Here is a 288,358-nt window from a genome sequence, read left to right as displayed (position 1 = left end):
CCAATGGGGTCCCGACCCCAACATTGAGAACCCCTGACCTAAAGGATTGGTGGTCCTAAGTATTCAGTGCTCGTTTCTTGCCTTGCCCCTGACATGCAGGGATTTCTCCAGACTCTCAGAATCTTTTGACAGTGCTATGTACTGTATATGGTAAAATTACCTGCAAATTCACATTGAGAAACTAACGACTAACCCTTTAGGTGCTGTTTTTGTACCCAGTCACTATACTATCACCAATTCACCCAGTTATGTGTGGAACGTTCCAGATGTTTTTTTGAGAATTCCACAACTTTCCCAGTCTTTTTTTGCCCTTGTCCCAGTTTTTTTGGAACATTTTGCATCAACTTTGGAATGTGTGTATTTTCTGATAAAGTAAAGATTGTCACATTGAACATTAAATTTGTCTTTGTGTTTGAGCTCAGGTTGAAGAACTTCTTAAAATCCCCATATCATGTTTTATCCACATTTTTCACATGTCAGCTATTTTGGATTGAGGTTATGAGAAGATTTATTAACTGAATGTGAGAATGCATATATCTTTGTGCTTAAGAAAACTGAGGACTTGAGCTTGGCTGTAAATTTAAGAGAATATAAAAGAGTTTGATGCCTGAGGAGGAAGCACGCTAATTTATGTTCCATTAAATTAGTCATGTTGAACGTGATAATTACTCATGTTAAGAGAAATGATCATCCAACACTCCATGCTGATACAATGTGCCATGACTGTAGCTGGCGGGCTTTTAATTTTCTTAGTCATAACAGTTGGGATGGACCGACCAATCTAAAAGTGAAAAGTGCGTGTGGGCGTGCAGTTCAGGGAGAAATACACACATGTACTGCTCGCCAATTTTGAGGTCAAACCACACTGAACACTATTCTCCTCTGTTATTACCGTCAAACACAGAAAACGCTTCAAAGAATCAGTGAAAACTTATCAAGTTAATTTATGTGGATTTACAAAACATAACGCAGCTAATGTTCACTGTGAGAGTAAAAGAAGATAAAAACAGGCTGGAGGAAAAATGCTGGTTTGAGTTGTAGAAAGACGCTGTGGTTCTGCTCTGGGTCGTTCTGAAGAGCTCAGCCTTTGCATTAAGACTGCTGGATTTTCTACAGTCAACTGTAAGTGATACTATTAGAAAGTGGAAGAGTTTAGGAACAACGGCAGCTCGGCCATGAAGTGAAAGATCCAAAAAAAAAACATCACACAGCGGGTCAACATCTGCTAAGGCCCATGGTGCCTTAATGTCAAGTCTGCTGATTCCATCGCTGAGGAGTTCTGGACTTCCTCTGGCATTACCGTAAGAACAAAAACTGTGTGGCAGGAGCTTCATGGGATGGGTTTCCATAGTCGAACCTCACATCACCAAATCTGGTGCCAAGTGTCGTATGAACACACCAAGGAGGGGATAATGGTATGGGGCTGTTTTTCAGGGTCTGGGCTAGGCCCCATATCCCTGCTGAAAGCTAACCTTTAAGCTTCAGCATACCAAAACATTTCAGACAATGCTATGCTTCCAGCTGTGTGGCAACAGTTTAGACCAGGGGTCGCAAACTGGCCCTGAAATATGAGGTCTGCAGATTTCCTCCAGTATAAAAATATAAACATAACCTTGGTGATATCAAATATCCTTAAGTCATAAAAATGTGAAAAAATAGAAATTAAAAATAATTACATAAAAAGAAATATGGGAAAATAAATTCATCTGTGCCTCCACTCTTCTTGGAAGGCAAGATTTTGGAGTGATTCTGTTGGAATGTGTGTCCATTCATTCTCTAGAGCTTTTATGACAGGGGTGTCAAACTCAATTACAGAAGGGGCCGGATTCTGGATTAAGGTCTGACCTGAGGGCCTAACAGGGTCCACATTTAACCAAACTGTCAACCTCATTTTTGCCAGTGATAATTATGGGGGGAAACTAGCTCTGTTGATAGATGATTTTAAGATTTAAACAGTCAAAATGATCAGCTTAAAATCTGAGATTAAAAGTCAAACTTATTAGTTCAAAAGGTCAAAACACAAAATTACATGTTAAAAATAATGCTTTAAAAAGGCAAATATATAAAAAAGAAAGTCCCAATCATGTTTTTCAGGCAAAATATGACAAAATTTAAAAATCTGCACCTAAAAGGTCAAAATATGAGATAAAAAGTGAAAAAAAATAAAATGACAAAGTCAAAATATGAGACAAAAACTCTAAATTATAAATTGAAAAAGTCAAAATATGAAATAAAAGTACAAATAATACATTGAAGTCATAATTTTGCAATAAAAAAATTAAATACGAAATGAAAACACAAATGAATTTATTTTTCCATATTTCTTTTTATGTCATTTTTAATTTCTTTTTTTTTTTCACATTTTTCTGACTTAAAGATATTTGATATCATCAAGGTTAAGTTTACATTTTTATACTGGAAGAAATCTGCAGACCTCATATTTCAGGGCCAGCTATAATGAGAATATGATCTGATCTCGGGGTCCAGATTTAAATTAGTCGGCCTTGAGTTTGACACCCCTGCCCTAATCCCAACCCCTGACCCTTACCCTGAAAATTACTTCAATTATTCAAGAAGGACTGACTTTACTTTAGTGGGCCAAAATAAGAAATTATCAAGAAACTTATCTGGAGCATTTTCATCTCAGTTTTAAGAAACTGCTGCATAAAATACCAGCTAATTACCAGAGAAATGCTGCAATATTACAAAGCTGTGGGTTATGGTTGGGGTAAAATACCATGTAATTACCAGATGATTGCCACAATATTATGAGGAGTTACTTGATAATTATGACATTATTACTGGGTAAATACTTCCTTGATATTACAGAGTTATTACTAGGTAAAATGTCAAGTTATTAAAAATTACACCTTGTTTTTTAACACTAGAACTGCCAATGGGTCAAACTTACCCAAGGCTGTTCTTTAATTGTATCTACCTTAATGTGTTTACAGTTTTTAAGACAGTCAGTCAGACTTTTCCTAAAAGTCTGTTAAATAGCGCCTGGTGTCATAAGAAAAATCTTGGCCTAAACCCAAAATTTGTTTATAGACATTTATATCTAGAACCACCACGTAGGTCAAATTTACCCCGTAAGAAAGCCTTGATTTTCTCAGTTTTATTTCACACCAGCAATAAAAAGATGGTGCAATCGAAATATCTTCTCTCTACTGCAGCAACGTCTAATCAGAAGTCATAGATCAACCTTCAACGTGGATACAACAGAGAAAAAAGACATGTACCATTGATAAATGTCTAAAGCAGCGTACTCAACCTTATTCTACCCAAGAGACACATTGTCTTAAAAATACTATTGCAAGAGCCACCATCCAAAACCAGCCATGTGATGATCAATCTAAATTATCCTTAGTTGAAATGAAACAGTGAATTGGTGGATTATTGTGTTGTTAAATGGGATGCAATAGACTACAGAAAAATGTCTGTATAGTGTCAGAAGAAAGAATATTTCACAGATAGTAAGCATGTGTGTTTATTTATGTAAGTTCCACCTGGACTAAAGTCTTTTTAAAATATCAGACTGTGCCAATTTAGAGCGATGAGAAACTTTCCAAAGAGCTGATGAATCATGGGTGTCTGTTTGGATATTCATCTTTCATATTTGGACATTTACTGTGGTTCTGTGACTCTGTTAACTTTAAGTTGTACTTTCTATTTTTTTTACTCTCATTATTATCGCTTTTAGCTAAAGGGGAGGGTCCCCATATTGGTCTTTGCCTTGGGCCTCCAAATGGCTAAAGCCGGCCCTGGCTTACGCCTGCAGCCCCCCCTCACAAATCTTTTTTTTCCTGCCAGTTTGTTGCTTTCATTTTTCTCTTTCTGCCCTTTTGACAGTATTTATTATTAGTGCATTTGAGATCAAATAAAACACCCACGTTTGGACAAGTTTTACTCAATTTTACATGATTTCAAAATGTGTGTGTTTGGCTTGTTGATGATGCGCATCACAAAACTTATTATCAAATACGAGTATGGGAGAGCATCGGCAGGAAGTGACTGAAGAGATTTGTTAAAATGAAGGCATTAGAAGCTCCACTTTGAACACAAGACAAAACACCTCTATGAATGAACTCACTGAAGAGACGCGCCATCAGCGGATGTCCTCTGCGCTCTTTTACACACGTTCCTCTGCCCTGTGCGCATCCGATGGTAATAATATACAAGTTTTCATTTGAATTTGGAAGTTAAAGTCTGTCTTCTTTGTGTGGACTTAGATTTATTGATGTATCTTAGTGCAATGAGTCTTTACTGCTGACAGTTTTCATCTTTGTAAAGGATTTCGGGAGGATTTTTTAAATTTAAAGTAAGCCTTAAAAGAGCCGCAACTGGTCACTAAAGAGTCACATGTTGCTCGAGAGCCGCGGGTTGAGTATCACTAGTGTAAAGGTAATCTCAGTGCTTTTAATGAAGAAGAATCTGGTGATGAGGAAGTTTCAGGGTTAGCAATCAGTCCAAAGACGATTTTCTATGTGACAGATCATCTTCCAACAGTGATCTAGTTCTCTATCTGTGGTTAATAAGCTGTTCAATGTCAGTGGTTAACTAACAGACCTCCATTAGAGCTATTTATGAAAATCAATGCACTTTAATGACAGGTAAATCTGATCTATTGGCTGTTTTAGGTAAGTAGAGATCCACGGCGGTTCTAGTGTTAAAGGAATTACAGATACTTTAAAGTTACTGGGTAAGTAGGGTCCACTAAAATAAAGTGCTGTTGTGTATAACTATGTTGCTGTAAAAATGAGAGATGATTTTTTGTTCCATATCCCCCAGCCTAGTTCTGTGATGGTGTGACAAACTGGAACCAGGTGATTAAAGGAGTACCAGCGCTTATTGTTCTGAATTCCTGCCATGTCCAGCAGGTGGCAGCACAGTTGTAAGCTTTGGATTTATGTGGACTTTGTTCAGGCAGTGCCAGGGCAGCTAGGAGAGCCTTCTGGGGTCCTTAAAGTGTGCTCCCTTTTTTCTGATCTGGACCTCAAAGACTGAACAGCATGTGAGTGCATGAGGGTATGTAAGTTGCAAAAGACGCTTACTGCATCATTTTTTGTCAGTTAATACGTACTGCATAACCTCATAATGCATGTTCTGTGTTGATTGTGCTATGTTCTAGTGGAGTTTGTACTTAGTAATCCATTATGTTCAGAGCTAATGCTAAGCTAAGATGCTAATATTTGTCACTGGTCGTTCATCTAAAGTTGCTGCGTTGTTACTCTGATGCTGGGGGTTGTTTTCCACTGCTAGCATGATTTAGCATGCTAATGCTAAAGCTAATGCTAACTCGCTAATGCTAGTATTTTTTAATGCTAATGTATGCTAGTAGTGGGCAAGTTATCAATGCTTGGGCATTGACTTCCTGTTTATGTTGTGTTGTCAACTACAGAAACCATTTGACTTTTCATTCAGCAACAATTAAAGTTCAACGGAAAACTATCCCTGCTCCGTGTTACTCTCTGACCGGAGTCAGAGCTGATGAAGAGCCAAGAGTAGTCTATACTATCGTACCTCACTGTCTAATACTTATTTTTCCCTCTTTAAAAGCAAATCTGCAGTTTTGAAATGTACTTAAAATGGTGATTTAAATGCTACTTTTTTAGGACTTCTTGGAAGACTTGCCATGAATTTGGATTACAAAAACCCAGTGAGTCAGTCAGCCCATGAGCCATCACTGTTTGTGTCCACAATAGAGCTCCATCCTCTAACTGATAGTTTTGCAGCAGCTTGTTGTGAATTCACAGTCCTCCTACTCCAGAGTGAAGGTCGTGTTTCACTACACCTGCTTTTAAAAAGCCTTCTTCTACTACTCATTGTCAAAATTTGCCATGGCATTTTTACATCATAATCAGGTTAGAAACGAACTCTAGCAGTGGCGTGCACAGACTTTTTCAAGGGCAGGGGGGAAAAGAAAAAAAAAGGCACATACAGCGCGTTCTCGCCACTGAAGAGGGCAATTTAGACATGTTTATATGTTCTACAAATAGCACATTATATAGCCTTAAAACAGACTAACTAGACAGACTACTCAAGTTAGTTTGTAGTCAGGATCAGCATCCACAAGAACTGTGGAGATTCAACGCTGGACTGTGAAGAACACACAGAAATAAATCAATAAATCCCTAGGGGGTCTGGGGGTCTTCCCCCAGAGCATTTTCAATGAAGTAGATGCCATTTCCTGTATTCTAGTGCATTTTAACACCATATTAGCATCAGATAATCCAAACTGGTTCTGTGAGATATAGTTCTGGCTCAATATAGATCAAAAAAGGGCCCAGCATAAAAGTCATTACAACAGTAGTGTTTTGCAAACCAGGAGGGCACTTAAACACGCGTTTTTACCACCCAAGAGGGCATTTATCATGTTTTAACCAGCCAAGAGGGCAATTTAGTGTGTTTTGCCAATGAGGAGGGTACTTAAACACTTAAACAGGCCTTTTTGCCACCCAAGTGGGCAGTTTATCATGTTTTATCTCTTATGAGCTGCTATGTTTTTTTATGTACCTGTATTCATTCTCCTGTACAGCACTTTGGTCAACTGTGGTTGTTTTTAAAGTGCTTAACAAATAAAGTTGGATTGGATTGGATTTAACCAGCCAAGGGGGCAGTTTAGTGTGTTTTGCCAACCAGGAGGGCACTTTAGCACATGTTTAGGATCCTAAGAGGGCACTTTAACATGTTTTTTTGGCTCTCGAGGGCACTTTAGCGTGTGTTTTGGCTCCAAAGAGAGCACTTTAGCACACGTTTTGGCTCTCGAGGGCACTTTAGCACATGTTTTGGCTCCCAAGAGGGCACCTGAGTGCGTGTTTTTCAACAATTGGGCCCTGACACCCCCCCCCCCGTGCACGCCACTGAACTTTAGTATACACTTGGTAGATGAGAATTAATCCTTATTGGTTTTTACCAATTTCAGAGGCAAAAAAAAGTAAAGCAGCCCTTTTCTTAAATATTACAAAAGCTCGACAGTGATCAGGACAACCTAGGTAAATAATTTTCTCCATGCATCCTAATCTGTGCCCACAGACAGCCAGCTGTTTCCACGCTGGAGCAGAGTTCATTCAGAGTGTTATTTTTCCAACATCTGTGAAATTAAACTTTTATTTTTGACTCAGATCTGTGAGCTATGAGCAAAGCTGGCTTCTTGACGTTTGTTCAGATTAATGAAAATTTTTTAACATTGTTTTTGGCTGCGGGCTAAAGACCTTGTAGAAGTTTTCAAAGCTGCTTTGATGTCCCTTTCCAATTAGTGTTTTTATTTTATGCTTTCCAAGCTTTGAAACGTTCCAGTTAACTCTGGCTGAGAACAAGCCGGTGGTTGTAAAACCTTCCAAACTCCAACAGAATATCCAGTTTTAGGCTAAGGCTGGTGATGAAGTACATCATCACTTCAGATGATAGCAATCAGATACAGTTCATAGTTGCTCTTCACCTTTTTAATGCCAACTATAGATGCTTTCTTTGTGTTAAAGACAGGATTTTAACCCTTAAGGACCCACCATAACACAGGTGTCACATGGCCTTTAAATGTCCTGTAAAAGACCCTGTACAGCATTTTTTATTGACTTCAGCAAATAAAATCCCTGACTGAAACGCATTCTGATGGGCCATGTGATTGGTTGAATAAGTTAAAAGTGGAAAAAAATGAAATAGGTGTAGAAAAATGTGTCATAACTTGGGAAAGTAGTGGTGTAAAGGGTTCAAAAGAGGCAACAGTGGGATTAAGATGGCAAAATATATATATATATATATATATATATATATATATATATATATATATATATATATATAAATGCAACGAGGGGAACAATGTGAAGAAACTAGTGAAAAGTGGTTAAAAGTGACAAATGGGTTGAAATGGACCAAAAGGGAAGGTGCAGCATGCAACCTGCATTAGATATAGAAATACATCTCTTTTGACAGCTATAACAGTGCTACTTCAATTCTCTTGTTCTTTTTTTTTTTTTTTTTGCTTCGCAGCATAAAAACACCTCAGCTCTGCATGGCCAGAGTGAAACGGCAGCACAGGTCAGAGACTTTCATGTCCAGTGTAATGGCTTGAGTGTTGGTTATGATAAATGACTGAAACCAACCAAAACAACGGAGGGCGAGCATCTGTGGGGGAGATTCATTGAATTTTACTTCGAAATTGTCCTAAAATTTTAAGAAATTCAACCCATGCTTAGTCTCAGGCATACTTTTCATCTCAGAGAAAGGCATTTCAAGGCATTTTGGGTGAAAGGGGACTCTTTTCTCGTCAAACGTACTCAGATCTGGCGTACCTGGTCGAATTCATCAATAACCAGTTGCAATCCTCCGGACAGCTGCATGGTACAGATGGGTGTGTGCCAAATGCAGAGAGCTAATATTACGTGTAGGTAAAGAAAACGTACAAATGGGTTTGAAAGAGAGGGATCGGGGACGGCATTCAGTAAGACAAGCGAGCCGTTTAAGTAGACGGAACTACTTTGCAAAAGGAGCTCACTTCATCTGGCGTTTGGATTCAGACGATAAACTGAAGCCATATGGAATATTTATCAATGAGGCATTGTTGGCTTTTTAAGGAAGGTCAAATGGCTTAATGCCTACACAACATTTGGCACACACTCATCTGTACCCGTGCAGCTGTCCGGAGGATTACAACTGGTTGCTGATGAATTCAACCAGGTCCACCAGATCTGAGTGTTACCACGAAAGAGCCCCCTTTCACCCAAAATGCCTTCAAATGCCTTTCTCTGAGACGAAAAGCATGCCTGAGCCTAAGCATGGATTGAATTTAGTTAAATTTTAGGACAATTTCGAACTTTGGTAAAGTTATGAAGATATTCACAGATTCGGCCTTTCTGCCTTAATAACTCAGCAGAGGATCGTCACATTTACAAAAACCCTCAATCATCATACATATTATGGGATGATTTCAATCTACTTTTGTGAGATCTTGCAAACTGTTAAAAAAAATCCCTTTTTTTCCCCATGTCCCTGAGAAAAAAAAATTTTCTCCCTTAAAATGTTTTTGTCTCCTATGTCCCGTAAGGGGCTCCGTACCGTCGTACGTTTAAAAGTCTTGCTTGGACAAAAATACAGTTGCATTGTCTGACTGCTAACTTTAACCCTAACTATCATTGTTATAAAATGCGCTGTTAAAAACGGCATGCATGAGTGAAACTCCACAGTTATATTCTCCTGAAAGCACCAGTGACTGCTCGGAGAGCTCAGAGGATCCATATCCCCCGACCTAGCTGTGCTTAATGCTTAGAAAACCCTCGACTGTTTTTATTCTGCTCGCCCTGTAAGGCTGCTGCATGATCATAGCTCTCAGTATTTGGTTTGTTGTTGCTAAATAAACAGCCAGTGTTTTATTATTGATAAGAGGGGAATGGGTTGCAGGCAGCAAAAAGTATAAAAAGGATGATGCAGAGGAGTGTCTTTGCATGATTCAGCCATCTGTTAAAATCACTGTCACACTACTATTATGAATAATTTAGCACCCTGCTAGTGTGGATGCTATACTCTCTGCAAAATTCACAGATTTAAGAGATCGCTCTTTCTTATGCTGTGGTCAGACGACAATGTTGCATATTCTGGATGTTCCCAGTATGATGGATATGTGTCATTCATTTTCCTGTACAGTACAATCACAGAACAGCAGAAGCACACATTAGCGACAGCAGGGAACCGGTACATCAGTAGTTTAATTTACAAGGATGCATATGTGCACCAAAGATGGTGAGACTCCTTTTAATGTCAGGTTCCAACCTGTGATTGCACATTAGCTTGAGGGACTGGTGCTCTCCAGAACTGTAATTACCGACAGCAAGTGTCTTCAGCAGCAGCTCGCACAGGCAGGGGGTGGACTTTGTCTCAATTAGTCAGCTCTGTTTCATCTCCTTTCTCTCCGGAGACGTCGTCGGTTGGAGGCCGGCGTCCGTCCTGCGTGCAGCTGGTGGGCCCATCCTCTCCTTCACACAGCCGAGAAATGTCACAGAACAAAACAAGGAAGCGTTCAAAAGCTTTCTTTGAAGTGAAAGCATCCATTTTGAAGTCTGACATTGCTCTATAGTCCAATTTGTGATCTGCAAACAAATTGCATCTTTTCTGATGAAGGAAGCGAGCGGTAACATCTGCTGCCTTCTGTGAAAGCAGCCTGTGATAGAGGTTTTGACGGCTGGCAGCTTTTTGATAAATCACTTATGACAATTTGTCTTTTTGTCCTCTGTTTAGTTCTGCTCCTCTTGTTAATGCTCAGTGTCTGGTAAAAGCCACAAGCTTCTGCCTTGCTCTGTTGTCATACATTATCAGACAAGTGTTTGGGTCCAGAGAGCATTTTAATGGCCCTTCTACTTGTCATGAAAGGACAACCAAACCTCTCTAAAATCACAAAAATGCTAAAAAAGCATCCGTGCATAGGAATTATAATACAGACGTGCTCGTCTGGCTATTACAAACTTTCCCAATGCTATCAGAAAGTCAAGAGTCGGCCTTATCTGACCCCTCCAGAGCACCGTACAGTCATGTATGAGTGTTAAACCACCTGCAGGTCTTTGCTCTCCGTGCGTCCATTTCATCCTGTTCCAGTCCACCACGAGCTATACACGGTTACAAAAGCAGAACTGTCATCATGACAGGGCAGTGGGGTGTCAAAGGGGGCAGAGAGCACTACAGGCAAGGTCTGCCAGAGCTGTACAAGTTTTGTCGGCGACATTCAGGCTAGCACAAAGCTTAAAAAATGTCTCACCAGCCCTTCATGCAAAAATACCACAGAGCAGAGAGTGAAGGTGCAGCATGCAACCTGCATTAGGTATAGAAATACATCTCTTTTGTCAGCCACAACAGTGCTACTTCAATTCTCTGCTCTTTTTTTTGCCTCACGGCATAAAAAACACCTCAGCTCTGCATGGCCGGAGTGAAACGGCAGCACGGGTCAGAGACTTTCATGTCCAGTGTAATGGCTTGAATGTTGGTTATGATAAATGACTGAAACTAAAGTATAAAACAGTGTTACTCAACCAAAGAGCCAAATTACAGAAAAATACCTTTGCAAGAGCAACAATCTAAGCAGTGGAAAGTGGCAAAAAAGCTTGAAGTAGCAATGACAAAATGTAAAAGGAGGCAAAAATGGTCAAAAAGCAACAATAGGAGACGAAAATGGGGAGAACAATGTGGAAAAAGGGTCAGAATGTAGCAAAAATGGGTGAGAAGTGACAAAAAAATGATTAAAGGTGGAAAAAAAGGGCCAAATGTGGAGAAACATGGCCAAAGAAATGAATGAAAAGTGACTGAAATGGGCAAAAAATAGGAATCAAGTGGTATTTAATGGCAAAAGGTAGCTGAAATGGGCAAAAAGTTACAAAAAATGGTGAAAAAGGGCAAAAATTGGATAAAAGTGGCAAAAAGAAGTGGCAAAAATGGGCACAAACAAGGAAGAAAGTATTTAATGACAAAAGGTAGGTTCAACAGGTGATAAAAATGGTGAAAAAGTGACAACATTGGGAAAAAAAAAGGAAAAATGGGTAAAAAGTTGCAGAAAAAGTGGCAAAAAATGGCAAAAAAAAAAGGAAAGAAGGGGAATTTAATTACAAAAAGTAACTTAAATTGGTGAAAGTGGCAAAAAATGGTGAAAAGGGGCAAAAATGGGATAAAAGTGGCAGAAAAAATTTATAAGAAGTTGCAAAAAAAGTGTAAAAAAAATTGGCAAAAAAGTAGGAAAAAAGTGGTATTTAATGGCAAAAGGTAGATGAAGTGGGCAAAAAATGGCAAAGAAGGTGAAAAAGGGCAAAAATTTGAAAAAAGTGGCAAAAAGAAGTAGCTAAAATGGGCAGAAATGAGAAAGTAGTATTTAATGACAAAAGGTAGCTTCAATGGGGATAAAATGGTGAAAAAAGGGCAAAAATTGGGGAAAAAGGGGTAAGAATGGGTAAAAAGTTGCAGAAAAAGTGACAAAAATGGGCAAAAAAAATAGGAAAAAAGTGGTATTTATTGGTAAAAGGTAGCTTAAAGGAGCAAAAAGTGGCAAAAAAGGAGAAAAATGGCAAAAAGAGGATAAAACTGCCAAAAGAAGTGGCAGAAATGAGCACAAACGAGGAAGAAAGGAGTATTTAATGGCAAAACATAGCTTAAATGGGGATAAAAATGGTGAAAATTGGCAAAAGTAGGAAAAAAACGTGGTATTTAATGGCAAAGCTAGCTTAAATGGATGAAAAGGGGCAAAAAATTCGAAAAGGGCTAAAAAGTTTCCCTTTTTGAAGGTTTTCTGGGGGAATTATATTTAAAAGTAAGACATAAAAGAGCTACATGTTGAGTTTCACTGGTTTAAAGAAAACCTCTTCCATGTTTTCATGGCAGGATTAAGAGTATACCAACTGGAATTATCTTTTTTTACTTTTTCTAAGTGTATCTGTCGCCAGTTTTAAAATGGGAATCAAAATCAAGGCAGCACGAAAATGAAAATGGTGTTTGAGTTCAGCTTCACTGTGAGCCATGAGCTCTAAGGACAGTTAGATCTCTACGAGTTTAAAAATCTACTCAGGTCTACTGTCACACTGGCAGAACTGCCTGTTCAGGAAATGACTTTGAGAATCCGTCTCCACCATCAACCAGATTTAACCAAAAACTATCAACCCTGTTTTCACAGGTGATGAATTACAGTGAAAATTAAACAGTGATGATAAAGGATTTTAAGATTTCTAAAAAAGAAAGTCATAATGATTAAATATCACAGCATCAATGTTACTGTGTGTCCATGTCAAATAAATAATAAAAATAAATAAATGAGTTAAAGGCTCAAAATCTGATATAAAAAGTCAACTTTATAAGTCCTAAAGGTTAAAATACAAGATTAAAAGTCAAAATAAAGTTTTAAAAAGGCAAATGTATGAGATAGAGACTTACAATCATGAGTTTAAAGGTCAAGATATGAGATAAAATACAAATCAGGAGTGTAAAACGTCAGAATAGAAGATAAAATTCAAAACTGTGACTATAAAAGGTCAAAATATGAGATAAAATTCTAGATCAGGAGATTAAAAAGTGAAAATATGGGAGTAAAAGTCAAAGACAGGAGTTTTAAAGGTCATAATATGAGAGAAAAGGTCAAAATGATGAATTTTACAGGTCAAAAAATGAAATAAAAAGTCAATATCCTAAGTTTAGGTCATAATCTTGGGATGCAATATTCCTGTTCATTCCTTAATATTTCTACTCTCTACTTTTTCAGATTTTTATGACTCAAAAAAGGTTTTTTTTAATCTTCAAGGTTAAATTTACATTTTTATACTGGAGGAAATCTGCAGACCTCATTGGTGAGACACTTCTAGTTAAAATATGAAATGATCTTGCAGGCCGGGTAAAACTGCACCGTGGGCCGCATTTGGACCCTGGACCTTGAGTTTGACACCTGTGCCTTAGAGAATAAGACCATAAAATGTAGCCACTAGGATACGACAAAATTATCCACAATGATGGTGTTTATTCACAGAAAAACATGGTCACATTAAAAATTCTGATTTATGCAGCAATAAACTGAAACACACCTCCACTTTTTTTCAGTGTTCAGCTAAAATGACAGTCAGCCCAGCTATTTACTCCATCCAGCAGGTACACTCTGAATTCACCACCCACACTGTTTTTTGGCCATTGTGAGCACCAACACCATCTGGCATTTTGCAAAAGCGCTCTGAGAAACACGGCTGCTGGGTTTTGCTTCTGAAGGCTCCGGGGCAGCTCCGGACAAGAGCCGTGTCATTGAATGTATGTTTACGATGGCTAATAAATCGGCGGCGGGCCAATAATCTGACCCCAGGCCGCAGACGAGAGGCGAACAGTCGGAGCGAAATGTCGACGTTTAATCATCAAGCACTGAAGTGTTGAAGAAAATTCAAGCCACAAGGGAATATATATGTGCAGGTGTTCATGTGGAAGAAAAAAGCAAGTGGAGCCATGTTTGTAATTTCCCTCTTTGCTATAGTTCCCTCTCTAATTCAACTGCCAAGTCATTTTCTGCTGATGGTTCCCTTTAATGTCAAAATTCATCGTCTGCAGGCTTGAGGAATTTGCATGCTAGGTATCATCATCTATCCCCCCAAGTCACAATCCCCATAAAACTCATTGCTTTCCCTCCCCTTGCCCCCTGTGCAGGTGACAAGCTCAAATGAGAGATAGCTCCATTTGCTTCCTATAGCTAATTGGATTAGCGCTTAAGGCACTACAATAACGGCTGAATTTAGAGAGGCAGGCGGAGAGAATGGGGGAGTGGGGAGCTGAGTGGTGGAGCCAATTTTCCAGTGAAATGAGCTTTGCTCCAGGTGAAGAGAGAACTCCTGCAGAGGAAAAGAGGCGCTCTGTGTTGGAACATTTTATGCCACCAGACGCAGTAATGTGTCAGAGGATTTACATCCAGGGAAGGAGGCTCGCACAGTCGTACATGACATGTTTGTTGCATCCGCACAAAGCAGCAAATTAATTACATGCCATAACAGGAGACGACTGCGTCCTTTTGATAGCACAGTCATGGAAAAATTTCTCATTATCTCTGTGTCAATTAATGATGCAAGAGCTCTTTATTATTCCAAACATTCAGAGGCGTATTTGAAGGTATCATGAGGATTTTTGTCGTAAACATGCTCATCAAAATATTGTTTGTATCCTTGAAGCCTGTTAATCAAACTAGCTGCATGTCCTTTCCTATGAAACATCTGCAAGGCACATTATTTTAATATTTATCCATATTATCATCTTTTTTTAGTCAGCATTTAAGCAAGAAATTGTTGGTAGAAAACTAAATTAAAAACCCAAACCGCTGCTCTATCATGCCACCAGTTTATAAATTTGATATGGTTCCCTAATCCCAACAGTTGGTGTAATAATCAGCGAGGATTTTATTTCCATGTGGGAGAAATAGATGTAAATATCAAGGTCTGGAGTTCTTTAATGGAAGCAGGTACCTAGAGCTATTTTCACACCTGCACTCCTTAAAAACATTCAGACAGCACGCCCGAGAAATTCTTCACACCGTAAAAGAATATCAAGAAGGACGGAGCTACAGCTGCCTGGGAGTGAAGCCAAAGTATTTAGAGCTCCCCCTGGTGACTTGCTGCAGTTGATACCAGGGATCCATTTGGGTACTTGCCCAAACAATGTCATCTTTCTGGGTAAAAACATTCAATCAAAATCAAAGAGAGTAAATAGGAAAGATGTGGTCTTTAGTGGTTTAAAAGCCTAAAACTGTGCACTTTAGCAGTATTACTTTTTCCCCTGTTGCAGCTTGCTGTTGTACCATTCTAGCGATGCTATCCAGGCCTTTTTAGCCCTTATGACAGTGTTAATTTTGTCGACTAAAACTATGACTAAAATGTTTGTGGACAGCCTTTTTTCCATGACAAAAACTAGACTAAGACTAACAAAAATAGATCTGTGATGATCAGATAGCGAATGATCAGATGGCATATCTTACAAACAACTTGACTCCTGCAAGTCTGTACCGCCTTTAATGTTTTTGGAGCCAGAATAAGTCCACATATCCGCTACGAATGCAGCAGAAGCTGCACTGCTGGGTAGGCATGAGCAACCGGCTCGCTCAGACCGCCAGTCTGCTTGATCTCGTTGTCTAAGCAGAGGAGAAGAGGGAGGAGTCAGCTGCCTGCCGCCAACTAGCGGTCAGGGGGTGAAATTACACCACAAACTACCGCACCAACAAAGCAAATTAATTATTAAAAAAAATATCAATACTGCATTTTAAAATATGGATAGGGTAGTCACCCTGAAATACTGAGATATATCAGTGTATCGATATTTTCTAACACCCCTAAATATTACAGTGTTCAGATGTTTGAGCCTGACTGAGCCCTACCACACAGAGCTGTGATTGGACCTTCAGGTGCAATCTTAACCTTTTAGATTCACAATTTTTTGACCTTTTAGGTTCAAAATTTTTCCATCTTAAATCATATTGTGACCTTTAAACTCCTAACTTTATCTTTTAATCCTGAATTTTCACTTTTTAAACTCCTGATCTAGAATTTTGTCTCATATTTTGACCTTTAGAGTCACTTTTTTGAATCTTATCTTCTATTTTGACCTTGTAAACTTTTGATTTTGTATTTTATCTCACATCTTGACCTTTAAACTCATGATTGTAAGTCTCTAGCTCATATATTTGCCTTTAAAAACCTTATTTTGACTTTTATTGTTGTATTTTGACTTTTAGGACTTATAAGGTTGACTTTTTATCTCAGATTTTGAGACTTTAACTCATTTTTTAATTTATTTAGCATTTATTTGACATGGACACACAGTAACGTTGCTGCTGTGATATTTAATTATTTTGACTTTTTTTAGAAATCTCAAAATCCTTTATCATCACTGTTTAATTTTCACTATAATTCATCACCTGTGAAAACAGGGTTGACAGTTTTGGTTAAATCTGGACCCTGTTAGGCCCTCAGGTTAGACCTGGATCCAGATTTGGGCCCCTGCTGTGACTGAGTTTGACACCCCTGCTGTAGTGTGAGACTTCACAGACTAATTGGCAAACATGATTTCCACCAGGCTACATAAATTCTGCATTCTGATATTGTGGAAACATCCATCTTCCTCCTGAGCTGTTAAGTTTTAAGGTGGGAAATGAGCTGTAAACCAGGAAAATGTCAACAAAATCATCAGAAAAAGTGTCAGCAGGAGAACAGAAAAAAACACTTTATTAAAGTAGAATGTGAAGGTTTCATGCCAGTCAGCTAATTATGTTTTTCAGCCTCTTACATTGACTCTCTGTGTAATTTTCTATCATTAAGTGCTATTTCCTGTCTACCTTAGTCACTCTTGATTATTGCTAAGTGGTCTGACAGGATGCTGAACACCTGGGGAAAGAACCTGAACCCAAATCTAACACTGGCTGGAGTCTTTTATAAAAACTGCTGTTGTATGTCACCCTTTTCAAAAGGGAAAATATATCCCATGAGGAATTCTGGATTATTTTTCTCAGTATTAAAGTCTTTGTGTAGGATGAGTAAACTAGAGAACGTATAGTGAAAAATAGCTGCGATGCACTGAGCGCTATCATTTCATTTAAAAAGTTTGTGTACAAAAATCCCTGAATGAAAACTACGACCCCAGGTCCACAATTTGTGGCGCCCTGTAAAATATAGCTAAAAACAATTCAATGGAACACAAATCTAGAAACCCTTTTAATTTACAGCAGAACATAAACAAGAAATCTGATGTTGAAACTGACATATTTTACTATTTCTTTAAAACAGTAGCTAATCTTGAATTTGATGACAACAACCAATCTAGCTATTTTTGATTTTAGTCTAAGTTTTAGTTTCTAAATAAAATGCATTTTAGTTTTAGTCACATTTTAGTCATTTCTATCCTTTTTAGCTTTAGTCTAGTTTTAGTCCAAGCATTTATTTTCTTGCCTAAATCTGGTGCCAAATCATGGTAGTGTGTTCTCTGTCTAACCTGGGGTCCCTGCTTTCTACAGCTGAGAGGCAGAATAGATACAGATGTGTTGTTTTTGACAGATTTACCCACAGTGGAGAAATATCACAGATTTAGAATGTCTGATGAAAACTACATTACATTTTAGTCTAGTTTTAGTCATCTTAGCAAAAACTAAACTTAGTTTTTGTCAGTTTTAGTCATCAAACATCTGTTTTTGTTAGTCTTAGGGTGCGTTCACACCAGAGCTGTTTGGTCCGCTTTAACCGAACTCTGGTCCGTTTTCCTGGATAGTCTGGTTGGTTTCCAGTGGTGTGAACACTCACACGAACTCTGGTGTGGACCAAACAGGCGGACTCTGGACCGCCTGAAACAGGTGGTCTCGGTCCCTAATGAACCCTGGTGCGGTTTGTTGGAGGTGTGAACGCAGACCAACTTGTGAACCAAAGGCAGGAAGTGGCATAAAGCGTAATGATATACGGATTTATATGTGATTTAATAAGCTCAAATACATGTCGGCACCTCCCTTGGTGTCTGGGTAGCCATGGCAACACATCGTAGTCCGTGCTGATTTATTCGTCTCGTGTAAAGGACGACATGCTGGACAGCTCACCACCTTGCCGGCTGCTCATAACGCCGCAATGCAAGAGCAGAAGCCACAAGGCAGCATAAATTCTGTGTTTTTTAATTGTTTATGTGGAAGAAAAGACCGGCGGAAGGAGTTTCGTCTTTTTCTACGCCTTCTTTTCTTCTTGGTCGCCGTTTGTTTGTGGCGACAGCGCCCCCAGCGGGCAGAGGTTGTAGGTGTTCAGACGTTTTGGTCCGCTTGACCAAGAGAGCAGTGTGAATGCGAACCAAACCAAAGGAAAGTGCAACAATGCTGCCACTTCTGTTCCAAAACGGACCGAGTCCCCGGACTATCAGGTGTGAACACGACCTCAGTCCAGTTTTTGTCATGGAAAAAAAGGCTGTTGAATATTTTTAGTCGTAGTTTTAGTCGACAAAATTAACTGATGTGCAGTGTTTGATGTCCACCAAACAGCGTCTTCTCTAATGACATAAAAGCTCCATTCTGGTCTCATCAGACCAAAGAACTTTCTTCCTCTTGACCATGGAGTCTCCCACAGTCCTTCTGGTGAACTCTAGTTCAGATTGAATCTGAGTTTTCTTCAACAGTGTCTTTCTCTTTGCCACTCTCCCATAAAGCTCTGACTGGTGAAGAACCCGGCCAACAGTTGTTGTCTGCAGAGTCTCTCCATCTCAGCTGCTGTGACTCCTTCAGAGTAGTCATAGGTGTCTTGGTGTCCTCTCTCACTAGTCTCCTTCTTGCACGCCCACTCAGTTTGTGAGGACGGTCTGATCTAGGCAGATTTACACATGAGACATATTCCTTTAATTTCTTCATGATGGATTTAACTGAACTCTGGGGGATGTTCAGAGCCTTGGACATTTTTCAGACCCATTCCCTGGCTTAAACTTTTCAATAATGCTTTCTCTGAGTTGCTTGGGGTGTTCTTTTGTTTTCATGGTGTAATGGTAGCCAGGAATACTGATTTACCAGTGGTCCCAATCTCACTTATTGTGAGACTACTAGGGCCAACTGGCTTGACTTCTGTTGAATTAGGACAGTCTCTTTAAAGGGAGTGAATATTTCTGCACTCACTTTTTTGTATCTTTATTTAACTGACATTACTACTGAAGAAATTTGTTTTCACTTTAACATGAAGGAGGTTTTGTATTTATTTTTTGTCAACAGAGGCAGAATTATATTGACCATAACTGGTTTATAAAATCAGTGAGAGGGTAAGACATCAGAGGGATTGTATACTTTTTTATCGGCAGTCTAAGTTAAAAACCAGACTGAAACAAAAGACTCCACTAGGGAGAACAATGATTTAAACGAGCAGAAAGTCTTTTTTCTTTTAAGAAGACCCAAGATTTGTCTTTGGAAGCCCCTCTGAGTGGTAAAAAGCATCCCTGATTATCCCAAACCCTCCAGAAACAAAATAATTACATCAAAAAGCAGCCCAAAGCGACAGAAATCAAATAAATTACGGCAGCACTCACTTCCTGGAAACGTGGCCAAGAATTGGTTTTAAGACACCGTATTAAAACTTGACATAAAATAGAAATAGCAGGGGGATGCTGTGGAGAAGACATGAACCTATGGCACTTCTACACTGCTGATTTATCTGATGAGAGAGGCAATTTAACACTTCTGTGCTGATTTGTGGGACTTCTTCATGCCCTGTCCACCCGGATCAATATGGCGTGTCAGTGCTATGGCCTTAAATTACCGTTAGATGCTCATTAAGATGCCAGGCTCGATAGATTTGGGGGTGCTGGTATGGTTTTTGTCGGTGTGTGCGCATTAATGTGTGTGTATTTCACCTGTGAGTGCATCTTTCTGAAGTGTCTGCCAATAAACACCAAGGCCATGAGGTGCTTGGAGTTGCAGAGGTTTAATCAACCAGAGGCATGATCTTTTCCTCTCGTACAAACCCACACTAAAATAAAAACTAGAGAGGAAACTCTCCTTGAAGTTACCTTCTAAAAGTGCAGGTCTCTCGGTATACAATATAATATATAGCAAATAATGTCGCAGTGCAGATAAAACATGAAATAGTATGTCCACAATGGGATGATCAAAGGGCAGAAAAAGCAATAAAAGTAGTGTGTCTATCCATCAACGGGCTGCTGAACACCAAGAATGATCCTGGTCTCAGGTGGACTGAATGCTAGACAGACACTCTCCTTTCTAAATCACATGGCTGCTCTCTTATTTCCTGGATGACTGGACAGTTTCTCCCCTCAGCCATGTACAAAAACAAGCAACTTCTGCAAGGGAAACTTCTCCAGTCAGTCAATGGGGAGTCATATTTATGTATTATCGATTTTTCTGTCCCTGCTCACAGCCACATCAGTGCATGTTATGAAGCTTTAGGAATAACTAGAGCTCTGCACATATATGAGCTATTTCTATACATTCCTGCTTTGGTGTTCATACAGGTCTACCTACTATATCTCTAACCTATTGTTCCTTAGAACAGTGGTTCTCAACCTTGGGGTCGGGACCCCATTGGGGGTCGCGAGACACCGAGAGGGGGTCTCCAGATGCCCTAAAAAACTAAGAACAATTTTTCAATTGCACTGTTGCCACTTTACACCAGGAGATGGCGGACATGAGTAACTTCAATCCCAGCAGCATTGGGTGTGTTTCTATTCAAAGTTTTGGAGTTTATAGAGTTTGAAAGACGCACACCCGGTCGAGGAGACGAGTCGGAGCGCAACAGAGAGAAAGACAGCGAATTGTAGCGAGAATACTCACAATGCTGGGAGGAATAGAGGAATATTCACCCTCTGCCATGACTTCCAGTCGTCCAGTGAGACCATGGGTGAGACTGTCAGTGCATCTGTTGGCACCCGTAGCGAAGCCAATGCTTTGCGTCACCGTGTTCCCGAGTAATCAGCGAATGCCGTGGTGGGGGGCACATGGGGACGGATCCAGGAAGTTTTTAAAGGATTCTTCACTATTGGGAGGTACGGCTAATGGCAGAGGTCTGAGCTCTCCAAGTGCTTTTCAAGTTGCCACTATTAAACCCTTTTTACAACAAATTTTTCCAGTTTTAACCACATTTGATATGCTCAATTTTGCTAGTTTAACCAATTTCTGCCAATATCTGCCTATTTTTTTTCTCAGTTAACCCAGTTAACCCAATGTTCCATCATATTTCACCATATTTCCTCCCATTTTTGCCAATGTACAGCCATTTCAGCCACATTTTAACTCCCTTTTACTCTATTTATGCCCATTTCTGCCACTTTAACGCATTTTTGCAATTTTTATCTCATTTTTGCCACTAACCCATTTAACTACTAACATTTAACACTAACTCTAACCCATTTCTGCTACTTTTAAAATCCAACATCACCATCATTTTAGCAATTTTTAAACAATTTTCATTCTTTATTTGACAGAAGGCTTTTTACTACACGCATGAATAAATACAGATATTTGTTCTTTTGATAAGAGTGGTTTTATTCAGGTTAAATATAAAATATCAGTAGCAGCTTAACTTTACAATGGACCATGGTTTTGCTGTCCTCTATGGGCCCCCAGTTTGGCTGGGTGCCAGAAAGCTCTTCCATTTTTCCCCCCTTATGGACGGCCTTGTCTGCACATGGCTATTCTGAATTGTGGATGGCTGTGTCCTACCACCTTCAGGTACAGTGGGGGTCCCCGGTCTCTGGCACCTTTATTTTGGGGGTCGTGGGCTGAAAAGGTTGAGAACCGCCTTAGAGCAGGGGTGTCAAACTCAATCACAGCAGGGCCGAAATCTGAATTTAGGTCTAACCTGAGGGCCTAACAGGGTCAAGATTTAACCAAAAACTGTCAGCTTTGTGTTCACAGGTAATGAATTATAGGGAAAATTAAACAGTGATGATAAAGGATTTGAAGTTTCTAAAAAAAAACAAACAAACAAAAAGTCAAAATGATTAAATATCACAGCATCAATTTTCCTGTGTCCATGTTAAATAAATGCTAAATAAATAAATAAATGAGTTAAAGGCTCAAAATCTGAGATAGAAAGTCAACTTTATAAGTCCTGAAGGTCAAAATACAAAATTAAAAGTCAAAAAAGGTTTTAAAAGGCAAATATAAGAGAAAGAGACTTACAATCAAGAGTTTAAAGGTCAAGATATGAGATAAAATACAAAATCAAGAGTTTATAAGGTCAAAATAGAAGATAAAATTCAAAATAGAGACATTAAAAGGTCAAATATGAGATAAAATTCTAGATCAGGAGTTTAAAAAGTGAAAATATGGGATTAAAAGTCGAAGTTAGGAGTTTAAAAGGTCACAATATGAGAGAAAAGGTCAAAATGATGAATTTAAAAGTTCAAAATACGAAATAAAAAGTCAAAATCCTAAGTTTAGGTCATAATCTCGGGATGCAAAATGAAAATATGAAATGAAAAACATGTTTTTCATGACAGTGTCTTTGCTAGCATTAGCAACATTAGCTATCATGGTTTGATCCCATGTTGTTGTTCGCATCTTTGCTAACATCAGCAAAGATGCGTTTTGCCCAGAGGTGGTACTTCAGTCTCATTGTGCTTCCCTGTAAAGACAGTTCATCACTGCAGTATTTACACACTAGTTTCATCCAGACTTCCATTAGGCAGCTTTTTAACTCTAGATTTGCCGTGAAGCAGACCTGGGTCTGTCTCCTCACTCATCACTGACCCGCCTTTAACCTTTTCACCCCAGGGACGTAAACATCCATGCAGGAGGACTACAGGAGGAAGTTGTGGTCAAACTTAGAAATCGGATTAAATTGCATTACTTTTCTTTTAATATGTTAAACTTTCCAGATTAATCACGGGCGATAACACTTTAATATTAACAGACCTCATAAAAATGTTTTCGTGTGTGTGTTAGTTTTTATTGGAGGGTATTGTTTACCCTTAGGGACATGGGTGTCGCACTCCTTTCAGGAATGCAGGAGGGTTAAATATTTGGATCATGCATGCATCTTTTCTTTGGAGTGATGAATAGTAACTTCTGTAGGGAGCTAGTTGGACAGTCATTCTAAGAAACTGAAGTTTATAATCAGTTACTCCACTCTCAAGTTTGCATGTCTTTGTTGGTAAGGCCAGGAAAAGGTCGGCACTGTTAAAACTCTTTATGTGCAGAGTATCATGAACCAGTGGCTCACGTCAGAGGCACTGCAGCCATGTTTTCTGACAGTCTGCAGCACAAACACAACCTGGGAAAGAAAAAAAAAAAGAGACACGCAACAAAGACACACCATGTCGTGTAGCAAATGTGCCGCCTACTCCAGGATAACGTGTCAAACAGCAGCCTCCTGTTCTACTTGAGAAAAATACCCTGACAGTATTAGACAGGTTACCTTGCTCCCAGAAGCGCCACTGGCTGATGTGCTTGGCTGCCTGACTGTCTGAGGACACGAGTAAGACCATCCTAATGAGAGATAAGAAAAGAGCAGAGGCATGTCTGCGCGGTTCAGCATGAGTTCGTGTCGACATCACCTGGGTACAGGAGGTTCACAGGAGGAGGCAGAGAGCAGATATGAAATAGTGGATTTTTAAAAGTACCCTTAGGATGCTTTAACATTAATAATACTCTAATCAGGGTTGTTTAAGTCTATCTAACACATTAAATCCTTTTACGGCTAAAACATCCTCAAAGGCTTTGTGGTCTGTTTTATACATTTACTTCCTTAATTTTTCCTCTCCTCTTTTATCGGTACACTGCCGTATTTATAAGCACATTACCTCCCTGAGGCCTCAGGAACAATGTGTCTTATACTTGAGTATTTTCAAGCATGATTGCATCCTTCTTCCCCTGCTGGTCTGCTTTCACATCCGTGAGACCAAGCTGATTCCCAGTGTTTGATAGGTGGCAGTGTGATCGTAGCTGGTTGGAAAATCTGCCAAAAAGAGGATGAAAGAAGAAGCAGCAAGCCTGGAAGACAAAGTTTATGGTCTGTTATGGCAGGTTATCGACGTTTTCAGCCCACGACCCCGAAAAATAAAGGTTTCCAGAGACCGGGGACCCCCACTGTACCTGAAGGTGGCTGAACAGCCACGTACATTCAAGAATAGTCATGTGCAGACAAGGCCGCCTATTAGGGGGGAGAAATGGGAGAGATTTCAGAGGTCCAGCTGAACTGGGGGCCAGCAAAACCATGGTCAAAGGTTAAAGTTAAGCTGTGGTATTTTATATTTAACCTGAATTATAACCACTCGTATCAAAGAAATAAATATCTTTTCATTCGTGTAGTAAGAAGCCCTCTTAAAAATGTAAATCCTTTTGATAAGAAACAGAATTAAAATATGTTTTAAAAAATAGCTAAAATGGGTTAATAATGGAAAAAAATAGTGGAAAAGGTGGTGTAATTGGATTTTAAAAGTAGCAGAAATGGGTTAGAAGTCCCAAAAATTAAACAAAAGTGGCAAAACAACCAAAAAATGACAAAATGGGTTAAAGTGGCAAAAACAGGCATATTAAGTGGTAAATAGGGATTAAAGAGTGGCTAAAATTGTGTTAAAGTGCAAAAAATAGATGGAAATTTGGTGAAATGGGATGAAAAATTAATATAAACTGGCAACACAGGGTTAGCTGCGGCAGAATCTGGAAGAAATTGGTGAAACTGGCAAAAATGGGCATATCAAATTGTGAAATGTGGCGTTAAAAGTGGTAAAGAGGGGTTAATAGTGGCAGTAATGGGACAACAGAGCCAACAATAGGTGAAGAGTGGCCAAGCAGCAACCTCCAGTCCTAAAAAATGAAGCCATGTGGAAGTGCAAAAAGTTGCTATACCGCGACTGTCCACTGGAGGAACACCGGAAGTCCCATCTGGACGCACGTTAAACAGCCGGTTTTGACACTAGAAATAAACTGGTTTACAGTCTGGTTCAAAACACCAAACGTGTCTCATTAGCTAGTGTTGTATTGTGCTCCTGCTGTACGGGGGGTGAATTTTTTGGTACCACGATCATTTGGATTATATTTAGGATGAAAGCTGATTGGCACGTTTCATTTGATTGACAGATAGCTCGACAGGCAGAGGTTCCATTTCTGTCAACCAGAATGCTAGCTAGCAGGCTGACAGGAAGTCACGCTTAGTGGTGCTAAGTTCGGCTGAGACCGTGATTTCAATATGGAAGCCTCAAAGGATTGGCTTCAAAAGCCGTTTGAGTCCGCCTGTTGTAAGCAGACGACTGACGTCACACAGGGTTGGTCCAATTCTTTCTACAGTCTACGAGAGTGTCAAGATTTGGTTTAGAAGTGGCAAAAACAGGCAGAAAACTAGAAAAGCACACCGAGAGCACAGACCTCCGCCATCGGCCCTATCTCTCAATAGTGAAGAATCCTTTAAAAACATTCCTGGATCAAGACGGTGATCACGCCCAAAATCTTATTCGCTGATTACTCTCTCCCCAGTGGGGTGGAGACATGGTGAGGCAAAGCATTGGCTTCACTACGAGTGGACTGTCATGGCGGAAACACCCATGGTCTCACCGGACGACTGGAAGTCATGGCAGAGGATGAATATTCCTCTATTCCTCCCAGCATTGTGAGTATTCTCACTACAATTCGCTGTCTTTCTCTCTGTTACGCTCCGACTCGTCTCCTCGACCAGGCGTGTGTCTTTCAAAGTCTGCTGGGATTGAAGTTACTCATGTTCGCCACCTCCTGGTGCAAAGTGGTAACAGCGCAGACCTCTGCCATTAGCCCCATCTCCCAATAGTGAAGAATCATTTAAAAAATTCCTGGATCCAGACGGTGATCCGGATCAGTCCCGAAATCTAATCAGTTCTTCCTTATGCCATGTCTGACATTTCCTGAAAATTTCATCAAAATCCGTCCATGACTTTTTAAGTTATGTTGATAACAAACTAACAAACGAACAAACCCACCCGATCACATAACCTCCTTGGCGGAGGTAAAAATAAGTTATCATTGATGATTCAAAATAGTTCGGATTGGTTTGGAGGCAGAGCTAATACCAGCAGCTGTTTACAACATCCAACTTTTAACCCTTAGGTTAAAGCTGTTGTGAGAAACATTCATTTTGTGTGGATTTTTAAGGAGCATTTTCGGGGCTTTTGCCTTTGTTTGGGTAAGACCGCTGAAGATAGAAAACGTGGGAAGAGAGTGGCGTGTGGCGTGCCATCTTTAAAGGTTTTTTGCTCTGTTTTCTTGCATTAAGCTTGACTAAACTGGATTGCTTTAATTTTGACTCTCCTCTTTTATCAGTAAACTGGTATATTTTTAAGCACATTACATCCCTGGGGTTTCTGCAAAGTGTGCATCATATTTTACACAAAAACAGAGAGGCACCCCGTGAATTAAACATATTATGATACTTAGAATTTCATAGAGTCTCCAGAAGTTAAACTGGCTTTACAGTAAGGCTACTTAAATTCATTTAAAAAGGTTATATAATGCAGTTAACATATTTAAAAAACAGGCACATAGACATGTTAACTGTAGCTTTCTCATCATATTTTTAATGCATCCAAGTTTATTACAAACAAAATGCATATCAGTTAATATGGACATATCTGTTGTCACAATGCCTCAGCCAGCTGGTGTCGAAACATTTCGGAGTGGCCGTGTTTCTAGCAGAGCACAGTGCATTCGCTGTAATTAGGATTTGGTTTGGCAGTGTATCCAAAGCTTGTTGCCTCTGTAGATAATCCTAACAGGCTACACAATGTGTTTGTCTGAGCTATGGGGAGAACTGTGAACTCAAGCCTGAGCCTGTTTAAGCTGCCACAGAAGAAAATGAATGAACACCCACATCCACAACAAAGCGGACTTTAAGAAAGAGACAGAGAGGCAGCGAGAGAAAGACAGGAAACACAAAGGTGGCTGTTTGGCACATAGCAGAGCTTCATTCTGCTGCAGGGAAATTATTTTGGATAATGTTTGTTTGTGGGGAAAACTTTTTTTCCTTGGATTTTTAGACAGCTTGAATGATTCAGGTTTTGGCTGCGAGTAATTTCTAAATCAAACACATTTTTCCCTTTCTGACCATTAAGTGATTACATAGGCTATACCAGTGGTTCCCAACCTTTTTTACTTAGGGGCCCCCCACTCGTATCTACCCCATTTACACGACAACGTTTTCAAGTGAAAACGCAAAAGTTTTGTAGCGTTTTGGCTGTCCGTTTACAAGGCAACAGCGTTTTGGTGCCTGACAATAGAACTTTTTGGAAACAGGCTCCAGAGTGGACGTTTTTCAAAATGCCCCCGTCTCCGTGTAAACAGGGAAACTTTCTGAAAACAAACATGCACACTGCGGCTGCAGTAAATATCCACAAGCGAGTAGGCTTGTAACACATGCGCGGACAGGAAGCCCAAAACAAAGATGGCCGACACCAGTGTACTGTTTGTGCTCCTCACTCTTTTGGAATTTAACTGTACTTCTCCAACAAAGTGTTGATTTACATCACCATCACTTGGATCAGTTGGGACGTATTTCATGCCTGCACCAGATTCTGACTCGACCCATACGCTGTAGAAGGCACGAAAATCACACCGCCATCTACTGGCCTGGCATGTGTACTACATCGTTTTTGGTGTTTCCTGCAGGCTCGTGTGAACGGAGATCATTTCCAAAACGTTGCCGTCTGAACGTGTAACATTTTGGAAATGAAAACAGAAAATGAAGGAAAACATCATCGTATAAATGGGGCATAAGAAAATCGAAGCCCCCCACCCCCAACCCCCTCAAACCAAATGTTGGATGGCTGCGGCATTATTTCTAAATCCAGCTTGGATATGTCAATGATTAGCCAAAGTATTGACTTTGATGCATTTTTATTTTTTGTGTAGCATCCAATTTTAAATAAAATTTAAATTTTGAATTGCCTCGGTTTTTGTCTTTTGGCAAGAGGTACATTATCAATACCTCCTCCACAGACGCCATGTTTGTTTTTGAGTTTTTTGCCCCCTCCTTGTGGATGTATTGGTTAACATCGATGACATCCATGTTGTCTGTGGTTTATCTTTACACCAAACAGATGGATATGTAAGTGGTTCAGTTTTCCTCATCCATTAAACATAAGCATTTAAAAAAGTCTGACTGTAGACATTTAAATGTCACTAACAGTGAGCATCTTTCCTCTGAAATTGTTGATATTCATTACCCACTTTACATCTCTGTGGCTTTAAATAAACCTTCAGATTTTCATGTAAATGTTCACGACTTTGTAAATCTGAGGTTCATTAAAACGACACGATGCAGCTTAACGCCATCAAACTTGCATCTTTGACCTCCAAGGACCACTGCATTTAACAGTGAGCTGCCTCTCATTACTTATCCTTTATCTTCTGTCTCATTATGCTCTTCTACTGAAAATTTCTATCACTGTCTTTGCAATGCAAATCAGCTGCTTAAATCAGCAGCTCTGTGTATACAAGAGCAAGGGGGGAAAATGACTCATCCTATTAGTGTTGAAAAATCTGGGCACTTGGGGAAGTAGTCAGGGTTTTAAAAGGGAAAAGGCTCAGAGGAATATTCCCATCATCATTAATGCAGATTTTTTTTCACTGAAGTATGATTTATATGAGGCACAGGCTTCCTATAATCTTCGCAGCGCAGCATCAGGTCTGCAGTAAACTAACGTGTATGAGCTGATACGCCTTCCTGGATGCTGGATGATAGCTCATATGTCATGACTGCAGGCCTATCACTCGCTGCGTTCCCCCCTGCAGTGTGAGCCAATATGTTCAGTAGACATAGATGTGGGCATTGCCTAATGGAATCCAGTCAGCATGGCAGATACCATCACCAAGTCACACTGCCAAGCCTTGATAACACCCGGCTCTTTCCCTCTTTGGAGCTATGGCAAGTGTCCTGGAGAGCCCTGCAGGATGTTACATATTAATACTTCTCGACATTTGCAGGGTGATAAGCAGCCAGGGTATAAATATTTCTTTTTATGAAACCACTCGGCACAGCTTCCTCATAGAAGACAATCTTGGGCTATTTTCTCTTCACGTAGCAGCGACTGAAAACAAATGCTCTGTCCTCAGCAACCTCTTCTCCTTAAAGCTGCGACACGACACCAAGGGGAAGTGAGACCTGAAGAAAAGTATAGGGTTCATTTAGTCACTGGTTCCTACTCTTTTCCTCGGAGTCTCAGCTGGTTTAATCTAAAAGCAGAGCCCCCACTTATGAGAAATAGGTGCTAGAATGGAGAGAGTGTAGTAGGACATGAGGGAAAGGAGCAGAGCAGCCATAACCAGTCAGCTACCATCACCCCTACTGAATATTCTTTAGGTTGGGGAACATGCTTTTTTTACTCTAGGTTATTTAAAATCCTTGAATGAACCAGGGACTTATTCATATTTATTTACAGATCTTGACAACCTCTGTGCAGACAGAGCCTTGAAATCTTCTTAACGTGGTTGAGGCCAGTATGTCCAGAAATCAGACGTGCAGATAAGTGTAAATAAAATAATCACTTTTTCAACATTTTTTTTACTATCACTGCCTCAGATCTCTTCAACAACTTCAACCCTGACCACTAAAATAAATTTTAAAAAATAAATAAACAAAAAAATTCAATGTTACACCCTTTTTATGCCAGTTATTGTACACCAGGTCAATGTTATTTTGTTATGGTAAAAAACACAATAAAAACATATTTCCCACATAAAATGATCGAGATAAAAAACTTTTTTTCAGTAAATACAGTCTGGGCCATGTTAGTGATGAGTAGTAAAATTAATTTTGATGCACTGAAATATTTTTGTAGTCCCAAATTCCCCTCTTTAGTTTCATCTGTCCTTGTACGTCAATATTCTGTAAATACAGAAAATTGTTAATAAAATACTAATTTTTCAAATTTTTTTTTTTTACTTTCACTGCTTCAAATTCCTTCAACAACTTCAACCCTGACCACAAATAAAATTTTAAAAAAATGGATTCAGTGAGATAGCGTCCATGCTAAACAGATGAGTCTATCGGAGCCAAAAACACGCCAGTTTTACCATCCTTTTCTCCAGCCTCCTCCTCCACCAAATCATATGCGAGCAAATGCATTTGTTCATGTTATGTTTATTTTTTTATGTACAGGCACAAAAAAAATCAGAGGAAATATGTAGGACATGAATCATGAACATGCAAATTTCCACCTCTAACCAAAATGTGACTGCGATTACACTCATTAAATAAATAAATAAATATACTGCATATTTGAGAAACGACATATTCTCTCCTATTGATCGAAAGGACCGTGCATCCTCATGCATGTCCATCCACTTGCTATGAAGTGAGGCCAAAGTTGAAATTGTCCAAATGTCCTATGTCGTGGTGGGGGGCACATGGGGACGGATCCAGGATGTTTTTAAAGAATTCTTCACTATTGGGAGACCGGGCTAATGACGGAGGTCTGCGCTCTCTGAGTGCTTTTCTAGTTGCTTCTGAAATAATTTCATTGCTTTCAATGCAATTGGTCTTATTTATGAAATTATTTATTGCTTGAATTTGTCAAAAAATACATAACATTAACCAAAGAATAATCACATATTAAATCGCAATATTGGGGGAAAAATCGGCGTAGCCTTGAAATCCAAAAATGCAGAGTGAAATGAAGAGAAATCACATAGATCATCTCATTCCCCTCCTTCAGCCCAGTGAAAAATTCATGTTCTATTACCCCATCAAATATGAATTGCAGTTTATAAGATCATACTTGAAATTCCAGGTCACAGCCCACGCATTCCCAAATACTCTTCGGGAATGATGAGTCGTTTTTTTTTATTTCTGGAGTCGGCGGATACAACTAGTTTACAAATGTGTAGTCTTGATGTGGAAAAATGTCCGTAACAAAGAGAACGATGAGTGTTTTAAATGCTGAAATAATGAAGCGGAGCTGCTGTGCATGGATATATATTTAAATGTGTGCATCCGCTGCTCCACGCTGCATGAGTTATGAGATTGCCTGATCACTTGTCATGGGCTGGCATAAGGGAATGAGGCATGTGTCATATCTAGTTTAAGCAGCCTGATGCAGTGTGTTTTGGTGGATGGTTCACAGCTACTCCTCAGCCTCTCGTTGCAGCTCGTGTTGTTGAACGCCCCCCCTCCTCTCCCGGCTGTTAACTGACTTGGGATGTTTGCCTCCAGATACAATGACAGCGGCTGGCATCTGCGCTTAGCGCCGCGGCAAATGGAGGTCATCTGAAGAGACAGCACCCTTACCTCTTTTCCTTCAACGCCACCATCACCACCGCTGCCATGGCTACACAGACAGCCTTCAGCAATCCCAGTGTGCACTTCACCTCTCAGCGGTCATCCGTTCCATCCTACATATGCTCATGCAGAGGAATTCAGGTGCCAAGAGACGCAAGCAGCATGTACTCGCATCTTGTACGCGTCCAAGTCCTCAGGGCTTTACATACCCAAGAACCTCCATCTCAGTGTAGAAATTCACTGAATAAAATAAATACATGTTTCTGCAGAGAAGGAGTTCAGCGCTCCCCTCTTGGCAAGGAGCCCACAGCATGAAATGATCAAAACACATTAATTATTCATCACAAAGTAAAGAATCCATAGCTCTGATGTTTGTGAGGCAACACCATCAGGTCCTTTAAAAATTACAAAAATACAAGCATAATATTTGGATCTATCATTTTAACACAAATATTCATACGGTATTTGTCTAGTTTTGAAGCTATTGCAAAGAGTTGGTTTTGGTAATGGAACAGACTAGGAATGATGTGGTTATTAACTAGATTCCAGACCAGATTTCAGTTCAAACTGAGCATGTAGACTGGGAATGCCTCTGGAGTCACAATGAGTGGTGTGTTTGGCTGTTAAAAGGAAGATGGATGGGATTTTTGGTCAGAAAAGCTACAATATGTAGAATATTTTTAATCTGAAACATCTGAATTAATTTAAAGAATGACTACTCCTCCACCAAAGTATTTGGTATACACGTTTATTTCCTTTATGTGCATTGGAACAACACAAAAAAGCAGAAGAAACTAGAAAAGCACTCAGAGAGCGCACACCTCCGCCATCAGCCCTATCTCCCAATAATGAAGAATCCTTTAAAAAACATCTTGACGGTGATCCAGATCACTCCCAAAATCTAAGTTGCCGATTACTCTCTCCCCGGTGGGGTGGAAACACAGTGAGGCATTGCATTGGCTTGGCCTTGTGTGGACTGTCATGGCAGGAGTATTGCCTGCCAGTGCCAACAGATGCACTCAAACATGGTCTCACCAGACGACTGGAAGTCATGGCAGAGGGTGAATATTCCTCTATTCCTCCCAGCATTGTGAGCATTCTCGCTACAATTCGCTGTCTTTCTCTCTGTTATGCTCCGACTCGTCTCCTCGCCTGGGCGTGCGTCTTTCAAACTCTGTAAACTCAAAACTTTGTTTCTATTCAAAACTTTGAATAGAAACACACCCAAAAATGCTGCTGGGATTGAAGTTACTCATGTCCGCCATCTCCTGGTGTAAAGTGGTAACAACAGTAGAAAAGCACTCGGAGAGCGCAGACCTCCGCCATTAGCCCTATCTCCCAATAGTACAGAATCCTTTAAAAAAATCCCAATCCCAAAATCTATTCAGTTCTTCCCTATTCCAATTTTCACTTCCTGAAAATTCCATGAAAATCCATCCATAACTATGTTATGTTGCTAACAAACAAACTATAACAAACCGTGCGGATCACATAACCTCCTTGCCGGGGGCAAAAAGCCAAAATTGAGGTAATTTTACACAAAACTTAAAAAATGGGCTGGACAAAATTATTGGCGCCCTTTAATTCCTGCCAACTCTCTTGCATTGTACTCACACCAGCTGCATTCAAACTAGCTAACATTATCTGTGTTTCCTTCTCTCCATCAGTAATGGTAGTTATTTAACTGAGTAGGGACCATCTGCTGACATTTAAATCATATTGTTGGTAGTTTCCCAGCTCGTTTACACTGATGCAGAATGACTGTTGATGCACCAGACAGATCTTTATTGGCCTGACTGTGAAAAAGGAGATATTTTGATGTAAGCTGTCTTCAAATTTGCCCTCCGAAGGATGCAGTCCCTGAAATGGGGCATAACAATACTTTGCTTTGTTTGCTTTAATATCATACTGGGTCAAACAGGCTATCCCTACTGTAATTCATTCTTTAGCGTCTCTGCTGCATATTATCATACATGTAAATGATTTCCTCTCTGACTAGGCTGAATGGAAAAGGCCTCACTGTGCTCTTACATAAATAATCTCCTCTTTTGATGCCAGCGGTGCTTGACTCAGCCTCGGTATGTCATAATGTGTCTCTGTCTGGTGCTGGGGGCGGTAAAGGCCTGTGATTGGAGCCCTGTGATGGAAAAAAAAAGAATAATACAGCACAGAGAGGACAGGTACAGATCAAGATGACCCAGCGGTGTCTGACAGCACAAAGGGAAGTATGAAAATGCCAGGAATATTCAGGGCAAAGATTTACTGAAAAATAGTTTTTTAATGATGGAGACGTTTGCCTAAGTTTGACTTAATGTTGACAACATTTTCACATGGTAAGGACATCATCTGGTGATGAGAATAAATTATAAATCAATTTATTATTCTATGTAAAAGTAAAAAAAAATGCAAAAGTGCATCTTTTCAAATATTTATTATTTTGATATCTTTAGGTATTTAATGTCTATCATTGTTTGTGTTTTGGTTGTTGCTAGCATAAGTGGAGCTAGTGCTAATGATGTGATTTCTGTGTTTGTCGTGTGGACAGCCAAACGAAAAAAAATCAGTCCGAGAAAAGATCAAGATTGAACCTAAGGCCTGCAGTGTGAATGTAGCCAATGTTGCTAATGTTAGCAAAGACCCCAAGAACAACAAGATATCAAGCTATGACAGCTAATGTTGCTAATGTTAGCAAAGATGCTCAAAACAACACAGGATCAAGCCATGATGGCTAATGTTGCTAATGTTAGCAAAGACACTTAAAACAACAGGGGATCAAAATTTGACAGCTAATGTTGCTACTGTTAGCAAAGATGCTCAAAACAACACGGGATCAAAGCACGATAGCTAATGTTGCTAATGTTAGCAAAGTCGCTAAAAACAACACGGGATCAAGCCATGACAGCTAATGGTGCTAATGTTAGCAAAGATGCTAAAAACAACACAGGATCAAGCCATGATAGCTAATGTTGCTAAATTTAACAAAGACGTTAACAACAACACGGGATCAAGCCATGATAGCTAATGTCGCTAATGTTAGCAAAGATGCTAAAAACAACACAGGATCAAGTCATGATGGCTAATGTTGCTAATGTTAGCAAAGATGTTAACAACAACACGGGATCAAGCCATGACAGCTAATGTTGCTAATGTTAGAAAAGATGCTAACAACAATACGGAATCAAGCCATGATAGCTTATGTTAGCAAAGATGCTTACAGCAACACAGGATCAAGCTATGACAGCTAATGTTGCTAATGTTAGCAAAGACGCTAACAACAACACAGGATGAAGCCATGATAGCTAATGTTGCTAATGTTAGCAAAGATGCTAACAACAACACAGGATCAAGTCATGATAGCATATGCTGCTAATGTTAGCAAAGTCGCTAACAACAACTCTTTACTGATTCAGTTTCTCCTAAACCCTGACCAGTCTCCTTGTTGTTACAGGTGAAAATCACCCCCACAGCATGATGCTGCCACCACCATGCTTCACTGTCAGGTTGGAGAATTATGGAGGCCACTGTTCTGTGCCTTGCAAAAATCTTGTCTCTGCAGGCAGTTTATTTGACCTCATGATGTTGGGTTTAGCTCTGATGTGCATTGTCAGCTGTGAGGCCTTTTCAAATCCAACCCAATCATGCCCAGTCAATTTATTTCAGCACAGTTAGACTCCAGTAAAGGTGTAGAAACACCTCAGCAAAGGTCCAGAGAAATGGAGGGCACCTGAGCTAGACTTCAAGTGTTTTTCCTGAGAGTTTGCTGTTAGATTGAGATAGAAGAGCAGAATAATGCACAACACTGTAACGCTGAATAGCTGTTGTTGGATATTGAATCCTGCTAATGACAGTGAGGACAGGACGAGATAAATTGACAGTGACAGCGGAGCCAAATGGGCAGAGCAAAGAATCAGGAGCATGAATAACAAACTGAATCAAAGATGATATTCATTCACAGGGGGGTAACAGAGTAATCAATCCACATTTTGGCCTGATCTATTATGTAAGAGCTCAGACAAAAGACGAATGAATAAAAGAAGCAGTCGATCTCTCCTTCACTGATGAACCAATCTTCCTTTCACTCTTTTCCCTCCATTTTCGTCTTCTCCTTCTTCCTCTGGATCACTTTAAGTCCATTTTCTTCAGCAACTTCAGTACATTACAGATAGTTTCACATCCAAGAGTTATTTGTGGCGGTTTTTTTTTTTTCTCCAACACAGTGCAGAGATCGCCTTCTCAATTTCTTTCCTCGTGACAGATTTCATCCCCTCTGTATCCATCTTTCTTACCAGCTCGAGCCACATTGCGTCTGAAATAGGAAGAAAAGGTCACAGCGTTAATGCACAAAGTGACAGCAGATACATCACCTAAATCTATGGTGACTTTTGGCAATACATCCCACACTTGGACACTCCATTTTCACTGGGAGGAAACAGGAGTGATGGAAGGAATCAGGAAAGTGGAGATAAATTAGACCTGGAAAGGTTTTCATTTCTATCAGCAATAAATCTTAATTACAGATATAAACACAGAACTAGAGAGATATAATTTTTAATATAACCAGTACAAAATGAAGTCTCTATCTGCCTTTAAATTAGCTTTAATTTGCTGATTTCCAAAACAGATGGAGTTCTTAATGGGTATTCATCTCAGGACTTAATTTAGGAAATTAACTCAGTCATTTTCTTAATCAACACATTTATATTTTAGTTTGTACCAATTTTTGTCTTTTAGAAGTATTGTTTTAATACCTCAGATAGTACAGTGATGCCAGTCTAGTTAATTTCTCTTCATGTTTAAAGGATATTTCCAGCATTACTGGAAGTTTTTATGCCTCTGGCAGAGTATTCAAGTCGTCCATCTGTCCGTCCGTCTGTCTGTAAGTAAAACCAGGCCGTTTTTGTGAACACAATATCTCAAGAACCTTTTGAGGGATTTTCTTCAGAGTTTGCACAAATGTCCACTCTGACTCAAGAATAAACCAGCTAAATTTGGAAAGAAATAGGTTAAAGGTCAAGGTCTTAAAGCAGGGGTGTCAAACTCAATCACAGCAGGGGCTGAAATCTGAATTTAGGTCTAACCTGAGGGCCTAACAGGGTCAAGATTAACCAAAAACTGTCAACTGCGTTTTCACAGGTAATGAAATATAGGGAAAAATAAACAGTGATGATAAAGGATTTTAAGATTTCTAAAAAAAGAAGCCAAAGTTATTAAATATCACAACATCATTGTTACTGTGTGTCCATGTCAAATACATGCTAAACTAGAAAAGCACCCAGAGAGCGCAGACCTTCGCCATTAGCCCTATCTCCAAATAGTGAAGAATCCTTTTAAAAATGTCCTGGATCTGTCCCCATGTGCCCCCCACCACAGCATTTGCCAATTACTCCCTCCCCGGTGGGGTGGAAACACGGTGAGACAAAGCATTGGCTTCACCACCGGTGGATTGTCATGATGGAAGCATTGCCTGCTGGTGCCAACAGATGCACTGACAGTCTCACCCATGGGCTCACAGAATGACTGGAAGTCATGGCAGAGGGTGAATATTCCTCTATTCCTCCCAGCATTGTGAGTATTCTCGCTACAGTTCGCTGTCTTTATCTCTGTTACACTCCGACTCGTCTCCTCGACCAGGCGTGCATCTTTCAAACTCTATAAACTCCAAAACTTTGAATAGAAACACACCCAAAAATGCTGCTGGGATTGAAGTTACTCATGTCCGCCATCTCCTGGTGTAAAGTGGTAACAGCACAGAACCCTGCCATTAGCCCTATCCCCCAATAGTACAGAATCCTTTAAAAAATTCCTGGACCAGACGGTGATCTGGATCACTCCCAAAATCTAATCAGTTTTTCCTTATGCCATTTCTGACATTTCCTTAAAATTTCATCAAAATCCGTCCACAACTTCTTGAGTTGTGTTGCTAACAAACAAACAAACAAACGAACAAACAAACAAACCCACCCGATCACATAACCTCCTTGGCAGAGGTAATAAATAAATAAATGAGTTAAAGGCTCAAAATCTGAGATAAAAAGTCAACTTTATAAGTCCTAAAGGTCAAAATACAAAATTAAAAGTTTTTAAAAAGGTTTTAAAAGGCAAATATATGAGATAGAGACTTAAAATCATGAGTTTAAAGGTCAAGATATGAGATAACATACAACATCAAGAGTTTTAAAGGTCAAATATGAGATAAAATTCTAGATCAGGAGTTTAAAAAGTGAAAATATGGGGTTAAAAGTCAAAGTTAGGAGTTTAAAAGGTCACAATATGGTTTAAAATGAAAAATTGTGAACCTAAAAGGTCACAATATGAGAGAAAAGGTCAAAATGATGAATTTAAAAAGTCAAAATATGAAATAAAAAGTCAAAATCCTAAGTTTAGGTTATAATCTTGGGACACAAAATGAAATTATGAAATGAAAACACAAATTAGTTTCTTTCCCTCTTTCCTGACTATTTCTACTCTCTAGTTTTTCAGATTTTTTTTTGACTTAACAAGGTTTTTTTTTTGTTTGTTTGTTTGTTTTTTTAAATCTTCAAGGTTAAATTTACATTTTTATACTCGAAGAAATCTGCAGACCTCGTTCAGGTGAGACACTTCCAATTAAAATATGAAATGATTTTGCTGGCTGGGTAAAACTGCACCGTGGGCCGTATTTGGCCCCCGAGCCTTGAGTTTGACACCTGTGTTTTAGAGGAACATCCTCTCACCCAGATGTCTCGCTCAGGGAAGGCCTTACATATTTCAGCAGGACAGTGCTAAACCACATCCGTCACTACAGAGTCTCTGTGCTTTCCCAAAACTCCAGCAAACTGGTCTCTGTAGTTAAAAGATAAGGTGATGCTACACAATGGTAAACATGGTGCTGTCCCTACTTTTTTGACATGTGTTACTGCCATCAAAATCAAAATGATCTGGTGTTTTTCATGAAATGGTGACATGTCTCGGTGCAGCCAGTGCTGAGACAGGCTAACTGGCTTCTTTTGAGCTGAAGGGTGTGTGAACTAGTCCCTTAATGGCAGACTCATCATGCTTCCAGGGGCACTGTGGCTCACTGCTAAAGCTACATAAAGCTTCAGGCAGGCATCCAGGACACTCAGTAGAAATACACTGGCTGCCATTCTCCCTGCTGAAAGTTATTGTACTGTCACATTGACTTTATCTACAGTTTTGATGTGGAAAAGTCACACAGTGTTGCTTTGATTGAGTTGACATTAAGCAGCACGTCATATTTACCTCCTATATTTCTGTTTTGGTGAAATATTTCAAAAGAAGACTTCATCACAGAAAATAAGGTATCCTTTCTAAGCTGACTTTATGCCATCTCATTTTCTTGACATCCGTGCTTCTCTCAAAGCTAATGGAAACAAATTGCTAATTTAGCGTTTTTGAAAACATTTAAATGTGACGCCTGATATTGCCTCTCTGCTGCAGCTTTGGAAAATGTGATTGATGGCAGCTCTTTTTGTTTACAGTGCCATGTTGTAGTCACAGAGAGGTAATGAGCCTGAAAAGCAACTCTGAATATGGTGGAAAAACTGAAAACTGAAGTGTGGTAGAGCTCTGATGTAAATATTGGCACTACTGAAGAGGAAAGAATGGAATATAAATCTGATAAACAAGGTGAGCCTTGAGACTTGGGTTTTTTCATCTAACTCGAGGGAAATGGCTGTGCTGGAATTAATCAGATTACAAAATCAGTTTTCATTAGTTCATAATTATGCATTCAAAGAAAACTGTGGCAAACCATTCAGCACATAAGCCATGTGAAGAGGGGCTTAGTCAGGGTAGGGATAGTCAGGGTGTTTAATTCTTCTTTTGGCCATGTGTTTGTGGGTTAACATGGCTGTCTCTCTCAGTGGAGAGCAGCAAAGGTTTAAAGAGCCTGTCTTTCACATCTGTAAGTGAGCTGGGTGGTGATGAGCTCCAGTTTAGAGAATGACCGCTCAACTAAAGCAGCTGGCAGTGTGGCATGTGCAGTATTTGGAGGAGCTTGGTCAGTGCAGCACTCTAGAGGCCACTTTATCATGTTTAATTGTCCATAGAAGTACTGTAGATGGAACTTTATCATGTTTTATCCTCCATAATAGCACTCTAGATGGCACTTTATCATGTTTTATCCTCCATTACAGCACTCTAGAGGCCACTTTATCATGTTTTATCCTCCATAATAGCACTCTAAAGACCAGTTTATCATGTTTTATCCTCCATAGAAGCACTCTAGAGGCCACTTTATCATGATTAATTGTCCATAGAAGCACTCTGGAGGGCAATTTATCATGATTTATCCTCCATAACAGCACTCTAGAGGCCACTTTATCATGTTTTATCCTCCATAGACGCACTGTAGATGGCACTTTATCATGTTTTATCCTCCGTAGAAGCACTGTAGATGGCACTTGATCATGTTTAATCCTTCAGTACAGCACTTTAGCAGGCACTTTATCATGTTTTATCCTCCATAGAAGCACTCTAGATGGCACTTTATCATGTTTTATCCTCCATAATAGCACTCTAGAGGCCACTTTATCATGCTTTATCCTCCATAGAAGCACTTTAGAGGGCACTTTATCATGTTTTATCATCCGTAGAAGCACTCTAAAGGGTACTTTATCATTTTCATCCATTACAGCACTCTGGGGGCCACTTTATCATCTTTTATCCTCCATAGAAGCACTCTAGAGCCACTTTATCATGTTTATTATACAGCACAGGACTCTAGAGCACGTTATCATGTTTAATCCTTCAGTACAGCACTCTAGAGGCCACTTTATCATGTTTAATTGTCCATAGAAGTACTGTAGATGGAATTTATCATGTTTTATCCTCCATAATAGCACTCTAGATGGCACTTTATCATGTTTTATCCTCCATAAAAGCACTCTAGAGGCCACTTTATCATGATTTATCCTCCATAGAAGCACTCTAGAGGGCACTTTATCATGTTTTATCATCCGTAGAAGCACTCTAGAGGCAACTTTATCATGATTAATTGTCCATAGAAGCACTCTGGAGGGCAATTTATCATGATTTATCCTCCATAACAGCACTCTAGAGGCCACTTTATCATGTTTTATCCTCCATAGACGCACTGTAGATGGCACTTTATCATGTTTTATCCTCCGTAGAAGCACTGTAGATGGCACTTGATCATGTTTAATCCTTCAGTACAGCACTTTAGCAGGCACTTTATCATGTTTTATCCTCCATAGAAGCACTCTAGATGGCACTTTATCATGTTTTATCCTCCATAATAGCACTCTAGAGGCCACTTTATCATGCTTTATCCTCCATAGAAGCACTTTAGAGGGCACTTTATCATGTTTTATCATCCGTAGAAGCACTCTAAAGGGTACTTTATCATTTTTTCATCCATTACAGCACTCTGGGGGCCACTTTATCATCTTTTATCCTCCATAGAAGCACTCTAGAGGCCACTTTATCATGTTTATTATACAGCACAGGACTCTAGAGAGCACGTTATCATGTTTAATCCTTCAGTACAGCACTCTAGCAGGCACTTTAACATGTTTTATCGTCCATAGAAGCACTTTAGAGGGCAATTTATCATGATTTATCCTCCACAGACACACTCTAGATGGCACTTTATCATGTTTTATCCTCCATAGAAGCACTCTAGATGGCACTTTATCATGTTTTATCCTCCGTAGAAGCACTCTAGGTGGCACTTTATCATGTTTTATCCTCCATAGAAGCACTCTAGAGGGCACTTTAACATGTTTTATCGTCCATAGAAGCACTTTAGAGGGCAATTTATCATGATTTATCCTCTCTAGAGGCCACTTTATCATGTTTTATCCTCCATAGACGCACTGTAGATGGCACTTTATCATGTTTTATCCTCCGTAGAAGCACTGTAGATGGCACTTGATCATGTTTAATCCTTCAGTACAGCACTTTAGCAGGCACTTTATCGTGTTTTATCCTCCATAGAAGCACTCTAGATGGCACTTTATCATGTTTTATCCTCCATAATAGCACTCTAGAGGCCACTTTATCATGCTTTATCCTCCATAGAAGCACTCTAGATGGCACTTTATCATGTTTTATCATCCGTAGAAGCACTCTAAAGGGTACTTTATCATTTTTTCATCCATTACAGCACTCTGGGGGCCACTTTATCATCTTTTATCCTCCATAGAAGCACTCTAGAGGCCACTTTATCATGTTTATTATACAGCACAGGACTCTAGAGAGCACGTTATCATGTTTAATCCTTCAGTACAGCACTCTAGCAGGCACTTTAACATGTTTTATCGTCCATAGAAGCACTTTAGAGGGCAATTTATCATGATTTATCCTCCACAGACGCACTCTAGATGGCACTTTATCATGTTTTATCCTCCATAGAAGCACTCTAGATGGCACTTTATCATGTTTTATCCTCCGTAGAAGCACTCTAGGTGGCACTTTATCATGTTTTATCCTCCATAGAAGCACTCTAGAGGGCACTTTAACATGTTTTATCATCCATAGAAGCACTTTAGAGGGCAATTTATCATGATTTATCCTCTCTAGAGAGCACGTTATCATGTTTTATCCTCCATTACAGCACTCTTGAGGGCACTTCATAATGTTTTATCCTCCATTACAGCACTCTAGCGGGCACTTCATCCTGTGTTGTAACCTGGAAGGACAGCCTAGAGGAAACTTAACCATATTTTGACAATTAACACTGCACCCCAGATATAACTTTATAATGTTCTAACATAAATGGCAACACAGACACTAAATCATGCTTTGCCAATTAGATGGGCAGCCTTGTGGGCACTTTATAACGTTATTCCACTCTAAGAGCACTCTTAAGGGCACCTCATCATGTTTTGATGATTGGAAGGGCACCAAAGAGATCCCACTGTGAGGAAATCCTGTAGGGCACTGTACAACGGCTTGTCCACTAAGAGGCACTTTGTCATGTTTCATGTGCCATAGTAGAACCCAAAAGGGCACTTTTATGGCACCAAGAGGGGCAATCAGCCCCCCCGATCCCTCGTCTGGGTCCAGCAGTTCTTTGGCAGTCAGTTCACATGTCCCAAGGGAGCACTCTGGATTCAAATTCGATATTTGGCTCTTTTACTGCCTCTTATTTCCCACTGTCTAGCTCATATATTTTTGACACTATTCATTATTCTGTCTCTCAAATGAAGCCATGAAAGGCCCAAAATTAATCTAAAAGGGGTTCTTTTTTTAGCATTTTAGATAACACTAATGTCCCCTCCTTCCATCCATCCATTATCTACACCACTTACAAAGCCATTTAGGCTGCTGAAATAAAACGATAATGTGAGCTATTGAAATGGAAAAAATGTCCACACTTTGCATTATTTTTTATAATATTTATAATGGTGAATGTTAGTTTGGGCAGTCCCCCTCTGAATGGTTGCCAAGGGCCCCAACGGTCTCTGGACTCATCACTGAACACTAAAGCCAACTTTGTAAAGAGAAGGAAATGAACTAAAGTTTTTCTCTTAATGATTGAATAGTCCAGAGTGTATCCATATCTCTGCGTTTACTCCAGGAAAACTGCACTTGATTGTCCAAGGGCAGATTTTTAAGTAAAAGTCTTATTGTTGCTATCATTAGGGTGGATTATTTCTGTTGTTTCCAGCTTGTTGGAGACATTATTAGAAGGCTTTTCCACAGCTCATGTCTCTCTCTATCACTCTTTGTCCTTGTGGGTGATTAGAATGCACCCTGCTTGTCTGTCTGCCTGCTCATTAATCACGCTGCGAGAGACCGAGCCCAGCACTAAATATACAGTTTGTCCTCATCTCAGCACTCCACACAAAGTGCTATTACAGCAGAAAACCACACAGGGTCACAAATGACTCATAAGCAGGGCTAGGCTGGTGCTTGTTATGGTCACCCTGTCAATACTTAACAGGTAGATTGACTCCCTTCCATTTATGTAAAATCCTTTCTCATTAAAGCAAAACAAACTGCAGGCCCAGACACCATCCCTCAAACATCACCATCGTATAACAAAGTTGGTGATGCATTTCCACAGTCCAACTCTTAACTTTAGATGAACATAATAAATCGAACAAAACCTGCCTTGTTGTGAAGAAATGTGGATTTGGATTCCATCCATCTTCATCTGTGAAGCTGCTGAATCCAACAGCGACAGACAGAAAACCTCCTGACAGGGTAAATAAGAATCAACAGGATTTCAGCAGAGGTCCAGGACACAACAGAAGACTCACAATCAGAACTCAACAGCCTCACCATATTTACTGGTCATTTCCAAAAGATACAAGTGTTAAAAGCTGTAGACTTGTGTTGTGTTAACACCTGATACTCAGAGTTTCCGAACAGTTCTTAAAATTGTCCAAGACCAGCGGCATGCAGGGGGAGGTGTCGCCCCTCTTCGTGGCCCAATTGTTGAAAAAACTGCCCTCCTGGTTGGCAAAACCCACTAAACTTCCCCCTTGGCTGGTTAAAACATGATAAACTGCCCACTTGGGTGGCAAAAAGGCGTGTTTAACCCTTTACCTACTGAGCCGGCACTGGGTTTTATATGTCCGGAGTATTATTACCGTAACTCTGTCAAAGTTTGTCCAATCAGAGAAATTCACACAGTGTTGGAAATCGGAGAATTGTGGGCATGCGCACATTTATGGTTCATTATGGTACTCGCAACCATGTGACGTCGGCATTCATAGCGATTCCCCAGAAGTATCGTGAGACCGCTACATGGATTCTCAACACTGTAACTCCTCAAAAGTTTGCTCAATCTAAAAAAATTCCAACGCTGACAGAGAGCTGAGAATCTGTGCTTTCTGGCAATATATGATGTGTGGTGTATATATATTACGGTAATGTCGAACAGAACCGCAAAAACGGCAGCATTGGCAGAAGACGAGTGAGAAAGGAGAGTGAAGGAAGAGAGTAAAAGGAGAGCGAGCGAGAGTGGTGTTTTGTTTTCAAAAAATAGCGTTAGATAGTGGCATTTGTGCGTGTCTGACATGTGCAATAACAACATGTTACTGAGAATGTTGAGAATGCATTTTTCCACCTTTATTTGCACTAATTGTGGCCTATGTATATAGTTATCTTTTGCACTGTGTTTTGCACACCCAGAGTCCTAGACTCCAAAAATGACTGCTGATTGTTCTAAACATGTATAGGTTCACATTTCAAATGTCAAATCAAAACTTCATGAGCAATAACAACATTTCTTCTCATAAAAGCCATGAAAAACAAATCTGTTTTTTTGTTTTTCTTCTTTTAAACTGCTGACAATTCCATATAATGTGCAATAATCATTAACCAGATGTTGAAAAGTTCAAGTACTCCTGGGAAAAGGGACCAAAGCTCTCAGAGTTAGGGCATTTCCTGACTATTTTACAACCAGAATGACAAATTATGTCCAAATCGACATTTTTAGACTCAGTAGGTAAAGGGTTAAGTACCCTCCTCATTGGCAAAACACACTAAACTCCAGAAGACCATTTGGACCAAGAAATACTATGAAACACTACTGTTGTAATGACTTTTATGTTGGGCCCTTTTTTGATCTATATTGATCCAGAACTATATCTCACAGAACCAGTTTGGATTATCTGGTGCTAATATGGTGTTAAAATTCACTAGAATACAGGAAATGCCATCTACTTCATTGAAAATGTTCTGGGGGAAGACCCCCAGACCCCCTAGGGATTTATTTATCTATTTATTTCTGTGTGTTCTTCACAGTCCAACGTTGAATCCACACGGTTCTTGTGGATGCTGATTCTTACTACTAACTAACTTCAGTAGTCTGTCTAGTTAGTCTGTTTTAAGACTATATAATGTGCCATTTGTAGAACATATAAACATGTCTAAACTGCCCTCAAAAACACGCCAAACTAAGTGCCCACTTCAGTGGTGAGAATGCGTTGTATGCAGTGGCGTGCACAGACTTTTTCAAGGGCAGGGGCAAAAAGAAAAAAAGGGCACATACAGCACATTCTCACCACTGAAGAGGGCACTTTAGACATGTTTATATGTTAAACAAATGGCACATTATAAAGCCTTAAAACAGACTAACTAGAAGCTTGCCAAGAAGGTTCCCCACAGCATGATGCTGCCATCCCCACGCTCACAGTAGGGATGGTGTATTTGTGGTGATGTGCAGAGTTTGGCATCTTGTCTGATGGTCAGAGAGCTCCACTTTGGTCTCATCAGACCAACGACTGATGATCATTGCCTTAGAAATTTTTCTGTAACTTTTCCATTACACTGTGTCTGAGTATGGTGTTCTTTTGTTTTCATGGTGTAATGGTGGCCAGGAATACACAGTGTGCTGCAGAGGTTGGGCATGTGCATGTTTAACTGTGTATATTCCTGTGTGTATGCTTGTTAGTTTATTTTAATTTTAGCTTTAAAAATAATATTCAGTTTTATTATTATTCATGTAAGGATTATAATGTTTTAAATCTGTTGAGACTGTCTGTGGTCTCCCATGTTTTTAATTATCAATGAAGATTTGAAATGTTCCAGTACGTACGATTATCACCAGTCTTGATAATCACCACTAGAATTTTAGCAAACATCTAATTCTTTATCTGCTTTGTGGTGTGGAGGACCCTATAATATTTATTCAGTTTTTACCTGAAAGAAATGAGCAGTTTTGTTGTTTTAATACCTCGTTTTTTTGATGCAGAAGAGGACTGAATGGAAAGTTGTCCAGTGTCGAGCCAAAGTTAAACCCTAAGCGCCATAAATGAACTATTCTACGCCCATGGGTGACAAAGGATGCAAATGAGGACATTTTATTTCATGAGGAAAAAGCAGCTTCATTAATAAGGCCAGACAGCGTTCACCCCTCCAGCCTGCGTGGTACCAATAATTTTCGACACTTTTAGAGTCGGAGGAGGATGTTTGTGATTCAGCAGAGAGTGTTCATCAGTTCAGCACGCACCAAAACTTCAGATAAATTTGCAAACATGCCTGAAGAAGTTAACTTCACAAAATCAAAGTCAAATCAGGACTCTGGGGAGAGAAGAAAGGTCCTTTATCAAATCATACTTCTGCATAATATTCTGTGATAAAAAGGAGCAAGGATACTGTAAGAGGGATCTGGTTTTATCTTCTCTTTTATCTAATTATTGTGCTTTAAAAGACAAACCTGGGGGCCTTCATCTACCTGCAACCTTAAATCTGGAACTCTTATAGCAGAGTCGTTCACAAGGAAGCATACGAGGTAAAGCAGAAGCTTCCCTCATGGAATAAAAACAATTTTCCAGCTTCTGTTTTCTATCTTGGGACTTGAAAGCTAAGTGAGTGAATGTGGGTTGTTTGTGCATTTTTAGCTTCAAACATCTGCTCTTTGACAAATCTGAAGATGATAAAATGTTCCCTCCGAACACCGGCTAACTCTTGAAACATAGTCTGCAGGTGTGAGCCTTAATTGGGTAACAGTTCTGTCTTTAAGATTTATCTTTGTCCCCCGGGAAATGAGATTACAGTGAGAGTTATTTCCACTGGGAAATCTGGGAATTGTGGCCCCCAAGGGAGCAATTCTCTTATCTTACATGCCAAACTCAATTTACTAGTTATGTGATAAATGAAATAAAAGCCTTTTAATTCAGGATTAAGTCAAAGGAAACCACTTCAGTGAAATACTGTTATGGCACTTCATTTTTATTGAAATCTTGTGTCAGAGCTGGGGGTATGGAGTCTCACTGAGCATCTTTATACAGTTGGTTTTGAGATGTCTGCTGGTAAAGAGATAATAATAATAATAAAATTAATAATGATAATGTAATGATAATAATAATAATAATAATAATACAATTATTAATAATAATAATAATAATAATAATAATAATAATAATACTAGTCATATTACTACTACTACTACTACTACTACTACTACTACTACTACTAATAATAATAATAATAATAATAATAATAATAATAATACTCCTGTTCATATGGTACTATTATTACTACTACTACTACTACTACTACTACTACTACTACTACTACAACTAATAATAATAATAATAATAATAATAATAATAATAATAATAATACTCCTGTTCATATGGTACTATTATTACTACTACTACTACTACTACTACTACTACAACTAATAATAATAATAATAATAATAATAATAATAATACTTCTAGTCATATTACTACTACTTAAAATAATAATACAACTACTACTACTGCTACTAATTATACCTTTTAGGTTCACAATGTTTCATTTTAAATTATATTGTGACCTTTTAAACTCTTAACTTTGACTTTTAATCCCATATTTTCACTTTTTAAACTCCTGATCTAGAATTTTATCTCATATTTTGACCTTTAAGAGTCACTATTTTGAATTTCATCATCTATTTTGACATTTTAAACTCTTGATTTTGTATTTTATCTCATATCTTGACCCTTAAACTCATGATTGTAAGTCTCTATCTCATACATTTGCCTTTTAAAAACTTTTTTTGACTTTTATTGTTGGATTTTGACCTTTAGGACTTATAAAGTTGACTTTTTATCTCAGATTTTGAGCCTTTAACTCATTTATTTATTTCTTTAGCATTTATTTGACATGGACACACAGTAACATTGATGCTGTGATATTTAATTATTTTGACTTTTTTGTTTAGAAATCTTAAAATCTCTTATAATAACTGTTTAATTTTCCCTATAACCAGGGCTTGACATTAACTTTTTTTGCTCACCAGCCATGGTGGCTAGTGGTTCTGCAAACTTACTAGCCACTCAGTATTTCCACTAGCCACAACTTTGGTGTTTGGTAACTCTCAGCTATATGCCAAATTTGGTACAAAGGGTATGATACGACACACGTTCTCTACTTTCCCTCACCAGTATGATCAATATCAGCTCTCCTCTTAATAAAGCACTTCTCCCTGTTCATATGAAACAGCACACTACTGAGATATGGGTCAGACTGTTAGAGACAGTCATCTAAGAGTCAGAACTCTTAGATTTTTATTTTCTTAATGGATATCAAGTTTATGCTAAATTAAAATACTGTTAATCAGCATCTCTTATTTTCACTCTGACAAATCTCCACCAGAGAACATGAAGTGTCCAGCTTCTCCTGTCCTCTGCTCTATACTGTATGGAGGAAATGTTTTCATACGTGTGTCTAATACTTATTAAAATATCTCTATAAATCATAGATGACTTACATTTGGTAGTCAAGCTCACATTTGGAGAACAATAAACAACTGATGTATAATATAAGAAGAAAAAAAAAATCACTGTTTAGTTGAATTCTCTTGGACTCCTCAGTGATCAGTTACAGACTTTTATCCTTCTGCCTCTGTTTCTTAATGCCTCAGTGAACCGATTTAAATTTTCAGAGTTTCTCTCGTCTTTTATAACTGTTGATTATCCATTTAAGGCAAATGTGTAATTAACCCTGAATATACAAACGTTTAAAAGTTTCAATGACATTTAAATTATGCGCACCTTTGCGGAGGTTTTTATCATTTAGATCGCCCTCAACAAACAAAGAAGAGATGGAGTATTAATTAAACAATATTCAGACACACTGAACACCCTGGCTCGCACAAGCGACAGAGACACACAGCTGGAGAGCACACACACATAAATGGCGCTGACACACATGGACAGAGAGGCACTTTAAAGCAGAAAGAGAAAGTTCAGGTCTGAGTTTATCCTGCAAATTCTGAAATATTTTCCCTAAACAGACAGAAGCCTTCAGTCTAACCAACACGTCAGTGCGAGTGTGTGTCCGTATACGTCTGTGAGTGTCGCGTTTGTGTGTCATACAGCATCAAAGCCCTTGGTGCTGCGTAAAATATGCACGAATGGATGAAGAGACCAGCCTTTTCAGTTATTTTGGAGGGAAATTTGAGCTTTTATGTGCCGAACAGCCTCTCTGTAACAAGCCTAAATCATACGGGCTAACTGACAAGCACTTTCAGAGTGAAGCTGAAGTTGTGACACTGATAAATTCAACCCGCCATCGTGGCTAGTTAGAGTCACGCTGTTACCCGCCATGGCCGAAATCCACCCGCATTTGGCTAGTTGGCGGGTGTCAATGTCAAGCCCTGCCTACAACTCATTACCCGTAAAAACATGGTTGACAGTCTTTGGTTAAATCTTGACCCTGTTAGGCCCTCTGTCTAGACCTAAATCCAGATTTTGCCCCTGCTGTGATTGAGTTGGACACCCCTGCTTTAAACTCTGTGCATTAGTGTTTCTTTCTTTGTTGTGGTGTGTTCAGGAGCCTCCAGGTATATATGGCTTTAGATTGTATGTTTCTCCTTGACAGCTTGTCTGCAGAGGAAGATGTCATGTCAGGGCTTCATCTGACACTCTTCACCTTGAAATACCACTCAAGCCTTCACACTACAGAGCTGTATGTTTCTGCAGGAGTCTGAAAAAAAAGCATACTGCAGAGAAAACTGTAAACATTGTATAAATATCTGCTGCTTCTTCTTCCAGTGCAGTGTCAAGGTTTTACAGTACTGCAAACACAACTGCTGAGCACACAGTGTGCAGTATTTGGGCACAGCTTAATCTACCGAGCGAGCAGTGAATCATAAACAAGATGTCTCATTGACTTATCGACCTTTACACACATCTGAGCAGTTGCCTGTTTTGCACCCCCACCCCCACCCAAGCCATTTCAATTTGAGCTGCGATAATTCTCTAGATTGCGGCTCTCACATTTCACGCTTGATTTCATGTTTCTCTTCACATTTATGGAAAAGCGGTTGTGTTTGCTTATGCAATTTAGTCTAATGGTTGTGGAGATTGTTTTTGCCATGGCTCGGACAGCCATAGCATTCAGGGAAGTTGCTTTATAAAAACAGTTGTAGCCTTTGTCGCACATCATGTGGCTTCAATTTACCTTGGAGAAATGACAGGTTACATTGAAGCATAAAGTAGGATTTACTGTTTTTACTCCTCATACCTGACAAACATTTTTACTCGGAAAAACATTTTGGAACATGGTGAGATATAATGCTCTGCATTAAACAGAAGATGCTGCTGTCAGAGCAAATACAATGGAAACACTCGGATAGAAAAGGATGAGGTTTTAGAATCAAATACAGATGAGGTGCAAGCTATTGACAAAAATGTTCAAAGGGATTGAAAAGCTTTTTAATGTAAATTCCAGGAGTACAAAACTGGCAGAAATTGTCCGGTTTGTCAAGGCTGACAGTTTTTGAAATCATGAGAAGTGAAATGTCAGAATCTCTGAGCTGACAATGAGCGCCCAAGCTGCCCTTACTAAAGTTTGAACATTAGAATTTCATCTAATTCAGAGGGTGAGGCTGGTCAGCGGGCATAGCAGGACGCTGGTTGGGCTCCCAGGCTATCGAAGGAGCCAACGAGATCGACAGATTTTGAACTTCAGTAGTAGCAAAAAATTTGCAAAGATTGCAATGACAGTAGGAACCCCCCCTAAGGGGGCCCCATCTGACAGCACATACTCATACTGTATGTTTGAAGGTATAGGTTCTTTGAACACATTAAACCAAAATGATTCACAATGCAATGGCTCTGTTTAAGAACCTCAGGGGGGTGAGTTGCAGTTGTTTGAACTGAGCTGTCGCAGCTTGAATCATTCCTGCAAAACTGTTAAGTTAGTGTCAGACTGGTCAGTGGTTCTTTATTTCTGTGTTGACTTTTTGTGTCCTGTCCTGCCTTCTGAGACTCTCAGGGCACATTCACACCGTTTTCCCGGTTAGTCCCGTTCGTTTGGAGTGGTGTGAAAGCTCACACCAACTCAGGTGCGGACCAAGCAAGCGGGCCCTGGTCTGCTTCAAAACAGGGGGCCTCGGTCCGCTTCCTAACAAACCTTGGCGCAGTTCGTTTGAGGTGTGAAAGCAAAGCGGAGCAACTTGTGAACCAAAGGCAGGAAGTGGCATAAAGTTTAATGATATAAGGATTTATATGTGATTTAATACGCTCAAATACATATCGGTACCTTGCTTGGCATCTGTGCAGCCATAGCGACACGTCGTAGTCCGTGCTGATTTATTCGTCTCATGTGAAGAACGACATGTTGGACAGCTCACCACCTTGCTGGCTGCTCATAATGCTGCAATGCAAGAGCAGAAACCACAAGACAGCGAAAAATCTGTGTTTTTTAATTGTTTATGTGGAAGAAAAGACCAGTGGAAGGAGTTTTGTCTTCTTCTATGCCTTCTTTTCTTCTTCGTCACTGTCTGTTTGTGATGACAGTGCCCCTAGTGGGCAGAGGTTGTAGGTGTTCCGACGGTTTGGTCCGTTCAACCAAGAGAGCAGTGTGAATGCAAACCAAACCAAAGGAGAGTGTAACAATGTTGCCATTTCTGTTCCAAAACGGACCGAGTCCCCCGAATTATCAGGTGTCAACACAACCTCACTCACCCTAAAGGCAACTGCTTTAACTGAGACCTGGGATCTGACAAATTTTGAACTACTGCAGTGACTTGAAATGTGCAAATTTTGCAGTGACAGTCGGAAACCTCCCTAAAGGGGCCCCATCTAGCAGTGCTGAGTCTTATAACTGTAAATGACAATTAAATCATGTTATTTGGTCTTTAATATTTAATTATTCTTATCAAAAATGAAACTTCAACTTTTGGGGGGGGCTTACATTTTCTTTTTTTTGTCAGGGTCATGTAGTATTCATAACATAGTGGTGATGGTGGTGGTTGGCTGGTTTTTAGGGCCCCTACAGACCACAGAATCATCGCTGTATTCAAGAGCCTGAATGCTCTTGGATAGAAATCCAGTTTTCATTTCCTTTCAAATCTCCTTCAAAGGTTTGATTTTGAAAAACAAATTTCCTGCCAAAATTCGCTGTTTCTCCAAGGTTTGACTTCGATCCAGTCACACAATGGTTTTGATTGGCATCTGATTTAAATTTCAAACAAAACACAAAATATCAATCAAAGTATTTGGTTTTGCAAGTAAACAGTGAGTTTTGGCATCAGCATTTTTCACCAACCATATTTCAAAATCATCCAAATTTAGATTTTTTATTATTAATGGGATTTTTATTCTTAGTCATGAATCAAAGTCTGGTCTCCAAAGTTAAACTCCCTTTAGCATTGAGGTTTGTTTTTACATTTTCTTATTTACTCATTATGAAATGTTTCTTAATAGTACTAACAATAAAACCTTTAAAAGATTCATGTCTGTGCTCTTATTCACAAAGTTAAAGCCCTGAGCTTAAGCATGCTTCTTCAGGACAGACTTCTGTTTCCTGTTTAAATGCTTCTGCTTCTGTAAATAATCTGAATATGACTTTCAAAACATGTGGTTGTGGTAAAAATGCTGATTTTCTTTTCACCAGTCATGAGAAGCAGCTGAATTACACATAAATGTTTGACCTACCAAAAGCACACAGTCATCTTTGTGTTTCCTCTCACACTGAGAAACGTGGCCTCAGCTTCCCCCCATTAACTCCAGCCATGAAGACAAAGGACACACCCATCATTTTCTGCAGATATGACCCGTAAATGTCACACTCGACCTCGCTCCCCGCCTTACCTTTGACATTGAAGGTCAGCTTCTGGTACGTCGTGACAAAGTGAATCTGTCTGGACCGGCAGATCTGACCCCTAGACTTCCTTTAGAAGAGTTCATCAGAGCTCAAGGTGTAAGAGAGCATCTATTTAAAAAGTTTGAACAAACACCTCTGTGTCTTGGATCAAGCTCTTATGTGTTTGCTTTGACATCTATGCTAGAGCAGATAAGAAACATTCAAGAAGATGGATAGTTGTACTGAGATAGGATGTTTTTTTTTTTTTTTAAATAACGGCCATCAAGTCCTCTGGGCTACAGAGAAAAAGATGTTTCTCCATGTAAAGTTCAGTTGCCAGCGTCTGTGGGGCTGTATTAGTGCCAATGGCATAGGTAACCATTAATACTGAGAGGTACATGCAGGTTTTGGCCAGGCTGCCCATGGGGGGGGGGGGGGGTAAAGATGGGGGGCTTTCTGGGGCCCAGCCAGTGGGGGCCCATGGAGGTCAGCAGATTCATGCCCATTGTAAAGTTAATCTGGGATAATCATATACTACATATCTTTGTACACCTGAATTAAGGCTGAACAAGTCGCAAAAATAATCTAATTGTGATTTTTTTTTCCAAATATTGTGATTGTGATTTAATTTGATTTTATTCTTAGGTTAATCTTTTATATTTTTCGACAAATTCAAGCAATAAATAATTCCATAAATTAGACCATGTGTATTGAAAACATTTCCAAGCAGTTAATCCATAGTAGCATAAATCTGAATATAGGGGTGCAACAAGCTTTAAGCTATAAAGGAGGCGGCTGGAGTGGAGGAGGTGAAGCTGGCTAGGCTTCATCAGTTTTAGATAGCGTGCTAACTATTTTTAGTCGTTTTGCAAATGTGATTTCATTTCCTTTGTTTGAGGGCGTTAACCTTTTTTATGTCACTCATTTTGATTAAGGAAAACACATAAAACACAAAGAGGAGGATTTTTTTAAACCATTATTAAAAAATTGACACTTGAATGTTTGCATAATGTGCATAAAATCTTGCCGCTGCAAAGGAAAAAAAAAAAAAAAAAGATTTATTAAATTGGTATATTGGCACATTTCAAGTTAAAGGAATATTGCAACTTCTGTGATTTGAAAATTGCAGCAGGCCATATTACGATTAAATCTAATTTGTGATTAATTGCCCAGCCCTAACCTAAATAATACTCTTATCAAAGAAACCAAATGTTTCCTATTTATCCATGCCTTAGCATGCATCCTTCATAAAATGTAAACTCCTTTTCTTGCTACAGAATTAAAATGGGTAAAAACGTGGCAAAATGTGTGGTAATGTGGTGAAGTGGGAAATTATAGCTGCAGAAATTGCCTTAAAATGGCAAAAATGTGTTCACAGATACAAAAACATAGGCAGGAAGTGGCAAAATTTCAGAAACAATTGTGGAAAGGGGTTTAAAGTTGCAAAGATGGTCGTAAAAAATTGGGGAAAGTGGTTTAAATTGGCAAAAATTGGCAAGGAGTGTTGAAAAGAGGTCAATAGAGGCAAATGTTTGTGAAAACTGGCAAAAAGAGGCAGGAAAGTGATGGAAATGAACCAAAAGGGGCAGAAATGGGTTGATAGAGGCAAAAAGGATTTAAATAGCAAAAATGTGTGGAATGTGATATAACGGTATTTTTTAAGAAGCAAAATTGGTTAAAAGTGGCAACAATGGCAGTGGTTATAGTGGCAATAATGGGTTTAAAGTGGCAAAACAGAAAAAAAAAAGTGAAAATGGACTGTAATGTGTTTAAAAAGTGGCAAAAATGAGTCAAAGGTGGCAAGTATGGGTAAAAATGAGTGAAATGAAGGCAAAAAAAAGTGGTTAAAAAGTGGCATTTATGGGTTGAAATTGGTAAAATGGTTTAAAGGTGTGGAATGATGGTGAACAGTGATTAAATAGTGACAACAAATGGTTGGAAGGTGGTGAAATGGTATTTTTGAAGTAAAAAAAGGTTATATGTGGAGATAATGTGTTGAAAGTGTCAAAAATGGGTTAAAAAAGAGAGGTGAAAATGAAAAAAAACGGGTCAAAAGTGGAAAAAAATGGGTGGTGAAATGGGATATTATAGCAGAAATCTTTTAAAGTGGAAAAAAATGTGTTTACAGAAGCAAAAATGGGCAGAAAGTGGAAAAATTGGTTTAAAGTGGCAAAAAATTTGAGGAAAAAAGTATTTACTGAGTGTCAATAATGGATTTAAAGGGGCAAAAATTGGACAAATGGGTGTAATGATGGTGAAAAGCGGTTAAAAATGGCATTAATGGGTTAAAATGACAAAAAATGGATTAAAGAGGCAAAATATGGCAAAAATGGTCAAATAAGTGATGCAAATAGGTAAAAAAAAAGTGTCATAAATGAATAGTTTTAACATCAGAACCCAATAATAGTTTGACACACTTTTAGCTTCAAAATGAAGTGTTAGCCAGAACAGGGACCAATGCTACTGATCCAACATACGTGCATTAATATCATCAATAAATCACACCTGGAGAAGGAACATTCTCTGGGTTTGTCAGGGGCGGGGCTACATTTGTGGGCAGGACTGACCAGCTTCAACGACCACGAACATTTAGTTTCATGTTCATATTACATTTGTGTGAAATGTATTACGTTTGTGGGATTATTATGTTTAAAACTGCAGATTTGTAAATGTTGTTTATTATGTTTGCATGTGTTCGTGCGGCAGGCATCAAATCTGAGTACATTTCAAAAATCAAAAACAAAGTTTACGAGTGAAAATTAACGGCTAAAGTCAGCATTTGTGGTGGCATGGGGGTTGTATTAGTGTCTGCACATGTGTGACGTCTTTCTCAGGGATGTCCCTGGTTATTTCAGGAAGACGGTGCCAAGCCACATCCTGCATGGTGACCTGTGGCCCGACAGCCATCTTGCTCTGAATGTGCTCACACACACGCTCAGATTCAGTCCTGAAAAGCTGCCCTTTAACTCTCCATAATGATTGATTGACTGTGAAATCTCCTCACTGAGTGAACATCAGGTAAATCCCTCTCACTGAAATGGCACTGCAAATGGCGAGTCTTTAAAACGAAACCCCTCATTAGGAGAGATTAACACTCTGTAGTGTAGTCACGCTAATGCTTGGTATTCCACCTGAGCTTGAATAATATGCAGCCGGCGTAATTACTGACACCAGCAAAGTTTTTCTGTGCATGCATGTGGAAGAATTGTTGTTTCACTGCCACTACTTTTTGAGATTTCACATTTTAATTAAAAACTCCTTTGAACAGAGCCCCAGGGGAGGGAATCAGTCACAAAGAAACACTGAAAATTGTAAACAAAACATTATCTTAAAATGTCAGCTCCGTTTTCTCCCTCTTTTAATGCACAGAAAGAAAACAAGGTCTAACCAGTGGCCATTAAACAGACATTAGCGGCACTGACTCACCTCTTCAAGGAGCAGTACGGCCCAAGGCGTCGTGACGCACCGAGGGTCACATTATGGTTCAGTTACTGCAAAATCTCAAAGGTTAATTCAAAGTCAGCACATTAAGCCTTTAATAAATCATCTTTAGCTCCTAATTATTCCCTACCCTCATTCCACTGTGGACAGTTAGCAGAGGCAGCACCTTTTTCTGTCCTCAGGCCACCTTGCAACAGTAATGAGTTAACAAGATCTGGTCCAGGTAAACCTCTGATTAGCCAAATATGATAAGCTTTGATTTCATAATGAAACTGGCCGGATTCCACTTTCAACACCAGCCGGCAGCTGAAGGAGTCCAGCTCCTTCATCTACTGAAGGAGTGATTTCACTGTCAGACATCACTATAAATGTGCATCAGTCCAGATTTATACCTGTTGGTTCAAGGATGAAAGGTATATCTCGGTCGTATTTTTCAGCTTTGCAAGTTTTATGAAATCTAGTTGATGGATTGAGATGCTTCTGCTTTTTTTATGAGTCTTCTTTCTGGTGCTTTAGCACCACACTGTGTCTGAAATGGGAATTACAGCTGTTGAAGAGTGGGTGCATGCACTGCAAAGGCCTGCCATGTGTGGTAAAGTTAAATGCATGTGGCATTGTGCTGATCACTGCTGTTTTAGAGAGGCTGAAGGTTAGCCACATAGTTAGGGCATTGATCTAGAGCATTTAAAGCCTTCACGAGTAGCCGAGAGTGATACGAATGTGTGCAGCTGACAAAGACGGACATAAGAGAAGGAACTAACGGGAAGTAGTAGCAAGACCCTTGACCCTTCATTTTCTATATATAGCCAGCTCTTCTCTAAATAATTTATTTTAATTCTAAAACTCTTAATGAGAACCACTGTGAAGCTGAGTCAGAGGAAATGATTCAGAAGTAGACTTTACCATAAAAACGTCAAGCCAAATCTAGCACTTGGTGCAGTTATACCCGGCCCCCAACATCATATCACAGTTTAACTCTAACTGGCCCACCAGTGTGAGGTCTGCAGATTTCCTCCAGTATAAAAATGTCAACTAAACCTTGATGATTAAAAACATCCTTAAGTCATCAAATTTAGAGTCAAGAGTAAAAACATTTAGATAAAACTAATTTGTGTTTTCATTTCCAATTTTCAATTTTGCATCTTACAATTACAACTTAAACTCAGGATTTAGAATTTTTATTTCATATTTTGACCTTTTTAATGCCTAATTTTGGCCTTTTATCTCATATTGTGACCTTTTAACAGTGGTGGACAAAGTATTCAACTCCAGTACTTCAGTCAAAGTACTGATACTCTATACTAGAACATGTATTTAAAAATATGTAAGTATTCAAAAGTACAAAGTACATTTTCTAGTATCAGTACATTGCTGTATTGTTTTGTCAGTGTTTTTAGAGAACCTTGTAACTCTCTGAAACCTCCTAATGATGGACTGACTTACATGCAGAACCACTCTGCTACAAAAACTCTATAAACACCTGTAAAAACTTCACCATAAAACTGCAATCAAAAGCAATAAGAACAACTATTGTCATTATTTATTTATTTTTTCTTGAATGCAGAAATGTAGTTTGTTGGCGGTGTACACTGAAGACATTTGAAATGATATGAATCATTCCTCATTTCTGAACTCTCAAACATGGAGCTGAGATACGCCCATGGGTGCGCTGGTTTCTCAGCTCGAGTTTCTCCTGCCGTCTCCATTGCTGAGTTTTGTTTGAATGAAGGCTGGAGAGCTTGCTACACAGAGCGAGGATGACGTAGACTTTTTCCAAATCCATCCCAGGTGTGAGCGGTGACTGTGATTGGTTCTCTTTTGTGAGGAGCACAACGTGTAGCCAATTGCATTTTAGAAAAGAAAAACACCAACATCTGACCACAAAGCTACGCTGACCCTAAAAGGAACGAGTAACGACAAGCTTCCTACAAATGTAGTGGAGTGAAAGTCACAAGTTTCCAAAAACAACAAATACTCAAGTAAAGTACAAACACTGAAAAAATGTAATTAAGTACAGTACTCCAGTAAATGTACTCCATTACTGTCCACCACTGCCGTTTAAGTCATGATTTTGATTTTTCCCCTCAAATTTTCGCCTTTTAAACTCACAAAATTTAATTTCACCTCAAATTTTACATTTTGATTTAATGAATACTAATTTTACCTCTTATTTTGAGCTTTAAAACTCATGATTTTGAATTTTATTTCATTATCTGAGCTGTAAAACTTATGATTCTGAATTTTATTTCATATTTTGAGCTTTAAAACTCATGATTTTGATTTTTTTTTTTCATATTTCGGACATTTAAACTCACAACTTTTAATTTCATATTCTTATATTTCACCTTTTAAATTCACAGTTGTGAATTTTTCTGAGCCTAAACTTGTCATTTTGACTTTTTTAAATCCAAAAATCCTTTATCATCAGAGCTAAGTTGTTTTTTTTTTTTTTAATTTCCCATAATTCCTCACTGAAGAGCTCAAAAAGCAACACATCCTGTTGTGATCTAAAAAAATTCAAGAATAGATGAGAAACAAAGTCTTTGGCATCCATGAGTCTGGAAAAGGATACAAAGAGATTTCTAAGGCTCTAGGACTCCAGCCATCCATGGTGAGAGCCATTATCCACAAACGGAGCAAACTTTGAACTGTAGTGAAACATCCCAGGAGTGGCTGCCCTACCAACATTAATCTGAGGTGCACTGACGACTCATCTAGGAAGGGGGAAATTTATTTTTTCTTTGTCTAATATTAAAATTTGTTTGAGGACCCGAAACATTTAAATGCGACAAAAACGCAAAAAGTGTTTTGTAGAGATTCGTCGAACCTTAAAATCGGGACATACTGTCACAAAGATAGATGCTATTTTTAGAACAATAACTATTTGAGTTCTTAGAAATTTAAATGAAATAGCTTTTTAATTCTGCGGCCTCACAGCTGAGTGTTAGCTCTCATACACAGCTCATCTGTTTAGCTTGACATTGAGTCAAACATTACCACAAGAAGTCAGGTCTAAAGACAGGTATAGATATAATTCAGCGTACAGGAGGTGGCTTTGAAATGCTTATGTTTTATCAGCTTCTCCATTTAAATCAGTAGCGCCTGGTGCTGTGTTTAAATACCGGGGTTGACCATACTTCTCCTGTCTCTTCCTTTCCATCTCCTCTTTAAATTGTCCTCACTGTTGTTTCAATCAGGAACACAAATATATGATGCTGCCAGTCTCGGAGAAGCTGCCGTAAATCCTCTGCAATCCATCATCCACGCCGTATTAATCACAGACTAGCTGCCGTCCACGTTCTGGATTAGCTTAGCAGAACGGAAACCCCTCTGAGAAAATCACTTTCTCATCAGGAGCACTGTGACGTGGGTAAATCCTGACGTGGGAGAGCAGAGGACGACGGGTGTCTTTTTGGTAAATACACATAAAAAACATTCAACTAAAAATGTTTTCACCATCTGTGGCTCCAGAGCGCCTTTAACCACTAGGCCTACTTCTCCCCAAATACCACTTTTTTCTTACTTTTTTTGCCCGTTTTTGCTGCTTTTTGCCACTTTTACACCATATTTTGCCATCTAAGCTGCCTTTTGCTGGTAAATACCACTTTTTTCTTACCTTTTTGGCCACTTTTAGCCATTTAAGCTGCCTCTTGCCATTAAGTACCACTTTTTTCTTACTTTTTGCCACTTCTACACCATTTTTTGCCATTTAAGATACCTTTTCCCGCTAAATCCCATTTTTTCTTACTTTTTTGCCCGTTTTTGCCGCTTTTGGCCACTTTTACACCACTTTTTGCCATTTAAGCTGCCTTTTACATTGAATATCACTTTTTTCTTAATTTTTGCCCCTACTTCTTGCTACTTTTTCCCAATTTTTGCCACTTTTCACCCATTTAAGCTTCCTTTTGCCTTTGAATACCAGACACCAAGATTCATTTTTGGGCCTTTTTCATGCCTTTAATTGATAGAGGAAGGACAGTGGATAGATTCAGAAACAGGGAAGAGAGTGGGGAGAGACATGCGGTAAAGGGCTGCAGGCCAGATTCGAACCCGGGCCGCCCGCGTACAGCCCGGGTAGCGCCTTAAACCACTCGACCAACTGCGCTCCCCTTGTTTCCTATTTTTTGCCCATTTTTGTCGCTCATGACTGCTTTTGCATTTTTAAGTCACTTTTTACTCTTTTTTTTTTTCATTTGTTTTTCAAAATTTTGGGCCATTTTTTGCCACCTGTAACTCATTTCTGTCCCTAATCACCCATGTCTTGCTACTTTCTGACCATTTTTCCACTTTTTCTCCCCCTTTTTTTGTTCCTTTTCACCCATTTTTGCTGCTTTTTGAGCATTTCTGCCACCTTTAACTTATTTTTATTGCTTCTTCAAGCTGCTTTTGCCACTTTCACCACTTAGATTGTGGATCTTGCAAATGTATTTTTCAACAGTTTGGCTCTTTGTTTGAGTAGGGTTGAGTATCACTGATCTACACAGTAGAAAACTAACACCAATTTTACTTTTACACACACTCGCTGGCAGCGTCATGACATTTGTGAGACGCAGCACAGACTGAATTCATGACCGGGAAGAGGAAAGCTACTGAATTAAACTACCATCAGCTGTTGTCACCCTTTTTTTTTCATTAAAAATATATCTTTATACTTATATAAATGTATGTACACAGTGCGTGCAGGATTACGGCTGGCGGCGCCACTGCCCTGGGCCATAGTTTAGACATCCCTGCCCTGTAGGAGTCGACATACTTTAGCAGACACCTGCAAAGACACTTTCTTTTTTATTTTCTACTATTTATCTTTCCACCCTGTCAGCCTACAAATATTTTCAGAAAAAAACTTATTTTCAAAAGCACAGATAAATTCCTTACAATCGTGATATACTATAGTAGAATATTTAACAGGGAACACCAGTTGATCCAAGACCAGTTAAATCATAACACCAGCTCTGTACATAGAGGGACGAGTGCCAAAAAGCTGACACTGGAAGCTAAATCTTCTGGCTTTGTTTCTTTGATATTGGGACTTGAAACTATTTTAATATCATTAGAAATAGTATTTCAAATTTGATGGTTTTTATTTATTGTGAATGACCCCTCATGGGGTCACTGCATCCGGCCCACGCTGGGAAGTCCTGGTCTATGTCCGGTTCTGGGCTGCAGGAGAGGCAATCCCAGCTGCCATTGGATGAGAGGCAGGGTACACTCTGGACTGGTAGCCAGTCAACCACATGGCTGACAAATAGAGACAAACAACCAGGCTGCTCACACTCACATCTACGGGCAATTTAGAGTCACATACTAGCCTGACAAGCATGTCTTTGGATGGTGAAATAGAACTGTAACACCAAGAAACGCATGGGGAGTACATGCAAACTCTGCACAGAAAGGCCCAGTCCAACCAGGATTTGAACCAGGAACCTTATTTCTGTGAGGGGACAGTGCTAACCACTGCACCACCATGCAGACTATAATATTCTTTGTTTTAAACCTATTTATCACTTTATTTACTCCTAAATGTGTATTTTTATTTATTTTTCGTGTCTTATTTTCCTCTTGACTTATTTTGACTATTAATCCTTTTTTGTTTGCAGAAATATTCAAATTTACCACAATGGACGCCATGCCAACACTAGAAACTAGTCTGATAAAACCACATCAGTCAGGCTCTATGTAATGATCGTTTTAGTAGTGCAAGAAACACTAAAAAGAAAGTCAGATCCTCCTTAGAGCAACGTCTTATTTAATAAAAGTGGAAGTGGTAAAAAGGTCCAGTGATATGGAGAAAAACTGGTATCAAAAGTGGCGTTTAGAGGCAGCACTGAGGAGGATGTGGTCTCTTAGAAACTGTTCCCATTACCCTCAAAGCCTCAGTTAAAGTGCTTGAAGATGGAGTTCACTGGGCGCTGACGGATACTAGAACGTATTTTCTCCCTGACAGTTGAACTGCTCTGATCAGAGTGTAAGTTCTCCTAAACTTGGATGTGTGAGCTGCTATCTCCTCAGCCATGTTGTCTCTGATAAAGAGTCTCAGCGGTGCTAACCTGTCTCTTTTATCCAGATAAGAGTTCGCATACAACAGAAGCGGCCAAAATACGTCTGCCGGTATTATTCTGGCTTACTGGAGGAGCTTGTCGTCTTATGAATGGTGCGTGCACTCAAAGTGTCAGGATTTTAGCGGCGGCGGAGTCAAGGCTGCTCGGGTCTGTTGGTTCTGAGTGAGACTCTAAAGAGGAAACGTTTGCTTTCAGTGGCAGCGCTGAATGTCAGCCTGTACCACAGAAATGTGTGGCATAGAGAGCTCACTGCAGGAAAGGGACAGTGGTGATATTTTACATGACACTGCCATCCAGTGGTGGTAACTGTGCAGAGGAAGTGCTTCTGGTTTCAAGAATGGTGGCTCCTCTGACACATTTTAGGTGACAACCCGTCCAATCTAGTAATGGGGCACATTTTCATCAAACAACAACAAATTACATCATAGAAATATTAAAATACTTCTTTATTCCTGCTTTTCAGTCCCATTGAAGTAAGGGTAAGCATGGTAGTTAAATCCCAGAGTAGTTTTTATAAATGCACAATTTAAAGCAGGGGTGTCAAACTCAGTCACAGCAGGGGCCGGATTCTGAATTTGGGTCTAACCTGAGGGCCTAACAGGGTCAAGGTTTAGCCAGTGACTGTCAACCTAAATGATTTTCACATTAAAAGGTCAACATGATAAGTTAAAAACTCAAAATCTGAGATAAAGTCAAACTTACAACTTTTAAAGGTAAAAACATGACATTTAAAGTCAAAATGTTTTTAAAAGGCAAATTATGAGATAGAATTCTGAAATCATGATTTTTAAGTCAAAATATGATATAAAAGTCACAGTTTAAAAGGTCAAAAAATGACCTAAAAGACAAAGTTAGGGGTTGAAATGGTCAGCAAAACTGAGCTAAAAGTCAAAATTATATTTAACAATTAAAATGTGAGATAAAAATCAAAATCGTGAGTTTAAAATGTCAAAATATTAGATTTAATTTCAAATTTACGTTTTAAAAGTCAAAATGTTGAACAAAGTTAAAAATCATGAGTTTTAAAAGTAAAAGAACGAGATAAGAGTCAAAATTAGTTGTTAAAGGTCAGAACATGAGAAAAAGTCAAAGTCATGACTTTAAAAGGTCAAACGAGGATTTAATGTAAAATTATGAATCTAAAAGGTTAAAATATGAAATAAAAAGTCAAAACCACAACTTTTAGTCATAACTGTGAGATGCAAAATTGAAATATAAAGAAAACAGAAATTTCTCCCACATTCCTGACTTTTTATTGAATTTTTACTGTTTATTTTTTTCTCATTTTTATGACTCAGCAAGATGTTATAAATCATCCAGGTTAAGTTTACATTTTTATACTGGAGGAAATCTGCAGACCTCATACTGGTGGGCCAGTTCTAATAAAAATATCATGATCTGGTGGGCTGGGTATAACTGCACCACGGGCCAGATTTGGCCCCCAGGCCTTGAGTTTGACACCCCTGATTTAAATAGTTTTACTATTTTTACCAAACTAATGACTGGAATTAGTATTTCATGTATCTGCTGTTTATTAGACAAGTTTGAAAACAATGAAAAACTCTTCATTTTAAACACTTGATAAAAATATTTCAGACGCTACTTGGGGAAAAGATGACCACGTAGACTGTGTGGTAAGTACAGATGCAAGTGGTTTCAGGATCCAAACCAACATGTTCACACAGGACAGCAGTTGCTTAGTCTGGAGCCAAAGGCCCACTGGTTCAAGCCCTGATAAGACCAAGTCTGGAAACTGGAGCAGTGCCAGTTCACTTTCTGAATACTGCCAAGTAGCCTTTAGCAAGACGCAACCAGTTTTTAAGGTATATTTCGGCTTTTTTGAAGGTGGGTTGTACAAGGCACTTGGTGAAGGTAGAACCATCAGTAACCAGAGATTAGTGACGGTGATGGGGGGAGCTAGGCTGTACAGCGCTACAGACGGGTGTAGTTGCTCCTTCTAGTTTATCGAGTTAAAGGTAAAAATGGGCCAAAAAAAAAATGCTGGCTCAAAAGTACAGTATATTGAAACATTTTCAAGCATTTTATTTTTCACCTAGAAAGCCTGCACAGTGGTGCAGGGGTTAGCGCTGTTGCCTCACAGCAAGAAGGTTCCCGGTTCACTTCCCAGTCAGGGCCTTTCTGTGAGGAGTTTGCATGTTCCCCTGTGCAAGTGTGGGTTCTCTCTGGGTATTTTGGATTCCTCCCACCATGGACATGATCACTCTAAACTAGCTGTAGGTGGGTGCACCTGGTTGTCTTTCTCTATATGTCAGCCCTGCGATGGGATAAGAGGCATAGAAAATGGATGGATGGGCATAGAAAGCCTTTGTGTCATCTTCAATAGAGGAAAAACTAAACTAAGGTGTTGTACACATGAAGCCAGGTATATGGGAAACCACAAGTATTTTTATACGTTTAGGCCTGTCATCCACACGAAACCGCAGTTTTACGTCACTAAAAACGATCTTTTCTGAAAACTCTGGCCAAAGTGGAGATTTTGGAAAACTCCGGTTTCATGGTTCCATATGTATGCTGGGAAATGGAGTTTTTAGTTCTAAAACGTCACAGCTTGCGCCATGTTTGAATCTCTGACGAAGAGACAGAATGACGGAAGTTCATTCTGATTGGCTGGCATGGGTTTCACATCTGAAAAACACTGCCATCTATGGGTTTGGCATGCTTAGAGCAGCAAGTAACGGCTGATTTGCTGGTTACTTGTAGATGAGTTTTTTTTTTGTACACAAACAGGTATGAACGAAAGTATTTTTTAAAACGAATTAAGGGGGGGAGCAGGTGGCCTAGTGGTTAAAAGGCGCTCCCCACGTACGCGGGCGGCCTGGGCTCGAATCCGGCCTGAGGCCCCCCACCGCATGTCTCTCCCCCACTCCTGACCCTGCGTCTGACCTTATCCACTGTCCTCCTCCAATAAAGGCACAAAATGCCCAAAAATAAATCTTAAAAAAAAAATAAAAAATTAAGGGGATATTCATTTTAGAAAATACCCAGCTATGTGTGTACAAGGCCTAAAATGAGCAGGTTCGGTTTAAGTGGTGATGCAGGGCCATTTGTGGAACCATCACATTGCTCAAGTTGCTTCCATTTTCGGCAGTAGAGAGCTCTGATTTATGTCCGATCTATGAATTATTATCATCATTGTTTAAATCAGTTGCTGGATCCTAGCTGGGACCTTTAACATAGCGCTGTAGTATCAATCCTTGCAGTAATCAAACAGACAACAATACAATGTTGGCATTTCTTTAATAAACATTTGCCAAAGGGAGGAGGGAACGGGACAAATCATTTTAGTACAAAAAAAAAGACAGCTTCCTTTTTGAACTTGGGTTATTTTTGTTTTGCTCATGATCTTACAACACCTACCGGCAAAAAGGCATGTGGAATTTAAAGTGAAAACAGCCTTTTTTTCTCCGTCGCATCATCTGCTGCGGTCATCCAAGTGCTACCAGAGTCTGTGTCTGAGTGGAACTAACAGTCCTTTTTGTCAAACAGCTCCCCTGTGCTGACACTAACGCCATCAACCCAATCAAGTGAGCCATTATTGTTTCAACATAATCATGGCCGTAAAAAACAAGGACACTACATTACTGGTCATATTCCTAATTGTGCAGATAAAGCACATCATCCATTTCCTTTCATAGCTAAAATAGTTTCCGCCTACTTCAGTCAGTAGTGCAAAACATTAATACTAGTCTGCCCTGGAGCAGTTACAGAAAGGCTAAGGTAGAGATTTTAAAATGTACCCGGGCCTGATAAATGTACACTCAAAAAAGGTAAAAGTTTAATTTAAAAGACAGCAGAATAGATTACAAAAAATATGAAAATGGTATGAGCAAGAAAAGCTCCTCCGGTGTTTTTCCTTCTGCGACATACTCCACATTCCAGACTGAGGAGGAACACAATGCCTTACACAGATTTATTACAAACCGAGTGTGCATCTGCAGATCTGTCTGGTCCGGCCTGAGAGGCTTTGGGCTCTAAACGGAGTCCTCCAGCCGCCTGTTTAGAAGATTTCCAGTCTTAGAACGGCAGGCCTCGACCTCTGATTGTTGCTGTCGAGTTCACATGTGGGACGAAACCAAGGGGTAGTGGTGGAGCCCCGACTTGGGAAGGGGAGCCCCAGGGTTGTCCTGGTGCTGGGATTGGAGGGGGAGGAGGTACGCTGTCCTTTCTAGCCATGGCATGGTTGTACAAGTGGATAGCGCTGGGGTTGGGCTGTCCCTCCACAGGTAACGGGCTGTGATTGTACTTAAAACGATGGTCTTTGTCCCCAGAGAACACCATGCTGCTAGGACCCGTGGCCCCGGCGCCTGGAGGGAAGGAGTCCGGGTGAGACGAGGAGCCAGAGGCCTGGCCTGGTCCGCTGAATACTTCCCTAAGAGCGTGAGGCGGCAGACCTCCGCCGAGCATGTGACCCATGAAGCCGTCGCCGAAACCTGCAGGGGTGAAGGGCGGGGGAGGAGGGTGGCTGTAGTCTCCCCCGTATCCCGGCCCCTCTGCCGTAGGGAGAGGTGGGTAGTCTGGCTCCGGGGGTCTCCCTCCATCTCCTCCACCTGCAGAAGCGATAGGAGGGGCGTGGCCTGTCTTAGGCTCAGGTGGAGGCTGTCGATAGTCCAGGTCAGCATGTGGCGGAGGCTCTGGAGGCTCAGGTGGTCGCTGGTCTGGTGGCAGGATGGAAACTCCACCTACTTCAGACACTGAAAGACAGAATAACAGCATTATTAAGTTATTCTTTATATTTCTAACCATTTTATACAGTCATTATTTGACTTGGCTGGAGTTTTGCTTCAATAGTGGCACTAAAAACAAGCTTAATTCACTGGCCAAATGCTGAAAAGTCCTTGGGAGCACTCCAGTCTTTGTATTGATTTCAAAATCATCATTTATTCGCCCCTTTATCTATCAACTTCTTTGGCAGCGAATCAATTGTTCTTTTCTGCTTCATGCTGTATAAACATTCGCCTACACAGCATGTTGTGCTTCGATGACACCATGAAAATATTACAGCTGCCTTCTGCAACAAAGCAGCCAATAACTGATATAATGCCCTGTAAGTTATTATTTGATGATAGATAAACAAAGCAAAAGACCACTGCAAAAATCACATTTCCTCTCATTCTACTATTCATAGGTTTGTGTTTGAGTCAGATGATAATATTTGTTGTTGTGTACAACATTCTCCCTACTTCCAGTTAGTTTTCTTGCCTTGGTATTTGAGCTGCAGAAAGTGACATCCCCAAGTGGGCCTGGTGCTGTGGTTCACTTGCAATCACACTGACCAAAACGAACCAGCCTTTGAGCTCAAGAGCATTCGGATCTGGGACCCAGCCCCTAGTGTGAAAGCCACCTCAGACTCCATCAATGAGGCTTTTCCATTGCATGGTGCGGCTCAGCTTGGCTCGGCTTGACTCGGCCCGACTCGGCCCAGCGAAGCAGGGGTTTTATTTTTTTTTCCACCACAACCGAGCTACCCATTTGAGGGCGTGTCTAGAGCTGATGACGCCATGTTTTGAGCCCTCCTCGATCTCTCTACAATAGTCTGATCTGAATGACTTTACATCGTTTAAAGGCAAAAATCAAACTGTAGACCGACAGCACTGCAAGCTGCTCTTTTCTCTCTCTTTCTTTCTCTCTCTCTCTGCATTTAGTAAACAAACAATAATTCACGCTCATCATCAAAAGGAGAGGATTTTCCTGCATATAAGTTAAAGAACAGTCTCCTGATTTGTGGGTCTCTGAAGAGCAGAAAATGAACGCAATCATGTTTTTGGATTGGGCGGTGAGAACAGCATGCTTAACTAGCGCCAGCTAATGAATTAAAGACAGACTCCATCATGGGCAAATGTTTCCAACATCTCCAGCAAATCCCCAAGTTTTGGTCTTGTGTCCTAGATATTTAAGTCATACAGTGAACACTGATACCGCTGTAACAGAATTACAGACGGCTGGAGCAGAGGCAGAGATAAAACATCTCTCCCATCTCCTCGTGGGGTGAAAATTGATCATGGAGGGGTTATCAGTAGCAGTGGGGGTAAATCCCCCCAGCTAATCGGACCCCGCGAAGCGCTTCGACGTCAGCGCAGCGCACTTGAAGGTGGGACTGGCCTGCTTTGGCCCTGATTTGAGCGCGGCTAAACTGGGGATGGAAACGCAAATCAGCACAGCTTGGTTTGGATCATCGCGGCCAAAAGCCGTAGTGGAAAAGACCCACAAGACATCCAGGGCTTGTTGGACTTCCTCTTGACCAAATTCTCACTCCATCTCTTAGAATTCAAGGTAAGAAATGACCACTTCTCATCTAGTGTCCCTCTTCACACCCCGCGGCAGCTGTGTAAACAAAACCAGGGTTGTTTATGTCCATCTCTATTTAATGAGCTGGGGATCGTCCCCTGCTCAGGAACCTCAGAGCCGTGTACTACTGGTGTATATGGCGCTCTTTACATGTTTGTGGAATGTGTATTTGTCAATAAAAAAATTTCAGAGGGCTTTTGATGTTTGCACAAAAACTATGGATTATTCTCTTTTTTTAAAACAGTCTGACCAACACAAGGGTTACCTGGGGAGACGGGGCTTGGCTCTGGAGGCTGTTTGACCTCAGGAGGTATCAGCTGCCCGCCTGCTGCTCCTCCAGTAGGGTTGTTGCTCTCTGCTCCTTCTCCTCCATCCCCTGCTTCCGGCCTCTGAGCCTGCTGGGCCTGGAGGAGCTGAGCCAGCAGCATCGTCATGGCCGTCTGCGTGGCTGCCGCTGCCTCTCCTTCAGGAATACCTGAAGGCGCCGACATGGGGGGCGATGGAGGTTTGGGCATCGGGGGTGTGCGGGGCACTCCTGTGGGAGCTGGGGGCTGCGGGGGCTTAGTGGATGTAGGTTGAAGAGGAAGATCAGCGGGGTCAGAGGGAGCTAGAGCTTTGGAGAGCTGCTGTAATGTTTCCTGGTTGACCTTTGTGCTCATGGACTGGACAAACTGGGCCGTGTTGACGGCGCTCTTCGGCTGGCCGAGGAAGTTTAGTAGAACCGCCAGCTGCTCCTGGGTTAGCTGAGAGTTTGGACCTTTTGCATCTGTAGAGAGACAGAAAATAATGAGAATGGCTCATTCACAACCTCAGAACACCCTATCTAGATTTAAATATCCTGGGCTTATTTAATCATGCGTCTAAAGACATGCATACATACATACATATATTCATTATTTTATTTTTGACACAGATTGTCAGATTAGTATAAAAAATCAAGTCAGCCTAGTTGAAAGTGCTGGAGATGATCATTTCTATCCACTGAAAGTTGATTTGATTGTCAGACAGTAAGAGTTTTGAGGGATAAAAGCTTTGATAAAGCAGCGTGCAACAGAAATAAAAGGTTTTGTAAGATCTGACATAATTTCCCATACTATTTTAGTTCCACTTGTTTTAAAACAATAAATTCTGTTCTTTTACAGATTGATAGTATTATGAATCCCTAAGCATGAAACAATTTTGGATCTTCAGTGATATGTTTCACTAAAGCAAAAAGCAGTTGCCAGAGAAAACAGAGAGTGCTGTCTAAATTGGACAAATTTATGTTGGCAAAACATTTTTTCCAGATTTTAGTGTGCAGAAATTGGTCTGAAAACAATCAAAATTTAAGAGATTACACAATAGAGCGTGCCCATGACTTTCATTTTAACTGTTGAGGATTTGACAAAGGTATGAAAATGGTTTGAGTTTAACTATTACCATTTATAAATTTGAAATTAAACTATTATTACAACCAGGGGTGTCCCGATCCTGATCGTATGTACCGCAGTGGTTCCCCTACCATTCTATTGGGAGGGGGGGTGCTCCGCCCCCCCAAATGACACCCCCTGCCCCCCTTGAACATCAGGTCAATTTTATTTGTTTTTTTCTATATAGCGCCAGATCACAACAGAAATCATTTAACCCTTTACCTACTGACCCAGCACCGGCGCTGTGTTTTCTATGTCTGGAGCATTATTACCGTAACTCTGTCAAAGTTCGTCCGATCAGAAAAATTCCAACGGTGTTGGGAAGCTGAGAATTGTGGGCATTCGCACATTTATGGTTCATTATGGTATTCGCAACCATATGACATGGGCATTCATAGCAACACACCATAGCAAAACACCAGAAGTATCGCGAGACCACTACACAGATTCTCAACATTGTAAGTGCTCGAAAGTTTGCTTAACCTAAAAATTTCCAACGCTGACAGAGAGCTGAGAATCTGTGCTTTCTGGCAATATTTGATGTGTGGTATATATATTACAGTAATGTCGAACAGCACCGTGAAAACAGCAGCTTTGGCAGAAGACGAGTGAGAAAGGAGAGTGAAGGAAGAGAGTAAAAGGAGAGCGAGCAAGAGTGGTGTTTTGTTTTCTAAAAATAGCGTTAGATAGTGGCATTTGTGTGTGTCTGTCATGTGCAGTAACAATATGTTACTGAGAACGTTGAGAATGCATTTTTCCACCTTTATTTGCACTAATTGTCACCTATGTATATAGTTATCTTTTGCTCTGTGTTTTGCACACCCAGAGTCCTAGACTCCAAAAATGACTGCTGATTGTTCTAAACATGTATAGGTTCACATTTCAAATGTCAAATCAAACTTCATGAGCAATAACAACATTTCTTCTCATAAAAGCCATGAAAAACAAATCCGTGTTTGTGTTTTTCTTCTTTTAAACTGCTGACAATTCCATATAATGTGCAATAATCATTAACCAGATGTTGAAAAGTTCAAGTACTCCTGGGAAAAGGGACCAAAGCTCTCAGAGTTAGGGCATTTCCTGACTATTTTACAACCATAATAATTGCAACATTTTGACATTTTTAGCTCCTTACGTTGACTTTTATCTCATAATTTGACCTTTTAGATCCATTATTTTAAATTTTAAGTATTATTTTGACATTTAAAACTCAAAATGTAAATCTTTTGCTAATGCTATGACATTTTCAAAAAATGATTTTGAATTGTATCTCATATTTTGACCATCGACAATCATGATATCAACCTACTATCTCATATATTTGCCTTTTTTTTTTTTAGTATTCTTACTTTAAACACAGTTTTTATCTCGGATTTTGAGGCTTTAAACTGATCATTATGACCTTTCTCAATCTCAAAATCATTTATCATCAGTGTTAAGGTTTTTTCCCCACAATTCATTGCTGGTGAAAATGAGGTTGATTATTTATGGTTAAATGTTGACCCTGTTCGGTCCTCAGGTTGGACCCAAATTCTGAGTTCGGCCCCTGCTGTGCTTAAGTTTGACATCCTCGATATATGACATCTAAAACATGATAGAAAAAGTAAAGTCCAATAACCATAAGTCTTTAGTGTCTGTGTTTTAGCAGCACTGAATGTGGTGTTATTTATGCATTATGTAAACCAGCTGTTTTGGTTTCAGGTGGATCAAAGAGCACCGTTCTTACATGCAATAGTGAATCAATGTTCCTCAGAGGGTGACACTCAGGCTGATATCAACATAATGAATAAACAAACACAAGCTGAACTCACCAAGGAGAGCAGAAGCGGCAGCATTTTGAGCTTTGATACCTCCCGCGGCAGGGAAACCCTGGGGGGTGTTACTGCGGCTGTCGTCAAGGCCCAGCTCTTTACGGGGGGCCTTGGGGGCCACCAGTTCTTCCGGGACCTGCTTCTGTCGCCGGCGTTTCTTACTCCACAGCTCGTGACAATCCTGCCACAGCGGGAGACTGGAGAGATAAGAAGAATCATTAATAATGTTGTAGTCCTGCAGGATAAACATGTCGATGCAGCACGGAGTCACACATACTCTGGTGGAGGCATCTTGTCTGGGTCCACGTCCTTCAGGAACTCGCTGCCGAGCGCTTGTTCAGCCGTGCAGCGTTTGCTGGGGTCCAAGTTTAACATGTGGTCAAACAAGTCCAGGGCAGAGGGTGGGATGCTGGACAACAAAGGCAGATATCAGTTAAAATACTATAAAATGTGTTATCAATAGTAGGGCTGAGCAATTAATCGCAAATGAGATTAAACTGCATCATGGCCATATTTCTTTAGCCTGAAATACCAGTTTAAACTTTTTTTGCAGCAGCAGCAGCAGAGACATTATACACTACATACATGTATCAAATTGCAATCACAATATTGGGTAAAAAAAAATAGCAATTAGATTATCTTCCAAAATCGTTCAGCCCTAATCATTAGGAATGGTTAAAAAGTCAACTTACAAGGCATACTCCTCCCGTAACCGCCTCCTGTACTGTTTCTTTGGTTTCATGGTGTTGAAGAAGGGAAGTTTGATCACATCTGGCCAAACAGCAGGACAGGGGCTGCCACATATTCGGCTAAAAGACAGAAAAGTGCTTTGTTTAGGAAGAGGAGACAAGTGTGGACATTATCAGTAAGAACTACCTTTTTCAAAAATGATTACGACTTCTGACAACACCCAGAAAACAGGCTTGACTTGCTTCTGTAAGTGTGAACCACATTACATTAATTAAAGCCTCTTGTTCTACTTTGAAAAGCAGCAAAAGTTTCTGCAAAAAGAGATCAGCGCAGACTTTCAGGGTTTCCCACAGCAGAGGCGAGCTGCTTCCACTGAATTTATTCCACCTACACACTTCCTCTAACAAGGGCACAGGTGACAAAATAAATGAGGCCCATTGATCAAAATGCACCTTGTGCCTTTGTAGCTTTATGTTCTAACTCAGGGGTGTCAAACTCAAGGCCCAGGGGCCAAATGCGGCCCATGGTGCAGTTTTACCCAGCCCGAAAGATCATTTCATATTTTAATTAGAAGTGTCTCACCTGAATAAGGTTTCCTCCAGTATAAAAATGTAAATTTAACCTTGAAGTTTAAAAAAAAAAAACCCTTGTTAAGTCATAAAAATCTGAAAAAGTAGAGAGTAGAAATAGTCAGCAATGAGGGAAAGAAATGGATTTGTGTTTTCATTTCATATTTTCATTTTGCATCCAAAGATTGTGACCTACACTTAGGATTTTGCCTTTTTATTCATATTTTGAATTTTTAAATTCATCATTTTGACCTTTTCTCTCATATTGTGACCTTTTAGGTTCACATATTTTCATTTTAAATCATACTGTGACCTTTTAAACTCCTAACTTTGACTTTTAATCCCACATTTGCACTTTTTAAACTCCTGATCTAGAATTTGAGCTCATATTTTGACCTTTTAGAGTAACTATTTTGAATTTTATCTTCTATTTTGACCTTTTAAACTCTTGATTTTGTATTTTATCTCATATCTTGACCTTTCAACTCATGATTGTAAGTCTCAATCTCATTCATTTGCCTTTTAAAACCATTTGTTGACTTTCAATTTTGTATTGTGACCTTTCGGACTTATAAAGTTGACTTTTTATCTCAGATTTTGAGCCTTTAACTCATTTATTTATTTCTTTGGCATTACTTTGACATGGACACACAGTAACATTGAAGCTGTGATATTTAATTATTTTGATTTTTTTTTTAGAAATCTATAAATCCTTTATCATCACTGTTTAATTTTCCCTATAATTCATTACATGAAAACACGGTTGACAGTTTTTGGTTAAATCTTGACCTGTTGGGCCCTCAGGTTAGACCTAAATTCAGATTTCGGCCCCTGCTGTGATTGAGTTTGACACCCCTGCTCTAATCTGACATACAGTGGAAAAATTTGCTCAACTTTCTCTTCCTGTTTTCAATGATGGTAAACCATTTCTGTGTTGGTTTGAGTGGGTGAGTTGCTAAGTGTCAACCATTCAACTAAATCCATCTTTAAATCATGTAGCTTTGCCTTTCTTTTTTGCCAAAAACATACCTTATTAGCTCCAGCTGAGCAAGCTCCTGGTTAGCTTGGAAAATTGGTTTCTTTGTGAAGAGTTCTCCCAGAATGCATCTGTGGAAAAAGGAGAAAACAGTACAAATCATTATCAAACTTACAAATAAAAAAAGGGAGTGTCAAATAATCATGTTTCAGAAGTCGAATGTCTGGGTCATAAGGAGTAAGAATAAAAACAGAGGACATAAGTTGGCCCTCAATTACACTAAAATGTTATGATCAGCCACTAACTAACACTGCATGACTCTGTAGCCATAAACTCCTGTCACTGGACCTCCCTGCTCTACCACTCAGATGTAAATAAACATTTTAAACAGATAACTCCTGTAGGTGCAGCACAGCTCCACAGTATTAGGGCCAGTGTCCAAAGCTGGCTTTTTTTTTTTTTTTTTTTTTTAGCCCTAGCAGCACCTAGAACCTCATTTTCAGAGCGCCTTTTTACCGTTCCTTGTTGCTATGTTAGAAGAAAGGAATCCTGCTTTCCTCTGGGTTTAAAGATGTGCTTCATATTTCTGTATTTGAAGGAAATATCACACAGACGACATGCAGACATCCTGTCCTGACACAGGCAGCAGCTGTAGACCTGAAAACTTCCCTCTAAGAAAGATGAGTCAAATCGGTTTCTCTTCTGTCTTTTTTTTTTTTCCCCCAGAAGTCCCACCCCTTCTTGATTATGATTGACAAGTGAGGGAGAAGTGACCCTGACAAGCGCAGTGCTGTTACACAAGCTGAATGGTTTTCAACAGAGTAGGGCCGGGCAATTGAGTGAAAATTAGATTAAATCGCAATGTGGACTGCTGCAATTTTCAGATCACAGAGGTGGAAATATTTCTTTTACCTGAAATTCATGTCAAAGTCCCAGATTAAAACTTAGTTTTCAGAAGAGATGTTATGCATGTAGTTAATCAAGTGCCTTTTTTAGAATAGTTTACAAAAAATCCTTCATTTTTGCACGCTTTTCTTATCAAACTTGAGAATGACATGAAATTATGACTCCCTTCAATACAACAATCCACATCAAATTTGCCAGGTAGGTCAAAATCATAATGCTATATTTTATTTTAGATATGTTTTTAAGTGTTTAGCCCTACTTCAAGCTAATATTGTGTCAGTTATAATGAGGGCTCAGCAATTAATTGCAATTTAGATTTAATCGCAATTATGCCCTACTGCAATTTTCAAATCGCTGACCGTGCAATATTTCCTTAACTTGAAAAGTGTCAAAATATAAGTTTGATAAAATCTTTTTGCAGCAGAGATTTTCTGCTCTACCAATTATGCATACATTCAAGTGTCTTTTTATTAGAGTAGCTCACACTTTTCCTCTTGTTGTATACAAGTTTCTTGATCAAAATGAGAATAACATGAAAGAATTACCATTTTGTTCAATAAAGCAATAGATATCACATTTGCTTTCATACTTATTTTTTTTCTTTTTAAGATTTTTTGTTGGGCTTTTCATGCTTTTATTCTAAAGAGGAGGACAGTGGATAGAGCGGGAAACAGGAGAGAGAGAGAGGGGAGAGACATGCGGCAAAAGGGCCACAGGGCAGATTTAAACCTTGGTCGCCCGCTTTCATGGGTAGCACCTTAGACAGCTAGGCTATCTGTGCACCTGCTTTTTTTTGTTCCTGTTGAAGTTTATCTTTAATTTCATGTTCTCAGCGACGTCTCAGCCAATGAGAGAAGAGGAGACGAATATCAACCAATCAGAAGAGGAGGGAGGGGCTGATGTTACACATGTAACAAGTCAAATAAACAGATATAAAAGTGTGATATTTTTACATGTATGCGCCACACAGACGTGTTTAAACACTGATTATCAGAGCAACAGAGCTGATATCAGCCCGGTAAGGATCTGTGCTAACCAATCAGATCAGGGCTTAAATTCTTGACCAGTAGGATCAGTGATTACACGTCAGACAGAAACGCTGCATTCACATCATAGGAGAACAGTTTTAAAAGGAGTTAGCAGCATCATCAGAGATGTTTAGGGAGATTTATCTCTACAATTGAACAAAAAACAATATTTTGAGTAGAATGAGAGCATCTATTGCTTTTGTTTTCATGCTAGCACTGATGTGATCCAGCAGTTTCATCATCCTGAGTGCAGCAATGATGTGCTGGCCTCAGCACTTGGAAGACAAAGAGGATGATTTTTGGAGCAACTGTATCGGCTAGATTTGGCTGAAAATGACAATAAACTCACGTGAAAGTAATTCATTTTGGTCAATAAAGACACAGGGATGTAGCAGAAAATTTAGGAAAAAGTCAGTGCCTTTTAAGGGAGAGAGAGGGTGTCAAATGGGACAATGCCATCTAGGAGAAATGGCATGTTTTTTCTCCATATGCCAAATATGGTCAAAATGATGCCATTGGGTGGAGAGTATTAAAAATGATAAATTTTAAGGTCAAAGGCCAGACTGACACCTAGATATAATAAAACTCATGTATTGTGCTTTAATGCCAGGGAGATCAAAAATTACAGTTAGACTGGGTTTTAATGGCAGGTTCATAGCACTAAAGGTCCTAAGAGGGAGTATTTGTCACTGCACAAAAAATAATGCATGAAAATCAATGTTGCTGCTAATCAATGACACATCCCAGGCTGTAATAATCCAAAACAAAAAAAAATCTACTTTGCATGTGGTATATTAAAAAACTTCATATTTTCATTTTTTCCATCTAAAAACATGGTTTCATACCTTGTTTAATTTATCTAATATTGTGCTAGTTATAAGTTAGAATGATTTATTGCTTGTGTTTGTTTTAAAATACGTAAGATAAGGAACTTAAGAATTAATGGCACGTTAAAATCGCAACACTGGCTTAAAAAAAAATGCAATGAGATTAAATTCTCAAATCATTCAGCCCTAACTGAGAGTGTTTACAAAAGCAGTTGGCATTGAGGGCATGTTTCTGCACTGAGCGCTCAGAACGCTGCACTACATTGGGTTTTGAATTAAAAATAAGCGCTGCCAGCACTGGACAAAGGCCTTTTAAGGTCTAGAAAACTGAGATCAAAAATGTAAGTACACTGTGTCAGGTTAAACAGGCTTATCAGATGGAGCAGTAACCAAATTTAGCAGAGGCATGTGGGCGTTAATCTACAAGGATGACTGTAACCAGGTGGTGCTACCACTGCTAATACCAAACTCAGCAAACCAAATTACACTTTATATCGGCAGTTTAAATCTAACTGTACTCAATCTTTACATTTTTCTGTCATCTTTCTAACTTAGACTAGTCTATTAGTCTGAATGTAAATCTATGTCCAACAGAGAAGAAAAACAAGCAGCTGTGAGCGTCCCGGATAATAATAGTGTGATAAAAATTCAATTAACAGCTTAACTAATACTCTGATTAACCTTAGGATTGTCAAGTCATTTAGTGGCAAGAAAAAATAGAGAGACATTCTCTGATTTTAAAGTGATATCACAATTAAACGCATTTAGCCGTCAGCAGGTCTAATGGGTTAAACACGAGTGTCCCCTAACAACCCCCATGAATTGCTCTGAAATAACTTTTATTTGCCTATAATGGCTTTGGTTTGTTGTTGTACACAGAAAATACGGTGAGTAAACATCATTTTCTTCAAATGACTCCTGCTCTTACCCGCAGCTCCACACATCGATGGCTGGCGTGTACCTTTCTTCTCCCAGAAGCAGCTCCGGGGGACGGTACCATAGTGTAATCACTTTATTGGTGTAAGGGCGACTGTGAACAAGAACAAGAGACACAACTTTTAATCTTATCACACAAACAAGAATGAACAAAACTGTTAACATTAACAGGCTGGAGGCTCACCTCTCTTCAGAGTTATACAGCCGAGCCAGACCAAAGTCTGCAAGCTTTATTTGACCTCTGATTAGGAGGAGAAGAGAACAAAACGTGAAGGATTACGCAACCAACATGAAAACTGTTCATTCAGTTTGAGCACAAAATATGCAAGACTCACTTGTTATTGAGCAGAATATTGGAGCACTTGATGTCTCTGTGCAGAAAGTTCTTCTTGTGGCAGTAATCGAGGCCCTCCAGCAGCTGACGCATGAAAGACTTGATGTGGCTCTCGTTGAAATGGACCAGGCCAGACTCGAGTAAACCCATCAGGTCGTGGTCCATGTATTCAAAGACCAGATAAAAAGCACCTGGATGAAAGAAATGCAGATTAAGTCGCCATAAGGCAGGGGAAAAAGAGAATGGGTTTTTTAGTGTGGCAGAGTCAAAACTTGCTGTACCTTTGTCATTCTTGAAATCTAGAGCATCCTCCTTGTCCGTGACAATCTCCTTCATGTTTATGATACTCTTATGGTTGAGTTGCCTTAAAATTTTAATCTCTCTGATGGCTGTGATTGGGAAGCCCTCCTTTTCATTGTCCAGTCGAACCTTTTTCAAAGCCACCATTTCAGCTATAAAGCAGAAAAAAACAAGCATGTTAAGGACTGATTCATGAGTCAGGAAAACTTTATTTTACCTCTGAAAAAGACTCAATGTGTTTACAGTTAAACACACTCACCAGTGTCTTTGTCTTTAGCTTTGTACACCTGGCCATACGTGCCTTCCCCTGTGATTCCGATGATTTCAAACTTGTCCACGCAGCGTTTCCCCCAGTCTATCTCAGTTTCTTTAATCTCGCCGTACCTTGGACCACAAATTCTGGTAGATACAAGAAAATAGTTCAGTGAATCAAAGCAAACATACAGCAAACAACAGAAAACTAAAGGTTATAACGTACTTAGGTCGTCTACGAATTGTTCCAGACTTTTTGTCCTCGGGCGGGCTGTGCGGGGAAGACGTGCCACCAGGAAGCTCCGGTGGAAGAGGCAGGTCGGTAAGAAGCTGGCGAGCCTTTTTATCTGACTTTTTCTTCCCTGAGAGCAAGCTGTCCTTCAAGCTGACAAAAGAAAACACAGCATGTAAAACTGCTAAGTCTTGACAATCGAGGATTTGTGTGCATTCAAATGACAGGTTTACATACCTGTCGCCTTTGTCCATGTGCTCGAGAACTGTTTGTGGAGGCGGTAGCGATGATAGCGAAGAGATGAGTGGGGCATTGGCTCGTTCCTTGTCTTTGCTCTGTCCAGATGTCACTGCTTTCCTTTTGTCCCGATGTACCGAGTCGTCTTTCCCCTTGGCATCCCTGGTCTGGTGCTCCGCCGCCCTCTTGGACAACCTGTCAGAGGGGGACTGAGGCTGGCTCGACGTCGGAGTCCTGGGACCTTTCTCTGGCTGCGGCGGGGAGGGAGGGCGGCCCTTCCTGGCTGAGTGGTTGGACTTGGGGCTGGGCTGTGGGGCATTTGAGGAACCCTTGGTTGGAGTAGAGGTGTTGCTGGAATTCTTGGCCTTAGCGGCTGCTTCTGCTGCTTTGGCCTTTTTCTGCTTGCTGAGCTCAGCAGCGAGGCTGGTTTTGAAGGTGAGCGTGCTGGGGGAGAGGCTGGAGGGGCGACTGCGGGAGCGAGAGTGGCGGTGGCGGCTGCGAGACCGCGAGTGCCTTGTAGAGGAGTATGGACTTCTGCTACGTGACCGAGCAGATCGCCTACAAGAAAAATGACATGGGCACCTTCTTAGAACTTTATTAACTTCATGACACAATTGTTCACTCTTTTGCATGACATAAAATATCTAGTGGGTATGTAAATTTGATAAATGCCTAGCCAGGGATAGTAACATACAAATGAGCCATAACCCACATTTATCAAAGCACATCCATCTAACCTTAGGGACTCAAGAGACATTCAGGTATATCACATTTGGAAAGGTCCACTCACAGGACAATTGAAAAACACCTTAAGCCCACAAAAATCCCACACCTGTCCTTGTGATTTTCTCGCTGTAAAATTCTCAAACAGGTGTGAATTAATCGAGGGTTCTTAATCCTGTTTCGATTTCAATCAGGATTTTACCCTCTAATGATCATGAAAACATGATAATCGTCATTAATGATGACTGTATCACATGCGGGTTGGTCCGTAGCAATTGTCATGTAGTAAAATTTTCAGTGTTTTCAGTGTCATTGACTGTCTAAGTTTGATTAGTGCAGGGGTGTCAAACTTAAATACGGCCCATGGTGCAGTTTTACCTGGCCCGCAAGATCATTTCATATTTTCATTAGAAGTGGCTCACTGCAGACTTCCTCTAGTATAAAAATGTAACTTTAACCTTGAAGATTTAAAAAACCTTCTGAAGTTATAAACATCAGAAACGGTAGAGAGTAGAAATTGTCAGGAATGAGGGAAAGAAATTAATTTGTGTTTTCATTTCAGATTTTCATTTTACATCCCAACATTATGACCTAAACTTAGGATTTTGACTTTTTATTTTATATTTTGACCTTTTATATTCATAATTTTGGATAGGATATTTTGTAGACTACTCTAAAATAATGGCACCTGAATGACTGCATGTCATGCATAACATCTCTGCTGCAAAATTAAGTTTAAAACTGGTATTTTGACTCAAATTTCAGGTCAAAGAACTATTATTTCACTTTCTGCGATTTGAAAATTGCAGCAGGCCATATTAAGATTTAATCTAATTTTAGATTAATTGCCCACCCTAATCAGGGCCAACCAAATGCATTGGTTGGGCCCCAGAAAGGTCCAGTAAATGGTTCCCTAGCAAGATGTAAATTAATATCAATGCAAGGACATCTAATCAGCAGTACTGGATGTGGTCTTTTAGGCTAAACGTGCCCTTTTTTATCGGGCTCAGATTAGATTTTGGCACTTACTGAGACAGAAGCCTGTTACCAAGTCATTGTTGTGGTTAAATGTGTGAGCCAGCTCTAGGATTTGACTAGATTTTTGTCAACCTCCATGGGCCCCTCAGTTGGGCTGGGCTCCACAAAGCTTACCCCTGTATTACCATTATGGGCAGCCCTGCCTACCGTACTGAATTTCATAGCAGATTTCAGTGCTTCATTTTGGTACCCTGACTCAGTGTCTCACATTAAGAAGTTACACCATTACTTAGATTTTCTATTGGGAGTCTTTTTAAGATATTTCTTTGAATAATCTATGATTTCAAGACAGCTTTAATTTACCCACTGCCCTCTGCTATACTTGTTTCTCTTCAAGGTATCGATTCAGGAACCATTTAGGCACCAAGACTGTTCAAAAAGTACCTGAAAAACACTCAAACAAGACACAACCCTATATCGAGTACCATTAAATCCATGTCACAAGGAGACATTGGTACAGATACTATTTTTAAGTCTACACTTTTTAGTATCTTTTATATACCAAATATAGATTCTAAACTTTTATTGTACCTTTAAAAACACATGCATGTTTTGTGCTGTCTTTTTACATGTTGGGTCGTCTTGTTTCTCTGGACCTTGAGTTTGCCAGCCTATGAAACTCCTCTTTGGTAAAAGAGCTTTTAATGTTTATGCTCTGTCAACTTGGTCTAAGCCAGTGGTTCTCAACCTGGGGGTCGGGACCCCATTGGGGGTCGTGAAACACCAAGAAGGGGTTGCCAGATGCCTTTAAAAAATGGAGAATACTTTTGAAATGATTTTTTCGCCCAATTTCATCACTATTATTTGCCACTTTTCATCAATTTTGCACAATTTGGACCCATTTCCATCCCTTTTTACCAACAATTTTTGCAAATTTTAACACATTTTTGCCACTCTAAACCCATTTTTAGCCATTTCAAACCCTTTACACTACTTTTTTACTGCCACCTCTTAACAAATTCTTGCCACTTTCCCTATACTGTTGCCTCGGTTGACCCATCATTGCCGCTATCAACCCCTTTTTATCCCATTTTACGCCCATTTTTTCCCCATTTCAACCACATTTCACTGTTTGATATGCCTATTTTAACCAGTTCAACCCATTTCTGCCTATTTACCTGCCCCAGTTAACTAATTTTTGCCAGTTTTTAACATGTTTTCCCAATTCTATATCCCATTTCACCAATTTTTGCCACTTTTTATTCCCCTTTTACCACTTTTTGTGCCTGCTTTTGCCTCTTCAACCCATTTTTGCCATTATTTTGCTCTTTTGGCCACTGTTATCAAATTTATGCCACTTCTAACCCATTTCTGCTACTTCTAAAATCCCATTTAACGATCTTTTTGGACATTTTTTTTTACTATTTTAATTCTGTTTTTTAGAAAAAGATTTACATTTTTAAAATGATTATATACTATAGCACAAATTGCTTAAAAAAAGGTATCTGTTTCTATGTTAAGAGTGTTTTTTATTCATGTTAAATATAAAATATGGATTTGGATATCTGGCTAATTTTACAATGGACCCTGATTTTCCTGACCCCCATGGTCCCCCAGTCTGGCTGGGTCCCACAAAGCTCTCACATTTATCCCCCTTATGGGCAGCACTGTCTCCACATGACTGTTCTTGAATGTGCATGGCTGTTTAACCACCTTCAGGAACAGTGGGGGTCCCCGGTCTCTGGCACCTTTATTTCGGGGGTCGCGGGCTGAAATGGTTGAGAACCACTGGTCTAAGCAACAGGGCTGCCTAATCTGAACGTGAGCAATACATTAGCTTGGAAGCTCATAAAGCCAGTTAGGGAACATTTCACCAGTGTATGTGCATGTTTTTAAAGTTGCTATCTTGCTGATCGATATAACCTTTATTGTTATGTCCTGTTTTAGTCAAATGTGTGGAAGTTATTGTGCTACCGTCTAGGCCAGGACTCTCTTGTAAAAGAGCTTTTTGTATCACAATGGGAAATACTCTTAGTTAGTTTAAAGATATATATATATAAATAAACAGGAATGAAGTCAAAAATGAACCCTGTGACTACATCTATTAAGCAGGGTTTGTTTATAAAAACATTTAATTAAGAGGAAAAATTCCAACGTAAGTTTAAACCCTTAAATCTGAAGCTAAACGTGCTTATCATAAACCACTGTGTAAACACAGCACACAAACCCAGCACAGCCAACAAATACACAATCATCCTATTAGCTGCTTTGTAAACTCACCTGACATCAGGACTTGGGCTCAGAGACTTTCTGTAGGGACTTCTCGATCTCCTTCGGTTCCCATAAGGACTTGAACCAAACTCTCCTTGTTCGTAGGGACTGTGCCGCCCATAACTCGGGGATCTACGCCAGTTCGCTGGGCTCGCTGGTGACCTCTTCCTTTTGTTGCTGGAGTATGAAGTGGGAGACTTTGGCATACCATATGCCCCGTACACATCTACATCCCGACTATAATACATGGAAGTGGGAGAGAGTCTTTTGCTCCCATAGGTTGGACTTCTTCTAGATATAAGCTGGTTATAACCACCAGGAGACTGGTAGCTGTAGGAATAAGACGTCCCATAGGGACTTTCTGCTTTGAAACCAGGACTTCTCCTGTATGCCCTGAGCTCTTCACGGTCATCTCTGTAGGATTGAGGCGCATCTCTGTAGGCAGACGGGGGCTCTTTGTCTGATCTTGTTTTACTTCTGTGTCTTTTTGAATCCCTCTTATCTGCAGATTGTGAGGACTGAGATGTCCTTTTACCATTTCTGTCACTGCTTCTTGTAGTGTCTCTGTGATTTTTAGAGCCACCAAGGCTTACTCCGCTCTTAGCTTTAGAGGAGTCTCTCTCACGGCTCTGGCGGTCCTTTTTCCTGCCTAACTCCTTCTCCTGCTTGCTCCTCTCAGATGGTCCTCTAGTTTGCTCGTCTTTGCTAATACAAACAGCCTCTCTGTCTCTCTGGTGGCCTCTGTCTGGGGTTGCTGGTCCGTTGTATTCCCCAAAGTCAGCATCGCTGAGTCTATCCACCGAGAGGCTGTCAGCGTGGGGGTCAAGTTTAGGAGAGGGGCTCCCTGAAAAGCGCTCTGACTGGGAGCTCACGTCATCATACTCCACCAATGTCCGAAGTTCAGCCTCTCTATCAAAAGTGCCTTTTCGGTCATTGCCAGGGTCCGCTGCTGCACCTGCAAGCCACAAACTCCTGTCCTTGGCCTGCCTGCGTTTCTTTCTCCTAGAAGCCGACGACCGCCTCTTCTCACGGTGCCTGTCCCTCTGAGCAGCACCGCTCCCTGCTTTACTCCGCCTGTCCTGCCTGTTAGCATTTCTCTGTGCGGAGGGGCTCCATCCCCTACCCTCCCGAAGCACCTCCGAGTTAGGCATTTAACTACAAAATAAACGCTACAGCCACGTCGAGAAACACCTATACACTAAAAACTTCACCTAAGCTATGTTTCGTGTTGTGTCGTGAAACAAAACATTGGGCTAGCTGTGTAACAGGCTAGTTAGCAATTTCACAATTAGACAGCCAGCCAAGCTAGCGAGCTAAATCACAAGCTTAACGTTAGCATTACAAAGCTAGCTCGGTGGATGTTGAAGAAAATAACAGTTACCCGAGGTGATAATTCATGGCACAGGGTGCCTGTTGGTTCCGCCACATATAACCCACAATATGGAGTTTAGTTATGGTACTCAACCATTGTACTCCAGGATGGACATCTCCCAGATTTGCTAGTCGGTTAAGCCAGCTAGCCTCCTGAAGCTAACTGTGTCCAGCTAAACAGTCGCATTCCTTTTCGTGGTCAAACAGGCCCGGTGCCGCCGTAGATTTAAAATCCACTTCTTCTGAAATGTTGCGGTTTGTGCAAATATGTAAATCCATCAGACAGATAGTGTTAGAAAGGAGGAATACAACTCCGCGTCCCTCCTACAAACTTCTTCTCTCCTTCCATCTCGCTCCAATGTGCAACAAGGAAGTGAATAGCACACGAGTTGGCTGGTTAGCCGCCGCTAGCTCACGAGCTAACCGCTAGCACGTTAGCCAGCTAGCTTTCTTTTCTCCTTGCGTGGAGTTCAATTCAACTCAAGTCAAGATGCAATAAAACAATGCTATTCAAAAAGACGTCTGCCGACACGTATCCCGCCGAGTCGCTGCCACCGCATGGTCCAAGAGAAGCGCACGCATTTCCGGGCGGAATGGCTCAAATATTCCTGGTGTTTATTTCAAAATATTGTAACTTTGTTCGCAATGTGGCTACTCGCCTGGGCCCAGACAGCTTTCAAACTACAGGCCTTGTGCGTCGGTGTGAACCAATGGTACCCGTATGCGTAATCCAGATCAGCGGTTACGTCACCGCAAAGGGAAACCCCTATCATCAAAATATCACACAATTATAAACATTTAGACCAGGGCTTCTCAACCTTCTCAGCCCGCGACCCCCAAAATGAAGGTGCCAAAGACCGGGGACCCCCACTGGACCTGAAGGTGACTGAACAGCCAGGAACATTCAAGAACAGTCATGTGCAGACAAGGCCGTCCATAAGGGGGGGTAAAGGGGGAGGTTTCTGGGACCCAGCAGGACTGGGGGCCATGTAGGTCAGCAAAACCATGGTCCATTATGAAGTTAAGCTGTGAAAACCATATTTTATATTTGACCTGAAAAATAACCACTCTTATCAACGAACAAACGTCTTTATTTATTCATTTAGCCTGCTTTAGATGAAAATAACTTTTGTTGAAACAACTAAAATTGGTTAAAAATTGCTTTAATTGGTTGATAATGGCAACAAATGGTAAAAAGGTGGTGAAATTGGATTTTTAAAGAACATTAATGGGTTTAAAGTGGCTAAAAAAAATAAAAAATGGATTAAAGTGGTAAAAGGGATTTAAATAGTGGTTGAAATGGCTTTAAATTGCAAAAACATGGTGGAAATTAGGTGGAATGGGATGAAAAATTGATATAAACTGGCAAAAATGGGTGACCTATGGTTAGAATGGGCAAAAAGGGTTGTAAAAAGGGGTTGATAGTGGCAAAAATAGGCAGAAAGTGGCAAAAACAGGCAAGAAAAAAGTGAAGGAAAGGGTTTAAAATGGACAAAAATGGCTTGTAAGTGGCAAAAATGTGCTAAAATTGGCAAAATTGTTGTGTTAGAAAGTGATGAAAAAGGGTTAACATTTGGTAAAATTAGTGTAAAGTGGCAACAGTGTAATTTTTAAAAAATTGTAGTTTTTTTAAAGGCATCTGTTGAACCCCTCTCAGTATGTCACGACCCCCAAAGGAGCCCTGACCCCAAGGTTGAGAACCACAGATTCAGACAACAAAGGGGTTTAATTATTCCCAATGGTCAATCATTTGTTCCTTCCCAAAATTACCGTGGGGCTCAAAAGTACTTGCAAGTCTGGTTTGAAAATAATATTTGGTACTTTAACCCAAGTTAATTCAAAAAGAGCTGTATTTAGTATCGTATTCAATTTTTGTTCCATTTAAATTAGCATTACTGTGTATTCCTCAGTGGCCGCGCACACGCAGCTCGATAGCGACTACGTCATGTGTTTTGTTGCTCTGATTGGCCGGTAGAGATGTGACAGACAGAACGTTCATCCAATCACACTCCGAGTTTTTTTCAAAGCCTCTGCCTTTTCTCAAATGTTTCCTATTGAAGTTTTTCCAGATGGAGTCAGGTTAACTCACTGCTGTTCTTTGTTCTTCTTTTAACCAAGAAATGTCATCAAGTTCTGATAAAACTGGCGTTTTAGCAGCATCCATGCTAATCTCTTCCGCCATAACTGCACCAGCCTCTTGTTGCTGCTTGCTTACGTCACCACTCCGTCGTGCCTGAAACTATTGCCCCTCGTTGCTGATTGGTCCTGTCACTCTCTAACCGGGCCCAAACGGTTCAGATGGGAGCTTTGCAAGATGGATTTGCCAGTAAGGAATACAGAAACGGGCATATCCATCGGCTTTGCAAGGTTACTTCTGTGGTGAAATCTAGGTAAAAAGTATGTTGTAGCTGAGTTTTACAATAGTTTAATGAAAAAATAAATGATAATAAACAAATTGAGCCTGCTAATTACCACCAGTTCATCCTGAAGGTGCTTGATGGGTTGAAATCAGGGCTCTGTGTGCCAGTCAAGTTCTTCCACATCGAACTCATCAAACCATGTCTTTAGTCCTTGCTTTGAGGTACAGTCATGTTGGAATAGAGAAGGCCCTTCCGCAAACTGTTGCCACATAGTTGGAAGCATAGCACTGTCCAAAACATCTTGGTCTGCTGAAGCATTAAGATTGGCCTTCACTGGAGATAAGGGGCCTGGCCCAAACCCTGAAAAACAGCCCCATACCATAATCCCCCCTCCACCAAACTTAACAGTTGGCACAGTAAAGTCAGGTAGGAAATGTTCTCCTGGGATTTGCCAAATACAGACTCGCCCATGTGACTGGCAAACAGAGAAGCATGACTTATCACTCCACAGAACAAGTTTCCACTGCCCCACAGTCCAGCGTTGGCGTGCTTTGCACCCCTCCATCTTGCGCTTGGCATTGGACTTGGTGATGTGGGGCTTGCATGCAGCTGTTGCCATGGAAACCCATTCCATGAAGCGCCTGCTGCACCGTTTTTGTGCTTAGACTGACACCACTGGAAGTTCAGATCTCTCCATCAATGAAATCAGCATAGTGTTGGCAACTTTTACGCACCATGCACATTGGCAGTTATTGACCCCGCTCTGTGATGTTACGTGGTCTTCCACTTTGTCGCTGTTGTTCCTAAACGCTTCCACCTTCGAATAATATCGCCTACAGCTGACTGTGGAAAATCTAGCAGGGATGACATTTCACAAACCTTTTAATTGCAAAGGTGGCATCCATGACAGTAACACACTTGAAGTCACTGAGCTTGTCAGAAAAAAAACGTTTTGAATCACAAATGTTTGTAAATGGAAACTGCATGGCTAGGCGCTTGATTTTATACACCTGTGGACAGGTCTCATTGAAACATCCAAATTCAATTTGTCCAAATAATGTATTTACAATGTGTCCAAATTCCCCAGAACTTATTTACTGGTAAGCAGAAGTAAAATGACTGAAATCAAATAACTACAACAGAGGAAGTTACCTGGGAGCATAAAAGTTGATGATTTCTTTCAAATCAAGTCAACAAAGGACATTTCATCCTCTTTTCTGTAAATTTCATAATTGCATTATTCCTCCCTGGTAAATTGGCTGCACTTTGACCATTCATGAGTAAACCTATGGGGCTTAGTCACTTTCAGTTATTCATATCGCATTACTGATATCCAATGCATTTAACTTTTGCAGAAAATCCATTTCGGTTATCTGAAATTCATTCTTACAACTCATAATCCTGTTGTAGATGTTAAGTGCTCTAATGCAGACAACTTCGGGGACATTATATTATTCACCATGGGTGTTAGATATTCAAATTGCAATGGAATGGACTTTTTATTCAATATTTCATATTGAAATTATGACTAGAAATAGATTGCAGGTATCTGAAATGGGAGTTTTGCCTTGTAACAGTTCAGCAGCAGATTTACAGGATATTCATTTTGAATCAATAATGTGATGGATATATAAAACTGAGGGCCCAAAAGGATTTCTCAAATGATAATTTGTCCTAAAAAGGAAGACCATGTGCAGCAGTTTTATTCATTTTGACACCGTAAAGTTGCAGACTTGGGAAGTTTTACCTTTAGGCCAGTGATACTCAAAGTGTGGCTCTTTTATGTCTTAATTTAAAATATTATTCCCCCAGAAAACCTTTATAAGGGAAACTATGACCTCAGAAATTATCCATTGCAAGTCACATTAATCAATTTGAATCCTCACACTGATACAGTTGGCTTTAATGTTTGACTTGTATTTCTGTATGTACATTTTCTTTGCCCTTATTTGCAATTTTTTCAAATTTTTTGCTACCTTTAATCAATTTTACTTCAAGCCCACTTTTGCCATTTCTTTATGCCACAAATTTTTTGCCTCTTTTATCCTGCTTTATGCCATTTGCAATTTTTCCCTTTTTTTTGTTGCACATTTAAGGCACGTATTGCCATTAAATGCCACTGTTTTCAGCATTCTTGCCACTCTTTGCTGTTTTTTGACCATTTTTACCATATTTTTTCCCATTTTAGTCACTTTGACACTCATTTTTTGCGATGTTTTTTGGCATTTTTTTGCAACCTATAACATATTTTTTAGTAATTTCTCACCCATTTTTTCCACTTTCTGCTCTATTTTGCCACTTTTTCACCAACTTTTTGCCATTTTATGCCTACTTCGCCCCTTTTTGCCAATTTTGTTGACCACTATTTGGCACCTTTAACTTGTTATTATTGCCACTTTTATCAGTTTTTGCTACTTTTCACCACTTAGATTGTGGCTCTTGCAAAGGCATTTTTCAACAGTTTGGCTCTTTGGTTGAGTGACGCTGCTTTAGGCAAAGACTGACCTGCTCTAAGAGCCCTGAAAATAGTCATTTTATACAGTTGTGCTCATAAGTTTACATACCCTGGCAGAATTTGTAAAATGTGTACTATTCTTTATCCTTTTATGACCTACCATAGAACAAGTCCGCCAGTGCATATCTTTACATTTTTACTTTTTGGAGTATTTAAATTGGCTATATATCAATACAACCCTTAGAACCCAAATTTTAATGATATGTATGTGATAAGTCTAAAGTAACAAACTGAAATGCTCGAAAGTCCAAGAAAACCACAAGAAGAAATAAACTATTTAGAGCTGTGAAATCAAATTTCTAAGGTGCCAGATACTTTAGAGCATTCATGTTTGCAGAAGACCATGTTGAAACAAAAACATCATTTTTTTTCCCCAAATTCCCTGTGCTGCTGTAGCCCACACACCCCAAAAACATGGGAGGTCCACCTCCATGCTTCACAGTAGGGATGGTGTTTTTTTCATCATAGGCATTATTGATGCCCCTCCAAACATGACATTTATGGATGTGACCATAAAGTTCAATCTTAGTCTCACCACTCCAGAAGTTCGAGGCTTGTCCAGACTGTAAACAGGCTGTTTTGTGGCACTGGTGTAGTCATGGTGCTCTTCTGGCAACGCGACCATGATGCCCGTTTTTCTCCAAGTTTCTCCTTTTGGGGTTCTAAAACAGCCACATCATTTTTCTGTAGAGAAGTCAGTCTGTCAGCTGAAGTTATTCCTGGGTTTTTCTTTGCATCCTAAACAATTTTCCAGGCTTGGTATCAACAGAACCCCTTATTTTTCACTTCTTTATCAGAGTTTGAACACTACTGATTGGCTTTCTCAAATGTTTGGATATCTTTTTATGTCCCTTTCCTGTTTAATAAGGTTCAACCACCTTCTCTCACAGGTCCTTTCACAGTTCTTTTGCTTTCCCCATGGCTCAGAATCCAGCAGTCAGTGCGTCACTATAGGAAATGTGCTGTCAGGAGCTCAGAGACTCACTGACTTTTATACACAGACTAACTAAACTTAGTGCAAAAAAGTAAGGAAACTTGTGTTTGGTAGATTATTTATTTCTTGTAACAATGGTTCTTGGCAATAAATCTTATACCATTGGAAAGCCTGTTGCCCTTTTAAATGGAGCCACATTTGTAAGGATCATGCATTTGTGGGATGAGCAGCAGAGCTGAGTATGTGGTTTGCGCCCATGAAAAATGTGCCAAATCTTCTCTGCCAATGCCAAACAGCTTATTCTGCCATTCTGCCACTTCATTCTGCCATCAGCCTCCTGGCAGCCCTATGAGACCGGAGTTTAGCTGTGTGCAGTCTGTTCCGGGTTGTCTGGGCAGAGAGCCGGCGGCCATATCGTCCTGCAAACCTTGACTGCAAATCTGCAGAAGACAGCCTACGGTACCTAAGTGCTGACAGGGTGAGGAAATGGTCTTCTTGGGGTGTCGTCTTCTTGGCACCCCCACTTCGCGGCCTGTCTCTGACACCCCAGTTATATGGAACTTGGCCTTCAGTTTGGAGATGGTACCAGGGATCACTCCAAACAGTGCCGCAACTTGGTTTTGCGGAACACCAGCTTGAAGTTGCCCTATCCAGATCAGTCAAACGTGGCATGCCGATTCTTGGAGCAGACACCTACTGACCACTGTAGCAGGGCCCATGCTCACAGGTACCTGGGGGTACCAGAAGCCCAAAACAAGAGTCAATAGCAACAGTCAATGCTTATTTTACAATAGTAACAGCAGAATCAGCTGTTTGGCATTGGCAGAGAAGACTTGGCACATTTTTCATGGGCGCAACCCACATACTCAGCTCTGCTGCTCATCCCACAAATGCATGTTCCTTACAAATGTGGCTCCGTTTAAAAGAGTAATAGACAGGTTTTCCAACTGTATAAGATTTGTTTCCAAGAAGCATTGTTACAGCAAAGAAATAATCAACCGAACACAAATTTCCTTACTTTTTGTGCTAAGTTAACATGCAAACATGTGACAGGTGTGGACAGGTACTGTTACAAGCCATTTAAACCTGTTTAGGTCAACTTGTGTGCATATTATCAGGCCAAAACAAAGGGTGTGTATACTTTTGATAGGGCTGTTTGGGTGATTCAAGTTGTCATTATGATTTAAAAAGAGCAAATATAATTGCATGATAATAAATAACTTCGTCTGACCACTAACCTTGAATGAAAGAAAAGTTTTCCCATAATCTAAATAAGCAATATTCCACAAACTGAGCCAGGGTACGTTAACTTACGAGCACAGCTGTATGTGTTTATATATGAGGATGACATGTTGAAGTGCTTTCAGCGACAACACTTGTGTTTAATGTATATAGGGGGACTGAGTCAATCAATCCAAATTCATAGTGACATTTACCCCCCCTATGACAGCTCACTTTCAATATAAATGTCACTGGAGAATATTCAAAAATAACTGAATCCATCTGAAAAATGTTATTAGTAATATCCACTTTATTTGCCATTTCCAAAGAACTCACAAAAAATGAATTGAAATGTAAGCTTCACCTCTTGCATTCACAAACAGACAGGCTACATTAGTGGTTATGTTCAAAATAAGTAAACATGAAGGAAACATTGAATCGATGGCATACATACAACCGTCCAATCAAAAGACATTTATATATCTACTTTTAAATCCAAGGGTATTTATATAAAAAGGCAAAACAAGTTATTTGAATACCCAGAAGGACTGTTTCCGCTCAAAGCTTTCACACAAAGATCTGTTTTAGTATCACCCCTTAAATCCTGCTGAAAACATAAGGGTCGTTACGTCTATTAAAACTACACATGAAGACAAAGAAACATAATAAAGAGTAAAATTTGATTCTGAAAAAGCATTGAAACAAGAATTAGACGGTGTAAAGCCAATGTTAAAGAAAGCAAGCACTACGGTGGTCACTTTAAGTAAAGTAGCTTCTGCAGTCATCAACAATGAGGACACACTGGGGTTAATGTTATGGTTATAAGGTAGAGACAGACTGTTGTTCTTACACTTTTGTCAGTTTCTGTGCCTGTCACTTTAACTTTCAGGGGTGTTTCGATCACTTTGTCATGTCCTGAAGGTTAGCCCTTAAAATATATCAACTACCTTCCAATCATTCTGGTGCCGTGACGTCCCAGTTGTTTGCTTCATCTTTAAACTCTCGGTGTGCTTTTTCAGTTGGCGAGAAATGCTTTGGACATTCTTCTGCGTTACTGTCAGTTTAGGACAAAGACAGTGAATAATGTGAAAAAACAAACTGAGAAAAAGAAGTGGACGTAGCCTGGGGTTCTGAAGTGAAGCTAATGCTGAAGAGGTTTAAAGCTGCATTCTCTTTCATGACCAGCAGGGGGCTCCTCCAGTGATTGCTAAAGGAAGTCGAGATAGAGTGATCTAAATGGCAAAACAACCCTACTTCTCCATTACCTCAGTAAAAACTCTTGATCATTTTATGGTGTCTTCATTAGCACAGCTTGATGTTCATTTGTAATCTTGTTCCAATTTAGAGTGAAATGGATAATAAAACAGGGTATACATCAGAGTGCTTGTGGTTCTATGTGGCTCAATAGTCGCATTATAAGCAGACCGTCAACCAGATCAGAGACGTTAAAATGCATTGGTAAAGGACTGTATATTACAATGGTCAGCACTTGTCTGCCTCCTTCTGTCGTGCTAAAATGAAGGCAGACAAAAGGCGTTTGCACAATGACTCTGCTATTTTCAGATCCATAATCCAACAACAGCATGCACACAAACTTTGCCCAATGCACGAGTCCATTACATCTATTCTTGCAAAAACAAACCTGACAGAAACCTTCATATAGAGTGTGCCTACGTTTTAGACATTTAGGGTGCTAGGGATTCATCACGAGGCCTGATGTGCCACAACCTGGTACTAGAGTGGGGGAAAGGCGGCCAGAGTCGACACACAAGCTAGACTGCATCTCTTTGTCCTGGCCTTTCCACCCATGGTAATACATCCAGAGACCGCCCGCAGTTTTTAGGCCCTTTGAACATCCACTGTACAACCAGGGACTCGTGGCAACCCTATTACCCCCCCAGGACGGTACCCTTGGCCATGCTTACTCACCACATCCACCCCTCACTCCACCCTAAAGGTGAGGAATCATGTGTTATCTTTTCAACAGATTATTTTCCCATGCCCCTGGTAATATGCAAAGAGCACAACAGGTACGAAGGTGCCCTCAGTCAGCTTACTTGCTATCATACACCTTACTTCAGCCTTGATGCCTAAAAGTTCTGCACAGATCTGTATCTTGGTTATTTGCACGAGCTTGGACGGATGCAAACGGACATTCCTAAAAATATGATGGGTGAGAGTCTCCTAGTTAGTGTGCAAACACAGTTAACATTTATTTTCAATCATATTTCTTTTTTATAATGTGTAAGAAAAGACCAGAACCAGTGTGCAAAGGCCTTAAGTTTGTGGATATGCTGCACTGGTTCAAAATTTGGGTGCCAATACATGCACAGAAGGGAGCTGGTTGGTTGAACCACAGAACTGACATCACACCCCTTGTGTTAAATACAGCACTCATTAAATTTACTGACCAAATGTCCTCACATTGGTTCTGTCATCAACAGAACAGATCTTTGAATCCATATGAAGCATACATCCACGGTGATGGAGAGTTCAGTTACTATTGTTAGTTATATTTTCTCCTGCCTTTCCTCCACTTGCTAATTCAGTTAAAAAGTGCCTCATTTGTCACGATGAAAACTTGAACCAACCGGCACAACAGACTCCAAATCTGAGGACAAACTATCTGATATATATTTCAACTCAATAGTGTGACTCATAAATATATTTTGGGGACAAGGCCAGCCAGCAGGGGGAGCTCCAAATATGTTGGCCTCCCTCCCAGGAGTCTGTTTTCTCTTTATCTTAGTATATAAAGTCAATGGTATCAACCCTGTTGTCCACATACGGTCACTTGTGGTTCTAAAAAACAAAAAAAAAACATGACGGCTAACTACAGAATGCAGAGTTTTAAAAGAGGGGTTTCACATACCCATAAGTGGTGTCATCATTTCTACATCCACTTCTTTTAAACAGTCTAATACCAATAAAACAATTCTCTAGTGTTCATGTATTGACAAAGAAATGTAAAATAGCTTAGTTCAGAATTCTACTGAGTTTACTAAACAACTTCTACTTTATTTAGTGTCATTCAAAGTCGACACCCACCGTGTCTTAAATTGATTTGGATCTCCTCCCTTTGCAATTACAACAATCACTTTTGCATAGACTCCAGTGTTGGGCGTCCTTTTCTTTGAGGAAATCTTGAAAGGGGTCAGACTGAAATGAGGCAACAACCTCCGGATGGCTGCCAGACTTAGAAATGATAAATACATCATCTTAAATAACATAAAAGTCACAAAGGCTAAAAAATAAAGAGAAAAAGTGGCTCAATCAGAAGGGGACATTATGAGAAAAGAGGGGCAGATTTCACAGTGTATTTTGGTCGTCTCATTTTGCCAATTTTTTTTACACTGCGTCAAACTTTACTTGCTTGTAGGATTAAAAGCATATGAGAGACATAAATGAACAAATCAGATTTTCATTTACTACAGCATTATAAAATCAGGTAACCTTACATAAAATGTAATAAAAGGTAAACAAAGCAGAACCTGCAAACTCTACACATCATTGGCAGCCTAATATTACAGGCAAACAGGAAGGGAAAGGGAAGGAGGGGGATTATTCACATTCACAATGGACAGAGAGGCAACAGTGATGCACTGTACATGAATTAATAAATCCCTCGTTTCTTTCACAGGCCTTGGAAAATTTAATTCTTTCATTTAGACGCTTCCTCAACTACTGCCACCATCACTTTTATAAAAATGCACAAACATCAGGTGCTTTCTTTAGATGCTCACTGTAGCAAGTTGTCATTTACTTCCATTTATAAGTGGGCACTTGTTTGTGCTAGCTAGCATTTGTCTTTGGTGACTGAGAGCAACTTTTTTTTTGGACAGTTACCACCACACATCTACCAAGCCTGCATACATTTTAGATATTTTATGTCTATCCATTAATTCAATCCCACCTAAGCCCCTATTCAGAAATGCATTTAGGTACAAAACAATAAGTTTGTGGTTAAAGTCCGAGCCAGGAAGAGTAGAATTGGCAAAAGAAATCTTTACATGACTGGAAGCTGGATCGACTTGAAGATAAAAGACAGGATGTCAAGTCTGTAGTGTTGTGGAATCGCCTTCTATCAGAGCACCAGGGATTCCTTTATCGCAGAAATAAAAGGCAATGAAAGTCATTAGCCGAGTGAGGTAAAACTTGTGAAATGTCAGAACTGAAAAGTTCAAGCGTTGTAAAGTCCCTCGCTAATTTAAGGGTAATGATCAATGTTTGTGCATTTGTGGAGACTCAATGAATAAAGGGGAACCAAACAAACAGTGGTGCACTTATGTTACAGAGAAGAAGAGAAAGAATTAAGTCTTACTAATCATATTAAATGTTAAAAGTGAAGTGTTTAAAACAACAACAGGAATGGCATCAATTTAGATCTGTCGATTAAAATGCTTCATTGACTCACCAGTGCAGTGGAAATATCCTCGCTGGCACTTGATGAATTCTGTGTTGACACTGAGTCTGTTAGCGAACATTTTCTACCCACAATCCAGTTCTCCATTTAAACCTTGGCTCTGACACTTCCAATTCTTTTCTTTTCTTTTGAACTGCACAGTTGTCTGAATATATTATACACATCAAACTTTACATGAAAGGTTTTTTTTTTTTAACGTTTCAGGGCTTAGCCTCATGTCAAGCTTAGGCCTAAATAAACACCATCCATTTATTACACTCTGTAATGTGGTCAGAGTAAGAGAGAGAGAGAGTACATAAATTATTTGGAGTGTCAGCACATAAAAAGTTAGAGCTATAAATGGTGTATGGAGTGCCACCTTACTACTCCCCGACACACGGTCAGATGTCCTGTTAGCCAGAGACATGAGAGAGTCATGGTCAGGTTATCGGCACAAAATAAATGCAAAAGTCTGAGAAATGTATATGTACACAAGCAGCTGCCCTGCTCTCTGTTACCACTATAAAATACAGCATCTCTCTCGGATTCTCTTGGCCAAACTTTTGCTTTTCTTCTTCCCGTTCTTCTCTTTGCTGTCCTCCATTTTCCTCGCCCGGATCTCTCGCATCAGGTCAAAGAACACCTGTTCAAGACAAAAAGGGCTGTAAGTTCCTTTGATTGCTTTAGGCAACAATTTCAGCCAACAAAGTTTCACTTCAGCTGTGTTTTTGTTGTTCTTTTGCAAAATCATGTTTTTTTTTGGGTGGCTGAAAATGCAAAGTTTGAAAGCAGTACTGCCTCCATTTTCTCTGAGCTGGCAATTTGCAGTTCTGGAGACTTTATCAGGGTATATACAGAAAACCTAACATTAAAACCAATACTTTTTAATACACTGTTCATGACCCTACCACAGGGGTGTCTAACACAAACACATAAGGGACCGGATTCTGAATTAAGGTCTGACCAGAGGGCCTAACAGGGTCCACATTTGACTATCAACCTCACTTTTCACCACTAATAAATTATGGGGAAAAAAATAGCAATGATGATAAACGGTTTTGAGATTTAAAAAGTTAAACTTATTTGTTCAAAAGGTCAAAACATGAAATTAAGGGTTAAATAATACTTTTCATAGGCAAATGTATAAAAAAGAAAGACACAATCATGTTTTTAAGGCATTAATATGGCTTAAAATTGAAAATGGTGCACCAAAAGGTCCAAATATGATATCAAGGTCGAAATAATAGATTGAAAAGGTCAAATGTTAGGAAAAAAGTTAAAATAATCTATTGAAAAGGTCAAAATTTTAGATAAAAAGTGAACATAATAAATTGACAGTTTAAAATATGAGACAAAAAGTCAAAATAATTAATTTAAAATGGTATAATAATTGTGCAATGCAAAATTGAAAATATGAAATGATAACACAAATGAATTTGTTTTGTTTTGTTCTGAATACGGCCTGGAAGATCACATCATATTTCTTTTGTACCTGGCCCGCTGGTATGAGGTCTGCAGATTTACTACAGTATAAAAATGTAAACCTAACCTTTGAAAGATGAAAAAGTAAAGAGTAAAACTATTTAGATGAAAAGTCAGGAATGTGGAAAAGAAATCAATTTGTTTTCTTTTCATATTTCCAATTTTACATCTCACAATCAAATTTATTGCTTGACTTTTTATTTCATATAGTGACCTTTTAAATTCACAATTTTGACTTTTTACATAAAAATTCAACTTCTTAAATTCAGAGTTGTGAATGTAGTCTCATATTTGGACCTTTTTAACTATTAATTTTGACTTTTAATCCCACATTTTGACCTTTAAGACTCACAATTCCAAATTCTAGCTCATGTTTTAACCCTTTAAACTCATGATTTTGAATTTAATGTAATATTTCCATCTTAAAACTACCAACCTTTACATTTTATCTCGTATGTTTGCCATTAAAATCATTATTTTGACTTTGACTTTTGTGTTTTGACCTTTTGAACTAAAAATTTGACTTCAATCTCAGATTTTAAGCTGTTAAACTTGAAACTTGTAATTTTGGCTGTTTTAAATCTGAAAACCATTATCATCAGAGCTCAGTTTTCCCCGTTTTTTTTTTTTTTTTTTTTTTTTTTTTACACTGGTGCAACTGACAGTTTTTGGTTAAATGTTGACCCTGTTAGAAACCTAGGTTAGACCTAAATTCAGAATCCGGTCCCTGCTGTGATTGAGTTTGACACAGTTTTTGACAGAACCCAGGAAGACTAGTTGCGATAGGGTAGCAACTAATGGGGATCCTTTTAACAAATAAACAAATAAACAAATAAATAAACACCCCTCCCTTAAAGTACTGCATGTAAGACTTGAATAGTTTTTTTTAAAGCCTTAATTCTTTTAAGACTCCACCGACACTCTGTTTACGCACAGGCTCAACAACAATGGAGAACTGCTGGGTTCTCTTTTGCTCAGTTCTAATCAACATTTCTAATCCCATCTCCTCAATATCAATTCACACGAACATTTGTGCATTAGCTAATTTTGTATGATAACACCTCAACACTGTGTAGGCTTAAGACTTTGTGAGCATGCCCATGTTCACCCACCTCCAACTACCGGCCTGGCAAGGTATACCGCCAAAAGAGCCCTAAAACCCAGTAATCCCACTTTACTCTCTTTCCTCCACGAGCAAACCAAACTACCAAGCAATAAAGTTTGAGTCACGATTTAGTTTCACCATCTTCCATGCATTTACAGTAAGATCTCTCTCTGCTTACCAGAGCATTCGCCCACTAGTAAGAGAGTGGGTGCAGACAACCCACTAGTTTATCAATCTAAGAAGGCAATCTTACCCTGATAAATATCAAAATTTTCTCCTTAAAACTGTCGCTATAATTCCTCCTTGTAGTTGGTTAAGTTGACCTACTTTGGAGCCACTTTATTCAGACCATCAAGGTTTCTCCCCTGGCACTGCAGCTGTGGATGAGTGTAGTTACATGTACTTCAGTTTTATGTTATGAGCCTTATCCTAGTTTTGATCATATGTAGGGTATAAAGTTCACATGCACACAGAGAAGCCTAGTTATTTCTGACAAAGTATACATGAAAAGTAAAGGTATCTCAGTCTCTGATCATTGCATCTTATTTGCACAGGTGCCTGTGATGTTTATTTTCCCAACACAAGCTGTGGCCATTTCGAAATTTAAGAAAAATGAGACCACTGTGGCTTACTGTGGGCTAAGCACAAAGCCAACATTGTGTTGCAGATATATGGTAGATCAACCTCATTTTCAGCAACCACAAAAGAGAGAATCAGAGAATATTACGCATCTCCTCTGGTGGTGTCAGCCTGTCACTGCCATCATTTAGGACAAAGTAGTAATGGGTGAAGATAAAGAAACAGGTATCCTGTAGCCTCAATCACAGATTTAAACAGGTCAGCATTTCGATACTTTCTCCCATCTAAACTTTAATTAGTCAATTTGCTTTTGTTGGATAGGATAGCTACAGAGAGACTGGACATACAGGAGAGATAGTGGGGGAAGGCATGCACCAATTAGTACCTGATCAGGAATGGAACCTGTGGCCATTTCATTGAAGACTGCAGCCTCTGTATATGGGCGCCTGTTCAGCTAAACTGGTGCCTACTTCCATTCAGCTTCAAAATTTTCAGAAAAGAAAGGCAAAACTTCTTTGCTGCTCGAGAAGTACGACCTTCTCTGCACCCCTACCATGTTTGTTTTGCTGATCTGTCACAGGTAAGGTGTGTACATGCTACAGTACCAAAATCAGGTTCCTGAAAACGGGCTGTTATGTTTACATAACAGTCTTCAGCTGACAAAGTGGTGAAGGCTTCTCTGAATTTGAGCCTGTTTCTTTAGAGAGTCTCACCAAGGTTGTCATGGCGGCTCGGTGTACCACCTGCTCTCTTGATCCTCTGCCAGCGTGGGTTATTAAGGTGCTTTGGTCCACATCAGGCCCTTATGTGTTATATATTCTGAATGTATCGCTTTCCACTGGAGTTTTCCCAGCTTGTTTTAAATCTGCCATTGGTAAACCCTTGTTGAAGAAACGTGGCTTGGATGTTGACTCCCTCACTAATTACAGGCCCGTCTCAAACCTTTCCTTGTTGTCAAAAGTTTTTGAGAAAGTGGTCTGGAAACAGCTTTTGAATTATTTGTCATGTAAAAAATTTTTTGAGCCTCTTAAGTCAGCTTTTAGGGCAAATCACTCCACAGAAACAGCGCTGACAAAGGTGGTGAATGATTCGTTACTGTTGAAACAAATCATTCACTGTTGACTCAGAGGCAGCATCTGTTCTGTTGTTGCTGGATCAAAGTTCTACTTTTGATACAGTGGATCACTGTATTTTACTAGACAGACTTGAGAATTATTTTGGCATCTCAGGCCAGGTGCTCCAGTGGTTGCGGTCTTACCTGTCAGAGAGATCTCAAAGTGTTTACTTTAACAATGTGTTCTCTGAATCCTGTGCTGTTAGGCATGGGGTACCACAGGGGTCTGTACTGGGTCCACTGTTGTTTTCTTGCTATCTGACACCTTTAGGTCAAATTTTGCGTTCTTTTGGGATCTCTTTTCATTGTTATGCAGATGATCTACAGTTATACATGCCTTTGGTCCTTCGAAGTGGATCTGACACTGGCCTGTCTTTCAGCTGTTAGGAGCTAGCAACCAAACAATTTCCTGCTTCTGAAGACAGAAATGATGGTTATTGGACCTGTGAGACTTAATCCTCTGTTTGATAATCTCACTCTGTCTTTGGGTGACTGTGTTATTCATTGTAAAGACAGAGTTAATAATCTAGGTGTGGTCTTTGATCAAATGCGCTTATTTGATTTTCATGTAAAGGAGGTGACTAGAGTGGTCTTTTTTTCACCTCAGAAACATTGCCAAGATTAGACCAGTTCTGTCGTTTCAGGATGCTAATTCATGCTTTTTGTTTTGTCACATTTAGATTACTGTAATGTCCTTTATCAGGTTTGCCAAGGAAGAGCCTTCACAGTCTGCAGATGGTACAAAACGCAGCAGCTCGTGTTCTGACCAGAGCGAGTAGATACGAGCATATTACTCCAGTGCTGGCCTCTCTTCACTGGCTACCTGTTCAGGTTACAGCAGACTTTAAGGTGCTGCTGCTAATGTATAAAATTGTAAATGGCATTGCCCCATCGTACCTATCAAATTTGGTGAACCCATATGTCCCTGCTCGTGCCTTGCGTTTTCAGGGGACCAGGCTTCTGAGTGTCCCAAAGATCTGTAAAAAGACGGTTGGGGAACGGCTTTTTCTTTCAGTGCACTGACATTATGGAACAGTCTACCTGTAGGTATCAGGCAGGCATCTTCCATCGATGTATTTGAGGCCAAAGCTGAAGACCCACCGGTTTACTGTTACATGTGAGTCTTAAACGGTTTGTTTTACTGATGTCCTTTTTTATTGTTCAGTATGTTTGTATACGTGGATTCTCTGATGTTTTTATTGTAAAGTTGATTTTATCTCTATGTACAGCAGTTTGACCAAAAGCGCTTTATAAATAAATTTATTATTATTATTATTAAATGCCCAAATACTCAACAGGGTATTTAAAAACCCCATCAAAATCAGGATGCTCAACACCATGTAAATGCACTGTGTCAGCTAGCTTCTGTAAGAAATGGTATTTCTACTGTAGAAATTAGCAGCTCTGTCTCTAAGAGAACAGAAGAAATGAGGCAATCAAAGTTTAGAAATAAAAAACTGAATATTTTAAAAGCTTTCATTATAACGTGAAAGTCATTTGAAAGCCAAATATGTTGTTTTTAAATGATTTGACACTTATAATGATATAGTTGGTTGTTTAATGCTATGAGTGTCTGAATTCTTCTCTTTTTAGTTTGCATATTAATCATAAATACTTCAATAATAATTTCATTTGACTTTATTGGTAATCATAAAATGGTTTCCCTTTAAATTCCATATTGTTCTTGGGAATCTTTCTATTTTGGGTTTTAATTTTATCTGTGGTCCAAACTAAGACACAGTTCTTTTTCAGGGATGCAGAAATGCAGCGGTATAACACTGCTATCAGCAGAGTTAGGCCCTGTTGTCAAACATCTATCACTGGCAAATAATGTGGAATTAACAGAAATCTGTAGCTTGTGTATGTTTTCCAATTTAATTGCACATCCTACGGCTGACTCAAAGGATAGTATTTGTATTAGGTACCTATTAGACAAACTCTGATCTGTTTATGCGGTCAAACACAAAAGATAATTTTGGCATCGTGGGAGTCTTGCACCAAAAGAAGGAATGAAAAAACCTTAGTGTTGGTAACAGGATTGCTGGATTATTTTTAAACATCAGTATTGGCCCTAATTTTCACAATGAGGGCATCTCAAGTCCTTCTGTTTGCACTGCACCTCGAGTCAGAACAGTCAAGTAGGAATTCTGGCAACTCTCACAGTGTCTTCCACAAAGTGCTATGGAGAAATGTGTACATAAAAGAGAGCTGTCTTTAAATTTGTGAGCATGACTTGTTGATTTCATGTCCAAATCTTGTTACACTTTCCCTCAAAACCCTGCCCTCAGTCTCACATAGTTGCTGGTTGCACTTTGATTTGCTCTGGTTTTGATCTAAACTGCTGGTTGTACTGTAGCCAGGGAATTTCACCCTTAAGCGAGTCAAACCTACCTTGTCAACATTGGCACGGGTTTTGGCAGAAGTCTCCACATAGCACACACCCCACTGCTCTGCACGTGCCTTCGCCTCGTCCGCACTGACCTGCCGTCGGTCATCCAAGTCTGACTTGTTGCCGACCAAAAGAAAGGGCACGTTCTCGTCCTCCTTCACTCGCAGGATCTGCTCTCTGCAATACAGGAAATGTCCATCAGGCATGAATTATGTAAGAAACTATTTCCCTTCTACTGCATGTTCAAGTAGCTTTAAGCACACTGTGAAAGAACTGAAACTGCAGAAAATACAGTTTGCTTTTCATGATGATCCTAAATGTCATAACAGCATGCATTTATTTGGCATTTTAGCAGGGGGAAGACCTAATGGTTGTGGTCATTAGCTCCTAATGAGCCTCACTGAATCACTGCCAGACCTGAAGTCTACTGTAGCTGCAAACGATTCCAGTTCTGTGATGGAAAATACACAGAGAAAACCCTCGCCACTGCGGAAGTAGTTATCCCGAATGGCTGCGTAGTCCTCTTGTCCAGCTGTGTCAAGGATGTCAATCTGTACCTCCTCTCCATCCAGCACCACTTTCTTCCTGTAGCTGTCAGCTTTAGTGGGCTCATAGTCTTCCACAAACTAGGAGGAAAAGGAAAATAAACTGTGGTCAAACTGCTCCTCCACTTTCCCCACAAAAATACATTTTCTTGCCTAAATGACCTGTGAGTTTTACTTGATTGCTGATGTGTAATTTACTCACCTCATCATACATAAACTGGAGAGTGAGGGCAGATTTCCCCACACCGCCACTGCCCACCATGATCACTTTGTGAAGGGCGAGGGAGTTCTGCCCTTTTGGCTTCGCAGTTGCCATGGCTCTGTGTAGCGAGAGATCCGAGCGTAAAGAGACTTCAAGGTGGAGCTGAAGATGGAGGGGAGGATTGTGAAATGAAGACCCTAAAAGTCCTGGAGAGAACTGAAACAGAAAAAAGACAGGAGAAATCTGAAGATGTTTCATCATCATTACTGAGGCTCCGGATTCCATTTCTGCAGTTAGATTACAGAGCCATCATTGTGTCTCATGGCAGTAAAATACAATCATGAGAAACTGCCTTCAGACTACAAATGATGTGAGGAAGATTATATTCTGTCCCAGGTTAAGATTACTGCAATATAAATGAGGAAATGAATCACCGAGACTAGAGTGATGCTTTGGAAACTGCTTTATAATCAGTATTTTTTATTACTTCTCCTCCCTGCAGTTATGAGTCTGCAGAAAGATTACATGTAGAAGGCATAATGAACACAAACGCATCATGCAAATTCATTTAATTGAAGGAAAAATGCAATTTGTGCCAGCATTTCTTCTTACATTATACGGCAATAAACTTGTAATACAATACCCAAAGCAATACAGGAGTTTAATCAATTGTGATATAATGGATTGTGTTAAGAAATGTGATATATATATAGATTCTTTTGAGGTAATGCCTGGTTTATGGGCACATGATATACATGTTTACATTCACAGAGCTCCTTCCTCACCAACACTTATGTCAAATACCCCAAAACTGACAACAGCACTGCAATTTAGCCTTAAACTTCACAAAGAGCTATAAATCTTTCCTTGTTTACTGAAAAAATAGAGCTGATCATTTTCCCTGGCCTCACAACTCAATTAAGATGATCCTTTCAATGCATCACGGTTTTCATCATGCATCCATTTTTTTCCATAACTTCTCTGACCTAGAGTTCAAAACCAGGATAGAAGGAGAAGGTATGTTTGCTGTATTACGTATCTCCATGTCCTAAACTGGCTGAACTGTGAATATTTAGGGCAGAGGTGTCAAAGTCAGTCACAGCAGGGGCCAAAATCTGGATTCAGGTCTAACCTGAGGGCCTAACAGGGTCAGGATTTAAACAAAAACTGTCAACTGTGTTTTTACAGGTAATGAAAAATAGGGAAAATTAAACAGTGATGATAAAGGATTTTAAGATTAAAAAAAAAATCAAAATGATTAAATATCGCAGCATCAATGTTACTGTGTGCCCATGTCAAATAAGTGCTAAATAAATAAATAAATAAATAAATAATTGGGTAAAAGGCTCAAAATCTGAGAAAAAAAGTCAACATTATAAGTCAAGGTCAAAATACAAAATTAAAAGTCAAAAAAAGGTTTTTAAAAGGCAAATATATGAGATAGGCACTTACAATCATGAGTTTAGAGGTCAAGATATGAGAAAAAATACAAAATCAAGAGTTTAAAAGATCAAAATAGAAGATATTTTAAATAGTGAATCTAAAAGGTCAAAATATGAGATAAGATTCTAGATCAGGAGTTTAAAAAGTGAAAATATCGGATTAAAAGTCAAAGTTTGGAGCTTAAAAGGTCACAATATGAGAGAAAAGGTCAAAATGATGAATTTAAAAGGTCAAAATATGAAATAAAAAGCAAAAATCCTAGGTTTAGGTCATATTCTTGGGATGCCAAATGAAAATATGAAATGAAAACACAAATTAATTTTTTTCACTCATTCCTGACTATTTCTTCTCTCTACTTTTCCAGATTGTTATGATTTAACAAGAGTTTTTCTATTTAAATCTTCAAGGTTAAATTTACATTTTTATATTAGAGGAAATCTGCAGACCTCATTCAGGTGGGCCGGTTCTGATTAAAATTTGAAATGATCTTGTGGGCCAGATAGAACTGCTGTGATTGAGTTTGACACCCCTGCATTTAAGGCAGACATGAACATTTCTGCCAATATTTACAGCAGATACATCTGCCATACATATTAGCAGCATATATCGTCCTTAATTATTGGCAAAATAAACAACTGTACCATCAGGTTTAGGTGGTTACCTAGGGCACCACGGACTGATTGTAAACTAACTTCCTGACTGTCTACTTCCCTGTTGTAGCCAGGAAAAAACTCGTTGAGATAAAAAAAAAAAAAAACTCTTTTTTTTTAAGAGCGTCCTGGCCAAGACAGGCAGCAGCACAGTTAACAAAGTTACAAAGCTCAGTCATACCCAAGACTTATTCTGCCTCTGAGTCCTTAAGCTTTCTCTTAAAAGAATCCAATGAGAGCAGATCATTAAGTTTCAGGTCTTTTCCACGTCATTTCAGGCTGTTACCCTCTTCCTGCTGCACTTGACTCAGCGTCTTTTTTCACAGAAGTTTTATTTTTAACAATAAAAAGGTGTATATTAGTGCTAGGCAATCAATCAAGTTTCAATTTCTGTTACAATTCTGGCTTCCTACAATCATAAATGTGATTAGCTTGATTAAAACGATTACTGTGCCACATGCTACGTTACGCTCAGTGTCTACAGTTTTTCTAATTTGGGAAAGGTTTCTGTGTTGTTGTGAATTTCTGGCCATGAAAACATATATACATTGTATTTTATGTCAATTTTTTGGAAACAGATTTATGTTTTTTACTAATCTATATCCATTTATTGCTTGTTTTTCAAAGTCTTAACATTGTTTAAGTCCATAAATGCATTCTGTGTAGATGTCATACAATCAGAGTAATTGTGAATAATAATTGTGATGTTAATACTACTGCTGTCAAACAATTAAAATCTTTGATCAGATTAATCACAGGGTTTCTGTGGATTAATTTAGATTAATCATGACTAAATATCATTCATTTTTAATCTATATTAATTGTGTTTCATTTTGCATAAGCAAACAGACTCAAGAAAGAACAGAATATATATGCCAGGGCTATTCAATTACAAATTCAACTGGACCAAATTTTTGTTCCGTCAGATTTCCCATCGAGAGGGCCAACGTGCTGTTTAGCATCTTCCACATCGAGTTGGTTGGTCACTACTGTATCACCGGCCCATTTACGCATGCACGGCTGCATGCTCAACAGTAACCCTACTTGTACAAACTAACTAAAATGCGTTGCCAGAGACATTTTAAGGATTTTGAGTCACTCTGCGCTGTAGATGGGTTAACTGGGTTACAATTTTAAATCAGATTAATCGCAATGATGGACTAATCCGTATTAACTCGTTAATTTTGACAGCCCTAGTTAATACCAATCAAAATAATCGTGATAATGATTTTTACCACAGTCGAGCAGCCTTTGAGTATTGGTTCTGGCTAAAACGAGTTTGGAAATATAGGAATATTGAATGATTGCAAAAATCCAATGTCCTACACCTCTAATTTATCTGTACAGTGAAACATATATAGCACAGGTGTCAAACTCAAGGCCCGGGGGCCAAATCCGGCCAGTGGAACGATTATATCCAGCCTGCAAGATCATATCACATTTGTGTTCTAACTGGCCCACCAGTATGAGGTCTGCAGATTTCCCCCAGTATAAAAATGTAAACTTCAACTTGATTATTTCAAATATCCTTGTTAAGCCATAAAAATCTGAAAAAGTAAAGAGTAAGAAGGATTTCATAAAAAGTCAAGAATGTGGGGAAAGAAATTAATTTGTGTTTTTATTTTAGATTTTCAATTTTGCATCTCAAGATTACGACTCAAACTTATGATTTTGACTTTTCATTTCATGCTTTGACCTTTTCAACTCATAATTTGGACTTTAAAAGTAAAATTTTTATCTTTAAGATGACCAATTTTAAATTTTAAGTCATATTTTGACATTTTCAACTCCTTACTTTGACTTTTAAACCTGTATTTTGACTTTTAAACACGTGATTTCAATTTTTTCTCATATTTTGACATTTTAAATGACCAATTTTTAATTTTTATTAGGGCTGTGTATTGCTCATAACCTCACGATTCAATTCGATTTCGATTCTTTAGGTTGCGACTCAATTTGATATCGATTTGATTTAAATGCTTTGATGTCGATTCAGTAAGAAGTAGAAATACACAAATGACCTGTTGAAAATTTTTAGTAATTATTTTCATGCCCATGTGAACATATGTGGTAGGTCACCTCACATTTTTTAGCAATAAAACATTTTAAATTAAAAATTTGCACAATAATAACATTTGTGCATAAGGAGTACAAAAGTAAAAAAACATGCCAGTTCTGTTTAAACACTGAAAAAGTCAAGAGCATGTAAACTTTAATAATATTTCTTTCCTCTTGGAAATTGTGATAAACCTCACATAACATGGATATGGTTGGTTGTTGTTTGGTCGAGTGCTGCCTCCATATTTGCTCTTTGAAAACAGTATTTCTCTATTTTGAATATTTTGTTCTGATCTGTTGAACTAATAAATTGGAATTTCTTTCTCAGATCTGAGCCTTTGAACTTAGCATTTTTACTTTTTTAAAGTGCTGGTTTTATCATATTTTATTTCTGGTGAAAATGAGGTTGACAGTTATGGTTAAAGTTTGACCCTGTTAGGCCCTCAGGTTAGACCTGAATCCTGAATCCAGCCCCTGCTGTGATTGAGTTTGACCCCCCTGATTTATAGCATCTAAACATGATTAAATCATAAGCTATCCTATAAACACAATGCTATTAAATGCCATTTTCACATGCTGCATGTGTCAGACAACTACTACTTCTGCTAATACTGGTTCTGGTGTCCTTGGAAGAAATCAAACAAGCTACAAGACATATGCAAACACCCGCTTGACATGCAAACACCATGTCAAACAAACAGAAGTCAAACTCCAGCCTCACAAGACAAACCTGTGAAAGCCATTTTGCAAAGAATTATAACCTGTTTTTAAACATATGGCAGTATTTTGCAAACTTTTGACAGGAGCAGATAAAATGTGACATATGCCAAATCTATTCGGAAGTCATTTTCCCATAGCAGACCTTCCAAGAAAACTATGGGAATACCATGAAGTCTTCAAGTGAGTGTTAATGCCGTTTCCAAAGGCAGGCCCATTGGGGAAAAAGATGGGAATGCAGCCAATGGCTCTATATACAAATTAACAAAAAGGGGTGCATGTAGTGAAAGTCAATACAAGAATTTACTGCTGAAGGAAATGCCCTTTTACTTAAACACTTAAACAACCATTGTAAGGGTGCAAATCTGCTGAGGTATGTTTCCTATTTAGGCTTTAAAAGGGAGTCCAAAGGGCTGGTCCATACGGACCAGAAATCATTTAGCTTTATGTCAATACACAATGTTTTTCTTTGCTCAGTATTTTTGTCTATGAATGTGAGGATTTGTGGCTCTTTTATATCTACATCGGAAATATTATACCCTCAGAAAACCATAAAAAAGGAAACTTTGACCTCAGAATTATCCTTTGCAATTTGTTTCCCACACTTAGCCTAAATGTTAGGCTTTCATTGTCAACCTTTATTTTTTGTCTGTATATTTCCATTGCCCTTATTTACAATTTTTTTACCATTTTTGCCACTTGAGTCCCATTTTTACCCTTTTCACCAGTTTTTGCCTTTTGCCACTTTTTGCCATGACATGTCACTTTTTCCCATTTCGCCCCCAACCTTTTTTGCTGCTTCTGTCACTTTTCACTCATTTCCTCCACCTTTTTGCCAATTTTAGTTACTTTTAACTCATTGTCCCACCTAATTTTTGCTGCTTTTTGCTCATTTGAGTCACTTTTCACTCATTTCCCCCCACCTTTTTGCTGCTTTTTTCCAATTTTTGTCACTTTTCACTCATTTTCCCCCACCTTTTTGCCAATTTTAGTCACTTTTCACTCATTTTCACCAACCTTTTTGCTGCTTTTTGCCAATTTTGTCACTTCTCACTCATTTTTCCCCACCTTTTTGCTGCTTTTTGCCAATTTTAGTTATTTTTCACTAATTTCCCCGACCTTTTTGATGCTTTTTGCCAATTTTGTCACTTTTCACTCATTCCCCCCACCTTTTTGCTGCTTTTTGCCATTATTGCCACCTGTAAGCCTTTTTTTGTCACATCTCACCCATTTCTACCACATTTTCTCCCCAATTTTTAGTCACTTTCACCCAGATTGTGTCATTTTCTGCCGATTTTACCCCTGTTCACCATTTTCTGACACTTTTTGCAACTTTTTCACCTATTTTGCCAGCTCTAACTTATTTTTATCGCCACTCTAACCCACTTTTCACCTCTTAGATTGTGGCTCTTGCAAAGGTATTTTTCAACAACTTAGCTCTTTGGTTGAGGAACACTGCTGTAGACCATCTTACAAACGTGTATACTGGCCTTGGTTTTCCATATGTTAGATCTAAGTTAGGTAAGTTTAAGTCCTCAGGAAATGTTAACAATGTTAAGCAAAGTTGCTTCCAAGGGATCAGAGCAGTCTCAAGAAAGGCTCGTGTAACACACTGATGTGCAATGGCAATTACAAGTATTTCAGTTTAAACGATGACCTCAGCATGAGGTAGGGCTGTTATTAGGTGTGTCATCAGACGGGCTAAACCAGTGTAACGGTGGGTCATGAAATTGGCAGCCTTGAAACGTTAATAACACTTGCACGTCAAGAACACTAACAATGGGCTGCACTCAGAGCCGAGAAATGACATTTACAGCCTGCCATCACAACCAAAAGGCGGCTGAAACCACACATAATAACACACAACACGGGAATTATCATGTTAACTTATTAGCGAGTTAGCCGTTGACATATCAACGGCAGGTAAATCAGCTAGCAGGTTGATAACAGTGGGCGACGTAGCCAAGAAGCTAACTAACCCACCGGCCACGTTAACGTCGCCTGGTCGTTAAAGAAGAACCGAGGGAGTTTGTGGTGAAGAGAGCAGCTAAAATAACACACAAAAGACACATTTTTCACATCACATAGCCTGCAACAGATGCTCCCGTCGACCCTTTCAAACTCAGCTAGCCAGCTAGGGTGGACAGGCAAAAAGGCTAGCAAGCGATAACAAGCAGCTAATCACAACTCAAATGATGCAAGGATAAAGAAGAGCGAATGTGACCAGCGTGAGGAGACACAGCAGCAGTCTTTGTGTGTAAAACACCACTTACCGGCTTATTTAACAGTATTCACCCCGGTGCGACGTTTGACGAAGGCTGAAATATGGTGGCAGAATGAAAAGAGTCAGCTGGCTACTTGTTAGCTCATGGCTAGCGCTGTAGCTAACTCCAGAGACTCAGCTGTAGCTGTTAGCAGCAGGCTGACTGCACGTCCTGTGGGCTTGGCTCCGTCTGACAACGCCCGCCCGCCTGGGAGAGCCAGAAACGCTCTGTTTGACTTTATTCACGTGAGTGCTTCACTAATTCCTCACCGTCATTAACATACCACTATCATTAGGCGTAATACTGCTACGTTATGTTGCTTCTGTTAGTTGGCAACGTGGTTAACATAAAGTCTAGATTACAGCTAGTGGATTTAACATGCATGTTAATTGATTAATGAGCTAATCCGCATAAATGTTGACACGTTTGTTCATGAGCGGGCAGCTTGTCGAGCCAGAAAGAGTTTGATACGGTTTCAAGAGCCAGGTAATGTTAATTTAAAAGTTGTTCATGATTGGATGCTTTTTTTAAAACTATCTATTGCAAATTTGCTTATGCTAGGGCTGGGCAATTAATCGCAAATTAGATTTAATCGCAGTTTGGCCTGCTGCGATTTTCAAATGCAGAAAACCTGAAATTTGTGTCAAAATACCAATTAAAAACTTTTTTGTAGCAGAGACATGTATTACATATAATGAAATCATTAAAGTGGCATATTTGTGGAATAATGTACAAAAAACATATTTTCTTAATTTTTGTATGTTTTCTTGTTAAATATAAGAACTATATAAAATTATCATTCCCTTTAATACAACAGTTCATATCCACTTTGCAAAATGAGTCAAAATCATCACAATTAGATTTCTTTTTAAAATTGTTCATCCCTAGTTTAATCTAATATTGTGTTGACTATAGCTTAGAATTCATTCTTTTTTATTTTTGTTGGAAAATTACAGAGCCCGGGAGGTGACATGAACGTTTTTTTTCTTTGTGTGCATGTGCGATTTAGTATCTCATACGTGCAATTTATTCATATCTCATACGTGCAATTTCTCAGTATCTCCCGCACGTGTCTTATTCGTGTGCAGATACTGAGAAATCGCACATACAAGATACGAATAAATTGCACATGCGAGGTACTAAATTGCAAGTATGAGGTACTAAATCGCATGCGCAAGATACTAAATCGCACATGCTAGGTACTAAATCGCGTGTACGAGGTACTATATTGCACATGCGTATTAGAAAAAACTGTTCATGTCACCTCCCAGGCTCCGTAGAAAATACATGAGATGAGGAACTTAAGAAATAATCGTGTACTAAATTGCAGTTGCAATATTGGGTAAAAAAACAAAAATTGTAATTAGATTATTTTCCTAAATGGTTCAGCCCTATTTAATACCATAATTTAATCTTAAATTGCCTGAAAGTAGAGACAATGATGTTGCAGAAAAGGGAGCAGTAGTTTGGAGGTTTGTATTAGTTTTTCTTTTTTTCTTTAAATTTGAGTTAAGTTAGATATTTATTTTTAGATCTGTTTAGTTAAAGTTTTTTTTTTTTTTCAAAAATGTCTCGTTTTTGTTTAGTTTTTACGTCAGTTTTTTTTTCAGTAGTAGTATATTTTTCTGGGGTTGATACCCAGAAAGGTCAGAAAAAGTAAACATACATTTTTTAGATTCAAAGAGCCTACTCTTCACTCTTTTATCTATTTATTGGAGATGCACATATCTACAACATTCCTGCAACTATACCTTAAACTTTGGAGTGTATTTTAAGGACTGAAATTTGTTGATTTGGTCATTCTTAGACTTAAAATTGTGTGTTTTAAGGATCAGTGGTGGATTTAGCAATTTTTGGGGCCCTGGGTGGACGCTGGCAGAGGGCCTAACCCCCCCCCCCCCCTTATTTATCAGAGAAAGACCTACTTGTAACTTAGTGTTAAACCAACCATAAATCACAGTTTATCAATGTTTGTTTTGAATAGAAATGAATAGAAATTTCAAAATTTCTGTTCCTTTTTTCCTTTTTTTTTTCTTTTTTGTCAATTTCAATTTTAAAAATGACATTTTACTCATGTTTTACCAAACAAAACCTCTCAGGAAGTGAGTAGGTCTATTTGTTTGCCAATGTACAGTGCTTAACAAATGTATTAGACCACCTGTCATATCTGTCTCAGAGACCATCCAGCATCATGAAGTGCTTTAATGCGGACTCTTTCATTTTCAGTCAGCTCTCCACGTTTTACCATTTTGAACAGGAATGAGGAATTTCAAACTGAATTCACCCAAATTTGAGCCGGCTCACTGGGCTTCTCTGAGAAGTCAGAAATGACTCAAGCATAACATTCAAGCACTAAAACTCATTTTTCTCTTCAGGAATGCAAGTAAATAACTATAATTTGACACATTAATCAAGAAAAAATAATGTGCTTTACTATTTTTTCAGTTTTTTTGTAAATCAGTACATTTGAAAATTCATGAATAACAATAGTAATTATATTTTAGCATTAAAAATATCATTTGGGTTACAGAGCTTCTACATATTGGTGTATTAACCATTGCAGAAACATCAAAAATGATTTTGGTAATTACCAATGCTGTTAATTTAGAGCAGCTGTGGCATGAACTGTGGAATAATTATTAAGATAAACTCCAGGGAGGTTTGATGCTGTTAGCAGAAAGCTTGGACCTTCTTGTTTAGGGTTTGGTTATTCATATTTGAATCAGTACTTCATGCTTTTAAAATGTAGAGAAATGAAATACTTCCCCAAAAATATACAAAAGTAAAATGTAAGGACACAAAAAAGCCACTCAGTTACAGTGATTTGAGTAAACGTCATCAGTTTCTTTCCACCTCTGCTGTCAAGGCCATACAAGCAACCAGCTCTTTGGATTTGACAACAAAGAAAGGGAATGGTTCTGTTTAATCAGCTGTTGCATTTCACTTTATTATAAAGGTGTGACTTTACCTGAATAACCTGGTTGGAGATCTATCTTTAATGTTAATGCCATAAGGAAAGATATTATTTTGTACATCTTTTCAGTAGCTACTCAGTACTTGAAGTAAACTGTAAATGTAATGCTTCTTACTTTTACTAGTAGATTTATAAGCCAGTACTTTCACTTTTATTTAAGTACATTTTAAACAAAGTAACTGTACCTTTACTTGGAAGGAAGTGGACACTAATATATTTTCTCTCTTTATGTTTTAGTGATGAAGACCAAGTCCATAATCTCAGACCTGCACTTGAAATTTGCAGACAAGTCCTGGAATGAAACCTTTCAGCTTGTCCGAAGATGCATGGTAGGATAAATCCTGCCTGTAGTTATCTGTTTTTGTTTCCACTTTATTAAATCATGGTGATTTCACGATATTCTCATTTGCAGGACTATTTTGAATTAGAGCTGTGCAGAAATAATACGCTTACTTCAGTCACAGTTGTTAGTTGTTGATGGATGGATTCTCCAGTATGATGATGTGCTACAAATCAGGAACTGGTGTGGTGATGCACTGATAATGAGATCATCTGTCCTGGAACACATGAGTCTTTGTTTTTGGATCAGCAGGCCGTGCATTCACCACTACTTGGATGCACTGCAGTTTGTGTAGGAGGCCTTTTAGGCTGTTTTTAGGTTGCCTTGTGGCTTTGGCACTATCATGTTTGACAAAACTATCAATATCTTTTGGTGTCTATCATTTGCTTTTTTAATATCTACCCTTGTTGACCTTTATTCTCTACTCTTTGAATAATATATCTCTTTCCCTATGGTCCAAATATAAGTGCGAGGCTGCAGAGTGTATTGCTATACCAACTCGAACACTGAGGCTGTGTGAGGGCGTGATAGTTTTCTTTAGATTTGTCATGGGTGGAACAGCGGGGCAGATAATACTTCAGGATTAATACAAAGTGAACCTTGGCAGTGGTCAGTCTCTAGAGTCTGGTAAAGATTATTTCTAAGGTAGTGTGTGGGATAAGGCAGCTGGGGTGGGTCGTTCAGCCTCTTGGCAGCAGTGATGCAGGAGAGGAGTTTTCTAGGACCAGGCTTCCCCTGAAGGCAGTATGTCACATTTTCACACACCCATGTGCATGCACGCCTTATAAAAACATCCTGAAGTACAACGCATCCAAATGACAGCACCTCCCTTTGCAGGGTGTTGTGCAGTTTGGATTCTGCAGTCTGGGATGGGCGAGGAGGACCAAATACAGCTTACACAAGGATGACACTGTCACACAGCCACTCCATTGTTGCTTTTTTTGTTGCTCTTTGTCCCCCTACAGGACAAACCCAGAGATGAATCCAAACCTTGTGAGGTGCTTGTTAGATCCCTGGAAAGGCTCCAAGAAGTCTTTAATGGTAAACAAACAACACTCGTGGGACTCATTTACTCTGAGTTCCCTGAGTTAGGCCGGAGATACTTGCTGTAAACCAGGGGTGTCAAACTCAACAACCGCAGGGGCCGAAATCAGAGTTAAGGTCTAACCTGAGGGCCTAACAGGGTCAAGATTTAACCAAAAACTGTCAACCGTGTTTTTATAGGTAATGAATTATAGGGAAAATTAAACAGGGATGAAAAAGGATTTCAAGACTTCTAAAAAAAAAGTCAAAATGATTAAGTATCACAGCATCAATGTTACTGTGTGCCCATGTTAAATAAATGCTAAATGAATAAATAAATAAGTTAAAGGCTCAAAATCTGAGATAAAAAGTCAACTTTATAAGTCCAAAAGGTCAAAATACAAAATTAAAAGTTACAAAAAGTTTTTAAAAGGCAAATATATGAGATAGAGACTTATAATCATGAGTTTAAAGGTCAAGATATGAGATAAAATACAAAATCAAGAGTTTAAAAGGTCAAAATAGAATATAAAGTTCAAAATAGGGACTCTAAAAGGTCAAAATATGAGATAAGATTCTAGATCAGGAGTTTAAAAAGTGAAAATATGGGATTAAAGTCAAATTTTGGAGTTTAAAAGGTCACAATATAATTTAAAATGAAACATTGTGAACCTTTAAGGTCAAAATATGAGAGAAAAGTTCAAAATGATGAATTTAAAAGGTCAAAATATGAAATAAAAAGTCCAGATCCTAAGTTTAAGTCATAATGTTGGGATGCAAAATGAAAATCTGAAATGAAAACACAAATGAATTTCTTTCCCTCATTCCTGACTATTTCTACTCTCTACTTTTTTAGATTTTTATGACTTAACAAGGTTTTTTTCTAATCTTCATTGTTGAATTAACATTTTTATACTGGAGGAAATCTGCAGACCTCGTTCAGGTGAGCCACTTCTAATTAAAATATGAAATGATCTGCACCGTGGGCTGCATTTGGCCCCCCGGGCCTTGGGTTTGACACCCGTGGTTTTAAAGGTGACCATGTAAACTGGTGACTTTCATCTCATGATGATAATTTGATTTGATAATAAAATAACTAAACAAATCAGCATCATGAGTACTCCTTCCCTTATATTAGCAGCTGTAAAGTCCACATCTATGAACGCAGTCAGCTGAAAGTCACCAGATAACATTGTCCCTACATTGAAATTGTAACTTTACATTGAAATTTTACCAGCCAGAAAAATGTCAGGATAAAATGGGGCTAAAGAATCTGACCTTTTACGTTCACACATGCAGCTCAAGCTGCAAATTTAAGACATTTTTTTGGAGTGTGTGTATTTCTCAAATCATTTTATTCACTTAACTTGTTTGTTGGTTGGTCTATTTATATTTCAGTGTCCTCTGTGAACACCACCAAGTCTTGTCTGGAAATGATTGCCAAACAACAAAGGTAGAGTTTAGTATTATTTCTATTCAAAATGTATTTACAAGACTCTAGACTTTGAATATTCAGTCCATAGCTCCTTTATCTCCTGCAGAATGGGCTTCCACATAACTGAGGCTACCTGCTACCTGACAGCTGATCTCTTCTACCTGGAGGTGGTGCTGTTGCCATGTGGCGGGGTCAAGGAGGTCAAAGTGGCACCGCATGGAGGAGCTCCTGTTGTAAGTGTTCACACATGCCCTGCTAGATTTATTCCATTATTTTCTGACCAATTTAAAATTTGAATTGTCTTTCAGCCTAGCGAGTCCCTCCTTCAGCTGCTGAGGTAGGCATAAAGAACGGTCTCAGTGATGAGATTTTGATGGCAACTCAGAACTGTAATGAAAGATTAAGATGATGGCTATTGATGCATTATTTTCTGGTGCAGATCACAAAATTTTGCAGAGTTCTCCATCAGACTGGAAGGCCTCTACACGCAGTACAACATCCCTAGAGACAAGTACCAACGATTTAAGAAATATCCTTTTACCTTGTTTTTTGGATCTGTATTAATTTATTCTTTGTTGTTTTATTTCAGTGAAATGAAATTAAAGTTATTTGCTTCTCTACAATGCCTTGGGAAGGATTTGCAACAAATATCAGATTTGCTGAGGTAAGTGGCACAAAAGCAAAACACATGCATGGATAAAGGATACATTTTATTCCTGATGATGACATATAAAGATGAACAGGACAGCAGCTGCCAAGTAGTGAAGCTGAAAGGTATTTAGAGCAAATTATAAAGCTAGACTGCTCATCAAAAATCTTTAGTCAAACCCCAAATCAGCCAGAAACTTTGGCTCTTTTTCATACTGATTATGTCCAAGTTCCGTTTTGTTTTTTAAAAGATTTTTCACCTTTTATTCAGACAGGACAGCTGAAGAGATGCAGGGAGAGAGAGCAGGGAAAGACATGCACCAAACAGCGCAGATACCAGAGATTGATCTTAAGACTAGCGCGTCAAAGACTGCAGCCTCTGTCTATTCTTTAGCTCAGCTACACCAGCGCTCTACCTGAGAGATTTACTTTCTTATGTGATGAAATGAGTAGACGTTGGGCGATGACTGGCAGATCATCAGAGTAGAGGAGGAAAGGTGATACCAGTACCTTTCTGATCTCCTCCATCCATACACACCATCCCGCAACCTTCGATCTTCAGACACTGGCCTACTTTCCATGCCCAAAACCAAACTCCGAACCTATGGAGACAGAGCCTTCAGTGCTGCAGCTCCCACTCTCTGGAACACTCTTCCTGCAGATATTCGTAGCGCTCCATCTCTGGACATTTTCAAAAAACGTCTCAAGCACCACCTGTTCACCACAGCCTACAGTCTTCACTAAACCACCCCTTACACTCATCCTACCCCTCACATAGTTTGTCCATGTCTATGTGTTCCTGTAAAGCGTCCTTGGGTTTCTTGAAAGGCGCTATATAAATTCAAGATATTATTATAAAACTTGCTCAAAGCTATCAGTACAGTTTTAAAACTCTCATAACCATGAGTGTCCAACACAAGAACGGCATAGCAACCTGGTGTGCTGCTGACTGTTCTGAACAGAGGAATCTTTGACGTTATATCGCATTAAGTTGAAACAACAGAGAGCTTTAGTGCAAGAGTGTTGCATCAAATCAGCGTTCAGCAGCCTAATCCTTTATGTGCATGTCTTGACTCCAGATTACATCACCAGGACAAGATGTCTGCACTTGTTGCTGGGGGTGTTTTAGCTTCACGATTCTACAGTTTAGGGCAGTGTTGGTCAACGCATGGCTCTAGAGCCACATGTGGCTCTTTTGTGAGGATTTGTGGCTCTTTTATGCATTAATTTATAACATTATTCATTCAGAAAATGTTATATTTCCCAATGCATTTAGATGCTATTTTTCCCCACTTTTTTTTAATGCTGTTTTCCTAAACTGACACGCCAGATGGATTTTTTTCACACATCCATCTGGTAAACCTCCCATAGACAGTGTTTTGGAAAGGACAGAGCCTTTGAAAAAAACACTCAGAGTGTGATTGGATGAACGTTCTCTCTGTCACATGTTTACGGGCCAATCAGAGCAACAAAACACGTGATGTGGCTGCTACCAAGGAGTAAACTCCATAGAGAACTGCGTAACATGAACCATGGCGACTGTAAAAGAAAACAACTCACTGCTGTTCTTTGTTCTTCTTTTAACAAAGAAATGTCATCAAGTTCTGATAAAACTGGCGCTTTAGCAGCATCCACGCTAAGCTCTTCTGCCATAACTGCACCGGCCTCCTGTCGCTGCTTGCTTATGTCACGACTCCACGACGCCCGAAAGTACTGCCCCTCGTCGCTGATTGGTCCTGTCACTTTCTAACCGGGCCCAAACTGTTCAAACTGAAGCTTTGCAAGATGGATTCACCAGTGAGAAACAGGGAAACGGACGTATCCATCTGCTTTGCAAAGTTAGAGTTTTCCCATTTTTCCCTACGTTTTTGCTGCTTTTTGCCCATTTTAGTCACTTTTATTACCTCTGCCAAGGAGGTTATGTGATCGGCTGGGTTTTGACAGATTTTGATGAAATTTTCAGGAAATGTCAGACATGGCATAAGGAAGAACTGATTAGATTTTGGGAGGGATCTGGATCACCATCTGGATTCAGGAATTTTTTTTAAGGATTCTGTACTATTGGGAGATAGGGGTAATGGCAGAGGTCTGTGCTGTTACCACTTTATACCAGAAGATGGCGGACATGAGTAACTTTGATCCCAGCAGTATTTTTGGGTGTGTTTCTATTCAAAGTTTTGGAGTTCATAGAGTTTGAAAGACGCACGCCCGGTCGAGGAGACGAGTCGGAGCGTAACAGAGAGACAGCGAATTGTAGCCAGAATACTGACAATGCTGGGAGAAACAGAGGAATATTTACCCTCTGTGCATCTGTTGGCATCAGCAGGCAACGCTTCCACCACGACAGTTCACCCGAAGCGAAGTCAGTGCTTTGTCTCACCATGTTTCCACATCACCGGGGAGGGAGTAATCGGCAGATGCTGTGGTGGGGGGCACATGGGGACGGATCCAGGAATTTTTTAAAGGATGCGTCACTATTGGGAGATAGGGCTAATGGTGGAGGTCTGCACTCTCTGAGTGCTTTTCTAGTTCAGTTTTTGCTACACATATGCCATTTTATGACTATGTTTGCCACCTTTAACTCATTTTTTGTCACTTCTCACCCATTTTTGCCACTTTTTTTCACAACTTTTTACCTCTTTTCATGCAGTTTTGTCACTTTGTGAACATTTTTGCTACCTTTAACTTATTTTTAATGGCACTTTAACTCTTTTTTGCCACTTTCACCTTTTAGATTGTGGCTCTTGCGAAGGTATTTTTCAACAATTTGGCTCTTTGGTTGAGTAAGACTGATTTAGGGAAGCTGAGACTAGCAGTACATACCATTATACAGTCAGTAATGAACTAGCCAGATGAACCTGCGTCTATTTTATTTTTCACATTTTTCAGTATTTTGGTCGTCTCTGAACTGGAGAGTAAAGGATTCAATCCCCAGCTCTTGCAGTCACATGTTGATGTGTTCTTGGGGAAAGACACTTAACCCTAATTTGCCCCTGATGCTGCAATGTTGGTGAAAGAATGGGATTAGTCAATACTGATAGTCACTTTACAAGCAGCCTTTATCTTCTGTGTGCATGTGGAGTTAATGCATAAGTGTATGTGCATAAAGCACTGTCAGTTTAACTGAACACACCAGATAGGCTGTTTCATATATCCACTGCATGCATGTATTTCCCATTCATCTGGGAAAGCTCTCATAGAAACGATTGGGAAGGGCAGGACTTTTCAAAAAATCTCAGAAGATGACAGTTCTGTCTCTCACATTCATGACGAGTTCATCAGAGGGATTAGACATGATGATGACGTATGCATGCACTACTTTTAAAAGTGCAATACGAACAATGAAAACAGATTAAAAAAGAATCACAGCAGAGCTCCACTGAGAGAAAACAAGCTACCAGGTACTTAAAGTAAATATTGATGAGTGTAAATAATAGTTGAAAGTGCCACACGCCTGAGGTGGGTGGCTGACTTTAAATGTTCTAATTGATTCAAATACTTAATGGAAACTAAGACAAACTTTCCTTATATTTCTAAATGTATTATGTGGTTGTAAAATGAACTGGACTTTTCTGCTTTAAGGACACTGAAGCTCTCAGAAAAAACAGTGGAAAGGATTAACAATGGCAGGATTGGTTGCCTGATGGCTGGAAAAGAAGGTAAAATAACAGCATGGTATAAAACACGGGTATCCTTCCTGTTTGAACCAGCAGTTAATATCTGTCTTTTTTTCTAGATTGCCCTCTGACCGTCCAGTTTTATACCACCCAAGCTGATGTTCAGAAGACTTCCGATCTACGTAAGCTGCCCATTTGTCACCAACTTTGATATTTTTCTTAAAGATTAAGCCACATTTATATGTATTAAGTCATAATAATCAAAGCTTTCCTTGTTTTTAAGATGCATCTGAAACAGAGAGAGTCATCTATGCAGCCCAGGTGACAGTCGGTGACAGCGATGTGCCTCACAAGCTTCAGATGGCGTCTGTGATCCTGCAGCCTGCACAGCTGGATCCCCGGGGGTAACATGTCACGGTTTAATCTCTCACTCAGTGGGACATTGTTCATTTTACACCCTGCGGAGAATGTGAATGCCTGCGGTGTTTCAAATTGTGTCCTGGGGCAGTTATCCCATGTTCCTCCCGCTGAGCGAGGTTTCAAACGAGGCATTTCCAGCCGTCTTTCTCCTCAAACTACAGCCAAAAATACCAGTGATGCCTTCTATTATTAACAAGTTCAGCCAAATTACAGGTCAAGACACTTCTTTACAAAAATATTTAAAAGAGTTGGGGCTTCTTTCTTATTCTTAAATTCTATAACTTTTCTTCCTTTGTGATATTTCACAGATGTGGCCATACCAGATGTTGGCCTGCAGTGGGCGCCATTACCCAAGCTTCTGATGACACACTCTGGTTTAAACACCCTGCAGGTGACATCAGATGAGCTGGATGCTGTTTTTAAAGTGGTATGCATGTTTTACTTTCAGCTCAGCACACTTGTCAAATGTATCAGGGTTCATCTTGATCCATTTCTGGTGGCATAATAAGATTCAGGGTTTTATCTCCCCCCTCTAGTCTCTTCCTGATGGTGGGATGCAAAGGTACATTTTCCCTGGATCTGTGTGGAAGGAACCTGCTCAGAGAGCCGCTGCACTGGACAGCGTTCCTTTCACCCACCCCGCCCACATCCCCGCCCTGCTGGAGCTGCTCCGACATCAGTGCGCCATCAACACCCTGCTGAGGAGCTGTGTCACTTCACAGTGGGACACAACAGGTAGGAAGACACGACAATCCTGGAATCAGATCAAAGATGAACAAGGCTTTCCATGAAAACTACCAGGAATACTGCAGCTTGTTAGCTAGTGATGCTTATTTGTATTTCCACCATTAGGTCTGGTTTGTGATCTGCACTTCGAAGTCCTTCCAGAGTCTGAGAGCAGCTTTTCTGTGACCTTCCAGCGCCCACACACTGACTCCCTCGCTGTTTGTGAGTTTCTCTGTTTAAGCAAAGACTACGATCCTAAACATCAGAAAACATTAACTTGTAGAATCAACGTCAGCCACCTCACCTGTGAAATAAAAGGGTCATTCATTTTAACAGCAGTTTTCACAAGACTGTGCCCCCATACGAAAACTACCAAACGACAACAAACCAAAGAAAACAATTAACTAAATAATCAGTTTAAACGAGTACATGCAGCTTAAATTAGTGAATGTTCTGCAAGGATAACTATGTATTTTTTACAAAGGAGAGATATGAGAGCTAAAAGTAGGGCTCGAGTAATCATCTTGCGCAAATAAGGACTACCAAACAATTATAGTTTTTCATTCCTGCAGTAAATCTTGATTTATCTTCCTGTAGATTCTTTGCAGATCACGTCATGCAGCTGCAGAAAACTCCCCTGGGGGGCAAGAAGTGATGTCTACATAAAGAAACGCTATCAAAAAGGCCATGGTTTGAGCGGTTTATAACTGTTTCAAGCATTTAAAGTCCAAAAACATAAACATTCTAAATCACTAATCATCAACTGGCGGCCCGAGGGCCATATCAGACCCCCGAAAGCTTCTTGTCCGGCCCCCAGATCATCATTAAATTCAGAAAAGGAGGGAAAGATGTTGTGGTTTTGAGGGTTTATTTTGGCTTTAAATGTCTGCAGCCGTTAAATCCACCCCAAAAACAACTACTGAATAGTTTTAGAATGACTTAACTTTGATGTGTTTTTATAGAACTTCACTTGTCAGCCATTATTAGTAAATGTTTGAAAAATACATTTTAAAAAATGGGTTAAGACTGGCAGAAATGTTGCAAAAATGGCCAGATAAAGTGTTTAAAAGTGGTTAGAGAGCAGCAAAAATGGACAAAAATATGATAGGAAAAGTGGTAAAAAGAGGTTAAATTGTGGCAAAAATTGCTAAAAGGGGCAAAAAGTATCAAAAATTGGTTAAAAGTGGCAAAAATTGTGCAAAAACAGCAATGAAAAGGGGTTAAAAGTGGCAAAAATAGTTGAAAATTGGCAAAATGGATACAACATGCAGGAAAAGTGATAAAAAAGAGTTAAGAATGGCAAATTCAGGTTAAAGAGGCAAAAAGTGTCAAATGGGTTAAAAGTGGCAAAAATAGACTGTCAAAGTACTGAAAAGGGGTAAAAGAGGGGCAATAATTGGTAGGAAATGATTTAAGCGTGGCAAAAAAAGTTGCAGAAATGGCAGAATGACTTAATGAAAAGGGGTTAAAAACATAAAAAATGTGTTAATGTTATATCACAGCTGAGGAAGGCCCATTCTCTGGGATTTTCAGAGAGCAGCCAATACTGTGGGCAGGCCTGTGTCCCTGTGGCCTGCTACAGTATAGATAACAGGGATAGAACTCACTGTTAATGCCTAAAAGATTTCTGCATTTTGAAAGAAAATACTTACACTAATACAATAATGTTAATCAGACCAAAATATTGATTGGATTTTTCTTTATTTCAAAGTCCCAGAGTCTCTGTCAAGACTAGATCCGGCCCTTGTGCAAATGTACTTGATGACCCCTGTTCTAAATTACTCAGCTACATTTGTGTGCTGGAAATAGTGAACTATTCAGGCAAACATGAGAAAAAGTTTAAAAACTCGAGTAACGGCAGTGGGCAGAAATTAAAGCCTCTGTCTGAAGCCTGGATGAGTGGTGTCACACATCACTCATGTATGGTCTGTTTCCACAGCGTGGTTCGGTTTGGTTCAGTACGGTTTTGTCTTGGTTTAGCTCATTACACTCTGATCTTACCCATGTTTCCTCAGCTGAAGTTCGTTTCACCAACCTCCAAACTTGTGACAGGAAAGCCATCCCTTTAAAAAGATCCAGATCCTTTGGCTCTGCTTAGTAGAGCTGGTTGCTTGGCTCTCAAACATTTTCATTTATTAACTGTATGACTTTTTAAATGTGGATTCAATAACGACAAAGGATGGAGGAAAGGAAAGTGGCACTAAAACAGGTGCTAGCTACTGCAGCTGTCATAAAAGAGGCTCATCACTCTGTTGCTCACCCCACAAGGTGTATTCATGCAGTTTGGAGGTTTTATTTTTTATTTCATACTCTAAAAGATAGTGGCTAATATTCTCATACTTTGACTTGGCTTTTCCCCCTTTTTTATCACAGTGCTGGTGAACGTAGCTGACTCTCGTAACCTCACTTGCACTTTGTTTGGAGCAGAAATAGTGGATCCTTCAGTGGATGCATACCTTTCTACTGTCTTGATGAGGTAAGGCTTCACTACATGGATCTAATTCTTATTTCTCTTTGTTTTTTTAAAAGATGCACTTTTTTAACCCCTGAGGGGAAATAAATTTTTACATTCTGTTATTGGACATGCAGCATACACATGGGTCATGAATACATGCACAAAAACGATCATAAGGTCATGCAGTCTGGATAGCTGGCATGGTAGGGGCTGCATGCAAAAAAGCACCCAAGTAGTTGGGGTTTTGTGCCTTGCTCAGTGGCACTCCAGCAGAAAGGGAACTGGTGACTTTACAGCCACCAATGCATAGACCACTGGTGTCAAACTCAAGGCCTGGGGGCCAAATGCGGCCCACGGTGCAGTTTTACCCGGCCCGCAAGATCATTTCATATTTTATTAGAAATGTCTCACCTGAACGAGGTCTGCAGATTTCCTCCAGTATAAAAATGTTAATTTAACACTGAAGATTAAAAAAAACCTTGTTAAGTCATAAAAATCTTAAAAGTAGAGAGTAGAAATGGTCAGGAATGAGGGAAAGAAATTATTTTGTGTTTTCATTTCAGATTTTCATTTTGCATCCCAAGATTATGACCTAAACTTAGGATCTGGACTTTTATTTCATATTTTGACCTTTTAAATTCATCATTTTGACCTTTTCTCTCATATTGTGACCTTAAAGGTCCACAAATTTTCATTTTAAATCATACCGTGACCTTTTAAACTCCTAACTTTGACTTTAATCCCATATTTTCACTTTTTAATCTCCTGATCGAGAATTGTATCTCATATTTTGACCTTTTAGAGTCCCTATTTTGAATTTTATCTTCTATTTTGACCTTTTAAACTCTTGATTTTGTATTTTATCTCATATCTTGACCTTTAAACTCATGATTGTAAGTCTCTCTCTCATATATTTGCCTTTTAAAACCTTTTTTTGACTTTTAATTTTGTATTTTGACCTTCAGGACTTACACAGTTGACTTTTTATCTCAGATTTTGAGCCTTTAACTCATTTATTTATTAGCAATTATTTGACATGGACACACATAACATTGATGCTGTGATGTTAAACGATTTTGACTTTTTCTTTTTTTTTTTATTTTTTTTTTTAGAAATCTTCAAATCCTTTATCATCATTGTTTAATTTTCCCTACAATTCATTACCTGTGAAAACAAGGTTGACAGTTTTTGGTTACCCTGTTAGGCCCTCAGGTTCGACCTAAATTCAGGTTTCGGCCCCTGCTGTGATTGAGTTTGACACCCCTGACATAGACAGTCTATACTGGGACTTGAACCAACAACTCTTCAGGACCTGACTCAAGTCCCAACAGACTTGAGATACTGCCGTTCGGGCAGGAGTATGATGTCCCAGAATGGAAAATCAGACTGGACATTGACGTTGACAGAAGCATTTTCTGTATGAAATTTGTCACTTTAATTAAATGGCATCTTCACAAAGTGTTTTGACTGATAGAGCAGATGCAGGATAGCTAAAAGACAATGACAAAAAACAGAACCTGATGTGTAAATCAAAGGAAGACATGTTAAGATAAAATAACACAAAATAGGCTGAAAAAGAGAAAAGAAAGTGTAAGGTTGTTCAGGAAGAAAATAAATGGAAATAAAGCCTAGCATTATTTCAGGCAGGACACGGTAGTCATATGCCCAGCTCCCACAGCCAATCACAGCTTTCTCTAAACACTGGGGTCTGTTTAAATTTGAAGTACTTCTCACAGATCCCTGCTTGCATTATTGCTAATACACTGCTGCTGCAGCTGCTGGCAAAGCTTCAACTCCTCCACCCCAGCCTCCTCCTTCATAGACTAAAGCTTCACCTCCTCCACCCCAGCCTCCTCCGTCATAGCATAAAGCTTCACCTCCTCCACCCCAGCCTCCTCTGTCATAGCATAAAGCTTCACCTCCTCCACCCCAGCCTCCTCCTTCATAGACTAAAGCTTCAACTCCTCCACCCCAGCCTCGTCCTTCATAGTGTAAAGCTTCACCTCCTCCACCCCAGCCTCCTCCGTCATAGCATAAAGCTTCACCTCCTCCACACCAGCCTCCTCTGTCATAGCATAAAGCTTCACCTCCTCCACCCCAGCCTCCTCCTTCATAGACTAAAGCTTCACCTCCTACACCCCAGCCTCCTCCTTTATAGACTAAAGCTTCACCTCCTCCACCCCAGCCTCCTCCTTCATAGTGTAAAGCTTCACCTCCTCCACCCCAGCCTCCTCTGTCATAGCGTAAAGCTTCACCTCCTCCACCCCAGCCTCCTCTGTCATAGCGTAAAGCTTCACCTCCTCCACCCCAGCCTCCTCCTTTATAGACTAAAGCTTCACCTCCTCCACCCCAGCCTCCTCCGTCATAGCATAAAGCTTCACCTCCTACACCCCAGCCTCCTCCTTTATAGACTAAAGCTTCACCTCCTCCACCCCAGCCTCCTCTGTCATAGCATAAAGCTTCACCTCCTCCACCCCAGCCTCCTCCTTTATAGACTAAAGCTTCACCTCCTCCACCCCAGCCTCCTCCTTCATAGTGTAAAGCTTCACCTCCTCCACCCCAGCCTACTCTGTCATAGCGTAAAGCTTCACCTCCTCCACCCCAGCCTCCTCTGTCATAGCGTAAAGCTTCACCTCCTCCACCCCAGCCTCCTCCTTCATAGCGTAAAGCTTGTTGCACCCTCATATTTGCTACTATGGATTCATTGCTTTTAAACATATGGAGGTTTCTAGCCATGTGCTCTCTGGAAAGCCAAAGCATTCTGCTTGATTATTCCAGGAAGCATCTTTGGAGCAGAGCCTTCTCTGCCAAATAAAATGGTCGAATGCATAACTAAAGTGTTCCTGACTGAAATGGGGAAAAAGAAGCATGAATAACTTTTTATTTTATGTTCTGAAAACCTGATGTCTTCTCCCGCTGTGTCTCAGGTGCATGTCCATCCCCGTCACCATTAGAACTTTACGCAGCAGGCTAGAGGAGCTCACCTCTGCCCCACTTCCTCCACACCGCCCGGACACCACAGAAGCTGAAAATGACCACTCTGCTCTCTCTGACGGAGCCGTGACCGCCAACAGCGGCGCCTCCACCGCACTCTCCCAGAGTGCATCTGTGCCAGAGGAAAGCTTCAGTGTTTCAGGATCAGCCTGCTATTCTGTGTCTGAGCTGCATCCTGAAATAAACACCACTCCTGCTGTCAGCCCTTACACATACACTGCTCCTGTGGGCGTGTTCTCACACTGGGTGACCAGTAACGGACAACTGTCAGAGCCAATCTGAAAAACACGTGCTAATCTCAGTTTAAGCCTTTAGAAAGTGTTATTTTTTTAAGACTTCAATAAATGCGATGTTAAATAAACAGCTCTTGTTACGCTTTAGCTCCACTTTTGGTTCGGAGAGAGTGCGTCTTATCTCATTTTGTTGTTTTGAGCGCTTCTTACTTTGCATTCCAGCGTGGCAGAGTCTGCCGGCTGTAAAGGTTTGAGGTTTGGCGTTTGACCTCTCTCTCTCAGACAGCCGAGAGCCGGTTGATTGGTACCATGTGGGCCAATCAAACATTGTTAGAGTGCATGATGCATTCTTGATGGCTCGTAAGAGTAAAACAGATCAACAAACTACACATAGTAGTAAAAAATACGTCTGCAGGACATAAAAATAACAAAGGGTTGGGCTTGGATATGAAAATACTACATTGTGCCGTGAATTGGGCACACATGGCAGTGTTTTTCTTAGCTTTTGAGACATACTTTGTGCAATAGACATAGATGTTGAAATATTTGAAATGGAAAATCCCTGTAATACTCTATTTTAGGCAGACTTGCAGCATTTTCATATGAAAATCTTTATTATGCAAAAAGAAGGAACATATTTAAATGGAACTGAGGGTTTTTAATGTCTTTAAATTCTGCCCCTGGTTTAAATTATCATTTGTCAGGGACAAGAATGTGGGGGAAAGGTGCAAATGTCTGAGTTTTCTGGTTCAAAATCCAAAGATGTTCAAGTATTAAAAGTGTAAAACATCAAAAATATGCTTACTTTAGAACAGTGGTTCTCAACCTTGGGGTCGGGACCGCCAGACACTGAGAGGGGGTCACCAGATGCCTTAAAAGAAACTAGGAATATTTTTTAAATTACTCTGTTGCAACTTTACACCAATTTTACCAAATGTTAACCCCTTTTCATCACTTTTTAGCACATTTTTAACAAAACCTATTTTTGGGCCCATTTGTCCATTTCAAACCCTTTCCATCACCTTTTTCTGCCACTTCTAAACCAATTCTTGCCACTTTCTGCCTATATTGTTGCATCTGTTGACCCATTATTGCTTCTATCCACCACTTATTACACCACTTTGTGCCCATTTTAACCACAGTTAACCCATTTTTGCCACTTTATATCAAATTTCCATCCAATTCCACCTAATTTCAACCGTTTTCTTGCACTCTAAATCCATTTCAGCCACTTTTTTAATCCCCCTTTTGCCACTTTGTGCCTGTTTTTGCCAATTTTATCTAATTTTTTCCACTTTTAACCCATTTATGTTCTTTAAAATAATCCAATTTCACCACCTTTTCCACCATTTTTGACATTATTAACTAATTTTAGGATTTTTTAACCCATTTTAATCATGTTTTTAACCAAAGTTATTGCATTTGTAGAAGGCTAAGTGAATAAATAGAGACATAGGTTTGTTAATAAGAGTGGTTATTATTCAGATCGCATTTAAGATATGGTTTTCACAGCTTAGCTTCACAATGGACCACGGTTTTGCTGACCTCCATGGACCCCTAGTTTGGCTGGGTCCCAGAAACCTCCCCCTTTATCCCCCCTTATGGACAGCTGTATCTGCACATGACTATTCTTGAATGTTCCTGGCTGCTCAACCACCTTCAGGTACAGTTGGGGTCCCTGGTCTCTGGCTCCTTTATTTTGGGGTTGTGGGCTGAAAAGGTTGAGAACCACTGCAATAGAGGCTAGAGCCTAGGTCAGTATAGACCAGTGATACTCAACGTGTGGCTCTGAAGCCACATGTGGCTCTTTTCTGATGATTTGAGGCTCTTTTGTGTCTTAATTTGAAACATTATTCCCATTTTTCCACTTCTTTTTGACACTCTTATCCTGCTTTTTTTTTTTGCTCATTTTCTACTTTTATTTGCCAATTCGCGCCCATTAAAGCTTCCTTTTGCAATTAAATGCCACCCATTTCCCATTTTGCCACATTTTGATACGTTTTGCCCATTTTCTCCGCCTTTTTTTCAGATTTTTGCCACTTTTTGTCCATTTTTCACACCTTTAACTTATTTTTTGTCACTTCCCACCCATTTTTGACACATTCTGCCCCTTTTTTCCACTTTTCTCCCAGTGTTTGCCACTTTTTGACCACTTTTGCCATCTTATTTTAATCGCCACTTTCACCACTTGTGGCTCTTTCAAATGTATTTTTCAACAGTTTGGCTCTTTGGTTGAGCAGGGTTGAGTAACTCTGGTATAGACAAACATACTTTACTATCATCAGCAGATCCACGGTCCGGGTGCTTTTAGAAAGGAATTTCCACATCTATCCTGAATATTAAGTCACCTGTCAGCAGCAGACAACTGGTTTTAGTCCAGAGCCTTTACTTGTAGGTATCCAATGACCTGTATGGCTGCTATTCATGGAAATGCTCTGACATGTGTGGTTAAACTATTCTCTGCTTTCAGTAGGAGGCCTCAATCCTCTGAATATTTCAGAGATTATGTGTCCTCAGATGTGATTGGCTGTGAGGAAACCAATAAAAGTCACACCTGTGATGACCCACTTCAGCAGGAAATAAAAGAAGCACAAAAATGGAAACTATACTCACTGTTTAACTGTAATTTTAGTCAAACTTGTCTTCCTTTACTCAGATCATAGTTTTTATGATAGTCTTGTTCAGAGATGCCCGCTGGACTAGCAAAGCCCCTGACGGACCAAGTCAGGACCATGATTTAATAATAAAAACCCCTATGCTCTTGACCAGTGGCATTTATACCATACCAGTTCTTCCTGCATGTAAATGCAGACTAGAATGACAATAAAACTCCTTTGAAGAAATCAAGGTTTACATTTTGGCTACATTTTACTAGAGTAACCAGACAGGAAATTTGTATTTTTGTTGCTTTAATAGGCAACAGTGAGTAATCGGTTAAAGCACGGGTGTCAAACTCAAGGCCCGGGGGCCAAATGCGGCCCAAGGTGCAGTTTTACCCGGCCTGCAAGATCGTTTCATATTTTATTAGAAGTGTCTCACCTGAATGAGGTCTGCAGATTTCCTCCAGTATAAAAATGTCAATTTAACCTTGAAGATTTAAAAATCTGGAAAAGTTGAAAGTAGAAATAGTCAGGAATGAGGGAAAGAAATTCATTTGTTTTCATTTCAGATTTTCATTTTGCATCCCAAAATTATGACCTAAACTTAGGAATCAGACTTTTTATTTCATAATTTGACCTTTTAAATTCATCATTTTGACCTTTTCTCTCATATTGTGACCTTTTAAACTCCTAACTTTGACTTTCAATCCCATATTTGCACTTTTTAAACTCCTGATCAAGAATTTTATCTCATATTTTGACCTTTTAGAGTCCCTATTTTGAATTTTATATTCTATTTTGACCTTTTAAACTCTTGATTTGTATTTTATCTCATATCTTGACCTTTAAACTCATGATTGTAAGTCTCTCTCTCATATATTTGCCTTTTTAAACCTTTCTTTTTGACTTTTAGTTTTGTATTTTGACTTTTGGGACTTATAAAGTTGACTTTTTTCAGATTTTGAGCCTTTAACTCATTTATTTATTTATTTAGCATTTATTTGACATGGACACACAGTAACATTGATGCTGTGATATTTATATTTTATTTCATATTTTAACTTTTACATCTCATAACTTTGACTTTTTATCCCATATTTTTTGTAAATTTAAACCCTATTTGACCTTTTAAAATCATGATTTTGAAATTTATCTCACGTTTTTACCTGCTTCGACCTATAATATTGAGATCGTCTCTTTTTTAACCTGTTAAACTCATTATTTTTGTAAATCTTATTTCATATTTTGACCTTTGATGATTTTGACTTTTGTCTCATTTGTTGACTGTTAAAAATCATAGTTTCAGTATTTTATCTCATATTTTGCCTTTTAAAAACATTATTTTGACTTTGAATGTCTTTTTTGTTTACCTTTAAAACCTTTAAGTTTGACTTTTTAACTCAGATTTTGAGTTTTTTACTCATCATGTTGACCTTTTCATCACAAAATCCTTTAAGTTGACAGTCAATGGTTAAATCCTGACTCTATTGATACAAATTTCAGTCTGTTCACTGATTCATTTAGTCACTTTGGGTTCAATAATGACACTAAATTAAGACAAAAAGAAACCCCTTTCATTGCAGGCTTCTTCAGGACCCCCCTCTACTGTGGGTCCTGGTAACTAGGGCCCCTTTCCTCCCTGTGCTGATACCTAGTAAAGGTTTTCGTGGTCCAAATTTCTGAAGTGCTTTCAGAGCTGTAAGCCCCTTTCGGCCTGCGTTTAGCTCATCTTTCTTTAAATATCCAGCTCTGTGCCTCTCTGGTCTGCGGTCTCTTTAAATCCAGATCCAGAGGAGGAGAGCTGAGCGTCCTCACTAACTTGTCTGGCCGCACTCAGCCTGATAAACAGCTGCACTCCATTAGGGAAACTTTCCTCCTAACCCCTGGTATCTTGGTGTGTTTTTTTTTTTTTTTTTTCAAATGTCTGCGACTTTTTGAGCTTTTTGTCTGTGGATACTCGGAAATAGAAAAGTCTGCACCGCTGGATTCTCGGTTTGCGTAATGCTGAGGCGTCCTCTCTCCAACATCTGGATTAACTATTTGGAGTCGGAGCTAGCGGCCCTGCTCGGACCCTCTGCCTGTGTCGCCTGTCTTCATGGAAAGACTGCTCCTTTTCTCTGGGATTTAACTCTTTTTGATTAACCGAGGCTTGTGGATAGATTATGTATTCTTTAAAATGGGTGCGAACAATGGAAAACAGTATGGAAGCGAGGGTGAGTGTTTCAGTCACGACTTTTAAACACGTTTTATTGAGTTTAAAGAGGAGTGAAGTCTTTCTTTTAATCAGAGTCGACCGTTTTAACCGTTATTCGTCTTCAGCTTCAGTTAAACTAAACGTTTCTTTTGGTCTTTAGCTTCAGTAAGTTTGTATGGACATTATTCAGCTAGCTTCAAACTAGCACTGCTCTCTTCTGACATTAATGTTGTTACTGAAGTTTTCTCTCTCTGTGAGCTCAAACTCACATCAGAATCCAATAAAAACCACATATTCAGACGGTAGGACAGAGTTTAACAACCACTGACCTTAATTTTACCACCTATTGTACTCCTAAAGATGTGCATCGTTCATATGATACACGTTTGATACAGAGGGACATCTGGTGGCCATATTTAAACCGTTTAAATGAGCATGGTTCAATATTTTCAGCTTTAACAGCCACATTTTCAGTCTGACCCAAACATCTGACACCTTAAAATACTAACCTTTAACTTCTGTGTGACTTGAACTCTATTTTCTGCATTGAACATATCAGAATATCTGATAATTAATACATGTTTATAGGGTCTTGAACTGTTTGTTTCTGTTTTTCAGTTTAATGACTTTACTACAGCTAAGTCTACGTAGCATGACAGGTAGACTACCCCAGGCAAGGCTGCCCTCAAAGGGGGGTTAAAGGGGAGATCTCCAGTCAAACGGAAGTCAGAAAAATCATTATCCGTTAGGGCTGAACGATTTAGGAAAATAATCTGATTGCGATTTTTTTTAACCAACATTGCAATTTAACATGTGATTATTCTTCAGGTCCCTCATCTTATAAACCTTTCTTTATTATAACACACAAAGCTATTTCCCCCAGAAATTTATATACAGTCTCCCAAAATGTACAAATAAACGTTCAAAAATTCTAAGAAGATAACTAAAAATGAGAAAAACCTGCCCCACCACCAAAAATAAAAGATAACATTTCCCCAAAAATTCAAATAAATTCCACAAATTTATAAAAATACAACCCCCCCCAAAACAAAAAAAAATTCAAATTAACTTCTTAAAAATTTAAAAAAATTTCTTAGATTTTCATGAAACTACCTAAAGGTTTCAAAGCTAATTCTCCCAGAAATTTGAATCAAATTCCCAAAAATGTACAAATAAATGTTAAAAATATCCATAAAAATTTACAAATAAATTTATCAAATTTTCAAGAACATACTTTAAAATCTCAAAGAACCCCCCCCCCCATTCAAATCAAATTCCTTAAGATGTCAAAATACATTTTTCAAATTTCTGCAAAAATATCAAAAAATTTCTTGCAAGAATCCCCCCAAAATTCAAATCAATCCAACAAAAATGTCTTATCGCAATTATTTGGTCCTATATTGCAAATTTGATTGAATTGTAATGAAGGGAATGATGATTTTATGGATTTTTTTTATTTTGAAGAAGACAAATATAGACCAAAAAAAAAACAAGGATAGTAGGAACTTTTGTCAATTATTCTAGAAAATATTGGCACTTGAATGTTTGCATTATGTGTAGAGCAAAACACCTCTACCTCAAAAAATGTATTAAACTGCTATTTCAAAACACTTTTCAGGTAAAGGAAATATTACACCCTCTGCGATTTGAAAATGGCAGTAGGTCACATTGCCCAGCCCTATTATCCATTACAACGTTAAGCTGTGATATCCATATTTTGTTTTAAACCTGAATAATAACCACTCAGTTATAGGAAATCAGTAGGCGAACTGGGCTAACTGGGTTAAAAGAGGCATCAGTGGGGCCAATTGGAAAAAATGGGTTTAAAGTGGCAAAAACAGACAAGATGGGCAGGAAAAGTGGTGAAAACTAGGGATGCATGATATTATCGGCCTGATATCGGTATCGGCTGATACCAAAATTTCTGCCGATATTTGCATCCGATATTTTGGCCTTGGATATCAGCATATATTAACTTTAAAATTTGGTCATATTTTCTAATAAATTAGTGGAGTTTTAGGCTGGACCAACAGACCAATGTAAGTTGAGATCTTTTTCTGTATTTATCCTCATTCTTCAAACTTAAAAGTGTGTTTTAAAAAAACAGTTTGTTTCTTTTTTCATCCTCAAACCTTAAATTACGTTCTAAAGACTAAATTTTTGGTTATGTCAAACGTATTTAAATATCGGTATCGGCTAAAATGAATCTGTAAATATCGGCATATCGGATATCGGCAAAAATGCAATATCATGCATCCCTCGTGAAAACAGGGAAAAAATGGTTTCAGGTGACAAGAAGTGGCAAAAGGGTGGTGAAAATGGGTTAAAAGGGGCCAAAATGGGTTAAATGTAGGGGTGGGAGAAAAGAACGATACAGCATACTATCACGATATTTTGTCTAGTGATATATCGAATCGTCTCGTCCACCAAGTACCTTTTTTTTCAAATTAATTGCTAATATGAGCTAAAGTCTGTGATAATGGAAAAATGAAATCAGTTGTTTGTCCAGTGAGGTGACGGCCATAGGGCAGGAGAAAGTTAGTACAACAAACATGGCAGCACCAGGGGAAGGATGTTAGGAATGAAAGCAGGGCACTGATGAGATGGACATATGAGGTTTGTAAGAAGTGCTACATGAAAAGAAAATACTGCAGAAATATGACAAACATGAGGGCAAGACTGATGCTGAATCAGCTAGATAGTTGAAAAAATGGTGTAGATCGCAATATGTCACAATATTCATGGTACCGCAACAGGGGTGTAACGCTGCACAAAAATTTGGGTTCGGCACGTACCTCGGTTTTGAAGTCACGGTTCGGTACGTTTTCGGTACGGTGATTGAAGCAAATAAATAAAATGCAATTTTAATTTTTAAATTAAATTGTATTAAAATAAATAGGCTGAATAAATTACATCATGTTATTAATAATGATGTAACCTCCTTCAAAAAGTTCTTCAGTGATTAAAAATATTACTAAATAAATACATGTTTGAGTTACTGGGTTATTTTCATTGATATATTGACATATTTATACCCATTCTTTAAACACCAAAATATCCCAGCCAACTTGAACGCGTCATCATACTACAGTGCGTTAGCTTGTTAAATATGCTAATTAGCGTCTTTCCTGCCGATTTCAACACGGACTTCAGCACTGGATTACTTTCTTAACCAATGGGACCTACTACAAAGTTTGGGAGAACTTTTCACAGCCCATCTTGGCGGATAAAAAGGTTAGAGCTGTGAAATAACTTTACCTATGAGGCAGCTGCAGAGTCCGTCTCTCCCTCTGAAGCTGACAAATGAAGGTAAAATTAATCTGATTGACAGAGCCATAGCACCATTGTTATATTAACAACGATCTTAAAGAATAAGAAATTTATAACCGGCTGGTAAGACTTTGCTGTTCCTCCTCCTTACAGTGGCGTTCATGACTGAGTGGAGCTTTTTCAAATGCTGTGATTGGTCCGCTGGACGACGTGCTGTCAGCGACACAGCTGCTGAATAATGTCAGCGCTACTGTTGTTGTCTTTGTCCACTGTTGTATTTTACTGGGAAACAAAGAGTTCCTAAACAGGACACTTTTATCTGGGAATATTCAGGCTGCTGCTGTGTTACTGTGGTTGTGTGGTTGCCAGGACAGTGTGACAGTGAGTTGTTCTCTGGTTTTCTGTCTGTATGTGAGCTTGGCTCCACATGTATTCGTTCGGTACACTTCTGTGCCGTACCGAGAGGCCCAGTTCGGTATGAATACACGAACCTTTACACCCCTATATCGCAATACTCACTGTATTGCAAAATGTTAAAAATCGCAATAACATCGAATTGTGACCAAAGTATCGTGATAATATCGTATCGCGGGGCCACTAGTGATTTCTACCTCATGTTAAATGAGACAAATATCGCAAAAAGCGGCCAAATCTGCTGGGAAAAAGTGGTGATAGTGGCTCAGAATGTGACAAAATGGGAAAGAAGAGGTGACAAAAAACTGGTCAGACTAGTCCAAAAAGTATCACCAATGGGTTAAAGAAGGCAAGAAAGGGTGGAAAGTCTATCAATTGGTCAAATGAGCGGCAAAAATGGGTGGAAAAAAAAGGCAAAATGAGCTGGAAAAGTGGTGAAAATGGTTCAGGAAGTAGCAAAAATTGGATTTAGGGGCAAATGTGGGCAAGAAGTTGTGCAGAGGGGTTTAAAATTGGCACGGATAATAATTTTCAACATCAGAAACCGATAAAACCTCTGCACACTTTTCAGCTCCTTTATAAAGAACTGTTAAAAAAGATGTCAGCGTTGATCCTAGACATGTTGATATCAATAAATCTGAGTTCTACTAATACTCAGTTTAAAGTCTGTTGCATCTTCCTTTACCAGGTTTTTTTCTTTTATCTTCTTTTGGTGTGAAACTTCGACTATGCCAACATTTTCTGTAACGTTTTTCTATAAAAACAGCAACATGAGACGTCTTCTCTTCTTTGAGTCAGAGTTTGGTGAGCTAGATGACAGCTCTTCATTGTTTTGACAGAACAGATCAACACTGGCCACTGGTATCAGTTTATGCCACATTATGTACAGATGGATGGAGTTTGCTAACACAGCTAATATGGTACTGTACTGTCCCATACCACAGTGTACCCTGTCTCATCTTCTGCTATGGTATCTGATCGTATTCTGTTGCATATCTTAATGCATGGTTTTGTACCGCATCATGTCATTCTGTGCTGTGTTGTATTGTACAATACTGTAGTGTACCCTATCATATCGTATTGCATCGTCTCATTCTCTGCCTATCTAATGTGTCCTATCAGCTTGTGCTGTTGCTGGGTCAAAAGGGCAGGAGTGTTTGTGGCACTCAGTCATTCTGATCTTGATAAGAGCTCATTCCTGACATTTTTGTCCTCATTTCCTCCTCCTATTGTTCGTTAATTTGGGGGGCATTTTTGTGCACATTTGCCAACGCCAAATTCTCATTTTGTAAACAAAAATTTGTAGCACACACGCTGAAAAAACTTAAAAATATAAAGGCATTAGAGCTCCATTTGGTATCCACACTGGGCACAAATACAGTAACTAATTTGACGATTAGAAAACAATCAGTTTTCAGGGCAGACAGATCCTGAAACACTTTCTTGGGTCATAATAAATAAAACATGTTGAATGGCCTTGGCTTACTCTATCAGACATATTCAGAAATGTGTCTCACCCACATGGAATGCATCTTAAAGCTGACAAATCCCTGCATTAGGCATTTTTATGTGCTGTTAAAATAACTAAAATCAATCTAGAGACTCTCATACCAAAGTATTGATAAAATCTCCGACCTTGGAATGAATGAGCCTGGACTTTAAGCTCAGTGAGAAACTCAAGCCTTCGACTTCATCAGTCCTTTAGGGCACAACATTGACCCTGCTGTCTTCATCTAACTTTGAAACTTTGGTCCTGCTCTCCTGAAAGCTTCCCTTGGAGCTCCGGAGCAGAAATGTTTGTATAAATAACATTCCAGTGTGCTCTCGTCCTAAGTCAATAGCTGCACAGAACAGATTGGACTTCATGATGTTAAAAATAACAAGTGGATCAGCTCCACCTAAGGATCCAGACTGTGAAGATACATGAGCTGATTCTGACATGGAGTCAACTCCTCTCTGAGCTTCACCAGTGTTTCTTTTATAGCGTGTACACAGTCAGGAGGGAAAAACAGGCTCTGCAGATTGTTTTCTTCTACACAAGTCATTACAAGTAATTCACAAGGCTGTAATTCTCACTTTTATTGCAGGATAGAAAAAAACTTATGATGGTTGGCACTGGACAGCATCACAAACCTTTGGTGGAGAGGTACACTAATTATACAGCTAACTCAGTGGGACTACTAGTGCAAACACAGGCTTTTGTTTTTATGTTGATGTAAGAATGCCACATGTTTAGATGATGCTGCCTGACTCCCATGATTAAAACTGTGATCTTCTCTGTGTAGAAACATCTCCTTTATGATTCAGCAGAGTTGAAGTTTCTGCTGTCAGACATGCACGACTATGATGGCACTCAGTGGATGGCTGAAGTCCTGGTGTTGACATTAAACTACAATACATTTTAAATAAGGGGAGTCAAACTCCATCACAGCAGGGGCCAAAATCTGGATTTAGGTCTAACCTGAGGGCCTAACAGGGTCAAGATTTAACCAAAAACTGTCAACCGAGTTTTCACAGGTAATGAATTATAGGAAAAATTAAACAGTGATGATAAAGGATTTTAAGATTCCTAAAAAAAAAAAAAAATAGTCAAAATGATTTAATATCACAGCATCAATGTTACTGTGTGTCCATGTCAAATAAATGCTAAATAAATAAATAAATGAGTTTAAGGCTCAAAATCTGAGATAAAAAGTCAACTTTACAAGTCCTGAAGGTCAAAATACAAAATTAAAAGATCCAAAAAAAGGTTTTAAAAGGCAAATATACAAGATAGAGATTTACAATCATGAGTGTAAAGGTCAAGATATGAGATAAAATAAAAAAGAAAAGGTTTAAAAGGTCAAAATAGAAGATAAAATTCAAAATAGTGACTCTGAAAGGTCAAAATATGAGATATAATTCTAGATCAGGAGATTAAAAAGTGAAAATATGGGATTGAAAGTCAAAGTTAGGAGTTTAAAAGGTCACAATATGATTTAAAATGAAAAATTGTGAACCTAAAAGATCACAATATGAGAAAAAAGGTCAAAATATGAAATAAAAGTCAAAATCCTAAGTTTAGGTCATGTTCTTGGGATGCTAAATAAAAATATGAAATGAAAACACAAATGAATTTCTTTCCCTCATTCCTGACTATTTCTACTCTCTACTTTTTCAGGTTTTTATGATTTAACAAGGTTTTTTTTTTAATCTTCAAGGTTAAATTTACATTTTTATACTGGAGGAAATCTGCAGACCTCATTCAGGTGGGCCAGTTCTGATTACCTCCACAGAGGAGGTTATGTGATCAGGTGGGTTTGTTTGTTAGTTTGTTAACAACGTAACTCAAAAACTTGAAGACAGATTTTGATGAAATTTTCAGGAAATGTCAGAAATGGCATAAGGAAGAACTGATTAGATTTTGGGAGTGATCCAGATCACCGTATGACCCAGGAATTTTTTAAAGGATTCTGTACTATTGGGAGATAGGGCTAATGGCAGGGGTCTGTGCTGTTACCACTTTACACCAGGAGATGGCGGACATGAGTAACTTCAATCCCAGCAGCAGTTTTTGGAGCAGCAGTTTTTGGGTGTGTTTCTATTCAAAGTTTTGGAGTTTATAGAGTTTGAAAGATGCACGCCTGGTTGAGGAGATGAGTCGGAGTGTTACAGAAAGAAAGACAGCGAATTGTAGCGAGAATACTCACATTGCTGGGAGGAATAGAGGAATATTCACCCTCTGCCATGACTTCCAGTTGTCTGGTGAGACCATGGGTGCTTCTGTTGGCACCCTTAGCGAAGCCAATGCTTTCCCTCACCGTGTTTCTACCCCACCGGGGGGAAGGAAGTAATCGGCGAATGCTGTGGTGGGGGGCACATGGGGACGGGTCCAGGAATTTTTTAAAGGGTTCTTCACTATTGGGAGATAGGGCTAATGGTGGAGGTCTGCGCTCTCCGAGTGCTTTTCTAGTTAAAATATGAAATGATCTTACAGACCGGGTAAAACTGCTCTGTGGGCTGCATTTGGCCCCCGGGCACCTGTGTTTTAGTGGATAATTTCATTCCAGGTGTATTTGAGAGCCATGAAAGTGACAGAGAACACTATCACAAAATATGTCTGGCTGGAGTTCTGCATCCTTGGGTGCGAGCATTGGGGAGTAAATGTGCAGCAATGGCAAAGACTAATTGTAGTCCATCCCAAGTACACAGCAAAAACCAAAAATGAGATACAGCAACAGAACAGCAGTTTCCAACAGCAGTTCATGCTTCCTTTGTCTGACATCTAGCATTTTCATTGATAAATATTCCGCGACTCCGCTGTGGCAACAGCCATGGTAACACATCCCATTAATAGCTACATGTGTCTTGCCCTCAATGGTTGATTGATTTGTATCTAATACCGACATATCAAGCTGTCTTAGCTTTACTTGTACCAATTGTGCACTACACAGATTACCAAGGGGAAGGTGTGGACAATAATATTTATTAAAGGGGACATATTATGCAAAAAAAAAAAATTTTCAGGCTTTTCTAATAAAATATGTGCCCCTGGCCTGTCCACATCTCCCCCCCAAAATATGTCCCCTTTAAGTATTGTATCCTGCAAATTTCAGGTTCCTTTTGGTGTGTGGACTGGGGTGGAACAGACGTTACGTCACATACCAGAGGTCACGTGACTACAGGGACAAGTGTTATGCTGACGTTGAGGACACCTTTAGAATTGTTTACAGACTATAAAAAGTATCCACCCCCTTGGATGTGTTACCCTCTTATTCATTTTATAAATCAATCATGGTCAATACAATTTGGCTTTTTTGGACAAAAAAGAAACGTCTTTAACCTCAAAGTGAAAACAGACTTCTACAAAGTATTGCAGTTTAATAAATGGAGGTAATGTAAAATAAGCGACTGCATACATTTCACCCCTCTTTAAAGTGCCTGACCTAGCAGAGATCAGCTAGTTGGTGCTACTAATCACACAGTTAGTGAAATGATGATCACCTGAGTGCAGTGAATGTGTCTCAGTGATTCTAGTATAAAGACACCTGTGTCTGGAAGGTCCAGTCACTGGTTAATTGGAATTCATGGCTACCTTTACACCATGAAGACAAAAGAACACTCTGAGCAACTCAGAGAAAAGGTTATTGAAAAGTCAGGGTATGGATTTGGGATGCTCAGGGTTAATTGCTAAAATGGTCAAATTCGTTTATCAAATTAGCCGGCGCGGGATTTATGAGTCGGTGAAACGAATTTCCCATCATTTTTTGTCAGGGGGCGGGCCAATGCGTGTCAGTCACTCTACAACAGAAGTGCTCTGTGTGATTGTAGCGGTCTTTTTGCTCAAAAAAAAAGGAAAATAAGAAATAGTTATGGATTGGATCATGGATAATAAGTATGGATGTATCAAAAGGAGGACATTATGGACTGGCTCTCCTTCAGATAGAACTTAAGGTATGCACATGATAATGTAAATAAAATTAAATAAAATGTACACATTAGTTTTGAGGACTAAAAGGGGATAAAAGTGTCAATGTCAGGTCAGGGTGTCAAACTAGACGACGATGTACGAAAAATTCTGACATGCTAGTCTTGTAGAATCGTGGTCGTGAGGAATCGTAAGACGTTTTTTGTCGTTCCCAACTCTCAACATCGGGCTTGATTTTGACGACGAGCTGCGACATCACAGTCGGGTTTGAATCTGGCTGAATTCATGTAGTCTGAGCCGGCCTTTAAACAGTAATGAACATCCCGCCACTAGAGGCTGCTGTAGCTTCAGTTAATGGCTGCTGCCTTCCTGTCTGGCCCTTCACGGATGTAAACATGAGAAGCTCAACGATGGCTTAGTGGTTGGCATGTAGTAGGAACAACGCGGTATGACAGTTTTTTAAAGTAGTCAATGGAAATAAAGTGGTATGTGGGCTGTCGAGGGTTAAGCTCACGTATGACTTCCCCCCGAAGTAAAAAAAGGCCACATCTCAAAGCACAATATTAATCTGCAAAGAGGAATGAAGGCAGGTAGTGCTAGCTTATAATGTTAGCCACGCTGTAGAGAGAATATGTCACATGTGTAAATCTGCCTGGATCAGGCCGTCCTCACAAACTGAGTGACTGTGCAAGAAGGAGACTAGTGAGAGAGGACACCAAGACACCTATGACTATTACCACAAAAACACCATCCCCTATTTGAAGCATGGTGGTGGCAGCATCATGCCGTGGGGGTGCTGTCCCCGAAAGGCTTGTAAAGGTAGAGGGTAAAATAAATGCAGCAAAATATAGGAAAATCCGGGAGGGCAATCCTATTCAGTTTACAACAGAACTATGGCTTGGGAAGAGATTTATTAGACAATGACTCCAAGCATACAGCGAAAGCTACACAGAAATGGTTTAAAGACAACAGGGGGAGTGATCTTGAGTGGCCAATCCCTGTGCAGTCTGACAGAGTTTGAGCTGTTTTGCAAAGAAGAATGGAGTAAAACTGCAGTGCTCAGATGGGCAAACCTGAATGAGGCTTATCCACACAGACTCAGTGCTGTGATTGCAGCCACATGTCCGTCTTGCAATACAGCAAACAAAAACTTCTTAGCTTTTATTGTTAGCTTCCTCCATGCTGTGTTTTACAGACCTACATATGCAGGCTGACATGACAGTGATGCAGTGCACACATGCATGCTTGCAGTAAACACAGAACAGCATAGAACTTACCTGTACAGATGGCACCCTTATGTACAGATCAGTGCCACTAATGTGATCCAGCTATTAAAATGGACCAATATCCAATACACTATATTGCCAAAAGTATTCACTCACCCATCCAAATAATGTAAATCCGGTGTTCCAATCACTTCCATGTCCACAGGTGTATAAAATCATCACCTAGGCATGCAGACTGTTTCTACAAACATTAGTGAAAGAATGGCTCGCTCTCAGGAGCTCAGTGAATTCCAGCGTGGTACTGTGATAGGATGCCACCTGTGCAACAAGTCCAGTCGTGAAATTTCCTGGCTCCTAAATATTCCACAGTCAACTGTCAGTGGGATTATAACGAAGTGGAAGCCATTGGGAATGACAGCAACTCAGCCACCAAGTGGTAGGCCACGTAAAATGACGGAGCGGGGTCAGAGGATGCTGAGGTCATAGTGCGCAGAGATGGCCAACTTTCTGCAGAGTCAATGGCTACAGACCTCCAAACTTCATGTGGCCTTCAGATTAGCTCAAGAACAGTGGTAGAGAGCTTCATGGAATGGGTTTCCATGGTAACAGCTGCATCTAAGCCATACATCACCAAGTGCAATGCAAAGCGTGGGACGCAGTGGTGTAAAGCACGCCGCCACTGGACTCTAGAGCAGTGGAGACGCCTTCTCTGGAGTGACCAATCGCGCTTCTCCATTTGGTGATCTTATGGACCAGTCTGGGTTTGGCGGTTGCCAGGAGAACGGTACTTGTCTGACTGCATTGTGCCAAGTGTAAAGTTTGGTGGAGGGGGGATTATGGTGTGGGCTTGTTTTTCAGGAGCTGGGCTTGGCCCCTTAGTTCCAGTGAAAGGAACTCTGAAAAGCCTTCTCAAATGTGCCATATCAATTGTGCAACTGCCTAACTTTAAAGTAAAACAATAATAAAGAAAATAACTGCCAAACTTTAAACTGAAATACTTAAGACCCCCTGTTACCACACACTCATTCCACCTTAGAGTGATAGTTGGAGACCCCACAATATATCTGGTGCAGTAACAAGGCAATCTAATGCAAGATTTTAAAATAAAAGCCTTCTCAAATATGCTGGTTTTGAACAATTCCATGCTCCCAGCTTTGTGGGAACAGTTTGGGGATGGCCCCTTCCTGTTCCAACATGACTGTGCACCAGTGCACAAAGCAAGCTCCATAAAGACATGGAGGAGAGAGTTTGGTGTGGATCAACTTGACTGGCCTGCACAGAGTCCTGACCTCAACCCCACAGAACACCTTTGGGATGAATTAGAGCGGAGACTGAGAGCCAGGCCTTCTCGTCCAACATCAGTGTGTGACCTCACAAATGCACTTCTGGAAGAATGGTCAAAAATTCCCATAAACACACTTAGGAATGGGATGTCACTTAAGTTTATATGTGAGTCAAGGCAGGTGAGCGAATACTTTTGGCATTACAGTGCACCAGGATTAGACTGGCAAATCCCTCAGTATTCTGTCAAAATGATAGAAGACTAAACTATCAAATAACAGCACAGAAACCACTGATAAAATGAGAATACCAGCATTTTTTCCACTAGAAATGAAAACAGTCATCTGCAGATTAAGTTTTCTATTAAGGAATCAAGTCAAGGTTTAATTTAATACAAAAAATAGCCAGAGTTTTACTTACATGTATATAAAATTTGGCATTATACAAAGAAAGGTATTACACTGTTGCACTGAGAGCAAAATCCTGCTGTGTTTGTGTGCATATCTGTTTCCAAGTGTGAGTCCACAGTTGATTACACACTGGTCGCAACTATGCAGCAAGTCTCCACCAGCACTTGTATAAGCAAATAAGTCAGGAAGCAGAAGCTTATCTCAAAGTTTCTCTTTTTTTGTTCCTGGAATACAGAAAACAATCAGCCTGCACAGATCCACAAACAGCCCCCCAGAGCTCCTCACGCTGAGAGAAAGAATGCTGTAACTGCTGAAATATTAAAATGTATTTGTTTGTCTCCTCTCAGCCTGGATATTAGAGAAGTTTTCACCATCAGGCTGCTCATGAGTCATTTCTGGAGACAGAAGGAGGTGTAGCAGATGTGCCGGCTCAATGATGTCATTCATAAGCCTACCATATGAGCTGCAGTAGTTTTAAATCATGTGACGTATCTGCGGCTCTTTTGTCATTGTTGTCAGCAGGTTTTCACTACAGACTCGTCAAATACTGCAGCCTTGCTTCAGACTTACATGATCTTGGTGTGACTCCAGCATTAGTTTCCCACAAACAGAGCTCTGTCATCAAATAGGCCTTCAAAATAAGAGCATCAAGTCGGCAGTAATATACAAGCAATGTCAAGTCAAATCTGTATAGCTGGGAGACAAAATTGCGATGTGTTTAAGTTTGCTAAAAAGTCGTTCATTGCTTATGAGTGAGTGAAAAAGACAGTGTGTTAGGTTTAGCCACCAAAATGACATGGTAGGGTTTAAGAATAGGTCTGTGACAAAACCATAGTTTTTAGATTTGATGTGATACTCGTTAAAATCAAACATCAAAGATTCCTGATCAGGTACCACAGCAACAATAAAGAAGTCACATTAATATCTTAATTTGATATTTAAAAATGGCATTAAAAATACAGAAACATCGACAACAGGGATGAGCCAGCTAAACATTTAATGTGCACCCTTTTATGGTAAGTTGGTCAAACTCAGGGCCCGGGGGCCAAATGCGGCCCACGGTGTAGTTTTACCCGGCCCTCAAGATCATTTCATATTTTAATTAGAAGTGTCTCACCTGAACGAGGTTTGCAGATTTCCTCCAGTATAAAAATGTACATTTAACCTTGAAGATTTAAAAAAGAAACCTTGTTAAGTCATAAAAATCTGAAAAAGTAGAGAGTAGAAATAGTCAGGAATGAGGGAAAGAAATTATTTTGTGTTTTCATTTCAGATTTTCAATTTTGCATCCCAAGATTATGACCTAAACTTAGGAATCAGACTTTTTATTCCTTTGACCTTTCAGAGTCACTTTTTTGAATTTTATCTTCTATTCACCATGCTATGAAATAATAACGTATAATTATGTAACATTACGACACATGAAGCAAATACTCTGAACCATTTGTTGAGTAAACCACTGGGCGGAGTGACACAGTGCAGCAGCCATGTCTGGAGTGTAGTTCCGGCTTTGCTTTTAAATTTAAAACATCTCTGTATCGTAATGTTCCATGATTATTTCATAGCTTGGTGAATGTGCAGGTCACAACTTGTCCACAAGAGCGTTTTGGAGTTGTTGGATTGTGTATTTGATGAGTTTGATGAGGGAAAGCAAAAATACGGTCTGCTAACATAGCGTTAGCGGTGCACTGGTTTAAAAAGTCAAAATGGAAGCTAAAATTCAAAGAGTGACTCTAAAATGTCAAAATATGAGATAAAATTCTAGATAAGGCATTTAAAAAGTGAAAATATGGGATTTAAAGTCAAAGTCAGGAGTTTAAAAGGTCACAGTATGATTTAAAATGAAAAATTGTGAACCTTTAACGTCAAAATATGAGAGAAAAAGTCAAAATCCTAAGTTTAGGTCATAATCTTGGGGCTCAAAATGAAAATATGAAATGAAAACACAAATGAATTTCTTCCCCTCATTCCTGACTATTTCCACTCTCTACTTTTTCAGATTTTTATGACTTAACATGTTTTTTTTTTTTTTTTTTAATCTTCAAGGTTAAATGTACATTTTTATACTGGAGGAAATCTGCAGACCTCATTCGGGTGAGCTAAGTCTAATTGAAATACGAAATGATCTTGCAGACCAGGTAAAACTGCACCGTGGGCCGCATTTGGCCCCGGGGCCTTGAGTTTGACACTCGTGCTCTAACTCATAGCACCAACAGCACCTTGTGGAACAGCGTGCATTACCACTATTTTGATTTAAAGTGGGGATAAAGATGTCCAGAGGCTGTCAGTTTATTCTCAATTATAACTGAAGCATTGAGTAACTCAGCATCATCGCTGCTCAGGCACAGAAAGCTAAAGCAGGGTGTTCACAGTCCACACTGGAGTGGTTCCTCCAGGCTGTTTATCTGTCAGAGCTCCGTGTCCTTGTGCTCAAACTTTGCATTATTTTGGGACTTGTCTCTTCTGCTTAGGAGGCTGCTTTTAATTTGCATGAGTCTGTGACTGTTTGAAAATACCTCTTCTTCTTCTTGTGCTGGGAAAAAGTCACATTCTTAAGTCTCAGGAAACCCACAGAGCTGCGTTTATGATCTAACTGAGGAATGAAAATGCCATAAACAAGAAGTCCGCAGGCCGTCTGCAGGCACCAGCACAGTGCAGCCTGCTTTACTCCTGCAGCAGAGGCCAACAATTAAAGAATACCTCTGCAAAACAATAACCAAACCTTTATGTAACAGCGCAAGGATAGCTCATAAAATAAAAGCTGTAGATTCATTTTAGCTTCTTTATTATTTGGCACTAGTACAAACCTCAGCGCAGGAGTATTTCCTCCTTATGTGAAGCCTGGGTTTGGTATTATTCCTCCTCCTGGTATAAAAAATGGCCAGCAGAGTCTTTATGCATATGCCAAGGCTAATGATTCCTTCAAAATAAAGGCACATAAAAGTCAGGAAAGAACTGAGGAATGGGCTTTAAATTTCAGACTGCATACCTCCTTACCATCTTAAACAAATAATCAAAGTGGGATTCCTCCTCATCTTTGACAGACAATCTTCACTGCATTTCTCCCTCCTAGAAAGGCAGATTTAAACGAGGTAAGAGCATAAAAACAACATTTTTAACTGCAGTTTGTCATGATAAAGTTCTGTTTTTCTCCCCTGCAGGTAAAGGGAGCTCAAGCATCTCCTCTGACATAAGTTCGAGCACAGATCACACACCAACTAAAGCTCCAAAGAATGTGGCTACCACCGAAGGTAAAGCATCTGGTGCTCATTAACCAAACTCCCCTCCCTCCTTCTTCTTCTCCTCCTTCTCCCTCCCTCCTTATCCCGTTCTCTGTGCTGCCTATTTTGGGAGAGAAACCTGCGTGTTCCTGGGATAACCCCTAAATTGAAAACAAACTCACAGCTCCCCATCAGGACGCAGAAACCAGAGGCATTTCTAAGGCTTTGTCTGAGAAGGCGAAGGGAAAAAAATGCACTTCTGGCTTCTCATTGTGGAAGAATGCTTATCTAAACTGTGGTCATATCAGGCTCAAAGCGCTGCCAGGGAGGGCGGTGGTGTACGTGAGCTCAGGAGAGGAGGGTGAGGGGGATTTAGACGGAGACAGGGAAGGTGTAGGGCACTGATCATCAACTGGTGGCCCGGGGGCCATATCAGGCCCCCCAAAGCTTCCTGTCCGGCCCCCGAAAGATCATTAAATTCAGAGGATGAGGAAAGAAAGATGTTGTGGTTTTAAGAGTATCCTTTGGTTTAAATGTCTGCAGCTGTTAAATCCATCCCACAAACAATTAGCACTAAAATAACTTTAGAATTTCTTAACATTTGATCTGTTTTTACTGAAATTTACTCTCATTATTAGTAGATATTTAAAAATAAGGTTAAGGTTGGCAGAAGTGCTGCAAAAATGACGGGGTAATTGCTACTTTAAGCTGGGGTTTTTTTTTGCCACTTTTCACCACTTAGATTGTGACTCTTACAAAGGTATTTTTCACCAATTTGGCTCTTTGAGCAGGGTTGAGTAACACTGGGTTAGAGAGTGGCAAAAATGGGTGATGTATGGCAAAATGGGTTGTGGAGTGGCAAAAGGGGGCAAATATTGGCAAAAAAAGTTGTGAAAAGAGGTTAAAATGTGGCAAAATAAAAGGGAAAAGAGGAAAATAGGGGCAAAAGGTATCAACAATTGGTTACAAATGACAAAAATAGTGCAAAAAAGTAAGGAAAAGGGGTTAAAAAGTGACAAAAATAGAAGAAAAGTGGCAAAAATGGATACAAGAGAGGCGCAAAGCAGATAAAACATGCAGGAAAAGTGGTTCAAAAGGGGTTAAAATCTTGCAACAATTGGAATAAAGAGGCAAGAAGGAGTTAAAAGTTTCAAAATGGGCTAATATTGGTGCTAAATGACTTTTACCCATTCTCTGGGATTTTCAGGGTCCAGTTTTGTTGTCAGGCCTGCTACATTCTAAATAATGACTAGAAATGTCCTGCGTTTTGAAAGAAAATACAAATACTACAATAATAATATTTCAATCAGAGCAGAATATTTCTTTAATTTTTGTGTATTTGAAAGTCCGGCCCCCAGAGTTTCTGTTGAGACTAAATCTGGCCCGTGTGCAGATGTTCTTGATGACCCCTGGTGTAGGGAGTACATGCAGCTCTGTGCCTCCATCTTGCCTCCTTCCATCCCTGTCAGAAGTGGAGGTGTTAGAAATGAACTGGAGGCTCACTGTTGTAGGTCAACAATGATACGTGAGGCCTCTGACAGCAGCCGTCTTTAGGGCCAGATACATTTTAACATCAGCATCTTGTTTGGAAATACCTGGAAAAAACTCTTTAAAACAAATTGCAAGACCCAAATTTGAGCTTGTTCTCCCTGGGAAACCAGAATTTTTTGTGGCATCTGTAGTCCACTTAAACATCCAATCCAAGTGGCAGCAACCGAAAAGGTTTTGAGTTCATTCTTTTATGAATAAACTTGCTAAACAAGCAGAGCTTCCCACAGATCTAACCATTCTCAGTGTCCCTTAGGAAGTTTACTGAGAGACCCTGTAACCTGAAATCCAAAGTTTTTGTCTTAACTCTCTAGAAATGTTGGAATTTGGTTTAAAACACTGAGATCTACATGTGACTGAATTCTGGATTAACACTGTTAGAAAGTTTTCACCTCTTTTGGTTTCATGTGGGCGGGGCTAATATGTGGGCTCGTCAAGTCATGATAACCTCCACAGTCACCAAATCAGTTAAACTGTGGTTAAAATCACATTTTTGTAAATGTAGGAATGGTACTCAGTGTATGTAGTAGTTTCTTGTTGATAATTTCAGTGTAAAGGTCCATTTAGAGCTGTTAAGTACCAACTTTCCTCCAGTTCATTTCCTCTGGCTGTCCCATCACCTGACCACCAACGGACATTTGGGATCACATGACTGAAAAACCGCCATATCAGCTCAGATTATTTTGTAAATATCAGCACATTGGACGTTGGCAAAAATCAAGCATCATGCATCATCTGGTTATCACTGACTGAGAACACTGATTCTCTACCAGTCAAATATTTTTCATGAAAATCCTGGAACCAGGAGTGTCAAACTCAATCAAGACAGGGGCCGAAATCTGAATTAAGGTCTAACCTGAGGGCCTAACAGGGTCAAGATTTAACCAAAAACTGTCAGCCGTGTTTTCACAGGTGATGAATTATAGGGAAAATGAAACAGTGATGATAAAGGATTTTAAGATTTCTAAAGAAAAGTCAAAATGATTAAATGTCACAGCATCAATGTTACTGTGTGTCCATGTCAAATAAAGGCTAAATAAATGAATGAGTGAAAGGCTCAAAATCTGAGATAAAAAGTCAACTTTATAAGTCCTAAAGGTCAAAATACAAAATTAAAAGTCAAAAAAGGTTTTAAAAGGCAAATATATAAGATAGAGACTTAACTCTTTGGATACCAGAGTTCTTTTTAAAGAAAATATTCCATTTTGATATTAAGATTTCAAAAGGCTGTAGCTTGAGAGTGGTTAGGGATTAGGCATACTGTAAATGAGAAAAATCTTCAGTATGACCCAAAGTTTGTGATGGGAGTAAATTCACTCATCTAATTTGCATATTCTGACATCATCAGGCGGCCTCCACCACCATTGGCTGTGCGTTTTCTCCCACAGCTTCTAACATGGCTGCCCCTACCTCCGTGGTGTTTTTCATTCCCTACCTCCGTCACTATTCGCGGTGTTTTGACCATCCCGATACCCCCACCTCGTACCCTCCCTCCCCGGCCACGGTGAGGCAAAGCATCGGCCCCGGTATGTGCTGCTTGTGGACTATCATGGCGTACGGACGCGCTGTCTGTGCTCACAGACGCACCGTCAGTTTCACCCACGGTCTCACCGGACGACTGAACTTCATGTCAGAGGGTGAATATTCCTCTATTCCTCCCGACATTGTGAGAATTCTCGCTACAATTTGCTCTCTTTCTTCGACTCCAACCACCACTTCCTTGTCTCCTCGACCGGGGGTGGGTCTGTCAAAACTCTCTCTCTCCAAAACTTTGAATAGAAACACACCCACAAATGCTGCTGGGACTGAAGTTACTCATGTCCGCCATCTCCTGGTGTAAAGTGGTAACAACATTAGGCACCATAATTGCAACTAGAGCCTGTTTAATTCAGCAATGTTGCTTGTTGCAGTTTTGCGACTTTGGCGTTTAAAGGATTAAAGTCATGAGTTTTAAGGTCAAAATAAAAGATAAAATTCAAAAAAGTGACTCTGAAAGGTCAAAATATGAGATAAAATTCTAGATCAGGAGTTTAAAAAGTGAAAATATGGGATTAAAAGTCAAAGTTAGGAGTTTTAAAGGTCACACTATGAGAGAAAAGGTCAAAATGATGAATTTAAAAGGTCAAAATATGAAATAAAAAGTCTGATTCCTAAGTTTAGGTCATAATCTTGGGATGCAAAATGAAAATCTGAAATGAAAACACAAATGAATTTCTTTCCCTCATTCATGACTATTTCCACTCTACTTTTTCAGATTTTTATGACTTAACAAGGGTTTCTTTTTTAAATCTTCAAGGTTAAATTTACATTTTTATACAGGAGGAAATCTGCGAACCTCATTCAGGTGAGACACTTCCAATTAAAATATGAAATGATCTTGGGGGCCGGGTAAAACTGCACCGTGGGCCGCGTTTGACTTTGACACCCGTGTCCTAGATCAAAATTACATTTAAGTCGTAGCTTCACAGGTTTTTTGAGAATGTTTCACTGTGGAATAAAGGGTCAGAGAGCGATCATTAAGAAAATAAAAAATGTAATCAGTCACCTTCCTCTTCCCTCCATTCTGGACTCCTCATCTTCATCCTGTGTTCTTTCTGAGCCGTGGAGTGACTCACCGTCTGCTTTGCACACTCATACTCACATCTACTCCCCAGCCCCGTTCTTCTCATGCATTGTCATCACCAATCTTAAATTTGCTCTGGCATGATGAATGTAGTATTCTTGTGGTTTGGAGCTGCCCACAAGAAAACAGATCCCAGCTCCAGCCTGTGTTTATGGCTGTCAGTCATCCCAGGATTTTAAGGTGTTTCTCAGAAGAAAAGCAGAGAGAACAAAGGACTACTCACAGGACGTCGGATGTACGCCTGGTTTCATGCAAGATCTGGGTCCATTAGTTTGTTTTAGTGAGGTTAATTCACTGATTAACCTCCCTAAGTTTAGAGTGGGATGTCCTGCCCTCCTGTGAGTCTGCATTAGGACCAGATTACTCATTCCACTGGAAATGCTGACTCACTCGGATCTGTTTGTTCGGAGCTTCTGGAAGTACAGCGCGACTATTTTTGGAGAATTGATAATTGTCCTGAATGTGTCTGCTTGAACAACCTGCGCACAGAGAAATATATAGACAGAGTATAGGCCGAGTCCAGCAGCTTCCCCCACCATAATTTCACTCCCGTGTTATGACTGAAATTGTTAGTTTTTTCTCCACGCTAAGTGGGAGTAAATTACATGGTCTGGAACCGCCATGGCCGCAGTCAAATCCCCCCTCCTTAAAAAGACACATACGCAAACACGCACACATGCATACCAGCATTTACACAGTGGCAGATCACAGTCCTTCCCCACCTCGTCCTGTGGTCCACTAAACTAATCAGGAAGCAGTCTGGGCTGTTTCCCCACCACACACTGGGAGGACTCAAATCAGGGGGCCTACACTGCTCCCTCAGGCCAGAGCAATGTCGCCCCTTTATGTTTGCAGAGCTAGTTAGGTTCTCAGTTATCTGTGAAGTCACTTAGCAGTTATTTGGTTTGTTAAGTTTGTTAGCATGTCTTAATTATGTCAACATTAAACAGTCAATTTGGTGCTTAGCGTGTATACAGATGATAGTCAGAGCACATAAACTTCATATTTTCATGCACTTTCAGATAAAACGGTTCATGAGCAAATTGCATAAAAATAGTAAACGCTGCAATCAGTTTTGGACTTCCTCCTTCCTCATCCTTCCTGATAGAGATGCATCATTTGTTCAAAGTAGGGCTGACGTGATGTTAAAAATAGAAAATTTTGCTGCTAAAGAGAGGGACTATATTTAGGGCACAAGCACTGACCCTGTTCTAAACACATGCACCACTTTTAGGTCGTTTCCACCAAGCGGTCCGTCTCAGTTCGATGCAGAAGGGCACGCAGTTTTTGCATTTCCATAGAGCAAAAGTTGGAAAGGGTCCCAAAAAAACGACCCGTACCATCCAAGCAGCAGCCTTTGGTCCTGAAAAATGAAGCCAATGCGGAAGTGCAAAAATCGCTATACCATGAGTGTCAACTTGAGGCTGGCTGCAGGAACACCAGAAGTTCCCTCTGGACACATGTTTAACAGCCAGTTTTGACTCTAGAAATAAACTGGTTTACAGCCTGGTTCAAAACACCAAACGTGTCTCATTAGCTAGTGTCTTATTGTGCTCCCACTGCAGGGGGGAGGGGTTTTTTGTACCATGATCGTTTGGATTATATTTAGGATGAAAGCTGATTGGCGCATCTCATTTGATTGACAGATAGCTCGGCAGGCAGAGGCTCCGTTTCTGTCAACCGGAATTCTAGCTAGCAGGCTGAGAGGAAGTCGCGCTTAGCGGGCGGGCCGTTAGGTTGATCCAAAGTTCGGCTGAGACCGCGATTTCAATATGGAAGCCTCCACGGATTGGGTTCAAGAGCCGTTTGAGTCTGCCTGTTGTAAGCAGACGACTGACGTCACACAGGGTTCGTCCAATTCTTTCTACAGTCTGTGGTACCATCCCACTTTTCTCTGTAGGGGTACTAATCTTACCTATCCGTACCAAAAAGGTGGAGCTACACACACAACAATAACCAAAGGCCAAAATATCCAAAAATAACGGATCCAGTGTGCAGACATATTAAGCCCAAACTTAAACTACTTTTTTGTAGTCCTGCTGGTGAAGGAACTCCGAATCTCCATGAAGCTTCTTGGCAGATGGAAGCATGAAGTGCTTTAAAATCTCCTGGTAGATGACAGTTCTGGACTTGATAAAGACCAGTGGACCAACAGCAGCTGATGACATGGCGCCTCAAACCATGACTGGAAACACTGGACTTCAAACACCTTGGATTCTGTGCTTGTCCGATCCCCCTCCAGACTCTGGGACCTTGATTTACCAATGAAAAACTAATTTACTTTCCTCTGAAGACAGGACTTTGGACCACTGAGCAGTTCTTTCTCTTGATCCACTGACTCCAGTCTCAGTCCACTCCTTATGAAGCTCACCTAAGTTCTTGGATATGATTGGTTTGACAGTCCTCTGAAGGCTGAGCTCATCCCTGTTCTTTGAGAACCTTTTCTTATCCTTCCAGTCAACTTTCAGTGAATTTGCGTTGATAAAACCCCTGAGAACAGCCTGTTCTTTCAGCCATGACCTTCTGTGCCTTGCCAAATTTCGTCCAATTTGTTTAACACCAAAGCCAAGTTTCAGCCACTTTTTATCCTCCTTTACCATTTTCCATGCCCATTTTTACCACTTTAACCTATTTTTGGTCATTTTTGCCACTACCCGTTTTCATGATTAATTGCGGTATTAAACTTTACGATTAGGTAATCGTAATTTTTCCTAAATACCGTCAATTTCAAGAAAATATTATGCCGGGAACCATATTGGTACGTCAGCGCAACTCACCTGGAACGAAAACGACAACCACGTGTCACCGCCTCCTGTTGCTTCGTTCAGTTGCAGGTGGAGGCGTGGCACAGTCCCAAACATGCTACAGCATGGAGGAGGAGCTGTTCCCTCCGAATAAATGGTTGACGTCAGCTGTGTGGGATTTTTTTGGATACAAAAAAATGACCAGAGTGTCATTGTGGAAGACGGCCAGCCTAAACGTAAAACATGCTACAAAAAAGTTGCTGTGAAATCAGACAATACTTCACCACCTACGGGATTACTGCTCGGCATTGTACGCCAAAGTAAAGGTAAATAGTAACTGGGATAAGTCATGTCAATGTTAGGGATGGGGATCAAAACCCGGGTCCATAAGGACCCAGGTCTGTGTTTTTGAAATACCCAAAATCAATAACATTTCAGCTCATCGATACTGCTATCGAGTCTCACAGGCTCTGTGACGTAACGTTATTTTAAGAAAAGACTGGTGTAAAAACATACATCAGTTCTTTCAAAGGGAACATAAACTGGAAGTGTCATGCATCACAGCAAACACGAATGTACCTTAAACTGTCAGGTTGAGGAAAAAAGACGCTGCCTGTGAGGCAGGCAGGCTCATATCCCTCACTTCAGCTGCTTCAGGACAGTTTTCTTCTTCAGCTGCTCAGATAAATGCTGATAAATGCTCCAAAACTTTGAGACAGTCCTGTTTGTTAACAACATTAATCCAGTGTAGAAATCTGCGGTGGAATCGGCAGAATTGATGTTAATTAGCAAACTTTACAAACTGAAGACGGATAATATGATGCGTTCAGGTAACCTCAGTAAATTAGACAAGTGTATTATATATGTTATGATGTGTTCAAATGCCACATAAAAAATGGGAAAATTTAGTTTTTGACAAGAAACTTTAATAAATACAGTTGTGAATATGAAGAATGTGTTTATATTTGAGGGATATAAAATAGATGTGACAGACTGAATTATAGCTTTTTAACTCAAATACTACTCAGCTAAGAACACTAAAGTGGTCCATTCAAATGGGATTATTATCATTTTTCTTGTAATTATTGGTTACTTTACATTGTTGATGTATTATTTTGTTATGAGAGCATCCTAGGATGGAAATAAATTAAAATAAAAGACCTATAGGAAGTGTTCATGTGATTTTACTTATTCATAGTGTGAAATTAATGAATGCAAAAATAACCATGATAATTGTAAAATTGCAATTATAACTCTGACAATAATCGCACCAAGGAAATCTGTAATCGTGACATCCCTACTTTTAACCCATTTATGTTATTTCAATATCCAATTTCACCACCTTTTCACCATTTTTGCCATTATTAACCAATTGTAGGAATTTTTAACCCATATTAATTATGTTTTAAAATTATTTATGTAAAGAAGGCTAAATGAATAAATAATTTGTTTCTTTGATAAGAGTGGTTATTATTCAGGTCAAATATGGTATATGGTTTTCACAGCTTAACTTTACAATTCACCGTGATTTTGCTGACCTCCATGGGCCCCCAGTTTGGCTGGGTCCCAGAAACCTCCCCCTTTATCCCTCCTTATGGACAGTCTTGTCTGCTCATGACTATTCTTGAATGTTAAAGGTGGAGTCCAACCACCTTCAGGTACAGTGGGGGTCCCCGGTCTCTGACACTTTAATTTTGGGGGTCTGAAAAGGTTGAGAACCACTGATTCAGTGTAACAGCGATAAGCTAACATAGCTACTAGAAGCTGCTGCTCATACCTGGTACTCAGGGTTGTTTTGGAGACGCTGGTTGTTATGCTGAGTTATAAAAGAAGGGATTTAATGTTTATCCTTTCAGCTTGTCATTTGTGAGGAAAAAACTTCTCTTAAAGAGAAAACCCTCCCCTTTAATCGCTGTGTCAAAGATTAAAACCAGATTCACTGGAGAGATTGCACAAACTCAGACCAAAACTGTTTTCCTACAAATCAAAATTTCATCCAATAAAAAGAATCTCAGAGAAGCTATAATCATCCCAAAACTTCACATACTGGCTCTAAACCCAATAAATTACAATATTGAATTATTGTCCCACCCTAATATCAGCGTGCAGATGGAAAGTAGGCCACAGGCTGTCGTCCTTTACCAGTCCAGTATGTGTTCCCACAAAATCTGCTTTAGGAAGTTACACTCATTCTCCTCCCGAAAACAAACCGAGGCGGGCAGTCATCTGGCGAGTTTTTACAACGTGTCTCTGTTTTCATTTATTATTTAGACGGGCTTGTGGTGGGTTGACCCAGTTGAGTTGCTTATTAGCTGCAGACTCAACGGCACAGTCCTGGACAGTAAATCCTTCCTGCGGGATGAAACTGAGTATCTCCCAGCGGGGGGTCTCGCCGTGACCCTGTTGGGGCCTCAAGGGTTTGCTTTGGCACAGCCAGACTCAGGGTACAAGAGGAATGTGACTCAGACATGGCAGCAGCTAAACTGACAGCACGTTTGTTCAACTCATGGCTGTTTTTTATCTAGTGTTTTTATCAGCTTTAGCCGCTGATACGCCAAACTCTCAGGCGTGTTAATTAAGGTAATGAAGTTAGCATTTAACGGTGTCAGGAGGTCGCTGAGAAACAGGGAATGGAGGGAAAAATGAACAAGCTGACTTCCTTTCTGTCTGCCAGAAACACAGATAACAGTGAAGGGGAAAGATTTAGTCTGTCCTTTCACACCAGAAGACATTGTAGGAAAAGATTACACCCCAAACATGTGAGGCTTTACATGCAGTTATCCAAATGTCAGTCAAAAACACTGAAGAGTTCATCTGTGACACAGTTAAAGTTTCAGAGGAACTGTTTGGTTCGTGCTGATTTTGGCAACACCTGTGAGAAAGCAGCTCTAGTGCCTTAAAGGTAGGAGATGTACACTATATTGCCAAAAGTATTCGCTCACCTGCCTCGCCTGTGAACGTAAGTGACATCCCATTCTTAATCCATAGGGTTTAATATGACCTCGGTCCACCCTTTGCAGCTAGAACAGCTTCAACTCTTCTGGGAAGGCTTTCCACAAGGTTTAGGAGTGTGTTTATGGGAATTTTTGACCATTCTTCCAGAAGCGCATTTGTGAGGTCACACACTGATGTTGGACCAGAAGGCCTGGCTCCCAGTCTCTGCTCTAATTCATCCCAAAGGTGTTCTGTGGGGTTGAGGTCAGGACTCTGTGCAGGCCAGTCAAGTTCATCCACACCAAACTCTCTCATCCATGTCTTTATGGACCTTGCTTTGTGCACTGGTGCACAGTCATGTTGGAACAGGAAGGGGCCATCCCCAAACTGTTTCCACAAAGCTGGGAGCATGGAATTGTCCAAAATCTCTTGGTATGCTGAAGCATTCAGAGTTCCTTTGACTGGAACTAAGGGGCCAAGCCCAGCTCCTGAAAAACAAGCCCGCACCATAATCCCCCTCCACCAAACTTTACACTTGGCACAATGCAGTCAGACAAGTACTGTTCTCCTGGCAACCACCAAACCCAGACTGGTCCATCAGATCACCAGATGGAGAAGCGTGATTGGTCACTCCAGAGAAGGCGTCTCCACTGCTCTAGAGTCCAGTGGCGGCGTGCTTTACACCACTGCATCCGATGCTTTGCATTGCACTTGGTGATGTATGGCTTGGATGCAGCTGTTACCATGGAAACCCATTCCATGAAGCTCTCTACCACTGCTCTAGAGCTAATCTGAAGGCCACATGAAGTTTGGAGGTCTGTAGCCATTGACTCTGCAGAAAGTTGGCCATCTCTGCGCACTATACGCCTCAGCATATGCTGAACCCGCTTTGTCATTTTATGTGTCCTACCACTTGGTGGCTGAGTTGCTGTGGTTCCCAATGGCTTCCACTTTGTTATAATACCACTGACAGTTAACTGTGGAATATTTAGGAGCCAGGAAATTTCACCACTGGATTTGTTGCTTTTCATTTTGTATATCACAACAAATCGACAATCTTCAACCTGATGACTTGAAAACCAACAACTTATTTAATGCGGATCATCCGCAGTACTTAACAGCACCTAGTTAAACTCAACCATCACCACCATATTTCTTTTATTCATACTTTAATTGTACTGGTGACAGAAAGGGGATAAATTCAAAGCAGAATAGCTGTGTTCACTCTCTACATATTACTCTACACTTTCACACAGGTGGTTTCAATTCAGCTGATAACAACATTATATTTTGGCTGGATAATACTGGAGTCCAAAGCTCTAATTTAATACTATTACATCAATACCCACTGCTAATATTGATGACTCTTAGCTCACATAATTCCCACCTAGCTGTTGTAAGTGCATTGAAGGTCAGCTGTGTAGTCTAAACAGTCCCTCCAGAAAGCTGCTGTCTCCAGCGTGTCCCTCCCAAAGGCAACAGAATCCTCGCACTCGATCCGTAGACCAACCCTGCACGCTGATTCACGTGTGTTTACTCAGGCAGATATATAGTGTTTCACTGTTGATTTTTGCCGTGCCAAAGACAGAGAGGCCGCGTCTAGGTGTTTGTGTGTGTCACTGACATTTACAGCGCAGGGAGAAAGTTTAGGTTGTTTTCCTCCACTTCTGCTGTAAACGGAACTTTAGCCATCCGTCAGAGGAGTCATTTCTGCACGCCATCTTACAGCCAAACAAGTCTGAACAAACTCTGAGGCTGTGGGACAAATTTATCTTTGTAAAACTCACCACTATAATTGCTTGGCTGCAATTCATCTTTGTACAACTCCAAGTCCAAAAAAGTTGGAGCGCTGTGTAAAATGTGAATAAAAACAGAATGCAAGGATTTGCAAATCTCATGAATCAATATTTTATTTACAACAAAACAACATTTTAGATGTTAAACTGAGACACTTAACCATTTCATGAACAACGTTAGCTCATTTGATGGTAGCAACATGTCTCAAACACATCACAACTTTAGACACAGTTTTTGGCATATTGATGAGCCTCTGCCCGTCTATACTTCTTATCTTTACCTCTCTAAATTCAATCCATCCATTTTCGATCCTGCTTACTGCTGTTGGGGGGGGGGGGGGGGCGGTCCCAGGGGACTGAAGCCTATCCCAGTTGTCACTGGGCAAGAGGCGGGGTACACCCTGGACTGGTCGCCAGTCAATCACAGGGCTGACATGTAGAGACAGACAACCAGGCATGCTCACACCTATGGGCAATTTAGAGTTACCAGTCAGTCTAACGAGCATGTTTTTGGTGGTGGGAGGAAGACGCAGAACCCAGGGAGAACCCGCGCACGCACAGGTAGAACATGCAAACTCCACACAGAAAGGCCCTGACCAGGAAGCGAACCTTCTTGCTATGAGGCAACAGCGCTAACCCCTGCACCACCGTGCAGCCCTTTGCCTCTCTAAAATGCTCCTTTTATACCCGGTCATGTTACCAACCTGATGCCAATTAATCTTATTAGTTGCAAAATGCTCTTCCAGCTGTTTTTCATCAGTACCACTTACTTTCCCAGACATTTATTGGCCTGTCTCTACTTTTTTGAGATGTTTTCCTGCCATCAAATTCAAAAGGAGCTAATGTTTCTCACGAAATGGTGATGTGTCTTAGTTTTAACATCTGATATGTTGTTTGTCTTCTATTGTGAGTAAATGTGGGTTTTAGGTTTTTGAAAATCCTTGCATTCTGCTTTTATTTGACATTTTACACAGTGCCCCAACTTTTTAAAACTAGGGCTGTAAGAAGTTTTCCTAAAGCAGGGATGTGTGTTTTAGAGGAATGTATTTCTGAAAGAATTGTTTGTCAGTTGATGGACTATCTAATGAAGAATTAGTTGGTCTCTATTTCATTTGTGCACAAGAAGAAGAATCTGTTTACTGTTAACTTTCTCTTTGGACACGAGTAGAAGTCTGCACATATTCCAAGCATTCTTCAAGAAGCCTCAAGCTATCAGTGCTTTACTTCAAATCCTCATTGGAAACTGTCTACGTAAAAGAAAGGCCCAGATTTTCTCCATCAGCTGTCCTCGCTCCTCCCCCTTCCTATCCCGGCACTCCAAGAGAGCCTGAGTGAAAAAGCTCAGAACAAGGCGGCGAGAGAGAAAACAGAAAACAAGTGAAAGCAGTTTAGGAGGAGGGGAAGCGTCAGTTTGCTCCATCTCGTAACTCTTCTCCGATTACCGCCCCGTCTTCTCGTTCTCTCTCTCAGGGATGAAGTTGTTTTGTACTCTTGAGCCATTTTCTGCTCATTTTTCAGCCGCTCTACAGCAGCATGTTCGACAGGAGTCGGGAAACACGCCACCTGGCCTGAAACGCACGCCTGCTTCCTGTATGGTTTTGCCTCGTGAGGGATGTTTCTGCCGTGATCCACCTGAGTCTCTGGGCTTTTTTGTGGCACTACCACCACAGTCGTGAACCAGCTGAACTGACACATTGGACTTCCCCTCCCTTCTTCTCACTCTGTGGTTTAGTTTCATTACGTAAGCAGAGAAGTGTCAGATGTGGCTGAGGCAGCAGCGGTACAGAAGAGGGGAAAATGTGGACTGTGTTCTTGAAGGGGTCCGTGTTGGGTAAACTGAGCCGTGTGTTTTGAACAGCTAGAAGTGACTTTGACACCTGGCTCTTTCACAGAGAGGGAAAAGTCACATAAATTCCATCTTGCATCGCTGCAGAAAACATATCCAGAACAATCAAACATTTTAGATTCTCTCTAGCCAGCACCAAACTTTCTCAACCAATCAGGGGCGGACTGGGACAATAATTCAGGCCGGGAATTTGATACCATCCCAGGCCACTACCACCTGATTAATGCAAAACACCAAGAGTGAGTTAGGTTGGGCGCCTTCTGATGTAAGAGTGTAAAATAATAAAACGAAGGCTCACACACAACTTTTTCTGTTTCTTTTCCCTACAAAATAAATGTTTCTGTTGTGTTGCAATAACCTGTACTCAAGCCACATAAACTGAAATTATCCAGTTTCATCTACTACTACACTTTTAATGTGCAGGCTCTTAATCTCAGTTGGATTTTACCTGGTTAAATAAAGGTTAAATGAAACAATATAATACAAGGATTTCAATATACATATAATTCATTATGTTGTGTCTATGTAAGTTAACTATATACTAAAATTTGCAATATCCTTTGTTAAAACTTAAAACACTTGTTAAGTCATTTTTAGCCCCATCAGCTTCCACAAAGTGGAACTAACCTCCTCACTAAGCTAGTCGTGCTAAGGCTGTGTGTCTGTTGTCACGCTTACTGACGAATAGAGCTGTGAAAAAATATCGATACGGCAATATATTGCGATACTTTGACATCCGATACAATATCAATACTTCAGCTCTTAATATCGATTTTTTGGTAAAAAATAAAAATTCATATTTTAGCTGAGTTGTTAGTAAAATACGACTTGCTCACCAAACAGCGAGTTAAAGAAAGGAAATGCCGTTTGCAAGCTCTGTCTTGCTGCCGTGAAATATAGCGGGAACACCACCAAGGTATCGTGTGATTTACATATACATCATCTCTATATTTTTCTTAGTTAACTGTGTAGAATATCGCAATATATCACAGTATCATGATATCCTGATATATCGTGATACTATCATATCGTGACCCAAGTATTGTAAAGCGTATCGTATCATGAGGTTCTTGCCAATATTCACCCCTACTGACGAACATGTCAGTAATTTTACAGCACTTTGCTGCATCTGTGTCCAATGCTTTTAATTTTTTGAGCCTCTCCCTTTCTGCTCCACCTTACCTCTTGGGTTGGCGATCTCACTCCACTTTTCAATGTTGTGTAATGGACTGTTCATGGCAGCTTCACTGTCCAGTGTTAAAATGTAGCCAGTTCAGAGTGTGACTGCTGGCACAGTTCTAAGATTTTCGGAGTGTCAGTGAACATATCAGTTAGAGAAACGCGAGAGTTTGCCGCATGATGAGGGACGAGCGAGAGCCTAGGAAGTCACGGCAAGTAATGTTTGTTGTTCTGGCGGCAGCTACGGCCACAGTAGCCTGTGTACTTCTGCGAAATAAAGTTGCAGCGAAACGAAAGTCGCACCGTCTGCTTATTGAGGGACGTTACAGTAGAACTACGAATGCGGGAGGAGGGGGGCGGGGTTCCAACTTGGTGTGTATCTGCTTCAAGCGGAAAAATGAAGCCAATGCAGAAGTGCAAAAAGTTGCTATACTCCACTTGAGGCTTCCTGCAGGAACACCACAAGTCCCATCTGCACACATGTTAAACAGCCGGTTTTGACACTCTAAATAAACTGGTTTACAGCTTGGTTCAAAACACCAAACGTGTCTCATTAGCTACCGGAATTCTAGCGAGCAGACTGACAGGAAGTCGCTCTTAGTGGGCGGGCCGTTAGGTTGATCCAAAGTTCGGTTGAGACCGCGATTTCAATATGGAAGCCTCCACAGATTGGCTTCAAGAGCAGTTTGAGTCTGCCTATTGTAAGCAGACGACTGACATCACACAGGGTTGGTCCAATTCTTTCTACAGTCGATGGTCTGCCTACTCTCTGCAGTAGAGAGCCTCAGAAAAGAGAGGAGGGGTGTGTTTGTGCCTTACGTTGCTGCTCAATCTGTGTGAGCTTCATTGAGGCAGATACCCTGATTGTTTGTTAAAATCAAGCGCGACCCGATCCGAGCCTTCAGTCCCGACTCTCGGCAATCGCTGAGCGGGCCAGTTTGGCGCCCAGGCATAATAGGCCAACTTGAATGAGGTCCAATAGTAAGAAGCTGAAAGAGAGCAGTTTGATACCTACCATAGTAAAGCTGTATGTCAATAAACTGATTCTGCCCAGCTCCATCCATAAATATGTCTGTGCATGTAAACATACTGGTGGTATTAAAACATTCTTAATGCTAACCTAAGCTTACCACCTGCTGCCTGCAGCAAGCTTCTTAGCCTGTAGCTCCATACTCACCATGATAGTCGTGTCAATCTTCTCATATAAAACTCATTAAAGGATAATTTACCATATTTCCTCAAGGTCCTAGCTGCTCCTATGAGGTTACCACGACCATATCATCATCCTTTTGTACAGTGTTATTAAAGTTTGTTATACTTCAACCATGTTGGACAGAACAGCCTCTCTACTGAGTATAAGTGGATCTTTTTTCATCTGTAGGTTATAACCACTAAATGTTCCCTCTGTTCTGTTCCTTCAACCACATGATCTCATTACATTTGCTCCTCATCACAACCAAATCAGCCGTTGAGGCCAGCTCTCTCTCTTTTCCATTCCTGTGTGATGTGCAGTCCTTCTTGTAGATGATGTGTGCAGCCAGCTACCCACCCCAGTCATTTAACACGACTGTCACTCCACGCTCTCCTCCACGCCGCTGCCAAGACGGATCAACTGTAGAAAGGCATTTCAGGCACACTCTGTCGAAGCGTCTTTAACATCCTGGTTTAACAACCTGTAAAAAAATGACATCATCTAGAATCGCAGTGATTCGCCAAAGGCCCGATTCTTTTTGCTTGATGCCAAATGGCTTTTGGAGTCTGAACTGTCATCTGTAATTCTGGAGAAAAAAACTGTGATGAATGGACGCGCACAATCGCTCACTTTTGAAGGAGCGCCTTTGACCGATCACGCCTTTGAATTTGGCTCTAAGACACGCGAGCGTCTGCTGTCCTCCTCAGTGGAGGATTTATAAAGTGACAAGGGCAGAGTGTGGAGACGTTTGTGTCTTTTGAACTGACAGGCCGGCTTAAAAAGGCTGAAAACTCCCTTGGGGAACTTCATGGTGTTATGGGGAAAGGCTGTTGTGGCTGCACGAGTTTCAAAAGTGAAGCTAAGTGAGTGTGAGAGTAGCTGCAGTCCAGAAGACGTGGAGCTGTGGGGGTTGTGGAGCAAAGGAGTCTGTTTCCTGTCCAAGTGTGCACATTGTAAAGGAACCAGAAGGCCCTATTGTCTTCCAGTTGTCCAGTGACGTAACACCTTCCTGTAGTGAAGGCTTTGCTGATAGCCCAGCCGCCACACTGTACGCTAATATCAACTTCCATGTATTCAATAAAAGCAGAGACAGACAGATGTTTCTGATCCCAGGAGTTCTCTCAGTCGGATGTTTCCCTTCAGAAAACTGGAGCACGTAACCGTTCAGTGCTGATAAATCAATTTGATTCTCTTGCAGCCTGCTTGCTTCCAAGAACAGATACTACAACCCTAATTCCAAAAAAGCTGGGGCGCTGTGTAAAAAGCAAATAAAAGCAGAACGCAGTGATTTCCAAGTCTCATAATTTATCCTCAATAGAACATAAACAACATCAGAAACTGAGACATGAAAAATATTAGCTTAATTTGAACTTGATGGCAGCAACTCCTCTCAAAAAAGTAGGGACATGGCCATGTTTACTGTTGTGTAGCATTCCCTCTTCTTTTCACAACCGCGTGTAAACGTCTGAGAAGTGAGGAGTCTAGTTGCTGGAGTTCTGGGAGAGAAATGTTGTTCCATTCTTGTCTGATGTAGAATTGATGAATGGTCTGGACTGCATTCAGGCTAGAGTTGATCCGATTCTGATACCACTATACGTCTGATACTGCTTAAAATGCGGGTACTGGTGTTGGAGAGTAGACACGTTTATGCAGCGATCTGATATCATTTTGTTTAATTTGATGTTTTGTGTGTCCTATTGACGCTATCCATGCCTTTGTAGCCCTTATGGAAGTGTTTCTAGCATGTCTGGATCTTGTTGTCTTTTCTGTAACTTTAACGTTTAAATCCACACCAGTAAATCCAACATTGAAGTTTGTTTAAACCAGGGGTTTTCAAAGTGTGTGAGAGTGAGCCCCCCTTAGAGAACATTATTCATTCGGTGGACCCCCACCCACGTAAAGATTCAGACTGAACAAAAAATTAACCATATTTTCAAACATTTATGTCTAATTTTAAATATTTTTAACATTTTTATATCTCTAATATTTTGGTCTGCAAATGTTCTTAAACATCCGTCTTTACCAGGTAATCAATTATTTGGTTTCAGTAATGAATTTGTTTCCAATACTACCTGATTATTCTGCTCGGATAATCCTTAAAGCGGCGTTACTCAACCAGTGAGCTAAACTGTTGAAAAATACCTTTGCAAGAGCCACAATCTAAGAGGTGAAAAGTGGCAAAAACAGCTTGAAGTACCAATAAACATATGTTAGAGATGGCAAAAATGGTTAAAAAGCAGCAAAAATGGGTGAAAATGGGCAAAAATGGGGATAAAAAGTGAAACAAGAGGGGTGTGAAGTGACAACAAAATGACTAACAGGTGGCAAAAAAAATGGTCCAAAGGTGGCAAAAACAAGGCAAAAAAATGAGTAAAACAGTGGGTAAAAACCAGTCAAGAGTGGCAAAAATGGGCAAAAAGAAGGAAAAAAGTGGTATTTAATGACAAAGGATGCTTAAATGGGTGAAAAGTGGCAAAAAAAATGGTGAAAAAGGGCAAAATTTGGAAAAAAATGGCTAAAAGAAGTGGCAAAAATGAGTAAAAAGTAGGAAAAAAGTGATATTTAAGACCAAAGGTAGCTTAAATGGATGAAAAGTGTCAAAAAATAGTATAAAGGGGCAAAAAAGTTTCTCTTTTTTGAGGTTTTCTGGGGGAATAATATTTAAAATGAAGACATTAAAGAGCCACTAATAATCACAAATCACACATTGAGTGTCACTGCCTTAAAATAACTATCAGTCTGTTGATTTTGCTCCATGCACAGCAGAAGTTAGCAAAGCAAATCACTGTGGGGTTTTTTCCGGTTTATGGTTCCGAGCGTCCCCTGAAGTTTTGTGGCGCCCCCCAGGGGAGGCCCGCCTCACACTTTAAACCATTTTTGATCCATTTTGTGAATGATTGCTAACAACAATACTGTTGCTTTGTTACGGGCTGTTTCATCATCACGTCATGCCTTGTCAAATTATGCATGCTTAAACATGCAGACCATTACGGAGACGGCCTGAATAGCACATAATGGAGAGAACGAGAAATAGAGAAGGTGTGATGAGTTTAGCAGTAAAGCTCAGAATAATTAGCATGAAATACAACGTGAAGCGCCACAGAGAGGCTGAACAATAAAGTTTTATTTGTTGAGCTATGGTCTGAGTTACCCGAGGGCAGTGTTACTCAACACTGCTCAACCAAAGAGCCAAACTGTTGAAAAATAACTTTGTAAATTATACAGTCATGCTTTTTTTATTTACTCACAATTGCCAAAATAAAACCAATTCTCCACCAGTCAGATATGGAAAAGGTAATCCACGCTCTCATGTTTTTCCCGTCTGGACTAATGTAACTCTCTCCTGTCAGGTCTCAGCCAAAAACCACTCTCTTGCCTTCAACGTGTTCAAAATGCAGCAGCTAGGCTTCTAACCGGTTTTAACAGACGACATCACATCACCCCGATTTTAGCGTCTTTACACTGGCTACCCATTAGTTTTAGAATTGATTTTAAAAATTTGACTTGTTACTTTTAAGGCACTGAAGGGTCTGGCTCCAGAATATATTATAGAGCTTTTATTCCCCTATGTCCCAGCCTGCAGCCTCAGATCCTCGGGTGGGAACCTCCTGGTCGTTCCAAAGTCGAGACTCAAATCTAAGGGTGCCAGGGCCTTCTCCATCAGAGCCCCTCAGCTTTGGAACGACCATGCAGAGTCATTGACATCTCTTAAATCACTTCTTAAAACTCATTTTTATAGACTTGCTTTTATGTGATGTCGTCTTCGTACTATTTAGTTTTTATGTTCTCACAGATTCGTACATATTTTAGTTTAATTTCCTCTTAATCTCACCATTACTCCCTGTCAACCTTATTTTATTTCCTTGGCTCCTGGCTGTTTTTAATCATAACTGTCTTCCTCACTTTATTGCTTTTATATCTTTATTGCTTCCTGTTTGTTTACCTCTGTTATAATATTTATCAATTTTACTGCTTTTACAGTTTAACAGCTCCTTTTACCTCGCTTTACTCTCTGTTTTTGCCCTCTTATTTACATTTTACTACCTTTTCTCTTTTATCTCCTGTTTTGTTTTTATTCCTCCTTGTTTCTCTTTTAATTTCTCACATTTTAATTCTGGTCCTCTCAGTCTCAGCCTGTGTAGCTGGGTTCCTGCATTGCCTGGGTTCCTATTGTTTTATGGTACTGATGTCTGTGTCTTGCCTGCATCCTGATGATGTTCATGATGTCTTAGTTGTGCAGTGTGGTTTCATGTCTGCACTCTTATGTCTGTGATGTCTTAGTTTGCACGGCATCACATGACATCTAGGTTTGGTGTATTTGGATGTTGATGAATTATTATTTCTTTAAATGTTTGGATTCTGCTGATGTTGTCTGCATGTCACGTTCTGTCTTCTTGTCTTCTGTCTGGGTTTGTTGCTTTTTCTGTTTGCTTCTGCACATGTCAAAGCACTTTGTAAACCCTTGTTTTTAAAAGTGCTATACAAATAAAGTTATTATAATTATTATTATTATTATTATTATTATTATTATAACAATAATAATAGTAAAAATAACAACAATGGTAATGATAATGATAATGTAACAATAATGACAATAATAAAAGTAATAACAATAATAATAATAATAAAAATAATAATAATAATGATAAAATTACAATAATAATCATTATTATTACTATCATTATTGTCATTATTATTATTAGAATGGTAATTCTAATAATAATAATGACAATAATGATAATAATAATGACTAAAGTATAATTACAGATCATTAGCAAAGTTAAGTTTTTCTTTTAGGGGACTGTGCCTCACTGATTTCATATTAACATTGAATATATTGCCCTTTTTTTATACCCAGTCATGTTAATGACGTGTTGCCAATCAACCTATTAGTTGCAAAATGCTCCTCCAGCTGTTTTTCATTAGTACCACTTACTTTTCCAGCCTTTTATTGCCCCATCCCAACTTTTTTGAGATGTGTTTCTGCCATCAAACTCAAAATGAGCTAAAACTATTAATGAAATGTTTCAGTTCAACATCTGAAAAGTTGTTTATATTCTTTTGCAAATAAAATATGAGGTTTATGAGATTCACAAATCATTGCACTCTGTTTGAATTTTGCACTGTGCCCAAACATTTCTGGAACTGGAGCTGTACTTCTCTTTGTAAACATCAGCCATCTTGTATCGATCTGGATTTAATTTTCTTATTATGAGTAGGAAATGAGCATCTGTGATCCCCTCATATGCACCACTCTGCTCCACGCTGTCATTGCCTTGGCAGGAGGAGCGCGTCGAAGCTCACAGAGCGGGAACATGTCACAGAGCTAATGGCGTTGAGGTAATGGATTGGTCTGTTCTGCCAGATGCAGCAGTAATAATCCTGCAAGTTCCAGACAGGGTCTTAGCAGAGCTTCACAGCGTGGCGAGGGCCTGAAAAGAATCCCTCTAGCTTTAGTTTATGACCGGACTGCGTCTCAGTCAGGATTGACCCTGCCGGTGCACTTGTCTCCGTCTCTGGTAAAGTCTGCAGACTCTTCTGCCAATTTATCTTCCCCTTTTCTTCTCCTCTATTTTTTTTAAGAGGCCCTCCAATGACTCTGGTTTTCTGACGTTCTTTTTCCTCAAAGTTCATCAGGTTTTTGTCATCAAGGCGGCATCACTCCTGACTTCCAGCTGTGCCTCTTCATCCCGCAGGCATCTTGTCTTTTCAGTGATCACTTCCATTGATTTACATTCTGGTATCAAAGCCCAATCCAGATGTGTCTCAGAAGTACGGCTAAGTTGATGTTAATGGGATCCTGCTGCGGCACTGCTGTGGATCAGCATAGATTTGGGTATTAGCGGCGAATGATTTCAGCCAAGTATGCCTTGCTGTGGCTGTACGCACATTCAAAATGCATGAGTTTCTCCTTCATTTCACCGCTGCTCCGTTGTTCTTTGTCCAGAGTAAAGACCAGATGTTCCACTCTTTCTCCTTTGATTTCCAAAACCAAACTTGAATCCTCCACCATCTGCACTCGCGCTGCCTCCAAGAGCACTTTAACAGCTGCGTGGTATTTGTTCTTTTAATGATAGGTTCGCAGCGAGATAGAGATATAAAACACGACACCACTGCTTGACTTAAACAGATTTCAGCTGTAACCGAGAGTCACAGGAAAGTTTATTCTTTCATACTGCATGCATGCATCTGCACCTGCCCGCAATCCCAAACTATCTTTATCAGCAGTTTCACTTTTATCGGATGGTCCTAATTAGCTGTTGATAGGCTTGTCATGATACCAGATTTACCAACTTTGATTCTTGTAAAACTCAATATGATTCCTGTTTCGATAGCACAGTATTGAGTCATTTCTTGATTCGATTAGCAAAAAGAGCTTGCAATTTTCCAGATTTTACTAATACTTTGGCAAGTTTGCATACTTGTGCAATTAAAATCTTTATTTTCTTTCACTTGTTGGAGCTTTTGGTTAGAGATATGACTGAGGATCTGGAGTTTGTTAAAGGTTCGATAGCTTTAGCTTTCCAGTTCTCCACTAATATAACAGCAGCTATCACAGTATCAGTTATGTTGGCTGGCATGGCAGTTTTTGTCATGATTACTCCACAGCAGTTGTGCAAACATTTGGTGGGGATAAAGACAGTGGAAGCCAGTGCAGAGAATCAGCTATGGGTGAGCCAGATGCCACAGGACACTGATCATCAACTGACGGCCCCGGGGCCAGATCAGGGCCCCCAAAACTTCCTGTCTGGCCCCCGAAAGATCATTAAATTCAGAAAAGGAGGAAAAGAAGATTTTAAGAATATCCTTTTGCTTTAAATGTCAGCAGCTGTTAAATCCATCCCACAAACAATTAACATTGAAATCATTTTAGAATAACTAACCATTTGATCTGTTTTTACAGAAATTTACTGTCAAAATTAGTCCATATTTAAAAAATGGTTAAGGTTGGCAGAAGTTGTGAAAAGGGGTTAAAATGTGCCACAAAATGGTAAAGGAGGAAAAAGGGGAAAAGGTATCAAAAATTTGTTACAAATGACAAAAAACAGTGCAAAAAGTAAAGAAAAGGGGTTAAAAAGAGGCAAAAATTGATGATAGAGTGGCATAAAGGGGATAAAACATGCAGAAAAAGTGGTTTAAAGGGGGTTAAAATCTTTCAATAATTGGGTTAATGAGGCGAAAAGGGGCAAAAAGTACCAACAATGGGTTAAAAGTGGGAAAATGCTTTTAAAAGTACAAAAATAGTTGAAAAAATGTACCAAAACGGGTTATAAAGTGGAAAAAATAGAAGAAAAGTGACAAAAGTGAATAAAAGAGTGGCACAAGGGGGATAAAACATGCAGGAAAGGTGGTTTAAAAGGGGTTAAAATTGTGCAAAAATTGGGTTAAAGAGGCAAAAAGTATCAACCATAGGTTAAAAGTGGAGAAAAATGGTTTTAAAGTTGCAAAAATTGTTGGAAAAAAAATGTATCAGAAGGGGTTAAAAAGTGGCAAAAATGAAGAAAAATGGCAAAAGTTGATAAAAGAGTGGCACAAAGGGGATAAAACATGCAGGAAAAGTGGTTCAAAAGGGGCTAAAATCATGCAAAAATGGGTTAAAGAGGCAAAAAGTATCAAAAAGGGGTTAAAAGTGTCAAAATGGGTTAATATTGGTTAATATTGGAAGTGTTACCCCTTAATCCCACCAGATACGCGGCCCCCCACCAGGTCCTCTACGTCTCTGCTCCGCCATGGCTCTGGCAGCCCGGAGACCTCCACAGCAGATACACATGACTTCTCTTTTTGCCGAATGCCGGACCACTGCCATCAATTTAGCACAAAGAAGATCGAGCAAGGCAGGAAGTTTCACCAAACCCAAATCAAAATTCAGTTAAATTTCAGAATAAAATACTCTGTGTTGACCAAGCGGCAACCTCCGGTCCTGCTGTTTCCTAATCTACTGTCATTCAAACACGTTTTCACCCAGACAGGGGCAGGAAGTGACGGACTGGTTCTATCAGTTACCACATCAACTCCTTGGTCTCACAGGTCCAGCAGTCCGGCGTTGCTGCTCTGTGCTGCGGCGGTTGTTGATAGACGGCGGAGCAGTCAAACTGCAGCACCGGAGTGGCGAATGATCCGGAGTTACACCAAAAGTCCCCATAAAAACACATCAGCATGAGCTGATTATGTTAAACATCAGTATCTGTTCAGCTCTAATTTTCACAGTTAATGCATCCTCAGTAGGATGAGAGAACAGGGATGTGAGGAAAAACAGTGCTGTAAAGTGTCATCACTGTTGAAGACAGTCTTTAAAGCAAAATAATGACAGCGGTGGTGGCAGCAGCACAAACACTCCTAGTGATCTACTCTACTCTAACATAAATTAATGAAATCATTAAACAGAGTTTAATCAAACCCAGCCGTATAAGTGCAGCTCTCTGTCAGTCTGTAGTTGTCCGACTTGTTTATGACAGCCTGTGTGTTGTGTTTAATGTCCTCTCTGCTGGCTAGGCGGTATGCCAGTCCTTACAAGAAACAGCAGTGTATGACGACTCCAATTACTAAATTATATGCAGAGAGCTTTTCTTTATTATAAATGCCAGATTTCTCTACAAGATATTCAAAGATGTCCATCCACTGTTACACTTGCCCCCTCATCCCAGTCCGCCCTGCTGGCCTGCTCCCAGTACTTCAGACCGAACCAGGGCCCAGCACAGACACGTCATCATGTTGTAATATGACACATAGACGGTGGTCTCAGACACAATAGAGCAGTGGTTCTCAACCGTGGGGTCTGAGAGGGGGTCACCAGATGCCTTAAAAAACTAAGAATATTTTTTAAATTACACTGATGCCACTTTACACCAATTTTACCAAATGTTACCCCTTTTTCATCGCTTTTTAATGCCAATTTTGCTCATTTTAGCACATATTTGCCACTTAAAACCTTTTTTTGTCCATTTAAAACCCTTTCCATCACCTTTTTCTTTTTTCTCCACTTCTAAACCAATTCTTGCCACTTTCTGCCTATTGTTGCCTCTTTTGACCCATTATTACCTCTATCAACCACTTTTACACCACTTTTTGCCAAATTTCCATCCCATTCCACCTAATTTTAACCACTTTTTTGCACTTTAAAGCCATTTCAGCCACTTTTAATCCCCTAGTAGGACTCCCTGTTTTTGCCCATTTTAACCCATTTATGTTCTTTAAAAATCCAGTTTCACCACCCTTTCCACCATTTTTGCCATTATTAACCAATTTTAGGAATTTTTAACCCATTTAAATTATGTTTTGAACAAAAATTATTGCATTTAAAGAAGGCTAAATGAATAAATAAAGACATATGTGTTGATAAGAGTGTTATTATTTAGGTCAAATATAAAATATGCTTTTCACAGCTTAACTTCACAATAGACCATGGTTTTACTGACCTCCATGGGCCCCGAGTTTGGCTGCATCCCAAAAAACTCCCCCTTTATCCCCCCTAATGGACAGCCTTGTCTGCACAGGACTATCTTAAATGTCTATGGCTGTGTTCAACCACCTTCAGGTTCAGTGGGGGTCCCCGGTCTCTGGCACCTTTATTTTTGGGGTTGCAGGTCCCGGATCTCTGGCACCTTTACTTTGGGAGGTTGCAGGTCCCCAGTCTCTTTAGAGGTTGCGGGTCCCCGGTCTCTGGCACCTTTATTTTGGGGGTTGCAGGTCCCGGATCTCTGGCACCTTTACTTTGGGAGGTTGCAGGTCCCCAGTCTCTTTAGAGGTTGCGGGTCCCCGGTCTCTGGCACCTTTACTTTGGGGGGTTGCAGGTCCCCAGTCTCTTTAGAGGTTGCGGGTCCCCGGTCTCTGGCACCTTTATTTTGGGGGTCGCGGTTCTCTGGTCTCTGATACCTTTATTTTGGGGGTCGCGGTTCTCTGGTCTCTGGCACCTTTATTTTGGGGGTCGCGGTTCTCTGGTCTCTGGTACCTTTATTTTGGGGGTCGCGGTTCTCTGGTCTCTGGTACCTTTATTTTGGGGGTCGCAGTTCTCTGGTCTCTGGCACCTTTATTTTAGGGGTCGCGGGCTGAAAAGGTTGAGAACCCCTGCAATAGAGAAATGCAAAGTCATCATGACAGTAACTTTACCCACTTTGTGGCTGACTGAGTCGTTTTGATCTGATAACGCTCCACCTTTATTTAAATGCTCGTAGGGAGGAAGAGTTATACTGATTCTACATCACGCCTGACGCCCACCTCGTCCATCCGTGCCAGGGCCTAGGAAGTGAACCCTGATTGTGGTACAGAGCACTCAGACAGACCACCTGGACTTGGGAGCAGAACTGATTGCCTAGTGTGAGCACCATTAGTTGGATGGTTGGCACACTGAGCAGACAGTGAGTAGAGCTCAGGAAACCTGAGTCCACTGTTCAGGGTTAGTTTGTCACAGTAACTTGTCTTCCACTGCCAAACATTGAAATAATTGGAGAAGGTGTCAGGCAAAAACTCACTAACTTCCTCCAGTAGAGACAAAAAGAACTCGTCTGTTCACTTCAGAGTTATGCATGGAGTTTATTCCTGACCTTGGGTTGCAGAGTCAAGTCGTTAAAAGACCCAACTCTCATACGACACAGGAGCTAGAGAGAAAATAGTACAGGAGCTGGGCCTTGGGCTGAAATTTAAAGGTCAAGAGGGAACGTTTCTGCACAAAGTTAATAGTTGAGAATATGAGTGTTTATGTTACACAAAAATAGTTTGAATTTGAGGCTATAGAAGAACAACTGTACTTGTGGTGATGTTAAAAAAGTAAAGTATACGTCTTTAGGAAATGCCTGGCTCAGACGGTGTTTAAGGAACCCTTACATTTATTCCCAAAGATGATGATGGATGATTTGAGGATTTGTACTCGATGCTTTGAGATTCTTTTAAAGTGCAATAGAGTTGTGTATCATGCATTGTTAGTGTATTTTATTCCTGTTTAGTGTTAGCGTTGCTGTCTTTGTGTAATGTGTTTTCCTCCTGAGATTGGACTAAGTTTCTAACTGCTAACTTTCCTGCATCTGTGTTATATCTAGAAGTAACGAAGGCCGTGTTTGGACTGCCAGCCTGAATGCGATTGGAAATATTCACATAGGGTTCAAAAGTTTTTAGAGTGAAAAACACAAGAAAAAATTGTGTAAGGAAATCATCCAGTAGAGGTGATTCAAAGGTTTTTCAAAAGGTTTTAAGTTAAGCTCCAACAGTATTGTCTGGATGTCAGAGAAATGAAAGGAATGTCAGGAGAGGAAAACTTTTTTTCTGAAATGCTAACCATCCAACTTCCTTTTGGATCAAGATAAGCATTGTTTGCATCTTTGAATCTGCTGCTGTGACTTTTACTCCAGATTTTATGCTAAATCAAATAATGTTGATTCTGTTCACAATAGGGCTGAACGAGTTTGGAAAATAATCTAATTGCAATTTTTTCTCTCCAATATTGCGATTTGATATGCGATTATTCCTTAACTGTCTTTTATTCCTAAACACGAGCTGAAAAAATGCTTTTAAAATATCTGATTCTGATGATTTGGACTTATATCGCAAATTGGCCATGAATTTTTGCATTGAAGGGTTTTTGTCATTTTCATATTTAATAAGAAAAAAATACAAAAATGATGATTTTTTTGTAGACTATTCTAAAAAATTGGCACCTGAATGATTGCATGGCATGTCATGCATAACATCTCTGCTGCAAAAAAAAAGTTTAAAACTGGTATTTTGACACAAATTTCAGGTCAAAGAAATGTTGCATCTTCTGCGAGTTTAAAATTGCGGCGGGCAATCATACGATTTAAACTAATTTGAGATTAATTGCCCAGCCCTACTTCAAATCAAAATTCTTTAAATGCATCTCAGCTTGGATTCTGTGGTCAATCGAGTCACATTTCCAAGTATCTTTTTCATCACTTTTAACAGCAAACTACCCCGACCGCCTCCCTGACCCAACAAAATCAGACTCACAGAAATAAACTATATGGACAAAAGTATTTGACCACACCTGTCAATTATTGAATTCAGGTGTTTCAATCAGGCCCACTGCCCCAGGTGTATAAAATCAAGCCCCTGGCCATGCCACCTAGCCTGTGATCGATGCCACTTTTGCAGTAAGACAGTTTGTGAAATTCCAGCTCTGTTTGATATTCCACAGTCTACTCTAAGTGAAAGTATTACAAAGTGGAAGCATTTAGGAACAACAGCAACCAAGCTATGAATTGGAAGGCCCAAGAGAGCAGGGTCAAGGACTGATATGGTGCATGGTGCGTGGAAATTACTGAAGAATTGTGGACTTCCACTAGCAATAATATACAGTCAGCACAAAAACTGTAACTGGAAGGGTTTCCATGGCCGAGCAGTGACATGCTAGCCTCACATCACAGTCCAGTGCCAAGCGACGGATGGAGTGGTGTAAAGGAAGATTAAATGTGTTCTGTGGAGTAACAAATCACGCTTCTCTGTTTAGTTTGGCAGATGCCAGGAGAATATTACCTGCCTGACTGCATTGAACAGACTGTAAAGTTTGGTGGAGGAGGGATAAAGGTATGGGCTGTTTTTCAGGGTTTTCCAGCGAGGGTGCCTGACCTCAAAAATGCTCAACATAATGAATGGGCACAAATTCCCACAGAAACACTTCAGAATCTTGTGGAAAGTCTTCCAAGAAGAGGGAATTCTGTTGCAAAAGAGGGTTCAACTCCAGAATGAAGTACATGTCTTTGACAGTGTCATACTGCCTGTTGGTGTACTTTGGCAGACTCCTCCCCTTTATCGCTCAGTATGAGAGTTTCAATAAGACCAGCATCTGCTGTTTGATTTGACAAGGTTGTTATTAGGAAATCAATTCAGTGATATTTGGACTCATGGGAATATGATTAGAGCCGTCTGAACGGATGATCTGTTTTTTATTCTGATTTGAGAAACAACGCTGCCGGCTGAACAAAACCACATGTTAAAAAAGGGAAGAGAGAGTTGAATATTTTGGTATTTGGATCACTCCAATCAACATCTACATCGTTATTGTGATCATACTTGATGGTGATTGGGTGAAATTGAGTGGCGTCCTCAGCCAGAGGACAGATAGAGAACACCTGGATGGTCCTAAAGAGATCCATGTGTGATGTTTCTGTTTCCTCTGTCTTCATTGAACTTTTTCCACCGGCTGTTTGGAAGTGTGAGAGAGAAAGTAAGGGGGCGTGGCCCAATTAGTAGCGTGTTTTTCCTGGCTAAAGGCGCCCATCTGATCAGGGACACGTGTAAAACAACATTTCAGAGTCACTTCTTAGCGAGTGGAGGATATGGTTGTCTCCTGTGTGAAGACTGTAACAGGCTGGATTAGAGCTCGGAAATACACAACAACTGTGATATTTTTTAGGTTTATGGTGATTTTTAAAAATTAGTTTTTTAATTGAATAACAAATGATTACCAGAATTTTAAACTTTGATAAGATTCCAGTGAAGTCATACCATACTGAAGCTATTAGAAAAAAACGTTACTTGCTGGATTTAAAGGGAAATACTTCAATGACACCCTGTTGAATCCCAAATTACAAACATATATTCAAATCAAGCATGAATGCGTCAGTGAATAAATGTTAAAGCAGAGGTCAGAGATCTTGTGGTTACTCGGTTAAGAGCAGGAGTCCTTCCTCTGTCTCAGGAAGTCAGCAGATTTAAAAATAACAACAAAGACGGCGTGAACTCTGAGATTTAGGAGCAGTCAAGAATGAATCCCATTTTCTTTCCCATCGTCCACTCTAGTATCAGTTAAGAACACCTTTACTGAATGAAATGTATTTTTAAAATCCTAGAAACTTTTGGTGCGATGATGAGAGGATGGATGTTAACTTTCAGTGTTTATTAGTCGGCCACTTTCATCACAAAAGCCTGGAACAGGGGTCACTAACTGGTGGGTCCGGACCCAGACGCCATCCGATACGGACCTGGACTCGCAATCATTAGATTAAAGGGAACTTTAAATTTCACAAGGCACTTTTTTTCACAGCTATTATAGGATTTACGGTACTGGTTTTGCAGATCAGGAAATGCACAGACCAATTTTATGCCAGTTAAGCCAACGCTACTCTGGCTGCAATCCAGGCGGTAAGCACTGAATGCTGAAGAAATACATTTTGGAAATTAGCTTTAAAATGACAAGCAAATCATACTTTCCACTTATACTTCTGTTATGTGTTGCTTTGTTTAAATAAAAACTTGTTTCAAATAATATTAACAGCAGTAAAGGAAAACTAATTTTCATATTTTATCAGCACGACAAGTCCCTGAAATCTCACCCGGATCCACATATCACACTAACTTAAGTTTGACATTATGATGTTCTGGACCTTTGGTTTCATACATTTTCTCTGACTGGACCTCCTTTTATTTATTAAAATTAAATATTTTGTTAAATATTTCCCTATGAACAAACAAGTAAGTTTTAGGCTGAATCAACTAGGGGTGGGTAAAAATAATCAATGCATCGCAATATCCCCCCCAAATTCAATATCGCTTCAGCAAATCCTCTGAATCGATTCACCTCCTGGCCAGTGGGGGTCGCTGTGCGTGTGAGTTGCGTTGTTTGGACAGAGGCAGCACTCGACCAAACAACAACCAACCATAACCATGTTATGTGAGGTTTATCACAATTTCCAAGAGGACAGAAATATTATTTAAGTTTATATGCTCTTTACTTTTTCAGTGTTTATCCTGAAATGTCATGTTTTTTACTTTTGTACTCCTTATGTGCAAATAAGTTATTACTGTGCAAATTTTTATTTTCAGATGTTTTATTGCTAAAAAATGTGAGGTGACCTACCCCATAAGTTCACATGGGCATGAAAATAATTATTAAAAAATTGTCAACATGAATCATGAGGTTCTTAACAATACCAGCCCTAGAATCAACAGACTTACATCAGCTGAAGTCTTTTTTCTTTATTTATTTTAACTCCTTGCACGTGTGTTTTAAGGACTTACATTTGTTAATTTGTTTGTCCTTAACCCCTTAAAGCTTGAAAACACAAATTTTACCCAGAAAATTCTCATTTTTTTAAATTGAAATGTTTATTTCACTTTCTACTGAAATCCAAAGAATCTAAATTTCCATAAAATTTAACATATATAAACATATACATGTATCTTAATTGATACATTAGGTGCTTGGTAACTGATAATCCACTTGAGGGCATTTTTATCATTTATCAAATTGTAATCTGAATTTTTTCAGTAATTTATTGATCCTATTGATTAGATAGAGGTAAACTTCTGTATCAACGATGATACAACAGGCTTTAAGGGGTTAAAGTTGGATGAAGTGTTTTAGGGACTGAAGTTTTATGTCTGAACTAATTTAGATATCAGACTGATGAAGCCGAGCGTTACTTCACCAAAGTCCTACCCCAGCTGCGATCAGCCGGTAGCCAGCCTCACCTCCTCCACCCCAGCCTCCTCCTTTATAGTGTGTAGCTTGTTTCTCCCTCATATTCAGATTTATGCTACTATGGATAAGATGCTTCTGAAATAATTTCATTGTTTTCAATGCACATGGTTGTATTTATGGAATTATTTATTGCTTGAATTTGTCAGAAAATACATAAAATGACCTAATAATAATTAGGGGTGCACTGATCGATCGGCCAAAATCGGTAGCGGCACCAATTTCCTTAATTTTAGGAGATCGGCAATCGGCCGATCCTTGTAAATAAGATCGGTGGATGTGAAAAATGAAAAACCAAAGGAACTGATATAATTTAGTAGTTTGAACAGCAATGCTTTAACCTTTTTCATTTATATTTTAGAGAACTACCTCATGTGCAGTTAAAACAACAAGTTTGTATTGTTTCATGGGTATTATTCAATGTTATTCAATAAAATAAGATTGGAAAAATCGGTATCGGCCAAAATCGGAATCGGCAGGTCAGGCTTTTTAATGATCGCTGATCAGTGATCGGCCAGAAAATTGCAATCGGTGCACCCCTATAATAATGTCATATTAAATCGCAATATTGGGGAAAACATTGCAATTAGATTATTTTTGCAAATCGTTCAGCCCTAGTGTGTTCACTCTCATCCAGGGCCCACCGCTCTACTCTCTTTGTTAGAGACTTGGAATCAGCCACAGAGTGTGTAAGTCTAGTAACTTATTATATAAATGTTCCTAAATTAAGTAATCTTATAATTCCCTATTTGGACTAAACACTTCAGATGGATTTTCATCTGTTAGTAGTTCCTACTGTAAACAATCTTCCTACTGAGGATCAGACCTGAGACGCAACATAAACTCTGTTTAAGTTATTGTCTTGGCCATTATTTTATATCAAAACATACTGATTTATCTTAAAATCTTAGTTTAAACCCCAGCATTGGCCCTAGATTGTATCAGACTTGGACAGCAAAGAAATGTCTGATTCATGCACCAATATTAATGACACAAAAAATATGTCTGCAATGTAAAAACCACAAAATCAGGGAGAAGTTCACATTTTCCTCTAAGCAGTGAACAGCCATGACACAAACGCTTGTGTAAATCTTTTTGTATTTATGCCACATGCTTGATGCTTAAGCAATGAGCGTATTAAAATGCTTTGATTTCCACTTTTTCTATCTAGCTTTGTTCCACATGTGTGGTTCCCACCATTATAGATAAATCTACATTCACATAGTGTTATCTCCATAATCTTGCAATATTTGCACAGTACTTGAATCAACACCAAACCCTCTATTGTCATGACGTATTTGGACAGGTGTGTGAAATTCAAAATAGATGAGGTGTTTAAAGTGACCTCAGACATTAAATCATCTGATTAAGCTGTGAATGTAAATGCCAAGATAAACTAGTTGACCACAAGAGAAGAATCCAGAGACAGGCCACCCATGACAGTGTGATGTATTCAACCCAAACTGACTTCAACTGGAAAAATCCGATCCCAGTATATCCTCATGTAAGCCGAGTTTGATGCAGATTTTGATCACGCAGCACAATCTTTGACACCAGGAATGTCGATTTGCTTGAATTCAGATCTGAGTGAGAAGTTTAAGGCACACGAGAGAGAGTCTTCAAGTAGCCGTGAATGGTTTGACATGTTCCCAGGACGATGAGTCTGTGGATGTCATCAGACGTGGACCGAGCCAGAGTCTGGAATACAGATCCACAGGACAGTCGTAAGGACGCTGTCACTGCCCAGATGTCAGTCCCTGCACACAAATCCATATGACAGGCAGGATGCTGTCCATTTTTCAGCCTGACGCTGACATGTGCAGTACAACCGGCTGACAGTCCACCTAGAATTCTACAGAACTGCAGCTAGAAATGTATTTTAAAATGTGCTGGATTCAAATATAGTACTTTATCGTACATTTATGAGTGGAAGCTCAGGAACTTTGTGGGTACAAACACTTAAAGAAGATTCCTACAGTAAAAGTTAGAGTAGCTTAAAGTAAAAAAGTGGCTACTGGGACAAAACTAGAGCCGCATTTGACCAACTGGTAACTTTGCCTTTCTTGGGTTTATTTGCCGCTCATCTGCTTCCTGTTTTGATGTGATGTTGATTTAGTGTTGGGATAAACAATTAGCAGTCTGTACATGGTGTTTTGAAATTGATTGGCTGTGTTTTTGCGTGTACTACTTCCTGTTTGGGTTGAACTTCACATGTCCTGGAAGTAGGGATGTTCCGTTACCATTTTTTCCTTCCCCATTTGATACCGATACAGGTGTTCTATACATGAGCTTCTCTCACATCCTGACCCTGTTTGTCCTTAAAATTCTTCTCCTGATCAGAGGTCAGCTCAGTCACAGTCTGGTGGATGTGGAAATTCACCTAGTTATGAACTTTTCTGCAAGTATGCGATGAAATAACATCTGTTACACCTTAAAACATGACAGTCTTTTTGATAGGTGCGATAGAAATGCCCTTAGCCCTTGAGATATTTTAACAGTTCCTGCTGGGGTACTTGGATTGTTTTTCCCAAAGATAGATGTGTCACATTCATCTTTGGTAATACAGTCATGGACGAAAGTATTGGCACCACTGGAATTTTTCCAGAAAATACACCATTTCTCCCAGAAATTGTTGCAATGACAAATGTTTTTGGTATACACATGTTCATTTCCTTTATGTGCATTGGAACAACACAAAAAATCTGAAGAAAAAAGACAAAATTAACATAATTTTACACAAAACACAAAAAATGGGCTGGACAAAATTGTTGGCACCCTCAACTTAATATTTGGTTGCACACCCTTGGGGAAAAATAACTGAAACCAATCACTTCCTCTAACCATCAACAAGCTTCTTACACCTCTCAACTGGAATTTTGGACCACTCTTGTTTTGCAAACTGCTCCAGGTCTCTCAGATTTGAAGGGTGCCTGCTTGCAACAGCAATTTTGAGATCTCTCCATAGGTGTTCAATGGGATTTAGATCTGGCCACTTCAGAACCCTCCAGCTTTGTCTCCAACCATTTCTTGGTGCTTTCTGAGGTATGTTTGGGGTCATTGTCCTGCTGGAACACCCATGACCTCTGACCCAGACCCAGCTTTCTGACACTAGGCCCTACACTGAGGCCCAAAATTTTTTGATCTCCAGATTTCATGATTCCTTGCAGGCAGTCAAGGCACCCAGTGCCAGAGGCAGCAAAACAACCCCAAAACATCTCTGAAGCTCCGCCATGTTTGACTGTAGGTACTGTGTTCTTTTCTCAGTAGGCCTCATTCTGTTTTCTGTAAAGAGTAGAATGACGTGCTTTTCCAAAAAGCTCTACCTTAGTCTCATCTGTCCTCAAAATGTTCTCCCAGAAGGATTGAGGCTTACTCGGGTACATTTTTGCAAACTCCAGTCTGGCTTTTTTATGTCTCTTTGTCAGCAGTGGGGTTCTCCTCGGTCTCCTGCCATAGCGCTTCATCTCATTCAGATGACCACGTATGGTCCCAGCTGACACTTTTGCACCCTGAGTCTGCAGGACAGCCTGAATTTGTGTGGAAGTTGACTGAGGATGTTTATCCACCATTCCAACTATCCTGCGTTGCATTCGTCTGTCATTTTTTCTCTTCCATCCACGTCCAGGGAGATTAGCCACAGCTCCATGGGTTATAAACTTCTTGATTATATTACACACAGTGGACAAAGGAATTTCAAGATCTCCGGAGATGGTCTTTAACCTTGAGATTGTTCATACTTTTCTACAATTTAGCTTCTTAAGTCCTCAGACAATTCTGGGCTCTTCTTCCTCTTCTCCATGCTTGGTGTGACACACACAGGCACACAACACAAAGGTTGAGTCAACTTTTAGACACTCTGCTTCAGGTGTGATTTCAGCACCTGTTACTGCCACAGGTGAGTTTAAAGGGGCATCACATGCTTGAAATTTACCCACAGTTTTAAAAGGGAGACAATCATTTTGTCCGGCCCATTTTTTGAGTTTTGGGTACAATTATGTCAATTTTGTCTTTTTTCTTCAGCTTTTTTTTGTTGTTCCAATGCACATGAAGGAAATAAACACATGTATACCAAAAACATTTGTAATTGCAACAATTTCGGGGAGAAATGGTGCATTTTCTGGAATAATCCAGTGGTGCCAATACTTTCGTCCATGACTGTATGCCTTTTGGATTAGTCTTAGCTGAAGAAGAGTTTGACTCTTTGTGTCCTACTTGGTCACTTGTCAGCACATGTATATTTTCTGTTATCATTACTTTACTCTGATCCTCATTTTGAAAGATGATACCTTTCAGGCCTAAAGCTGCTGGTGACTTCATACTCGTGACTACTTAAAATGCTTTTAGTGATGACTCAACCACAATGAACTCCTCCAGAATGGACGAGACGAATTAAAGAGGTAACAAGGAGGCTCAGATAGCATCAGGGAAGAGCGCTCAGCGTCCCAGTGTGACGGGTCGACCCCGACTATCACACCCTGACTTGTGAGGCGGAGGGCCCCGCTGTCTCACGCCACGCCAGCTATTTCTCACAGCTGCATCTTCAGACGTGGCAGCAATCAGCGCACATCTGCCGGGAGGGCCTCAGTGTTTACACAGCGCTAACTGTATGTTGTCAGTTCAGGCACCAAACTCCTCGGCCGGACACTTGGAAGCCTCAGAGTTCATCTGATGAGGCGACGGCTGGCCAAAGCCAGGAAGATAAATGTGACACATTCTTTCCCCAACATTCAAAAACATGATAAGGAGATCCATGGAAACTCCTCTTCGTTGATGATAAAACCTGGTGTGGCGATGGAACCATCAGGATGAACCGTCCATTTTTGACCCTTTTTTCTTGGCTTTTTGTCGTCTCTTCTTCCTCCAAGAAATGTCCAACAAACTCAAAGTGACATTGTGTTTTTTCCAGGGGAAATACAGTGAAGTGATCTCTAACCGCAACAGTAAAATACAGCGTTTGATCAATGGCCATTACACCAAGAAATCGGTCACAGCTTAGTAGAGGAAAGCTGTAGGAAAGCATGCTGTTTCTAAAGGGGTATTCCACAAATTTATCACATTATAGCGTGTTTACAGGTTAAAGGGAAACTCCACCAACTGCAAACATCAAAGTCTGTTTACAGGCCTTGGGTAGTGCTACTGAATAAGAGAAACAAATGTTGTTTAAATGTTTGTGGCTGAAAAAGGAACTTTGTGAAATCTGATAGCTGCCTCAGGGGTTGACTGGAGTTGACGTGGGTTGAGGTTGAAGACATTTTGGTATGAAAACATAAATAAATGGTGGTACAGAGTTTGAAAGAATTAGCTTACCAGACTATGTGCCATGCCGCTGCATTGTGGGTGATGAAGGCTCAAGGTTTTGAGTCGGAATTGCCTTTTATTGTCTTCTGTGGATCCAAAGCAAGCAACAACCTCTGGTGTTGTAAAATGGTTTCAGTGCTGAAGTGCTGTAAACTGCAGTTCCTTGAGCATCCATTTGGGGCTCGCTTTAAAAGTAGGAGGCCCTCCATTGGTTCCCATATCCAAACAACGTAGAATTAAACGTGTTAAACTAAGTTTGAAAATGATTTGAGTCTTACTTGTTAAAGAGACTGTATTAGATGAGTTTTAGGTTTCTGACCTGTTTTGAGTATAACAGTGGTGAAGACGCAGCTCATCATGTGAATGTGGAAAGCTAGCCAAGGCTTTGTTGATGAGGGGCATGTTCGAAGAGTAGAATGATAATGATTTTTATTTGATTGATCGACTGTTTTGGAGAAAATATATTGGAAAAGTTACTTTACACATCTATGTCTCAGGACAGGTGCGTCGGAGCAAACATTTCAAAAACAAACACCTGCACACCGTCCAACTTGCAAATAAAGGGAGTATTTGCATCGTTTCGGTGCTAGACCTTCCCACTGTTTGCCTGATGTCTCGCGAACCCCAAGGGGGTCCCAACCCCGACGTTGAGAGTAGGAGATATACTCTTTAATGTATGTGAGCACTCACAACAAATTTCATTTTTATTGTCCTAGATGCATGTTAATATAAAGAGACATATAAAAGAACGCCAACATGGCTGAAGGATAGTTTTATGTTGAAGGCCACTGACTGCTAACCTTGCAAAGCTCCCATTTGAACCGTTTGGGCCCGGTTAGAAAGTGACAGGACCAATCAGCGACGAGGGGCAGTACTTCTAGGCGCAGCAGAGTCCTGACGTAAACAAGCAGCAGCACGAGCCATTGCAATTATGAGGGAAGAGATTAGCGTGGATGCTGCTAAAGCAACAGTTTTATCAGAACTTGATGAGATTTCTTCGTTAAAAGAAGAACAAAGAACAGCAGTGAGTTGTTTTCTCTTCAAAAACGACAAAGTCGAGTACTGACATGTCTACAGTCGCCATGATTTGCTCTATTCCTCAGTAGCTGTGCAGCCCGATAGCAGGTACGTCACGTGTTTTGTTGCTCTGATTGGCCCGTAGAGATGTGACAGACAGAACGTTCATCCAATCACACCCCGAGTTTTTTTCAGATCCTCTGCCTTTTCTCAAACGTTTCCTATTGAAGCTTTCCCAGGTGGATGTGTGAAACAAATCCATCTGGCATGTCAGGTTAACTCACTGCTGGCTTCTCAGGAAACCCTGAAAAGTTGTCTCTCACTTCCATGTCATAAATATGTGATCGCATTACATCCCAAGATTGACACGCCGAATATACTGGATAAGACTTGTCATTATAGCTCCCTGCTAGGATGTTCTGATGTAAAACTGCTAATTAGGTGAGACAAAATCTGAATTTAGGTCTAACCTGAGGGCCTAACAGGGTCAACATTTAACCAAAAACCATCAACCGTGTTTTCACAGGAAATGAATTATTAAACAGTGATGATAAAGTATTTTAAGATTTCTAAAAAAAAAAGAAAAAGAAAAAGGAAAAATGATTAAATATCACAGCATCAATGTTACTGTCCATGTCAAATAAATGCCAAATAAATAAATGAGTTAAAGGCTCAAAATCTGAGATAAAAAGTTAACTTTATAAGTCCTGAAGGTCAAAATACAAAATTAAAAGTCAACAAAAAGGCAAATATACGAGATAGAGACTTACAATCATGAGTTTAAAGGTCAAGATATGAGATAAAATACAAAATCAAGAGTTTAAAAGGTCAAAATAGAAGATAAAATTTAAAATAGTGACTCTAAAAGGTAAAAAAATGAGATAAAATTCTAGATCAGGAGTTTAAAAAGTGTAAATATCGGATTAAAATACAAAGTTAGGAGTTTAAAATGTCACAATATGATTTAAAATGAAAAATTGTGAATCTATGAGGTCACAATATGAGAGTAAAGGTCAAAATCTGAACTAAAAAGTCAAAATCCTAAGTTTAGGTCATAATCTTGGGCTGCAAGATGAAAATATGAAATGAAAACACAAATGAATTTCTTTCCCTCATTCCTGACTATTTCTACTCTTTACTTTTTCAGATTTTTATGACTTAACAAGGTTTTATTAAAGTCTTCAAGGTTAAATTTACATTTTCATACTGGAGGAAATCTGCAGACCTCATTCAGACGAGCCACTTCTAATTAAAATATGAAATGATCTTTTGGGCCGGGTAAAACTGCACCGTGGGCCACATTTGGCCCCTGGGCCTTGAGTTTGACACCCATGTTTTAGAGCCAAATTTGGGTCTTTCTCAAGCCTCATCTAAATGTTTTCTGCTTCTAAATTGTTTATTTTTACTTTATTTAAGGAGTTATCTAAGGCATTTGTGATATTTGGTGTTTAACTCCTGTAATATCGTGTCACATTTTAGTTAAACTTGCAGTGAAATATTAGGCAGTCTGGGTTTTCCACTTAATAAATGTGTAATGTAAATTATCATCTTGCCAAAAATCCTTAATATTTCTGTCCCTGCTTGAATTTTAACCTTTCCTTCTCATATTCTGCCTCATGTGAGTCACCCAGCGGTGTCAAAGCATAATAATAAATCATCACAAGCTGCTTTTCTGGTATGGAAACATTTTCCTTCTCGGTGACTAACCAACAGAATCACCAATAGCTGTTCACAGATGATGTTACAGTCATTGAGGCCATGTTTTTTTCTGAAAATGTCAGAAGTAATTCTGGGAAATGTAGGGAATGAAAAGTGCATGAGTCAGATTAAAGGAAAGTACAGCAGAAGGGGAAATGACTTTTTCATTGCCGAGTTATTCCTGGAATGCTTTCAACAGCATTGATTGTATTAAAAATGGTGGAAACTTGCTTTGATGGCAGTCTTCTTTGCATTTATGAAAGGGTATACAGATGGTGATCAATCTCCAGCTACAGATTGGTAGATCCTGTAAAATGTGAGCACTTATTCTGAGCTACAGCACCACTGAGTGTTATTAAAAAGTTTTAATTCTAGGAGTAAAGCCCTCAGCACAGTTTAAAACCCATCAGATTCATGAAAGTTTACCCTCTATCAAAAGGTGGCTTTTTCCTCTGACTTTTCTCTGTCATGATCACATTAGACCCATTTACCTGCACTTGTAAAACCAGATCTAGATTACCAGAGTCCAGGGACTCCTCATCTAATCTTTGTAAATCATGATTTAAAGATTGTTGAACAAACCAGATGGCATCAGACCAGGTTGCTGTTTCTCTGTTGGAAATCAGTGGATGGCTTTCTCTGGGTAAGGAGTGAAGGAGCTCCAGTATCTTGGGGTCCTCTTAGGTCGCTTTCACACTAGGGGCCCCATCCCAGATCCAAGTGCGCTTAAGCCCGAAGTCCGGTTTGTTTTGGTTAGTGTGAATGCAAACGACCCGCGCCCGGGCCCACTAAGGGAGGTGGTCTCGGACGCGATTCAAGTGGACTCTGGCTCGGTTTGGATGAGATGTGGATGCACCCGCCCCGGATACAGGACAGAGCGCCGTATCAGCTTTATGATGTCATCGTAAAAAAACTAAACTTCTTTCCACAGAGCGGCAGTTTGTTCACATTTTTCCTCAATAAAGGGCGGAAATCATCAGAATCCAGTCAATAAATGGTCTGTTGTGACTCACCTTACAGATGAACACAAGTTGGAGTCAGTGAGAGGAGGTGCAAAGGCAATAAAAGTCTCCTGTCACCTCAAAACCGCTGTATCTGCGCAGCGCGAGACCATTCAATCCTCTGAGCTGTAGTAGATGTGCAGACATGAAGAGCGACGTTGCTGGCATCTTAAAAAATGATTTTAAATCATCCATGGCTGCAGGATGGACTTTTTGTTGGGTTAAAACAAAAACAATCTTCACTCAGGCCATGATCCCAGTGGTTGCCATGGTAGCTTCTTCTTCTCTCTCTTCCTTGTTGGGGTTATAAACCAGCTACTTGCATACCGCCACCTGATGTTTCAGACTGAGTACAAACGCAATGCATCGTACACAGATCAATGTTGCTAGTGTAAAAGCAAGCCGGGGGGGGGGATCGTGCTGCGGCGCGGTTCGAAACAACTGGGCCTAATGTTGAGCCTGGGCCTAATAAGTTGAAGCTTATAAAAGACAAAACTGAGAATTTAAGTGTGATCCCTGCAGATAATCCTCAACAGCCTGAGATGTAACACGAGGCTGTATCACCCCGGTCTCAGCTTTACTGGTTGGTTACAGAAAGTCATCTAACACGAGTTATGCCTCAGGTTTACATGCACATGAACAATTACACCAAAAAGTCGTCTCTTCCCTGTCAATCTCCAAGACTGTAGCAGAGTCATATTTGCACCAAATCCAGTCATATTACTGTACCTTGTAAGTCAACATGGTTCTTTGTTGATTCACGTCATTGCCGGCATCTTCACCCTGTATTTGTCAAAAAATGCATGCTGTCTAAAAGGAGGAAGCTATGAGGGCTTTACAGCAGGATCTCAGGATTCAGGTGCCAAAGTGTACCAAAGTAAATGATTCATTAAGGCGGGGGCGTCAAACTCAAGGCCCGGGGGGAAAATCCGGCCCGTGGTACAATTATACCCGGCCAGCAAGATCATATCACATTTTATCTCTAACTGGCCCACCAGTATGAGGTCTGCAGATTTCCTCCAGTATAAAAATGTAAACAAAATCTTCATGATTAAAAATATCCTTAAGTCATCGAATTTAGAGTCAAGAGTAAAAACAATTAGATAAAATTAATTTGTGTTTTTATTTCCAATTTTCAATTTTGCATCTTAAATTCTAACTGAAACTCAGGATTTAGAATTTTTATGTCATATTTTGATTTTTTCAATGCAGAATTTTGGCCTTTTGTCTCATATTGTGACCTTTTACATCATAATTTTGATTTTTTCCCCTCATATTTTGGCCTTTTAAGCTCAGAATTTTCGATTTCATCTCATATTTTACAATTTTCAATTTTACAAATAACAATTTAACCTTATATTTTGAGCCTTAAAACTCATGATTTTGAATTTTATCTTATATTTTGAGCTTTTAAATTCAAAGTTGTGAGTTTTGTCTCATATTTTCATCTTTTACATTCATGATTTTGACTTTCAGTCTCATATTTCTGCCTTATATATTATTTTCTCTGTTCTATTTTTCTTTCAATTTTGTGTTTTGACCTTTTGAACTAATAAGTTTGCTTTTTAAACTCAGCTTTTGAGCTTTTAAACTTATCATTTTGAATTTTTTAAATCCAAAAATCCTTTATCATTAGAGCTAAGTTATTTTTATTTCCCATAATTCATCACTGGTGAAAATGAGGTTGGTAGTTTTTGGTGAAATACTGACCCCGTTTGGCCCTCAGGTTAGACCTAAATCCAGATACTGGCCCCCGTTGGGACTGAGTTTGACACCCCTGCATTAAGGCATGCCTTCAGAAAGATCATTTATGGTCTGAATCCTCGTATTAAGGATATAGACTCAATTATCCCTAATTCAAAAATCTAATCATTACCTTTTTGGGGGGTATAAACACCAACTCTATCTTTTATAGTTCATTAATGGTAACATCTATCTTGTCCTCATTTCTATCCAGGTTTGGACTCCAGCACGAGGACCCTGAGCACCCCCAGCCCTGGCCTCATCCTCCCATCCAAGTCATCCTCTCTCTCCTCACCAGCCCTCTCCAGCAACGGCCATGAGACCAACTCCTCCTCCTCCTCTTCTGCCCAGGCTGAGACCGTTGCCGTCGTCCACGCTCAACCCGGCACACACACGCGCTCCCGCCAGTCCAAAAATCACCACCACGCCCCTATCGACCTCCTCCCTGACCACACCCTACTACAGATTTTCTCTCATCTCCCCACCAATCAGCTGTGCCGCTGTGCTCGGGTATGTCGCCGCTGGTACAACCTGGCGTGGGACCCGAGATTGTGGGGCACCGTGCGGCTAACGGGGGAGCTGCTTCATGTTGATCGTGCCATCAGGGTGCTGACCCACCGCCTGTGTCAGGACACCCCGAACGTGTGTCTGACCCTGGAGACGGTGGTGGTGAACGGCTGCAAGAGGCTCACCGACCGTGGGCTGCATGTAGTGGCTCAGTGCTGCCCAGAGCTGAGACGCCTGGAGGTTTCGGGGTGTTATAACATCTCTAATGAAGCTGTGTTTGAGGTGGTGTCCCGCTGCCCCAACCTGGAACACCTGAACCTCTCAGGTAACAGAAAAGCACTTAATCCTTAGCAACAACTCAAAAAAACATACCTTAATTGGTACTCAAAGGAGCATCTAGTACCCTGGATTCACCTCAAAGAATTCCTCTGTAGTCTTTTCTCCTCATGCTGCTAAAATCATTAGAGGAGCTGAAGAAGCTCTGCCAACCTTAAGCTCCCATGTGGGAAAAGAAAGGCTTTCTTTAGTTGGGAGCAGAACTCACTTCAGTGTGAGTAAGAAGACCGGTCTGCTGCTTTCATTAAGAAAGTGACACAAATAACATTGACTTGGACAGGAGTCCAGGGGCAGAGCAACATCTGCATCATTAGCACCAGGATGTCAGGTCTTTGGTGCAAAAATAGCCTTGAAAAAACACGGAGTTTTTCATTTAAAACATCAAGTGTATTATTTCAACTGTCAAAGACATCAGTCTTTGGCTTTTTTACCCCTGAAAATGGACCCCATAACTGTTGGCATTTGGATGCACTCAAACATTGTAGCTGTCCAATACAAGCTTGACTATAGCGCCCTCAAGTGTCGGCTAATATAATTTAGCCCCCACCACTAAAGGAAAATTGACCTGAAAAACTCTGAGCTTAACTCGAGGCTCGGGGGCCAAATGCGGCCCACAGTGCAGTTTTACCCAGCCTGCAAGATCTTTTCATGTTTTAATAAGAAGTGTCTCACCTGAATGAGGTCTGCAGATTTCCCCCAGGATAAAAATGCAAATTCAACCTTGAAGACTGGAAAACAAAACAAAAAAAAAAAAACCTTGTTAAGTCATAAAAATCTGAAAAAGTAAAGATTAGAAATAGTCAGGAATGAGGGAAAGAAATTAATTTGTGTTTTCATTTCATATTTTCATTTTGCAGCCCAAGAATATGACCTAAACTTAGGATTTTGACTTTTTATTTCATATTTTGACCTTTTAAATTCATCATTTTGACCTTTTCTATCATATTGTGACCTTTAAGGTTCACAATTTTTCATTTTAAATCATATTGTGACATTTTAAGAAGGCTTTAACTTTGAATTTCATCGCTATTGACCTATCACTACGATGTACCCCCTTAGTTTACTACGAAAAACAATCAGCCCTCTGCAAAATTCAACATTAGTGGTGTTCTGTAAGGTTACCACTGATGTCTGATGGTCAAAAAAGAAAAAGGCTAAGAATAAGTTAACAACCAGCAAACAAGCCTAGATTATGTTGCCTTTCCTAAGACCAAATGTAGACATCCTTGTTGACCGTCTTTTCTACGGAGGTCTGTGAGACAGATGTCTGGTTGAATTGTTTAGCTGTAAGAATTATGATTTTCTTGAGGCACTGGAGGGCTTCCCCTAACAAAGGTCAGAGTCTCTAGATTTAAAGGAAAATTTCTGAATAAAGTTGAAGCACGTTTTTAATTTTTTGTCTGATTTGACAAATAATGAGCTTGTCTTGGTGAGTTTGAGCTGACAGCCTCTGCCTCTCTTCCTTCAGGCTGCTCCAAGGTCACATGTATCAGCCTCACCCAGGAGGCCTCGCTCCAGCTGTCCCCTCTCCACGGCCAGCAGATCTCCATCCACTACCTGGACATGACTGATTGTTTTTCCCTAGAGGACGAGGGTTTGCGAACTATCGCCTCCCACTGCCCCCGTCTGACACACCTGTACCTGCGGCGCTGCACCAGACTGACCGATGAGGCTTTGCGCCACCTGGCTCTCCACTGCCCTTCGATACGGGAGCTGAGCCTCAGTGACTGCCGCTTGGTCGGGGATTTTGGCCTTCGTGAGGTTGCACGCTTGGAGGGCTGCCTGCGCTACCTGAGTGTAGCCCACTGCACCCGCATCACAGATGTGGGGATGCGCTACGTGGCTCGTTACTGCCCGAGACTGCGTTATTTAAACGCAAGGGGTTGCGAAGGGCTGACAGACCACGGATTGAGCCACTTAGCCAGGAGCTGTCCCAAACTCAAGTCCCTGGACGTGGGTAAGTGCCCGCTTGTGTCAGACAGCGGGCTGGAGCAGTTGGCGATGTACTGCCAAGGCCTGAGGCGGGTGAGTCTCAGAGCCTGCGAGAGCGTGACGGGCAGAGGACTCAAAGCTTTGGCTGCAAACTGCTGCGAGCTGCAGCTTCTCAACGTGCAGGACTGCGAAGTGTCACCGGAGGCCCTGCGGTTTGTCAGACGCCACTGTCGGCGCTGCGTCATCGAGCACACAAACCCTGCTTTCTACTGAGGCGGGGGCTTCCTGGACTGGTCTTTTGACAAGTGGATGTTGTAATATTCCTGCTATGGAGTTTGCAGAGTTCAGCGACTGATGTGTCAGAACTGGTTTTAAAAACTGGCGTGCAATACTGACCACAATTTGTCTCTGTAAATCTGCTTGGTGGTTGTAGACGCTGTCCTTTGAAATACTTCCATAGAATGTATTTAACATATTTATCAGTAAAAAGGCAGAGAAGCGCAGTATTTTACCTTCTTTTCAACACCACAACTTAAAATGTAACAACATGCTACAGCACTGAGCAGTGGGTACAGTTTGTCACCATTTAAAACATTATAATTAATGTTATCCTATCACTTTAAAACCCTCAAACTTAATCATCTTCATACAGTATTACATCTATTTATGAACAGCAACTTTCTTCAGACTAAACCACTAAGAATGTAGCAGCCATTACAGCAGATCTAAGTTAAAATATTCTGTTTCACTTTCCTTATGTTGTGTGCATACGCACTTTATGCATTTGTGCTGACAATCACTTACAACTGAGCTCAAAGTGTCTTCATAATGCCAACTGATTTTGCTGTATAGTAGGAGTAACTTTTAGTCACAGCCTGCCAAATTAAAGTGTTTTCGATCATGTTGAAAATAAAAAAATAAAAAAAACACAACACATTGCTGCTATAACTGTGCCAATAAAAAAATCCTTCAACATTTGCGTTTACATTTGGGTTTTACTCCATTCCTCGTTGCAGTTTTAAGCTAGGAGGCCTTCTATAGCAGGGGTTCTCAACGTTGGGGTCAGGACCCCATCGGGGGTCGCGAGAGACTAAGAGGGGGTCTCCAGATGCCTTAAAAAAACTAAGCACATTTTTGATTTACACTGTTAACACTCTACACCAGGGGTTTTCAAAGTGTGTGAGAGTGAGCCTTCCCTAAGAAGTTATTCATTTGGTGGACCCCCACCCACAAAAAGGATTAAAAAAAATGAACAACATTTCAAACATTTATGTCTAATCTTTAAACATTTTTAACATTTTGGATATTTTGGTTTGTAAATGTCCTTAAACGTCTGCCTTTCCCTCTTATTCAGTTATAATGCCATTAAATACCCATTTTTCATATTTTTTCTGGCCATTTTACAACTTCTTTTGCCACTTTTTCCCCATTTTTTCCACTTTTATCCCATTTTTGCCCATTTAAGCTACCTTTCATCAGTAAATATCCCTTTTCTTTTTGCCACTTTTATCCCATTTTTTGCCTTTTTTAACCATTTTTTGCCACTTTTCGTCCATTTAAGCTACCTATTGCCATTAAATACCACTTGTTTCCCTTTTACCCAATTTTTGCCTCTTCTTTTTGCCATTTTTTCCCTTTTTTCACATTTTTTTGCCACTTTTTGCCCATTTAAACTACCATTTGCCAGTGCATACCACTTGTTTCCTATTTTTTGCCCATTTCTGCCACTCTTGACTGCTTTTTGCCCATTTTAGTCACTTTCCACTCATTTTTTTTGTTACTTCTCACCCATTTCTGCTACTTTCTTACTATTTTTCCACTTTTTTTACCCCCTTTCACCCATTTTTTTGCTGCATTTTGACCATTGTGCCAGTTTTAACCTATTTTTATTGCTACTTCAAGCTGTTTTTGCCACTTTTCACCTCTTAGATTGTGGCTCTTGCAAAGGTATTTTTCAACATTTTTGCTCTTTGGTTGAGGAACACTGCTCTAAATCATAGTCCTTATAGTAACTGCAAGTCTATCCATTTTGCTCAGTGCACAGCAGAGGTTTGCAAAGCAATTCACCTTTTTTCAGGTTCATGGTTCTGCGCCTCCCCTGAAGCTCTGTGGCGCCCCCTAGGGGAGGCTGACTCACACTTTGAAAACCACTGCTCTACACCAATTTTTGCCAAATTTAAACCTGTTTTCATCTCATTTTACCACCAATTTTGCTAATTTTAACAAATTTTTGCAACTTAAATCTCATTTTGTCCATTTTAAACCCTTACCACCACTTTCTTTCTGCCTGTTTTTGTCACTTCTAAACCAAATCTTGCCACTCTCTGCCTATTGTTGGCTCTGTTGACCCATTATTGCCTCTATTAACCCCTTTTATCACTTTTTTAACCACAGTTCACAATTTGAAAAGCTCATTTTTGCTTGTTTCTGACTATTTCTGCCTTAGCTAATCCTTTTTGCCAGTTTATATCAATTTTTCATCCCATTTCACCAACTTTCCACCTATTTTTGCCACTTTAACACCAGTTCAACCACTTTTGAATCCCCTTTACCACTTAATATGCCCATTTTTGCAACTTTAACCCCTTTTTTTGCCTCATTTTGGTTATTTTTTGCCACTTTTATCTAATTTTTGGCATTTTAACCCATTTCTGATTCTTTTAAAATCTAGTTTCACCACCTTTCCCACCATTTTTTTGCCATTGTTAACCAATTTTAGCTATTTTTAATGTAATTTAATTCTGTTTTTAATAAAGAGATAGACATTTTCAAGAGGGCTACTTACTACACAAATGAATTAAAAAGATATTTCTTTGATAAGCATATACCACAGCTTAACTTTACAATGGACCATGGGGCCCAGTCAAACTGGACTGGGCCCCAGAAACCTCCCCCTCTACCCCCCCTTATGGACGGCCTTGTCTCCACATGACTATTCTTGAATGTTCATGTTGAGACACCTTCAGGTACAGCGGGGGTCCTCGGTCACTGGCACCTTTATTTTTGGGGTCATGGGCTGAAAAGGTTGAGAATCCCTGTTCCATAGAAAGGTGTCCAGTCAGTTTTATTTACCACAGGTGAACTCCAGTAATAAGGTAGAAACATCTCAGTAATGATCCACAGAAATGGGAGGAGCCTGAGCTAAATTTCAAGTGGTTTGTGAAGGGTATTAAAACAATATTTCTTTTCTTTTTTTTTTTTTGATTTATTTGCAAAGAAAAAAAATGTTTTTATTTTGTCATTATGGGGTACTAAGTATACGAACAATAATTTGACTGTACTATCAAGCTTCAAAATAGCACTACTGATGAAGGGGGTCTGAACACTTTCTGAATGTATTTTAATATAATTTTGTAAGTTACACTTTACTAAGAGGCATGCTAAAATATTTAGACTCTAACCTGAGGGCCTAACAGGGTCAAGATTTAACCAAAAACTGTCAAACATGTTTTCACAGGTGTCGAATTATAGGGAAAATTAAACAGTGATAAAAAAAGAAGTCAAAATGATTAAATAACACAGCATCAATGTTACTGTGTGTCTATGTAAAATAAATGATAAATAAATAAATAAATAAATGCGTTAAAGGCTCAAAATCTGAGACAAAAAAGTCAACTTTATAAGTCCTGAAGGTCAAAATACAAAATTAAAAGTAAATTAAAGGTTTTAAAAGGCAAATATATGAGATAGAGACGTACAATCATGAGTATAAAGATCAAGATATGAGATAAAATACAACATCAAGAGTTTAAAAGCTCAAAATAGAAGATAAAATTCAAAATAGTGACTCTAAAAGGTCAAAATATGAGATAAAATTCTAGATCAGGAGTTTAAAAATTGAAAATATGGGAATAAAAGTCAAAGTTAGGAGTTTAAAAGGTCACAATATGAGAGAAAAGGTCAAAATGATGAATTCAAAAGGTAAAAATATGAAATAAAAAGCCAAAATCCTAAGTTTATGTCATAATCTTAGGATGCAAAATGGAAATATGAAATGAAAACACAAATTAATTTCTTTTCCTCATTTCTGACTATTTCTACTCTTTACTTTTTCAGATTTTTATGACTTTACAAGGTTTTTTTTAATCTTCAAGGTTAAATTTAACATTTTATACTGGAGGAAATCTGCAGACCTCATTGGGGAGAGCCACTTCTAATTAAAATACGAAATGATCTTGCGGCCAGGTGTAACTGTACCACGGCCACATTTGGCCCCCGGGCCTTGATTTTGACACCCATGTCGTAAAGGCTGGGCTTTGGCACAAGAAAAGAGATGCATCATGATATTTTGTTAACTGTTTTAACTTAACGGAGGGTCTTCTTCTGCTTTTAGACTGACACCTCTAATTTGCCCCATAGGCTGTCTAAAAGAAAAGACCGCCCCTGAAAGCGGTACATAATCATACCGGGGAAGGAACTACGGATCACACAGTTCGTTGCGACGCCCTTCATACATTGAAATAATGTTTTTTTAGACTTAAACGCACTGACTCATTCTGTTTTAGCCCCAAAAAACTCTGGGTTACTCTTTTCTCAACGTTTGAGACGAAATCACGTTTTCTTTTCAACTAAAACGTGACCACAAACTCTAGTAGTAGAAACAAAGGAAACTCGCGGGGTAACCGCGGGTTCTACCAATCAGGGACGTCGATACGCACCTCAGCATTGTGGGTAGTGTAGTTCTTTACCGGAAACTCGTGAAAACTCCAACACGAGATTGATGAACTAGGAAATGTTGTCCTCTACTTGAATATATAGCGTTGTTTCACCCTCATGTAGCTCGTGGTATGTCTGCTTCGGTTGGTTACAACATCATGGCCAATAACAAAACCGTAGGTGAGAAAATGAATGGGGTTTCACTTGCTGAACCACACTGTAAAGCTTTTTTAAGTGTGTCCAAAGGGCATGTGTATGGAAAAGGTGTGGTCAGTTTACCTTATGTTACCTATGTTATCAGTTTATTTATATTTACTCTGTACTTTGATTGCTGAGGCAGTGGTAAAATGATATGTACAATACTGCAGTGATATCCTATTTCTGTAGAAAGCACTGCTGCTGAAAGTGAGGCGACTTTAACAGAGCCAGACATCAGCATCAATGGGAAAATATACATTTTACATCTTCTTAAATGCAGCACTCCTGCTTCAGTGTTGCTTTGCTGAAACAGGTAAGTATAATAAACTACCACACAATGTAATGAAAATGTGCCTGTAGTACCTGCTTTTTAAATTTAATTTTAATTTAAATCTTAAAATACATTTTTGAGAGATATTTTGAAAAAAACTGTGATTATGTGTGTTAGAGAGGTCTGGACCTGTGGTGGCTTTAAAGACTGGGACTGTGAGAGGACGATATGTGGCAGTGAAAGGCGCAGAGCAGGTGGAGGTGTATTTAGGAGTCCCATACGCTCGTCCACCTTTGGGGCAGCTGCGGTTTACTGCCCCACAACCAGCTGAGCCATGGGAAGGAGTGAGGGGTGCCACGGAGCTGCCCAAGAGGTGGGTTCAAACGGGGAACTTTTAACCAGGAGCTTTTAATCACCATTTATTTTGATGCGATACAGTTTTAATCAAAAAAGCTGTCTTGTAGTGCTGTTACATGCTCTGTTTTTAACTCTGTAAAGCACATTGAATTGCTTGAGTATGAAAGGGGCTTTATGTTGCCTAAGTAAACATGCTTTGATTAAATTTGACTGAACTTGTTCCACCTGTTCAGAGGACATCAGTCAAGTGATTCATCATTTGGAAAATCCCGGTAAAGCCAGTTTAAAAAAAACCGTTGCGCATCCAGACGAGGATTTACGGTAGGCTACAGGTGCTCCGAGCGCCCAAACTGAAAGAAAGCGACCGTGTTTTAGCAAGTGGTTGTCAAACATGAAATACATAACAATGACGAAGAACATTAGCATTTTAATAGTACTATATGAAAGAAATACTTAATAATGATAACCAGGAAATTATGAAGTAGTTTTGGAAAGTTTATGAAGTTTAAATGATAATGCAAACAGAAAAGTTAGCTCTCTAATGGTAGTTTAAAGGAGCTAAATGCTAACAATAATTCCAGCATAGTGTAGAGCTTGTGCCTTCATTCAGTATTCACTATGGTTCATTGTAGGCTGCTGATGATTTGAGAGACAGTGCAATTAATTTGACAAATTCTTTACATCACGGGTGTCAAAGTCAAGGCCCGGGGGCCAAATGTGGCCCACGGTGCAGTTTTACCCGGCCTGCAAGATCATTACATATTTTAATTAGAGGTGGCTCTCCTGAACGAGGTCTGCAGATTTCTTCCAGTATAAAAATGTAAATTTAACCTTGAAGATTTAAAAAAAACAAAACAAAAAAAAACCCTTGTTAAGTCATAAAAATCTGAAAAAGTAGAGAGTAGAAATAGTCAGGAATGAGGGAAAGAAATTCATTTGTGTTTTCATTTCATATTTTCATCTTGCATCCCAAGATTATGACCTAAAATTAGGATTCTGACCTTTTATTTCATATTTTTACCTTTTAAACTAATCATTTTGACCCTTTCTCTCAAGTTGTGACCTTTTAGGTTCACAATTGTTCATTTTAAATCATATTGTGACCTTTTAAACTCTTAACTTTGACTTTTAATCACATAATTCTACTTTTTAAACTCCTCATCTAGAATTTTATCTCATATTTTGACCTTTTAGAGTCACTATTTTGAATTTTGAAACACTTGAATTTTGTATTTTATCTCATATCTTGATCTTTAAACTCATGATTGTAAGTCTCTATCTCATATATTTGCCTTTTAAAACCTTTTTTTTACTTTTAATTTTGTATCTTGATTTTTAGGACTTGTAAAATTGACTTTTTATCTCAGACTTTGAGCCTTTAACTCATTTATTTATTTAGCATTTATTTTACATGGACACACATTAACATTGATGCTGTGATATTTAATCATTCTGACTTCTTTTTTTTTTTTTTTTTTTTTCTGAAAATTTAAAATCCTTTATCATCACTGTTTAATTTTCCCTATAATTCATTCCCTGTGAAAACACGGTTGACAGTTTTTGGTTAAACCTTGACCCTGTTAGGTCCTCAGGTTAGACCTGAATTCAGATTTGGGCCCCTGCTGTGACATTTGGCCTCCATGACTTACAATCTAGGAACAAGGTCTAAGAAGAGCAACTGACAGTATGTTAAAATCATAAAATAAGGATTAGTCCAGTGGTTCCCAACCTGGGGTCTGGGCCCTCCTTGGGGGGGTGCGGACCATGTCTGCTCTGATGCGGTCTTGTACTTTTAAAATCATGGTAAGAATTTGAAATATAATGTATTTGGGCCAACCTAATAGAGTCCACGTGTGTGTGATGTGGAAGGGTCATCTGGGAAGATTCCTGGTTAGATGGGGCATGGATGATGGCTGTCAGGATGCCAGAGTAGTACAGGACATAACCGGCTATGCTCCCGTATCTGGCCTGACCTATTCGCTCCACACTGAAAATGACTCCATGACCCACGTTTGGGTCCTTACACTCCAGTAGAGAAGTGCTAGACTACAGTCTCCCGAGGTCAACCATTTCTGTGATTTTAAGTGTCCCTAGCTATCAAAGACGCTATAAAATAAAAACAAAGATTTATTATCCAAGGATCTGATGGTGAAGATCAAAGTTTGCTAGATTGCCCTCTCTACACTCTGATGGAGTGGTGAGAGGTCTGTGAGTGCTGAAGCCAGTCTGAGAAGGTTGGTCTAGTCAGGGTTTGCTTTTTGAAGTTAATCCATCTTGTGGTATTTTATAAGCATGATCCACACTTCAGTGGGAGGAGACCACGACACCCCTGTTAATCATGCCAGTAGGTTTCATGTAACAGCTGTTAGCGTAGCATGTTGAATAAGATGACTTTTCTTTTCTCAAAGATGTCTACAGGAAACAGAACCAATGGGAAATGAGTGGGAGACATTTCCTATAAACTATCCAACAGTAGAAATGTCAGAAGATTGTCTTTACCTGAATGTGTACAGACCTGCTGGGACTGCCTCTGGAGACAAACTACCGGTTAGTCCACACCACTCTGATTTTAGGACACTGGTGGACAAATGAGGTCGTATAGACCAGCTGCATGGTGATGAGCTGCATTAATGAAAAATAGTGCTTTGCAGGTGATGGTGTGGATCCATGGGGGAGCTCTGGCTACAGGAGCAGCTTCAGAGTACGATGGTTCAGCGCTAGCAGCGTATCACAACGTGGTCGTGGTCATCATTCAGTATCGTCTGAATATTTTAGGATTCCTCAGGTACAGATATGACTCTTTCATTTTAAGGTTACTGTCCTGCAGAGGTGGAAGAAGTAAAAGACTAATGTTCTAAAGTAAAGGCACATTTACTTTGGTAAGAACTGACTTAAGTAGAATTACTGAGCTAAAAATCTACTCTAGTTAAAGTAAGACATTTAAAAACTTAAAATATGATCAAAATGTTTTACTATAAAGTAAGATATTTAAAACCTCAAGATCAGGGGTGTCAAACTCAAGGCCCGGGGGCCAAATCAGTTACACTCGGCCCACCAGATCATATGATGTTTTCTTAGAACTGGCCCACCAGTATGAGGTCTGCAGATTTCCTCCAGTATAGAAATGTAAACTTAACCTGGATGATTTATAACATCCTTGCTGAGTCATAAAAATTAGAAAAATTAAACAGTAAAAATAGTTTGATAAAAAGTCAGGAACGTAGGAGAAATTTGTGTTTTCTTTATATTTTCAATTTTGCATCTCACAGTAATGACTAAAAATTATGGTTTTGACTTTTTATTTCAGATTTTAACCTTTACATCTCATAAATTTTACTTTTTTCTCATATTTTACCTTTTAAATTCATAATTTGACATTAAATCCTAGTTTGACCTTTTAAAATCATGGTTTTAACTTTTATCTTATATTTTGATCTTTAACAACTCCTAATTTTGACTTTTATCTTGTTTTTTAAAACTGTGAAACTCATGATTTTTAACATTGATTCACATTTTGACTTTGAAAACTCATGAATTTGAAATTTAATCTCATATTTTGACATTTTAAACTCCCATTTTCAATGTTTGTCTCACATTTTGTTTTTTAAATATCATGATTTGATTTTTTTCTTAGGTTTGCTGACCACTTCAACTTCTAACTTTCACATTTATCTTAAATTTGATTGTTAAATATTGTAATTTTGTGGTCTCATGACATCATGAGTTTGCATATTGGCCCCGCCCACATGAAACTAAGCCAGGAAAAAGGTGAAAAACTTTTAAACAGTCTAAATCCCGAATTCAGTCACATGTAGATGTCACTGTTTTCACATGTTTACAGCAACCATATTCCAACATTTCTAGAGTGTTAAGACAAAAACTTTGGATTTCACCTTACAGGGTCTTCCAGGCCTAGCCCCTTTATTAGCCTCATATTGCTGCATGTTTTGACACATGAGAGACCCCCCCAGACCAGAATAGATAAAGTCTGGGCTATTAATTGAAGATTTATGAGACTACTGTTTTAATAAAATGAGTCAATGTTTGCTGTTTTTAAATAAGCACTGGAGACAAACATGCCCCTGGAAACTGGGGCTTCCTGGACCAGATAGCCTGTCTGCACTGGGTCCACGACAACATAGCAGCCCTTCATGGAGACCCAAACTCAGTCACCATCTTTGGGACAGCAGGCATCAGCGTCTCTTTGTTGGTGAGTCCCAAAGGAGTTATTCAGGTTAGAATTTTAAAAGCTACATCAGGATATTGGGTAAAGATGTTTACATCTGACTCTCTGCAGACGCTGTCTCCCCTGGCAGAGGGTTTGTTTCACAGGGCTATCCCCATGAGTGGAGTGGTACCGCTGGAGGCTGAGTTCACCAGTGATCCACTCACCTTGGCCCAGGTAGCTCCAGTAGTTCATACAATAATAATTATAATCAATTTGTGCACAGTTGATGTTTCATTTCAAGCATTCTTCCTGCAGATGATGGCCAGTGCGAGCGACTGTGAGAGTGACGACAATGAGGAACTTGTTCAGTGTATGAGAGGAAGGACTGAAGAGGAGATGCTCAGTGCAATTAAAAAGGTGAAATATTAGAAGTAAATGCCCCACAGCTGTGTTTTTAACAAGGTGGAAGTGTTCAGTAAACTGCAGTTGCACTGTCATGCCAGCAGGCCAGCAGGGGTAGGTGCCACTTTTTGACAGGTTTTCCCCTTCTTCAGGGTCAGAATGATGGACTTTAAGAAAACAGGGGGTCACCAGATGCCTTTAAAAGACTAAGAATATTTATAAACAACACTGTTGCCACTTTACACCAATTTTACCAAACGTTAACCCTTTTTATCTTTTTTTAACACCAATTTTGCTTATTTTAGCACATATTTGCCACTTAAAACTTATTTTTGTCAATTTCAAACCCTTTCCATCACCTTTTTCTGCCACTTCTAAACCAATTCCTGCCACTTTCTGCCTATTGTTGCCTCTGTTGACGCATTATTGCCTCAATCAACCACTTTTTATACACCTTTTTGCCCATTTTAAACAGTTAACCCATTTTTGCTAGTTTATATCAAAATTCCATCCCATTCCACCTAATTTCAACAATTTCTTTTGCACTTTAAAGGCATTTCAGCTCTTTTTAATCCCTTTTTACCACTTTGTGCATGTTTATGCCACTTTTATCAAATATTTGCTACTGTTAACCCATTTATGTTCTTTAAAAATCCAATTTCACCACCTTTTGCACCATTTTTGACATTACTAATTTTAGGAATAGTTTACCCATTTTAATTATGTTTTTAACCAAAATTATTGCATTTAAAGAAGGCTAAGTGAAAAAATAAAGATATATGTTTGTTGATAAGAGTGGTTATTATTCAGGTCACATATAAAATATGGTTTTCACAGCTTAACTTCACAATTGACCATGGTTTTGCTGACCTCCATGGGCCCCTAGTTTGGCTGGGTCCCAGAAACATCCCCCTTTATCCCCCCTTATGGACGGCCTTGTCTCCACATGACTATTCTTGATTGTTCATGGCTGTGTTCAACCACCTTCAGGTACAGTGGGGGTCCCCGGTCTCTGGTACCTTTATTTTGGGGGTGGTTGAGAACCCTGCTCTATAGTACCATTTCTGTCTTTTGGCTGAAATATCTAAATATTGATCTCCTTGTAAAATATTGAGAATTGTAGTAGAACTATTTCTTTTTCAGTTTCAAGCCCTTGTTGCTCCCGCTGTTGATGGTGTGTTCCTGACAAGCCCCCTGGAGGAAGTTTTAAAAAGCCAGAAGTTCCAGAAAGTTCCTGTGCTGCTTGGAGCGACAAATCATGAGTTTGGATGGATGCTCCCATGGGTATAAGCCGTTTCAAGGTTGATTTGTTTTTGTAGGTCATGAAAACTTACCAACAAGCACTGGCAGCAGCCCCATTTAAGGATTTACATGTTTTGAACTTTAACAAGTGTATGTGTATAGTCTTATGCGTGTTATATAATGTATATTTGTATAGGGACAAGTGTTAAGTAAAAAATTCCAAAGATTCAGGATGAGATAGCTCAGTTTTTCTGCTGTTAAGGTTTAGTATCCTCAATGAATTTTAGCAGGGTGTATTTTTGACCCTCAAGTCAAAAATATCTCAGTATGGGTTAATATAAGCAAAATTCACAGGAAAAAGTAAGATAATCATCATATTTCAAGATGTAGTTAGCAAAAAATGGCCTGACTTTCTCATAATAGGCAGAAATACATGCCAGTGTTGCAAGCAAGTTTTATATAAGTCCCATGTAATGACGTGAAACGGCTATTTTAAATATAAAAATCTAATTTGAATTCACTGAGCAAGTGCACCTTATGCTTGTTGCATTGTCAGATGTTTTCACTCATTACAGACAACTTCATTTTTGGGTTTGGTATCTTTAGATAAGAATATATTCTAGACTCGTTAGGTAAATATGGCTTTTGTTATGACTAATCAAATAATCTTTTACTAGAAATTAACCTTTTCTTTGCTAAGATTTCAGTTTTATAACGGTTTTGTGCCTGAGAGTCTTCTCATAAGTTGACCTACTTCCTGTGTCCCTATCAGTACGTAGGACCTCCTGGATGGGATAAAGGTATGACAAGAGAAGATGTGTTATCAGTGCTGGAAATAAGCTACCCCTTCCATGTAAGTGACCACCTGGTATTTTGATCTGAATTGACACAAACACACAAAGACATTTAAGGATTTATTTTCAAAAAATACAACAATATATACCTTCAGATTTCTCCATACATTCATAAATACATTTTTCATTTAAACGTTACAACACTGTCCTTAAATAACCTCTATATTTTCTCTCTCAAAGGCCCCAGGAGCCAATGAAGCCATACTGAATGAGTACCTGCAAGAGGACGACTCTCCAGAGAGCATACGTGACGCTTTCACAGAGATTTTTGGCGACTTGATCCTCGTTCTTCCCATACTCAAAGTATCTGCACACCATCGAGGTATTTTATAGCAACTTTTAAATAATTACTGCCCCTGTTAGTTCAACCCTTACATGTATTTTCTTTCCTCCTGACAGATGCAGGCGTGCCGGTTTACTTCTATGAGTTTCAGCATTCACCTCAGATGTTCAGAGGGACTAGACCCAGCTTCGTAAAAGCAGACCACTATGATGACATCTCGTTCTTCCTCGGATATCCCTTCCTTACTGGAGACATCTCGATTAAAGGTACGTAACAGAGTTATAAACTTTGATATGATTTAAAACAAGGGTGTCAAACTCAAGGCCCGCGAGCCAAATCCAGCCAGTGGTACAGTTACGCCCGGCCCGCAAGATCAGATCATATTCTATTTTTAACTGGCCCTAAAACCTGAGGTCTGCAGATTTCCTCCAGTTTAAAAATGTAAAATTAAGCTTGTTGATATCAAATATCCTTCAGCTGTAAAAATGTGAAAAAAAGACATATGGGAAAATAAATTAATTTTCGTTTTCATTTCATATTTTAAAACTTTAATTGCACAGTTATGACTTCAATCTATTAATTGTACTTTTATTTCATATTATGAATTCTAACATTTATCATTTTGATTTTTTGTCTTATATTTTGACCTTTTCAACCTATAATTTTGACTAATATTTTGGCTTTTTCAATTTATAATTTTGACTTTTTATCTCATATTTTGACTGTCAATTTATTATTTTCACTTTTTATTTAATATTTTGACCTTTTCAATTTATTATTTTGACCATTATCTCATATTTCGACCTTTTAGGTGCCTTATAAAAGCGTTATTTTAGCATCTCATTTCATTTTTATTACCTTTTCAACTAGTAAGTTTGACTTTTATCTCAGATTTTGAGCCTTTAAGCTTATCATTTTGACTATTTAAATCTCAAAATTATCTATCAACAGTGCTAATTTTCCCCCCATAATATATTGTTGGCAAAAAAAAGGTTGACAATTTGGTTAAATGTGGACCCTGTTAGGCCCTCAGGTCAGACCTTAATTCAGAATCTGGCCCCTTCTGTGATTGAGTTTGACACCCCTGACTTATGTTATTTTTTATTCTCTTGAATAATTTATCTCCCAGAGATCCTGCTTTAAAACAAAGGATGAGGGATCAACTGATTATTGGCTGATCTTTGGTATTTTATCTGTAAAGGCATTTCATTTGACCTTACTTTGGCTCTACTGCAATCAACCACAGTTTTAACAGAGTAATCCCTTCATTTCTCCAGGTTTTGATGAATATGATCTGTGTCAGTAGTGTTTTGAAAGTAAAATAACTGATGTCTCACTTAGACCCTGTGCCACAAGAAGAGGAAGAGCTGAGCCGGATCATGATGGCCTACATTGCCAACTTTGCATGCAATGGGTAGAGTATTTGATTTCCCCATTTGCTGCTTTACCACAGGTCTTTTTTTGTATTTCCAAACCTGATTAAGTATGTTTGCTCCCTACAGGTCACCTAATGGACCCGGCTTAGTAGAATGGCCTCGATACGACCACAACGAAAGCTACCTGAAGCTGAACCTGCAGCAGACGGTCGGCCAAAGACTCAAACAGAACCGAGCTCACTTCATGGACGTGGTCCTGCCCGCTGAGCTGGGAAATTCCCACCCTGCTTCTGATGAACTCTGAGCTTCGAAGTCAATAAAGTGCAATAAACATTTTTAAAAATAGAGTGAGAGGCGGTTAAATTTCACAGTCCATTTTAACGCCTTTGTAGCACCATATGGTGCTTGTTGATGTGTTGGACCTCCCAGTTTGGACACTTTGGTGGAGTTGTGCAGTGACATTCAGGTTCCTGCTGTGGCGTCTGTGTCGCCTGTAATGAACAGAGACAAGATGATTCAGTTTAGAGGTCTTAACTTCAGTAAACATGGCTGAATAAAAGCACATAAAATGACTTGTTTTACCTGAGATTTGAAGACATGCAGCTCTCTGTAAACTTTTCTATACTTCTTCTCTAGATCCCAGTATTTCTCCTTTAGCTTCTCCCTGTCCTTCCGCTCCTTCAGGAAGTCTTCTTTGTAGACTTCAGCCTGGAGGTAAACCACAAGAAAACATGGTATCAGTACTTCAGTTAGCCCTGGTGATGGTGTATCAAAGTGTAAAAAAAAAAAACTACAATACTACTTTAATAAAGTAAAATGAGAGGACTGGTCTAAAAATTTACCTTGCACTAGCAGCTGATTAGCCAAGCACATAAATATGGAAGCCGTACCAGGACATGCAACCATTCGTTACATCTGACTCGTTTCTTCCTGTATTACATGTTCATAATCTTGACTAATTAACGTATCATTTAAAAACAGGCGTTTATCACCTAAAGATAACTAGATACATACATTGAGATCTTGAGAAAATAACTTAAATTTTGTCAAAAGGAAAAGGGAGTAAATGAAATGTGTGGATGCATGTATGCACATAAATGTTGAGGAAAACCCACCTGATGTTTCCAGACTTCATGTAGTGTTTCAGGGCTCATTTCTAGAGGTTGTGTTTTCTGAAGTGCCTCCTCCAGGGCCTGCACAAACACATTTAACAATATTTAATATACATATTCTAGAAAGGAATAAACTCTCATTGTAGCTCTTATAGCAAAAAAATAAAGATTTGCTGTCTTTCTCTCAATCTGCACAGGAATTTTTAACTTGAACTTTATAGTGCCAAAGAAGAAACTTTTGCTTTTCAGCCAGGAAAAAACACAAAATATATAAGCACATAGATTCAGTTAGAGGAAAACATTCAAAAATTCTACAAATACAAGAATATATCAAGGGACAACTTCAAATAAAAACATCTTTAAAGAAAAGATTCACACCAGATAACTTTTAAGGTTCAACTGTATACTGTTAAGTATGACTGTATGGTGATGAAGTGGTGGTTCATTTCCACCCATACAGGCAGATATTTACAGATGATACTGAGCTATATTTATAGTCCATGTAGGCCAATATTTAAAGCCAATATTGTCAGCAAATATAGGCCTATATTTACAGTCCAAATAGGCTTTTTCCAGCCTACATAGAGCAATATTTACAGCCAATATAGACTAACGTTTACAGCCAACATAGACCAATATTTACAGCAAATATAGGCCAATATTTACAGCCAATATAGACCAATATTTGCAGCAAAAATAAGCCTATATTTGCAGTCCAAATAGGCTTTTATTTCCTACATACATAGTGTAGTATCTACAGCACATATAGGCCAATATGTAAAGTCCATATAAGCCAATATTTACAGCAAATACAGGCCTATATTTACATTAAAATGGGCTTTTTTTCCGGCTTCATATTGGGCTGTATTTACAGCCCATGTCATTACATATGTAAGGTCCTTATAGGCAAATATTTATAGCCCATATAGGCCAATATTTACATCCCATACAGGCTGCTACTTAAAGCCTTTATAGATCAATATTGCCCATATAGTCGTAAATTTAAAACCCAAATAAGCTAATATTTAAAGTCCAAATGGGTAGATATTTACAGCAGATTTAGGCCTGTATTTGAAGTCCTTATAGGCTATTCTTTCCAGCCCATATAGGCTGATATTTAAAGCAAATTTTGGCTAATATTTACAGCCCATATAAACTAGTATTAACAACCAGTATATGCCTTTCATTTCCAGCATATATAGGCAAATATTAATAGTTGATGTACGCCTATATTTCCAGCTCATATAGGATAGTAATCACAGCCCATGTGGGCTGTTATTCCCACCCATACAGGCCAGTATAAACAGTCCATGTAGGCCAATATTAACAGCTGACACAGGACTATAAATAGACAATTTTCTTCAGCTTATAAAGGCAAATATTTACAGCCGATATATTAGTTGTAAATGTGGACAGAGATCTTTATATCTTCCAATTACGCTAAAATCTGCTGATACTGATATGCTGATAATATTGTGAATCCCTATTACAATGAGGGATTTGGAGTAAACACATTTTTAAAAGACTTCTTAAATGAAATTTTCTTTCTGAATTTACCTTATACAGCAGTTCTTATCAGAAATCAGGAAAAAAGGTCAATGAAAGGCCAAAAGAGCCAGTAGATCAGTAGACCCGAGCTAATATGCTTGTGCTGGTATGAACACACCTTGTGCAGTCTCTTAATCTCCTCATTCTGATGCTGCCCTCTTCTGGTCAAAGTGTTGTTTTGCTCTCGTAGCTCCTTGGCCTCCTTTTCTGCTCTCAGTAGCTCAGAGCTGATGTCAGCATCACCAGTCTGTGAAGTTTTATAACATTTTTATACATGTTTTTACAGATTTAATCCATGAAAATACCTTTTATCAGTGTTACTCAACCAAAGAGCCAAACTGTTGAAAAATACCTTTACAAGAGCCACGATCTAAGTGGTGAAAAGTGGGTGAAAGTACCAATAAAAGTAGGCCAAAGCTGGCAAAATAGGTGAAAAAAAGCTGCAAAAAAGTGGCCAAAAATGGGTTAACAGGGGTAAAATTGGCAGAACACGACAAAAAATGGGTGAAAAGTGACAAAAAATGTGGAGGAAAAAAGGCAGAAATGGGTTATACATGACAAAAAAAGTACTTACAAGTGGCAATAATGGTAAAAAAAAAAATCAGCAGAAAATTTAGTAAAAAACCTGGCAAAAAGCAGCACAAGTTCAGGGAAAATGAGTAACAAGTGACTAAAATTGGCAAAAGCAGCAAAAAGGTGGGGGAAAATGAGTGACAAGTGTCTAAAATTTGCAGAAAGGTGGGGGAAAATGAATGAAAAGCAACTAATATTGGCAAAAAGGTTGGGGAAAATAAGTGTTAGGTTACTAAAATTGGCAAAAAGCAGAAAAAAGGTGGGGGAAATAAGTGAAAAGTGACTAAAATTGGCAAAAAGCAGCAAAAACATTGGGGAAAATTAGTGAAAAGTGACTAAAATTGGGAAAAAGCAGCAAAATAAAGGCATAAAAGTGCCCCAAATCATCAAAAAAGAGCCACATGTGGCTGTAGAGCCATGTGTTGAATATCACTGCCTTATATTGTAACTAGATTTAAAATGTGCTGTATTTACCAACGTGCTCTTGTTAGTCTCGAGTGTCTTGAATTTTAACTTGGTGTTCCTGTCTCCTCTTTCACACAGCTCCTCCTCAAACTGGCTGTAGTCGTGTTGCAGTAATGCTTTTAAATCTTGAACCTGAGTGTAAAGGAGAGAAAAGAACACGTGAGTGAAGTCATCAAACAAACTGAAAAGTGCTGAATGGCTTTGTGTCTTTGCTCACCTTCTCTTTGTAATACTGCCTCATGGTGCGGTACTCTTTAGCCCATTTCTCATTAATAGAAAGAAGCTGAGTGAAACAGAGAGGACATTTAAGTACAGTAACATTTATGTGTTTTGGGTTGAATATAAACTTCAGTTCTGAATGTACTGACCTCTTGTTTTTGCTCCTCCAAAATAAGAATCTTTGCTTTCCATCCGGCCTCACTGCTGCCCACTGATGCATCAAACTGAAGCAGAGTAAAGAGAAAAAGAGGAACTGTAAAACTATACCATCTGCGACTGAATTGCCAAATACTCATCATGAACGTGTTGTCCGACTTCCTTTTAGACAATTTGGGAATTTCTGTTTGCTACTGTTTCCAGTAAGACAAACATGTTCATTTCCCTGCAGCCATGCTGACTGCAGTGTAATGGATCCCGTTCTCACACGCGTATATTCCAGTGTTACATCTGTTAGTAATACCTGGGTGTTTCCTGGGAGACTACCAGAATGGAAAACTGCCGCTGGATTGAGCTTTTCTTCAACGGAGCGATCCGCCATAAAAGCATCATACCTAAAAACATGAAATCACATAACCAAAAATGATCTTTGATGAACTTTATTGATAAAACTCGTTGATAAGTCACAAGAAGTGTGAGTGATGGGCTCACCTGTTGACACTAGGCAGTGATGGATACAGTCTGTCAGTCTGTTTGTTCTCAGCCGCTGATCTCTCCACAGGAGGCTTCACTGATGCATTTTCATGTAGAGACTGTAAACACAAAAAGAGAAATGCACTGACCTTGACAGCAATTTAAAAAAAAACTTAATTTAGCATGTAAACTGACTTTCAGGAGAAAAAACTGTCCCGATACTGACAGAAATTATGCAGACTGAGGAATCTTACATCAACTTTACCTGATATTTATAGTGATTTTTCTGGCTTTACGTTCCAAATGTGCAATAACTAATGTTACTACTCTGTCTTTTAAATAATTTGTCTCTCATCCAGTGTTAATTCTGGCAGCTAGTTTGATTTTAGACTTAGTTTTAGTCTTTAAAGCAATGCATTTTAGTTTTAGTCACATTTTAGTCCAGTGGTCCCCAAACTTTTTTCCTTAGGCCCCCCTACTCATATCTAGGAAGATCTAAGGCCCCCTCCCCAGGACCCATTTAGAAAAACTAAATATCAGTTTCCATTGTTTCATTGAGAACACCACGATGGTATAGGCCTACATCCAGTTGTTCTTGACAAAAGATCTATGAATAACCTGTCCATTATTATGAGACAATATCAGGGCCGCTTAAGAAAGATATTCTAAAGAGGACCTAGTGATTTTCAAGAAAAAAAAACTTCTTTGAATGTTGTTAATGTAAGTTAACAAAAACGTAGAATTTTTGACTTGAAAGTCGTTTTTGGTGTCTCACTTTTTTGACTTTGCATCGTAATAAATTTATGATGCTGAAAACTTGAAATCTGCGTGTTTCTAATGTCAAAATTTTAGGACTTTTTAATGTCAGGAATTCTCATGACATGTAATTAAAGCCATTTTTCTTGGATTTTCATGACAGCTCTCCAGAGGGTCATCAACACAGCACAGAAAATCACAGGCTGTGCTCCCCTCTCCTTAGAGGAGCTGTTCAGGTCCCGCTGCCACAGGAAGGCCCTGGGCATCCTGAAGGACTCATCCCACCCTGCACATCACCTGTTCAACAGCTACCCTCAGGTAGACGGTTCAGGACAATAAGAACCAAAACTAACAGACTGAAAAACAGCCCCTATCCCTGTGCAGTTTCAATATTTAATGAGAAACTGCTTGAGCACTGAATGAAACTGCAAAAACAATGTCATTGTACTTTGTACAATGACAGTAAAAATGAATGAATGAATGAATCCTCCTTCTTGTTTAATATTCTAGGGTGGCAACGGTCCTGATACATTATCATTATTTTTCTCATCATGATCATTAAAAATTATATATGTGCATCCAACTTTGACAAATCAGAGAAGTAAGAGCCCTGCACCCCCTCTAGTTTTGGTCCATAAAAAGTCCTCACATTTTAGTCTTTACTTTTAGTCCAAGCATTTATTTTCTTGCCTAAATCTGGTACCAAATCATGGTAGTGTGTTCTCTGCCAAACCTGGGGTCCCTGCTTTCTACAGCTGAGAGGCAGAATAGATACAGATGTATTGTTTTTGACAGATTTACACACACTGGAGAAATAACACAGATTTTGAATGTCTGATGAAAACTACATTTCATTTTAGTCTAGTTTTAGTCACCTTTACGAAAACTGAACTTAGTCTTTATCAATTTTAGTCATCATTGATCTATTGTTGTTAGTCTTGGTCTAGTTTTTGTCATGGAAAAAAAGGCTGTTGATGAACATTTTTAGTTATAGTTTTAGTCAATGAATTTAACGCTGCTCTGATCCAAGAAAAATGGCTTTAATTTGCATACAGGTCACGACAGAATTGCAAATATTCTCCAAAAAAGTAACGAATGTAAAGAATGGGGCGGTGTTAATTTTGGCGACTAAAACTATGACTAAAAATGTTTGTCGACAGCCTTTTTTCCATGACAAAAACTAGACTAATACTAACAAAAATAGATCTGTGATGACTAAAACTGACAAAAACTAAGTTTAGTTTTCATCAAGATGACTAAAACTAGACTAAAATGTAATGTAGTTTTTGTCGGACGTTCAAAATCCATGATATTTCTCCACTGTGTGAAAATCTGTCTAAAACAATGCATCTGTATCTATTCTGCCTCTCAGCTGTAGAAAGCAGGGACCCCAGGTTTAGTAGAGTGCAGAGAACACACTACCATGATTTTGTACCAGATTTAGGCAAAAAAATAAATGCTTGGACTAAAAGTAAAGACTAAAATGTGAGGACTTTTATGGACTAAAACTAGACTAAAATGTATTGAGTTTTCGTCGACTAAAACTAGACTAAAACTAAAAGAATAGAAGTGACTAAAATGTGACTTAAACTAAAATATGTTTCATTTAAAGACTAAAACTAAGACTAAAATTAAAAATAGCTGCCCAAATACACACTGGAATGGGGAAAACAAAAGACCAAATGTGCCTTTTTATGACCTATTTTCTAACTTTGTGGCCTTGTGCATGGATTAGGCTGGGTTGAGGGTCATGTATGTGTATATTTTTGTATTTAAAGCACTTTGTGCAACATTATTTTGTATGACATGAACTCTACAAATACAGTTTTCCCAGCTGATTTAACCTCCGGAGTCCACTACCCCCTAATTTAACCAATCAAATTTATTTAATAAAAAATGTAATAGTTGTACCTTGGATGGGACATAAAATATGATTGGAAAAGGAGACAGGACAAAATGAACATTTTTAAAAAGCACAGCATTACAAAATCCCTGGGTGGTCATGCAGACTTACATTTTACTTTACTCTGCTCCTGTGATTACATTCATTCATGCCATGTTAATTTTACTACCCCACAGGCAGGGCTTTTCTAACTGAGAGGGTAACTTCACCCACGGTGCAAAAGCATCTAATGCCCAATTCTGGAAAAATGCCACACGTTAATGGATGGATGCCAAATTATTTGAGAAAAATGACAAAACATACTTAAAGTGATCAAGTACTGTTCACTCTTTTAGCTCAGAAAAACAGATTTGAAGAAGCTGTTTTGGATTTTTAAGTTATAACAACTCCATTTTTTCCAAGCTTTTACTGTTCGGTCTCAACCAAAGTACAGTCATTATAACAGGACACACAGTCAGAATTAAAATGTGGATGAGTGGCTGCTTCGGGCTTCCATACATCATGGACTTTTTGACACAGGGACACGTAAGAAATTAACTCACAAAATTTCCTTGACTGACTTTTAGGTCCTGACCCACCAGCTGAGAATTACTGATGTAAGTGACCCAGGTCCAGGCCCTCAGACTGGTTTATAGCAGTGACACTCAATATGTGGCTCTGGAGCCACATGAGGCTCTTTTGTGACTATTTGTGGCTCTTTTATATCTTCATTTTAAATATTATTCACCCAGAAAACCCTAAAAGGAAACTTTTTTGTTTTTCACACTTTTTTTGCCAGTTGTCACCCATTAGAGCTACCTTTTACCATTAAATACCACTTTTTTCCTATCTTATTGCCCATTTTTTGCCACTTTTATCTAATTTTTGTCCTTTGTCACCATTTTCTGCCATTTTTGTCATGTTTTTGGACCATTTTATGCTACCTGTAATTCATTTTTTGTCACTTCTCACTCATTTTTGCTATTTTCTGTCGCTTCTTCCACTTTTTCTCCCCATTTCAGCTCCTTTTTAAACATTTTTGCTGCTTTTTGACCATTTTTGCCACCTTTAATTTACTTTTAATGCTACTTAAGCCGGGTTTTTTTGGCCACTTTTCACCACTTAGATTGTGGCTCTTGCAAAGGTATTTTTCAACAATATGGCTCTTTGGTTGAGCAGGGTTGTGAACCACTGGTTTAAAGGATATAAAAGGCCTAGAAAATATACCAGTGCCTATTGGCTTGTGTCTTTTTAAGAGTGTAGCAACAGGCTAAGACAAAAAGACATTTACTCTATTTGTCTTTGGTCCTCCAGCCTTTACTCGGATAAATTCTCTTCCATGAGCACCAGCGGTTTGAGGGAGGCACTTTTTGGCTCTTTTTTTACTTTATGTGGTTACACCTTTGTACTAGTAAAGTAAACTAATATACAAAATATCAAAACCCCCCAAAATCAAAAAGGAACAAACACTTCTTAAAAATCCTTAATTATAATAAATATAATAATAAACAACATTTTAAATGATTTAAAATAACACCAATGCCTTATTATTTGTATTATCCACAGCCTTTAATGCCTATATTAAACTTTAAGGATTCACCGCCAAGAAATATGGGCCAAATGAAAGTGCACATTAGGCCATTTGTCAGCAAATTTTGATGATTAAAGACGATAAACTGCCCAATATTTGGTGTCTAAGACTTTTATATTTGTTTCTTTGGTATAAAACAGGTTCTGATAATGACAACCATTTATAATTTCTATAACAAAGGGTAAAAAAATCCAGATTTATGTTATGTGTAACCATTCAGCATCAAATGTTAAAGCTATGATTTGTGCACATAAGCTGCCTGAATATTCCTTTTATTTCAATAAGGACATTTCTGTATCGTTGAAGAGTGAAGAAAGCAGACTCTTAAGGCAGTAAGTTAATGACTAAATATGGAAAAACAGATCATATTTTTGGGCCCTTGTCAGCTGGGGGCCCTTAGAATCATCCTGACTTTCTTCCCTACATTGGAGGCCCCTGGCAATAGGCTGGTGTTTGGAATCGAGCAAAAACAGTTTTAAAAAGTGTCACCTTTTAATATCAGGGGTCCTTGTATAGTACTATGTATTCAACCCAAGGTGATAATAGTTTGGGATTTTTCATTAGTTTGTATTTCGTTACTTTAGTTTTAATTTGTTTTTACTGCTGGTTTGTGAGTTCAGTTTAGTTTTTATTTTGCAAAAATGCTTCGTTTTAGTTTAGTTTTTATTAGTTTTAGTTTTTTTTCGGCTGAGGGAACATCATACATTTTTAAAGCATATTCCAACAGGCTACTCTTCACTTATCATTTTATTTATTTAAAGATGATGTTTGAATAAAACTCCAGAGTTAAACTACCACTGTGTGAACCAATCAGATCAGGCCATTTTACTCTCCCCAGACTCTGGTGTAGGTGCCAGTCTGTCTGGTTGTGTCAAAAACTAAAACTAAGGAGATTTCGTCTCCAGTTTTTTATTTTATTTTAGTTAGTTTTGTAAGTGCACTATACAGTTTTAGTTTGTTTTCGGGGTCTTTTAGTAAAGCTTAGTTTTTATTTAGTTTCAGTTAACTAAGATGGTTTTTGAATTTTGGTTTTACTTATTTAGTTTCGGTTAACTATAATAACATCGATTCAACCAAAATAAAAGGAATTAAATCGATAAAGGGGGCAGCTCCTTAATACTGGTCAAGTCAAAAATATAGGGGGATTTATGGCAAATCAAAATATGTCATTGTTACTTCTTGAAACGTACGTTTGACTGGATTTGGTTATGCAAAGGGCATCAATAATACAACGTGACAGTCAAGTCCCATCACAGAATTATCCTCAGTCACACTTTACACAGGATCTCTGGGAGATAAATTATTCAAAAGAGAATAAAAAATAACCTAAGTCAGGGGTGTCAAACTCAGTCACCGAAGGGGCAGGATTCTGCATTAAGGTCTGACCTGAGGGCCCAACAGAGTCCACGTTTAACGGTCAACCTCATTTTAGCCAGTAATAAATTATGGGGGAAACATTAGCACTGTTGATAGATGATTTTGATATTTAAATAGTCAAAATGATCAGCTTAAAGGCCCAAAATCTGACATAAAAAGTCAAACTTATCAGTTCAAAAGGTCAAAAATGAAATTAGATGTGAAAATAAGGCTTTATAAAGGCAAATATATGAAAAAGAAAGTCACATGCATGTTTTTAAGGCAAAAATACGACTCTAAATTTAAAATTGTTCACCTAAAAGGTCAAAATATGAGATAAAAAATCCAAATTATTAATAAAAAGGTTAAAATATGAGAAAAAAAAGTCAAATGATAAATTAACAGGTCAAAATATGAGATAAAAAGTCAAAACAATAAAATTTACAAAGTCAAAATATGAGATAAAAAGTCAAAATTATAAATTGAAAAAAATCCAAAATATCAGAATCAAAATTATAAGTTGAAAAAGTAAAATATAAGACAGAAAGTCAAAATGATAAATGTAAAAGGTCAAAATATTAAAAAAAAATAAAAGCACAAATGAAAGATTGAAGTCATAATTGTGAAAAATAATGAAAATATGAAATGAAAACACAAATGAATTTATTTTCCCATATTTCTTTTTATCTAATTATTTTTTATTTATATTTTTAACTCATTTTTATGACTTAAGGATATTTGATATCATCCAGGTGTAGTTTACATTTTTATACAGGAGGAAATCTGCAGACCTCATATTTTAGAGCCAGTTATAATAAGAATATGATCTGATCTTGTGGGCCAGGTGGGCCGGATTTGGCCCCCGGGTCTTGAGTTTGACACCCCTGATAAGTTAAAGAATCCAGGAGTCAAACATGGAGCTAGAAGAAGCGTTTTGTGTTGTTCACGTTGTTCTTGTTGATAAATAGCATTTCAGTAACATGACAAACTGGGAATAAATGTTAAAACACACATTAATGTGATCAATAACAAAATCAAACTCACCATATTGTTTTTGGTCGAGGTCCAGAGCACGTGCTGATCCCTCACAAACACGGTTTAAATGAACGAGCGTCCCCGTCCGCGAGTTACTCTGACGCTCCCGTGTGACGTTTCAAAACCGGCTTCGTCCAATCAGCTGCCGGGATTCCCTCCCTGGGGCTCGAACAGTCATAGGTCCGACTGCTGACGGAGATTATCGAAGGAAAGGAAAGTACAAGAATTATATCAGGGGCACGAGCGGTAATTGGCGATGGATCCACGGCCAGAATCGATGACTAAGACAAAAAACCGTACCCACACACTAAAAGAAATGACACGACACGTTTCTACAGTCTATGAATGACACACATTCCAGACATGTCGAGGAACTTCACTCGGATTTAGTCATTTTAGCGGGTATTGTTTTGTGACGTTTCTTATTGGCACTGTTTGCTAGCTGTTATGTACGGATCCCCAGACATGACAAAATTAAAAACAAATGAAATTGTGGCCACGACATAGCTATAACGTGCGCACGAAATGCTAATTTGTGGCCACGAAGTAGGTGTAATGTACACACGAACTACTATGTTAATATCATTCCTGGACAGCTGGGTAAGCAAATCGAGCGCACCTTCTCTAAGGTCCAATGTAGAGGCAGTAGAGGGACTAAACCAGTGATACTTAGCATGTGGCTCTTTTGTGATGATTTGTGGCTCTTTTGAGATGATTTGTGGCTCTTTTGAGATGATTTGTGGCTCTTGTGATGATTTGTGGCTCTTGTGATGATTTGTGGCTCTTTTGAGATGATTTGTGGCTCTTTTATGTCTTAATTTGAAATATTATTCCCCCAGAAAACCTTAAAAAAGGAACCTTGACCTCAGAAATTAATCACATTGATCATTTGTTTTCCAGACTTATACAGAAGATTTTAATCGTCAAACTTAACTGTCCCATTCATCCCATTTTTCCCACATTTATCCCATTTTTGCCCTTTTCCACAAATTTTTTTTGCCACTTTTCACCAAATTAATAAACTTTTTCCTATTTTCTGCTCATTTTTGCCACTTCTTGTTACCACTTTTCCACATTTTTTGCCACTTTTAACACATTTTTGCCTGTTTTCCCCATTTTTTGACACTTTTCGCCCGTTAAAGCTATCATTTGCCATTAAATACCACTTCTTTCATTTTTTGCCCATTTATATCACTGCTTTTTTGCCACCTTTATCCAATTTTTGCCCTTTTTCAACACTTTTTTCCCATTTAAGCTACCTTTTGCCATTAAATACCACTTATTTCCTATTTTATTGCCAATTTTTGCAACTTCTTTTTGTAATTTTTCTCCTTTTTTTGCCACTTTTATTACATTTTTCACCCATTTAAGCTACCTTTTGTTATTAAATACATCGTTTCCTTTTTTTGCCTTTTTTTTTCTTTGCATTATTGACTGCTTTTCGACAATTTTAGTGACTTTTCTCTTCTTTTTGCCACATTTTTGCCACTTTTGGAGCATTTTTGTCACCTTTAACTTATTTTTATTGCTACTTAAAGCTGTTTTTGCCACTTTGCCCCGCTTAGATTGTGGCTCTTGTAAATGTATTTGTCAACAGTTTGGCTCTTTGGTTGAGCTGGGTTGAGTAACACTGGGCTAAAGCTACACGATGGACAGGGGTAGCACGGTTGAGTTTTATTTTAGGCTGGGGATGAGCTACAGACATTCTGAAAAGCCTGGCATTGCAAGGAACCATTATTACCGAGAGGCATTTAAACAAAATATTGAGAGCCAGGTTGCTTTACCGGCGGAGGTACGACCTGGAGGATAGGAAGGTGGGCTCGATTTGCTCACCAAGCTGTCCAGGAATTATATCAACATTATTCGTGCGAACGTTATACTTATTTCGTGACCACAATTTAGTATTTCGTTGTCACGAGTTAGTATTTGTGGCCATGAATCAGAATTTCGTATTTTATTTTTTTACCATGTCACTTCTGGGGCTCCGTAGTACGGTATGGGCCTATTATAAAAAGACCAAAGCACCTTAATAAATGTAAATAAATTTTAAAACCCCTCCAAGATTAAGCTTTGTGAAGTTCGCCGTACTTTAGTGGGAGTTTCACTCATCGACTTTTTCACAGCCTGGACTTTAGAGGAACTTTCGGTATCACACAAACCAGCGGTCATTTTGTAAGACGATATAAAACCTTTAACATTCCGCAGCTATAATGGGAAAATCACACATCGGTCAGGTACATTTTTTGCTCATTATTCGTACAGGCTGTCCTTAAAGGTGTTGACTCAGACACTGTTGATTCACGGAAGGAGGAGAAGGGAAAATACGCTGCAGCTCCTCCTCCAGGGGAGTCCACTCATGTCTGCTCATCTGTCAGCTAAATGAAACCTCATTTCAATAATTCTGGGTCTACACATGACAAGCTGCACCCATCACGGTGCGGTTGAGATTCTCCTTAAATGAAACTTAACCCAGATGCAAAAACAGCACAGAAACGTGGGACTGAGGCAAAGAAACTGCACGTTTGTTTAAGTGAAGACCTAGTCTCTCTATCTGAGATGCTCATGAACTTTTCTTAGATTTAGAGAAGGCTTGGGGACTGCCTTGGAAGGATTTGCTTCGTTAAAAACCCAGCAATATTTAAAGAGAGAATCCATACTTGATGTTGAGTGTCATGTCAATCTTAAACCACATTACAGTAAACAAAACAGTGCATGATAATGCAGACTTTACCTCAGTGTCAAACTCAATCACAATAAGTAATAGTTATGGTGGAAAATTACCACTGATGATAAATAATTTAGAGATTTAAATAGTCAAAATGATAAGCTTAAAGGATCAGAATCTGAGACAAAAAGTAAACTAATTAGTTCAAAAGGTCTAAAAATGAAAAAAGATGTTAAAATAAAGATTTAAAAAGGCAAATATATAAAAAAGAAAGTCACAATCATGTTTTTCAGGCAAAAATATGACTCAAAATGTAAAATTGTGCACCCAAAAGGACAAAATATGAGATAATGGTCAAAATAATAAATTGAAAAGGTCAAAATGTTCAATAAAAAGTAAAAATAATAAATTGATGATCAAAATATGAGATAAAAAAGTCAAAATAATAAATGAAAAGGTCAAAATATGAGAAAAAAGTCAAAATTATGAATTAAAAAGGTCAAAATATGAGATAAAAAGTTAAAATAATAAATGAAAGGTCGAAAATGTGAGAAAAAAAGTCAAAAATTTAAAGGAAAAGGTCAAAATATAAGACAAAAGTCAAAATAATAAATGAAAAGGATGAAATATGAGATAAAAAATCATAATTATGAATGAAAATGTAAAAATCTTAGAGAGTCAAAATTATAAGTTGAAAAGGTCAAAATATGAAATAAAAGCACAAATAATAGATTGAAGTCATAATTGTGCAATAAAAAATCTAAAACATGAAATGAAAACACAAATGTATTTATTTTTCCATATTTCTTTTTAATCTGATTATTTTAAATTTTTATTTATTTATTTTTGGTTCACATTTTGATGACTTAAGGATATTTGCCATCATCCAGGTTTAGTTTACATTTTTATACTGGAGGGAATCTGCAGACCTCATGTTTTAGGGCCAGTTATAAAAAGAACATGATCTGATCTTGTGGGTCGGGTATAACTGTACCAGGGGCCAGATTTGGCCCCCGGGCCTTGAGTTTGACACCCCTTGTTTATCTCTTCTGTTTTCATACTATGTTTGCTATACTTATTTAGAAATAATGCAGCATCCCCTCTGGACCAGTATACCTGACCACATCCTGGTTCAAGTCCGGCCCATGGCTACCTTCCCACATGTCTGGCCCCGACTCTCTCATCCCTGTTTCTGACTCCAGCCATCGTGCTCCTTTAGGAATAAAGGCATAAAAAGGCCCCAAAATATATCGTTAGAAAGAAAATGTATTAGGCAGTAAAACCCCGTTCTGATTGTGAAACTTGCAGGATGTAACAGTAGCTCAAAGATGTTTTTCCACTATCATCATTTCTAGTAGGTGAGAACATTATTCTCCATTATTCTCATTATTGTTCTGGTTAAATATGATGATATAAATGCAGGCTTGGGCGTGCCCTGAATTTTTTTAAAATTATGATTATAATTATAATTATTATTATTATTATTTATAGTATATTGGACCCCTGTGAAGGGGCGTGTCTGAAGAGTTTACATCATGTTTGGTGCGCTGACACTCTTGACACCTCTAATTTGTCAAGCATGAAACAGGGCAAAGAGGTGCGACAGGTAGAACTCCCCTGGGGGGGCAAATAGTGATTTCTGCATAGAGAAGCGCTACCAAAAAGGCCATGTTTACTGACAAAAAAGGAGCAGTTTAGCTTTTTAAATATGGATTAAATAACGACCCAGGATGGAGGAAAAGAAACTGGCACTTAGACAGCAGCTAGCTACCACAGCTCACATGGAAGAGCACAGGAGCGTTCATGAACGGTACATCATTACTCACTCACTTGCCGCGCGAAGTTTATTTGGTTGATAGCATATCACCGTTTCAACTTCAAAATATGTCTGTGACAGAGTGAGGATTTTTTCATATGTTTAGAGGCCTCAGCTCTCAGCTCAGTACAAAACTCATCTAGACCAGGGGCGTCAAACTCAACCACACCAGGGGCCGAAATCTGGATTTAGGTCTAACCTGAGGGCCGAACAGGGTCAACATTTAACCAAAAACTGTCAACCTCCTTTTCACAGGTAATACATTAAGGGGAGAAAAACTGATGATAAATGATTTTGATATTTAAAAAAAAAGTCAAAATGATAAGTTTAAAGGCCCAAAATTCTGAGATAAAAAGTCACAATATTAGTTAAAAAGGTCAGAACACAAAAGCAAAAGTTAAAATGTTTTCAAAATATGTGAGATAGAAAGTAAAAATCATGAGTTTGAAGGTCACAATATGAGATAAAAAAACATGTTGAGTTTTAAAAGGTCGAGATATAACTTAAAATTTAAGACTGTGAATTTAAAATGTCAAAATATGTGATGAAATTCTAAATTGTGAGTTTAAAAAGTCAAAATATGAGATTAAAAGTCAAATTTAGGAGTTTACCTTGATGCAGACAAGATGGCCGACATACATCCAATCCATACCGGGAGCCTCAACCTGAAGTCCGTACGTCTAAGGTCAGGCTCAGGCATTAAAACCCGAGTGGTTAGGTTCAGGGTAAGGCAGTGGGGAAGGTGATATATTTGAGATCCAACACCAAGGGTTAGGCTTAGGCGTGAAAAACACTGACAAACACTGGCAGCCGAGTCCAACACCAAGAAGAAACATATGAACTTGTGGGCCGGGTATCTGGATTTAGGTCTAACCTGAGGGCCGAACAGGGTCAACATTTAAACTAAAACTGTCAACCTCATTTTCACCAGTGATGAATTATGGGAAATGAAAAACAACTTAGCTCTGATGATAAAGGATTTTCGGATTTAAAAAAAGTCAAAATGATAAGTTTAAAGGCTCAGAATCTGAGGTAAAAGGCAAATGTATTAGTTCAAAAGGTCAAAACACAAAATTAAAAGAAAAATAGAACAGTAAAAATAATATATAAGGCAGAAATGTGAGACTAAAAGTCAAAATCATGAATTTAAAAGATCAAAATATGAGACAAAACTCACAGCTGTGTATTTAAAAGGTGAAATATGAGAATATGAAATTAAAAGTTGTGTTTAAAGCTAAAAATATGAGATACAATTAAAATTCATGAGTTTAAAAGCTCAAAAGATGAACTAAAATTCAAAATCATGAGTTTTAAAGCTCAACATATGAGATATAGTTCAGAATCAGGGGTTTTACAGCTCAAAATATGAGGCAGATTTAATATTTGTGAAATCAAAATTTAAAATTTAAGATGAAATTAAAAATTGTGAGTTTAAAAGACCAAAATATGAGAGGAAAAAAATCAAAATCATGACTTAAAAGGTCACAATATGAGATAAAAGGCCAAAATGATGCACTGAAAAGGTCAAAAATATGAAATATTCTGAATCCTGAGTTTAAGTTGTAATAAGATGCAAAACTGAAAATTGGAAATGAAAACACAAATTAATTTTTATCTAATTGTTTTCACTCTTGACTCTTAATTTGATGACTTCAGGATATTTTTAATCATCAAGGTTTAGTTTACATTTTTATACAGGAGGAAATCTGCAGACCTCATACTGGTGGGCCAGTTAGAGTTAAAATGTGATGTGATTTGCAGGCTGTGAGTTTGACACCCCTGTCAGAAAAAAACTGATATTTAACTGAAGACTTTTTTGTGAAATGACAGATGATTATGGAGTCTGACCCATTTAAATTCATCTTAGTTTCACTGACTTTCTGATGACTGTCTTAATTTCTTGAAAGTGCTCTAGAAACTGTGAAATCACTGATGGTCGGCACAGAGACTATGACTGTGACATTTCGGGCACCCCTGTCACAGAGCCCTGTGTTGTGGTTTACAGAGGGGGTGTCCTTCATGTGAAACACCTGTGCAGAGATAACCCCCCGAGGTTTCTTCCCAGCACCAACTGGACTGTTTACGGTACGCGTGACACAGTCACTGGAAAGGAAAGATGAGGTGAAGACTTCTTCCTGCCACAGCAGCAGTCTGACATTGAAAGATTCACAGCGCCTGTCTTTAAGTTCCTGTTTGTGTCAACATGCACTTCACACATTTAGACATTTGAGGCCTACGCCCACAGCGGGTTAAAACCAGAAGTGGGTGGGTTCCTCTGTGAGAACTTTTTCTTTTTGGTGATGTAGTGGTTCTTTCTATCTGCATACACCTTTATTCAACCACAGCTTTCAGTTTCAAACCATCCATGAAAAGAGAAGAATTCAGAAAAATGAGCTCAGTGTAATATCAAAGTTAGGTTTCATTGCCAAACCCTTTAACTACATTGTTTTGTGTGTAACAGAGGGGTCAGCAGGTGGCGCTCAGGGAAGCAGCAGCGGCCGCCGGTGGAGGAAGCTACATATCAGTAGGCCTCTATGGTGAGTGAGTTAAAGTGCACACAACACTGAACTGCTGCTGTGAACAGGTAGAAACAGAACGAGCTAAAAGGCTGGCTTAAAGAGATATTTTGGATGTTTTTGAAGCTTGTTTGGACGAGGTACTTGGCAATATGGCACCAGCCTCCAGAGTTCTCTCCAAGCTTTCTTTTTCTCAGGTATTACTAAAGTACATGTTTAGTTTTAGTGACACATCAGACTGTTGCTACCTGCTTATTCCTAATTACTGGGTAATGCCGCCATGCTCAAAAATATCTTCATAGAAAAATAACACTAGAAATTAACTTATTCCAAAGCAGGGTAGTCAAACTTGAGCGCAGAAGGGGCCGGATTCTGGATTAAGGTCTGACCTGAGGTCCTAACAGGGTCCACATTTAACCAAACTGTCAACCTCATTTTCGCCAGTAATAAATTATGTGGGAAAATTAGCACTGTTGATAGATGATTCAGAGATTTAAATTGTCAAAATGATAAGTTTAAAGGCTCAAAATCTGAGATGAAAAGTCAAACTTATACATTCAAAAGGTCAAAAACCAAAATAACATGTTAAAATAAAAAAGCTTTAAAGCTTTAAAAAAGAAAATATATGAAAAAAAGTCACAATCATGTTTTTAAGGCAAAAATATGACTCAAAATTAAAAACTACGCACCTAAAAGGTCAAAATATGAGATAATGGTCAAAATGATAAACCAAAAAGGTCAAAATATTCAATAAAAAGTGAAAATAATAAATTGAAAAGGTCAAAATATGAAATAAAAATACAAATACTAGATTGAAGTCATAATTGTGCAATAAGAATTTAAAAATATGAAATGAAAACAAATGAATTTATTTTCTCATATTTCTTTTAATCTAATTATTTTCAATTTTTCACATTTTTATGACTTAAGGATATTTGATATCATCAAGGTTGATTTTACATTTTTATACTGGAGGAAATCTGCAGACCTCATATTTTAGAGCCGGTTATAATAAGAAAATCTGATCTTGTGGGCCAGGAGTGGCTGTACCACGGGCTGGATTTGGTCCCCAGGCCTTAAGTTTGACACCCCCATTCTAAAGGAATACCAGTCAAATAAGACACAGAAACATGACTTCCTTGCTTTGGTCTTTATTAAATCATGCCAGATTAAAGCGTCATGCTTTTATTGTGCTGTAACAGCTGAGATCATGTAGAGCTGTTACACGATCACACACTGGCACTTGTGTCCACCAGGACGATTTCCATTCTTGCACTTGGCGAGGTCCGTCCTGCAACAAATAAACAACAGAAGGATTAACCTGAATGTATTTGACTGATGTAGCATAGAAGAGTGTTTTGGACTTACTTCAGCGCTTCCTCGCAAGCGTAGTCAATCTTTTTTCCTTTGAGGAAGTTCTTCAGGTTCTTAAGTGACGCCTTGTTGCACTGATTCCTGAATAAAAGAAACACAAAAGTTTTACTGGAGTCACAGGGTCAGATTTTCTACTAGTTTTTGTTTGATTAGAATGAATAAAGAAGATGAGAAATGATAAAATCTTACTCATTCCTGTCAATGGCCAGAATCACAGCAACTTTCTTCACTTTGGGTGAGTTCAGATTTGGAATCTCATAACGTCCAAGAAAACTGAAAGTTAAAAGAAGCTAAATTTAGACAGAAAACATCAAGAAAGCTTTATAAGGGCAGTTTTATAAAGCAGTTTTAAATGAACAAGCAAGGAGCTGAGGATATTTTAGATTTATATGGAGTAAATCTTATTAAAGGACGTATTTGGTGTTTTTGTTTTGGGGTCGGTTTCTCCGTCTTTCTGAACACTTTTAGGGATTTTTGTCAAACTTTGTTCTAATGTCAAGGATGAACTGATGAGATCTGGCGGTGGTAGGTCAAAGGTCAACAGGACGGCCTACTGGTGAGTTTGAAAAAATGTGGCTCACTGCATGCTGGGTGCCAAGGACATGGTGGGATGGCCCAGATGCCAGGGGCGGAGGATGGCCACCTGGAGGCAGGAGCAGTACAGGTCCAAGGTTGGCACGGCGCAGAGCTGAACCAGCATACGCTCCAATATCTGACCTGACTCATCGTCATTTTGCCTCTATGACTACATTCACCCTGATTTACGTTGAGCGTAAGGTCTTCATGGTTTTTTCTTCCCTATCAGTGCAAGCATTTTCATGATATAAAGCAAGGGTGTCAAACTCAAGGCCCGGGGGCCAAATCCGGCCTGTGGTACAGTTACACCCGGCCCGCAGGATCAGATATTCTCATTATAACTGGCCCTAAAATATGAGGTCTGCAGATTTCCTCCTGTATAAAAATGTGAACTCAACCTTGATGATATCAAATATCCTTAAGTCATAAAAATGTGGAAAAAAAATAGAAATTAGAAATAGTTAGATAAAAAGAAATATGGGCAAATAAATTCATTTGTGTTTTCATTTTGTATTTTGAAATTTACTGCACAATTATGACTTCAATCTAGTATTTGTACTTTTACTTTTAAATATTTTGACCTCTTACATTTTTCATTTTGACTTTTGATCTCATATTTTGAGCCTTTAGATGATTATTTTGACTATTTAAATCTAAAAATCATCTGTTAACAGAGCAATTTTCCCCCCATAATTTATTACTGGTGAAAATGAGGTTGACCGTTTGGTTAAATGTGGACCCTGTTAGGCCCTCAGGTCAGACCTTAATTCAGAATTGAGTTTGACATCTGATATAAAGACTCGATGGCCGACTAAACCATAGAAAGAGTACAGGGAGAGGACTACTGAGGCCGGATGATGTCGCACTACCTAGAGGACTGAACGTGGCAGCCTCCTGGTGAGTTAAGACTTCAGGTTTGAGAGTTTTTTTGTTCAAAATATGTGTTAGAGATACAGATGTCCATCCATTTAGATTATCCATGAAGAGATAATCAAACTTTGCTCACCTCTCTGGATCGTATGGTTCTGGTAGCATCCCGTCAAGCATCACTGTGACGACATCACAGGCGTGTTGTGCAAACTACAGACAGACCCGTTCATTATTAGTTGTACTGAAAAGTGACTTTATTTTTACTGTATTTTTGACATTACATAGCAATAACTTCCTTTCCTGTTGGCTACTTACCCTGGTGGAGGCTAATGTCCAAAAGGAACTCACAGGGTTTGGCTCACAGTCCCAGCAGTGCTCAGTGAAAGTCTCTGGATTAGGACAGACACAGTGGCTTAGTTCACACAGTTTCAACTATTTGATGATTATTTCTCCCTGCAAGAAATCGATCATATTAGTGGGGAGTCATTGTTGTAGTTTTTAAAGTTTTGAGAGCATTCTTCATTGATTTTGGGGCTTGTTCTTGGGTCTTTAGTTGCTTACTTAAATTTTCTGTTTCCTCAGTAAGGGGTTGACATTTGCTCTGCCTTCTTATCACTTATTCAAACCATATAGGAGGTTACTTTTTAAAAAAATATGTAAAACAAGGGTGTCAGACTCAAGGCCATGGGGCCAAATCTGGCCCGTGGTAGTCACACCCGGCCTGCTAGATCAGATATTATTCTTATTATAACTGGCAAGAATTTAATCATATTAATGGGGAGTGATTGTTGTAGTTTTTAAAGTTTGAGAGCATTCTTCAGTGATTTTGTGCACAGATTTTGGGGCTTGTTCTTAAGTCTTTAGTTGCTTACTTAAATTTTCTGTTTCCTCAGTAAGGGGTCGACATTTGCTCTGCCTTCTTTCCACTTATTCAAACCAAATGGGAGGTTACTCTCTAGGCCAGGGGTGTCAAACTCAAGGCCCGGGGCCAAATCTGGCCCATGGTGCAGTTACACCCGGCCAAAAAGATCATATCCTATTCTTATTATAACTGGCCCTGAAATATGAGGTCTGCAGATTTCCTCCAGTATAAAAGTGTAAACTTAACCTGGATGATATCAAATATCCTTAAGTCATAAAAATGTGGAAAAAAAAGAAATAAAAAAAAAAATTGATGAAAAGAAATATGGGAAAATAAATTCATTTGTGTTTTCATTTCATATTTTAACATTTTTACTGCACAATTATAACTTCAATCTATTATTTTTACTTTTATTTCATATTTTGACCTTTTCAATGTATAACTTTGACTCTAATATTTTGGCTTTTTTCAATTTATTGTTTTCACTTTTCATCTCATATTTTGCCCTTTTATTAATATTTTTGACTTTTTATCTCATATTTTAACTGTCAATGTATTATTTTCACTTTTTATTGAATATTTAGACCTTCTCAATTATTTTGATGTTAACTCATATTTTGACCTCTTAGATGCACAGTTTAACATTTTTGAAAAGGTCAAAATATGAAATAAAAGGACAAAAAATAGATTCAAGTCATAATTGTGCAATAAACATTTTAGAATATGAAATGAAAACACAAATGAATTTATTTTCCTATTTTTCTTTTTATCTAATTATTTTTAATTTCTATTTTTTTTCACATTTATATGACTTGAGGATATTTGCTATTATCCAGGTGTAGTTTACATTTTTATACTGGAGGAAATCTGCAGACCTCATATGTTAGGGCCAGGTATTATAAGAATATGATCTGATCTTGGGGGCCAGATTTGGCCCCATGGCCTTGAGTTTGACACCCGTGATTTAAGGCGTTGTGATTTATTCAAGCTGTTCTTCTTCCCACACCAGCTCAGATCATTGAGCACGTAGCCCAGTAAGGTGTGTCTCATGGTGATGAAGCACTCTCCATTCCCAGCGAACTTGTGTACCACTTCATTGGTTTTGCTCCAGAGCATCGTCTAAAGAACAAAGAGTTGATACACCATGTCACGTTCATATGTGCTGCTCTATTTACTGATAAAATCTGCTTTGTAATGCTGTTGAAATACTGCATTCATTTCAAAACCTTAATCACAGAAAAAAATAAGACATAAAAAAGAGCACTGATGAAAACATTTGCAGTCAATTCCTTGTATTTTTTAGTGAATGACAAGGCCTGTTGTTCATTGCAATTAATATTTTAAAACTCATTGACGGTGCTTTTATTAGAGCAGGGGTGTCAATCACAGAAGGAGCTGGATTCTGAATTAAGGTCTGACCTGAGGGCCTAACAGGGTCAACATTTAACTGCCAACCTCATTTTTGCCAGGGATAGATTATGACAGAAAAATAAGCACTGTTGATAGATGATTGTGAGTCACAATCATGTTTTTAAGGCAAAAATATGACTCAGAAATTAAAACTGTGCACCTTAAAGGTCAAAATATGAGGTAAAAAGTCAAAACAATAAATTGAAAAAGCCAATATATTAGAGTCAAAATTATAAGTTGAAAAGGTCAAATATGAGACAAAAAGTCAAAATGATAAATATAAAAGGCTAAAATATGAAATAAAAATAAAAATAATAGATTAAAGTCATAATTGAGCAATAAAAATGGTCAAATATGAAATAAAAACACAAATGAATTTATTTTCCCATATTTCTTTTCATCAATTTTTTTTTTAATTTCTTTTTTTTCCACATTTTTATGACTTATGGATATTTGATATCATCAAGGTTAAGTTTCCATTTTTATACAGGAGGAAATCTGTGGACCTCATATTTTAGGGCCAGTCATTATAAGAATATGATTAGAATAATATGATCTGTGTCACAGAGTTCAGGCAGAAAAAATCCAAAAACAAAAGGAGAAGGACCCAAATTGCAGATCACTCAAAGAAACTGATTTAATTAAACAAACAAACAAAAGAACTTACTTAAACTAATCCACAAAACCAAAAGTCCATGAAACAAAGCGAAAGGCACGAGGAGTAACACTGGGAGTAACAACGAGGAATGACATCTGATGAACCGACACAGACACAGGGAGACACAGAGACTAAATACACTGGGAGTGATTGCACTATGGCAGACAGGTGTGGATAACGGGACACAGGTGAAACTGGTGAGGATCATCAAAGTGGAGGGAAACTCAGGCAGGAAGCAAAACTGGAATCACACACAAGGAAAGACAACTACAAAGTAAAACAGGAAACATGGAACCTAACACAAGAAGCACACGAGGACTGCAAGACAAAACTAAACACTAGAAGCTGAACAAAGGAAACACAGGAGGAGACAAAGAACCAAACACAAGGAGGGAAACTAAAACACAGGGAGGGAAACTGAACATGAAACACAGGGAGTAAAACTAGACATGAAACAAGGAATAAACTAGACATGAAATACAAGGAGTAACTAAACATAAGACACAGGGAATAAACTAAACATGAAACACAGGGAATACTAAACATGGAAATCACGGAACAAGGGAAACACGAGGACTCAAGAACTAAACTTAACTATACTGAATAAACCCAGGAAAAGCACTAGAAACAGAACAGAGATCATGACAATCTGATCTTGCAGGCCTGGTGTATCTGTGCCACGGGCCAGTTTTGCCCCCCTGGGCCTTGAGTTTGACACCCCTGTATTAGAGGCTGTCCCTCTTCTACTGTGGGATCATGGATGCTTACCTTGCCACATGCATGTGTGGAGGGGACTTCATCCATGAGTGGAATGTAGTTTTCCGGAGTCACCGTACATTTGTCCTTCCCTACGTAGGCTCTCTCAAAGGTACCCCAGACGGATTCACACCTGAAAGACACACGAGAGCATTTAGAGCAGGAATATATTCATACATGACCCTGATGTTCACTCATAGGACAACGGCTTGAAGTGGAAATGGACCAGACTTACCTGTCACGTGTCTCTTTGAACTCCAAACACTTCTTCATGAACACGTCCTTGAACTTCGTACCATGCACCAATGGAACGATGATGAGCACGACAACCACGAAGGTGAGGGTGAAGGTCTTCCTGCACGCCATCTTTGAGCCAGTTCTAGAGAATTAAGCTCTGCAAGTTTGGGTCTCACAGGACTCTTGATATAGGAGTATCACTGCTGTCTCATCATTGGCTCATCGTTATCTCTCACCATAATCTGGCCGTTTGGGATGAGAAGACACACCGGAACACAAAGTTGCATTTATTGAGAAATGGTTGCAACATTGAGGCAAAATTTGTTGGTAGTGTTGTGAAACTACAGCACCTTCTCATAAATACTAAAAAGAATTTGTTTCTATTCAGGAAAAATGCAGGAATAGCTGTTTTGGTCTGCTTTAATGGTTCGATTGAAGATTTTAACATAAACCCTCAGGCATCGCTAGGGACATTTTTGTCCATTTGGGAAAATTTTTCCTCTTTCTCTGCTCACCATGTTGGCTGTGTTGGTGCATATGGTCTAATTTTTTGCAACAAAGTTTCTATCGAGGCAAATTTTTGAATTCTAATTTCAATTGCTCTAATAGGTCGGGGGAACACTGTGAAACAAATTTACTACCCTTTAAAGCCATGTCCACTTCAAAAAACTGCCATATAAACTTAACAGACTGATATTTTTTCTGCTTTTTTTGCATTAATCTCTTAAACAACTTCAGCTGTGCTCAAAACTACCAATCATTCAATGATTTTCAACCATGCACACATACAAACACTATCTTGAAATAACCTAATAATGTCAATACCTCAAGCACAAAAAACTAATGAAATGGCAGTCTTTTCATGCATGGGCCTATAACGGGGAGATGGCTGATTTTAGTGATGAACATTAAAAATGACAGATTTTACTATTTTTCTCAAAAACAAAACCATAACATTACAGAATGCATGATTATACCATGCAATGGCTATGAGTTAAAAAGTGTGGTTTGAATGGGAGTCAATGGGACGTTTTTGTCCACAAGTGACTCGAAAGGGTCGTAAAGTTGAAATCTGATGCTACACAAAAACTAATGATGCGTCAAAGTCAATATTTTGGCTAATGTTTGACATACTCAGGACTGATTTTAAAAAACACTACCCACCCCCTAACATTAGTTACATGGAAAATAATGACTGTTTTGTGTGTGTGTGTTTTTTTTTTTAGAAAAAATATGTCCATCCTGTAATCAAACTGGCATTTAAAGGGTTAAAATCCTGAAAATTATTCAATAATCGATTGTTTAGATTAGAACTGAAGTTGATCAAAAGATTTGATGCAAAAAAGCAGAAAAAAATATTAATGTATACTGTTTTTATTGCCATTTTTGGAACTGGACATTTTTGTCCTTACTGGATGTAAAGGGTAGTAAATCAAAGTGATGCCTGAGGGTTAACGTAACCACGGGAAAAAGGAACTTGTCATAGATTCAAAAGGAAATAAAAGATCAGTCAGGTCAGATCAAGTGTGAGCATATGCCAGTTTGGTCCTTCGCCGTGTCAACCCTGGCACGGTGCTGCTCCGGCCTCCAGATGGCCATCCTCCAGGCCTGAACCAGTCTCATCCCCATCGTTCCAGGTATCACCCAAGGCCTGGTCTAACCCACCAGGTCCTGGGCACCCAGTGTTCAGTGATCTGGATCAGGGCTTGGGAAGTGTGCCAGATGCTTCTGTATCCTCCAGCTGGCCCTTCCTGTCCCATCTTGAACATGTCTGCATTAGACACACGGTCTTGCAAATGATACCAGAAGATGCAGCGAGGGGTCTGGCTGCAGACCATGCGTCTGAGAGGCCATATTTCCCTGGCAGAAGTGCCGTAGTTTTCCAGTACAACATATTTTCAGATTTTTTTAAGTTAAGTTTTATACATAAGCAACATCTGGCAGTTAGATTCATGAAATAACCACCCTGCAGACTTAACAGACTAAGCAACATTTCATAAATGATATAGAAAGAAAGGTCAGAGGTCTAATCCAGGATTAAATTATGTACAGACACGTCTTAGAAGGAGTTACACAAGAATTAGCTTGTGTTAGCTTTGAAATTAGCTACGCTAACAATGTACAATACTTAACTAATGTACTACGTAAGTTAGCTTTAGCAATGTGATCTTCACAAATGTAGCTAAAGCGCTACATAGATAACATGTCTGCATATCATACATAGCTGTTTTGTCACTTTAGCTTTAGCTACATTTTCTACTTAGCTACATTAGCTATGTAGTGCCATTATCTATAGCTAAGTTAGCTTAAGCAATTTGAGCTTTATCAAATGTAGCTATAGCTAACTTAGCTACACAGAAACATGTCTGCGTATCTTACATAGCTGCATTGTCAGCTTAGCTTTATCTATGTTTGCTACATTTGCTATGTAGTGCCATTATCTATAGCTAAGTTAGCCTACGCAACATGAGCTTTAGAAAACACTGCTAAAGCTAAATTAGCTACATAGAAACATGGCTTATGTAGCTGCTTTGTGAGCTTAGCTTTAGCTACAGTATATTAGCTATGTAGCTATGTAAGGTAGTAGCTCTCTTATCTGTACTTAATTCTGCTTTGACAATGGTAGTTAAAGCAAAGTTAGCAACAGATAACATAGCTATGTAGATAATGTAGCTATGTAGCTCAGGTAACCTTGTGAGCTTAGATTTAACTACATTAGCTTCTTAGCAATTAGCTCTGTTATCTGTGTGAGCTTAAGCAAACGTATCTTAAACTAAATTAGATATGTAGCTTACGTAGCTGCTTTGTGAAATTTAGCTTCAGCTAGATTATCTACATAGCTTACACGCTAATGGAGCTACATAAGCCACACTAGAAAGTTTTCATGGAGGACAAGTTTTGACCGTTAACTCAGAGTTATTAAAGGTTTTCTGATCTGGTTTTGCAGGTCAGGTTTTGAACTTTTGGTCTCCTAACTGTTACCTTTACTCTAACACTAAATGGAAGTTTGATACGATTTAATATATAAACTTTAAGCATATTTATCTGTTACAGATGCAGAGCCTCTCAGAGCAATCGCCTGTGAAAGTGGCCATTAATGCATCACAAAACACCCAAAGTCAAAAGATGGACATCTGATATTTTTTGTACATTTTTCAAGTGAAAAAGAAATGTCATCCTCCTGCTGCAACAGACTGTCATCAGACTGTAGAAACTTCCCATAATTCTGACGTCCAGTATTTTGTGGTAAGTTTTGCATAACACTGCTGTTTGTGATTTGAGATCAGATATGAGCGTTTGAATCATGAATATCATTGTTACTTGCATTTCTAGGCCACTGAAACATAACTTCAGTATTTAAACCTAATAACAGAATTGTAATGTGTGCATATGAAGTGTTATATACGAGCGTTAATCGAAAATGTACCATTCAAAATATGAGTGAAGATAGGGTGAATGTATTTTCAACCCTCAAGATAAAGACACCATTTTATCACAATATCACACATCTGAGCTCATGGAACAAAAAACAAAACGTTGGTTGTTTAAGATCTGGCTCGGGGAGATCTTCAAACATGTAGTTGGGCAACATCTCCAACTTCAACAGATAATCCACCATTTCTGATTAAATTTCAAGCCTTTCAGGCTATTGTCGGGGTCATAACTATTCAAACTCCTTCTAGTGTGTTCATCTGATTGGCTTCTGTTTTGGTGTACACCTTGATGAGACGTTGATGATGAAAAGTTGTAAAGAACTTTTTCATTAGTTGAAGGGTGAGGCCATGGCGAGCCTTCAAATGAGCATATTGTTGGAAAAACAGGAAGCGGTTTATTACACAGGTGTGACTGGCCCAATCAAACCGGAGCTTTCAGTGTATTAAAAGGGTTTATACTGGCACACTGGTATTTGGTATTATAATATTATTTAGTATTATAAATGAAATAAACATGTGTACACCAACAACATTTGTAATTGCAACAATTTCTGGGAGAAATGCTGTATTTTCTGGAAAAATTCCAGGGGTGCCGATACTTTGGTCCATGACTGTAGACAGATTACAAAAGTGTGATATTTAGAGTAAGATAATGTGACACCCTGCCAACCTGGACAGGTGAAGACGTGTTGGAAAGTGAGATGCTGTTGAGGTAAACCTTGTATTGGCTATTTGACACCAAAAAAAAGTTTCAACAAAAGGGAATAACTTTAACAAACGGCCACGACGCACCGGTCCAGTTGGGTTGAGGGTCCAGCCAGGCCTCAGAAGAGTACAGAAAGACCAGGACTCTCACCAGGTACTGTAAGGGCCACACTGCTGTGCTCAGAATGAAAAAGTAAAAACTGAGGCATTGCAGTAGCATTTAAAGATTAATGCACTTATTGTGGACCTTAGTTGATTGTTCGCAGCTATTGCAACACAAAAAAATGGACAAATCTGATCAATTTGTTATGTTCTTCTAGTGAAAAAGAAATGTCATCATCATGCTGCCGTCACTGTGGAAACTTCTCTTTATTCTAATTTTGTGGTAAGTAACACTGCCCGACTACACCCTGCTGTGTGTGATATGAGATCAGATATGAGCGTTTGAATCATGAATATCATTGTTACTTGCATTTTTAGGCCACTGAAACATAACTTCAGTATTTTAACCTAATGACAGAAATGTATTGTGTGCATATGGAGTGTAATAAAAAAGCATTAATTGAAAATGTCCATTCAAAATATGAGTAAAGATAGGGTGAGGATATTTTAAACCCTCAGGATAAGGACACCTTCATTTTATCACAATATCATGTGTCTGAGCTCATGGACCAGTTTGAAATTTCATCATTGATGTTCTGAACATTATTGAAAGTCCCTCGGCAGATAAAAAATCATGTCTTACAAGATCAAGAAAATCTTCATTTTTAAATGTAATTAAATATTACCAGGAAAAAACAATACAAAAGGAAGGTTTGATGTTTTGCAATGTTTTCATCGATCAAGAAGAGATCACGTCTACAAACTTTTTAAAGTAGCATTATGTTTAAGTGTGAGAGGACCTTTCTGCTTAGATTGTACAGTTTCAGTGTTCCTTGTCATACTGCAAACATTTGAGGCCCTAAACATATTTAAGAAATGTATGAAATTTTCAGGTAAACTTGGCCGAGGGAAAATTTAGATATTTTTTGGGTCTACAGTGCACCCATTCTAGACTTTCTGTAAATGCAGGGGAGATCTACAAAGAGGTAGAGGGACCATGTCTCTAGCTAAAACAGAAAATACATCGTTTTTAATATATTAACCAAAATAAGGTCATTTCACAAACTCCTTCTAGGGCAGGGAGTCGAACTCAAGGCCCAGGTATGGCAGCATAATACTGTCAAAGTTTGAGCGCGAATTTGAGATCCACATTTAAACGTACTTTTTGACACCCCACACACTGATCACCTGATGCGATATTACTGCATTTTCAGCGCTATTTGGAAGGTAAACACAGTTAATCTGTGACACACGGACAAAAGCCAATCCTAAGAGACCAGGACCGTAACCATTACATTTAGGGACACGATGACGACTGGGGCCACCCACTTAATGCCAAAAAGAAAATCTTCGTGAGCAGAAGAGAAACTAAACCATGATGATTAAAAACATCCTCAAGTCATCAAATTTAGAGTCAAGAGTAAAAACAATTAGAAAAATAAATTTGTGTTTTCATTTCCAATGTTCAATTTTGCCTCTTACAATTACAACTTAAACTCAGGATTCAGAATTTTTATTTCATATTTCGACCTTTTCAATGTATAATTTTAGCCTTTTATCTCATTTTGTGACCTTTTAAATCATGATTTTAATTTTTTCTTCTCATATTTTGGCCTTTTAAACTCACAGTTTTTAATTCCATCTCATATTTTACATTTTAGATTCACAAATATTAGTTTTACCTCATATTTTGAGTTTTAAAACTCATGATTTTGAATTTTATCTCATACTTTGGCCTTTTAAACTCACAAATTTTAATTTCATATTCTCAAATTTTACCTTTTAAATTCACAGCTGTGAATTTTGTCTCATATTTTGATCTTTTACATTCATGATTTTGACTTTCAGTCTCATGTTTCTGCCTTAAATATTATTTTTTCTGTTCTATTTTGTTTTTAATTTTGTGTTTTGACCTTTTGACCTATTAAGTTTACCTTTTACCTCAGATTCTGAGCCTTTAAACTTATCATTTTAACTTTTTAAAATCCAAAAATCCTTTATCATCAGAGCTAAGTTGTTTTTATCGCCCATAAATCATCACTGGTGAAAATGAGGTTGACAGTTTTTGGTTCATTGTTGACCCTGTTAGGCCCTCAGGTTAGACCTAAATCCAGATACTGGCCCACGCTGGGATTGAGTTTGACACCCCTGGTCTAGGGTGTTCATCTGGTTGTCTTCTGTTTTGGTGTACACCTTGATAAGACGTTAATTATGAAAGTTATGCAGGACTGAACGTTGGTTAAAGGGTGAGGCCATGACGAGCCTTCAAATGAGCATTTTGTTGGAAAAACAGGAAGTGGTTTATTACTCAGGTGTGACTGGCCCAATCAAACTGAAGCTTTTTGTGTATTAAAAGGTTTTATACTGGCACACATTTTCATATGATCATATTTTGTACATATTGGTGACAGGAAATGTCAAAGTTTATGGTACAAGTGTCGCTTAGTACACTTTTAAGTGCATTTTTTTCCCTCATGAGAAATCTATGAATAAGAACAAAACGTTGGTTTTCTGTTTAGTAAATGTGCCGGATGAGGTACCATTCTGATTAAACAGAGTCCTCCATTCAAACTAGAAGTAGTATTGAGGAGGCCATGGAGGTGGGTGGTGCTGAGTAATGCTGGTCTCATCTCACTGGGAAACCCAAATGTGGGGTGTTTCAGTGTGAGTTTGGTGACTGAACTCGTAATCTTTGGCAGCACCCATAAAAAGACATGTACCTTTTCAATTATAAAAACTATGAATATCTCTATCTTTGAAAACTTTTGGAAATATTTCAGACACTTTAAGACCTCAATAGAACAAATATCCTTTAAAAGTAATGCAACACATAACAGCTCAAGTCTAAGGGGTCAAGTCGAGCTCCAAGGAAAAGAAATGTCATCATGTTGTAACAGGTGGTTGTCACTGTAGAAACCTCTCCAGACTACTAACCGCACCAGACTACAACCTGGTGTGTGTGTATTAAGAGCACCTACACTGGCACACATTTATATGATCATATTTTTATTGATTTATTCATTTTTTAGATGATAGCGCCTCCTATTGGTGACAGGGAATTTTAAGATTTATGGTACAAGCCCCTGTGTCATGGTCTTTAAAAGTGTAAACTTCAAATTTGCGTTAGAAAGGCCTTGAGAAGTTGATTCATCTCGTCAACAGTCTTTGACTTTTTGTCAGAGGGCGTAGCCTCGCCATGAAAATTTTGCATGATAATCGCTCATCATTATCAGGCTGTTTGACAGGCATGGGAGAGGAGGACATCAGAGTAAAGAAAGTTTATTTATGAGCTAGAGCCAACATCTAGGCAAACAAAAAAAGTTTATCTGCTGTAATGATTTACGGCCTCTCAAGAGAGCGCCCTTAATTTTTTCCCCCTCTTACGTTTTCTATGATATTTAGGGCCTGAGTACTGACCAGTGTGAGAGCCCTAATGTATCTGTAGGAATATTTTTTTTCTGTCACGACTTTTGCATTTTTGGGGGCGTCGTCATGTTAAAACTCACCAAATTTGCTGGCTTGTTAGATTCTAGGAAAAAATTGCGTATTCTGGTGGTTGCATTAAACTCGCTCCAAAAATGGCCCCTCAGGGGCCCCAAAACATCCTTTTATGGGTGCCCTCCACAAACTTTTAGCACTGTGCATGAAAACTGGTACACATATGTATCAAACCCAGACGAACAAAAAACTAATATACCCTCTTTTAAAAATATGTACAGGAAGTGAGATCATAACGAAAAGGTGTCCAATTTGGGCAGTTTTTTGGTCATTTTACAGTCCTCGCATCTGAGCACACTAGTCCAAGGGGAGTTATCTTTTTCACTTAACAATGGGTTTGCCTCAAACTACACAAGATGGACACCTAAAGTTGTTAAAAGCAGGAGTTTTTGCCACAGGGTGTGGTGATTATTAACCATTAAAGTTGGACGACGACTCTTGGCACAGTGCCAAAAATCTTTTTCTTAATAACTCAACAGTGATGATGCCGATCTTCATGAAACTTCACAGACATGTAAATACCTCCATCCCGAATACGTCCATGCTCAGTGTATCTCATTTCTTCACAGCAGCCACTGCCGGCAACAAAAAAAAAAACTTTTTTTTTTTTACATATTGTGTCCTCATTCCTACATGGTTGGTCCAGTCTTCCTCAAAGTTGTTCTGGAACAGTCCTAACATGTTGGCCATAGTGCCAATCTAGGCCTCATGGACCTACCTCTGACCCTGTTGCCATGGCCACGCCTCAAATGTCAAAAAACAGGAAGTAGTGTTTTCATTGCCTTATCAGCATCGTACAATCACCAAATTTCATATTCATGACCCTTCTTGGTAGCTTATACCAACCATATGATTATTAATAAGGGGCGTGGCCTAATGGCTCAATAGCACCCCTGCAATATTTCAAAATATCAGCCCTCAAAGGCGGTTGAACCTAGGATTCTGAAAATTGGTACACATATGTAACATGGCAAGACCTACAAAAAATCCTCTTGGACCCATTCTTTAAAATGCACAGGAAGTGAGATCATAGCCATTTTTGCCCCAATTTTGGCAATTTTGGGTGCATTTACAGCCATTGCATCTGATTGATTTAGTCTGAGGGGACTTATCTGCTTGACTCCAGACTGGTTTATCCTCAAACTAGACAAGATGGACACTTTAAGTTATCAAGTGCAGGACTTTTCATCAGGGGGTTGGGGCCATAATAAGGACCAAAATAATGCCTGTTTTTGAAAAATTATTCACTGAAATCTAATGTAACTTTGGGGGAGATCATTCTATAGTCCTCAAAACAACACAACAGTACCATACTGAGCATGCCCACAAGCAAACAGCTCATCATAGCGCCCTCTATTGCCAACAGGAAGTGTTGCAAATGGGTCATTTCTTTATTCCTCTAACTGTGTTCAACCTATCATGCTCCTATCATGTATGATCATGGTCTTTCTCTCGACAGATTCCAATGTTAATTTCATGGTTTTGCTGTAGTTCCCCTACTGTAACGGACCAGTAGCACCTTGTACATAAAATCTATTGTTTTAATTTCACATGCAAATGAATCCTTCCCTGATCCCTTCTACAAATCAGCATCCATCCTTGTCACTCTGCCAGCAGCACAATGCAGGGGTTTGTTAACACCCGACTGTTGCCACACATGGCGTTGCGCCACACCCTAATGTGTGCAGAGGTGCGAGGGCCCTTCAGTGCTGCTTGGAGCCCTAGTTATGCATTGATATTATTTTTTGTAGGTCAACTGTGTGTTTCCTTACATTTTATTGTATTTTAATGGATATAAACAATACCTGTATAAAGTATTCACTCCCTTTGACATTTTACCCTTTTATTGATTTTATAAACTAATCACGGTCAATATAATTTGGCTTTTGACAAAAAAATACAAAAAAATCCTTTTAAATGTTAGAAGGAAAACAGATATCTACAAAGTAATGTCAATTAAATAAAAATATGTAAGGCAAAATAAATAGAATTTCCTCCTCTTTAAAGTGATGGACCTAATTCAACAGCGGTCCAGCCAACTGATCCTAGTAGTGGTATAATTAGTGAAATGAGGATCACCTGAGTGCAGTGAATGTGTCTCAAGTGATTTTTGTGTAAAGACACCTGTGTCTGGAAGGTCCAGGCACTGGTTAACCAGTATTCCTGGCTACCATTACACCATAAAGACAGAGGAACACTACCAGCATCTTAGAGAAAAGGTTATTGAAAAGTAGAAGTCAGGGGATGGATACAAAAACATTTCAAGGAACTGGAGATCCCCCAGACATCAAACACTGTGGTGGCAGCATCATACTGTGGGGATGCTTCTCATTATTAGAAATTTGTTTAAGGGGAAAAAAACATCATCTCCATACATGTGGCCTTTTATAAATCCAACCAGACAAAAAACTCTGCTGCTGTTTTTTGCTTAGATTATTTATTGTGTACTTTAATCAGTCACAAACATCTCAAACTGTCGGACACTTGAGAGAAACTTTTTTTAAAATCTGGCCGAATTAGAAGGTTTGAAAGAAATTAAAACAAATTAAACCAAATATCCTGCTGCGTTATCTCTTGTAGGACAGTTCAGTTTGATGCTGAGTACATATTCTTCACCAGGGGGAGCCACAGATCTTACTATTAATGCAGTTCCTGAAGTCCGTCCTACAATAAAACAAAGAAACAAGATTTACATCAACATCTGATGACGACATCAACACTGAATGTGCCACTCATGGTCTGTGGAAAACTTACTCGGTCACTTCCTTGCAATCGTAAGCAATTTTTTTCTCATCCAACATTTTCTTCAAATCCTTCAGTGATTGCTTGTTGCACTGAAACCTGAATAAAGACATTTGGTGAGGAAATTAGAGGAAAAGTAACTTTGCATGTAAGTTTCACAGAGAAAAAACAGATTTATACAAAGTTTAAAAAATAGATTCACATGTTGGACCACATGGTTCAACTATTATAAACAAACTCTGGGTAGGGATGGCAGTAAATCTGCACTCAGTGTTGCAGTTAAAAGGCTTTAATGACGACACTCATTGGAAAAAAAATCAGTACAATGTTGACCTCTCTACACTCCCCGTGGCCAAAGTGAAATAAAATTAAAATAAATAAAATAAGCCATTAACACAGGGGTCATCAACCACATTTGCACAAGGGACAGATTTAGTCTCCACAGAGACTCTGGGGGACTTTCAAATAAACAAAACTTAAATAAATATTTTGGTCTGATTGAAATACTGTTGTTAGTATTTGTATTTCTTTTCAAAACCCAGGATATTTTTAGGTATTACAGCGAGATCTATCCCTGTTATCTGTAGCAGCAGGCCACAAAGAGACAGGCCGGCCCACAGAATTGCCCCTGAAAATCCCAAATAATGCCCCCCCCCCCCCCCGTTGTGATTAAGCACTAATATTAATTCATTTTTGACACTTTTAACCCCTCTCATCACTTCATTTGGCCATTTCTGCAACATCTTTGCCCCTCAACTTATTTTTGATTATCTTTGCCACTTTCAAAACAATTTTTGCCACTTTTGCCCATTTTGACACCCTTTAACCCATTTTTGCAACTTTCCTGCCAATTACGGTTCCCATGTCCCACTCTTTAACCCCTTTTTACTATTTTGCCAGACTATTTTTGAAATATTTTTGCCACTTTTAACTCATTTTTCATACCTTTTTGCCTCTTTAAAACAATTTTTCTTTTTCTAATCCCTTTTAAACTAATTTTCCTGCACATTTGCCCCTTTGTGCCACTCTAGTATCCATTTTTGCCACTTTTTAACCCTTTTTCATCACTTTTCTGCAACATTTTTGCCATAAATCACCCATGTTTTATACTTTTTGCCCTGTTTTTCCCTTTTTACCAATCTTGTGCCTCTGTAGTCCTCTTTTCCTGCACATTGTCGCCCCTTTGTGCCACTCTAGTATCTGTTTTGCCACTTTTTAACCCTTTTTCATTACTTTTTTGCAGCATTTTTGCCACTAATAACTCAATTTTTTATACTTTTTGCCTCTTTCTTCCTCTTTTACCATTTTTTTGCCACATTTTAATCTCTTTTCCTGCACATTTCTGCCCCCCTGTGTTTCTCCACAACCCATTTTTGCCACTCCCTATCCCCTTTTCATCACTTACTCAAGCCATTTTTGCAACATTTCTGCCAGTCTTAACCCATTTTTAACCCAATATATTTACTAATTATGAATGATGAGTGAATTTCTGTAAAAACGGGTAAAAATCAGATCATTCTAAAACTATTGCAATAGTTATTTTATTTTACTTTTATTTTTATTTTTTTTGATGGATTTAACAGCTGCTGACATTTGAAGCCAAAAGACACTCCTAAAACCAGAATATCCTCTTTTCCTCCTTTTCTGAATTTAATGATCTTCTGGGGGCCGGACAGAAAGCTTTGGGGGGCCTGATTTAGCCCTCGGGCCACCAGTTGATGATCAGTGCATTATTGTATGAAATTTAAACACAAATTAATTTCTTTCCCTACATTCCTGACTTCTTATCTAATTGTTTTTATGCTTTACTTTTTCAGATTTTGTGACTTAACAAGTTTATCTTAAATCATCAGGATAAGTTCACATTTTTATACTTGAGGAAATCTGCAGACCTCAGACTGATGGGCCCGTTAGAACAGAAATATGAGATCATCTCGTGGGTCAGATTTAACTGTTCCACGGGCCGGATTTGGCCCCCGGGCCTTGAGTTTGACACCTGTGATTAAAAGCATCATAACAGAGATTTGAGATAGAATTTGAGAGGATCATATTTCTCCTGAGTGGGCGTGGCTTCAGCTCATTTAACAGACACGCCCACACAAAATTTGATGAAGACGTTCCTAACACAGCACCCTGTCATATAACAAACCTAAATACAGATTTATTTTCACTTTACAGGGTCTTTAATTAACATGGATTTTGTTTTTTTTTCAGATTATTCTCCCATGCCTCTAGTAAAATACAAGGACATCCAGAGCACTGCTGAGGTTGTGTCAATCCTCCTGTACATCTCATGGTGCCCTCAGGCAGGTTCACTAAACACATCTATACCTAACATCAGCCTTACATTTTTGGCCCAACATGCTTAAAAGATCTGCACAGAACTGTTCATTAGTCTATATTAAAGATGAGAAAGAATGAAATCATACTTGTTTTCCTTGACGAGCACCACAACCATTAGTTTCGTCACCACAGACGTCCGCATATTTGGAATCTCAGTTGTTGCCAGGACACTAAAAACAGAGGAAAATGACAACATAAGGCTGCATCATGTGTATGTGCTTTTTTGAAGTTAACCTGCTGCAGTGTTAACTCTGGGGGTCAGGACAGGAGTCAGTATGGCGTAAGTGACGCTGCTCACCTCTGAGAATAGAATGGCTGTTCATGGCGGCTCCCATCAAGCACCACTACGACCTCACCGCAGGCATACTGTCCAATCTACAGACATAATAGCATGATGGTTGGGTGTAAAAGAATAAAACAGTCAAATCATCAAGATACAGAAACAGACTGTTTGCCCTAACGGGGTAATAATTGTTTATACCACGCTACCAATACCAGGAGACCAGGACAAAGCTTTACTGCATGGACGTCAAACTCAGTCCCAGCAGGGGCCAGTCCCTGGATTTAGGTCTAACCTGAGGGCCGAACAGGGTCAACATTTAACCAAAAACTGTCAACCTCATTTTCACCAGTGATGGATTATGGGGAAGTAAAATAAAAAAACTTAGCTCTGATGATAAAGGATTTTTGGATTTTAAAAAGTTAAAATGATAAGTTTAAAGGCTCAGGATCTGAGGTAAAAAGGCAAACTTAATAGGTCAAAAGGTCAAAACACAAAATTAAAAGCAAAATAGAGCAGAAAAAATATTTAAGGCAGAAATATGAGACTGAAAGTCAAAATCATGAATGTAAAAGATCGAAATATGAGACAAAATTCACAGCTGTGAATTTAAAGGGTGAAATATGAGAATATGAAATTAACAGTTGTGAGTTTTAAAGGCTGAAATATGATACAATTCACAATCATGGGTTTTAAAGTTCAAAATATGAAATAAAATTCAAAATCACGAGTTTTAAAGCTCAAAATATGAGGCAAAATCAATATTTCTGAAATTCAAATGTAAAATATGAGATCAAATTAAAAATTGTGAGTTAAAAAGGCCAAAATATGAGGGGGAAAAAATCCATATCATGACTAAAAAGGTCACAATATGAGATTAAAGGTCAAAATTATGCATTGAAAAGGTCAAAATATGACAAAATTTCAAAATCATGAGTTTTACAGCTAAAAATATCAAATAAAATTCAAAATCATGAGTTTTAAAGCTAAAAATATCAGGTAAAATTAATATTTGTGAATTAAAAATCTAAAATATGAGATGAAACTAAAAATTGTGAGTTTAAAAGGCCAAAAGATGAGGGGGAAGAATCAAAATCATGACTTTAAATGTCACAATATGAGATAAAAGGTCAAAATAATGCATTGAAAAGGTAAAATATGAAATAAAAATTCTAAATCCTGAATTTAATTGTAATTTTAAGATGCAAAATTGATATTGGAAATGAAAACACAAATGAATTTTATCTAATTGTTTTTACTCTTGACTCTAAATGTGATGACTTCAGGATATTTTTTAATCATCAAGGTTTAGTTTACATTTTTATACTGGGGGAAATCTGCAGACCTCATACTGGTGGGACAGCTAGAATTAAAATGTGATATGATCTTGTGGGCCGGGTATACCTGTACCACGGGCCAGATTTGGCCCCCAGGCCTTGAGTTTGACACCCCTGCTTTATTGGTTAGAGACAAGGTGAAATGATGTCATTTTTTAATCTCAACTTCATGACAATAATCTCATAAAATAACTAGAAACTTTAATATAACGCTGAGCAACATTTCCTCACTGGGTGCTCACCTTTTCTGAGGCCTTTACCCAGAATGAGAAAACAGGATTGGGCTTTTCCTTTTCACATTCAGTGAATGTTTCTGTATTAACACAGACAAACAACAAGGTAAGTTTTCTTTCTTAAAGCAGGAAAAGTTTTATACAGTTATTTTAACATGCGTCTTGATTATCTCTTTTTGCTTTCACCATCTTACCTTTACTGTTCTTCTTCCCACACCAGGTCAGATCATCCAAAATGTGTCCCAACCAAGTGTCCTCAAGGCAGAAATAGGTTTTTTTCTTAGCAGTGAACTCGTGAACCAAATCCTGCCCCGGCTCCCTGCTTACTCCACTCCACAGCATGGTCTAAACGGAAAAGAGAGGACCCGACTTTCTTAAATATGGAAATTAAAATCTGCTGAAGCTGGTATGAGTGCATCTGTGTGTTTACCTTGTCACATGGATGCGTGTAGGGGTTCTCTGCGAAGAGTGTGTCGTAGTTTGCTGGAAGGACTTCTTTGCTTTGCTTCCCCACGTAGGCTTTTTCGAAGGTAACCCACATTTTCTCACAGCTGAAAAGAATAAAGAGTTATCAGACTGGTTTAAATGGCAACAACTTGAACTGAAAATGCAGAGACTCACGTTGTTTTGTCATTTTTGTATGCCAAACACTTCTTTTTGAACGTGTCCTTAAATGCAGGATTCAGCAGCACCGATGGAACAAGGATGAGCACGACAACCACGAAGGTGAAGGTGAAGGAATTCCTGAACGCCATCTTTGAGCCAGTTCTAGAGAATTAAGCTCTGAAAGTTTGGGTCTCCCAGGGCTCTTTATATAAGAGTTTCACTGCTGTCTCATCATTGGCTCATCATTATCTCTCACCATAATCTGGCTGTTAGGGGTGAGAAGACGCACCGGAACACAAAGTTGCTACTGAGACAAATTTTGTTTGTTGTGTTGTGAAACTAGAAACTGCTTATCAAGACAAAAAAAAAATGTTTCTATAAAGTAAAAATGCAGGAATGCTTTTATAGTTAGATTGAAGATTTTAACATTAACTTAACCACAGGAAAAAACAACTTGTTATGGATTCTAAAGGAAAAAAAAAAGATCAGTCAAGTTGGTCAGCAATACTCAACATGTGTCCCTTTTTAATGGTTATTTTGGCTCTTTTCTGTCTTTATTTTAAATATTATTCCCCCAGAAAACCTTAAACAAGGAAAACTTTGTTGCCTTTTTCACCATTTTTTGCCACATTTCGCCCATTTAAGCTATCTTTTGCCATTAAATACAATTTTTTCCTGATTTTTTGCCCATTTTGACACTTGTTAAGCAACATTTTACCATTTTTTTGGAACTTTTAACCCATTTAAGCTGTCTTTTGCCATTAAAAACAACTTTTTTTGCCCGTTTTTGCCACTTTTGTCTCATTTTTGCCCTTTTTCACCATTCTTCACCCATTTAAGCTACCTTTTGTCATTACAAACCACATTCTTCATCATTTATGCCCATTATAGCCACTTCTTTTGGACAGTTTTATCCCATTTTTGCCCTTTTTCACCATTTTTTTTTTTTTTTTGCCACTTTTTGCCCATTTATGCAATGAAAATACAGTGAGGGGTCTGGCTGCAGACCATGCGTCTGAGAGGCCGTATTTCTCTGACAGAAGTGCCGTAGTTTGCCAGTACAACATATTTTCAGATTTTTTTAAGTGAAGTTTTATTCAAAGCAACATCTGGCAGTTAGATTCATGAAATAACCACACTGCAAACTTAACAGACTAAGCAACATTTCATAAATGGTATAGAAAGAAAGGTCAGAGGTCTAATCCAGGATTGAATTATGTACAGACACGTTTTAGAAGGAGTTACACAAAAAATAGCTTGCGTTAGCTTTGAAATTAGCTATGCTAACAATGTGTAATACTATACTAATGCACTACATAAGTTAGCTTTAGGAATGTGAGCTTTAGCAAATGTAGCTAAAGCTAATGTAGCTACATAGATACGTGTCCTCGTTTCTTAGATAGCGGCATTTGTCAGCTTAGCTTTAGCTACGTTTGCTACTTTGCTACATTAGCTATGTAATGTAGAAGATGAACCCAAAAAAACCCCAAAAGGCAAGAGGATCTGGCTGCAGACCTCTATGGTGGGGCATTCAGCAGCAGACCTCTACATCGGGGCAATGACGTATACAGTCATGGACGAAAATATTGGCACCCCTGGAATTTTTTCAGAAAATACACCATTTCTCCCAGAAATTGTTGCAATTACAAATGTTTTTGGTATACACATGTTTATTGCCTTTATGTGCATTGGAACAACACAAAAATCCGAAGACATAAATGAAATCTCAACGTAAGTGATGTCGGGTACTACGTAACGCGTGCACCCCCTTGCTTTGTTTATACCTGACAACGGCGTGTTGAATGGAGAAGGCTGCTTCCGTGGGTAAACGATCGGCTAGCTCAGCCCAAACACCCACACAAACTCAGAGAAAACATAAAAAAAAAACTAAGATAGTTTTATCTGCTGAAGCCCATCAAACTAAAAGTGCGTGTGATCGATACAGGGGGAAATCGAGGATAAATATCGGTGGAGCATTTGAGAAATGGAGGGAGCTTCGCTCGACGCTCAGTTAAATACGAATCCAGAGATGGCCGTCTTTCTGTTGAAAAGGTAAGGCATCACTCCAGACCATGAAATACAGTATGTTGTATAAACCATATGCTACATCACGTTAGCTTGCTCACGAAGATGCTATCCAAACAACCAGAATGTCACGTTGCACATTTAGTGTTTTCCAGATAATATTGCATCTTTTTTTTGCTTCCTGGCACTGGACTCAACTTACTGAGTTTATTTTTTGATACTTAGTTGGTAAAATATCTTCAACACATAATGTCAGCTATCTGATATCTGCAGACGAGGCACCATTATCAGAGCTAAGCAATGTTTGCCCTGTTGCTTCTGCTCTAAAACGCGTCTCATTTAATACACATTACACACGTAAAAAGACAAATAAAATTGGTCAGTGCTGCACTAAGTAGTGAAGTTGTTCATTCATAGCAATGGTTGCGAAAATATCGTCCTTTTTTAATCGCCTCATATGAACCAATATTTAATTTTGTGCCCTGTCCGCACTAGAGGTTCAAATATACTTTTTTCATTTTCATTTTTAGTTTGTGGAACTTTTAAGTTTTACTTCACATGTACTTCTGTATACATGATGCCAGTAAATCACCATGGTCTGCGTGTATCAGTCGTTCATGAGCAAGGAGTGCGCCGTTGTGGATGAGTCACTACACTGATATTTTTGTAAATCTTGCATAGAGCCCCTTTAAATACTTTGGTTAAAACCAACAAACAAAAAATCAAACCAAAAAAGGCTTTAAAAAGTTGTTGTATGTGTTCCTGTGCCCCTCTCGTTCGTCCTTCACGTTTGAGAGCAACAACCATCAACGCCCCGGTGTAGAGGTCAGCTGCTGAACGCCCCACCATAGAGGTCTGCTCAAGGTCTGCAGCCAAATGCCTCTCAAAAAAGGTGAAAAAGAAGACCTCAGTCTCAACTACAACTCCTGGCTAGTTTAAAAGCTAACAACAACTGCAACAGAACACTGCCTGATCAACAGGAGACCTGTCGAGGTAGCAAAGGGTGGCATGTATGAACGCGCTACATCACTAGCAGCAACACAAAGCCCTACACTTACACCAGAACTAACAGCCTGCCCACGGAGTTTACATCTTTCCCGACGGAAATTATCCAGAGAACGGGGCCCTCGGAGACTGAAAGTAGGATGACGTGAAGCAGCACGACACCTACAGCCAGGTGGGGAGGAGGCAGTAACAACATTGTGCAAAAAGGCGGAAGTGGGGCTTCTTTGTCTCAGATGCCCGCCCCCCTCACATCTATCTATCTATCTATCTATCTATCTATCTAGTGACAATATCTATAGCTAAGTTAGCTTAAGCAATGTGAGCTTTAGCAAACATTGCTTAAGCTAACTTAGCTACACAGAAACATGACTAATGTAGCTGCTTAGTGAGCTTAGCTTCAGCTATGTAGCTATGTATGGTAGTAGCTCTGTTATCTGTAGTTAAGTCTGCTTTGACAACGGTAGTTAAAGCAAACTTTGCTGTAAATAATATAGCTACAGTGCTTAACAAATGTATTAGAACACCCTAACCCTAACCAAGGTAAGGTTTATGCCACAGCTGCCCTAAATTAACAGCATTGGTAATTACCAAAATCATTTTTATGTTTCTGCAATGGTTAATACACCAATATGTAGAAGCTCTTTAACTCAAATGATATTTTTAATGCTAAAATATAATTATTATTGTTATCCATGAATTTTCAAATTTACTGATTTACAAAAAAAAAAAAAAAGAAAACATAGTAAAGCACATAATTATTTCTTGATTAATATGTCAAATTATAGTTATTTACTTGCATTCCTAAACAAGAAAATGACTTTTAGTGGTTGAATGTTATGCTTGATTCATTTCTGACTTCTCAGAGAAGCCCAGTGAGCCGGCTCAAATTTGGGTATAAAAAGGTGAATTTAGTTTGAAATTCCTCATTCCTGTTCAAAATGGTAAAACGTGGAGAGCTGACTGAAAATGAAAGAGTCCACATTAAAGCACTTCATGATGCTGGATGGTCTCTGAGACAAACAGGGAAAGACATAAAGTGTTCTCACAGAGTGGTCAAGTATGACCAGACTGGTACTTACAAAATGCGCCAAGGAAGAGGCAGGAAACCAAAGTTAACTGAAGCAGATGACAGACACCTCAAGATTTGAAGTAGAGACAGAAGGAAGAGCACTGCTGATCTTCAGGCAGAGATGAATGCTTCTAGATCAGAGACTGAGAAAGTCTCCAGAATGACCATAAGCAGACGACTGAGGGAACAAGGCTTAAAGAGAAGAATAGCTGCTAAGAAGCCATTATTGAGGCCTGCAAACATCCAGAAACGCCTCAGATTTGCCAGGGAGCACAAACACTGGACTGTTGATGACTGGAAGAAGATACTCTGGATGTCCACAGAAAAGCTGGGGAATGTTTTGATGCCAGATGCACCCACAGTGAAACACGGTGGAGAGTCCATTATGGTATGGGGTTCCATTTGTGGATAAGGCGTGGGCAAATGAGTGAAAATGGACGGTATCATGAACAAGAACGTCTACCACAACATCTTAGTGCATCATGGAATCCCTTCTGGACTGAATCTGATTGGTCCTGGGTTCATATACCAACAAGACAATGACCCCAAGCAGACTTCAAAGCTGTGCAGAGACTGTTTGAGCAAGAAAAAGGAATCTGGAGTACTGGAACTGATGGACTGGCCAAGTCAAGGTCTGGATTTGAGTCCTATTGAACAAATTTGGGATTTAGTAGATTTAAAGATTGATGGCACAAAAATTTCATCTAAAGCAAGTCTGTGGGAACAGCCAGAAACTATTTGGAACTCAATAACAAAAAATAAAATAAAATATTTATGTTTTCTCGTTTTTATGACAGGTGATGTAATAAATTTGTTAAGCACTGTATGTAGATAATGTAGCTTTGTAGCTCAGGTAACTTTGTGAGCTTAGATTTAACTACATTAGCTATTTTAGCAATTAGCTCTGTTATCTATATGAACTTAAGCAAACGTATCTAAAGCTAATTTAGACAACTGAGATATGTAGCTTGTAAAATTTAGCTTCAGCTACAATATCTACACAGCTTACACGGCTAATGGAGCTACATAAGGCACACTAGAATGTTTTCATGGGGTACAAGTTTTATCTTTAAGCAGACTGTAAACTCAGAGTTTTTAAAGGTTTTCTAATCAGGTTTTGCAGGTCAGGTGTTGAACTTTTGGTCTCCTAAACGTTACCTAAATGGACTCTAAATGGAAGTTCAATATGATTTTAGGTCTAAAGTTTAAACGTGTATCCGTTCTGAGATACAGAGCCCCTCAGAGGAATCGTCTGTGAAAGTGGACATTAATGAGTCACAAAACACCAAGAGTCAAAAGGTGGACATACCAGATATGTTTTTTTGTATTTCTCCAGTGAAAAAGAAATGTCATCCTCATGCAGCAACAGACTGCCGTCACTGTAGAAGCTTCTCTTAATTCTAATTAATTATTCCGTAATTCTGTGGTAAGTTTTGCACAACACTGGACCAGACTACACCCTGCTGTGTGTGATACGAGATATGAGTGTTTGAATCATGAATATCATTGTTACTTGCATTTTTAGGCCACTGAAACATAACCTAATGACAGAATTTGGGCCCTGGACCTTGAGTTTGACACCCCTGCCCTAAATGGAAGTTTAATACGATTTTATGTCTAAAGTTTAAGCATGTGTATCTGTTCTGAGATCTAGAGCCTCTCAGAGGAATCGTCTGTGAAAGTGGCCATTAGAGATGAACGGTCTGCAGCCAGACTGTCTTGAAAATACGCCAAAGAGACATCGGCACGAAGAGTCCAGTTTCTCTGGCCACTCTCTTCTGAGGGTCCAGCCAGGCCTCAGAGGAGTACAGTAAGACCAGGACTCTCAGCAGGTACTGTAAGGGCCATGCTGCTGTGCTCAGAATGAAAAAGTCAAAACTGAGGCATTGCAGTAGCATTTAAAGATTAATGCACTTATTGTGGACCTTGGTTGATTGTTTACAGCTAATGCAACACAAAAAATGGACAAATCTGAACAATTTTTATGTTCTTCTAGTGCAAGGGTGTCGACCTCAATCACAGCAGGGTCCGAAATCTGAATTTAGGTGGGGGTCTGAGGGCCTAACAGGGTCAAGATTTGACCAAAAACTGTCAACTGTGTTTTCACAGGTAATGAACTATGGGAAAATTAATCAGCAAAGATAAAGGATTTTAAGATTTCTAAAAAAAAAAAAAATCTATGATTAAATATCACAGCATCAATGTTACTGTGTGTCCATGTCTAATAAATGCAAAATACATAAATAAATGAGTAAAAGGCTCAAAATCTGAGGTAAAAAGTCAACTTTATAAGTTCTAAAGGTCAAAATACAAAATTAAAAGTCAAGGAAAGGTTTTAAAGATATGAGATAGAGAGTGTGGATGAAATTTTTCTCTGTTGCTGCTGGTGAACAAAAGAAATATTAGACAGTCTGCCGGCCGACAAAAAAGGTTTATTATTATAATTAGGTAAATCACATGTACAGCGGTCAGTAAGCATTACAAGACAGACAGACAGAGAGAGAGAAAGAGAGAGAAAGGGAAAGGGGGAGGGGGGGGGGGGGGTGAGAGGGACAGGGACAGGGTCCAAGCAGTAGACCGTCCGAGAGAGAATGAGCCCAGAGCACTGGGAGATGAGCATCTTTATCGAAGAGCAATGTCCGTCCCCAAGATGTTTGACACCCTTAAAACATTCTTCCTGCCCCCTCTGTCTGCTGAGACCCCCACCAGGACTGGGCCTTGTCTGGACACAAGGGACCTTTTGGTTCACACCTGGAAGAGGGTTTCACACCTACACAGGAAACCTGGCCCAGCCAGCCTTTGTTGTTCTCTCTTTACATATGCAGTAAGGTCGACACCTATCGTGTCTGTGAGAGGATATGCATCAGAGAAAGAGTGGTGGAGGGTGTTCAGACAAAGGAAGCTAAAACTTGCTACTACAAGAGTTACAATCATGAGTTTAAAAGTCAAGATATGGGATAAAATACAAAAACAAGAGTTTAAAAGGTCAAAATAGAAGATAAAATTCAAAATAATGACTCTAAAAGGTCAAATATGTGATAAAAATTTTAGATCAGGAGTTTAAAAAGTGAAAATGTGGGATTAAAAGTCAAAGTTAGGAGTTTAAAATGTCACAATATGATTTAAAATGAAAAAAATGTGAACCTGAAAGGTCACAATATGAGAGAAAAGGTCAAAATGATGAATTTAAAAGGTCAAAATATGAAATAAAAAGGCAAAATCTTAAGTTTAGGTCATAATCGTGGGAAATGCTAAATGAAAATATGAAATAAAAACACAAATAAATTTCTTTCCCTCATTCCTGACTATTTCTACTCTCTACTTTTTCAGTTTTTATAATTTAACCCTATAGAACCCATATAGTGCCGGCGCTACAATGAGCATATCCATTTTTGATTGGCGGTAGATTTGAAACGGGATGAGATCGATCAATCATTCTTTTTGCATATAAAACCTGGGGAGTTAGACTAATATTACTAACATATTGAACAAATTTGGGATTCAAATTTGGGTGAATTCAGTTTGAAATTCCTCATTCCTGTTCAAAACGATAAAACCTGGAGAGCTGACTGAAAATGAAAGAGTCCGCATTAAAGCACTTCATGATGCTGGATGGTCTCTGAGACAAATATGACAGGTGGTCTAATACATCTGTTAAACACTGTATGTAAAAAGTCTATTTTTTTCCTCAAAAAATTGTCCACCTTGAGAAATAGCCATCTTTTATCATTTTTAGGATCTCCAGTGTTTCCTCTGGGGGAGCCCTCTGCACCGGGAGCAGTGGTCGGCTATGGCTGCAGGGGTCTGTCTCGTGGGTTCCTAGTGGAGGTTTGGTGTCTCTGCCTCATCCCTCCTCTGGGTCCTGCGTCGGTGTCCTGTAGCTGTGGGTGACTCGCTGCTCCTGGTGCAGACGGCCCCTCTGATGGCGCTTTCTCAACTTGTTCATCTGTACTCAGCCTCTTGTACTCAGCCTAATGTCCACTATTTTAGTGTGTGTGTGTGTGTGTGTGGGGGGGGGGGGTGTGGGGGTGGGTGTGTGTGTGTGTGTTTGTGAAACAGTGTGTGTGAGTGGGTGCACATGTCACTGTTGTCTGTAGGGTGGTTGATAGTGGGATAGGGTGGTTGCGGGTGTGTGGGTGTGAGGGAATGACTCTAATTGTCTATATTACGCAAAAGGTGGGGGTGGGTGGGTTTGAGGGAATGTTTTTAATTTGTCTATTCACAGCACTTTGAGTTACATGTCATGTATGAAAAGCGCGTTATAAATAAAGTTTGATTGATTGATTGATTGATTGGTGGTGGAACAGTGTAAGTACATCTTACAGTTTCCTCTAGGGGGCGCCAAAAGTGAGATAGGGACCTGTGTAAGACTGATGTGCATGAAATTTGGTACACCTATGTATCATGATGAGATGGATTTGATAAAAAAATTACATTATGACCGTCCTCTAAAATATACAGAAACTGAACTACAGACACCGAAAGGTCAAAATGTGGCATTTTTCTGGGCTTTTTCTCTGTCGGACACTTTGCACATTTGAACAAACTCGTCAGAGAGCTTTCATCTGGTTGACTCCAGATTGTTTTTTTACTCAAACTAGACAACCTTGAGACCCAAAGTTGTGTTATTGGTGAGTTTTCACCATAGGGCGGAGTTGTTATCGGAGCACAAACTTAAACTTTGTTTTTGTTAATTTTTAGCTGTGAAATTACACCAATATTGCCTCATAATTTTTTAGCATTTTTTTCAATCATCACCAGACTTTACAAAGATAATCACACATTGGTCCCGAGAACATCCATGCATCAATATCATTACTCAGTCACAGCGCCCCCTTCTGCCAGGCGAACATTTGAATTTTATCTAATTGACTCCAGATTTGTTTTACTCAAACTAGACAACCTTGAGACCCAAATTTGAGCTCAGCATGACTTTTCACAATAGGGTTGAGATGGCCAAAGCCACACAAGGGTAATATTACTCAAACCCACACATTAACCTCCTATGTTCCTCACAAGCATTTATTTTACAGTAAACCACATAAACATTAGTTTGATTTGTTCATTTTACCACAAATAGTTTACACAATTTGATTTGGTACTAGATTATTTTCGTGTTTAATCTTAGATTGTTTGAACTAGGTGCGCACAGTTTGGTCAATGTAAGATTACACATGTTTCTTTTGTTCTAATCCTTGTTTCTTTCTTTTGAGTTACCTGGATGGTGGGGGAGGGAACTTCCTGGTACAGACAAAAGGTGTGGCCAAGGGCAGAGAGGACTTTTACGCTGAAGCCACATCATTGGAGCAGACCACGAGCCATGATAGTCAGGTTTGCTTTGTATTTAGTTTAGTTTAGTGTCCAGTTTGTCTACCCCTCTTGTGTTTCATTTGGTTTGGCCAAACCTATAAATTCACTCCCTTTGTCTCATTGTGTTAGGTCTGTTTATTCAGTTTACACCTTAATTTTGTCCTGCTTACTTAAAGTTATATTAAGTTGACCTCTTTTATAGGCCTTGTTCGTAGAAGTTGGTTTGTAAATTTGGTTTTCCTTTGTTTGGGTTAAATAAAAGCCCACATTTTCTTTAAAAGTACTCCTGTGTCTCATGCCTTACTGCTTGGTCCCTGACAAGGGTGGTGACGCTATCGCTGCCTCTGTTGCTGTATCTTCATGTTTTGTGCAGCTTTTTTATATTTAATCACTGTTATTCTCTGCCATTAGCTGCATGTTCTGTCACCTGGACTTAACCTGTAATAACTACATTAACTCCAAACCCAGCCCCCGACCCAAGAGCAAATAAACATGGTTAACCCAAACCTGCTGCTTACTTTTTATTTTAAATTGAAGAGTCCTTGTCAGCAAAACCACTCAGCACACTGTCTTTACAAAACCTCAACCACTTGTTTGCCCTGCAAGCAATCCCAGAATGCTCTGCAAGTAGCTCGCGGTGTGAACCAGATAGGGCGTTTTTTTCCTCATTGTTATTTAAGAAATAAAAATTGTAGTTAACTGTTTTATGACTACACCTTTTAGTGTGTTTTTATCCAGTGGTGTCCTCAATTCAAAACAAGAAGTAAACAGCAGGGAACTTTGGATCTGAAACTTCATCCTGTACATTTAAATACGTGTTCTGTTGAGCTGTACTGGACTTTTTCATTAGTTGAAGGGTGAGGCCGTGGCGAGCCTTCAAATGAGCATTTTGTTGGAAAAACAGGAAGTGGTTTATTACTCAGGTGTGACTGGCCCAATCAAACTGAAGCTTTCAATGTAATAAAAGGGTTTATACTGGCACACTGGTATTTTGTACATATCATTTTGGCTTCTATTGATTCTATTACAAAATGCGCCAAGGAAGAGGCAGGAAACCAAAGTTAACTGAAGCAGATGACAGACACCTCAAGATTTGAAGTACTAGAGACAGAAGGAAGAGCACTGCTGATGTTCAGGCAGAGATGAATGCTTCTAGATCAGAGTCTGAGAAAGTCTCCAGAATGACCATAAGCAGACGACTGAGGGAACAAGGCTTAAAGAGAAGAATAGCTGCTAAGAAGCCATTATTGAGGCCTGCAAACATCCAGAAACGCCTCAGATTATCCAGGGAGCACAAACACTGGACTGTTGATGACTGGAAGAAGATACTCTGGACGGACGAGTCGGTCAGCATGGTCGTGTTTGTGTCCACAGAAAAGCTGGGGAATGTTTTGATGCCAGATGCACCCACAGTGAAACACGGTGGAGAGTCCATTATGGTATGGGGTTCCATTTGTGGATAAGGCGTGGGCAAATGAGTGAAAATGGACGGTATCATGAACAAGAACGTCTACCACAACATCTTAGTGCATCATGGAATCCCTTCTGGACTGAATCTGATTGGTCCTGGGTTCATATACCAACAAGACAATGACCCCAAGCAGACTTCAAAGCTGTGCAGAGACTGTTTGAGCAAGAAAAAGGACTCTGGAGTACTGGAACTGATGGACTGGCCAAGTCAAGGTCTGGATTTGAATCCTATTGAACAAATTTGGGATTCAAATTTGGGTGAATTCAGTTTGAAATTCCTCATTCCTGTTCAAAATGATAAAACCTGGAGAGCTGACTGAAAATGAAAGAGTCCACATTTAAGCACTTCATGATGCTGGATGGTCTCTGAGACAAATATGACGGGTGGTCTAATACATCTGTTAAACACTGTATGTAAAAGTTTATTTTTTTCCTCAAAAATTGTCCACCTTGAGAAATAGCCATCTGGTTATGGAACAGTGTAAGTACATCTTACAGTTTCCTCTAGGGGGCGCCAAAAGTGAGATAGGGACCTGTGTAAGACTGATGTGCATGAAATTTGGTACACCTATGTATCATGATGAGATGGATTTGATAAAAAAATTACATTATGACCGTCCTCTAAAATATACAGAAACTGAACTACAGACACCGAAAGGTCAAAATGTGGCATTTTTCTGGGCTTTTTCTCTGTCGGACACTTTGCACATTTGAACAAACTTGTCAGAGAGCTTTCATCTGGTTGACTCCAGATTGTTTTTTTACTCAAACTAGACAACCTTGAGACCCAAAGTTGTGTTATTGGTGAGTTTTCACCATAGGGCGGAGTTGTTATCGGAGCACAAACTTAAACTTTGTTTTTGTTAATTTTTTAGCTGTGAAATTACACCAATATTGCCTCATAATTTTTTAGCATTTTTTTCAATCATCACCAGACTTTACAAAGATAATCACACATTGGTCCCGAGAACATCCATGCATCAATATCATTACTCAGTCACAGCGCCCCCTTCTGCCAGGCGAACATTTGAATTTTATCTAATTGACTCCAGATTTGTTTTACTCAAACTAGACAACCTTGAGACCCAAATTTGAGCTCAGCATGACTTTTCACAATAGGGTTGAGATGGCCAAAGCCACACAAGGGTAATATTACTCAAACCCACACATTAACCTCCTATGTTCCTCACAAGCATTTATTTTACAGTAAACCACATAAACATTAGTTTGATTTGTTCATTTTACCACAAATAGTTTACACAATTTGATTTGGTACTAGATTATTTTCGTGTTTAATCTTAGATTGTTTGAACTAGGTGCGCACAGTTTGGTCAATGTAAGATTACACATGTTTCTTTTGTTCTAATCCTTGTTTCTTTCTTTTGAGTTACCTGGATGGTGGGGGAGGGAACTTCCTGGTACAGACAAAAGGTGTGGCCAAGGGCAGAGAGGACTTTTATGCTGAAGCCACATCATTGGAGCAGACCACGAGCCATGATAGTCAGGTTTGCTTTGTATTTAGTTTAGTTTAGTGTCCAGTTTGTCTACCCCTCTTGTGTTTCATTTGGTTTGGCCAAACCTATAAATTCACTCCCTTTGTCTCATTGTGTTAGGTCTGTTTATTCAGTTTACACCTTAATTTTGTCCTGCTTACTTAAAGTTATATTAAGTTGACCTCTTTTATAGGCCTTGTTCGTAGAAGTTGGTTTGTAAATTTGGTTTTCCTTTGTTTGGGTTAAATAAAAGCCCACATTTTCTTTAAAAGTACTCCTGTGTCTCATGCCTTACTGCTTGGTCCCTGACAAGGGTGGTGGCCTTCTCGCTGCCTCTGTTGCTGTATCTTCATGTTTTGTGCAGCTTTTTATATTTAATCACTGTTATTCTCTGCCATTAGCTGCATGTTCTGTCACCTGGACTTAACCTGTAATAACTACATTAACTCCAAACCCAGCCCCCGACCCAAGAGCAAATAAACATGGTTAACCCAAACCTGCTGCTTACTTTTTATTTTAAATTGAAGAGTCCTTGTCAGCAAAACCACTCAGCACACTGTCTTTACAAAACCTCAACCACTTGTTTGCCCTGCAAGCAATCCCAGAATGCTCTGCAAGTAGCTCGCGGTGTGAACCAGATAGGGCGTTTTTTTCCTCATTGTTATTTAAGAAATAAAAATTGTAGTTAACTGTTTTATGACTACACCTTTTAGTGTGTTTTTATCCAGTGGTGTCCTCAATTCAAAACAAGAAGTAAACAGCAGGGAACTTTGGATCTGAAACTTCATCCTGTACATTTAAATACGTGTTCTGTTGAGCTGTACTGGACTTTTTCATTAGTTGAAGGGTGAGGCCGTGGCGAGCCTTCAAATGAGCATTTTGTTGGAAAAACAGGAAGTGGTTTATTACTCAGGTGTGACTGGCCCAATCAAACTGAAGCTTTCAATGTAATAAAAGGGTTTATACTGGCACACTGGTATTTTGTACATATCATTTTGGCTTCTATTGATTCTATTACAAAATGCGCCAAGGAAGAGGCAGGAAACCAAAGTTAACTGAAGCAGATGACAGACACCTCAAGATTTGAAGTACTAGAGACAGAAGGAAGAGCACTGCTGATGTTCAGGCAGAGATGAATGCTTCTAGATCAGAGTCTGAGAAAGTCTCCAGAATGACCATAAGCAGACGACTGAGGGAACAAGGCTTAAAGAGAAGAATAGCTGCTAAGAAGCCATTATTGAGGCCTGCAAACATCCAGAAACGCCTCAGATTATCCAGGGAGCACAAACACTGGACTGTTGATGACTGGAAGAAGATACTCTGGACGGACGAGTCGGTCAGCATGGTCGTGTTTGTGTCCACAGAAAAGCTGGGGAATGTTTTGATGCCAGATGCACCCACAGTGAAACACGGTGGAGAGTCCATTATGGTATGGGGTTCCATTTGTGGATAAGGCGTGGGCAAATGAGTGAAAATGGACGGTATCATGAACAAGAACGTCTACCACAACATCTTAGTGCATCATGGAATCCCTTCTGGACTGAATCTGATTGGTCCTGGGTTCATATACCAACAAGACAATGACCCCAAGCAGACTTCAAAGCTGTGCAGAGACTGTTTGAGCAAGAAAAAGGACTCTGGAGTACTGGAACTGATGGACTGGCCAAGTCAAGGTCTGGATTTGAATCCTATTGAACAAATTTGGGATTCAAATTTGGGTGAATTCAGTTTGAAATTCCTCATTCCTGTTCAAAATGATAAAACCTGGAGAGCTGACTGAAAATGAAAGAGTCCACATTTAAGCACTTCATGATGCTGGATGGTCTCTGAGACAAATATGACGGGTGGTCTAATACATCTGTTAAACACTGTATGTAAAAAGTTTATTTTTTTCCTCAAAAATTGTCCACCTTGAGAAATAGCCATCTGGTTATGGAACAGTGTAAGTACATCTTACAGTTTCCTCTAGGGGGCGCCAAAAGTGAGATAGGGACCTGTGTAAGACTGATGTGCATGAAATTTGGTACACCTATGTATCATGATGAGATGGATTTGATAAAAAAATTACATTATGACCGTCCTCTAAAATATACAGAAACTGAACTACAGACACCGAAAGGTCAAAATGTGGCATTTTTCTGGGCTTTTTCTCTGTCGGACACTTTGCACATTTGAACAAACTCGTCAGAGAGCTTTCATCTGGTTGACTCCAGATTGTTTTTTTACTCAAACTAGACAACCTTGAGACCCAAAGTTGTGTTATTGGTGAGTTTTCACCATAGGGCGGAGTTGTTATCGGAGCACAAACTTAAACTTTGTTTTTGTTAATTTTTTAGCTGTGAAATTACACCAATATTGCCTCATAATTTTTTAGCATTTTTTTCAATCATCACCAGACTTTACAAAGATAATCACACATTGGTCCGAGAACATCCATGCATCAATATCATTACTCAGTCACAGCGCCCCTTCTGCCAGGCGAACATTTGAATTTTATCTAATTGACTCCAGATTTGTTTTACTCAAACTAGACAACCTTGAGACCCAAATTTGAGCTCAGCATGACTTTTCACAATAGGGTTGAGATGGCCAAAGCCACACAAGGGTAATATTACTCAAACCCACACATTAACCTCCTATGTTCCTCACAAGCATTTATTTTACAGTAAACCACATAAACATTAGTTTGATTTGTTCATTTTACCACAAATAGTTTACACAATTTGATTTGGTACTAGATTATTTTCGTGTTTAATCTTAGATTGTTTGAACTAGGTGCGCACAGTTTGGTCAATGTAAGATTACACATGTTTCTTTTGTTCTAATCCTTGTTTCTTTCTTTTGAGTTACCTGGATGGTGGGGGAGGGAACTTCCTGGTACAGACAAAAGGTGTGGCCAAGGGCAGAGAGGACTTTTACGCTGAAGCCACATCATTGGAGCAGACCACGAGCCATGATAGTTAGGTTTGCTTTGTATTTAGTTTAGTTTAGTGTCCAGTTTGTCTACCCCTCTTGTGTTTCATTTGGTTTGGCCAAACCTATAAATTCACTCCTTTTGTCTCATTGTGTTAGGTCTGTTTATTCAGTTTACACCTTAATTTTGTCCTGTTTACTTAAAGTTATATTAAGTTGACCTCTTTTATAGGTCTTGTTCTTATAAGTTGGTTTGTAAATTTGGTTTTCCTTTGTTTGGGTAAAGTAAAAGCCCACATTTTCTTTAAAAGTACTTCTGTGTCTCATGCCTTACTGCTTGGTCCCTGACAATTGGTGGACGCTATCGCTGCCTCTGTTGCTGTATCTTCATGTTTTGTGCAGCTTTTTATATTTAATCACTGTTATTATCTGCCATTAGCTGCATGTTCTGTCACCTGGACTTAACCTGTAATAACTACATTAACTCCAAACCCAGCCCCGACCCAAGAGCAAATAAACATGGTTAACCCAAACCTGCTGCTTACTTTTTATTTTAAATTGAAGAGTCCTTGTCAGCAAAACCACTCAGCACACTGTCTTTACAAAACCTCAACCACTTGTTTGCCCTGCAAGCAATCCCAGAATGCTCTGCAAGTAGCTCATGTGTGAACCAGATAGGGCGTTTTTTTCCTCATTGTTATTTAAGAAATAAAAATTGTAGTTAACTGTTTTATGACTACACCTTTTAGTGTGTTTTTATCCAGTGGTGTCCTCAATTCAAAACAAGAAGTAAACAGCAGGGAACTTTGGATCTGAAACTTCATCCTGTACATTTAAATACGTGTTCTGTTGAGCTGTACTGGACTTTTCATTAGTTGAAGGGTGAGGCCGTGGCGAGCCTTCAAATGAGCATTTTGTTGGAAAAACAGGAAGTGGTTTATTACTCAGGTGTGACTGGCCCAATCAAACTGAAGCTTTCAATGTAATAAAAGGGTTTATACTGGCACACTGGTATTTTGTACATATCATTTTGGCTTCTATTGATTCTATTACAAAATGCGCCAAGGAAGAGGCAGGAAACCAAAGTTAACTGAAGCAGATGACAGACACCTCAAGATTTGAAGTACTAGAGACAGAAGGAAGAGCACTGCTGATGTTCAGGCAGAGATGAATGCTTCTAGATCAGAGTCTGAGAAAGTCTCCAGAATGACCATAAGCAGACGACTGAGGAACAAGGCTTAAAGAGAAGAATAGCTGCTAAGAAGCCATTATTGAGGCCTGCAAACATCCAGAAACGCCTCAGATTATCCAGGAGCACAAACACTGGACTGTTGATGACTGGAAGAAGATACTCTGGACGGACGAGTCGGTCAGCATGGTCGTGTTTGTGTCCACAGAAAAGCTGGGAATGTTTTGATGCCAGATGCACCCACAGTGAAACACGGTGGAGAGTCCATTATGGTATGGGGTTCCATTTGTGGATAAGGCGTGGGCAAATGAGTGAAAATGGACGGTATCATGAACAAGAACGTCTACCACAACATCTTAGTGCATCATGGAATCCCTTCTGGACTGAATCTGATTGGTCCTGGGTTCATATACCAACAAGACAATGACCCCAAGCAGACTTCAAAGCTGTGCAGAGACTGTTTGAGCAAGAAAAAGGACTCTGGAGTACTGGAACTGATGGACTGGCCAAGTCAAGGTCTGGATTTGAATCCTATTGAACAAATTTGGGATTCAAATTTGGGTGAATTCAGTTTGAAATTCCTCATTCCTGTTCAAAATGATAAAACCTGGAGAGCTGACTGAAAATGAAAGAGTCCACATTTAAGCACTTCATGATGCTGGATGGTCTCTGAGACAAATATGACGGGTGGTCTAATACATCTGTTAAACACTGTATGTAAAAAGTTTATTTTTTTCCTCAAAAATTGTCCACCTTGAGAAATAGCCATCTGGTTATGGAACAGTGTAAGTACATCTTACAGTTTCCTCTAGGGGGCGCCAAAAGTGAGATAGGGACCTGTGTAAGACTGATGTGCATGAAATTTGGTACACCTATGTATCATGATGAGATGGATTTGATAAAAAAATTACATTATGACCGTCCTCTAAAATATACAGAAACTGAACTACAGACACCGAAAGGTCAAAATGTGGCATTTTTCTGGGCTTTTTCTCTGTCGGACACTTTGCACATTTGAACAAACTCGTCAGAGAGCTTTCATCTGGTTGACTCCAGATTGTTTTTTTACTCAAACTAGACAACCTTGAGACCCAAAGTTGTGTTATTGGTGAGTTTTCACCATAGGGCGGAGTTGTTATCGGAGCACAAACTTAAACTTTGTTTTTGTTAATTTTTTAGCTGTGAAATTACACCAATATTGCCTCATAATTTTTTAGCATTTTTTTCAATCATCACCAGACTTTACAAAGATAATCACACATTGGTCCCGAGAACATCCATGCATCAATATCATTACTCAGTCACAGCGCCCCCTTCTGCCAGGCGAACATTTGAATTTTATCTAATTGACTCCAGATTTGTTTTACTCAAACTAGACAACCTTGAGACCCAAATTTGAGCTCAGCATGACTTTTCACAATAGGGTTGAGATGGCCAAAGCCACACAAGGGTAATATTACTCAAACCCACACATTAACCTCCTATGTTCCTCACAAGCATTTATTTTACAGTAAACCACATAAACATTAGTTTGATTTGTTCATTTTACCACAAATAGTTTACACAATTTGATTTGGTACTAGATTATTTTCGTGTTTAATCTTAGATTGTTTGAACTAGGTGCGCACAGTTTGGTCAATGTAAGATTACACATGTTTCTTTTGTTCTAATCCTTGTTTCTTTCTTTTGAGTTACCTGGATGGTGGGGGAGGGAACTTCCTGGTACAGACAAAAGGTGTGGCCAAGGGCAGAGAGGACTTTTATGCTGAAGCCACATCATTGGAGCAGACCACGAGCCATGATAGTCAGGTTTGCTTTGTATTTAGTTTAGTTTAGTGTCCAGTTTGTCTACCCCTCTTGTGTTTCATTTGGTTTGGCCAAACCTATAAATTCACTCCCTTTGTCTCATTGTGTTAGGTCTGTTTATTCAGTTTACACCTTAATTTTGTCCTGCTTACTTAAAGTTATATTAAGTTGACCTCTTTTATAGGCCTTGTTCGTAGAAGTTGGTTTGTAAATTTGGTTTTCCTTTGTTTGGGTTAAATAAAAGCCCACATTTTCTTTAAAAGTACTCCTGTGTCTCATGCCTTACTGCTTGGTCCCTGACAAGGGTGGTGACGCTATCGCTGCCTCTGTTGCTGTATCTTCATGTTTTGTGCAGCTTTTTTATATTTAATCACTGTTATTCTCTGCCATTAGCTGCATGTTCTGTCACCTGGACTTAACCTGTAATAACTACATTAACTCCAAACCCAGCCCCCGACCCAAGAGCAAATAAACATGGTTAACCCAAACCTGCTGCTTACTTTTTATTTTAAATTGAAGAGTCCTTGTCAGCAAAACCACTCAGCACACTGTCTTTACAAAACCTCAACCACTTGTTTGCCCTGCAAGCAATCCCAGAATGCTCTGCAAGTAGCTCGCGGTGTGAACCAGATAGGGCGTTTTTTTCCTCATTGTTATTTAAGAAATAAAAATTGTAGTTAACTGTTTTATGACTACACCTTTTAGTGTGTTTTTATCCAGTGGTGTCCTCAATTCAAAACAAGAAGTAAACAGCAGGGAACTTTGGATCTGAAACTTCATCCTGTACATTTAAATACGTGTTCTGTTGAGCTGTACTGGACTTTTTCATTAGTTGAAGGGTGAGGCCGTGTGAGCCTTCAAATGAGCATTTTGTTGGAAAAACAGGAAGTGGTTTATTACTCAGGTGTGACTGGCCCAATCAAACTGAAGCTTTCAATGTAATAAAAGGGTTTATACTGGCACACTGGTATTTTGTACATATCATTTTGGCTTCTATTGATTCTATTACAAAATGCGCCAAGGAAGAGGCAGGAAACCAAAGTTAACTGAAGCAGATGACAGACACCTCAAGATTTGAAGTACTAGAGACAGAAGGAAGAGCACTGCTGATGTTCAGGCAGAGATGAATGCTTCTAGATCAGAGTCTGAGAAAGTCTCCAGAATGACCATAAGCAGACGACTGAGGGAACAAGGCTTAAAGAGAAGAATAGCTGCTAAGAAGCCATTATTGAGGCCTGCAAACATCCAGAAACGCCTCAGATTATCCAGGGAGCACAAACACTGGACTGTTGATGACTGGAAGAAGATACTCTGGACGGAGAGTCGGTCAGCATGGTCGTGTTTGTGTCCACAGAAAAGCTGGGGAATGTTTTGATGCCAGATGCACCCACAGTGAAACACGGTGGAGAGTCCATTATGGTATGGGGTTCCATTTGTGGATAAGGCGTGGGCAAATGAGTGAAAATGGGCGGTATCATGAACAAGAACGTCTACCACAACATCTTAGTGCATCATGGAATCCCTTCTGGACTGAATCTGATTGGTCCTGGGTTCATATACCAACAAGACAATGACCCCAAGCAGACTTCAAAGCTGTGCAGAGACTGTTTGAGCAAGAAAAAGGACTCTGGAGTACTGGAACTGATGGACTGGCCAAGTCAAGGTCTGGATTTGAATCCTATTGAACAAATTTGGGATTCAAATTTGGGTGAATTCAGTTTGAAATTCCTCATTCCTGTTCAAAATGATAAAACCTGGAGAGCTGACTGAAAATGAAAGAGTCCACATTTAAGCACTTCATGATGCTGGATGGTCTCTGAGACAAATATGACGGGTGGTCTAATACATCTGTTAAACACTGTATGTAAAAAGTTTATTTTTTTCCTCAAAAATTGTCCACCTTGAGAAATAGCCATCTGGTTATGGAACAGTGTAAGTACATCTTACAGTTTCCTCTAGGGGGCGCCAAAAGTGAGATAGGGACCTGTGTAAGACTGATGTGCATGAAATTTGGTACACCTATGTATCATGATGAGATGGATTTGATAAAAAAATTACATTATGACCGTCCTCTAAAATATACAGAAACTGAACTACAGACACCGAAAGGTCAAAATGTGGCATTTTTCTGGGCTTTTTCTCTGTCGGACACTTTGCACATTTGAACAAACTCGTCAGAGAGCTTTCATCTGGTTGACTCCAGATTGTTTTTTTACTCAAACTAGACAACCTTGAGACCCAAAGTTGTGTTATTGGTGAGTTTTCACCATAGGGCGGAGTTGTTATCGGAGCACAAACTTAAACTTTGTTTTTGTTAATTTTTAGCTGTGAAATTACACCAATATTGCCTCATAATTTTTTAGCATTTTTTTCAATCATCACCAGACTTTACAAAGATAATCACACATTGGTCCCGAGAACATCCATGCATCAATATCATTACTCAGTCACAGCGCCCCCTTCTGCCAGGCGAACATTTGAATTTTATCTAATTGACTCCAGATTTGTTTTACTCAAACTAGACAACCTTGAGACCCAAATTTGAGCTCAGCATGACTTTTCACAATAGGGTTGAGATGGCCAAAGCCACACAAGGGTAATATTACTCAAACCCACACATTAACCTCCTATGTTCCTCACAAGCATTTATTTTACAGTAAACCACATAAACATTAGTTTGATTTGTTCATTTTACCACAAATAGTTTACACAATTTGATTTGGTACTAGATTATTTTCGTGTTTAATCTTAGATTGTTTGAACTAGGTGCGCACAGTTTGGTCAATGTAAGATTACACATGTTTCTTTTGTTCTAATCCTTGTTTCTTTCTTTTGAGTTACCTGGATGGTGGGGGAGGGAACTTCCTGGTACAGACAAAAGGTGTGGCCAAGGGCAGAGAGGACTTTTATGCTGAAGCCACATCATTGGAGCAGACCACGAGCCATGATAGTCAGGTTTGCTTTGTATTTAGTTTAGTTTAGTGTCCAGTTTGTCTACCTCTCTTGTGTTTCAATTGGTTTGGCCAAACCTATAAATTCACTCCTTTTGTCTCATTGTGTTAGGTCGGTTTATTCAGTGTACACCTTAATTTTGTCCTGTTTACTTAAAGTTATATTAAGTTGACCTCTTTTATAGGCCTTGTTCGTAGAAGTTGGTTTGTAAATTTGGTTTTCCTTTGTTTGGGTTAAATAAAAGCCCACATTTTCTTTAAAAGTACTCCTGTGTCTCATGCCTTACTGCTTGGTCCCTGACAAGGGTGGTGACGCTATCGCTGCCTCTGTTGCTGTATCTTCATGTTTTGTGCAGCTTTTTTATATTTAATCACTGTTATTCTCTGCCATTAGCTGCATGTTCTGTCACCTGGACTTAACCTGTAATAACTACATTAACTCCAAACCCAGCCCCCGACCCAAGAGCAAATAAACATGGTTAACCCAAACCTGCTGCTTACTTTTTATTTTAAATTGAAGAGTCCTTGTCAGCAAAACCACTCAGCACACTGTCTTTACAAAACCTCAACCACTTGTTTGCCCTGCAAGCAATCCCAGAATGCTCTGCAAGTAGCTCGCGGTGTGAACCAGATAGGGCGTTTTTTTCCTCATCATTTAAAATATAAAAACTGTAGTTTACGGTTTTATTACTACACCTTTTAGTGTGTTTTTATCCAATGGTGTCCTGGTGTTGGATCTGAAACTTCATCCTGTACATTTAAATACGTGTTCTGTTGAGCTGTACTGTGTTGTGTCTTGTTTTAGTTTGACACTAATTCTTCACAGGCTCCACGTGGTGAACTTTCTTGTATGCACTTCTCGATTTGTGATCTAAAATAGAGGAAATAAACATGAGAAACCAACATCATTGGTTTGTAAAAGCAATATCAGAGTACAGTATTAGTCAGCTGTGAGCTTACTTTTCTACTTCCTTGCAAGCATAACCAATTCCTTTTTGTGTCAGCATGTTTTTTAGTTTCATGAGTGCCCCCTTGTTGCACTGATTCCTGATAAAAAAGACAAACAGTAAACTGTTCAGATGGTGTTTCCAAGCTTTTCTTTGTACCTATTTTTGTCTTATTCAAAGTGACAGTAGGTGCCATTATCAGTTCGTTTCCTTTTTTACATGTAGAAACACGTACTGAACAAACTAAACCAAAAACCTTTAAAAGTAGTGTCAGAAACCAAAAGAAGTGTTCAGGAGATCATACCCATTCTTCTCAGTGACCAGAACAACAGTAAGTCGAGCCACTCTGGTGGGTTTAAGGTTTGGAACCTCGACACTTCCAAAGAAACTGAGATTAAAAAAAAAAAGAGACACATTGGATGGAAAAATCACATTATAACATCTAACAGTGGACCAAAACAGCAGGGGTGTCAAACTCAAGGCCCAGGGGCCAAATCTGGCCCAAGGTACAGTTACACCTGGCCCACAAGATCGTGCCATATTCTTATTATAACTGGCCCTAAAATATGAGGTCTGCAGATTTCCTCAAGTATAAAAATGTGAAAAAAAGAAACTGAAAATAATTAAATTAAAAGAAATATGTGAAAATAAATTCATTTGTGTTTTCATTTTTCATATTGCACAATTATGACTTTAAATCTATTATTTGTACTTTTATTTCATATTTTGACCCTTTAGATTTATCATCTTGACTTTCTGTCTTATGTTTTGACCTTTTCAACTTATAATTTTCACTCTATCTTATATTTTGGCTTTTTCAATTTAGAATTTTGACTTTTTGTCTCATGTTTCTTTTTTATTTTTTTAACATTTAATTTGGTTCTTTGATATTTTGAACTCATAAGTTTGCATTTATATCTCAGATCTTGAGCCTTTAAGCTTATTTTGATTATTTAAATCTCAAAATTATCTATCAACAGTGCTAATTTTTTCCCCATAACTTATTACTGGCAAAAATGAGGTTGACAGTTTGGTTAAATGTGGACCCTGTTAGGCCCTCAGGTCAGACCTTAATCCAGAATCCGGCCCCTTCTGTGATTGAGTTTGACACCCCTGCTATACAGCATCAATCTGAGTTTATTTGTGGCTTTGAATGGTAAAAATATATGGAAAACACAGAAATGCAGAATAGTAAATATTAAAAATTTCATGCTGCTTACCTGTTAGAATCATATGGTTCTTCTCGCTCTCCATCAAGCATCACCGTGACATTACCACAGGCGTACTCAGCAAACTACGTCATTAAAAAAATGACAGTTACATCTGAAATTTAACATTTATTTTCAATCTGTCACAGAGGTCTTTTGCTGTAATTCTCAAAGATTCCTATTCCCTCAGTGCTCTTGTTTTCTGCGGTGTCCCCAAAGGGTCTATTTTGGGTCCCCCTTTCGTTACTATTGACATTAAACCCCTGAGGCAAATCCTGCACAGGTACAGCTTAGACCTTCAGTGTTATGCAGATGATGATCAGCTCTTGTATTGAGAGCAATATGCAACAATTATTGAATCTTGAAAATAGATATTTTCCCATAATTTTTTGTGCCAGATGTTGGCTGCAGCACATCTGAGATACAGGTTCTGACTCGACCCATATGCCGTCCAAGGGCGTATGGGTCGAGTCAGAATCTGGTGCAGGCATGAAATACGTCTCCGCTGATCCAAGTGATGGTGAGGTAAATTAGCAATTTGTTGGAGAAGTACAGTTAAATTCAAAAGAGTGAGGAGCATGAACAGTACACTGGTGTCGGCCATCTTTGTTTTGGGATATGCACATGCGCTATAAGCCTAGGCACGCATGGATTTTTACTGCAGCCGCAGTGCGCATGTTGGTTTACAGGAAGTGCTGTTTTCCCTGTTTACACGGAGATGGAGCGTGTTTCCAAGAAGTTCCGTTTTCTGGCACCAAAATGCCGTTGCTGTCTAAACGGACAGCCAACACTTTTGCGTTTTCACTCGAAAACGTTGCCGTGTAAATGGGGCAACAGACTCAGCGCTGTGATTGCAGCCAAAGGTGCATCTAAATACTGACCTGAAGGGGGTGATTATTTATGCAGTCACTTATTTTACATTATTTTTTTTTTCAGTAGACATGACTTTGTCGAAATCTGTTTTCGCTTTGACATTTTAGTTTTCTTTGTCTAAAGACAAATTGTATTTACCCTAATAGATTTACAGAATCAAATAAAGGGTAAAACATCCAAGAGGCTGAATCCTAATCTCGTCTTTGTTACAGAATCTTCAATTCTGTTACTTTGCATTTAAAAATGTTTTATTGTCATTTTGGATTTTTGTACTGTCTTAAACAAAATCACGTACTTTACGTTTGGACACAAAGACCTGCTTCTATGTGTAGAATGAAGATAATGACATGATTTTAGCAGAAAAAAGAACTTGTTATGGAGTGAAAATGAAATAATTGTTAATATTTGATATCATAAGGTGCAGCTGACTTTTGACTTGTTGGCTGAGCTGTCTGTTAATTGAAATGAGACATTAAGGTTCAGTGGTGGTCTTAGTTAACATCACTGGCTGCAGGGAGACACTGCATTGGCTGAACCAATAATGGACCACAATCAGCTGAAATTAATGAGACTAATCCTCACAGCCCTGATCTAAACTTTTTCAACAATGGTCTGTGACATTTGAACAGTGAATTTCCTCGTGGGAAATGCTGTGATTTCTGTTTGCAGTAGGTTTGTAGTCCTCCCCAGGATTTAGTAGCCTATACACAGATTTAAAGTAAGCCGAGAGTGTGCACCGCAAATGATGCTTGCTCTGCTCCTCAAATTTAAACAGGAAATGCCGTGGCACAGATATGCTGATACACACAGGAAAAGTGCGAGAGATAAGCGTGTGCAGGAAGAGTAGTTTTACCCCAACCAGGAAATTCACACTTAACAAATGTGTGCATGGAGACGGATGGAAAAATGGCCGACATAAATCCTCCCTCATGGTGGGAAAAAAACTGCTGTCAAAGTGAGATGCATCAGCATCTTTATTTTGTTAAGGCTTCTGCTAAATCACTTCTATGCATTATTCTAACAAATAATAATGAGTATATAAGTGTATTTCTGTTAATAGACAAACTGATTTATAACAGTGTACTGACTTCAGGCCTCACACAGACTAAGCTATGATAACATCTTTCCTATTACTCCACCTTTTTCCACATTCAGACGTATTTGTTGATAAAAATTAGTGGTTTCCTGTTTGACATTTACCCTTGTAGAGGCAGCTCTCCAGAATGAACTCACAGGGTTGGGCTCACCGCTTCCACATTTAGTGTATATTTCTATATACAAACACACAGAACAATTTTTGTTACTTTTTCATTATAGAAGCTTCAGTCTACCGTACACTCAACCCTTTCAAAGTCACTCAAGGTCATTTTAACAAATATAGAAAACCTTCAACAAAAATAAATCAGCATTATTTATAAATGAATACAATAATATAGTGCTTTATTTAGGGTGTCTTTACTTTCCTTCCTTTTAAAGTAACCCCAAAAATAAGAGAGATTGAAACTATTTGTAACCCTTTACCTACTGAGCCGGTGCCGGCGCTGTGTTTTATATGTCAGGAGTATTATTACCGTAACTCTGTCAAAGTTTGTCCAATCAGAAAAATTCCAACTGTGTTGGAAAGCGGAGAATTTTGGGCATGCACACATATATGGTTCATTACGGTACTCGGAACCATATGGCGTGGGCATTCATAGCAAAACACCAGAAGTACCACGAGACCGCTACACGGATTCTCAACACTGTAACTCCTGGAAAGTTTGCTCAATCTAAAAAATTCCAACGCTGTCAGAGAGCTGAGAATCTGTGCTTTCTGGCAATAAATGATGTGTGGTATATATATTACGGTAATGTCAAACAGCACGGTGAAAACAGCAGCTTTGGCAGAAGATGAGTGAGAAAGGAGAGTGAAGGAAGAGAGTAAAAGGAGAGCGAGCGAGAGTGGTGTTTTGTTTTCTAAAAATAGCGTTAGATAGTGGCATTTGTGCGTGTCTGTCATGTGCAATAACAATATGTTACTGAGAATGTTGAGAATGCATTTTTCCACCTTTATTTGCATTAATTGTGGCCTATGTATATAGTTATCTTTTGCACTGTGTTTTACACACCCAGAGTCCTAGACTCCAAAAATGACTGCTGATTGTTCTAAACATGTATAGGTTCACATTTCAAATGTCAAATCAAAAATTCATGAGCAATAACAACATTTCTTCTCATAAAAGCCATGAAAAACAAATCAGTGTTTGTGTTTTTCTTCTTTTAAACTGCTGACAATTCCATATAATGTGCAATAATCATTAACCAGATGTTGAAAAGTTCAAGTACTCCTGGGAAAAGGGACCAAAGCTCTCAGACTTAGGGCATTTCCTGACTATTTTACAGCCAGAATAACAAAATATGTCCAAATCTCCATTTTTAGACTCAGTAGGTGAAGGGTTGAAGATTGGCTTAATGTTTGATCAGTCTTACAAAAATCTAACTATTGTTAATAATTGTTATAAAATAAGCTGCATGACAAACACATACTCATAGGTCCTTTCTTGATTAAAGCTGCTGATTCCTGCATAAATTTCACAGTTATGGCGGTTTGAGAGTTTATTTGTCACTGCCTGAGAGTTAAACCTTTTTGTTTCATGTGTTTTTCACCAATCACATCAAACTAAACAGCAGCCCCAGATATATGTGGCTTACATACCTCACTCGCCCCCTTGTGGCTGGCTGCGGTATAGGTGATAGAAACTGACTCCTCTGCTTAAGGCTTGAAATAAGGTCAGTTTAAAAGTAAATATAATTATTCTAGACAAAAATGTTTTTAAAATTTTGCTTATTTAACCGCCCGGCCCCCACAGTGTCTGCATAGACATAAGCTGGACCTTGTACAAATGTAGTTGATGATCCCTGATCTACAGTCCATATTATCATCAAAAAAATCAGAAAATCTGCAGAAATCTGTGTGTGCAACGGACAAGGTCAAAAATCAGTATTGGATACTCATAATCCTCAGGCCCTCAGGTGGCACTGAAATAAAAACAGTCATGATTCTACACTGGGAATCACTGCACGGGCTCAGGAACACTTCCAGAAATTGTCTGTCAACAGAGTTCACCATGCCGTCCACAAATGCAACTTAAAACTGTACAATGCCAAGAAGCCACATGTTAAAATGATCCAGAAGCAGCAAAGCTCTGGGCCAAAGCTCAACAGAAAACTGTTCTGTGGTCAGATATATCAAAATGTAAAACTCTATCTGGAAACCATGCACACTGTGTCCCGTGACCTTAAGAGGAGAGGGCGCATCTAGCTTGTTCTCCTGGCTCAGTTCTAAAGCCTGCATCTCTGATGGTATGAAGTTGGGTTAGTGCCTATGGGCAGCTCTAACATCTGGAAAGGAACTATCAATGCTGAGAAGTAGAGAGAGATTTAAGAGCAACATGTGCTCCCATCCAGACAACGTCTAGCATATATCAGCAATACAATGCTAAATCCCATCCATCACAACAGCAGGAGGGTGACTGGACGAATGTTCTGTCTGTCTTATCTTTACGAGCCAATCAGAGCAACAAAACACGTGACATAGCCGCTAACGAGGAGTAAACTCCATAGAGAACTGCATAACACGAACCATGGCGACTGTAGACATGTCAGTACACGACTTTTGTTGTTTTTGAAAAGAAAACAACTCACTGCTGTTCTTTGTTCTTCTTTTAATGAAGAAGATGTGTTTTGAGATGCGTTGCTGCTTCTATCAATTCAAAATGAGCAAATATTTTCCATAAAGTTTCAACGTCTGATGTGTTGTTTGAGGGAATTATTGAATCTTACCTTTGTTGCCTGCCTTTCCACACCATACTTGTCCATCCAGCACATTTCCCAACAGAGTGTCCTCCAGCGTGATGAAGCTGTCCCTGTTCTTAGTTAACTTATGGACCAGATCCTTTGTTTTGCTCCAGAACATTGTCTAATACCAACAAAGTTTACAACACAGGTAAATCCACACATTAGCATCGACTTTAACTCAAATGAATACTTCAACATTTTGGCAAATTCGCCCATTGCCATAATTCCTAGAGTCTTAGTAACAGGTTCATGTCCGTTAGTTGTCGGTGCTACTTTTAACCAAACTAACCAATTTTTCTACCCATTTTGCCACTAATTTTGTAAACTTAAACCATTTTTGCTGCTTTTTCTTTTTGCATTTTTGCAACTTTTTAAAAATACTTTTGATCCATTTTTTGCAACTTTTTGCCACATTTAACCCATTTTTGCTACCTTTTTGATGGTTTTTGCCTACTTTTGCTATTTTCTTTGGACATTTTTTGCCAATTTTTTCATCACTTCTTACCACATTTTAGCAATTTTAAGCCTTTTTTGCCACTTGTAACCTCATTTGTCACCTTTTTGACACTTTAAACCCATTTTTGCCACCTTCTTGCTAATTTTCACTCACTTTGCCTTTGTTTGGCCACTTCTTTTGCCTGATTTTGCCCATTTTTTAAATCACTTTCAAACCATTTTAACCACCTTTTTTACAACATTTAACCCTTTAGGCCACTTGTAACCCATTTTTGCCACCTTTTTGACACTTTCAACATTTTTTGCCACTATTAATCCATTTTTCTGCACCTTATGCCAATTGTTTACCATTTTTGACTTTTTCTTGCCACTTTTTATCCAATTTTGCCATGTTTTATCATCACTTTAACCAATTTTTGCCACCTCTCAGGCAGCTTTTGCCCACTTTAGCCACCCCCAGTCGTCTGGGGACCAGAAACCTCTCCCCTTTATCCCCCCTTATGGACCACCTTGACTGTTACATTATTAAAAAGTCGGTCTTGTATTGATATGAATATGGTGTGCCTTGGCTTGACCTTAGGTGTGAAAAAAAGTTTGAAAACCACTGACTAAGACTATAGGAATTATGGCAATGGGCTGGTTTGCCAAAATGTTGAAGTATCCCTTTAAGTGAAAGTGAAAGAAGTAAACAGTAAGTTGATAGAGGATATTTACTTTGTCACAGGGATGCTTAAATTGGAATTCATCAAAAAGTGGACAATAGTTCCCCTCAGTAACGTTACGTTCGTCCTTTCCTATGAAGGCTTGTTCAAAGGTAGCCTGTACGCTCTCACAGCTGAAAAATAAAAGCTGGTAGATTTAAAGAGGCAAGTTCGGATTCCAGCTGTTGAAAAAATGTTAATTACAATTTTGAGCTTGATAGAAATGGCAGCAAACTGAAAACACTTACATTTTTTCTTCTTCTGGAAACTCCAAACATTTCTTCATGAATCTCGCCCTGAACTGAGCTGTCGGAGGAGTCAGCAGCACTGAAGGAAGAACTATAATAATGACTACAATAACAACGACGGTGAGACAGACGGCCACGGCTTTAGCAGACACCATTTTTAATCTCTCTATAAAATAAAGATATAAAAGAAAAACCCTCTCTAGCAAAGTCTATCTGCTCAGTGACGGTAAGACTGAGTGTGCCGCTCTGCAGACAATGACAGGATGTTCTAAAACTAAATGCGTACCTTATTCTCAGTTCTCATCTCTGCATCTGCAGGAAACGTTTAAAGCTGTGAAACCACAGAGTAGAAACGCTCCAGCTGGACTGAACTCTTAACCTTTAGTCTTCTCTGTGCTAGGGCTGTGGCTTAAAATACAATTTCTACTGACTACAAATGACCAAGAAATGACTGAAAACACATTTTCCTTCATCATATCAAAACAATCTATCAAAAGAGAATTTCTCCTTTAGAGTTTCAGTGCTGAGAAACAGAATTTGCCCCCATTGCTTTGCATATGTCACATTTATATGTCATAAACAATTTTAAAATTAGACCAAGACAACTCCAGTCAATACAATACAGTTTTTAAATTATAATTTCATTTATTAAGGAAAAAAAAAGCCATCCAAACCTACCTGGTCCTGTGAGAATGCCCTGAATGAAAGCAGAATATGCCCTGAATGAGAAGCCTGTACTCTGTCCTTTATTGAAGACCATTCCCAACTGAATGGATAACTTCACTCATGGTGCAGGTATGTTTTAACCTTGCAAAGCAGATGGATACGGCTGTTTCCGTGTTTCTCACTGGTGCATCTTGCAAAGCTCCCGTCTGAACCGTTTGGGCCCGGTTAGAAAGTGACAGGACCAATCAGTGACGAGGGGCAGTACTTTCAGGCGCAGCGTAGTCGTGACGTATGCAAGCAGCAAACGCTGTACTTCACACCGGAAGTTGGAAAATCACCTTCTCCGTTGTTTTCTCCGTATGTTCCCGCCACGTTAATAGAGGCAAGTCTGCCAAGAAGACAAAAATCTGCAAGTTATCAGGTTAACAACAAAGCGACAGCATTACATTTATAAAACTGAATTGATTTATGATCCAAATTCACGTATCACTGAGCACAGACATATATGACAGGAGACTGGCTGGCCAGACGTTGCCATCGCCGCCATGTTGCCAGAGGCAAGTCGCTACGTCATTCAATACAGAAGACAAGGACTGTGCACGTTTTTGTAATAAAAAGCTCAAACAATGAGATTACATGGATTTTAATCAATCATTTCATAAATGATCCATGTTAAAATAATAACTGACAGTGAAACATAAAAGCAGAATCCCCTTTCTTGTGTTTTCTCAGTTAAATGAAAAGATGTACTCAATGATTTAAAATAAAACTGTATACATAATACAGTTTCATATATGTTTAAATATTTATTTTGAATCTATATACACATATTTATAATAATCTGATCATTTGATATTTATATATACTTATATTTCACTATCAGTTATTATTTTTATATGGATCATTTATTAAAATCCATGTAATCTTGTCGTTTTAGCTCTTTTATTCTGAAAACATGCACAGTCCTTGTCTGCTGAATGTCGTAGTGACTTCTCTCTGGCAACATGGCGGCGACGTCAGTGTCCAGCCAGCCAATCTCCCGTTGCATATTAGTCGGTGCAAAGTGACAATTTGATTTGGATCATAAATCGATTTAGTAAAATTAATGTCATGTAATCGCTGTGATTGTTAGTCTGAAAAGTCACATATTTTTCGTCTAATTATATTTCCTTATGTCACGAACTTTCCTCTATTAATATGGCGGCGATGCACGAAGAAAACAACAAAGCCGTTCAGTTGAAGTGACTTCTGGTGTTAGAAGGGGAGATATGGCGGTGCTGGTTTTCTGGTGTGAAGTGGAGGTCCTCCGATGCATCCAGGTCCGTCTGAAAAGATCGGCTGCAGCTCAGACACCTAACAAGCTGCAGCTGTGACTGCCAGTGCTCCTGCTGCCCCCAACCAGCCTGCAGACACACGAGCCTCCCTCTCCAACACCAAAAATGATCTAAACATAAATCTAAAGGACACAGGAGATCAGCCCTGACATAAATCATTCAAGTCATCATTTAATTTAGCCACAGTGGAGAGTTTTTGATCATGAGCGACCTGTTTAAGGTCATGCCACAGCATCTCAGCCAGATTTCAGTCAGGTCTTAACTAGACCACTCTAAAACCTTCATGTTTTTAAGCCATCCAGAGGGGGACTTGCTGGTGTCCTGCTATATAAATGCCTCTGCACGGTGTGTCTGTTTTTTTCCCACACACATTTTTTTGCACATAAAAAAGAAATTCAGTGTCATCCTGTGCAGGTTATGTTTGCACTCTGACACCTAAACTTTCGTCCGTCTTTTTGTGTGTGTGTGTTTTTTTTCACATCGCTGTGTGCAAGACTCAAGTGTGCAACATTTTTTTTAATTACAAATACAAACTAAAAAAAAAAAAGAAAAGAAAGAAAGCAAGAAAACACTTAGGAAAATAACTGATTCAACCTGCAAAGACCTTAACCCAAATGCACTTGAAGTCAAGAACTGTCGTACATCGTGAACACTGACCTGATTTTGATGAATGTCCGTTGGGGTCAGGAAGTGGGGGACAGTCATTAGGAATGAACAGGAACAGAGGAAAATTAGAACTTACCAGCTCTTAATGGATCTCTGCAATTATCAGAACATTTCTACATACATTGATTACGGTCCCTTCACTGTACAAAAAAGTATTTTTTCCCCAGTTTAACAGATTAACCTCCTTTGATCGATCAGCATCACAAATCACTCAGTCCTGCAGACTTCCTAGCGTCATCTCCACAGATAAAAGGAGAAATGAGTCCAGAGGAGTCTTGTACTGAGCAAACGTACTTTTGCTTTAAATGTTGACACACTATCAACCAAATAAACCTCGTGGGGTGAGCAACAGAGGAATGATGTGATGTTCACCAACAAGCCTGCTCTACTACATGCCTTGTTAATGTGAGCCTCTGTAGCTAGCTCACATTTAAGTGCCAGTTTCCTTTCCTCCATCCTTTGTTATTATTTCCACATTTAAAAAGTCAAATCATGAGCCATTTGAGAGATGAACAACTTGAGCCTCTTATCAGCTGCTGATGCAGAAGCAACAGAATGGTCCGGTCATATTTTTATTTAAATATTTCATATACAGTCACAAAATGAGAAGTGAGATCAGCGGTTGAACAGTTAGACAGTGGATACACACTGCAGTGATGAACTGTCTTTACACCGAAGCACAACGAGTCTGAAGTACCAAAACACATCACAGTTATTTTCTACCTGATGTGTTTGTCTGCTGGGCTCGTTTATACTTTATAAATATTGTTGCTCAGTGAATGAAGACACTCTGATTTAAAAACCACAAATAAGTTTAAAAGCTCTAGTTTGTTTAATATTTCTTCATTTAAACACCATACTTTTGCTTATTTATCCCAACCAAAAACACAAGTAAGAAGTATTTTAAATGTCAATTTATATATAATAATTATAATAATAATAATAATACTTTTTTTTGTAAAAAATGCGTTCCAAGTGCTGTAGATAAAGTTCAAATAATGAAAATAAACACTTGATAATAAGAACATTTAAAAATCTAAAATTTACAAAACTAAAGAAATGCTGTGATTAATCTTGATTAATCACAGCATAGTGATGTGATTAACTTGATAATTTTTTTAATCAGTTAACAGCACTATTAAAAATACATGTCAATACATTTTCTTTAAAGCAGCTTTCTTTTGTCCTGTGTTATCATTTCACATTAAACACAGACGTCTTCACCAGCAGCCTCCACAGGGCGCGCCTGTTTTTATGCACGTCTCCACATGTGACCTGCAGAGAAACAAGAGCTGTTACACAACCAAAGAGCCAGATTGTTGAAAAATACCTTTGCAAGAGCCAAAATCTAAGTGGTGAAAAGTGGCAAAAACAGCTTGAAGTAGCAATAAAAATAAGTTAAAGGTAGCAAAAAAGGTCAAAAGCAGCAAAAATGAGTGAAAAGTTACTAAAATGGGCAAAAAGTAGTCAAGAGTAGCAAAAATGTGCAAAAAAATAGGAAACAAGTGGTATGTAATGGCAAAAGGTAGCTCAAATGGGCAAAAAGTGGCAACAAAAATGGTGAAAAAGGGCAAAAATGGTTAAAAAAAGTGGCAAAAAGAAGAGGCAAAAATTTGGAAAAAAGGAAACGTGATATGTAATGGCAAAATGTGGCTTATTTGGACAAAAAGTGGAAAAAAATGGTTAAAAAAAAGTGGAAAAAAAGCTTTTCTGGGGGAATAATGTTTAAAATTAAGACATTAAAGAGCCCCATGTGCGTTGAGGATCACTGACATAGTGGATGTTTGTGACAACAAGAAAAAAATGTTAATGTGTTTTTATTAGGGGTAGAAAAAGTGAGAGTGAACTTACTGAGTGACGGCCTCACAGGTACAACCAATCCTTGAATCCAGGTCCTTCCTCAAACTCCCCAAGGATTCACAGGTACAGTTTCCTCTGTTTAGCATGAATGAGAGGATTAGAATTAGAGATGAATGATTTGAAAAAAACAATGTAATTGTGATTTTTTTTTCCCCAATATTTTGAATGCCATTATTATTAGATTACTCAACTTTTGCATTTTTTTTTAACAAATTCAAGCAATAAATCAATAAAATAACCTACATTCAGTCAGGAACAATCATCGTAGATTTTACCATTTCATTGAAAAATGGATATAGTCTACAGCAGGGGTGTCAAACTCAGTCACAGCAAGAACCGGATTCTGGATTCAGGTCTAACCTGAGGGCCTAACAGTTTATGGACCCTTTTAAAGGTACAGTGTGTAAAAATCGGACTATCAACATCTAACAGTCAATTCTGGAGTGTGATGCTCATTTCTCTGGTGATAACTGTGGGAACCGGTGAAGTTTAAAAATCAATACATGCTTAACTGTTATTTGGTTCCTTCTATGGTGCCATAGAAACAGGCAAAATGCAAAAATCCAAGATGGCAGCTTCCTTGGAGGGGACCCTCCCTATGTATGAATAAAAGGCTTATTCTGAGTTAATTTAAAACATAAATTTAAAAAAATGTGTTATCAGATGTCAACACTAATTTAGATCAATCTACTTATAAATGTCATGTTTCATTTTAACCAAGCTTGTTTTGCTAAATGCTACTAGGCTAAATATTACACACTGCACCTTTAACCATAAACTTTCAACCTCATTTCACCAGTAATAAAACATGAATAAAATCTGATGATAAATGATTTTGGCATTCAAAAAGTTAAAAAGGTAAGTTTAAATGCTCACAATCTGAAAAAAGTAAATTTATTAGTTAATAAAGGTCAAAGCAGGAAATTGAAATTGAAAAATAATGTTTTTTAAAAGGCAAATATATTAGAAAGAAAGTCAAAATAGAGTTTAAAAGGTCAAATTTGTAATCATGAAATTTAAAGAAAAAATATGATTCAAATTTTTAAATTGTGAGTCTAAAAGGTCAAACTGTGGAATTATGAATTCAAACTTTGGAGTTAAAATTTGTGAAAAAAGAATAAATCATGAGTTAAAACGGCCAAATTATGAACTAAAAATTAGAATTATGAATTTTAAATGTAAAAATATTATGAGAAGTCAAAATTGTAGATTGAAATGCTCAAAGTATGAAATAAAAAGTCAAAATCTTAAGTTTGAGTCCTGCAAATTGAAAATATGAAATTAAAACAAAATTTCTTTTCCCACATTCCTTTCTTCTTATTTAATATTTATACTCCTTACTATTTCAGATTTTATGATTTAACAAGGATATTTTAAATTTTGACACCCGTGTCCTTCAGTTTTACTCTGCAGAGAGGGCTCAGGTCTAAAGATGCTACCACGGTTAATCAGCAGCTGCTTTGACTTTTCAGGGAGCACATGCTAGAAACCCCCATATGGATGGACACATGAACAAGGATGTGTATTGAAAAAAATGAAATGATTTCAGAATCAATTCATCCATAGTAGCATGAATCTGAATATTAAGGTGCAATAAGCTTTAAGCTATAAAGGAGGCGGCTGGGGTGGAGGAGGTTAAGCTTGTAAAGCTGCTGCTGCAAAATTTATATGTATTAAGCTGCTATTTTGACACATTTCAAGTTTAAGAAATATTGTAACTTCTGCTATTTGTATATTGCAGAAAGCCGTATTGTGATTTAATCTAATTTGCGATTAATTGTAGCCTCGTCCCTACTTTTTGAGATGCCATTAAATTGAAAATGAGCTAATATTTCCACTAAACGTAAAATGCTCAGTTCAACATCTGATATGTTGTTTATGTTTTATTGTGAATAAAATATGGGTTTATGAGATTCACGAATCATTTCATTGTGTCTTTGTTTACATTTCACACAGCGCCCTAACTTTTTTGTAATTGACACTAATGGTGTAGGACCAGGTACCCTGGAACTGAGCACAGATAGTCATCATGCTGTAAAATGTCACATGCAGTTTAAGAGATGTATGGTCATGGTTAAAATGAAAATGAAATCGTACCTGTCCTCCTTGGAGACCAGGACGACAGTGAGGCTTTTAACCTTGGATGGTTGAAGATTTGGGACCTCTACACCTCCAAAGAAACTGAGAGCAACAGACGACATTTCAGAAGGAAAACATCGAACCAGAAGTCTTGCATACATGTCAAGCATAAAAAGCAGATGAATACATTCGATTTCAGATAAAGAGCTCATAAAGTCTGGTCTTACCTGTTTGAATCGTATGGTTCTGTTCTCTCACCGTCAAGCATCACTGACGCCTCCTCACAGGCATGCTGGGCAAACTAAGACATTAAGAACCACACAACATTTTCACGTGTGTCCATTTTGAACTTTCGACTGTACATGAGATCAAATTTCCATTACGTCACAAATAAATGTGTGATAAACAAATACGACACCAATAAAAAGCCGAACTGGAAGAACCAAGCCCAGTAACCTTTGCTTCTCCATCAGCTTCAGTTAAACATTCTAGTCAGTGTAAAAGTTGGGATGTCCTGCTGATACTCACTCTGGTGGAGGCTGCTCTCCAGAATGAACTCACAGGGTTGTAGTACTCACAGTCCTCGCAGTTTTGAGTGAAAGTTTCTAAAACAACATAGAAATAAACACTTTTTTAATACTGAAAGTTCAGTCTCCAACCAAACACTAGACATCTGTTTGATCACAGGTGTCAAACTCAAGGCCCCAGGACCAAATCCGGCCCGTGGAACAGTTAAATCCGGCCCACAAGATGATCTAGTACTTCTGTTATAACTGACTCAGTCTGAGGTCTGCAGATTTCCTCAAGTAAAAAAATGTAAACGTATCCTTGATGATTGAGGATATCCTTGTTAAGTCATAGAAAGTAATGAGTAAAGATATTTAGAAGTCAGGAATGTGGGAAAAGAAATTAATTTGTGTTTTCATTTCACATTTTCAATTTAGCATCTCACAATTCGAAGTCAAAAATAGAAATTTTGGCTTTTTATTTCATACTTTGAGAATTTCAAATCATTTTTTGACTTCTCATATAATATTTGAGCTTTAAGATTCATAATTCTTATTTTTAAGACATTTTTTGGCCTTTTTAACTATTATGTATTTTATCTTTGACTTCATAATCCCATAGTGTGACCTTTTAGACTCACAATTTAAATTTTGAATCATATTTTGACTTTTAAAACTCATGATTTTGAATTTCTTTCTAATATATTTGCCATTAAAAAACATTATTTTTCAATTTCAATTTCATGTTCTGAACTTTTTGAACTGATAAATTCACTTTTTACTTTTACTTCTCAGATTGTGAGTCTTAAAATTGATCTTTTTAACTTTTTATTATGTCCATTGCTGCTGTTTTTATCTCTGCACTATCTGAAGCCAAGCAACGAAATTTCGTTCAGAAGTGCCCCGTTTGGTGTAAATGTGAATGACAAAGTCTAAGTCTTTCAAATGTCAGAATCATTTATCATCAGTGCTAAGTTCTTATTTCGTATTTTATTTCTGGTGAAATGAGTTTGACAGTTTCTGGTTAAAATGTTGACCCTGTTAGGCCCTCAGGTTAGACCTGAATCCAGAATCCGGCCCTGCTGTGATTGAGGTTGACCCTCCTGCGTTATTTGTTTTTTGGGCTAAATCTAGTTAGCTCATCAAAAATAGCCTGGCCATAAAAAATCAGGCTGTGATCTGTCTGATTTAGAATAAATTTGGCTCAAAAATGGACCTAGTCATTAAAAAATAAAGAATAAATAAATAATATGTTTAGTCTGATTCAGTCTACATTTGGTACCATTAAAGGGTCTTGTTGTTAAAAGGGACTCTGCATGATCAGACTAGTTCATCTTGTTGGATAGATACTACGTCTTGTGTGTGGCTGAGGTAACAAACTCACTAGATATCTGCTTTTTGAGTTAATTTGAGTTTATAACCTCACCAGAACGCCGCCATGCTTTGGTCTGAGCTGGCGCTGTGATGTCACAGCGTTCCTCACCGTATACTAGGCTTGCCAACATTTTTGTAACCGACTAGTTATCTTCAACCATCTTAAACCTTTTTGTGAGTTTTGCCGATACGATAGCGGAGTTGGCCTGTCAGCAAGAAGTGGCGTACGGATGTTAATAACTCTATTTTATGATGTTTTATGTGGTCTAACAGCATTCGCATAGTCACTGTAGCAGTACTGTTACAATCCCCTAGCACGGTGGTGTCAAACTCGAGGCCTGGGGGCCAAATGTGGCCCATGGTGCAGTTTTACCCGACCCGCAAGATCAATCCATATTTTACTCTGAAGTGGCTCACCCCAATGAGGTCTGCAGATTTCCTCCAGTATAAAAATGTAAATTTAACCTTGAAGATAAAAAAAAAAGCCTTAAGTCATAAAAATCTGAAAACTAGAGAGTAGAAATAGTCAGCAATGAGGGAAAGAAATTAATTGTGTTTTTATTTCATATTTTCCATTTTGCATCCCAAGATTATGACCTAAACTGAGGATTCTGACTTTTTATTTCATATTTTGGCCTTTAAAATTCATAATTCTGACCTTTTAGGTTCACAATTTTTCATTTTTAAACATATTGTGACCTTTTAAACTCCTAACTTTGACTTTTAATCCTATGTTTTCACTTTTTAAACTCCTGATCTAGAATTTTATCTCATATTTTGACCTTTAGAGTCACTGATTTGAATTTATCTTCTATCTTGACCTTTTAAACTCTTGATTTTGTATTTTATCTCATATCTTGACCTCTAAACTCATGATATATGAGTGTCTATCTCACATACAGTGCTTAACAAATGTATTAGACCACCCTAACCCTAACCAAAGTAATGTTTCTGCCATATCTGCCCTAAATTAACAGCATTGGTAATTACCAAAATCCTTTTTGATGTTTCTGCAATGGTTAATACACCAATATGTAGAAGCTCTTTAACCCAAATGATATTTTTAATGCTCAAATATAATTATTATTGTTATCCATGAATTTTCAAATTTACTGATTTACAAAAAAACTGAAAAAATAGTAAAGCACATGAATATTTCTTGATTAATATGTTAAATTATAGTTATTTACTTGCATCCCTGAACAGAAAAATGAGTTTTAGTGGTTGAATGTTATGCTTGATTCATTTCTGACTTCTCAGAGAAGCCCAGTGAGCCGGCTCCAATTTGGGTGAATTCAGTTTGAAATTCCTCATTCCTGTTCAAAATGGTAAAACATGGAGAGCTGACTGAAAATGAAAGAGTCCGCATTAAAGCACTTCATGATGGTCTCGGGGGTTTCTGAGACAGATATGACAGGTAGTATAACACACCTGTTAAGCACTGTCTTTGCCTTTTTTTTTTTTTTTTTAAGATATATTTTTGAGCCTCCATTAGATAGAGGAGGACAGGGGACAGAGTCAGAAACAGGGTCAAGATTGGGGGAGAGACATGCAGCAAAGGGCCTCAGGCTGGATTGGAACCTGGGCCGCGTACATGGGGAGCGCCTCAAACCACTATGCCACTTGCTCCCCATATTTGCCTTTTAAAACCTTTTTTTGACTTTTAATTTTGCATTTTGACCTTTAGGACTTATAAAGTTGACTTTTTATCTCAGATTTTTAAATTTTTTCTTGTTCTTAAAATCCTTTATCATCACTGTTTAATTTTCCCTGTAATTCATTACCTGTGAAAACACGGTTGACAGTTTTTGGTTAAATCTTGACCCTGTTAGGCCCTCAGGTTAGACCTGAATTCAGATTTCGGGCCCTGCTGTGATTGAGTTTGACACCCCTGCACTAGCAGATTAATGTTAAATTGAACGTCATGACTCATGGCGTGCTGTGATGCCGGCCTGGCCAGCAGGGTCTGGTCTTACTTTTTAAATCTTTTACCCCTCACCAGGTCATAATCCTGCCTGTAACTAAAACAGGAGTTTACTGGTAAGTAGATAAAGCTTGTGGAGTGCTGGTTTGATTTCAAAGACTCTGCTTAGGGCAGTAAGTGAACAGTGAGGTGGGCAAAGCGACTTCCACCAGTGTTATCTATAATCTGGATTTTACAGAAATATTCAGGTTAGAAATGCAGTAGGCGTTATGAACCTTACCTTTACTGCCCCTCTTCCCACACCAGCTCAGCCCATCCACCAAGTGTCCCAACAAAGTGTCCTCCAGCGTGAACAAACATCCTGTCTCCTCGGTGAATTCATGGACCAAATCATAGGTTTTGCTCCAGAACATCGTCTAATACCAAAAGAGATTAAATGACGCCATCAAGCACAGAAATTAAACATATGATTTTATTAGACAGTGGTGTTTATAGGTGTTTACCTCGCCACATGGATGCTTGAAGGAAATCTCAGCTAAGAACGGACCGTAGTTTTCTTCAGAAACGTTACATTTGTCTATCCCTACGTAGGCTTGTTCAAAGGTAGTCCAAAGGTTTTCACAGCTGAAAGTAAGCCTCATTATTTTTACATTCTTGTTCTTAAAGAAACAATGGTTATCACAACTTTGAACTGGATTGACAAAAGTGAAAATGCAGGGACTTACATGGTTTGGTTTTCTGGAAACTCCAAGCACCTCTTCATGAATGTTTCTCTGAAATCTTTTTTAGAACTCACAGAAGTAACAACGACCACAACGACCACAACCATCGTAGAAATGACGACACCAGCGATGGCCCAGGTCTTAAAAGACCCCATTGTAAATCTTTCCCTCGAAAATCCAGCTCAGTAGAAGTTTTCGTTTCACAGGCTACCTTGTCAATCAACAGTCCGGCGTCTTGTAAATCATTTTTTATGATGTGCTTCACAGCGACTTCCCCTCTCTGGTCAGACATAGCTCGCTGTGCTGTTTTATCAGTTAGAGATACAGAAACACAATCAGCGCAGTGAAAGGCAGCTCTGAAGTCCACTGCCTTGAATCCTGTGAGCTCTGATTTGATCCCAGCAACCTGGAAACGTGTTGTAATCTGGTCAGAGGCAAACGTGACCTTCCACTTGGACCTTGGCCTCACGCGCTCTGCAGACATGCTCTAGTTTTCTGCCAGCTAACCAGCGTGATAAAGTAAATTGACATTTTCAACTCCAAATTTTTGGAATTTAATTCCATATTTTGAACTATCAGACTCACAAGTTAAAAATTTAAGTCCTGTTTTGACTTTTAAACTCATGATTTTCAATTTGATCTCATATTTTGAGCTTCCAAACTTATGATTTCAACTTTCTTTTAGTAAATTTGCTCTTATTTTTTTTTTCTATTTTTAATATCATGTTCTGATCATTTGAAGTAATAAATTTGAACTTTTATCTCAGGTCTGAGCCTTTAAACTTATCATTTTTACTTTTTTGAATTTCCAAATTATTTATCATCAGTGCTGTTTTGAAATTGAACTCAGCTTTCCAAAAACTGTGGTTAATCACAGTTAACTCATGATTTAACGGCGGTAGATAGGTTTGGATATTTTTCCCTTTAATGAATACAGTCATCATTTTCTATTGACCAGGGCTGTCTCTGTTAACACTGGTCTTATGATCTGAAACTGTATCTATGCGTCTTGTGAACAAATCTCAAGAATACTTTGTTTTTCTCCAAACTTTGTAAAAATGTTGTGTCTGACTCAAGGATGAGCTGATTAGATTCTGGGGTCAAAGGTCAAAGTCACTGGGCCTCATGTTAATCCTTTCTTGTGAGTGGGATATCTTGATGCACATTTGAGATGTGTTTGTCTACATTTAGGCCCCTTAAAGGTTCAGAGAGAAAAGACTTAACATTAATTGACTTTATACATAATCAAACCAATCAGCATCAGCTCTCATTCCTAAGAACTGAGTGTGCATGTGGTCTGGTGTATTGATATTCTGGCGGCAGATTTTAGACATACTGGGGCATTTTTAGGGGCTTAGACCTTGTTGTAAGGGCCAGGGGTCTTCACGTGGATTTTATGGATAAATTATATATATATTTTGATGTGTTTCCATCCACATTTGGCCTCTTGTTTACATTTAAATTTCAAGTTTAAGTCACTGATAGTAATTTTAGACATGACATACCTTTTAGACATGTACTGCACATTTTTGAGACACATATAATGATGATACATTGAGGCCAACCTGTGCATAAAATAAAAACCATCTTGAAAAAATATCACATCAAGATTTGTGGGATATTGTGTTATTTTATGAATTGTAGTTATGTTTTTGCAGTCAGGGCCACATGAGGAGCATGAATGCTTTTAATTTTGATATTTTTACTG

At 39.0% G+C, this 288,358-nt stretch overlaps 10 protein-coding genes across 15 annotated transcripts; 3 read left to right on the top strand and 7 right to left on the bottom strand.

Annotated features, from left to right (window-relative positions):
* Positions 1 to 65,420: 65,420 nt before the first annotated feature.
* On the bottom strand, positions 65,421 to 85,045 carry cdk13 (cyclin-dependent kinase 13). Its single transcript, XM_041814084.1, has 14 exons — positions 82,974 to 85,045; positions 78,993 to 79,550; positions 78,750 to 78,908; positions 78,531 to 78,670; positions 78,253 to 78,423; positions 77,973 to 78,162; positions 77,822 to 77,878; positions 77,630 to 77,731; positions 73,994 to 74,071; positions 72,398 to 72,514; positions 71,983 to 72,114; positions 71,706 to 71,902; positions 68,751 to 69,251; positions 65,421 to 66,891 (listed from the first exon to the last, which is right to left on the bottom strand). The coding sequence occupies exons 1-14, from the start codon at positions 84,113 to 84,115 to the stop codon at positions 66,215 to 66,217; spliced, it is 4,221 nt and encodes a 1,406-aa protein (XP_041670018.1). The 5' UTR covers positions 84,116 to 85,045; the 3' UTR covers positions 65,421 to 66,214.
* Positions 85,046 to 91,657: 6,612 nt separating this feature from the next.
* On the bottom strand, positions 91,658 to 110,462 carry ralaa (v-ral simian leukemia viral oncogene homolog Aa (ras related)). Its single transcript, XM_041813636.1, has 5 exons — positions 110,325 to 110,462; positions 103,184 to 103,399; positions 102,854 to 103,062; positions 102,439 to 102,613; positions 91,658 to 96,410 (listed from the first exon to the last, which is right to left on the bottom strand). The coding sequence occupies exons 2-5, from the start codon at positions 103,295 to 103,297 to the stop codon at positions 96,288 to 96,290; spliced, it is 621 nt and encodes a 206-aa protein (XP_041669570.1). The 5' UTR covers positions 103,298 to 103,399; positions 110,325 to 110,462; the 3' UTR covers positions 91,658 to 96,287.
* On the top strand, positions 110,426 to 127,310 carry zgc:111976 (uncharacterized protein LOC553663 homolog). Of its 3 annotated transcripts, none has more exons than XM_041813633.1 (17): positions 110,426 to 110,560; positions 113,527 to 113,618; positions 114,595 to 114,670; positions 116,051 to 116,105; positions 116,194 to 116,320; positions 116,396 to 116,424; positions 116,527 to 116,598; positions 116,677 to 116,751; positions 120,318 to 120,394; positions 120,472 to 120,534; positions 120,636 to 120,756; positions 120,861 to 120,985; positions 121,081 to 121,199; positions 121,309 to 121,507; positions 121,625 to 121,720; positions 123,872 to 123,974; positions 126,881 to 127,310. In XM_041813633.1, the coding sequence occupies exons 2-17, from the start codon at positions 113,529 to 113,531 to the stop codon at positions 127,227 to 127,229; spliced, it is 1,776 nt and encodes a 591-aa protein (XP_041669567.1). In that variant the 5' UTR covers positions 110,426 to 110,560; positions 113,527 to 113,528; the 3' UTR covers positions 127,230 to 127,310. The 3 variants fall into 3 exon arrangements, with proteins under 3 accessions (XP_041669567.1, XP_041669568.1, XP_041669566.1); XM_041813634.1 differs by lacking the exon at positions 110,426 to 110,560 and adding an exon at positions 110,572 to 110,801 and having other exon boundaries at positions 121,081 to 121,163; XM_041813632.1 differs by lacking the exon at positions 110,426 to 110,560 and adding an exon at positions 110,572 to 110,801.
* A 4,280-nt stretch (positions 127,311 to 131,590) lies between these two features.
* LOC121527079 (F-box/LRR-repeat protein 7-like) lies at positions 131,591 to 192,990 on the top strand. Its single transcript, XM_041813764.1, has 4 exons — positions 131,591 to 131,993; positions 147,144 to 147,233; positions 189,464 to 190,081; positions 191,561 to 192,990. Exons 1-4 carry the CDS (start codon positions 131,957 to 131,959, stop codon positions 192,295 to 192,297), a joined length of 1,482 nt encoding a protein of 493 aa, XP_041669698.1. The 5' UTR covers positions 131,591 to 131,956; the 3' UTR covers positions 192,298 to 192,990.
* A 3,366-nt stretch (positions 192,991 to 196,356) lies between these two features.
* On the top strand, positions 196,357 to 206,135 carry LOC121527527 (carboxylesterase 5A-like). Of its 3 annotated transcripts, none has more exons than XM_041814525.1 (14): positions 196,357 to 196,860; positions 197,159 to 197,191; positions 197,327 to 197,522; positions 199,915 to 200,053; positions 200,158 to 200,291; positions 201,569 to 201,716; positions 201,804 to 201,908; positions 201,990 to 202,091; positions 203,220 to 203,360; positions 204,091 to 204,171; positions 204,353 to 204,494; positions 204,572 to 204,721; positions 205,797 to 205,869; positions 205,958 to 206,135. In XM_041814525.1, the coding sequence occupies exons 1-14, from the start codon at positions 196,812 to 196,814 to the stop codon at positions 206,133 to 206,135; spliced, it is 1,671 nt and encodes a 556-aa protein (XP_041670459.1). In that variant the 5' UTR covers positions 196,357 to 196,811. The 3 variants fall into 3 exon arrangements, with proteins under 3 accessions (XP_041670459.1, XP_041670461.1, XP_041670460.1); XM_041814527.1 differs by having other exon boundaries at positions 196,358 to 196,856; positions 197,068 to 197,191; XM_041814526.1 differs by having other exon boundaries at positions 196,359 to 196,860; positions 197,068 to 197,191.
* Positions 206,136 to 206,181: 46 nt separating this feature from the next.
* Positions 206,182 to 217,096, bottom strand: LOC121527529 (TNFAIP3-interacting protein 1-like). The gene is made up of 10 exons (XM_041814528.1): positions 217,008 to 217,096; positions 210,397 to 210,497; positions 210,209 to 210,299; positions 209,898 to 209,972; positions 209,747 to 209,812; positions 209,539 to 209,661; positions 208,610 to 208,738; positions 206,947 to 207,024; positions 206,414 to 206,539; positions 206,182 to 206,322 (listed from the first exon to the last, which is right to left on the bottom strand). The coding sequence occupies exons 1-10, from the start codon at positions 217,008 to 217,010 to the stop codon at positions 206,209 to 206,211; spliced, it is 906 nt and encodes a 301-aa protein (XP_041670462.1). The 5' UTR covers positions 217,011 to 217,096; the 3' UTR covers positions 206,182 to 206,208.
* Positions 217,097 to 225,138: 8,042 nt separating this feature from the next.
* On the bottom strand, positions 225,139 to 230,923 carry LOC121527535 (ADP-ribosyl cyclase/cyclic ADP-ribose hydrolase 1-like). Its single transcript, XM_041814534.1, has 8 exons — positions 230,737 to 230,923; positions 230,514 to 230,634; positions 228,662 to 228,796; positions 227,131 to 227,205; positions 226,952 to 227,025; positions 225,559 to 225,642; positions 225,364 to 225,450; positions 225,139 to 225,286 (listed from the first exon to the last, which is right to left on the bottom strand). Exons 1-8 carry the CDS (start codon positions 230,865 to 230,867, stop codon positions 225,217 to 225,219), a joined length of 777 nt encoding a protein of 258 aa, XP_041670468.1. The 5' UTR covers positions 230,868 to 230,923; the 3' UTR covers positions 225,139 to 225,216.
* Positions 230,924 to 240,913: 9,990 nt separating this feature from the next.
* LOC121527555 (ADP-ribosyl cyclase/cyclic ADP-ribose hydrolase 1-like) lies at positions 240,914 to 246,542 on the bottom strand. Its single transcript, XM_041814569.1, has 8 exons — positions 246,034 to 246,542; positions 245,843 to 245,963; positions 245,607 to 245,757; positions 245,422 to 245,492; positions 243,861 to 243,937; positions 243,649 to 243,732; positions 241,232 to 241,318; positions 240,914 to 241,141 (listed from the first exon to the last, which is right to left on the bottom strand). The coding sequence occupies exons 1-8, from the start codon at positions 246,165 to 246,167 to the stop codon at positions 241,090 to 241,092; spliced, it is 777 nt and encodes a 258-aa protein (XP_041670503.1). The 5' UTR covers positions 246,168 to 246,542; the 3' UTR covers positions 240,914 to 241,089.
* A 20,865-nt stretch (positions 246,543 to 267,407) lies between these two features.
* On the bottom strand, positions 267,408 to 275,751 carry LOC121527530 (ADP-ribosyl cyclase/cyclic ADP-ribose hydrolase 1-like). Of its 2 annotated transcripts, XM_041814529.1 has the most exons (8): positions 275,520 to 275,751; positions 275,285 to 275,405; positions 274,100 to 274,235; positions 271,478 to 271,548; positions 269,417 to 269,490; positions 268,501 to 268,584; positions 268,210 to 268,296; positions 267,408 to 268,120 (listed from the first exon to the last, which is right to left on the bottom strand). In XM_041814529.1, the coding sequence occupies exons 1-8, from the start codon at positions 275,672 to 275,674 to the stop codon at positions 268,051 to 268,053; spliced, it is 798 nt and encodes a 265-aa protein (XP_041670463.1). In that variant the 5' UTR covers positions 275,675 to 275,751; the 3' UTR covers positions 267,408 to 268,050. The 2 variants fall into 2 exon arrangements, with proteins under 2 accessions (XP_041670463.1, XP_041670464.1); XM_041814530.1 differs by lacking the exon at positions 275,285 to 275,405 and having other exon boundaries at positions 275,520 to 275,633.
* Positions 275,752 to 279,352: 3,601 nt separating this feature from the next.
* Positions 279,353 to 286,842, bottom strand: LOC121527740 (ADP-ribosyl cyclase/cyclic ADP-ribose hydrolase 1-like). Its single transcript, XM_041814789.1, has 8 exons — positions 286,654 to 286,842; positions 286,432 to 286,552; positions 286,209 to 286,344; positions 282,653 to 282,729; positions 282,352 to 282,425; positions 282,143 to 282,226; positions 280,037 to 280,120; positions 279,353 to 279,460 (listed from the first exon to the last, which is right to left on the bottom strand). Exons 1-8 carry the CDS (start codon positions 286,803 to 286,805, stop codon positions 279,406 to 279,408), a joined length of 783 nt encoding a protein of 260 aa, XP_041670723.1. The 5' UTR covers positions 286,806 to 286,842; the 3' UTR covers positions 279,353 to 279,405.
* Between the last annotated feature and the right edge of the window lie 1,516 nt (positions 286,843 to 288,358).

This window comes from Cheilinus undulatus, linkage group 19 (genome assembly GCF_018320785.1).
Source record: "Cheilinus undulatus linkage group 19, ASM1832078v1, whole genome shotgun sequence".
Lineage (NCBI taxonomy): Eukaryota > Metazoa > Chordata > Actinopteri > Labriformes > Labridae > Cheilinus > Cheilinus undulatus.
Note: the sequence above shows the minus strand (reverse complement) of the source record. Positions and strands in the feature narration are given on the sequence as shown.

Coding starts and splice junctions, on each gene's coding strand:
- cdk13 (XM_041814084.1), bottom strand. CDS start 84,115: ATGCCTAACTCGGAGGTGCTTCGGGAGGGTAGGGGATGGAGCCCCTCC. Junction 78,163..78,252: donor AGATTTCAAGAATGACAAAG/GTACAGCAAGTT, acceptor TCTTTCATCCAG/GTGCTTTTTATCTGGTCTTT. Junction 66,892..68,750: donor GCCAAGCCCCGTCTCCCCAG/GTAACCCTTGTG, acceptor TCTGTCTTTCAG/TGTCTGAAGTAGGTGGAGTT.
- ralaa (XM_041813636.1), bottom strand. CDS start 103,297: ATGGCAACTGCGAAGCCAAAAGGGCAGAACTCCCTCGCCCTTCACAAA. Junction 103,063..103,183: donor TCCAGTTTATGTATGATGAG/GTGAGTAAATTA, acceptor TTTTCCTCCTAG/TTTGTGGAAGACTATGAGCC. Junction 102,614..102,853: donor GCAGCTACAGTAGACTTCAG/GTCTGGCAGTGA, acceptor CCTGTATTGCAG/AGAGCAGATCCTGCGAGTGA.
- zgc:111976 (XM_041813633.1), top strand. CDS start 113,529: ATGAAGACCAAGTCCATAATCTCAGACCTGCACTTGAAATTTGCAGAC. Junction 113,619..114,594: donor AGCTTGTCCGAAGATGCATG/GTAGGATAAATC, acceptor GTCCCCCTACAG/GACAAACCCAGAGATGAATC. Junction 121,508..121,624: donor TTCACAGTGGGACACAACAG/GTAGGAAGACAC, acceptor TTCCACCATTAG/GTCTGGTTTGTGATCTGCAC.
- LOC121527079 (XM_041813764.1), top strand. CDS start 131,957: ATGGGTGCGAACAATGGAAAACAGTATGGAAGCGAGG. Junction 131,994..147,143: donor AAAACAGTATGGAAGCGAGG/GTGAGTGTTTCA, acceptor TCTCCCCTGCAG/GTAAAGGGAGCTCAAGCATC. Junction 147,234..189,463: donor GAATGTGGCTACCACCGAAG/GTAAAGCATCTG, acceptor ATTTCTATCCAG/GTTTGGACTCCAGCACGAGG.
- LOC121527527 (XM_041814525.1), top strand. CDS start 196,812: ATGTCTGCTTCGGTTGGTTACAACATCATGGCCAATAACAAAACCGTA. Junction 201,717..201,803: donor GCATCAGCGTCTCTTTGTTG/GTGAGTCCCAAA, acceptor GACTCTCTGCAG/ACGCTGTCTCCCCTGGCAGA. Junction 201,909..201,989: donor ATCCACTCACCTTGGCCCAG/GTAGCTCCAGTA, acceptor TTCTTCCTGCAG/ATGATGGCCAGTGCGAGCGA.
- LOC121527529 (XM_041814528.1), bottom strand. Junction 210,300..210,396: donor TCACTGCCTAGTGTCAACAG/GTGAGCCCATCA, acceptor TCATGTTTTTAG/GTATGATGCTTTTATGGCGG. Junction 208,739..209,538: donor AGACTAACAAGAGCACGTTG/GTAAATACAGCA, acceptor AAAACTTCACAG/ACTGGTGATGCTGACATCAG.
- LOC121527535 (XM_041814534.1), bottom strand. CDS start 230,867: ATGGCGTGCAGGAAGACCTTCACCCTCACCTTCGTGGTTGTCGTGCTC. Junction 225,643..226,951: donor GAACCATACGATCCAGAGAG/GTGAGCAAAGTT, acceptor TTTAACTTTCAG/TTTTCTTGGACGTTATGAGA. Junction 225,451..225,558: donor CTGGCCATTGACAGGAATGA/GTAAGATTTTAT, acceptor TCTTTTATTCAG/GAATCAGTGCAACAAGGCGT.
- LOC121527555 (XM_041814569.1), bottom strand. CDS start 246,167: ATGGCGTTCAGGAATTCCTTCACCTTCACCTTCGTGGTTGTCGTGCTC. Junction 245,758..245,842: donor ACACGCATCCATGTGACAAG/GTAAACACACAG, acceptor TTTTCCGTTTAG/ACCATGCTGTGGAGTGGAGT. Junction 241,319..243,648: donor GTGCTCGTCAAGGAAAACAA/GTATGATTTCAT, acceptor GTCTTTATTCAG/GTTTCAGTGCAACAAGCAAT.
- LOC121527530 (XM_041814529.1), bottom strand. CDS start 275,674: ATGGTGTCTGCTAAAGCCGTGGCCGTCTGTCTCACCGTCGTTGTTATT. Junction 269,491..271,477: donor GGAGAGCTGCCTCTACAAGG/GTAAATGTCAAA, acceptor TTAATGACGTAG/TTTGCTGAGTACGCCTGTGG. Junction 268,585..269,416: donor GAACCATATGATTCTAACAG/GTAAGCAGCATG, acceptor TTTTAATCTCAG/TTTCTTTGGAAGTGTCGAGG.
- LOC121527740 (XM_041814789.1), bottom strand. CDS start 286,805: ATGGGGTCTTTTAAGACCTGGGCCATCGCTGGTGTCGTCATTTCTACG. Junction 286,553..286,653: donor TTTCCAGAAAACCAAACCAT/GTAAGTCCCTGC, acceptor GCTTACTTTCAG/CTGTGAAAACCTTTGGACTA. Junction 280,121..282,142: donor CTGGTCTCCAAGGAGGACAG/GTACGATTTCAT, acceptor CATGCTAAACAG/AGGAAACTGTACCTGTGAAT.